This window comes from Semicossyphus pulcher, unplaced genomic scaffold (genome assembly GCF_022749685.1).
Source record: "Semicossyphus pulcher isolate SPU_LCO1_2020_fin unplaced genomic scaffold, fSemPul1.0.p SCAF_13, whole genome shotgun sequence".
In the NCBI taxonomy this organism is placed as follows: Eukaryota; Metazoa; Chordata; class Actinopteri; order Labriformes; family Labridae; genus Semicossyphus; species Semicossyphus pulcher.
Genome location: NW_027211637.1, coordinates 23,992,841 through 24,281,198, shown reverse-complemented (window position 1 = coordinate 24,281,198; position 288,358 = coordinate 23,992,841). Strand labels below are relative to the sequence as shown.

The following is a 288,358-nucleotide window of genomic DNA, read 5'->3' as shown; positions in this document are numbered from 1 at the left end:
CAGCATCCTAAGCGTTATAGCGCCCTTGGCGTCAGCTGCTGGTCAATGCCACTTTTCCCTCACGGACCAATCAAAATCTAGAAGGGCGGGACTTACGATAACTTTGTCAACAACAATGGCGGAAGAGAAGCTAATCCCGTCGTTTTTTCAAGGGTACGCTTTCCAGGTCTAGAGCTGCTGCTAATGCCAGAACATGATTCTGTTCCATTGTATTTATCTTTGAATAAAACAAATATTAAGCATACAGAGCAATATGAAACAGGCTTACCAAGGGAAGTGGAAGTGCTGCCAAACAACTTTCGTAACCTAGCAACACCAAGTGCTGGTGAGAAGCACTCTGAAATTGAGGTCGTCACCACTGTAGTGGACACAGGCCCTTAACTAGCAAAACTAAGACAGTTGACATAATCAACATCACAACTGCGTCATTACACTTGCTGCACAACATCAGCATGTTAATTGCATGAAGCCCAAAGCAACATTGTGCCTCAATACAGCTAACATGGCTGTAGACTCTTGGTCCTGTTTCATTATTGCCATGTAAACAAAATGTTCCCCTTTTAGCAGCTCCAGTTTGGTCGTTCACATTTTCTCCTGCAGCAGTAAGTTTTGATCTCTTGCACCTGGTGGTACACCTGGCAGTGTTACCATTGATTTAGTTTTACTTCCCCGTGCTTCTGTGAGCCTTCGTATTTATGGCAGGCTCACATATGAGCAGGAACAGATGGGCGGGTTAGGAGGTCAGCTCTCTATATATAGATTAATGTTGGTATTGATTCAGTTCACCCTTGCAATATTGGTCTTACTCTGCTAACTGCTCAGGTTGCACTGAGTTCTTTTGGGGGAAACTACATTAAATCTCACCGACAATACTGTGATCGCACTTAAACGTTATGAGATCTTTGGCTGTTTGAAAAATTGTCTTAGGAGTGGTCATCCAATTCGGGCTCCTTAAAGTTCACAGGAGTCAGCTGCTCCGACCTGATAAGTGCACAATTATCACAGTGTTTCTAACAGGCATCGATTGCTCTTGTCTTCCCTTTCCCTCCTTCCATTGATTCTTGATGCTGCTCTCAGATTACAAGGCTATGTGAGGACGGGTGATAATACACTACTGTCTATCTGTAGGAGCGTCCCTAATGTACGCTTTCTTCTATTTCCCATTGTGTCTGAACATTATTTTGGGGCTGCAGGACATGTTTTCTCATGAATATTAGCTACCGTGCAGATGATCACGTCAAGCATTTATTCGAGAACATTACTCTTGAGTTGATTGATAACCACTAAACATCAATGCAGTCTCTTTAAAAAGAACATATCTTGCAGTACACAGTTAATGAGTGTTGAAATGATATCAGAGTAAGCCCTGACGCTAACGACGAGACGATGCTGACTTGCGTGTTGTTTGGGGGCCTTTTTCTAATAGACTGAAACATTAAGAGATCTCTTCTTTAATCAGAGACGGTGTGTGTTATTAAAGTTCATGTCTACCTTTCTCTCCTCTTCCCTGTGCTAGTATGTTTCAAAGGTCAGTGCCTAATTTAGTTCTTAATGAGCGCTTAATTGAAAACGACTCTCCGTCTACTTTACAGATGATCTCAGTTAAATATCGCAATGTTCTCAGGTCAGATCTTTCCATCGTGCAGCTGGAGGCAGTTTCTTTTTCAATACATGAGAGACGTCCTGAAAGGTAATGCCATTAATTTAAAAAAGTAAGTAACACCACTTTTAATACGCAGTTGGATAAGTCTTCGCATAGAGGGCAGGAATGTGTTGAACTTTTAAAACGGCAGCAAGTTTTCCCTCATTAAAGTGCTGTGAATCCTTGAAGAGGTCATGAGAGGTCATCTTTGCCTGATAGCAGGCTAAATGGTCACATGATACACTCCAATTCCATCTCCAGTCTGACTTTGTCTCCACTCAAACCATTTTCCGTGGGCGAGAGGGATTCAATTTTCCCCCAACCAGTGACTGGAGAACATCCTATCCTCCTCAATCTAACTGAATTAAAGTCTATTATGATGGCAAGCCAAGCCAACGCACTCGTCTTGCAGGGTTTTAAGAGAGGAATGGAGACATGCCATCTCTATAGGGGGCCGACATTGTTGTTATGACTCCACTTGTTTGAACAAACCATTTCACAAGCTTGACAAAGGTGTCAGACCCACCTGTGGTGCTGATTGGCGAATCATTTATTCCCCTGCAGCGCTCATTGGATTGATTACTTTATAACCACAGTGATTGCTGTTTCATGTCATGATGCCTTGACCAATCAGTCAACTCAATGGATTCAAAGGTCTGGTATTGCAGGCAAAGACCACCTTGAATAGAACCTGCAGTAAACCTTTTCAAATATTAAATGTAGCACTTTGTGGCTCAGCTGAACGCAATATGTAATGGAGAGTTTGTTCTTAATTTTCTTTAATATCTGACAGAGTTATAGATTACTTACTTCATTGTTGGATGGTGAAATATTCTGTCCTCCTATCCCTGCCTTGTTCTTTGGGCCATAACTCTGCAGTCAGACACATTTGAGCAGCGAGAGTCCGTTTTTCTGTGGTGCACGCAGATCATCATGAGAGGTCGGCTGTCACACTCAATCTGTGTTTGACTAATGACGCAGCGGTTTCCAAGATTTGGGCCTGGCTTGTAATGGAGTTCACTGACGCTGTGAAGGTGAATGATCCCCAAGAGCAGCCACTCTGTCGGCCACTTGCGGCCTGTCTATGGTTTGTCCTACAATACCTTTGACCGCATTACAAGGAGCAAAACAAAAAGGACTCCACGCCAACTCTGACCAGTGGATCACTTCTGTAGTTTCATAACAAACAACTGAACTCTTCTTCTCAGACATTTCAGACCTGCAAATGCAGCAGATTTGCACAGAAATGTGTCATTCACTTAGCAGTGTGAGAAAAGATGGTTCCCTCAGTGAAAGATAAAAACCTTGGTAAATAATGTGGCTTTTTATGCCAATAGGCCCGTCCAAAAGAAAAAGCTGCTTGCAGAGGACATAACTAAAACCTTTCTGACATTTATAAGAGTTTGTCGATCCCTTGGGGGAGCTTTTTGTTTTTCTAGCATCGCACTCCTCTCAGGAAGCATGTAATTCAGAGCCATGGAGGTCTGCAGGCTTTTGAGTGTTTCTCTCCTTTCTATTTGTTTTTGCACAGATTGTCTTCTTAATAACAGACAACCAATTATTTCCAATGAGATAATAAGCAGCTGACTCCACCAATGCTTTCTGCGATGAAATCTGTCAACATTTCTTTAGCCGTGTTAATGCAAACCAGGGCGTAAATTGATACGTTTCATAATTTCCTTCATAATATTTAATCTCTGTACGTGTCTAGTGTCGTTTGTCGCGTTATGTTTCATTCACCGGGCAGGCAAGATGGGAAGCAATTAATCTGGAAATTGTGTGCAGTTTGGTCCCTGCTGTTGACCATTTCTCTGCGGCTGGATGATAAATTGCCTTATTTCTGCACATAAACACAGGTCCTGTCTCCCAGCGAAGCAGGTAGCCGGAGGGAAGTGGGCGCCTTCCACCAGGATTTATGGACAGTAGCTCTGTGAAAAATAGCACTTGCTGAAAATAAGTGAAGTAAGATCATCGTTTTACGAAATCTGTGAAGACTCGGCGCCGGAGCTAAATCTTGTTGTTGGTGTTTATGCCGTGTCATGTGGATGATGGAGCAGTTACTTTTTAACTACCAGGCAGGACATTGAAATTGATCCAGCTATTTAACATTTAGCTGAGATAGAAATTGAAGATCTTTGCTAGATTTAACGTGAGATTGTCCAGAATCATCAGAGCTTTATCTCCGCTAAAAGGCAGTTTATCACTAATCTTTGTTATTCTATGCCCTCACTACTAGGTGCAACACTTTACAGTCAACTAAAGTCACTTCCAATGAAAGTTAAACACAAGAGATGGCCTTGTGAAACTGTGAGGAAAGTAATGGAACAAATTCAGTGGTATTGATTGCAAAAGAGAAAACAACTAGATTCTATAAACAAGAAAAACAAGTTAATACAGTGCAATGAAAGTGGTTAATCATAAGTATAGACTACCTGTCAAATTAGTTTCATTGCACCATAATGTCACCAGTAAAAGCTCAACATTAAATCCCCTTATAAACAGTTGCATGCGAGTAGCTGCCCGTGTGCCAAATCTGGCCGCCAAGCCAAAATATCTGGCCCCTTGATGAAAGCTGACATTTTCTCTTTAAAACTCTGCACGTAAAGTTTTACACAGATTTTGTATATTATTATAACAAGACCATATAAATCCCAATTTACAGGAAACATCTAATACCGCCCCAAGATGTAGATGTAGCAGCTCATGTCGCTGGAATGAAGTTTAATTAAGCCACCAGTTACATGGACGATATATTTGCTTTAATTAGCCATTTTTTGCCAAATGGGATTCAACATAAGCTGTTCAAACTGTTAGTCCTCACTTCGCCTATATATAAATGTACATTTTAAGATTGTACTATAAAATAAATATACATATTAGGTCCACAAGAGTACAGGTAAGAAGTGTTTTATTCAACAGCCACTTAGCTTATTGTGTTAGCAACACATTAGCTCCAGACAGCTGGTATAGTAGCTAGCTTGATTAGCAGTAAGCTAATCATAACAACAACTTTTACTAAATTACAAAACATGGTCATATAAAGCTCCAATTAGGGAGTAGATGTTGGTTTCCTGTCAATGTTTTTGCACACAAAATTGTCACTGTAACATTGTCAGTTAAGCTGCTTTTGTAGAGTCCCCGTACTGGTTGCTAATAGCAACAGAATGTCCAACTGAAACCAACTGCTGGTGGCAGAACAGTCGAGGAAGCCGTTTTTAATAACACATAACTTTTTTGCTCATTCAGGGAAATCTTATTTAATCTTCAGTGGCTCTTAAATCCTTAGACGCTTTTGTTTACTTTCAGTTCTTTTCCCCCGTGGCCGACAGTGTTTCTCTCTCTTGTCTCTGCTGGCTGTATCAGAGCGTGAAGAAGCCCAAGTGTCATCAATTGCCTGTTTCTGCTGACTGTAAAAGACTCCCACTGTCAGCAATCTGTCATGTAAGCATCCACCCATCACGCTCTTCACCTCTCGCACTCTGGGAAACTGTATGGACTAAAAACAGTAAACAGCAGCCTCCACCCTGATTTATATGCAGACAAGTGGTGCAATGTGCTCACTGGTGGAAACTTTAAACAACAAAACTATTTGAATAACCTTAAAGGACCTAAAAACAGCTTCTCATTATTAGTAGATTGTCATAAAACACAATATTTCAGCCGATGCTCTTTTCATGTTTTGAAGTGGGCGGCGCTCTGTTGGATAGGTGATGTCAAACACCTCTGTGCACCAATCAGGATTCAGCAATATTTTAATTTAAACGTAATTACAGTCAATTGGTGTTTTGTGGCTTACTATCAGATCTGATCAATCCCAAACTTCACAGTCCTGCTGAAGCTTGATGTTTAAAAAGATACAGCCTTAATAAATAACTCCTATTTTTCTTTTACTTTGATCATTGCTTTTTTAAACATGTATAGTTTTTACTAAAGAGAGATAAGTAATTAAGGCCACGTACGCAGGGGCTTTGAAAGTATGCAAATTAGCCAGTTATGTTTTTCTCTGTTTCTTCTTGTCATTTTCTCTCTCAGTTGTTTGACTGTCCTCCCCAGTACTGCAAATCCCTGGCGTATATACCTGGGCACTAAGAACCTACAACCTGAGCAGCTTTATAAAACTCCATGTAGGCGTCAAAGCACCGTACAATGTAGAAACCCCTCTCTTCTGCCTGTCAAACACTCTGTGTGCAGGCATCTCAGATCAAATGCTCTTTTGTGGGTGTGCACGCATGCATCCGCCCCTCTGTGCGCACTTGTGTTTGTGTGAAAAAGTGTGCTTAATGTGTTCGCATGCCTTCTGGCTCCATGTTAAACCCCTGCATTGCAGCACTGCCAGTGGGATTTCAGCAGGCACGGCCCTTTTTTTTCCCTCTCACCCCCCGTCCTCACAATAGAGAGATTAAATTTGGGCCTGATTCCTCCTGCGTGGAAAGCTCCTCGCACACACATGCTAGTCTTCAAGTGTTCATATGCCACGCTCCAGAGAGCGCAGGGTGGCCGAGGGCCCCCAAAAGTCTCCCTTTGCCCCCATATGAACCCCTCCCGCTCCCCCCATCCTCCTCTGTATGAGTGATGGAGCAACAGTCATGGAGAGCCACGTGTCTTGGAGACAGACTCAGACAGATTTAGAGGGAGAGGAAGAAAACATGGGATCCTTGGGGGGCTCAGCAATCCAAGTGCTGTCTGTGAAGCTGCACAGTAGGAGAATGGGAAGGCAGGAGTTTGGCGTTAAAGGAGTTTTCCACTTGTTTGGATAAAATTGTCCCCTTTATCAAACAGAGAGCATTTAGGGAATAAGAGGCGACATACATCTGAGTGTTCTTTCTTTTGGACAGCAGTGTGATTTCAGATGTTTGGAATATTAGCAGAAACACTTTATTACAAGTCTTTCATCGTACACTTGTTTAATCAATGAGACAGGCTCGTGGACAGAGTCAATAAAAACAACAACCAGCACAGACAGCTAAAGCACGGCTACAGGAATAATTTTCACTTTAAAAAAAGAGTAGCAACAGCTTAGGCTGGGTGTTGACAAAATGAAAAAGACAGTGTTTTGACAGAAATTTTGGTGCGAATATTAAATATGACTATAAGAATGTATTAACTTTAATTGAATCTTCATTGGTATGTATGCAATGGTCAATCAGGGCAAAAACATTGTATAACTTAAAGCCTCTGAAAACATGATTCAGGATTATCTATCATCTTTCTCAGGACTGTGTTGTTTTGTCTTGGTTTCTTTTGATGGACATTGACCAAACTACCTGCCACCTGTCATTCAAATGTTGCTGAATCCTGATTGGCGCGTGGTTATACATGGTATTCACACAGCTGTTTTAAATACTTCATTCTGATTGGTTAATGACGGCATTCCGAGGTCTGCTATTGCTCGATAGCAGACTGTTGCTATGAAGAACAGACCGTTGCTAGGGATGCTGCTCTAATCTCAGTTTCTGAAGGACTAACTGTAATCATATCAATCCACCGAAAGAAATCTGATTAATTTGACATTGGTCTGTTTACAGAGGGGAAAAAAGAAAAGAGAGCATGATGCAAAAACAGAAGGCGACAACGGAGAGATCTGCAAATCTGAAGACGGCACATTATGTAAACATTAAAGTGAATACAGTACGGGATAAAGCAATGTTTAAAGATGGTGAATGGAAAAGAAAATGTCAACAGACTCTGACAGTGACAAGACAGAAAACCAACCAGTCCGGTGCTGCACTGATTCCTGTGGTGAGACATGTAAGGGATAATGTAAAATCCTCCGCAATAACAACCTGCTCACTATTACACGCTTTACATTACATTGCTTTTACACAGCTATTTACTTACAAAATTTGACACAATATATTGATTTGGAAATTATTTCATTCATTTTAAAATGATTATTTCTGTTTTCCATTTAGAAGTAGTCCGTTACACGCATGGCGAGGGCTGCGTCGGTTAACTTTGTAGCCTTCTTATAATAAACTAAGCTAGCTGTTATTACTCACATTAAATGGAAACATATCCACTGATGGTGAAGTGAGACACGGTGAACGGGACCGTAGGAATCAACGCAGCACCTCATTGAAGGTTTCTGTCTCGTCACTGTCAGAGTCTGTTGACATTTTCTTTACCATTCACTGTCTTTGAACACCGCCGTATCGCATACTGTGTTCTGTTTAATGTTTAGTTCATGTGCTGTCTCCAGTTTGGTAGATCTCTCTGTCGTAACCTTCAGTTTTTGTATCTTTTAACCTTCTTTCGGCGGATTGATATGATTACACTTAGTCTTCCGTATTGTGTGATTAGAGCTGAATCCCTAGCAATGGTCTGTTCTTCATAGCAACGGGCTGTTATCGAGGAATAGCAGACCTCGGAATGCTTTGATTAACCAATGAGAATCAAGTATTTTACACAGCCGTGTAATAATACGCTATAACACCCTGCTCACTATATATTATCCATTACATATACGTCACCTTTTTCCAAGTGATCCTGACCTCCTCAAACCATACAAGACTGAAATTGATCAAGCTTTTGCAGTAAATAAAATAGAAAAAAGTTTTTTTTCATACAGGATAAATAGGCTTTCAAGGCCTTTAGAAACCACTTTAAGATATCACTTTAGGTCAGTCACAATAGTTGAGAGCCTAAAAGGATTGAATTTAGAGTCTTTTAAAAGGTGCAAAAATGTCTCTGGACTAATATCACTACATTTATTTTTTTTGGAGTTTATCTTGAAAGCCAGGTCTATGTGACAGTTTCAGGCTTATATACCGATGATTTGGTTCAGTAAATTCAAAGGCATGTTGTAGCATAATTTACCTTTTTAGAACACTCAGACCTGCTACAAGTCTAGTGATTCTTCCACCTTTTGACACCTGATATTTAAAGGTTTGTCTTATCACTGTTCACTTTGACATGACTCCACTACAAAGTATGGTTCACTGATGTGGACTTGTAATGAAACCAAAGGGCAGAGTCGTCATTAAATTCCCTTTCGCTTCCTCCTGCATAGTTTGCTCCCTTGGGGACATAAATAGGTGTGGGAAAGATCCAATTATGTTCACCAAGAGGCAATTCCCTTTAACGTGATTGTATCAGAGAATCTGCACATCAGCGCCCGGCGCCTCTGTCAGCTCGCCAATTTATGATCGTTCAGGATTTTTTTTTGTTTGACCTTATATTTGTCCTCACAGGATATGAATGTTTATTCCTGCAGTGAGATTATGTCGTTATCTAAGGATATAACAGGCAAGAACTATGACAGCGAGGTTTCAGATTCAGATTCAGATTTTTTTTCTGAGTGTCTTTGTTCTTTGATTTTGAATTCAGTCCTTGTCGGGTGACCTTTCTATTTCAAAAGAGAAAATGCCACTTGTATTGTTGGATTGCTGCAGTGTGAAGCAGCTTTGAAGCACTGCTTTTCCCCTCCCTGTCACTGCGGCCCCTCTGCTCACTGCAAACAACTCACTTTGACAGTTTCATTGTGTTTCTATGAGGACTGCAGGTATTTCACCACGAAAGGTACCTAAAGGGCCCCCAGTCTATCCCCCGTTATGTGTCATGATATTATTCCTTAGTGCTTTGATATCTGATTTATTTCAGTGTTCATTTTCATCATAGATTAAATTTAATCACCTATCAAAGTGATCGATGGATTGATCTCAAGGGTGTTACTTACTTAAATACCAACCTAAATGGGAAACAGAGTTACTCCATATATGATACATACAATTCACAGAAGTAAAGCATTTCTGGTGAAGTCAGATTTGAACTGTATGAACTGTTTTCCTTCACTGAAGAGCACAAATTGAAGTTGGTTATCTCTCCCTGTGGATTCTTTCGTGATACAATTACAATAAAGCAATTAAGTCCAGTGAGTCATGAAATTGATTGTTTTGCCAAAATAGGAGAAGGAAATGGGGCCACAAATAGACTATCCTCAAAGGTCTGCCTAAGAACATGGACACAATTCGACTGAGTATAAAAAGTTCTCTAATTCTCTCGTCAGCCCGTCGCTTATTAAAGGACCCAGAAAATCCTTGGTCATGCTGTGCTGCCAAGAAAGAGACTTAAATGTGTTCTTTGAGATGTGCAAAACACACTGTTGCTCAGAGTGATACAAGAAGACTGATTACACAAGACCACTTACATACCTGTTAATGAAGATTAGCTTAGCTCAGCAAAAGCACCTGAAGCATGGGGAAACAACTAGCCTGGCTCTGTCCAGAGGTATATATTAGCACATCTAGTGCTGCTAGTTAGCAAATTTGACCACCTCACTGGCAACCTCACAGTATCAACACAACTCCAGGAAGTCCCTGCACCCTGCTAAGACATAGTACAGCAAATAACCTCCAGAAAAACCTCAACTTTTTGTTTTTATTCTATAGGTTTTTTTAACAGTACAACAAAACACATAAATGTTTTATTCCCAGAGTAAAATAAGAAGATTGATACCACATACATACCTGTTATGAAAATTAACTTAGCTTAGCAAAAGCACCTAAAACAGGGGGAGACAGCTAGCCTGGCTCTGTCCAAATGTGAAGGACAACCTTCTTATATTAGCACCTCTAGCGCTGTTAGCACATTTTGACACCTCTTCACTGGCAACCTCACAATATCAACAAGACTCCAGGAAGTCCCTGCACCCTGCCAAGACATAGTACAGCAAATAACCCCCGGTAAAAACACAACTTTTTGTTTTCATCTTGAGAATGTTTAACAGTGCAAAACACATAGCTGTTTTGTTTCTAAGAGTAAAATGAGAAGATTGATACCACTTCCATTCCTGTTAAAATGAAGATTAGCTTAGCTTAGCAAAAGCACCTAAAACAAGGGGAAACATTTAGCCTGGCTCTGTCCAAAGGTAAAAAAAACAAACAAAAAACTGCTTATAACAGCACTACTCGCGCTGCTAATTAGCACATTTTAAAACCTCTCTCACTGGCAACCTCACAATATCACCAAGACTCCAGGAAGTCCCTGCACCCTGCCAAGTCATAGTACAGCAAATAGCCTCCTGAAAAAACACAACTTTTTGTTTTTATTCTTGATGTTTTTAACATTACAACAAACTAGATTAAATATGTTAATTAATTAGCTTAAGAGGTGTTGGAAGTACGATTTGTATAACCCTGAGCAACAAAGCATTTACGTGTTATGTGTAAGAAGGTTGATACCACTTCCATACCTGTTAAAATGAAGATTAGCTTAGCTTAGCAAAGGCACCTTAAACAGGGGTAAACAGCTAGTCTCGCTCTATCCAAAGGTAAAAAATATCTGCTTATGCTAGCACCTCTAGGGCTGCTAGTTAGCACATTTTTACACCTCTTTTACTGGCAACCTCACAATATCAACAAGACTCACAGCAAATATCCTCCACAAAAAACACAACTTTTTGTTTTTATTCTTTAGTTTAACAAACATGTTTATCAGCTGAAGAGGTGTTGGAAGTAAGATTTGTATAACCCTCAACCAAGCTAGGCTAACGGTTTCCCCTTGTTTACAGTCTTTATGCTAACATATTCTGCCTTTAACTTCATATTTAATTTACAGACATCATAGTGTTTCTGTATTTTATCTAAGTCAAGACCTACTTCCTTCACATTTGATGGAAGAGTTTGTGTTTTCTGACTTGGTTCTAATAGGAACACATCAATAGACACCAAACTATGCTCTGAAATTGGTCGATTGAATATTAGATCAGACATCTTGCCACTTCAGTGTGCTGAAATATTTATAAACAGCTGACGGAGGTTTACTCTGGAAGCCCCACCGTGGCGATACAACATCAGTGTTTCAACAAGATACAACGGTTCAAACTGAGAGACCAAATCTATCATATTTTGTGAACTGAAAACTCTTTGAGCTGTGCGTGGAGGTTCAGAAAGCTGTTTTAGTTACAGCACGTTGATTCACAGCCAGTTTTCAAAGAGACATTCATTACAGTGGTAGTACGGTAATGACAATAAATGAATTCAATAACTGGCGGACCATAGTGCGCAACGGATAGCTGTCAGTGATAATTAATTCATCCTGCAGCTTGGTGGATCAAAACGGTTGGCCTGGGGGTATATATCAGGTTGTTTGTGTGAGAGGGAGACAGCTATCAATATTCTTCTCTTGACTCAGAATGTTTGCTGTATAATATTGTGTAGTGTAGTTTCATCCTTATTTTATCTTCTAGTTCGGGAATGCTTATCGCACCAGGTGTGTGAGGAGTGCGATTTAATGCTATGGATTATCCTGTAATGATATACACCAGTTAAACTGCCTGTCTAACACTGTCATTTGCATAAAAGGAGAAGATACCTGCAGAAAGACTGTTTTTTTTCTCAGGGATTTTAATTAAGTCAGTAATGAAGATAAAGAAGCTTTCCAGAAATCGCCCTACAGATGTTTCTTTAGCTCAAAAAGTGTGCTACATCTCTCTGAGTTCACCTTGTTTTTCTCTTCCAGGACTTTCTGACTGACAACATCCTCACTGTGATTACCTCCAGCCACTTTTCGAGCTCCAAGATTTGGCTGTAAGTATCTTACACCCGCAGAGGTATTATGTGCACGAGTCCAGGCTCTGAGCCAATACTGTGAACTTAAAGGTTGTGAGATAAAAAGAGTGAGAGAGAGAGAGATGGGGGGAGGAGGAGGAGGGGGGAGGAGATTCTCTACTCCATCAGAGCAGTCCGGTGTCATTGCTGTGACCGTCCTCTTTAGAGGAGACAGATCACTGCACATTGTGAGATGCCTCCATCCTCTGCAGCTCCCCTCTCAGAAATATCATCCATTCCTCGTCATTGGAGAAATGCAGCCCTGCCTCCGCTCCCTTACTGCCTACTGACGGCAAGGCCCAGATGGCGGCATGTCTACGGCTGGATGCTTTCTGAAACTGTCCGCTAATATAACACTCTGATGAGGGAGTGAAGCACTAAATGACCTGAGAGGAAAACTTTGTTATTAAATGCTTGGTAGATGCAAATTCTTCTGGAGTTTTAACTAAATTATTCCAGAGGAATTTTTCTGAATTAATCATGTAATCTCAGAATGAAATTAGTGCTGTAGTATAGTACACGTAAATAGATTTGTGTCTTGCGTAATCACATGTTTAGAGTCCACTAGATGTCAGCATGAAGCGTTGTGTGTTGGGTTTTCCCGACTCCCCCATCTGTTCTTAGAAAAGCTCTGCCCGTGCCAGGGAGGAGGGAGCCCACTGCAGTGTGTCGCCTGGAAGGCGTGGTGAGGATGAAGGTGCAGCCCACTGTGAACAAGCATGATTTACTGTAGGATTGGCTCCTTGTGCGCACGTCTCCATCATACCCTGCACACTCCAGCACTCAGCTGATTAATCAGAGTCATTTCCATGAGTGATGGAGGCTCCAGTGCCTCAGGGGCTACAGAAAGCTAATAAACCCCAGCGGACAATAGCCACGCCTGGAAGGACGGTTACTGGCCGCTGCCTTTACACCGGCACCGTTTCTACAGCCATCTGCCGTTGTTCAGCTCTCACCGCCCTGTGTCAGCCTCATCGTTATTAACATTGATCAGCTCAACATCCACTGAATGAGAATTCATACCCTGGGGACTGCTGGGGCACAATTAGTCGTTTGAATATGCAACACTATCAGAGGTTGTAGCTTTTAAAAACGCAAAGTGATATTTTTCTAGAGCAGAGAGGAAAGCACAGAAATTCATCCTTATCAGTTGGTGTGGAGCAAAGGCAGCACTGATGAATGTTTGCACGTTCAGCAGCAGATAGGAAGCAACATTAATTTGCAGTTGTGCCTCTGGCCTGCAAATTCTCACTGACTTTGTTTTTGGTCGCCCCCAACTCATGAGGGAAAAACCTGGCTATTTAGCAGCTAAATACTCACCCTTGTTCACCAGTGAGTTGCTAACTATGTCTGTGTGTGGTCATGTACAGCAGATTTTATGTCCCTCAGAACAGCTGGCTGCTACGGCCAAAGGTCGTGTGAACAAAACAGTAAAGTAGCGGGGTGGAAAACCAAGACAATAAACGTATAGTCACTCTATTAAGGTTAAAGATTCAGCAGACTCAGCTGACAATCCTCTTTAGGTTTCTCCTTTTCGAAATACAAGTTTTCATGTCAACACAAAAATGTTGATCAGTTTGAAATACAAAATTTGTATTTGTTAATAAAGTCGCACAAAATAGATTAATGGATTAAATACATAGGACTAAAAACTACTTCTTCTTGGCTAATAGTTGGCCTTCAAACTAAACAAGGAAAAATGTCCATCACAATTCCCTGTAGAGCCCAAGGTCACATCTACCAACCATCAGCCTAAACCCCAAAGAAATTCAGCTTATGAAAAAGCCGACAATTGTCACATTTTAGAGGCTGAAACTCCATTTGTACATCATTAATTATCAACATTTTCTTTGATAAGTGTTTCAGCTCAGCACACAAGGCCTCATATTATTCAATATAAATGGCCTTCCTTGTAGCAACAGGAAACTATTCTATCCATGCACCAGGTACAAATTCTACAACCTGTGAAATTACAGTTGTCATAGAAACAGGTATAGTCCCAAAATATATTATTTTTCTCCTAAAGTCCCGTGTTTATACGCGGTACCCTTTCAATCTTCAGTCGTAATAGCACAGATTGTAGCAGTTTCATCAGTGTGGAGACACAGAATGGGACGGTTTCTCTCATGCCTTCTGCCAGATCTAAAATAGGCCAACCAAATGAAACACAAAGAGTTGCATTGTTGCAGCTCCTGACATCTGCAGCGCCGCATTCCAGCACAGAATCAGATCTAATCCCCGACGTCCTGCCACTTTGTTTCATATTTTGCACAAACATGAAGGCACCATTCACTAAAAAGGTCAACGCTTTCGCTTCAACATTGCAAACAAAAATCGTTCACTTGTTCTTGTATGTCGGGGCAGAGTTTTTCACTCTCATGTCATCCTTCCTACTTCCTGTTATTCCTGCTAAGGCTCTGTTAAGACACCGTATTAAAACAGTCATGTGACATAAATCAATGCACAGGAAAACAGAAACGCCTCGTAGAGAAGCCTTGGGTAGGGCAATGCATCTTAATGGCTTCCTATAGTCATTGACTGCCAATGTGGCTGTGAGCTCCGTGCAGTTAGTCTCCACAACACGCCCGCCTTATTAAATATGTACTCTAAGTTGCACTGAATCTCTCTGGAGCCTTGGCCTGTTTAATTCAAAGTAAGGTCTGATGATGGAGGTTTTTTTCTTCAATGAAATCATGCTGATGATCAGCTAGATTATTAGCATACTCGGTGCAGCAGCAGTAGTCAGCAGTAAAACTATAAAACGACAGGATTCAGACTTGCAATCTGTCATCATGCTTCTGTGTTTTCATGTCTCATGGGACAGGTGCCAGTGTTGCTCACCATGGGTTTACCCAGCATGCGATGAATCTCTGTTGGATCGATATCCCGTTCCCACTCAGACACTGAATCAGACCCCGCCTGCCTGGGTTTCAGGGCGCTGGGCTGTTAGATCGCTGCTACGATGTGGAAAAGAGTGCACAAAGGAATACAGGCTCCACTAGCTCTCGCAGATTCAATAACAAGGCCTAAATGTCAAATCATATCGTTGATGGCGAGGGAACCGAAACTATCAGGCTTTATTTAGTGCGTGGAAGGCTGCCATTTTACTTTCACCTTACACAAAACAATATGGAGGCAGATGCGAAGGCGGCAGCCACCTTCCAGGTTCGGTTGTGTTTCATCCTGAAGACAATATCATGTTTCTTTTTCCTTTACTCAACAAATCCCATTGAAAAGAGCAAAACCAGCAATGAATTGAGGTTTTGACTGTGAAGCCAAAGCCTGATTAGGCTTATTCCTCTGTGCCTTGGAGCTCAATTGTCCGAAAAACCTTCAAAAACACACCAATGAGCCACACTGTTACACTGTGTGGCATGCCCCTCCATAACAATGAATGTGGGCGCTGTTATTTTTCATTCAAACCTTCCTGGTGCAGTCGAATACTCTCTACAGAATAACATCCATCCACGGCAACAAGTAGTTCCTGACAAAAGCACCATTTACTCCTGTATGAGTTATTTTTTTGCCAAAAGCTGCAATGTCCTGCTTTTTGGGGAAGTTTAAAAGCCTTTTTAAAAAGCATCTTTTCATATGGATTTTCAATTTCGGTGGAGCAGTTCAGCTTGGTGGCACAGACACGGAAGGGTGGGATGAAAGTGTTGCGACACACTTTGTTTTTAACGTTTTCATGGGATTTGTGGACATTAAGAAAAACTATACAATACCGCCCGCTTCATCCTTTGTAGTTTCAGAGCTGTGTCATTTTCCTTAAGTGAGCATTATTGCGACAGCTTAACCTCCCCTATAATTACCACATCACTACAATTCAACCCCAGCAACTATACATTACTGCATTGAACCAATGCCGAGAAACGGCGTCGCCTCAGACAGGGAACAAATGACATTCTCCATCTGGTCGTATGTTGTGAAATTACCATCTCTCTCTCCCTCCTTTTCCATTTTTTAACTGATTGAGACTTTATTGATTTCTTGTTCAAGCGCTCATTGCTGGCCAATAAGGAGGTGATTCACTTAGGGGACCATGATAATTCTCGGTGACACACAGTAATACCCGGAGGGCTCCAAACTGTCTGGTTCAGGGTTGGTGTTAAGCGAAAAAAGAGTGCGTAACATCTTGTCGTAAAACAAGCAGATTTAAGGCGAAGGACGGAAGGGGAATTGTGACTCATTGTGAGTGAACTTCTCTGGGTGGCTGATGTGGACAATTGAAGATTGTTTTTCTGGTGATTTTTTTACACTAAAAACTTTCCTTACTGAGCTTTAAATGCACATATGAAGCAGCTTGAAGATGAGAATATTTGATGTCCAGCTATAGGTTATTAAATCACACCATTATTACATATTTACACTTATATACGCCATTCCCTGCTAGTCTTTGCGCCCTTGTCGAAGGATTAAAACCTTCCTTGATGGCAGTGGGAGTGGTGCAATTCCAAAGTCATAATTCGAATAAATGGATCGAGATGGGAAGAGTGAAAGAGACTCAGCAGCAGCCTACTGCTGCGGTAAGCACACAGCAAATGACAGCTTGTCTTTGTCCTATTATCTCGAGGTCTCTTCTACAGTATTCTTTCCCCGTTCACTTATTTACATCCACTCTTTTTTTCATGCAGTTGCAGCCCTGTAAGCTCAGGAACACGTCTGAAGCCCGCGGAGTCCCCGAGCGGCGCTGCTGTTTGATCAAGGGGTTGGGTGGGTGCCGGTCGGCCGGTGGAGCATATGGATGCTTTTGGATTGCCCTTATGCGTTGGACCGGGGCACATATTGCTGCATACGGCTCCTTGTGAGCAGCATCACAAATCAGCCGGCTGAGTACTGAGGGGCTGGAGTGGAGGGAGAGATGGAAGATGGAGAGCAAGCGAAGGCGAAAGGAGAAGGAGAGGGGAGGGGAGGGGGATCCTTTCAGTGACAGAGATAGAAAGCGTGGAGGGAGGGAGAGGAGGAGGAGGAGGGGATTGAGAGAAACAGAGGTGGGGGTAGTCACCGACAGAATGAGTGAGCGTGTGTGTGTGCATGTGTATGGGAGAACAAGTAGTGCTGCAGTGGAAACAGTGCGTAGAGGACTGCAGTTTCTGGTGCTGATGGGAGAGCGGTCGAGGGACGTTATTAAGGCTTTGAAATATTAAACCTACATGCTTCTTTGGTGAATGGGTTAGCCTGTTGTGGACAGCAGGATTACGGAATTACGGTAGTGCTGGTAAGGGTGTATTTCTACTCTCTTCTCAGCATTGCTTGAACACTTCCTTTGAGGCTTCTGGATCGGAGTTACAGGCATCTGAAGCTTGAGGTGGCTGCAGTAGTACAGGCTGTATTTGCATTCCTTTATGTTACCTTATTGCGGGTGCTGTGTGCATGTTACTTCCTGATGCATGTGGTCCAAAACTTTCATAATTCATTGTGAAGGGAATGCTGAACATCCTCTGGGTCCTAATCTACCCCAGCATCAAGAGATGAATCTTGTCTTCACGCAATATGTGTGCAATCTGTTTCGGTTCCACATCAGGCACTGTTTGCAGCTCTGGATCTAGATTATTCTCATTGATCATGCCTCATTTAGCTCGCCTGGTGGGTGTAGTACCTCTTTCCTGGAGAGTGTCCAGGAGGCTGCCCTGCTGACAGATGCTTTGCTTACCCCTCTAGCCACGCCGGCGTCTCTCACGACTTCCCTGTGCAGTGAAAAAAACAAACAAGTGGAGCTAAAAAAAAACCCCCACAACACTAAGATACCTCAGGTTTACTGTATTGTATCCGCATTATAACAAAGCAGACACAAGCCGGGGTGCTCTTTATCTTCTCAGAGTGAGAACTCAGATGTAAAAAGGGGCTGACAGCTGTGCTGAGGACTATAGAGAGGAGAGGGTGGGGATTTTTGTAAAGTGCTGCAGGATGCTTTTTTTTCTGCTGTCTCTCGTGGGACATACAGCACAGGCAGCACCGAGGTTACAGGACCAAGGACAAAACCTATCTCAGGCTGCTTGTACCTTTTTACCTCCTAATACTGACTCCTCCTGCCGGCCTGCATCAGGGTCTTTAATAGCACAACAGAGCGTCATTAGATTCAATTGAATTCCAATTCATTAGAACAAAACGACTGTGAATAAAAAGGGAGTTATTTTAGAAGTAGTATTGAGAGCCTGAGGTTTTTAAACCAGTCAAAATATAACACCTTTTTTTACATCATGCTCAAAGAGAATTATTTATTAACCTGCCTTCACAGGGCCTTGAGTCCTGAAGTAACATCTTGGTGTGTAATTATCAGAGACAGTCAATGGTTTCTATTTGGATTGGTCACGTGATCACTCAGGCTTCAGGAGTGTAGTAAACAAACAGAGCACAGGCTGTTAAGGATCATGTTTGATGTATGTACAGCTGGGCGTATACTGTACCTGCGTGCATGCTTACTCGTCCAACACCCACCGTGCAGGAGACTATTTGATACCGAGCGTGCTCTGAAGGTTTCTTTTTCTGTCGGGCTCTAAAACATTCAGGCAGGCTCATTAAGTCCGTACCTCAGGCGGCCGCTCCTATTGGCTCCCACACTGAGAAATACTCTCTGAATCTCTCATACATAACCAGAAAAATGAGAGGATGCTTTGAAGTTCACCAATCTTATTTCTTTTTCTTTTTTTTCTGTGTGCTCCCTCCAAGAAGGCAGCTGCTGCCCGAATGCAGGAACTGCTCAAAGCAGAGAAGAAAGACAAGAGGCTTATTCTAACTGCGCGGCCTCCTAGAGTGATTTGCTCGAGTGGGTGTCCCCTCTTGCACCCAAACCACACTTGTTTTTCTACTTCCTGCTGCTTCATTAGGTTGAAATACTTCCACTCAGAAGCTCGCTCAGAATGAAAACGCCACCCATACTGGACTCCGAGTATGAGTCAGTGGTTTTCACTCTGACACATTAGCAAAACTATCATTGCGATTGCTCAGCTGCCGTCAGCTTCTCACTCCAGGTGAGAGCTGAGCCTTCCCAGTCCTGGCCCCGGCCCATTTGTTGGTGGGTTGCTGGCAGGCGATGGCAGAGAGCGTTAGTGTTAAACGTTCAGATGCTGTCACCAGTCACAGCCTCCTGCTGGGCTGATGGGAACATTTTCACCACTCTTTAATCTTTAGAGGCAAGAAAACATGCCAATTTCTGTTGCGAGACCTCTGGCAGCATATTTTTTCCACTTGGAAGACAGGATTTGTGACGGTCAGGGAGAGCGTAACACGGAGCAGGGTACCACTTTGCGACTGGGAGTAAGAGAAATTAATTTCACTGTGTTTCATCATACTGAAGATGTTTGGTGTAACGCCTTCGATGTTGCAGCCAAATCTTTGAATTCACGCTTAGAAAGTGACACAAATATGTAGCTGTTGGTTCAAAGGGACAGGTTGACATTCTGGGAAATAACACTTATTTGCTTTCTGGCAGAGAGTTAGATGTGAGATGCATCTTTAATAACTGTACAACCAGCAGCAGGTTAGCTTAGCTTAGCATAAAGACTGGAAATGTGGGAACCAGCTACTGTGTCAAAAGCCACCCACAGACTAAAGTGTAATAACAACCAGTAGCTGTTCTACATTGGTTATGTTCTGTTTTATTTCCTTGCTAACACCAGCAACTTCCTGGAGTCTTTGCTGGTGTTTAAAAAAAAAAAATTGCCCTTTGGACAGAACAAAGATTGCTGTTTCCCCATGTAATTTTAATCTTTTTGCTAAGCTAACTGCATCCTAATGTTAACCAGCAGATGGTTAGCTTAGCTTAGCATAAAGACTGGAAATGTGGGAAACAGCTATAGTGTTTCTGTCAAAATCCACCCACTGATACCACTCAAGTCACAAATGAACATTTTCTTATCTTGTTGTTTGATCGGTACAAAAACTAAAGTGTAAAAACAACAAGTCGCTGTTTTACATGGCTTCTGTACCGGTCTATTTCCTTGCTAACACCAGCAACTTCCTGGAGTCTTCGCTGGCATTTTTTTTAACCTTTGGACCGAGCCAAGATCACAGTTTCCCCATTATTTTTGATCTATTTGCTAAGCTAAGCTAAAAGCTAACTAGATGCAGCTTCATATTATCCAGCAGCCGGTTAGCTTAGCTAAGCACAAAGACTAGAAGCAGAGGGGATTAGCTCCGTCAAAGGAAAACAAAATCCAACTTCCTGGTTTGTATCCTTGCTAACACCAGCAACTTCCTGAAGCCTTTGCTGGTGTTTTTTGGTTGTTTTTTTTGCGCTTTGGACAGAACAAAGATGGCTGTTTCTTCATTTTTTTTAAATCTATTTGCTAAGCTAACTATATGCAGATTGATATTAACCAGCAGCTGGTTAGCTTAGCTTAGTACAGAGACTAGATAGAAGCAGGGGGGATCAGCCAGGGTGGGCCTGTCAAACAAGAACAAAATCCACCCACATGGTTTATATCCTTGCAAACACCCGCAACTCTTTGACTCTTTGTTTGGGGTTTTTGCCCTTTGGACAGAACCAAGATGGCTGTTTCCCCATTATTTTTTTGATTTATTTGCTAAGCTAAGCTAACTGTATCAAAATCAGCTTTATTGGCCAGGTATCAACTAGAGTGGCTCCATCAAACAACAACAAAAACCGCCTTCCAGATACTCTTAAGATCACACATTTATGTTATGTTACAGGAATTATGTACCAGTCTGCTCTTAGCTAACACCGGTTTTTATTCATATTCAAACAAACAATATTTAACATATTATTTTGTCAGCTTTAGTGGTACTGAATATTTCTCTCTTTTTTTAACCTTCAGACATAGCTGGGCTCGCTGTTTGCCCTTGTTTGCTATCTTTTTGCTAAGCTAAGCTAACTGGTTGCTAGTTAGCACGATGTTTGATCAGATGGACATGTCAGTGGTCTCAATCTTTGAACACTCCACTAGAAATCAAATAAGCGTATGCCTCAAGCTGTAATGCAGTCAGGATGGATGCTTCCTTAACTTGCAGAGAGGTTTTCTACAGCCATCCTCACTCTCTTAATATTTTCCTATTTTTAATGTCAGTAGTTGTGGCCTATCTGCAGTGCTGCAGAAGCCCTCTCCCCTTTCACATTTTCTCCTCTCAGCTTTACATGCAGATTGGGTCACTATCTGTGTGACAGAATGATTAATCGACCTATCAGGGGACAGGGAAAGGGGCTGCGCTGAGGGGGAGAGGGAGGATGTATGGCAACTGGGTGTAAATGATCCCTGCAGCTCCTCTCTCAGCATTCAAACCCTGGCGCCTCCCACCTCCTTTTATAGCATCCCTCCTGATAATAGCTGAGTCACATTCAGCTTCAGGTGAGAATGAGCATTGTTTTATCTACACATGCAGGTTCGTAAACGAGCCTCTCCGGACCGCCCTTCTGGGTCCGCACACAATGAGATATATGAGGGAGAGGCTCTTCTCCGATTCTCCTCACTGAGATGATGTGTGAGGCTTTTTGACATCCTTATCTCTGCAGCTGCCCTCAGATCAGCAGCAGCAACCAGCAGGATTTCCTGATGCACTTGCGATTAGTTGACATAAAGGTGTAATTGCCACGTTGACATCACTGATTGATGGTCACGGTCTTTTCTTGTGGATGCTTGTATTGTGCATGTTTGTATTCAGAGCATTTGTGCAGCCCTGAGGCTAAACACAGGGGTCTGATACCTCCGTAAACGTCCTGAGCTGGATGGTTGCATAAGCAGGTCTGCTCGCTGTGTTACAGATGAGTTGCTGAGTGAATGTGTAAATATCTTTTACTCTTATCGGCACATTGTAGGCCGTAAATAACCCACATTTTATCAGCTTAGGAAAAATAGTGCTTAGTTTATCTATAAATGAGTTTAAAATTGTAACAGCAATGCCACATTTTAGTGGCTACTTCTTATTTCCACAAATAAACACAAACAAGAGGACATACACAACTTAAAAGGAGAGGTAGTTGGCAGGATTTTGCTGATAATTAAAGTCAGTGCCTTGTTAGCTGAATATAATGGCTTAATTACTGTTAAGTCACATTAAAACATCCTGACAGTTGCTTGGCACATCGATGCATCGTGGCAGGAGACTTGAAAGCTCTTGGTTCAGAGTTGCAGAATCTGGCTCTGGCATATGTTTTACACCATGAGCTGTGATTTTGGATTTTGCCAAACCTTTTGTCAGCCTCTTGGCTCTTTACCATGTAACGACAAAGGAGGGAGTGTTCATGCAGCAGTAGGTTACCTTGCAGAAATATGTCTCTGACACTGGCTTGGCATTTATCTTACTGCATGTAAGCCAGCTGAGATGTGTTCAGCTGCAGGACTGTATGCTGACGAGTAATGAAGAACAGATAGCTTATTCTAGCGTGCAACAGCAATAGAAGGGGACGGTATCAGACAGTTTTCAGCTACGTTCCACCAGGTAGCTTCCTAGCCGCAGGTTGGAATTACCCTTAGAAAAGGGCCTTGATTTGTCAAATCATATACTCACCTTGCAAAAATGTAAGGCCATATTGCAAGTTGAAAAATGCCATTGCCTTATTTATGCAGGAATTGTGGAAGTCTTTTCCATGTCTGCTTTATATCTGTGTTTCCAGTCTTACGTCTTGTATTGTGTAACTGGTGTGCCTCTCGGCCAGGTCTCCCTCAAAGAAGAGTTTGCAATCTTAAAGGGCCAGTTCGTCAATTTTCAACCTCAGTCCTGTCATGCTTGTATGGGGAGCTAATGCCATTATGGTAGAAAAAAAATGCGATTTCCTTTGGAGGACGCTATCCGCTTCTCCAATGGGCCCTGGAAAACCTCCACCAGACTACATAAAACACGTCATCTGGCGGAGGCCAGGGAGCTCGCTAAACTACACTTCCTCAGTCTAGGACGCCCGCCTCTGATGTCATGTCTCGTTCAAAATTGTATTTCAGATTCTGTACCGCTCTGAGTCGTTGCCTGCAGCAATCAATGTCCTTGACTGGAAAACAGTAGTATTTCACTCCAGCGTCTCTCGCTGGGCCGTTCCTTTCAGAGGGAGGGACGCAATGCACGCTGGGTGTTGTAGGAATGTAGAATGGGCGAAACCACAGCTATGGCGCCAATTTCAAATATTATTGCTTCTATACAGAGATTACAGAGAACACCAGCTTTGACTGCCAGTGGCTTTTTCCAGGGGCCAATTGTTCCTTTAAGGTACTTCCTGGTTAAATAGACATTAACTTAAAGGGGGGGTATTATGCTAATTTCAAGCTCCTTATTTCACTCTGTGATACCTGTGGAGTAGCTTAGCATAATTTACAGTGAAAAAAAATCATTTTTTTCACACTGTTGCTCTGTACAGGCCCTCATGCAGCCTCTGCCTGAAACGACCCAGCAAGCTCTGTCCCTTTAAGAAACCCCGCCCCTACAAGCCCACTTTCTTCTGATTGGCCAGCTCTCAGAAGCCTGCTGAGGAGAAAAAACTGTGTGAAACCTGGCGTTCACAGCAGCCTGCAGACTGAGCTGAGTTGCCTGGGGATTACTCCAACATACTTTTACCTACAGATCTGAAACTTCACCCACATTTAGTCTGGACATCCAACATTGTAACATTATATATATGTAAACAGCATAATATCCCCTCTTTAAGAAAAAAAATATTCCAGCAGCTTTAAAGGCTAAATAAATTGACTGATGCTGTAGAATTTGCACCTCTCATCTCAATATTTTACACTGAGGTAAAAGCCTGATCAGAAATATGTTAATTCATTTCACAGTAGAAGACAAACCAATCACTGTTATTCTATCATTTTAATAAGTTTTTTTCTGCATATACAACTAAATATACTCTCAGGTTGGTCTCACGCCAAGTCCCTCACAGTGTCTCATCCATCAGTGGTAAATAACAAGCAAAGCAGCCATCAGTATCCCCCCTGTAATCCTATTAAAACTTAGCCAAAATGAGACCATTACGACTGCGGGAGCCCCAAGTCCATTTCAGCAGGGGTAAATTACCATAGAGTAGCAAGAGTTCAGGAACAAAGCTGCACATTATCTCTAATTGAAACAACTCCACCATCTCAGCTGAGCTCTCTGACTGCAGTAATGCTCTGTCTGATGGATCTAATAAAATACTATGCCCCTTTTTCTCCACATGTTCCAGTACACATTTTCAGCTGAATGGAGTCCAGACGGATCAGAGGTCGGCCGTGACTCAGCCAAGATTCTCTTCCCCGTTTCTTCAAGTGTGTTTATCATAAATTTAAGATGCTTGTCTTTGGACTATTACCCTTTAAATATTACCCTACAAGTTGGTGCACTACCTAAAATAGCTCAATGGGAATCAGTTGAAAGAGTCACTCGGCATGAGATGTCGAAAATACCGAGAACACACACACATGCCTCGTCAGATGGAGATAATCTGCCCCGATGTGTAAGAAATACCAATTTGCATACAGGCTGCATCGGCCTAAATCTGCAATGATCAAATTAACAGTCTCCCTGCTTCTTCTGGTACATTTTTAAATAACACATCCCTTACTGTAGCAATCACATTACTGAGACTTACAGGAAATGAAGCTGCACAGGATGCTCAGCTACTCCGGCTGCAGGCCAAGCACTCCACCCACCCACGCATAACCCGTAATGTCACAGATGGCACGGGGCCTCGGTGGGGGCTGAATCATTTCATCGAGGTCATATAATTCGGTGTCTTTGAGGACCCAGGTCGTCTGGTGGCCTGTGACGAGCGAGCAGCCATTGCTCATTGTTTTTCTTTGAATTCAGCAACCTTTTCACAGCGCCTAATATTCAATACTTAATTTGCCGCCTCACTGCTCCTGACTGTTGCCCCGAGCTGGAGTCACATGACCCCGTGACCAGCTTTCTCTCCATTTACAGAAGCCATTTTAAGACGTTTGAATGGTTTTGAACCATGCGCTGCGTTTAATTATGAAATATGGATGAAAACGTGCCTCAAATTTAAAAACACTCACCTCAATATATATTTATATAAAATCTAAACGGGCTACAGGCAGACAGCTGTGTCTACTGCAATATAGGCGAGTTGTAAGTGCCCGGCGGGGAAACAAAGGACTCTGCCGTCTGGCTCTAGGTTGATAATTAATTGCTTTTCAGGTTACTTGTTCTTGTGTAATGAAACAGCTGCATGACTTTAGCTCACTCTCCTTGGGTTGTTTTCTCTTGGATCTGACCTGGGTGCTAATAAGCCTCCATAAACACAATCCCCCTCCCCACACACACTCGAGTTGGTTTATCTGCAGGCTGGGGTTTCCTGTCACTTGGGAGGATATCACACTGTATGGTCAGTAGGTCATCACACGCATGACGTCAGATAAGGACGGACATTCCTTATAGGCATGTGCTTATATATGTGAAAGCCAGGAGATGTAGTTATTTTGATTAGAGTTTATCAGGTGGGAGGTAATTAAGGGAGAGCACTTAGCCTGGAGCCATATTTGAGTGTTTGTAAGTGACGCATATTTTCCTCTAATGATGATGAAGACAGCATTTGATGGATATGAAGTGATAATCCATTAGTGTGCATGATGACTGTCTTTTATTTTCTCAGAATAATCTTTTTATATTTTATACTCATACTTATCTTATAACATGTATGCAGTTTGGCCCATTAAAGTAATAATCTCAAAGATTTTCATTTCATAAAGTCACCATCTATCGCTGAATGAGGTAACACAATGGTGATAGAGGACTGATGAAAGCCTTTGCATTTGCAGTATATATTATTATTATGGACTGGGTGAGAAAAAATCACAAGCAGCGCCCAGTTACTGACGCGTTTTCCATCATCCAGCAGTGGTTGGTCTGCCAGAGAGGGTAGGCGGAGCTAAGCAGCTACTTTTCCGGTCTCTGCAAGTGTTGTGAGTAAACAGTAATCTACTATGACTGAACAAACAAAGAGAAGATGGATGACTACAGATACAACTTCAACAATAAGTGAAAATCCAAAGAAAAAGAAACAAATTGGACGCTCAGATGAAGGCAAACAGTCTGAAAAGGAAGGTGACCATCGGCGAGGAAAATCAAGAGTTACAACCGGAGCCAACCGCAGACGTCACACATGCAACACTGTCTGGATATCTGGGAAGTGCGCTCCCGCAATTACCGTTTATCACCACAGGTGCCGCCAAAGAGAATGAAACTGAGATCTTCCAGATTACCACTTTAATTATACTTAAAGTTAAAACACTGTGGTTGTGTTGGCTTAAGCTGCCGACCACGAACCACAATGTTCCTGATCGGACTCCAGCTGGAGAACTTTGCTGCATCACTGTGTCCTTTTCTTGCAGTCATCTCCCTTGTCATGCATAAAAATCCCTCAAAACACAGTAGAAGGAGCAGATGAGAGCAGGGTGTGACGTTAAAGACAGATTTTGCTGCTTGTATTAGCAATGACAATGCAAATTTTTCCCCATGTGTGCTGTGAGCAATGTCAAAGGCAACATTTCCAACTGCCTTGGCTCTGATTCTGATTCTTCTTGTATAATTTTGTGGTTTACTAAGTGAAAATCATACAGTTGAATGCATTTCTACCCCAAAAGTAAAGTTATTGTTTAATCCCTTTGGTGGAACAGGTGGATACTTTTGAAATATAAAACACACACAACACAGGCTATCACAGTTTCCCCTGATTTCTCCTCAGTGTGAACAATAGCACACACAGACCTCTCCTCTGCAGACCTTCATGTGTTTCAGCTGTTAGAGTTTAAGAGACACGTTTAACCCCGGTGTACCACAGTTAACTTGTCAGTAAAACTGCAGTGTTCGTACGTGTGGTTGCTACACCCTGTTTATTTGTGCACCAAAGATAAAAGTGCTTGATCCCCCTCCAACTGTGAGCAGTGTGTTTAGTGATAAGGGCCGGATCATGCCCGTAGCTGCGCTGCTCTGGGCCGTGGAGCCCAGCCATTTTGTTTTGACTAATTCTGATGACTCAAACGCTAACAAAATGAGACGTTCATTGGGAGATGGAGCTAAACACTCCCACACGTCTCCGTAATTGAGTATTATATGAAATTCATATTGGAAAAGAGGTCTATTTTTAACTTTTATTCATCCCATGAACGTTTCCTGAACATGAATGCTGTTGCCTGAGGATCGCCCTGCGCCACGCTCACACGTTTACACGTGGAAGCTGCCCAGTAAAACCACAGTGCGAGCTGCTCACTGCGCAGCTCCACTGGAGCAGCTGGAGGTTAAGAGCCGAGCTCAAGGGCATCTCAGTGGTGGTAACAAGCGAGAGGCAAGCAGTTTTCTTTCACTTCCTTTCCAAGATTTAATAGATGCTTCAGGGATTGAATCGCAGACATCCGACTGTTAAGTGAACACAACCCATTAAAAGCTTTATGCAAATGTGGAACTGCTGAATCCATTTATCATCTATCTAGTTATTTCTGAGTTTCACATAGTTCAGGTCCCTTTGAATTTTAGCCATGTCACGAGTGTGAATGTTACTGTCAGTTAGTCCTTTGCTTTGGTTTAGACTGAAATATCTTAACAACAACTTGAAGGATTTCCCTGATATTTGATTCTGACTTTCATGCTCCACAGAGGATGATTCATAATGAATTTGACTTTGATCCCCTGACTTTTCTTTGGCTTCAAGAGCTGGTGAAAAGTCAAGCACGTATGTAGTGAAAAATCTCAGCTGCAAGATAGATGGGCACAACATTTTATACGGACATTCATGGTTCACAGAGGATGAATCATGGGATTTTGAGGATTCTGTGATTCGTCGTCGAGCGCCACCATGCAGCTGATATTTTAAGTGACGCATAGAATGTCTCAACAATTATTGATTGATTTCCATGCAATTTGGTACACCAATTCACGCCCCCTTCAGGATTCAGGGTAATCCTTTAGTCATCCCTGAACTTTTCATGTCCCTTCCAGAAATGTAATTCTTCCAATGCTTTTATTTAAGACTGAATACCTGCAAATCAGCTGTACTTTAAGTTTAACGCTAATTTGCAGATATTAGCATGCTAACAAGCTAAAGTGTGTCTGCTAACGCCCACAACCTCAGTTTCAGAGCGCTTCTAACAGGCACTTACTGTTGCTAGGTTACAAAAGTTGTCTGGCGACACTTCCGCTTTCCTTGGTAGTGATCGTTAAGTGTGTTTTAAATTGCTCCATATGCTTAATATTTGCTTTTATTCACAGAAATTTTACAAACAACACAAAAACAATGTAAAGGAACCGTGGCCTGACTTTAGCAGCAGCTCTAGACCTGGAAATTGAACCCTTGAAAAATTGAAAGGATTTGCTTCTCCTCCGCCATTGTTGTAGACAAATTTGATATCTAAGGTCTCACCCCTTCTTAATTTTGGTCGGTAAGGGAAAACATTGACGAGCAGAGCTGTGTTCCAAAAGTTTAACTATTATCAAGTGAGAACGCAGTGAGTACAGCGACGAAAAAAAGCTGACGCAGAGGGCGTTTTTGCATTTAAGACACTGAGCGCTGAAAACGCTGAACTGCATTGGTAGAAAATAGACACTTACAGCACAAAAAATGCTGTAAGTGGACACAGGCCCTTATTGATAGAATTCCATGAAAGGTCGTGCACCCAATTTACACCCCCTTTATTCAGGGTAATCATGAAGTCATCCCTTAACTTTTCACCTCCCTTCAAGAAAGGAAAGTCTTCTGATGCTTCTATTTATGACAGAATACCTGCAAATTTAATGACCTGTTCCTCAGCCTCAGCTTGGCTTTAATGTTAATTACCCAACATTAGCATAACAAGCTAAACTAAGATGGGGAATATGGTAAACATTATACCTGGTTTACATCAGCATGTGAGCGAGTTAGCATGCTGTTGTTAGCATTTAGCTCAGAGCACCACAGTGCTGTAGGCTCCTGCTCCTGTTAAATAATTAAAACAGCTAGATTAGATTCAAAGCATTTCTTTCTCTGTTTATGACGAGATATCAGGATTAAGTTATATCACCTTTGTTATTTATCGTGTGTATTTTGGCTTCTTGGTTAGCAGATCATTTCTTACAGAGTAAAGAACATATGAGACATCCTTCAAGTGAAAAACAGTTTGTGAGGTTAATTTGTCTGAGCGAGTACTAAGACCCTGCCTTAAGCACGACTAATGGTCATAAAACAACAGTGTTAGTCTGTGTCCTCTCTGTCCGTCCTCACTGACGCCCTCAGAGATAAAATGCCTGAGCTCATAATCCATGAATGTTAATTGAACTGTTTTGATTTGAGGGACAAAAAGGATGAAATGCATATCACCCTCAGATGTAAGCGGATGCTTTTAACACCGTGACTATACCTACAGTGATACAGAGAGGACACGGTGAGGCCTCTGATGGCTGTTTTATTGAGCAACACTCTCATTCTCAAATGTGTGATGCCTTAAAGTGAGTCATTTCTTCAATAACAGAGTTCCCATCTCTGTATCTTATAACAAGACGACAGCTTTCTGTATCATCACCATACATTAGTTATTTTAGGGACGTATATTTTAAGATGTATAAACGGTCCCTGGCCCGTGAATAATATAAGCTTATCCTTCCCGCTGTCAGCCTCAATTTGAATAATTTATATGCAGCAATAAATAGAAGCAGAATCTTCTGGCGCAGACTCGGAGAATTGACACTTGAGAAATGGGAAATTCCTCCCTTTTCTTGCCCATATCACCACGACTTTAATAAAATCAACGGCAGAAGTCTCCTCTTGTTATGCTTGTCATCTTTCTGGGGATGGAGGTCTCGCCCGATCACCCGTCACTCCGTCGACAGGCTGCTTTCGGCTGCAGTTGTCACACTGATTTCTGGAGCCGATAAGACGTCTGATTGAACATTTGTTTTGCCTTTAGTGAGAGCGTCTTGTCGTTGTTCATTTTGTTTCTTTCTACGGTTAAACACCTCACACGGTCAGGCACTGCTGGCTTTAGTACAGGGCAGAACCGAAACAACACAAAGGTGTGTTAAATCAAGAAATTATAGTTGTTTCTTTGCGACATTGTAGGTAAATCAAGTTAAGCTGGCGGACTGTGGTGTAGGCCACCACTTTTAGAAAAAAAAACTCTAGATGTATTGAATGTTACAAAGCCCAAAAAGCTCCGACCTTGGCTGAGTCATGCAGCTTTGTCATATTTTCCAAAAGTTTGACGCAGTTGCTTTTCACTTCCTGTATTTCGTACGAGTGGAAGAAGCATGGAAATCTCTTATACTTCATCATACTGTGGACAATGAATGTTAAATATATTTTAGTGTAGTCCTGTCATAATATTTCCTTCTCTATGATTCACATCTTTTGTCATTTGTCACGATGGAACCTTTGTGGAAGAAAGGTAAAAGGACTTTTATGTTAGAGCAGCAGAAGTTTAGTACTAATCTCGAAGGGCTCAGTATCGTTGTCTTTGGCGGGACCTATGGCGATAAACGTGAATTCCTTTTTAGACTGTTTTACGATTTATGGCTGTGATCGCCTTTTTGCATTTGATATTAGAGACACTTGTGCTGTAGCCATTGTTCCGTACGCTATGTGGGCTTAGGGGTGATACGTGTCAATCAGGAGCTTCAACAGATCTTTGTCTTTCGCAAACAAGGTGCTTGAAGCTGTCTTTGTTCTTTTACTAATTTTGACAATGATGCAATTTGATTGACACAGAGACCTTTGGCAAAGACAAGTGATTCACTGTGATGATTATAATTTGATCACGATGTATTAAACAATACACTGTTGGTCATACTGTAATTATTCAGCTAGATTTACATTTTCCTAGGTAATATGCGTGTCACTTAATGAACGGACGGCAGAACAAACTGAACTCTGTGACCTCTGGGGGGTTCAAATAAAACCTGCAAAAGTTCTGCTTGTTTGTTTCTTTTTTAATGCTCATGAAGATAAAAGCGGGTTGACCCTGTGTTGACTGCTTTGTGGGAATTCATTGTCTTTTTATGATATTGTTTGCATCCTTTGAACTCTGTTGCAAATCAAGCAGAACCGGTTTCAGTTTGCTCGTCTGACTCTGTTTGCTCTTGTGGCAGATGTAGAAAAAACAGGATCAGTGGCTCAGGCGTGGACCTTTAAGACTGTCAATACCACCAGGCAGCTGCAGGACAGATAATGATTCATTTGTTTCATCCAGTTCGCCACATTACATCAAATTTATTTCACATTTGCCATCATACAGCAAAGATCCCGAACGTCGGTGTGTTTAACAGCAGAACAGCTTCTTGTGTTGGTCTGAAGCAGATGCTCCCAGATATAGAAACTTCAATGACTGTAGTGATTGTTTTAGTTACGTCTCCTCTCGCCGTTCTTCCTCTACGCTCTTCCTCAGATCGGCTGCAGGAGCCGTATTTGTCAACAGAGCTGTCAATCATCCTTTTTACAGCATCAAATAACTCATTAAAAATAAACTTGTCAGATTTACACTTGGACGTAAATCAGCATGATAAGAACTAACTATAATGACAGAAACCATGTTTGAGAAAAATGTATTTGGCGTGTATTTTGAGTTTATAGTTTGACTCATGTCCCATCTGTTAACATGGAGGAGGCGGGGCTTATGACCTATACAGCAGCCAGTCAGCAGGGGGCTCCCGAAATGTTTTGCCTTCACTTTTAGGCAGCTGTCATGTCGTCCATCTTGTTATACAGTCTTTGGTCGAAACCAGTTTGCGTTTATTTCTTGATATTGTTGGTTTTTATGAGGGATGCCCTGATTCATTAAAGGCGTTTTAAACTACTTCCTTGGCTCGCTGCGAGTGTGCCTGAAGAAAGCCCAGCGGCATACGTCCCTCGACAGTTAACTTTTTCACCTTCAAGAGCACTTCGCATTCACCTGGAGAGTAACACCTTTCTACAGTGAGCACCCTGTATCCCTCTTTAACCTAGATTATTAACTTGTTTGGTGAACTTTTAGCCATATTTTCATCCTTTTACATTATTTACAGAGTTTTCAGAAGACTGAGACTGAAGCGTCTCTGCTGGGTGTTTAATAAGATGCGAGTCTTTAAACAACTTTTTAAATACGTACTGCATCAAACCGTATAAATCCATTTTGGCAGATAAGCTGAACATAGCATCCATAAAAATCCCTGTTTCCACTGACTTAATGATTTTTTATTACAACTTGTGTGTAATAGCCTTTTTCCATGAATGATTTTGTCTCTAAAATGTGTAATTAGGCGACAAACTTGACGCCTGTGTGTGATTTTTCTCCCTCTAACATCTTGGCTGAATGAGCTACTCTCAATATCCGCATGTGAATTTTGACAAACAAGTGGAACATAATTCACAAAGCCACTGACTGTTGGATACTCACTATCTTTCTCCGAGCGCTGCCAGCTCTCTCTTAACGACAACGTTTCCATGCTGTGTTTCAGGGACTGTGTGTGCAGCCTAAATGACGAAGTGGAACCTGTTCAAGCATCAGACAACGCCCATGGTCGCTGCTAAGCCAACGGGGGCCGGTGCCTTGACTGTGACTCCAGCCCCCGTCGCATTAGTCTCCAACGAGAACTCCACCGAGCCGGTCAACAAGAACGATGCCTTCGACGAGATCAAAAACAAGTTCCTGAATGAAATCGACAAGATCCCACGTGAGTGCCGGACACAAGCCAAACCTGTCCCGATCAACCAGCTTGTACTGATGTGACTCCAAGCAATGATTTTGGAATTAGATTCCCTCTTTAGCTTCAGGCATTGGCAGCCTCATAATGTCTTTATTCAGTATTGATCACTGGCTGCCCTTCCTAATGGCAGAGAAATCTAATTTGTACCCAATCTAATTGCTAAGCTAGCACCTCTCACTAAATATATTTGGCCCAGGACATGACATAAAGCAGGCTAAATGATTGGTTGGTCAAATGTCAAAGTATTTGCTTCTGTTTCTTCTCTTTTTCTGGGTGTGGATGTGCCGTCTATACATTGGTCTGTGTACTCTCCTCAGTGCCGCCCTGGGCCATCATTGCCATTGCCGTGGTCGCTGCTTTACTCATTCTAACATGCTGCTTCTGCATCATCAAGAAATGCTGTTGCAAGAAGAAGAAGAACAAGAAGGGCAAGAAGGGGAAGGGGGACATGGGAATGAAGAACCTGAAAGGGGGAGAGGTATGTTCCACCGCGGGGGGGCTGCATCACGGCAAAACGCTGTCGAGGCCTGTTTACAAGCTTATTATGTAAGACGTGTGGGGCTTACAGTGCCGCTTTGTGCTGGGATAGAGAGAAAACATGCTCATAGTGATGTGTTTGACTCAGCTAATTATATAACCAACAGTATTTACACTTTGTAGTCCAGTTTGTATAATGTTACGTATCATTTTGATGCCTTTCTAACCCAGTCAGTTTATTCTCCACAGGTTTTAATCACAGTCTTTTCTCATTCTTTCTTCTGTTTTAATGTATTTGTCATGTTATTGTTGCTCTTTCTCTCACTTGTGCTTTTTTGGGATTTGAGTGGAAAATGACAGGACTCTTATCTCTTCAGCCCAACTATTGTTTTCCCCAAGTCATTAAAGCGTAATTATGAAAATTAGCAGTTAGCACAATGCTGTTGTTTTAGGCCTATCATTATTATTTTGCACATATATGACTGATGATTTGACAAAGTAGGATAAGAAAGTGGAGTTATTTAAAAACCCAGCGGGCCCCGCTGCCTCAGATATGATTGTGCTAACGAGCGGGCTCCTCTATCTGTCATTTTCCTCGCTCCCGTACAGTGTAGCTGACTGCATTTGCTGTGATTACCCTTCTTTTGGTGTCTGCTGTGAGTTCAATCTCTTCCTTTGTCTCTGCTCTCCTCCTTCCTGCTTTGTGTCTTATGTGTGCTCCGTGTATCTTGACTGTGGTGGACTTCTCTGCCTACGGTAGGTCTGACAGCACGCGGCGCCCCTCTCTGGCCGCTCTGAGTAAGCGCAGACCAGGGCAGGGGGGGGAGCGGTGGTGGTGGTGGTGGTGGTGGTGGTGGTGGTGGTGGTGGCGGGCGGGGCTTGAAATGGGGGAGGGGTTGGATTGCAATGATGATGACAATGAGTGCTATGGCTTCCTTAGTTTTTTGCAAGCTTAGGTGCTGCGGGTGCTTGAGGAATCTATGGGAGCGATTAAGCTGCTTCGCAAACCCCACTGAACTGATATGCCGCACCAACTGCTATGTCTTGACTATCCAGAGATTGCAATATTTTTGGCAAGAAAAAACAGAACAGAGATGCGTTTAAGTGGTTTGAAATGAACATGAAACTCATCCTATGGTTGAGCCCTTGAATGACGAGTGCACTCAGCAACTCACTAGAGATCACTAACATGCATGTGCAAGGGGTAAGCTGGGTATTTGTCAAATAGTAGCTGGAACTTTACCTAAGTGAGAGCTTTGAGCATGTTTCCACTTTCGATTTTCTGCAACACAACCCAAAAAAACAATCATCTTACACACATTTCCTCTCCTGGTATCCATTAACTTTAAATTCACACGCTGTGCAAACACGCTCCGAGCTCCACGGCAGATAAAGCTGATTGTATCTCTTGACAAAGACCAGCATACGCCCTTGCAGTAGGTACCATTGAATGGCCACAACTTGACTTGAGAGTAACTTTCCTGGATGACCCATGCTGCTGACATACTAGGTGACAGTCATTGACGCCCTCTCTCCCTGAAGCACTCGGGTCTCACTGAGGAGAAATGGTGGGCCAGAATGTTTGCCCACATTTGCAGCGTCACTAGATCTTAATTACAAGCTACAATCATCTTTAAAACATATTTTGCTCATTAAAATCGTAGTTCTGAGGGCGCATTCAGCCCGCCGAGTTGAGCAAAGGGCAACACATTCAGACGCACCATGTCTTTATCTTTGAACCCCCACTGGAAGTTTGAGAACATCTAGACATTCTCAATGTAGCATGATCCCTCCATGGATGTCTACATTTCACTTGTGTACAGACATTTTTGGAGCCGGCGAAAAATTTGTCTCAGAGGTTTTTTAAAAGAGCTTTTATCTGCCGACAGAAAAGATAAGGTAACACATTTACATTCTCCATCAGAAAGAAACTCGGATTCCTGCATTGTGTGGCCTGGCATGCTCGAATGAAAAGCATCTACCACAATAAAAGTAGAGAATGCCACATAAACTGTAAGGATATTGTGTGAGGATGTGAGAGAGCGAGTTTTTAAGCATGCATGAGAGCCTGCATGGAAGCGAATGTGTGTGCGAGAACATGCGGGGGCGTGCTGTACAGTATGGTGCGCAGTGGGTGTGACAGTGTGTGTATTATCTGTGCGTGCGTGTGTGTGTGTGTGCCCTGTTCCTCTTCCAGCTCATCAGTGAGTAGCTGGACCCTCCAGTCTTACGAAGACATCAGAGTTTTTTCAAGAAGACAGCCATAGGAAAGTAGGCCATACTGAGATATCACCCAGCTTTGTACAGTATCGGAATTAAACTTTACTTTAATATTCACATCAGAGTGAATTGCTCTCACTCAGTAAGTCACGACTGCCTGTAAAGAGATGAAAGTGTAACTGTGTGCGATGAAAAGGCAAGATGGACGATAACAAACGATTTGATTTATCTTCTTCTTCAAGCCCAGATTATCTCAGGAGCAGTTAGCCTTCGATAAACTGCCGCTTTTCATTCAAAGATATCATCAAGATTTAGAATAATTCACATTAAAGTATCAGCTGGAAAATCTGGACTCTGTTTGGAAATAAATCTAAAGTAAATCAGTAATTCAGTTAGCTCCTATAATAAGGTCAGAGGACTAATCGCAGTAAAATCCCATCAACCATACGAGTGCAAACACATTAATGAGACTTTGGGATGTCAGGAGGAGATAAAAGGCAAACAGTCGTATTGTCTGGGCTGAAGTAAACCTGTTTGTCAAACAGCTTACGAATCAGTCGGAGGATTTTCAGCCGCGGTTTGAACAAGTTTGAGAGGAAAGTGTCAGGAATCACTGCGTCAGTGGTTTGATCGAATCACATCTGCGTCCTTCATCTCCCCTCGGTGAGGACGCTCTGCTCTGCTCGGACTTGAAATACTGTACACGAGGTGGATAGAATAACAAGAACACCTTGCACTATAGTGCAATGCAGTGCAATAACTGTGCAAAAACACCAGTTTTCAGATTTTGTTCCAAAAGGAGCGAGGCATGTTATGTTTTTGAGAAAATAAGCCGTAATATCCTTCAGCCTGTTCTCTTGTCACATTGGCTCATCTTTGCTGATGCAGCTTTCTGCTGTGTGGGATATGCCGTCACGATTTTTTAGACTTTTTTTAAAATAACTTAATATGACTCACTTGGGATTAGTCATATCTGAGATTTGTGTAGTTGCCTGTGTTGTTGCTTGTGTAACTGCAATGCGGTCCCCTCAAAGTTGAAATCCCCTTTTTCCTGCTATGATCCCGATGCTCTGTCCATCCCCTGTAAAAACACAATTACAGGCGGCTACACAAGTGGGTCATATTAATTGAAAAAAAAATTATGTTTTCCAACCTTTATTTTATAAGTAAGAACTTCCAGAGGTTTCTGCATGGCTGTTGTTTTGGATTGCCGTATTCTGTAAGGTGTTCCTGTTTTCTGTCCACCCCTTGTATATTGACTGTTTTTACTCTGTTCTTTCTCTCTCTACCTCTCTCCACTCTCTGCACAATAACATAGACTCCTGTAGGAAACCTCTCCAGCATGTTGAAGTCAAAGAGACGTCCCCTCTGATTAAAGCAGATTTTAAACACACATGTAATGCTCATAAAATAAACCAAAACAGCAAATGGTGTCACCCAAGAAATAGTGAAATCAAGTCAGGTTGCAACCGTGGTCATCGATGAACAGATTGCACTAGTAACACCGGGGTGAGCGGGGGTAAGTGGCAGGTAGGTGCTGGGACTAACCCGACTGCTGATGCCCTGGGTTTAGAGTTCAGCACAGCCGCCACCTCAGGAACGTCCTCTTACTCCTTCTCCCGCCGCCTGCCCTCCCCTGTTTTTGTCTCTGCAGAAACAACAGGACGATGATGATGAGGAAGACGACGTGGAACCCGGACTCACCGGAGACGAGAAAGAGGAGGAAGTGAAGGAGAAAGAGAAGCTGGGGAAGCTGCAGTACTCTATCGATTATGACTTCCAGGAGAACAAGGCAAGCACTGAGTATTTTGTTTGACAGTCCTTGTCTGAATGCAGAACTTCAGGACTCCTGTTAGCATCCTGTGCTGGGGAGACGAGAACATCATGTAATAAAAGATACACATGAACTACTTTTTGCTGTAGCTTGCTGGTAGTTCAGCTACATACATATTTTTATTGTGATTCAAGTAGTTAAATGACCTTTTGCCAATTTTTGCGTAGTTAATGAAACCACTGACCTTACAAATAAAGAAAGCTCACTGGAGTTTAATCAAAATAAGTGGATAGAAGAATTTGTAAAACTAAACATAAATATTTTAGGTGTAAATTGGTCATAAGTATCTATTCAAGTATTCTGGATTTAAGAAACAAGAGTAGCCCGTTAAAAACCCTGCCTGTTCAAGGTGGGATTACACGCTTCTGTTACGTTCTATGTAGAACGCATGGAGGCGGAATGGTGGGGCGAAGTCCTTCCTCCTCTGAGCCGGCATCGGAAGTAGTAACAGAGGCGTAATAGAGGTGAAACAGCGTCTGTACACTGCAGAGCAGGCAGGGCGGAACAGCGTCCGTCTGTGAGTGTATTTGAAGCATGCACTGTTTGTTTGTTTAAACCTGGAACACGTTTTGCTTCTGCAACGCCGGAACACTATTCAAAACACACACTGAGGCGGCTTTAGGGCCCGATCAGACAGAATGCGTTTTGCAGGCTGTAAAATGCGTGGCGCACCGCACCGCACTGCCTTTTTTAGTGAAGCCTTCGCTTTTACTGTTGTTACGGCAACCAACGAATAATTAGCTGTCATTAACACGCTTCGTTACAGCGCTGTGGCAGAACTGCATTGTAAAAAGGGCTTTTTTGCATGTCAAATAAATCCAGGAGGAGTGATGAGGTCGGAGCCTGGATGCCGAACACAAGCTGAGTTCTACTGCTACAATAGACATTTCAAACTATTACAAACATGAGTTTTCTGACTGAAATTTTGTTCAAATCTTGTATCACATCCATCCATTTCCTCTTCCGCTAATCCGGTTCAGGGTTGCTAGGGGGGCTGGAGCCAATCTCAGCTGTCATTGGGTGAGAGGCGGGGTACATCCTGGACTGATCGGCAGTCAATCACAGGGCTGACACATATCGCGGACTAACGTTCGTGCTCACACCTACGGGCAATTTTAGAGTCACCAATGAACCTAACAAGCATGTCGTTGGACTGTGGGAGGAAGCCGGGGTACCCAGAGGGGAACCGCGCATGCACAGGGAGAACATGCAAACTCCACACAGAAATGCCCCCTGCGTCCCAACTGGGGTTTGAACGCACCTTCAAGCTGTGAGGCAGCAGTGCTAACCACAGCACCACTGTGCAGCCCCCTTTTTTGATCACATGTTTTACGAAGTAGTTTGAACTTCCCTTCAATGTAGCTTTAATTAATAAACTTGATTTCACGGGTAGCTCTATTTGCTGTAATGCAACTTCTAAGGTGAAGTAACCAAAGCAGCCTCCCTAACACTGTAAGCATCACATACTACACCTTTAAAATAGATGATAAAATCCTCCTCAGCCAACCAGGAGGTAGAGAGCGGCTCTACTACCTCGTATCTTTGCTCCCGATGACTCCTGATAACAGCCGTTTAAAGGCTGATAACACCTGAAATCTGCTGAGGGATTGCAGGGCGCGAGCCGGAGAAACTCTCACTGTTTAATCTCACACTTCCTCTCTGCTTCGTCCTCAGATGTCTGTGGGAATCCTGCAAGCCGCTGACCTGCTCTCCATGGACAGTGGCGGCACCTCTGACCCCTACGTCAAGGTCTTCGTCCTCCCCGACAAGAAGAAGAAGTTTGACACGAAGGTCCACAAGAAAACGCTCAACCCCGTCTTCAATGAGACCTTTATCTTCAAGGTAAGCTGGAGCACTCGGCGGTCACCCTTTAGTTATCACTTATTAAAATAACATGTGCGTCATGCTGTTTGATGCGTAGACAGGGCCTGTGAAAGGTGAAATGCTCCCCTCCTGTCTTTCGCTTAGCAGCTGCTGGGATTCTGGCTCTCTATTCCCATCCTCTTCAGTCCAGCAGTGATAAAAAGCAGCAGACATATTGAAGGTGTCTGACAAGGAGAAAGTGGTGGGGAATCAAATTAAAGGAGAGGGCCACCTCTGGTGCACCATGCCTGCTGACACAGCTCTATAAAACACAATTCAGACAGATTTCCCCGCTCAAAGTCAGGCTGCTTCTGCTGATGCTGCATGTTAGGGCTCCAGGCCAAAGTCACAACCTGTACTGCTTCTTAGTTCTGATCTAACATGATCTTAAAGTGTGCAATTTATCAATCATGTCATGATTTCTGTCTTCCAGATTCCATTCCAAGAGATGGGCGGAAAGACTCTGGTGATGTCCGTGTATGACTTTGACCGCTTCTCCAAACATGACGTCATCGGAGAGATCAAGATTCCCATGAACACCCTCGACCTGGCAAAGCCGATCGAGGAGTGGAGAGACCTGGACAGCGCAGATCAAGAAGAGGTAAGAGTGAAGCGGTGGAGTGTTGTATTACCTTAATCAGGCTGCTGTTTTGGTCCATTACTTTCACTGATGAGTGTTGTGAAGATGTCTCACTTCAATTTCGAGGATAAATGTGTTTAAAAAGAAGAACAACAACAAAAAATAGCTGATATGCATTTTTTTCTACAACTAAATATTAGAAATAAGGATGCAGTTTAGAAGCTATAGATTTTTTTTTTGGCCTTTTTATGAATTTATTCGGCGAGAGAGGACAGTATGTCAGAATCAGGGGAAGACAGAGTGGTTGACACTCAGCAAAGCGCAGAGGTGTGGGAGCTGAACCTGGGGCCGCAGCATCGAGGACTGTAGCCTCTCTATATGGGACGCACGATTTACCGCTGAGCTAAACCTGCGCCCCGAGAAGCTATAGATGTTTTTATAATGACACAGCATCAACTAACAATGTGAAATTGGTATTAATGAGGCCACCTGAACCTGCAGCTCCCCTTGGCTTATGCACCATGACAGAGGGTTCATTTTTTATCTGCCTGTCGCAACACTTTGTGGATCACTCAGCCTCTTTTGGCATATTTTACAGCTGCGACAAGAAGCTGATTTCAGTCCTGAGAAAACCTGTAAAAACTCACTGTACACGGGGCGCTGGTTTACCTCAGTGGGTAGGGCATTCCTCACTCTCTTCTCCCTGTATTTCCTATCTCTCGTCAGCTGTCCTATCAATAAAGGCAAAATGGCCACATAAAAAACTCACTGTACAGTAGCTGCTCCGCACCAACCAGCAGACAGTTATTGACTAACTGTTTTTTGCAGTTAAAGAGCGACATATGTCAATAAGGAATTGGTAGAGAACAAATACAGAGCTAGAAAAAAATCAATTTTAGACTAACATTTGTGTGGTGACCCAGAAACAAGACTCCCTAACTGCTGGATGTTCAAATAACAGGTAATAAGCAACTTATTTGCTGATAAGTTTGAAGACTTCAAAGGTGGTAATATGTCAAATTTATGTACCCCAAAACTCATTCCCCAAAGATGCACCACAGAGCACCACAGGCAGGAATGACTTCCTGTGGCTATCAAACTCCTCCCTCTGACTTTAAGGCTACGTTCACACCGCACACTGATTTGTTTTTTTACTCATATGGGACTCAGGTGTATTATTTTCACGACAGTGTGAACAGCACAAATCACATGGAGTCTGATCTGTTCTAATCTGATTTGGGCCACCTTCATATGTGGTCCTAAATCAGACACAGGTCTGATGTTTTGCAATGTGACCTGAGTCTGAACTGTCATATCGGACTCCTAGCGACTTTAACGTCGCTCTCGATCGACATTTGACACAACTCTGCGCTGGCAGGAGTCAAACTGTGAATATAAACATGACAGACGGCTCCGACTCCGCGTCCACACACACACCTCCGTACTGAAGTAGCAGCCACTGCTCCACAAAAAGCCATAATTAAAAACTTGGCTCTCTTTCTCCTCATCCTCGTCCTCGGTATCATCTGCTGTCGAATACGCTGGCTTCTACGGCACATCAATTTATACATGAAACCATAAACACTGACTTCCATCGCACCCATGTTTGTTTACGTACGACAGCATGCTGCACGTAGTCTTTGTTAGTGCTCTTTTGCGCATGCGGGTCAGTTCAGGGTCGTGACCAGTTCACACTGCAATCTGATATTGGCCACATCTTAAAAATAATGTGAACAGCCAAGGAAAGAAATCTGAGCAATAAATCAGAAATGATCACGTAGGCTTGCAGTGTGAACGTAGCCTAAGACACTCAGACACTTATTTTCATCTGTGCACTAGTGGAAAATAACAGCTGTGCAGTAATCTGACAATATTACTGTTGTGTTGTTGTCAAATACAACAACAACTATACAACAACAATTATACTTAATTCTGGCATTTATATTTAAATTCCATTTCTCAGCATTTTATCTTTTTTTTCTTATCTTATTCTACATATAATGCACATATTTTAAGTATTTCTTACTTGTATTTATTGCTATATTTCTTTACACCCTATATATTTCATGCTTCTCTCTGAGAATCAGAGCAAGTGTAACGCCTGAATTTCCCCACGGGGATAAATAAAGTATTTCTGATTCTGATTCTGATAACTTGTGAGCGTTGCCTCGCAGTAGCCCCCCAAGAAAATAACTTCCTGCAGGTTTAATTTTGGTTTCTCGACCTGAGAGCCAGATATGACCCGAGCAGGACACTTACACGTTGAAAAATAAACTCTCAGAGCTCTCAGAGTCATTAGGCTGACGCTACATTAACTTCAGTACGTCTTTCACCCTCAGTACTCTTACTGCAACCTGTGAAAGAAGTTGTATTTATACTGGGAAACATTTAAATGGACTTGAAGCAAAAAACATTTTTCCACAGAGAGCAACTTGACCAGCTTAGTCAGCTGATGACAGAGTACAAAAATAACCAAGGTGTCAACTTTGTCTGTTTACCAGTGTGATTCAGAGCGCCGAAAGAACCGCTTTTTGTTTTTCTAACCAACTGGACTGCTTGCTGCGTAGTCGTGCAGACTGTTAAAGTGCTGTTTTCATCATTATGCTGCACCTGAAGATGAAAAACAGTGTTCGATCTATTAGACCTCCCAAGGGGCTGTCTTAAGAAGAAGTAGGAGCTTCACAGCTGCCTGCAGGCTCAGATATATTTTATTTACTTTAAGTACGATGTACTTAAGGATCTAACAGGAATTATATCTATTGATGGTTTATTTTTAGAGTGTGACTCCGAAATGACAGCTTGCATATAAATATAGTGTACTGTACACAGAAGTCCTCCATCAGACGTCCTTTAACTCTCTCTCCCTGTCTCTCTACCTCCTCGCAGCCGGAGAAGCTGGGTGACATTTGCATCTCTCTGCGTTACGTCCCCACTGCTGGCAAACTCACCATCTGTATTCTGGAGGCCAAGAACCTGAAGAAAATGGACGTGGGTGGACTGTCAGGTATATAAATAGAGCTGAGCATGGAATATTGCGTTTTAATATCACATTATTACACCTGACACTCTTTCAATACACACTTGAGGTGAGCTTAATGTGATATTTGGATGCTTGCAGCGGGGCTGCAGTGTGAAACGTGCAGCGTGCCTGTGTGAGCACAGCCATTAAGTCGCTCCCGCTCTGCTCACGTGCTGACGCTGCAGTACTCACCATGCACCAGCCCCCGCTCCCTCTGGCTTCAGCATGGGCCCCATCTGTTGGTGCATCGCAGCATTGCAGCCCAAGCATGCACGTGCAAAGACATGTTTAAGCATGTTTTTTTCCTTTCTTCCTGTTTTCAGATCCCTATGTGAAGATTAACCTGCTGCAGAACGGGAAGAGGCTGAAGAAGAAGAAGACGACGGTGAAGAAGAACACTTTGAATCCGTACTACAACGAGTCGTTCAGCTTTGAGATTCCTCTTGAGCAAATGCAGGTGAGGACATGGACTCGCCTGGTAAAATCCTTTAGGATCTATCAGAGGTGGAAACAGTTCTATGTTGTCCTAATAAGGGTACTTTTCTGAAGAATCAGTGGTGTTTAAAGGAATGTACCCAAGTAAAAATACTCAATACAATGAAAAGGAAAATGTGTACCAAGCTCAATATCAGTATGTTACACCAAACAATCCATAGCCAGGCAGAGAAACATTCAGTAATTGCTGGACATAAAGGAAAAACAATCACTGTACACAGCGCTGTCTCGCTATTTAAGTAAACATTACTGACTTTAAACTGCGCATAATTATGTTTAGGTAAAGCTGAGGATGGGAATACACTTTAAAAGCAATTTGTAATAAAGTTTCACTTTTTCATTCACTAATAATTTAAGTGCTTGTGAGGATAACATATGCCCACTCTTCAACTCTACAGAGTAATCATACATTTCCTATCTAGCTGCCACATTAGCATCATAATAAAGTGCGGCCGTCGTTCGAAACACGAAATGTCCCACAAAGGAAAAGTTAAATTCATTAGCATTAAAACCCACCCACGCTCTGTTAAATACACTCAGTTGTTTTGCTGCTTCACTCTAATTTGATCAAGTATAACCAGTAGCTTATGGTGGCTAATTCTAGCTAACACGTTTCAGGTCATTCCCATGACTGAAACTGCGACTTTGGTCAACACACACAACACTTACTTGCTTTCTTGCTGATCAGAATATCAATACAACTGGTAATTGTGAGGCGACTGCCAGCAGCCACTTAGATTAGCTTAGCATTAAGTCTTGAAGTCTTGCCATCACTGGGAGGTTGCCAGGCAACCAGCAGAGACTCCAGGAAATCATAACTCCCGGGCCAAGAAATAATCTTGCACCTGTTAAACCCATCTTGTTGTTTTTGCAATTAGGTTTTTAAAAAGATTAAACCATCAAGATATTATGTGTTGATCACTGAGCTTTAAAGGTGCTAGCTTGCCAGCAGCTAGCTATTGCTTCATATTTACTATACATACAAAGTGTAAAGAAAACAATCGAGACAGAGCACAACATGTCAGACTCTATTGCTGCCACAATATGCAATTTAGTGCTAAGAAGCTAGCTAAAAACACAAGATATTAGCATTATTTTAGCGCAATACTTCTACCAGAGAAGGTAAAGAATATTGATTATATATATATATCCTTGTTTTTCTTGAAGATATGTACACAATTGACAGACAAGATCATCATTGAACCTAACAAAGATTAAACCCCGGCCTTGCATACTTTAGCATCATCCTCTACAGTTTGTCTGGCCAAATTACTGATTGTCAGGATCCCACAGTTTCCCCCTTCCATCTGCAGATGCGCCACATTTTACACCTTGCAACCACTTTTGTCCTCTCAAAGGTTTTTCTGCTTGGATGCTTAAAAAAACGTCCTGTTTCTTTACTCTGTTGGTATCATATTCCACCACACAACTGCTTTTTTAGCATTTTCTGTTTTCCTCTCCGGTGTGGGCGGGACTTAAATGTGCTCTTTATGTCAAACAATAGCTTAAACATTATCCAATAATTCACTCTTGTGGCCACAGTGCACAATGCTCACCGCCCAGCATACAGTAAATAGAAACAACACTATTTTTATGTTATGGTGTCCTATACTAATAAGCATCAAACACTGTACATTAAACACATTCTATTTTTAAGAGTTGCAGTAGTTGTTACTTAACAAAAGACACATTATGCAGAACACTGAGCATTTTTGGATTTCAAAATTATTGCAAGTCCCAGTCCCTGCCACCCACACAGAGACCCCAGAGGGCGCTGACACCAGCCAATGACGCACGCCCAAACACTGGGCATTATGCAGCATCAACTTCAATACTTGCCTTGAGTTCTTTTCTACAATTTCTCACTAAAAACATCCTTCAATTAAAGCAAAAGCGGCTTACGTTCCGCCCACTGCATTCATGTAAACATCCTGAACCTTGTGATGCTTTTCTCTCCATCCCCTCAGAAAATCCAAGCTGTGATCACAGTGCTGGATTATGACAAGATTGGCAAGAACGACGCCATCGGGAAGATCTGGGTGGGAAGCAAGTCCACAGGGGCCGGCCTGAAACACTGGTCCGACATGCTGGCCAACCCCCGTCGCCCCATCGCCCAGTGGCATCCACTGCAGCCAGAAGAGGAGGTGGATGCCTCCCTCGCAGCCCTGAATGCCAAGAAGTAAACTCCCACCAGAAATCCCACCTCCACCTTACCTACCCATGCATTTCCCATCATCTTCCCCCAGGTCCCACATATCAGTGTATATTCCAGAAAAACACCCCAACTGTACATCTGATCCCTCCACCGCCCTCCCCTCCTCTCCCTCTTCCTCTGCCACCTTTCAAAAGATCCATAATTATCATTCAACATGATGGGAAATATAGTTTAAAAAAAGCATCATGTTAAAAGAAATCATGTCATTGAAAAAAGAAGACAAGTAACAGGATGGACAGATACTCCGTTGATTTCCTTTAGATCTATTTTTGTATTGGGGTTGTGGTTCCATTAATAAGAATACAGAGTAGACTATGAAGAACAGTACGAGTGCTATATGGGAATCTGGTGATAGAGGGGATAACACATACATTCACTCATGTTGTACTTCTCACCCGTTCCCTTTAGTGACACAGTTTGCTTAGAATAGTGCTTAATAATAATAAAATGCTTTATACTGCCATATATGATAGAGAAATAACACAAGCAGGTCCATTCCTTAGGTGTATTTATCGTGCACCATGTTCCACACCTGCCAGTTATCATTCTAGATGATTCTGTTTGTTTGACGTACATTCCTAGAGGTTGGGTAGCGAGTAGGGATAGGCACATATCCGGTTACCCACAAACACACTGCCTTTTTTCGATTAGTTAACCTTCCGCCCATCGTCTCAGGAAAACTGAGAGGAAACTGAAGCTCCATGCCTTTTTTTCTAAACGGGTTGTTATTATTCAGATACTCCACTCGATGAGAAAAACGTTGGATTCGAAAGCTTGAGCGCTTGTTTTTTTTCCGGCGACGTAAGGCTCACGACTAGCGTTAGTTAATCCATGATGAAATGGTACGTCAGGGAACAGGGAGGGATGGATTTTCAGTTAAAAATAAAAAGTTGTGTTGTTTTTTTTTGACTGCGAGTGTCATCCGAACAACGAAAAAAAGTGAGGAAATATCAGGGCAGGTTCAACAGAGACTGATTCCAACCACCAATGACATGATACTTACAAGGTGTCGATTACTGCCCGCAGTCTACCACCTCCCCTCCCAACGCCTCTGATTCTGTATCTCACTTGTTCAGTGCTACTGCCATTAGTCATGGACTTGACACAAGGGTTTTACTTCAAAGAAAATCCCTATAACCGTCTTACAGTCATAAAGGAGACAAGCCTTCAAAGTAACAAAATAAGCAATTTTCAACTACCAGGGACGCCTTCCAGTTAAGCGGTGTTGTTCTCTTCATTCCTTTTCTTTCTCCTTACTTTTTCTATCTCTTTTTATTTCACTTCAAACACTTTTATTCCTCAAGCACTTTAAATCCAAATGTTACGTTCAAGTACCCTCAGAAACCAGAGCTTTAATTACTTATTTTAGGGATAACTGCTGGTTAAAAAAGAGCAAGGGAGTGCGTTATGTAAGCATTTGTTTTTTTAAGTTGCTTTTTTTGTACGTGTTTTGATTGTTTGACTATTACGTTTCTCACTTGATTGCAAGGACACGGTCTAGAAGGAGGCACTGATCCATGTGTATTTTATACACAGCTTACCAAACTGTTGAATTTAATTGCACTACTGGGTATTAATTATACTGTTCTGTGGTAATTTGACGCTGTTCTCTGATCTGTGTTCTTTTTTTATTGATCAAATGTTGTGAGATTGAAGTTTTCTGTGGCACATGTAACTTGCCCGACAGTTCTCCTCGTGTAAACTCCTCTGATTAGGAAAGAGGCATATTTCAATCGAACGCAAATTTTGTGACATTTTGAGGAAGAACTTGTGACAACGCTAAACTCATCAGCCCTGAATAAATTGGTAAGAGCTTAATTATAATTAGAATTCTTATTAAAACGGTGCAGAGTAATAAATCAGTGCTTACTGTTGACTGTGTGCAAGGGAATCAATGTAAATCCAATGTAGACAGAACCGCAATCTTTATTGGCAACTTAATGAATGTTGTATCTTTTCTCTGTTGGAAATTGTACTTATTATTTTTGTAAAACAAACATGTTCCAATTTTCTGTTCGTCATCCCACATGATCTTTTTTTTCCTCTGTTAAACGAAGCAGCACTAAAGAAAAGGCAACATGGAAGCAATCAAGCAACCCATCGGTGTGTAGTTTTGCCTATATACATAGTTCATACACGTTGATACTGCATGTTTATACAAAAATACTGTACATAAGAGCATGTTTTAGAGACCAAGCAAAAATATCTCGTGTACGTAAATGGGTGTCATTTGTCATTTTAATAACACGACGAAGGGGAGAAAAAAAAGATGCACTGTATATTTTCTAAATGAAACAAAATGTGTGTTTATTTTCCATGAGGGTCATTGGAGAGAATGTCATACAAATATTAGAGTACTACTACTAATAAGAACCTTTCCACGCCTGAAATTCTTACGCAAGTGTGTCGTCCAGTACTGTGTGTGAGTTCATGTAGGATGAAAATGTAGCCGCATGCTTGCTATATAATTCCTTGTGATCCGGTTTTTTATTATTTTTTTAAGCCATTTTACTGCCATATTTTCCGTTCCAGCACTTATCTGAAGGCCAATGTTTGACTTATTTCTGGATTTTATTACTTTTTGAAAAGATATGTTTCGAATTTCTAATGTTTGGGATGGATGGGTCTCCAAGTCTATAAGAAAACTACTTTTTCTAATGACAGATTTGGCAGCGTTTTATTCTGAAAATCTCATCAAAGTAGACTGAACAATTCAGCAATCTGTAGGTGGATTGTAGGAGTCGTCATTAATGCCAGTGCTGATACAGAATGAGGTTTGTTGGACCACATCTTTATAAAAATGCATTTCCAGGGGCCAAAAGATGAATATTTCCATTCCCGTGAACACAAATGACTTGGAATCCCTTCTTCTCTCTTTCTTCACTTGGAAGTTTTTTTATTTTCCACTTCTACTTAAATGACCTGAAACCCTTCACGGCTGTGTCTCTTTTACTGTGTTTATTATACAATACGTGTATGTGTATACAAGATAACTGAATAAGATAAAACTAAAGCCATAAAACTCAAGCACTAACTCTTTAGAGCTCAGCTGAGTAGCTAGAGTTTATTTATGAAGAAAAAAAAATCCAACATGTCTTCGGTTCTCTTGGCCGGTGTTTCTCTTTTACATTCCGTTCAGAGGTCTTTGTTCATCAAGAGGGCGAAATCCATTTTACTGTATATGTGAGCATTGAGAACAGTTGTGAGTTTAGTAGAGTGAGTGTGTCTTTTTCTACTTTCCGAGCTGTTGATGTCCTTGTTTCATAGAGGTAGCTGATTTTACAGTATTGTGATTAGTAATGTATATGCCTTGTTTTGATAGTATAAATAATAGATCTAATACCACAATAGGTTCTCAGTAATACTGCTAAAACTATATAAATATATATATAAATGAGAGTGTGTTCTATTCTTTGGGCTGAGTGCAATTAATGAACCAAACTTGTCAAGTTTCTCTTCTTCCAGTTTAGCAGCAGAATGTACGAGTGACTACATGTACAATCAATAACACACTGCTCACGCTGATGGTTTTTTGTTAGCTTGTTTAGCATATTATCAAGCAACAAAACAATATAGTTAGAGATCCAACAGTACTTAAGCTAAAAGAGAGGAACTTAAAATCCTGACACCCAAGTTTTAGGCCTGAATCCGTCCCATAGAACTATGCATAAAGTTTTGATTTTAAGAATCAGAAATACATAAAACAAATATTATGTTACACATATGATATGAAATTAAAAACGTAGTTCCAAATTTGGGGAGCTACACTTTGCTGTCTTGCCAACAGATGAAACGATCGCTGTAACTCTCATAATTGTGCGCTAAATATGAAGCTAGAGCTAGGAGACATTTAGATTCGCCTAGCTTAGCTTAGCATAAAGACTGACAACAGACGGAACAGTTAGCCTGACCTGTCCAAAATCAAAAATCCACCTGCCAGCACGTCTAAAGCTCAAACAAGTCTCATGCAGCCTACTGGTGACAAAAATAGTCCAGGAAGTAACCGCCCGCCCCGGGACAAAAAATAGCAAAACCCCTTTAAAGACGGCGGCTTGTTTTTTTTTACATTTCAGTTTGTGTACAGATTAGAAATTATATATAATATGATAATGAGTAAGCTTTAGAGGTGCTGGAAATACCTTTTTATACTTTGGATAGAGCTGGGCTAGCTTTTTCCTTGGTGCTAAGCTAAGCTAGCTGTTGCCTAGCTACAGCGTCATACTCAAAAGATGGAGAAGTAGGGTATCGATCTTCTCGTCTAACTCTTGGTAATAAGGTGAATATTCTCAAAACATTCCTTTCCTTTCCCCTTTTCCTTTGAGTTTACCTCAGCTGCTGATTATTTTCTAAAGTAAACTTTAAACTGCCATCTAACTAAATAACCTGGCAACAATCTCCAATGTGTTGTGTGATGCCGCACATTGTCTAATGCAATATTATAGTTATTTACTGTCCCATTAACGCTACTGACTGTGACCAAATAATGCACTGAGAACAATTCACATACAAGATTTCAGTGTGTTTAAGAAATACTGCCAGTACCTGATCACAGCTGCCTGCATTCGTCGACACTGTTTGAGTCTGCAAAAGCCAAAATAACAATTCACGCAGAGGCAAACAGAAAGCATCAAATAACTGATGAGGCAACTGTGATTTCAGGTAAACTTATAGCACATTAAATCTATTTTTTATTCATTTCTTCTTACTGCTTGGGTCACCACAGTCACATAACCACCTGAGTTCTATGGGGGACAGAAACTGGGAGCTTTGTGTGCTTGTGTACGTAGGATAAATAGATGGAGTGTAGGCCATTTAGCAGACATGGTGCAAAAAACACAGCACTGGAATATATAAACACAATATACAGTACAGGTCTGCATGTATGGGACGCATTACTCATTCCTAAATGTACATCTATGTGTGTATGACCGTAATACTCAAACAATCTTAGTTTATGTTAAATATGGGGGTTTTTTCTGTTCTGTGTAGATGTACAAAACCTTATGCACAACTGCATCTGAAACTGTGTGCTGTTTCAGCCATGCAGAGACCGTTCAAAAGCACCGTTCACACCGTTCTTTTCTGTTCTTGCTTTGAACAAACGCTGGGATTTAAAAAGGGAAATCATCCAAAAGTTTAAAAGATCATTTTACCACCCTGTCAAAATGTGTTGAGAAGCCTCTCGGCGCCACTTTGAAACATGTTGTCTTGTCTCCTCTATTACTCGCTGTATTTCTTCTTTGTATTCTTGTGCATATGTGTAATCACTCCTTCCGTCTGTTTCTGTTGTTTCTGTGATGTGTAATATTAATGTAGAATGTAGGACTGTATTTGAATCAATGCCAGAATCACATTTGCTTTTTGTTTGCGTCTTTGTCCTGTTTCTATGTAACCAGCTATGTACCATCAGTATCAATAGGAAGCAGGCTCATTGATTTCTCCACTGAATCTGCTCGCGCTGAGCATAAAGAAAGCCGGCCTTCATGTTTACAACATGGACATACTGTATACTGCCAAACATGCAGGACCGTACCAAACTCCCCTCTTGAGCGCTTAGTCCTCCACCTCTCATCCCTGATGCAACCGTACTCTCAAGACTCTTTTTCTTTTCATTTTCCCCACCTCTTTCTCTTCTTCATCATCTTTTAAAAGCGTGGGAGGACGGTCAGGTTGTGTCCTCTAGCTGTGTTTTTTCGTGTCTAGTGTCGTGGTGCGCGTGTTCATGTCAGTACTTGTGCCTACTGTGGATCGCATGCTTTAGCCCTTGACTGGACACAAACGTTGCTCACAAACTCCTCTTGACCCTTATGTGGACAAACGTTGGGGATCCTTATAAAGTTATCAAGGGAACCAAATAACTTATTACAAATTTATCATATGTGTTACCAGTTCTGTAAAAAAACAAATAGGAAATAAAGGCCTTTTAATTACCATGACTTGTTTGTGTTTAATATGCGGTGTGTTCAGCTCAGCCAGCTCCTAATAATCGCTCTGCCTCTGATTCATAAGTCATTAAAGCCACGCAGAGAGACATCATCATTCTTTTACAGTTTATTAAGCAAAGTGACTAAACCTGTGTGTGTGTTAAGCTACCATCAACACATTTCAATACAATACATTGCATAGTTCAATATACATACAGCACATACTGTGTTTTAGTTGTGGTTTTGAGTAAATGTGACAAAAGATAACAGTGGTGTTACAGCACGATGACCAGGTTGGACTCCAAAACCATCACAGTGTTAAAGGAGCACATCAAACACTGAGGACAAGTCATCCATTAAAGCTCCTGTGAGGAGTTTTTCACTGGTTATGAAACAGAATTAATTCTGATTACTCTATATGAGCTACAAAAGCAAACCAGACCATCAATAACAAGATTGATTGTTTCTATGTAGTTATTTTTAATGCCTGAAACTGCTGGTGGGGGGGGTAGGTGTCAGACGGAGCGATTAACTGCACGCTGTCTTTGATTACATTTTCCAGGGTCAATATTTAAAGTGAGTGATACAGTGAGAGATTGAGAGAACACTTAAGCATGTGCTGGACAAAATTAGCAAAGAGATAAGAGGTATGGCTTTGTCCACAGGGGGCGCCAAAATCAACACAAACCGAAAGTTCCTCACAGGAGCTTTAAAGTACAGAAAAGGCAGATACCCAAAAAAAAGTCACTTCTCCAGCACACAAGTCCTCACTTAATACACAGTTTTCTGCATAAAATATTATATTAATAACCAACAGATTTTGGACTTAACTTTTATAACCTTTTCTGCCTTCGCTCTTTATGGTATAAAGCAGGGGTGCCCAATCCTGCTCCTGGAGAGCTACCTTCCTGCATGTTTTAGGTTTCTCCGTGCTCCACACCTGATTCGTATGTTTTGCTCATTATCAATCCCCTGAGAAGCTTCAGTTGATAACGAGCAGATCATTTAAATCAGCTGTGTTCAAGTACAGAGAAACCTAAAACATGCAGGAAGGTAGCTCTCCAGGAGCAGTGAAGTGAGCGTTTCAGTTAGTGTTTCAAATTGTTGTGTATCCAAAGATTTCAATTAAATGCAACACAATGCAGAAGTAATATGACCGGAACAGAAGTTTAATATTGTTATGATTTATTGAAGGGCTTTAGTATCTGATTTCATGTGTTCCTAATTAACTGGCAACTTAGCCGACTTAGGCAATAATTAATTTAACTTAATTTACCGTAAAAATGTAATTTAATAGTGCCAGTTCATAAAATCATTGTGCTTGATTACATCACACAATATTGTGGTGGATAAAATGTCAGCAGTGATCTTACAGCGCGTCTTTAAGGGGAGGATTTAAGCCTTTGTGTTCACCTAACAGAAACATGGCCGACAAGTTCAAGAAAAATAATGTAGTGAACAAAGTAGAAAGATTTAAACTAAGAAATGCATAAATAAATAAATATATCTCTAGAACATAAAAAATAACACTGTTTCACACAAACACAAACCGCTTCCTGTGTAGATATGCTTTTTTTTAAAGTTCAGCTACTGAATTAAAAATCCTCTATGAAGCACTCGCTGAAGAAAAAGTGAAGAATGGCTGAAACCACACAAAAAAATTACATTAACTAAACTTTGCTTCTAATGAGGCCCAAGTGATGGAAGATCAGCTCTGTCCTCTCTGTACAAAGTGCATATGCCTCAGCTCTGCTAACATATGGTCCTCTTCAATCACCAAATGCACCGGGGACGCCACCAAAGGCTGATAAAAAAAGTTATTTTGGAAACGATCAAATTTGAAAATCCATCCAACCAGTTGGAGATGGTTTACGGCTTTGTTGTTATTATGTAATCTATGTGAGTATATCCCAGGGCCCTGACGCTTGGACCACACACAACTGTCAAAAAACATTCATGTTTATTCTGCTGATTTAGGTCAAAAGTTTACAGAAGTTTGAGTCACAAATTAAGAGTTTACAAAGCACCGAGTAGGTTGAGCAGGCACAGCTGAGTGACAAACCTGAGGTATTTCTTATATATCATGGAGTAAAAATTTCATTGATGAAATCAGCTGTTGTATTCCAAACATCTCATATAAAATGTATGAAAGAAGCTGGAGAGTCTCTCCTTAATTTCAGTTCAATCTTAATCAGAAACAAACATGGCCATTAAAAGTTGTTGCCATTAAAAGAAGTGCGTCTTTAAGCACTGTTGTTGCTCCTCAGATGTCCGTTTGTCGCTTGGCTGGGCCTTATTACACCTGCACGGTCATATATTAGTATAAATATCATAAGATTAAGTTCATAGATTTTCTATAAATGCATCTCCATTCCAAAAAAATAACACATAATTCAATGACAAAATGTGATTAAATACTTACAGTTATAATCTCGAAGATTTTCATGTAAATAAATGTCTGTTAAGTCACTATCTGTCACTGAATGAGGTAACACAATGGTGATTGAGCCTATGGCTAGTGACGCATTTTCCATCACCCAGCAGTGGTTGATCTGCCAGAGAGGGTTGGCGGAGCTAAGCGGCTGCTTTTCCGGTCTCTGCAAGTGTTGCGAGTAAACAGTAATCTACTATGGCTGAACAAACAAAGAAAAGATCGATGACTACAGATACAACTTCAACAATAAGTGAAAATCCAAAGAAAAAGAAACAAACTCGACGCTCAGATGAAGCAAACAGACTAAAAGGGAAGCGACCGTCAGCGAGGAAAATCAAGAGTTACAACCAGAGCCAACCGTGGACGTCATACATGCGACACTGTCTGGATCTATCTGGGAAGTGTGCTCCCGCAATTTATCACACTTTATCACCACAGGTGCCGCCAAAGAGAATGCAACTGAGATCTTCGAGATTATAACTTTAAGTATAAATATCATATTGATTAAGTTCATAGATTTTCTATAGATGTGTCTCCATTCCAAAAAAATAACATAATTCAATGACAAAAATGCGATTAAATACTTCTGTCTTCTTTTGTAACCAGGAAAACATTAAAACACTTCTCTGCAGTGCACGATGTAGCAACAAACGTGAAGTCTCAGTGTGATGTGTAGGTATAATATTAGAAACAGTACCTTCATGCAAACACCTGGCGTTGTTAAACTGGGCCTTATTCAAACAGTACAGCTGGTCCCTGTTTGGTTAATATGAAATACATCATACTAAAAATAGCTGTAACTCCATCATCACTGACTGAAATTTGACGTCCTTTCTTTGGATCTTCACAGTCCGACAGGTATTTACATGTAGGGAGCAGCCATGTGACCCAGCTCACGTGATAAGACTCACATCCCGGGTAAACAACCTCCAATATCAGGGTTGGAGCGTCCACAGAGCAGGAGCTTCAGATGACTTTTCATTTGGACAGCTTACTGATGACGCGAATGAGAGCCCCGTTCTCATCCTTTAGCCGCTGGTTGTCTGACTTCAGCTCTGTTAAGATCTGGGACAGCAGAGGGCAAGATTAAATTAGAACAGATATCATCACTGTTATACACGCAGAGATATATATATGTTAAATGGTTTGTAGATAGTGTGAAGTTTGCAGCTTCAGGTGGTAAAATGACACGATTCTCCAGGACTGAGATAAAATACCTTCAGCCACCACAAAAAGAAAGTAAGAGCTGTCTCTCAGTGAAGTTTGAGGCCAAGCAATGAGGACATGCGTTACAGAACTTTATCATGCAAGTGAGGATGACTTTGACGACATGTCCTGCGTGTGAAAAGTGAAAGAGAGTAAAGTCGGAAAGAGAGACACTGAGAGAGAGGGTCAGTTTCCAAAATCTAGGTCACGTCTCTCATGAGGAGCAATGACTAAAAATATCCACCCTCTTTGCCAAAGTATTTCCCCTCTACTAGAGACAAACAATAACCCTCTGCTGTAGGCGAGCTGTGACATATTACCCAAAACTGGTGAGTGAGCAGAGGAGGACCAACGTGTTCAGAACCTGTGGCTAATCACATGTTTGGAGACCCTTTATATGTTGTTTACTCCAACGCTCTCTGGAGTGCTCTCACTTATAATCCAAAATCCAAGTCAGTGATATGAATGATCACAGTAATTAAATAGAATTAAAGGAACATTTTTCCTTCCTTCCTGAGAGTTAGGTAAGGAGATTGATACCACTCTTAACTCTGGACCTGTATATATAGATGGACGACGCGTCTCCACCTGCTCTCATTGTACGAAATTGAAGCCAAAATAGCCCCTGTGATAGGCGCTGCCATCTTGCAATGGTGCATGTCGGCGTGTTTAACAGCAGAACAGCTTCTTGTGTTGGTCTGAGGTTAACATTCACAGATATGGAAACTTCAATGACTGTAGTGATTGTTTTAGTTACGTCTCCTCTCGCCGTTCCTCCTCTACTCTGCTAATCCAGAACAGATCGGCTGCAGGAGCCAGATTTGTCAACAGAGCTGTCAATCATCCTTTTTACAGCATCAAATAACTAATTAAAAATAAACTTGTCAGATAAATGAACACTTGGACGTCAATCAGCATGATAAGAACTAACTATAATGACAGAAACCATGTTTGAGAAAAATGTATTTTACGTGTATTTTGATTCTATAGTTTGACTAATGTCCCATCTGTTAACAGGGAGGAGGCGGGCTTTATGACCTATACTGCAGCCAGTCAGCAGGGGGCGGTAGAGAGGTTTTGGCTTCACTTTTAGGGAGCTGTCATGTCATCCATCTTTTTATTCAGCCTACGCTCTGGACACTAAACTTGAAGTTAAAGCCAGCAGTTAGTTAGCATAGCTTAGCATAAAGACTGGAAACAGGGGACACAGCTAGCCTGGCTCTGTTTAAAGGCCTCTGAGGTTCACAAGTTAGCACAATATATCTATATAATAATAAGTCTCTATAGTGTTAGTTACAAGGGGTTATGTGCATGTGTTCTTGGCTGGTTGCAGTGAATTCCTGGAGCTTTGTCAACCCTGTTTGTTTTTATTCAACGTGTTAATTAGTGAGTTTAATAGATGCTTTTAGGCATACTACTTCCCTGTTCCAATTTCTTTATGCTAATCTTAGCTAACTGTCTCCTAGCTATGGCTGCATATTAGCAGCACGAGGGTGGTATTTACCTTCTTAACTGAATATCTGCAATAAGGGAAACATACTTATGTCTAAAAATGTTGAACTATACTTTTAACGTGACACATTTTTCTGTATTTCCTCTGACAGGGTTCATACACACACATATCTACGCTTGTGTCTCAGCCAGTGGTGTAGCTCTTGTTCATTCTGAAGGCTAATGAGCTCACACATTTCATTTCCTGTGGGAGATTGACTAGGATGGCTTTTTCTTCGGAAAACAACTTTGCACAGCACATTACACAGGACCCACATACAGTATATTTGACTGTTGCAATATTGATAGCTGCTATAAACACATCTATTCTTATGTAGATGGTTAAATTAGATGAGAACCAAACACAGTAAAAAAAAAAGGAATGTCATATGAAGCGTGATGCGAGCTGAATGTAGCGTAAATGACACTTGAAATGAGGTTTTTGAGGATATTATGAGGGAGAGGGGTCAGCAGGGTTGCCCTTTGGTGGCCATAAAGGAGGCCAGGTTAAAAGAGTGCAGCAGGGGATGCATTGCAGTGTGGGAGGAGTGAGCATGGGGAAGGTGCAGGACCTGCCTGAGAGGAACACAGCAGAGGACGAGGGGGCTGAAGAGAGGCACCAGAAGGAGAGAGGAGTGCAGAAGTTATGTGGCTGAGAAGGGGAGAGGTGGGGGAGGAAGGAGGACAGATGATGTCAGAGGATCAGAGGTCCTCGGTCTCCGGCATGGAGGCCGTCTCAGAGAGGCGGGCGAGGACGCGCAGCATGGCTCTATTCTCGGCAAGGAGACACTCGTTCACCCTCCGCAAGCTCTGGACCTGAGCCAGAGCGGGGAAAGCCTGCACAGAGGAGGAGAGAGATACAGAGAGGGGCGGACAGAGAAAGCATGCAGGGGGGAAGGCCATGTGCAAAGAGAAAGACTGTATACATATCCACTCATACAGGCATGCGCCCACTCACCTACACAGACAGGGAAAACAATAACAGAGCAGAGGAACTTATATAAAGAGTTTTTACACAACAGGGAGATTTTAAGAAGAATAGCAGAAGCTGCAAAGAGCAAAGAAGAGGATGAGGCCAGTTCTACTTGAATTTGTGCTCATAAAACCTGAGCTGTGTGTGGAGAGCGGTGAGGCGTTCAAGTGTTATTATATGCATAGCTTTTCAAAATAAAGGTCATAAAAATTCACATCATCCAAACTCCTCTATATCCCACTTTGCACGAGAGTCTGGTCAGTAATAGGAGGGAAAAGAAATGATTCATTTCCTCTTCCTCTTGGCCCGACTTTTTGAGGTAAACCTCAATGTGGTTCGATTGAAACATCTGTGGTTTGACGCGATTTCCTGAGGGTTAACCACAAGCACACACATACACACACACACTCACACACTTGGAGTGTTTCAGGCTAACCAAGTTTCCGGCTTTGATTGTGGCCCAGGATGAGGTTTAAGAAGGGCCTGCAGCTGCTTCTTACAGCACCGAAACACATTTATTAATGCAATTTGAATCTGAGCTGTGTTCTGGACTTAACACTTCATGCATATAATGTCCTCCTGGTATTAGAATAACACAGCTCAGTTTCTGGAGACGTGCCCTTGGCAAGAGAGGAGAGACGGACAGAGTGAGGCAAGAATACATAATGTGCAGTTTCCTTTATTAGACTCTCTTAATATCGAGCTCTTTGATATGAAATTAGATCTGACCACACTCCCGAGTCCTGCAGATAATTCTACACAGTCGCTATTAATTAAGTTTCATAGGCTGTCGAGAATAATCTAGCTCCTCTGTAAGAAATTTAACACCCTATAAAATGATCCCACATTAGCAAATCGATACTATATTTAAAAGGGAAAACAGGACACACAGTTCTACTGATGGGAAACACCTGAAACCAGAAGCTACAGATCTGCAGTGTCAGCAGGCTCAGAGATGAGGAGGTCAAGTTCCAATCATAGACTGCTTATAAAGAAGAAGTCGACATAGAGTCTGGGCCTGAAAAAAAGCCTTTAACCTGTGCTCTTTATACAGACAGCATGGGCGACTCTGCTGGTTACAAAAAGAAGTCTGATTTTGTTGTCTTATTCAAAAAAGCATGATTTTCTGTTTGTGAAATATTGTCTTATTCAGATTAAAAATGATGACCAATCTCCGTATGCTTTAGGACCATGGTTCTCAACTGGTGGGTCCAGACTCAAACGTGGGTTGAGGAGCTGTTTTCAGGGGGTCGCGCATGTGTGCGTGAAAAGAAAAAGTTGTGGCAAAAAGTCGATGCTGTGCTTTTATTTTGAAGGACATGGGTTTCCTATAACGTACATACAGTAGTAGTAGTAGTGTCATGAGTTCTTATTGTTTCATTTTGTATTTAATATATTGTGTTCTTGCCTTGATTTAGTCTTGTTTAGTTATGTAATTCATTTGTGTTTCATTGTCTAGAGATTTTCTGCTTGAGTTCTGCTACCACAGTCCTGAGTTTGGTTTTTAGTGTTTCCTGTTTTATTTTGTAGTTCTTGCCCTACTTATGTTTTACTTCCTGCCTTTGTGTGTTTTCCCGCCGGTTTGATTATGTGCCCTGCCCTGATTGTTTTCACCTGCCCCTTGATTGTCTCACCTGTGTCTGATTAGCCTAAAGTTTATTTAGTTTTTGTGCTCCCCTGTCTGTTCATTGTCGTCCATCCTGTGTCGTCCTTCTCTGGAGTTAGTCTATGTCCCTGACCTGCACTTGGTTCCTTGTGTTTTTTCCCTGGATATTCTTTGTGCTTCCCCTGACCCCTCGTGTCCCTTGGATTACCTGTTCCTGGTTTTGTTGTAATTTTTTTGCTCTGCCTTTTGATTTTCCTTTTTTGTCTTTTGTTGGATTTTAGATTATGTTTTTGCATTTTTTGCCTTTTGTTTATTAAACTTATGATATCAAAGGCTGCGTCTGGGTCCTCACCTTTTGTTTAAATTGAATTTGTGACAAGTAGTGCAGTTTATTCACACTCCATGTGTCCACTGATAACTGGCTAATCCCAGCTACAGTTACATTCACATTTTCGAAACTTCATGAGCTTGTCAGTAGTTGCATTTATGTAGCACTTTTTTACTTTTCAAGGTTGCTAATTAAATGAAATACTTTCCTCTTATGAACTGCCTCCTGCTGGTCTCTTCACAGAACACAGTGCTTTGCTTTAAGACTTGGCTACCTTGTGATTGACATTTTGCTAACACAACAATCTGAGAAATGTCTTGTTCAGTGTTCAGTTGTACCTAAAGACATTACATTTACATTTTTTGCCAGCAAAAATTAGCATCCCACTAATATGAGTTGCCGTGAATTTAGAATGCGACTTGCTAGCTAAGCTAGAGTTACCTTGCTTGTCTCCAGCTCTGCCACCTTGTCAAAATATGGTACATTTAAGTTGCAGAAAAACCAAGATGGCGGCTGCAGAAGCACCAAACTCAAGCCTTCAAAATGCTAGTCCACAAATCAACAGGCAGCGTTACAGAGGCTAAGATCATCTCTTGTACAGACAATGTCTCAATCCAACCTGCACCACTCAACTGGAGATGAAGTCCTGCTTATGAGCGCCATCTTTAGGCAAGGAGTGAAAGAGCTCTTGTAATTTTTACGCCTTTGTTTGGTGCAAATTGCCAAAAGGGCATTTTTTTTTAGACACAAAATAGCAGCTCTTACGTTGTTTGCTTGCGAAAAAAAACAAAAAACATTTTATATCTAAAAGTCCTATGTTTTATCGTTGTTTCTTTTCCATTAGGTGGCACAAGTTTGCAATAATGACTTCACAGCACCCCCTTGTGGAGAACCTTTAAGTTCGTGATCAAGTGACTTTGTGAGTGAGTGCCGTTCATCTAAATCTCGAATATTTGAGTAAATCATAAGGTGCGTCCACACGTGTAAACATGCCCGAATCTCTGACAGAACAGAATCATGTGGGGTGACAGGCAGGTGTCAATCACTCTTCTACTTCTTAGCAACCACTCACCATCCCCCCTCCCCCTGAGACAGCCAGCTCTCAGGGCTGGTACCCACAGCGGAACCGCATTGGGGCGTCCTGCTGAGGGAACCACGACAACACGGGTATCAAACATCTGCTGCCGGCTTCAACACTTCTCCATGTGTCCTATTTATAATGATGTCATCACTGTCTACAGACCTGAGGCATGATTATATTTCTCTTGAGGAATATAACAATGTAGCTGTAATTTGCCCTAACAATCAAATTATAATTTCATTTAATCTGTGACTGCTTTCACAACACATGGAGTGCAGATCACATCCACTCAGGCTTGAAGCTTCTCTGTGAGGCAGAATACACACAGTATAGTGCAGGAATGTCTCACAAAAGCAGGTCTTTCGCTCTTGGACGGGGTTCGGTATTCAGCTGGAACTAGGTCACAATGTTCACCCCAACAGTGGGATAAATGGAGCAGAGGAGCAGCAGCACTGGCTCCTCCTTAGCCTGGCAGGAAGTGGCCCAGCAGAACACTGTGGGTAATGAGCCTGAAGCATTAACCTTCCTTCTCCTTGACTCCAAATCCACCTGGCTAACCAAAACCCTGGAGTGTTCTACATGTGTGTGTTTTGCTCTGTGAAAACACTCTGGGCGTGCTTGATTTAGCTTGAGTGAGACGGGCCTGGCTGGAGGTGTGTACCTTTAAATACTGTTATTATTTTTATAGCATCTGGAAAAAACATCAGTGAAATAAATGACTTGTAACTTGCAACAGAGACAAAATGAGCCGTGGTGTGTAAGCACAGTTTATTTTCGCAGGCACTGACCTTTAAGTCCTCCTCCATGTTTGACACTCTTTTCTCTAGAGCTTGTTTTTCCTGTAAATAAAGATAAAACACTGAAATAAATATCCCTCTATGATCCCATGGAAACTTAGAGCATGAGAAGACCAAGAAAGGCTGAGAAAAGATATGAGTGTTTACCCATCCTGATAGTGCAGAAGAGCATAAACAAGGAAAATACCAAAATGCCAGAAGGTTGCCAAGAGACTTACCCTTTTCTCCGAATCAAGTACTGAAGATCTCTCTGATATTCTGTCGTGCCTCTAGAAATTAGAAGAGAGCTGTTACTGAGAGAAAATGTCTAATTTATTTTTCAACATTATTTATTAAGTAATCAGCCAATGGGAAAAGTATGATGGTAAAGCAGTAAAAAGTTAAAGGCTTCACTTCTGTACCTGTGTAACTTTATCCAGCTGGGAGCGTATCTTGACGAGTTCTTGTTTGCTGTCCTGCAACCTGGACTTGAGCCTCTCATTCTCATGCAGAGCTTCTGCATACATCTGAAAATGGAAATAAAAACACTAGGTAGCTTTCTTCCAAAGATTCTGGTCTTTTAGTGCATCTAAAACTTAGGACAATCAAGGTTTTACTCATTTTATTTAAGATGAAAAAATAGAGATAGAAATAACAGATTAACCGAACAAGGAAATACAAAAGTTAGCAAGTAAAAAAATACATAAATCCTGAAAGTGTTGAGTATTTAATTAACAAAAAAGATTTATTACATACATTTATTACTCTATCATTAGAGCAGAAACGGTGATGCAGGAGCCCTATGTGATTTAAATTGGCCTCTTTAATAGTTTAAACCAAAGACGATTGTGTTTTTCTAATTTCATTGCTCTAGTTCCAAAGTAACTGTTTTATTGGAAATCTTTTTTATTTCATTATAAAAATATTTCCAAAAGTCCTTTCACAAAAGTATATTTTATTTCTAAGTGTAATTTTTTCCCAATCACACTTTATCAAGCTTACAAGCTGTTACCAAATCAAACCATAGCTGCTAAAGCTAAGGCTAAGCTACTTTGTTGTTGTTTTGCCAAGTCAGGCCAAACACCAAAAAGTGATCACGTAACAATCAGAGAATGAAGTTCCACATTAATATTTTAATGACAAGGCCAGCCTTGAAGTATATGTATCAAAACTATCCCTTGAGATCATGTGCACATAGCTACTGAGCAAGCTAATTAACAAGGCTGGGTAGCAGAGTAAGCTAGCTCATGCTTGCCAGGATATTAAGGAACTACTTCCCGTCTGTCAACCAATAAAAAACTGCTTTTGAATAAAACAGGTCAGAGTTAACTCTTCAATGAACCTGCTAGCATCTGCTCATAAGAGGTCTCTCTACGCTCACAACCTGTTAGCATAGCCACCGATATCTAGTTAGCCTAGTTGATTCAGCTAGTAGATAGCACATGCAGCGTTGTTAAGCTAATCTGCTTAGTGGTTCAAGTAAAATAATTCATAATTTTTGACATAATTATTTGTTGTATGTCTGTTTTATTGTTGAGTTTGTTTTGTACGGTCTCGTGTGTATTTGTTGTTGATTTTATGTACTTTAAAGGCCCGTCTAGGGACGGCCACTGCAAATTAGCTAAGGCTATAAATGCTATAAGTAGTGTGAGGCATCGGTCTGCTTGCTTCACACTTCGTCCCTATACAAATAAAAATTAAATAAATAAAGTATTTCTTAATTTAGTTTGATTATTTTCTGCATCATTCTCAAACAGACATACAGTATCCAGGATGAGGTTACAGTTACTACCTTCTTATAGTCTTTGGTGCCGGAGTCTTGCTCCTGTCTGTTCAGAGCACCCAGCCTCGTCTCTCTGCGTGAGTAAGAGCTGGTGCGGCCCACTGGTTTGTCTGTTGCACTCTCTCCACTGGAGTCATATCTACAAGCAACACATTCAGAACACAATGCTGCTGTATTCAGGGCATTCATTTTACATTTTCTTTTTTTGTCAGGAAGTGTATCTATATCACCAGAGATTTCAAACAATGTTAAATCCTTACCTTGACAATCTTTCATGCTGAAAAACAAAGAACAAACCTTGTTAGGTTGATCATTCTGCACCACAGCATGGGAACAACACAGTGTAAAAAAAAATGTGACGCTTAGATCAAGATTTATTTGCTTGATAAGACCCAACAGAGGCTTGGCAGTGAAATATTTTCCAGTTTGAGACCACAGAGAACAAAAACAAAACTTCCAAGTGAATTATCACAGTGTGCTCAGAGACCTGAAGTCCCAGAGGGAAGAAGTGCATGAAGACCCGAGATATAATTCACCCCAACGCTTCAGCGACAGGGTTCACACAGGTCAACCCTCCCCGGTGAGCCCGGTTAATCTCTTAGAACAGGCGGCAGCCACGGAAATGCCTGCAGCATAAAGATGACATCATGACATCAGAAGCTAAGTATCTCCTGTGTGGCTGGTTGACGTCCGACCCCAGACTACAGACTGATAGCAGATTGTCCTGGCAGGTTTTTGCGGTGACTCGCCCTGTGTATTTGGCTGCCAAGTTGCCTGCTGTGAGCAGAATTTGTTTTCCCATTTCACCAAGGAGTCCGGATAATGTGCTAAAATCAGAGGAGTGTGTATTTTTCTCAAGCTGGATTTCATTCAGGTCTGTTTTTACAGAAATAACATTGCCTCAATGATGTGATGAATTAATTAGCACAGAACTGACCGTGTAGTGTAGTCCACTGCCTCCCTTTGCTAATGTGCATCTTACACTGTAGCAATGGGTTTTTAAATATGTATACACACTAACATTTAGTAAGACCTGTTTCTGCACCAAACTAAACTGGATAAAATGATGCCATCAGCTTGTAAACCATGCACATGAGAGTCTGAAAGCTGGAAGTTTTTTCCATAAAAAATACTCTGACACTAATTTTAGTATCTATCAGATACGGCCTAATGCGGTATTGAGTATTTGCAGGTACAAAACTTAAATGCATCGATCTGATACCATAATTTAAAAGCCCCCAATAAAACAACATGTTTTTTCTTCTTCAAGAAAGCCGAAGCAAACATTGGTGTAGTGCTAGCGAAGGTTGAAAGGCTTAAGCTAGCAAATTGTCAGTTAAAAGGTTTTTTGTTATCACACATGTTAAGGCTGTGTTCACTTTAAATTAACATTAGGATAATAAAACCAATGAAAAGACAAAATAAAACAGTTTCTAGGACGTCACGTCTCCATCTGCTCTCATTGTACAAAATTGAAGCCAAAATAGCCCCCGTGATCTTGCGATGGTGACGTCATTTTGACTGCAGTGATTGTTTCAGTTACGTCTCCTCTCGCCATTCCTCCTCTACTCTGCTAATCCAGAACAGATCGGCTGCAGGAGCCGGATATGTCAACAGAGCTGTCAATCATCCTTTTTACAGCATCAAATAACTAATTAAAAATAAAGTTGTCCGAAAAATTAACACTTGGACGTAAATCAGCATGATAAGAACTAACTATAATGACAGAAACCATGTTTGAGAAAAATGTATTTGCCGTGTATTTTGATTTTATAGTTTGACTCATGTCCCATCTGTTAACATGAAGGAGGCGGGGCTTATGACCTATACTGCAGCCAGTCAGCAGCGGGCGATAGAGAGGGTTTGGCTTCACTTTTAGGGAGCTGTCATGTCATCCATCTTTTTATACAACCTATGGCTCCAGTAGACAAATTAGTGAACAATTAGGGCTGCTTCACTTGTTTTGAGGTGTTCAGCTTCTTTTAAGGTTAGCATTCCTTCAGTATATTAAGTCAGGCCATACAACAATGATAGGATTCATACTAAATCCATACAGACATATATTGTATAGTTGTTAAAATAATATTAATAATATATATATTTTTTAATTGTTATCGTTGGGGTTCTTGATATCAGCAAATAATGAAGTCTAAGTCTCTGAATCAGTAGCAGGAAGGAAAACATTATATGGTAAAGTTTCTGTTTTCTATCAGTCAGAGACTAGAAGGAAAGACAGAGAAAATGTAAATATGAGGCAAGACTGACGTCTCTTTAATATCTGATACAGTCTCAGAAACTGAACTCCTCAATTCTAATATCTGGAGTTGCCGTCCTGCCAGAGTAACACGGCTTTAAACACCTCTTTTTGGAAACAGCTCTGCTGTAAACGTCCTGGGTGGTTATCTAAGACGTTTGAGACATGAAGCAGATGTAGTACACATTACATGCTTTATAGGAGGACAATTGATGTCAAAGGGAACGGAGCGCACTGTTATTCATGCGCTCACATTTGGCAAGTTGGGGGATATTTCTCGCAGTGTCAAAGGAGCAAGTGTTTACATAACTGAGCCAGCGCTGCCTGTCCTTATGTGGTCATGTGCTTTAGCAGAGCCATCCAGGAAAATACAGACCTCCATGACCTCAAGTGAGAAAGGGCCAAGGATGGAGACAAAAGGAGCTCTCACTCTGTTCTTTTTCGTGCAATCCTGAGGAGATTCCTTAATCAGATTTGGTGCATTTTCATTAATCAACCAGGATGATTGGCTGCCTGGTTTTCATGAATAAATCATCAGAAAGGCTGCTTTTAGGGAAATGTAACTTCACCAAACTCTATCAAGAGTTTAAATTCCTGTTCGCTAACTTATTTCACACGAGAGGATTAGCAAATCGGTGAAATTACTTTTTTGAAACGTAAATTAGTGAATCTTAGGTGAGTGTGGTGAGATTTAAAGGACCTGATTCTATTAAACAGGGAAAGCAAACACTAGCACGTGCTCTTAGATACATGCTTGCATCATGAAGCTGTTTTGTCCATTATGAGCCACAAAATGATTCATAGTCGAAATTGTACGTCTGACAGCAGCTGCGCCAGAGTGATTCCCTTGTTAGGAGAATCAGAGGAAGTCAGAAGTGGCCTTTGAGGCTCTGCAAACTATGTGAGGCCGAGCAGATGCAGGAGGAGAATATCAACTGGAGGGGGATAAAAAAACAACAGGGTGTCAGACTGATGGAAACAGCCTCCAAACGGGTGCGTGCTTGAACCGCGGGCGCTCTGTAAACACGTCGGCCTCCAGTTTTTTGGTTTGCCAGGACCAACATCGTGCACACCAGGGGGTGGACGCGGGGTTGCATGAGCTCACTGCTGCAGTGTTTACATGATAATGTTACCAGCAGCGTGCGAGAGCCAATGAAATCATCATCAGGAGACTCTGCGCTCTTCCTCTCTGCTCTTTTGTTTCTTCCACTTGCTCTGTCACAGCATCAGTGGCTCAGAGCTGACTGGATTGTGCAGTAGGAAAATCTGAGCTACACACACACACACACACACACACGCTTCACCCCGACAGTGGAAATGGCAAGGCACACACAACCATTAAAGACGTTTCTTCCACATTCACTCACCTCTTTCACTTCAGCTGCTCTTCCTTTGCTATTAACTCCTTACAGGTTATCTGAGGCTGTCTGGTCACAGAGACACTGAGAGCATCTTTTTCTGTTCTTTTGCAAGAGCCTGACTCAAGATGCCTGTGGTGGAAGAAGTGCGCATCTTTAACTTAAGTAAAAGTACTTATACCACAATGAGAAAATGCAGCTTTACAAGTAAAAGTATTTAAAATCGTACATGAGTAAAATAACGATGCATCAGTATTTCACTAGAGAAATTCAAAGTGGAGCTTGTTTTCACTACCTTATATGGCCTTCACTTGTTTTGGTTCAGTGGCTCCCATCAGGGTATGGTCCCCTCCCAAGGGGAACATAAAGGTCATTAGATGAGTAATGAGCAAAACAAGGGGATAACCTCAACTCTGTCACATGTGTTTATATTCAACTTGCCAAAATTGCAAGTAAACTCCAGCACACTGTCCAACTTGCAGGAAGTATATTTATTTACTTGCAATGTTTCGGTGCTCGACCTTCAACAGGCCAACAGATTGTGAACAGGGGCTGGTCAAGTAAACTAATAAACAAATTAATTAATCACTAACGTCAGCCTCCTGACTAAGTAAACATAACATAAACAAACATAATGTTAAAGAAATGATCCATAACGAATGATCAATTCACAAATTCACGCTAAAGGAAACCATGAAGGTACCAAAGAGCGACATTCAAACCAGAACAAAAAACATGACATAGGTCATGACACACTCATTGTTTATGAATTTATGCATCATTTTGCCGCTTTGGAGGGTAACCAGTTTCCACTGAAGTCAAATCTATTGTGGAAACTTTAATTTGGAGGAACTTCTCACAACTTATAAACATCATACTTTTTCTTTTTTTGTCTTTTTGCCTTTATTGGATAGAATAGCTGAAGATAGGAACAGGAAATGTGGGGAGGAGTGAGTGGGGGATGACATGCACCGAATGATCACAGACCGGGAGTTGAACCTGTGATCAGTGCGAGGACTGTAGCCTCTGTATACGGGGCGCCTGCTCTACCAACTGAGCTAACCCAAAAACCTCGTACTGTATCTTTACTAAAATATCAAATGACAAAAAGTTTAAGTACTAATGTTTAAGCCTCTGTTATGTGCGTATTTTCTAGGCTAATCAAATGTTTACTTTAGTGTAAACGTCACTAGAAGCTCGAGCTATCAAAGGAGTAAGGAGAAGAATATTTAGCCCTGAAAGTATAAAGTAGCAAAAAGAAGAAATACTCAAATAAAGTGCAATTATATAATCATTGGGTTAATGTACTTAGTTACTTTTCCCACAGTGAACATCTGCCAAACGATGAGTGTCCTCCAATTATGCAAATGTGTTCCTGCTTGCACCTCTTCCTGTTGTTCACAGCTGTAACACAGATTGTGTTTTACTAAAGAGGACCAGGTTTGTTCACATCAAAACATCGCGGCAGTGCTAAAAATACTCCATCAACCTGACTCCACGCCCCTCTGCATCACATTTTCTCTCCCATGAAAACTCAAATCAGTTTGGGCTGACATCATGGAAAATGAATTCACTGTGGATACGGCACAGACGGGCTGACGCTGGAGTCCAAAGTACAGGAATATGACAGTATGCACAGGGTATAAAGAGTGTCATTACATGAGAAAGTTTTTGACACTTCCTTCTGTCCCTTTAAACGTGTCCATCACACACTTTGTGCAGCTCGGTCTGTAGCTCTGACATAAACACAGCAGTGAAACAACGCCCCTGAGAATAAGCCACTTAGACAGAAAAAAACATAACAGGAAATTACAGAATGTTTCAATCCAAAAGTCTTTCCCAGAAAGTAAGTGTGGTCAGACTCTCAGCGCCTCAGGCCTCTCCTTCACTGATAATCTAATAAACTGAGACGATAAGTGCTTCACAAGTTATTTGATCATGTTATTATTCTCATAAAGTGAATCAGTAATGGTCAATTATTCATGCAAATGCACTCCATGAGGTAGAAATGAGGAAATAATCGTTTATAAAAAGATTACATTTCGCAGAGCACACAAGGGTCAAAACATACTTTGGGATGCAACTAACGATTGCTTAATTACTTTATTAATTTGTTTGATAATGTTAAAGAAAAGTGCGTCTTTATATTCTTTAAGTGTTTTTAAGCAGTTTATAACAAAGATATTCAGTTTCTGGTCATCGATGACAAGCAAAAGATTCGATTCGTCACATTTGAGAGGCTGAAATTGCAGAAAATGTGACGTTTTTTGCTTGTAAAACGAACGGGTAAAATGTTATTGAAACAGCTGCTTTTTGCTTTAATAAACTAACAGACTAATTGTTTAACAAATTAATAGACATCATAGAAGATCCAGCCAAAAATGATCTGGTTCAGAATCAATCACTTATACCTTTAGGAAATAAGACACTTTCTTTAAGTTCTGATAAAACTACAAAGCCAATTTATACTAAGAAACTAAACTAAGCAAATAAATGATGCATTCAGGGACAAACATAAACTTTAAAATCAGTAGGAGGAAACCTCCTGTTCTTACTCTGTAGTTTTTGTCTGTAGGGGACGGAGAGGACGGAGGGGACTCCGTCAGTGACTTCCTGGTGCGAGTCAGGTCCTTGGTGCGCGGGTAGTACGTCGACATCTCCCTCCTCTACCCTCGCCTGCCAGGTCAACTTCTACTGTAACATTCAGCGAGGCCGCGGCCAGATAACAGCTGCACGGACGCACACAGTCCCCCTCAAGCAACGGTGACGCAGATGCCCATGACTGCGCTCCCGGGGAATCCTCAGCAACAACAGGTGTGTGTGTGTGTTAAATGTGCGTCTCAGTCCAGCTTCAGACTCTGGAGAGAGCTGCAGCTATGTTTGGAAGGGCTTCAGATGTGCGGTCTTCTTCAAAGCACAGACAGTGAAGCAAGAATCAGATAAAAATGCATCTAAAAAGACAAGAAAATAATCTCAAAAACAAAGAAATAACTCTTAAACTCGAGCTAACAAATGATGATCTCGTGTTTCTGCTCTGTCAACACTGACGTGTCTGATGAAATGTGAAAAAGTCCAAAAGGAAGCAGCCAAGACAGAAAAGTTTGTTCCCTGTGCCGCCTCTTCCAATGTTTCCCAAAGTTATACACACTCTCTCTCTCTCCATCTCCCTCCCTCTCCACTCACTGCTTGGTCGCCCTCCCAGTCCTACCCCCCCCACCCCCTCTTCTCTTGCACTCTCTTCTCCCTCTCTTCTCTCTCCTGTCTTCAGCGTTGGCAGCCTGCCAGAGGCTCTGCTATGGCAGCACTCGGCACCGAGGGCTAAAATTGTCCACTGATGTGGACGGGGATAAGGGGAGGTGGAGCACAAAGCCAGAGTTGGAGGAAGGCTGCAGCGGTTTGTGTCGTGAAAGGTCGACACGCGGTATTACCTGAGGAGCCATCAACAACCATGAGGTGTCAAGTAACTCTGCACACCCCGCAGTGTGTGATGGAGAGGGGTGCTGTTAGTGTGAGTGTTAACACAGAGCACTTGTGCCACTTCTCCTCTCCCAAATTATGTTTAATCTACTTCACTTTCAGCCCTGTGGCTCATCGTGCAGCTTAATGAGGGGTTTTTTTAAATACAGTAACTACCTTATAAAGGAACAGTTCTGGGGACTGTGCCTCTCACCTTCTTGCAGAGAGTTGGGGATCGATTCCTCTCATGTCATTAAACAGGAAGAAACAGGTGTGGAGGGAATCTCTATTTACACATTCTGCATAAGAAAGCTAAATCTAGAGCTGAAGTGTTCTGGTTTTCATTTGTAGTGCGTTTGTAGTCTCACTGACCAATCAGGTATCAGACGGCTTTTATTGCATGCAGGAATAAACAGTAAACGTGGAGAGCAAAAGGGTGGAACACTGACGCACTTTTAACATATATTTTTTCATCTATAAAGTGGCCTGCGTCCTATATACCGGTGCGACCAATTTACCAGTATAAAATGCAGAGAGGTATGTTATTGTGTTATGGTATTTTACCCAGATGATGAAGCTGTAATCTAGCAAAAGTTGTCGAAGTTGTGAAGTGGTGACGTCACCCCTCCGCATTAAACTGTTTCAGTCCAACCCACTACAACGTCTCCTATTTACAATATGCCGCAGTGCTGTTTTCCTCGCTGTTTTGTTGCTAACGCTTTGTCACATGCACCGCCATGATCGCCATTGCAGCCGCCACCCTCACAATGATTACCGTAGGCTGCCAGCTAACGCTAGCTAGCAGGATAGCAAACTCGACATGGCGAAAACAGATGGTAGGCTGTAATATGTGTGTGTTTTTAATGTGTTTTTAATGAAAATAAATTGAAATAGTGTTGAAATAACTTGTATTCATGTTTTTATTGATAAATAGCTATAGAAAACCGTTTTCTCTCTGGGATACTCCCCAAAACTTATATTCCTGTGGGACTTATATTCCAGATTTTACGGTATATTCTCACTTATCAAGTTGCACAGGAAGTGGAAAGGAAGTCTTGGTCGAAAGCCCTTCATTGCTAACCGCTGGTTACACCGGAAGCCCTGAAAAGCTGGCCGTCGCTCCCAGAGGCTATATTGTCGTCAGACTATAGCTGATTGGTTTTTAGATTGGGTGCAGAGAAAACATTTGCCTTCATTTGTACAAAAACTGTTCAGTTTTATGAGAGGATTAGGCTGTGCTAAGCCAATACAGAGTGTGGTACCCATCCCCTGTCCAAGTGTTTCACTTTTATATTTATACCCTGTAAATATAAATGAATAATCTTGAACTTCTTTGTTCTGTTTGTTTAAGGCGACACTTATAGTGATGTGCAGTCTGTTGTGCTTGATTTTTTGCTTGACTTGCAGCTCTAGCCAAGACTGGACTGGAAAAACAGTGCACAGCTTCATGCTCATATGAGTTAAAGCTGTTTTTCCCAGTAATGTCGCCACTAAAACCCAGTTCATAACACAGCAATAATAAAGAGATTTCATGTGGGCAATCGGCTCAATCACAAAGGCCTTGGGCTATAGATAGTATATTTATTTATTTAAGGTAAAGTCTGTGAGGATTCCTTCTAATAAACAAGATAAAAGTGTTATTTAATGACCTTTAAAGGTGCTAGTAAAAACATTTTGTCACTGTGGGACCGAAACAGGCTTGTAGTTTTGCTGTTTCCAGTCTTTATGCTAAGCTTACAGCTGCTTACCGGGGTTTCATATTTGCCTCACAGGAAGCCAGAAGATGTATTTATCTTCACATCTAAGTCTCTGTAATACAGCAAATAAGTTTCCCAACATGTTGAACTGTTCCTTTAAACAACCCTGCAACCCCCCTTATATTATTCCCATAGTGCGCACAAGCCGGCTCATTGCTATCTTCCTTTTATAGTGAGGTTCGCAGCACCTCGCTGTTCTGAAACTCCCTCATTCCTGCTCAGGGCGAAAAGATACAAAGAACGATATGAGTGAGAAGAATTGAACCAAAACACAGGAGAAAGATGGAGAAAATAGTCAAGAGAACGAAACACAAAGCAAAACAGACTTGATTATTTTACCTAAGATGTGGCTTCAGTTTAGTTCTAGTGACCGACCATCTGCACACATAACAATAACATAGAGGTGCTACTTTACCCCCAAGAACCCTTAGGTGCCTCTAAGTGATATATAGTTTCAGATACCCATATACATTTAAGAAACTGAACATGTATGCAGTATTTTAGCTATATGTGTGGTTTAGTGTGCAGAGACTGTTACTTGGTTGCAGTGAACTACTCTGGCACTGCTGTGGGAGAGTTTCCCCGGTCTGATCCTCACTCCTAGTTTCAGGACTTTCTAGATGGGATATTGTTCTTCTGCATTTCATGAATACAGAATAAAAGCCACGGAGTGTATTTGAGTAAATGTGGAAGACATGTGCAAAGGTAGTTTTAATTTGCTCTGTCTCTGTTTATTCCTTTATCACGGACTTAAAAGAAGCAGAGTCTCCGACTTGCTCTGCACCTGTCTCTCTTTCCGTCGCTGAAATTCAACGTGGAAAATCTGCTCAGATCATCATGGAGTCACGCAGAGGTCGGCCGTGGTGATGGGCCGCCTGTCATGCTTCTGATGAAACCTGGCTGCTTGGTATGATTATCACAGACAGATATAGTCCTCTCTGTAACGCTGAGAGACTCTCATGTTACCAACAGATCTGTGTGTCAGATTCCACCACGGGGGACAGCTGAACCAATGGCCTTGTGTCGGCTCACAGGGAAACCAATTTCCTTTCATACTGTACTGTATAATCTTGTAAAAGTCACCCTCGGCTGCCTTATCGCCTGCGTGTCACCTCTGCTTCCTGTTCTCCCGTGTCGTCTATTTTTATCTCCTTTTAAGAGACACAAACAAATAGAATATCCGCGCTGAAACTCGAGCGAATTGCCAGGTTGCACCCGGTAGGAGGAATTAGCGATGAGGATCAGGGTCAGGGTTTTTCTCATGCAGCAGGCAGGTGGAGAGGGGAAGAGAAAAGAAAGTCAATCCCTCCGAATCCAAGGCTAAGTCCGAGCAGAGAGCGTCTCAGTTTTGCCCAATAAGGTATGGAATGCTGAGACACCTCGGCCATGTGATGTGAAGAAGCAAAGCGACTTAGAGGGAGAAAAAGATGGGGGGCTGGTCCTCTCTGTGAGACATTAACCAGCACTTCTACTTAAAAGAATCTCTGAGCACATGCTTCACATCCAGATTGCGGTACAGCTCAAAATATTGCATCAGAGATCTGAGCTCAGCTGCCTTTGAAGCAAAACTTCGGCTTCAGGCGACGGAGAAAAAGGAGGTGGATATAAAACAAAGACGATAATGAATACTGAACATTAAAAAGACGGTGGCTTAAGATTCAGCTGTTTAGACGCCTTTTGTATTAGAAAGAGAGCATTTTTAATCTTCTGTCAATAACCAAATTATGTCATTAAAAACTTAGACATAAAGATATCTCAAAGTATTAGTGAGTACTTTGTTACAAGTGAGCTGTAATTACTTGGTAGAACTAAAAACAAAATATGAATATCTTTTGGTGCCATCTAGTGGCAGCAAGGGAAAACAACAGGACAAACATCAAGCAAAGAGTTTTCAAATCATCTTCCTCCCAGGTGGCTACGTGTGATTGTTTTTGCACATACCTCCACAGAGCCGTAGTCTGAACCTTCAAAGACACAGCAGCGGCGCCTCTGTTGCTGCTTTGTAGTGAAAGTCGACTGAGCTGCATCTTCAATAGGGTTCTGATTTTCATCTCGTCGCCATCTCTCTCCAACTGAACGCAGAGAGGAAGAGCTTCAGGCACACTTACTGATCACTGATGAAAACGAGCAAGGGGAGTTAGGTGAAAAACTTAGATCGGTTTAGAACCTGATCCCTTTTTCTTATTGCTCAAAGAATAGAGTTGTACCCCCTTGATATAAATGACTTTTCCTAATTGTATTTAAAGGTACATATCTATGAAAGTCGACTTCAGAAAATCATACATTATATCTGTTTGCCATCTTAAAAGCTGGAAAACGTTACGCTGTTGTTTTGCAGTGGTTTATTGAGGGAGGTGTCCACCATCGTGGGTGATTGGCTGAGAAGCAGTTCCGGGGAGGGAACCTCTATCCCCTACCTCGATCCATCTTGCTTTACACTAGGATTTACACCTGGAATTAATGTTGATTGTTGTTTTTACGAAGCATAACATTTCCAAATTGTAAATAATTTTTAGACCAATTTGCCCATAAGGAGTCTAACAGGTAGTTAGACTTCTCTTGTCTCTTACTGACCCTAAACATAAGTAATGTCTCTATTTAGGATAAAACACTTTACATATCTATGGCTGTGAATGACTTTTTGGCAAACACAAAAAATAGATTTTCTACCCTCATTGCTTATCTAATATAAAAAACAACAAGATTCACTCATTTGTTGTAATAACGTATGGTCTGCTGTATTTTGTCAATGTCATCTAATGTGCAAGCCTGATTTCTAGCAAAGGGAATGGGTTCAATGGTTCAATACTCTTTTCATCATACAGCTCCAAAAAGAATTTAAGAGACCGCGACAGGAAAAACTTTTCTGGTTCTACTATTTGTAGGTTTGTGTTTGTGTAAAATGAACTTTTGTTTTTGTCCCCACTTCCAAATCAAATGTTCTCATTTAGGTATTTTATTTGCAGAAAATGACGACTGGTTAAGATAACAAAAAGCTGTTTTTCAGACCTCGAATAATGCAACGAAAACAAATTCATGTTCATGTTTAAACAACAGAATATTAATGTTTAAGTTAGGAAGAGTTCAGAAATTAATATTTGGTGGGATAACCTGTTTTTTAATAACAGCGTTCAAGCATCTTGGCATGCTCTCCACCAGTCCGTCACATTGCTGTTGGGTGACGTTAGGCCAAAATCAAGCCACTCGGCTTTGTTTGATGGCTTGTGACCATCCATCTTCCTCTTGATCACATCACATCACATCTAAACTGGGCCGGCCATGACATGTAGAGAGAGATGCTGATTTAAGGAACATTTGGAGTGGCCTCTTATTTTTTTCCAGAGCTGTACTTATTTGGACCTGAACAATGAGGAAGTAAATCAAATGTCAATAAGAGATGAATGTTTTTTCTGACCTCTGAAGGAGTTGTTGCAGTACGTCAGGCCACAGGATCCAGCAGAAAGGTTCATCGGAGACTCAGCGAGGGTTTCTAACCTGGGTTCAATGTTTCCCTGCTGTACATAAAACAAATATATAAAAGTTAAAGATAAATCACAAACATCCCCTGAAGCAGGATCTGATTCCTGCATGGATGTCTCTTGCTAACCTCATCCATTTTGCTCCACTTGGGGCTGATCTCTGGTGTTTCCGTGGTCTCCGTCAGGCCCATCCTGACTCTCCTGTCTTCTGCAGAGCTTTTCCTCAGACAGGACCTTTCATCCAGAGCGCCTCCTTCCTCTGTCTGTCTGTCCTGAGGAGGCAGACTGATGGTCTTCTGAGCCTCTTTCAGGTCTGTCAGAGTCACACCCTGCAGATCATTCATACAGCTTTATACCTGCCAACTGTCAACACACAGTCCAATAAAGCCTGAACTTCTGTCAGCCGTTTGATCTTTACCTGTGTTGACCTGCGGGTCTGTCGGGCGTGACGAGACTTCGCTTTCCTCTGAGACTCTGCTTCTTCATCCCTGACCGGGGTCAGATACGACCTGGGTCAGTGGAAGAAACAAAAACAAAACAGTCAACATAAAGATTCCGATGGGAAATAAACAGACCACATTAATGTGACCTGAATAATATAGAACAAAAGTCAAAGACAATCTTAAACATATATTGATTGACACAAAAAGAACTGCTGTTATTATGGTTTCAGTGGTGAGTAGTATAAAAGCATAGGGTGTACTTGAATCTGATTACGGGGGGCTGGAGCCTATCCCAGCTGTCATTGGGTGAGAGGCGGGGTACACCCTGGACTGACCTTTCACACTCACATTCCCACCTACGGGCAATTCAATGAACCTAACGAGTGTGTCTTTGGACTGTGGAAGGAAGCCGCAGTACCCCATGTTCTCGACACACATGCACGGGGAGAACATGCAAAACCCACACAGAAAGGCCACATCGTCTGTACCGGGATTCGAACTAGGAACCTTCTAGCTGTGAGGCAACAGCGCTAACCACTGCACCACCATGCAGCCCTGAATTTGAACCAAATAAAGTTTAATAAGATTATATTTGCACAAAGCTGTTTTGAAAGTTATTCGTGGGTCTTGATATTTTGGCTAAATCAACGTGGTGAGGGGGCTCCTGTTCACCCCCTCATCCCTTCACCCTTAAACTCACAGGTACCAGGAGACCGAACCATCACTTCCTGTCCTACAAATTAGACCACCTGGCTCCAGCACTCATGTATGTCTCTGATTCCACACAACTATTGTAGTGTCCACTCTTGCAGGACGTGAGGTTTCTGACACGTGTTCCTTAAAAGGCAAACTTCCTTTTGTTCCAAAAGATGAAGGAGACCAACCGCTTTAATAAACAAAAGTCGACAGTTACAAAAATAAAGCCCACGTATTGGCAACGGTCAGAAAAACTGGTGCTCCCCGTCCTGCTTGCCTGAATGCCTCATACACATGCCCACAGGTGCCACACACAGCACTTTACTACACTCGCTGTTATTTACGACACCAGCAACCATTTACGACAGCAGGATTGAACAATTAAGGGACCACCAATATCCTTCCCTATTAAATTATATAACTTACAACTATATTCAAATGAGGCTCACTGTTATATAAACTCAATCTTCTATGTGGCTCTAACATCTGCATTTAAGATCATTGCACAGAGGAAGCACAAATATAAACTGAAATAATAAATGTCTAAACCTGCCTCAGTGTTGTTGCTATTAAATATCATTATATGTATTCTTGGCCTTGTTGGACAGTCGCACATTAATAAACTGAAATGTGCTCATGAATGGAGTTATATTGTGTGTTTTCATTTCTTTTTTAAAGAAATGTCGACTGTTTGTTTCTAAATAGAAAGGCAAAAAGGATCCTAAAGCCTCTTTTCACAAGCTGTGCATCCTAAACATACACTTCAGGCTGCATCAGCAGGTGTTACGTCCCTCTGATTTACACAATCTTATTTTTAACAAGATATAAATCAAATCAGGGAAGCTCTACGCTCTGCATTTCCATTGTGACTTAAAGCCTGAGCAGGGTTCTCACCAGAGGATATACAGATACAGAAAGAGCTGAGCAAGCAGCAGAGGAGAGGCTCATGTTTTACCCAGAGAGCCGCCCTTCCTCTGCTTTGCTTTTACTGGTATTGATCTCTCTGTTGTGGAGTCACCCTGAATCCTCGCCGAGAGTCAGTGGCAGCACACTCTACTGTTTATGCACAAAGCATAGGAAATGTACTCCATGACTGTGCACAGTTCTAGAAGAGGATACCGCAAAGGACACAGTGCAGTAAGCGACCATAAAACAAGTTAGGGCTAGCTGCAGATGCTTACAAACAGATTCATTAACTTTAACTATTACAATCATGATTAAATTTAGAAAAGCAACAAAATTTGCAGCCCACATGCAGCCAAAGGCTTCTCTTAAACAAGAAAATAAAACATTGTTAATAATTAATAAACCATAATTGCTTAGAATAATATCCTTCAGCTAATAATTATAATTAGCAATGTACATAAAAAGCTAATCGAGCAGATCAAAGAGAGTTAAACATTTTCAGTCCCCAAAGCAACAAACTACAAGCTCACATTATATTAGTTCAAACAGGGCCTACAGTGCCTGATCAGGGCACAGTTGCTCCACTTTAAGATGACAAACATGTCCAGGAGCTTCGCCAAACCAGAAGCTTGTCAGACTCAAGATGAATAATAGGTGTAACAAGGATCCAGGAATAGAACAGCATAACTTATTCTGAGAAACTTACCTGGGAACAAACGCCTGCATGGTTCCCGTGGAAGGTCACAGACGGAGGCACTGAGGCACTGCAGCAGGGATGAGAGGGAGAGGCTGGAGCAAATGACTCTGTAGCAGCCTGGAGTGCAGAGAGAGAGAGAGAGAGAGAGAGAGAGAGAGAGAGAGAGAGAGAGAGGCTTCCTGCTTATCTGGATGATGCACAAATAATCAATTTAGCCTTTCTGTCTACCAAGGTCTGATGCAAGCAAGTCTACATTCACGCTTCACTTCAGTTAACATGTGTGCTGTAAACACATTTCAGGATCCTGGTAACAGCAAGTGTTAAATAAAAAACATGTTTAAATTCATCCTAAGCATATTGCTGTCTGCCTTCTCCTGATCTGAAACTATGGAAGCTCAATTATAGGTTTTACACCCTTTTAAACACTTACAGTTAAACGTTTTTCAACTAATAAGCAATCAATATTGTGACATTGTGCCATATTTCAAGGTAAACAACACATTTGATAACCCATTAGGTACTGAAGCTAAGTAAAATGAGCTAACATAAGCATTTCGACCACCTCCTAGCTAAAATTGGTTTAGCTTACCATCATTATCTTAAGCTAGCTAACATTGCCGTTAGCTAGGAGTTTACATCCTTGCTTTAAATACTGTGTCAAGCTAAAACAGCAAAGTTAGCAAAGAAGTGGTCTAATGCTAACTTTGGCAGTTGTCTTAAGTTAGCTTGTGAGTCATCATTTGTTGTTTTACCTTGAAATATGGCCGATATCCCTCCAGTCTTTCACTGTGCATTGTCGTTTCAGATGCTGAACAAGCCAAAAGTGGTGAAATGGAGCAAAAAGAAAGCAAATGTTCCCTGTGAACAACTTGAAATTTTACAACACAGAAGTACATTAAAACAGCATTTGACCCTCAGGTTGATGTTAGAGAAAAATGGCTGCAATTTCAGTATGGTGAATTGGTTCTAACTGAAGTTGTTTGTTGCTAAAAACAGGTCACAAACCTATGTTTTCATCAAGAAAGGGCAAAATACAGATGTATCAGGCTTTGTCTCTACTTTTAGTCAGATTTATTCTATTTTTGTTGATTTTATGACTACAAAAAAATAATATATCACCAGAGGAACAACATGAGGTTAAGGGGTGATACAAACTGGGGTTCTAACTGACAGTAAAATACTCCCTTATACAATAGGTGGAAAGGGTGATGGGTTTGCATATGGTAATCCTAATACAATATCCAGGAGGGAGGAAATGAGACAGCTAATTTCTCACTGCTTAATGCACTGTTAATGTAATGCAATCAATATGTATTATGTATGATGCAGCAGCACAGAATCAGGCATACATAGGTGAAAGAACCAGAGTTTATTTTAAAAACACGACAATGGGAGAAGTGTCATACTAACAGTAACAAAAACTGCATTTTGTAAAAGTGAATAACGGTTTTAGTAAAAATGTACAGTGGTGTCTAAAAGCCCTACTTCACTACCAAGACCTCAGAAAAGTAGACCACATTTGTGAAGCCTGACCACACAAACATTGGTCATGTCTCCACAGAGGTAATTCTGTGCTAAATATTGTCAACTCTCTACTCTAATCACAGCTTGCACCCTGAATAGCAGAGCATTATTCAAAATTCACATTATTCCAGTTGTCCTCAGAGCATCGCAGTGAAAGTCTCATGATGTGACCGTATGTTTCGCCCCTGAATTTGTCTGTAATGTTTCCAGACATGAGATCAGGTGACTGTGGAGATAAGATCCATGCACTCCTCGCTTCACCTTTAGATTTCAGGCCTGGAATAGTTCCTACTTATGTTAAGGGTCAGTGTCCTGCATGTAAATATCTCTTCTGTGTCAAAGCCAGATAGTGTGACCTATGAAACCTGTATGCAGCCTAAAGTAGCCCTTCTATTTGGTTTATATTTACATAACTCCAATCTCTCAGGTTGCACCTATTTCTAACTGTACAGTTACATTTCCTAGTCACACAGGACTATTTGTTTTTGATGGAAATGGTAAGGTACCCCTAATCAGGCATTTTTATGTCACCCATGAACATGCAAATTTAGTTGCAGGTCAACAGTGAGTTAACTTTCCATGGATCAAGTTTCTCCCCGAGTTTCTTCACTGAGCTCTTCTTATGGTTTAAGACTATTTTTTTCCCAAAGTAACTATTAGAAGTCCTGACGAATGCATAGAGTATCTATTATTTGTTGCTGATGTAAAGTGTGAAATGACTAAATGATGAGCTAAAAACTATTGAAGCTGATGAAACAGTTCTTGGTAGAGGACTCAGACTTTTAGACCACTGTATTTTACAATACTACAGCTGTGTTCTGATTGGAGTACAGCGCTGCAGGAATGAGTCCTGAAACCCAGAGACGAGCTAGCATTTCCTGTTCTCTCATCTTTAAGTCAGTTGAGTTTTAGATGGGTTTTTGGTTAGATGCATGTAATAAGTTCTGTGGGAAACACAAGCTTAAAGTGATAATGTCAAAGATTTTCATTTAATGTCTAGTCTCCATCTATCGCCGAATGAGGTAACACAATGGTGATTGAGCCTATGGCCCACTGATGAAACCCTTTGCATTTGCAGTATTGCAGACTGGGTGTCTGGTGCAACTTTCGTGGAAAAAATAAATAAATCACAAGCCGCGCCCAGTTAGTGACACGTTTTCCATCACCCAGCAGTGGTTGGTCTGCCAGAGAGGGTAGGCGGAGCTAAGCGGCTGATTTTTCGGTCTCTGCAAGCGTTGCGAGTAAACAGTAATCTACTATGGCTCAACAAACAAAGAAAAGATGGATGACTACAGATACAACTTCAAAAAATAAGTGAAATCCAAAGAAAAGGAAACAAACTCGACGCTCAGATGAAGGCAAACAGTCTGAAAAGGAAAGCGACCGCGAGTTACAACCGGAGCCAACCGTGGATGTCACACAACACTGTCTGGATATCTGGGAAGTGTGCTCCCGCAATTTCCGTTTATCGCCATAGGTGCCGCCAAAGAGAACGAAACCAAGATCTTCGAAATTAGCACTTTAAGTGAATTTTCTGTTTTGTTCAATGGCACAAAATGCTAAGTAAACACCCTACTTGTGAATTTTGAAGCTTCTATGTATCATAATCTTCGCCACAGAGCATATTTTCTGCAATAATCCCAATCTGATGAAAAAAATCCCATTGACCTCATCCCTGCAGCACTCTACTGTATACGGTTAAAAAGTGCAAAAAACACACAAAGAGCCACACTTATTCAACCAAGCCTCCAAGTTTTAAGTACTGAAACACAGCAAGTACTTCAAAAAGTAAATAAAAAACCTATCAACTACAGTTTGTCTGATACATTCAGGAATCTCTTATTCATCATATCCTCTAGCTCTTCAGTTGGCAGTTCTGCCAGTGTAAACAACTGGGATACATTAAGTTACAGCAACTGTTTTTATTCTAAAACAGTCTAATGATGCATTTCAGGCAGTGACAATAAGAAACATTTTAATGTCACCAAGACAGGCATTACTTATGGCTTCAAGTGCATTAAGAAACAGTGTTTGCATCGGCGTCTTGTTTTGTCCTTGGCTGTTAGTTTCCAGTTAAGTGATGAGAAGTGGAAAGGGCTCTGTAAAAGACAGTGATTCTCTTATGGATTAAGGCTTCTGAGGTTATTGTTGGCAGGTAAACCCTGAAATATTCATATTCTAACTTAACAACCATCTGATATTTTTGAGGTACAGACTTCAGCGCAGACTGCATAGTGACCGTTTTTTCTGCCTTTCAAAAGAGCAACCACATAATGAAACCTGCACCTAAACAACAGCAATCAATAATGCCTCCCTACACCATGTGTCGTATTTAAGAGTGTGTCTTTAGACTGAGAAAGTTCCCATTCTGCTTGGTGGGTGTGTCCGGTGTGAATAAAATCCCTTTCTGGTGGCGTGCGCTCTGTAAAACATAAAACAAGAAAATATTAGGAGAGATTTTTGATATTTAAATCCAACATTTAAACCAAAATAAAAACAGTTGTCTCCTTAAGATTGTTACTTACATTCATCCTCTAGGAAATCATTGTTTTCCGATGGCTCATCGACCTCATCTGCATCCTCTTCAGCTGCTACATCCAGCTGTTCTTCCTCCTCTTCATCAACGTTCTCCTGCTCTGCTATTACCTCTTCCTGAACTTCCTCTCCTTCCGATGCCTCCTCTTCTGCCTCTATCGTATCCTCTTCCTCCTTTTCTGTTGGGGCAACAGGCTCATCTTGCTCTGTCTCATCCTCCGTTACTGCCTCTACCTCCTCTGAAGGAGCAGTTTCATCTGTCACAGAGTCCTTCTGTTCGACAGGAGCGTCATCCTGTGCAGCTGCCTCCTCTCCTTCATCTGCCTCTGCCTCTTCTTCTGCGTCCTCTCCCTCGTCTTCTGGTTGTTCTGCCTCCGCTTCTTCTTCTGTTTTTTCTGCCTCTTGTTCTACATCAGCAGGAAGTGCCTCTTCTTCTTCTTCAGTTGCTGCAGCTGCCTCATCATCAGCTGCGGGAGCGGTTTCTTCCTCGGTCTGCTCCTCAGGCTCAGCAGGAGGTTGAGTCTCTCCCACCAGCTAAGACGAGAAATGCAATAAAAGAATGTAGATTAGTTCTTAGCCGACACATCATTTTGAAAAAGTGACAGCATGCATCTTTACTGGATGAGTGTAAGAGAGAAGATGCAAATCCATCCGAGAATCCATGCCAGGCAATTAGCTCCTTCAGATTAATGAGATGAAATCATGTTATGGCTCCCTGTGGGCCCACAGTGAGCAGAAATAGTACAGAGACCAAGTGTGCTGACAGTATGTGTTAAGGCAAGTCAGGCATGTTCTGCTTCGAAAAGTCTTTTTCTTATCTAAAGTCTTTTACATGCTCTGACCCATTTATGCGTTTTCACTTCCGAATTGTTGAGTATGTTTGACTCATGGAAGTGAAACAAAATGGGAATTTAAGTCTATATCTTGTATGTTGGTTACCTGGTCCTGTATGTTCTCCAGCTGAGCCCTGAGTCCAGAGTGCAGACTGTGGGCCGCTGAGTTCTGATCCCGCAGACTCTGACGTACCGTATTGAGCTGCTCCTCCACGCTGGCCTGCTGGACCCGCTGGGACTGTTCACTCGCAAGCAACTCTCTGGAAGACAGAAGATACTTAAAGTCAGAGAGCTTCTAAGGGAAAACTCCCTGTTTGAGATGATTTGTTTTTGTGTGAGGAACTTTTTAGTATTAATTCTGTAGCCTCATGAAACCTGAACCCTGAATGTTACAATGTAGGCAATGGGCGATGTTTTAATAAGCTTCAAAGACTGCAGACTTACAAAGGCAAAAAATGTACACAGATCATTCTGCTGCAAAAGTCACCAACACAAGACAAATGTTTATACAGATCGGGACAATCTTACAATGTGAACATGAGGCCTCCCGACACCGCCCTAGAGTAACACAGAGACAGTGACAGCCAATAGGGCTTTACAAAGTCAACATAAAGTTATGGGTCAGAGGAGGCGAGTTATTTCCTCCACAGCTCCAAAAGCGCTGCTTTTTCCACGACCTACCTGACAGAAGCCATCTCCTGTGTGCTGGCCTCCAGCTGAGCCTCGTAGGTGCCCAGCTGCTCCTTCAGTCTGAGCACCTCCGCCGCCTGTCCGTCCAGGGTGGCGCTCAGTGTGACGACCTGTCCCGCTTTCTCCTCCAGCTTCGATTCTGCCTCCCCCAGGCTCCCCGTCAGGACCTCAACCTTCTCAGACAGCTCGGCGCTTAGCTCGGCCAGACCCTCCACCTGGATCCTCACCCCGTCAAACTCCTCGCTCTTCCCCTTCAGCAGGCTCTGCAGCTGGCTCAGCTGCTCCAGGGACACGGTGGCTTGCTGCATCTCAGCCAGGCGGGTTTTCATCTCAGTGTGGAGCGACAGCACCTGAGCGGGGAGGTCGGACGTCCTGAGCTGTTCAGCTGTAGCCAAGGCCATTCCCACTTGCTTCTGGGCCACTGCATAGGACTCCTCCAGAGCAATCAGGCGGGTCTCCAGACCCTCTGAGATGGGCTGCAGAGAGGAGACACACAAGAAGGAGGTTAAGTTATCTCTAAACGACTGTACAAGTGGACTCAAAAACTAGCAAATTCCTGAGATACAAAGCCCACTTTTATACTAAAATATACTTTTATTATTAATTTACTCAAAAAAGAAATTATTTTCATAAAAACCCAGCTTTTAGACGACTCAGTGACGCAAAAATTATTGTTTTTAATCATTTTCAATCAGTCAAAATCTAAGAAACAAGCCCTCATTATTGCTGTCCTAAATTCATACTAATATCTGAATGGAAACAAATCCGAACCCGTCTCATTATGCTCATTAAAGCTTTAGTAAAAACTCTTTGATTCAGTTACATAACAACAAACATTTGACTGTGCCAGTGATGCGTATGTTTACCAGGAGACGGATTCAGGACAGTAAACCAACCAGTTAAACTTTTGCAACTGCAGGCAAGTTTGTGAGTCAGGAAATATTTCTCTAACAAGACTGTGCTAGCTTAATTGTTCTCATGCAACGTTTCTGCCACATTCAAGGCTAGCCAACACATAAACTGGAGGTGCATTGATAAGGGTGAGAGTGAGAGGAGTGCATTTGTTTAGGTTAAGTACAAAAAAATCTTGTTCTTCCTCCTAGATTTGCCTGCAGCAACAAGGAAATAGCTGACATTCTGTGAGCTTCATAGGTAGAGGGAAATGTTGCTCAAGGCAACCGTGAAGTCTGCAGTGACATAACTGGCTCACTTCATTCAAACTAACAAAAAACACTATGGATGCCTGCAACTATAGAGTATTAAGAGATAATGTTTCATTGCAGAAATACAGATAAAGCAATCATCACTCTGTCCTCCTACAATCTTCCCGATGGACTGAAAACAACCTCTGAACTGGTGTTCAGTATCAAAATTACACACTAAATTTAGCCCTGGCACACTTCTGTCTTGTGTATTATTATTTTGGCAGCATCCTCCGCACAGCCCTGAAAGCATGTTCTCCACTGGCACCAGAAACTTTTTCCAACAGAGAACTTTTACTGATAAGATAAAAGATAACTTTTACTACTTCTGAGTGTCCCTGCAGTAGTAGGTCAAGAATAATCCTCATTACAAGCGTCAGCAGCTGTGTGGATGTTAGAAATAGCAGCGTTTTGTGCTCACTCCAGAGAGACTCCTGGCATTTTGAAATCTGATAGAGGCCTGCAGCTCCTAACTTTCCTTACTTGTAAGTGGCAACGTGGACTGTTTGCATGTGCTGAGGCCTTTACTTATTTCTTTAAGGTGTTAAAGCTCAGAAGAAGATTGAAAGCGTGTTCTTTAAAAGGTTACAGGCCATGAAAGGGGGCGTCTTGTGCCTTTAATGGCTGCAAACTCAGATGACTAATCTCACAGGGAAAGGCAGTTTGTGGTTTTTAAAGCCTTACCTTGCTACTTGACTGTCGCATTTCTTCGTGCGATGACTGAAGCCTCACTATTTTCATCTGCATGCCCATGAGATTGTCTGTTAAGTAGGTTAAAGTTTGGTGCTGCTGGAAACAGAACCATGCGCCAGTAGCACCGCCAATTACAATCATAAGAAACAAAATCAAGAGAAGAGCGTAATTATTCGCTCCTCCGCGAACTTCTGTCTCCGTAACCTCATTTCTGAAAAAGTTATCTTCGTGTTTGTGGTTGTTTTTTCCTTTTCGATGCTTGGCAGTCATGATCTCCCCGCAAAGGACACAATGTTCTGGTCAGGCAGAGAGGTGATCTTCAAGGAGCCGGAGGGTCAAAAAGCGTGGATCAAAAAGTGTGCGGATGGCTCCTTTTAATTGGCGCAGCACAAAATCGACCCGGTTTCAGTCACCGCGCAATAAAGTACCGAGAAGCTGCAGCAGCGAGACCCTGATGAAGAAGAGGCAGAGGAGAAGATGAGGCAGGGAGGCGTGGACCGTAGGTAGCGCGTTCGTCCATTCAGGAAGAGGAGGGAGGAGTGAGAGGGGGTAGGGCTGAGCCTCCAACACCATGTGCGCTGCCGCATCTAATGAAAAACCTACACGTCTGGCTGCTGTGCTGAGAGCTATTTTTTACTTCATGTGAGGCCCGAGCAAAGCTGCATGTGCCCTGAAGCTACTACACAACTCTGTCATCAGCTACTAGTATGGGTTATTATGACGTGACACTACTGAGCTGAAAGAGAAGCGTGTGGCTGGCAAAGATTAGTGACCTTATCAATCAATTAACCTAATAAGTTCTTCCTTAATGCTCACAGTACAGCGTCCTTTAAAATGTGAGCATGAGACATGTCCAGTAACATGCACACACTTTTGAAAGGGCAAATTGCTCTTAAAGGTCATCTTCAGCTTTAAAGACAGAATCTTTTTGACCTTTGCTGCTTTTATTACATTCCATTAAGTTTTGGGGATGAATCACTGTTAATCTTTACACTGGTAACTGTTAAAAGATTGTGCAGTTTTTATTCTGAAAATACACCATTCATTCATCCATTTTCCCTCTCAGGACAGTGAAGCACAGCCTCTATAAGAAGTGGAAGTAACAACAGGGAATGACTCACTGGTTTGTGAGCTTCCGCTTTGAAGGCTGGAGTTAGAAAAAAAACACCATGTACTTTGGGTGCCTAAACCTGTCATGTGGTTGGCCTGTCTTGGAGTAATGTTCTTTGTGTCTGCACATAGTTAGACATGTCGAGTTTGGCCATATTTGGACTATATTCTGTTTTCCAGGATGCCGTGGTAGTGACTTGTCACTAGGTAGCCAATTCCTAAAGCCTACCCTGAATGATTGTCCATTTTTTCTCTACATGGGACCATAATTTAAAAGAATGCAGGTTAAAGGCACTTCTGATTTGGCTTCTCCTTTGAAAGCCAAATAAAACACGTCCTCTTCTTTTATATGCTTTATGGTTGTGGGGGCACTGGAGTCAATCTCAGCTCACGTACGTTGATAGGCAGGTACACCATGTACAGGTTAGCAATCCTTCACATGGCTGACACATGTAGTCCAATCGCATTTACACAGAGAGGCAATTTAAAGAGAATCTAGAGCCACGGTGTGAGGTGACAGTGTTAACCAGTGCCCCACAGTGCTGCCCTAAGAACTAAACTAATCTGCACTGTGGGCTGCTGAAAGTGATGTTAAGCTGTCTGGCATGGAAAGCCCTTACACATCCATAGTCCACCTACACACAGGTGTTAAGTTGAGCAGTGTAATATTGTACTAAAGACAGTGATAAAACGCCCTAGAATTATTAACTTCTTCATGTCTTAACATCGTCCTTCTCAGTGTGTATTGGTTGGTCCCACACATTCCTAAGGTCAAAGTTGAACAAAGGTGAACTCTGAACCCTGAGTCTGTCGGGACTCTTTGGGGAGTACACAGAAAGAGAAAACCGTTGCGTGAGCCTCACTAGAAGTAAACATATGGCCGAGCAAATATTTGCAGTAATGAAGGGTAATGTGGTCGTACCTTAAGTAACACAGCAAGTTGGAGCTGAGCTGGAAGTTCAACTGCCAGTTTAGCTCCAAGTGACGAGTTTGTAGGGCCTTTAAATGTCAAAGTCATGATACAGACAAGGGCACCAGCTATACAATAGTTCCCACTTTTTATGGCAACAGGAATCAAATTTGCTTACAAAACATCTTGGGTCAGGGCCCTGGTATTATGCATGCTGGGACACTTCATTTGACACACACCTGTGCTTTTACTACTTTGACAAGTGCAAATTTCTGCCATGAAAGAGTCTATCAGCAGGGCTGTGGACAGACATTTTTTGGGGCACGGGCTCAAGCAAAAAAAAAGGGCATTAGCCACCCTGATGTTGTCACACCGCCGCCATCCATAATCACACATTATGTTGATGACATGGGAACTGTTTATATTCTACTGAACCACGTTATTCCAAGAAGAAACCACAGGTTTGACGTGTTTTCATGAAAGTAATGCAGTGAGTCAGTGTTCAGCTGTTTAGACTAATTCAGTCAGAAATGAATTGCATGTTTGTAAGTTGCCCTGCATGACGGAGAAAATGTTGTTTTAATGAAAATTAGACGAGTACAGACTACAGAGGCTAATAATGACAAAATTACAGCCAAGTCCTACTGACCTTCTTAATCGTTTTGTTTTTAACGGATAAAATAAAAGGTGTTGTTTTGGTTGATTTCATAATTAAAACAGTGCCTACCTGAGTGATATCATTCACTGTAACCGAACTTGGGTGGGGCTGGAGTGTTGTGTGCTTTTCATGACAAGTCAAGACACGTTGAAAAGTTAACTGATTGATTCAGACAAAATCATTTGGAAGGGGTGGGGTGGTGAAGGCAGAGTACTTCCTGAATTGATAAGGCATATTTTTCGTGGATACTACTTTACATTTCTGTCTTTATATTTGATAGAATGTAAATTATTATAATTATTTTTTAAATTAAGGGCACTTTCGAAGGGCAGGGGCTCGGCGCCCTTGGGTCCTATCTGTGCACGTGCCTGTCTATCAGTATGATACGCGCTGAGTATTTGGTTTGACCCAATAACACGCAGTACAAAAATCAAATAAAGAATATAGTTATCATTGAGATGTTATTATTCTTATTTATTTTCAGTAGCAGTCCACTAGATATAATATCCAATCTCTTTCTGTTTGCTGTATTACATCCAAGCAGCTCAACCACTTCAAATCAAACACGATGTTGTCGATATATAAAATGAATACTGCCTCCAAGTTTCTTCATTCTGTATGTAAAAAAGAGAAAACAGATAAGCATCATTAAGTATGTTCTTTGAAACGTATGTTAGTGCAGGTGTGTTTCTCCCTCACCTGTGACACTGAGCACGGTGGAGCACTCAGCCCGCCCGAGGCCGTTCTCTGCACTGATGGTGTACTCGCCCATGTCTTTGGGGCCCACGCGGAGAATCAGCATGGAGCAAACTCCACAGGTATCAGAGATGTAATAGTTGGCATTAGTGTTGAGGCTGATGTGATTACGATACCACGTGATTCGAGGTTTTGGATTTCCCTTCACAGCACAGCTCATGTAGCATTCATAGCCTTTGGGTGCATTGTGAAGTTTCAAAGGCACAATGAAGGTTGGAGCACATCGCAAATCACAGTCCTCTCTGGTCGGTATGTTCACTACAAACTTTTCTACAAGACAGAAGACATGATAAGATTATATGTTTCTGACTTTTGGGGTTTTGAGGTTGTTTGAGATGCACAAACCCACCTTTCTTCCTCTCCATCCCCCAGGTCGGAGACTCCGAGGGTGCAGATACGCCCATGTCGTTTTTGGCGTAGATCCGGAAATTATATTCCCTCCCGAGCATGATGTTGCAGACTGTGAACTTGTTATTAAAGAGTCTGTCCGCCACTATGGTCCATGTGCGTTTGGTAGAGTCCAGTTTGGACACTGTGTAGTGGAGTCTGTCATCTCGCTTCTCATCTGGAGAAGGCTGCCAGATTACTGTGACTGTGCCAGGGACGTGTTCCTCTAGCTCCACCGGTCCAGGAGGCTTTGGATCATCTGTAACAACAGTCAGTTTTACTGGCTGAACCACTGACACATCCCTTTTTTATACCTAAACACATCTTAATTTCTGCTTTACCTGTGACCCTGACCTCTGTACTGAATGTCTCCTGTCCTGCAAGATTTTTAACCAAAATGGAGTAGATGCCAGAATCAGAGCGCTCAGAGGAGGGAATCAGCAGCTGGGATGTGCCGTCAGAGTTACTGATTGTAACTCGCTTTGTGACTGGCACATTATCCTTTAACCAGATGATTTTAGGCCGTGGAGAGGCCTGTAAAAGAGGACATTACATATGTAGAAGAAATTAATAATCTTCAGGTCCAATTCAGTGGCTGGTTCAGATGAGTTTTATTCACTGCGCAGTGGAGAGAGATCATCACAGCAAGTTGTAGAAAACCTCTCTGACTAGAGTCAGCTCTAGTCAGATTATATATCTTGGGTCACAGTAAACAAAGGGCTAACCAAAAGGGCTATGCTTATTGAAATCGAGCAACAAAGGGCAATACACAACCAAGATGAAAGAAGCTACGGTGTCATTCTCAGAGGGGTGTGTCTGGGGGACCAAACTAACAAGAGGGTTCAAGCTAGCTTCTCGAGGCTCATACAGTGGTCTTAGGTGTGAAGAACTCACAGTCTGATGGCTAAACAAATGTATAGAAGGAAGTTAATCACAGGGGTTCCTTTGGAAACATCAAAACCTTGATTAACACTGATGTGATAGCAGGAAGGAAAAAGAATACACTCTGATGTTGTTCAGCTCTGAAGTTACAATTTGTTGAGACAATTTAACTAAAAGTAGAAAGGTGGAACGAATTGTGAAGAAAACCATAATTATTTAAGATGTTAACAAATACAGAATTAAAGCTATAAATTCTGTTTCCACACATATCTCAGGATGTATCTTTATGTTACCAAGAATTAAAATTAAAGTATAAATCTCACCTCAAAGTTGACTGTGATCCTGACAGAGTTTCCTGCCCTCACCACCACAAAACTCTTCATCTTGTGGTTTGTGAACTTTGGCCTCACTAGGATAATGAGGACAAACAGTGTAAAGAGATTCGGACAATATTTAACCTAAGGAGTTTGTTACATAGTGGAACACACATTTATCTTTACTCATTTTATGAGTAAAGATAAATTATTTGCAATTTAGTAAAGAAAAATAAAATCTGACGTTGGGCTGATGTCAAGAAGTGAAGTTGGGTTGACGTCAAAATCTGACTTTGGGCTGACGGCAGTACCTGATGTTGGGGCTGACATCAGTACCTGACGTTGGGCTGATGTCAAAACCTGACTTTCATTTGAAGACAAAATCCGACATGAGTCCTGACCACAGCCCAGCGCCGGATTTTGACGTCAGCCCAACGCCAGATACTGGCATCAAACCAACTTCAGATTTTGACGTCAGCCAGACGTACATTTTGACAGCCCAACATCAACGTCAAATCAAAGTCAACAAACTTTTACGTCATTTTATACCATCTGCCCTGCTCAGATAATTCTAAAAGACTTTATTTTGCTGATTGTGATATTGTCTAACCTATACCTCACAGATCTTTTACGCTTTTCTTTTACTTGCTTTAGTAATTGAGTCATTGTCATTGCAGATGAGGTTCTTCCCTCAGTGATCTCTGGAGTATAAATAAAGTTTGATAGATTGATTGAAAATGTTAATGCATAGCTGCAGCTAACCAGCAACATATTATTTTGTTAAACTACTGAGAAGAATCGACATACCAGGCGAAGGCATTGCAAGGACATAGTTGGCAAGCTCCTCAGGAACACTCTCTCCTCCATCATTACTTGCAATCACTCTCAGCCAGTACATGGCCATGGATTTCAGGCCTTTCACACTGAAGGAAGTGGTGATGAGAGGGGTGGTATTACAGCGGGACCATTCAATGTCCTCGGCAGGCCGGATCTCAACAAAATATCCCTTTGCTTCATCCTGTATTCCTGGTTTATCCTCGGGTTTGGTCCAAGTCAGGACTATGTGGGTGTAAGAGGTTTCTGTCACCTTCAGGCTTATAACTTTACCAGGAGGCTCTGAGGTACAAAGTTAAAAGTCAAGATGAAATATTAAAATTATATTGTACAATATTTATTTGAATATCCCTACTGTTGTTTGCCGAGTGTTGCACTTACTCTTAGGATCCCGTGCAAACACAAACTCTGATGGGCTGCTGAATTCACCAGCTCCCGACAGGTTTATGGCAGTCACTCTGAACTCGTACTCCATACCTGCCACAACATCTTTCACTGCATATTTCTTTTCTGCAAGCATTACAGAGAAACAGTGACAACAAATCATCCTCAGTTGTTTCCAATTCTGTTATATATAAGTCATATTAAAGGTCAGACCTTTTATTAGTTCATCCAAGGCGTTCACGACAGTCCATAGATTACTCCCCTTTTTGCGTTTCTCTAAAATATATCCCAGGATACGAGAACCTCCTTTGTTACTCGGTGAATCCCAGGAAAGGTTGATGCAGTCGATATAGGCGCTGACCACCTTTGGAGGTGCTGTAGGACCTGGAAAAGCTGCAGCATGCAGAAACAAATAACATTTTTGTTACAGCTTGTCCCGAGAGATCAAAGAAAATGAACATTTCTTTTGCAGGTTGAGACTCTTCTTAGCCCAGTTGCAATGTACTATCGATGGATGCTAATCTACCAATAAGGTACTGTACATCAGTTTAAGAATTCAGTTATATTGTTGACACATTACAAATGAAGCAAAGTGCTTTGAAAACAGCTATATTCTGTGTTTTGCATTGTTTTTCCCTCCTATGGTGAGTGTATGTCTTACGTAGCCAAAGGAGGCTACAGCTAAAATTAAAACATAATAATTATTATTCTTCTTTTAATGAATGAAATGATTAATCTTCTAACTGATTTCTTGAGTCAGAAAATAACCACTATCAAGTCAATAATGATAATAATAATAATATCCATAGCCTTACTTCAGTCATAGACAGATGAGACATATATACTGACATGACTGGTATTTACTCTCATTCTTCACAAGTTCTGTGATACATTTGCTTAAGAGAGAACTGAGTACAGACCTGCAGCAACCTGGGAAGTACAATGGATAATGGAGAACAGCAGGGGGCAGTAATGACTCTGATTCAACTGATGATCAAATAGGTCACTTTGACATATTTCCATGTCATAATAGAAAAAAGCACAGTTGTAGAAACAAGTAAATGCTGGCTGAACTCCATTTAGGATCCCTCGTGACTCACAAACAGGGCCATGTAATTAGTAACACCTGTGCTTTTCCTGGTCTGAAAAATGTAGGCCCTCAGTTTGGTTAAAAGAAAGTATTATGTCAAATCGAAATTTGCAGCTAAATCTGAGTCTTGAGGAGAAGCTTTCACAGTTTAGAAGCAAAAACTTCGCCCTTCCAATTTGGATGTCAGGCCATATTTAAAATACATTTCCTCCAGTTTCTGCATGTTTTTTTAAACTTTTAAAATACGCCCTTAATTAATCATCATACGTCACATCTGCATTTTTTTCATAGTTGAGCCACGCCCACCTGATAGAAACGCTCTGCACTGGTTGGCTGTTGAAGCCAGTCAGAGTCACAACTTCGGAAATAAGTTAGAAATCTTCTTAATTTACAAGCACTCGAGTTATTTTCCTTAGTGGTGGATATAACCGTCTTGAGGAACCGGGAATTGTCTTTAAAATAGTGGTAAGAGTTGCAAAACGACCTGTGGGATTTATCAAAGTGACGCATCATAAAATGGACGCTTAATGGAAATTAGCTGTCAACGTCACGTCAGGTAACCTCAGCTATATTATTTGGCTAAACGTTAGTGCATAAGTCTTAACGGTTATTACACTGAACACAGCCAGTGTTTACTTCCCAATTTGTTCTCTTTTCTTATCTACAGTTTGTTAACATCGGTTTTAATCATTGCCCTTAAGTTATAACTACAAAAACCAAACGGTTTTCATTTTGCTAGCTTAAATGTTTAGTAACGGTTATTATCATGGCTATGGCAGCCACATTGTTAAAGCAATAACTTCCTTTACTGCACAAAATTATTAAGAACTTACAGCTAATAGGCTATATCAATGGTAAATACATAATCAGTTAGTGCGTCGTCCATAATTAATAAATTCTAACAGTGTAATGGGAAAAAGTTTTCCACCCCTGGTTTTGCATTGGAATCTTCTGTTTGTTAATGGCCAGATAGATGGGTATGTAGGTGGGTATAAGAGATAAAATACTGGTGATAGCAGCAGTATAGTTTGTCTGATATCCAAACCTAATTTTACTGTTACTGTCCACCAGCAACAGCTTCTCAAGATTACCTGGATGGAGCCCGTGGACAGGACTTTTTCACACTTCAACTCCAGCCATCATTTCTGTTGGATCAAGACTGGTGGGACTAATTGCCTAAATGGAGACTTTATACAGCACACTGACTGGGAATTGGAGTTCTTTTCAAGAAGACATCAAAAGTAAGTTGCTTTTTTTGCATTGTGCTGCTGCTTATGTTATGTACTTCGTTTCACTTGTGTGTTGTACTGCTTCCTTGTACAGGGCCTTTGCTTGTTGTGACCTTGTGCCATTTTGCGTCTTCAATATGTGTGTGTGACAGATTCGTAAAAGAAAAAAAACTGAAAATAATAGATTTTTTTTTAGATCTACAGACAGAAATAAGATCTATCTTTTGACTGAGATTTTGGCTTGCAAGGTGTTTTAACAATTACCTAGGAGAGTGGTCAAAGGTTGTGGTCTCTGCTGTGTTTTTGGGCAATGAAAATGACTGTAGTTTATAAATCCTCATTGATTTGCCATGTGACTTGTCATTGGGAAAGGTACAGTCATTGTCATCAGCTTCATATTCATTGATGACTTTGACTTTAAACGGAAAGTGATTGCTCAGTAGGAGCAGTTTATCTTTAATAGTGTCCCTGTGGGTGGGACAAACTGTCTAAGAGATGTCACACAGGAAGTAGTTAGACTAACCTAGCGTGCCGGCTTGCATTTCATCAGTCTCCATCACATCACTTGTACCCTCAGCATTTATTGCGCGGATACGGTAACAATATTTCCGACCATGGTCCACATCTGTGTCTCGGTAGCTGGGCACACCTGGGATTTCCCCTAATTTCTTCCAGGTGTTTCGCCCCGCTTGCTGTCGCTCCAGAATGTAGTTAATCACTGGTGAGCCACCATCATCCTTTGGAGGCCTCCATCTAAATTCAATACACATAGCTGAGTTCTCTGTTACCTCTGCAGGACCCTGAGGTGCAGTGGGTTTGTCTGAAACATCAAAGAAAGTGTTATTTAAATTTCAAATCCCTTCTCAACTTCCTAGAAAGTATTTCCATGGAGAGACGGTGTTGGTAATGTGCGACAGTAGTGATGCTCACAGCCATGTCAGATGTAGCAGGGATTTAAACACAAAAACTTTCTTCTGAAATGTATTTGCAAACCAAATCTTTAACTTGTAGTCATAAACTGGGATTTTGCTTCAGGTAGAGCAAAATACAAATTAGATTTTTCTTAGCAAGTTGTATTTTAGTGTGAGAGCTGCATCTTTATAATAAGTAACACAATTTGTCCAGGCACAGATGGCATGTGACACCCTTTTCACACAATAGAGAAAACATTTTTTTAACATTATGTGGATGATCTTTGAGACATTTCAGAACACTACTGTTTTGAGACAACACGGCTTGCTTAACAAATCACATCCTTTGGCATCTATAATGATTAGAATTATCTTGAAGGAGGAATTGTCTGTTATCTGTATTGTTGTGTTACATGAAGAGCTGATGAAAAGAGTGATAACAGATTAACCTGTATTGAATTGCTGCATTGTCCTTCATTCACTCACCAAGCACAATTAGCTGTGAAATTGCCTCAATGAAGCCGTGTTCATTCTTGAGCTTTATCTTGATCTCTCCTGTGTCTTTCCTTTGGCACCTGGTCAGGAGCAAGCGGCTGTGACTCGCAGATTTCTCTATCCTTGTATTGTTGTCAACTTGGAGCTCGTCTCCCTCTTTGTACCACCGAATTTTTATGGGCTCATGGCCAACAAAATGCATTTTGAAGATGCCGTTGTGCCCAACTTTCACCGTCACAGGCTCAGTGAATGCACTGAGGTCTTCAGGGTCAAACCTTGGGGGATCTAAAAGACGGCAAGTTAGGGTAATCTTTTGTGTTAATATGGTATTTATTTTCAAGTACATTTTCAAGTATTGCTATAATATCAAAATGATCATTGTCATTATTAGAAATGTTCAAACCTTTGACGTTGATCATCGCCTCTGTTTTACGACCGTCTGCCTCAAAACGGTATTTCCCAGAGTGCTCTTCCTTGCAGCTTATGATGACTAATTTATGTATTGCACCATCCTTACTGACAGTGAAATTGTCATCTGGGGAGATCTGTGAAGACAAGAGGCAAACAATTGAAAATAAACAAACTGAACAGCAATAATTTTAAGTAGAGATGCACTGATGCATCTGCTGAACATTGGAATCGGCCGATATCGACCGTGTTGACAGACATCGGCCCATCGCCAAATAAGGTGGCATCCGCCGATGATAGTAGCTGATGTTTTGTCCCAAAGAAGCCTAAAGTATCTTAATGTCTGCCAAATGTTTAACACACAAATGTACATATAATGTGTGAGACCTGCTGTAATTTCCAGTCACCATCAGTAAGTGATAATGCCTATTTAAACCATTACAATACATGTAGGCGTCACTGTTTTAATACAGATTTTTCTCTCTATATTTCCTTAAGTGTAACAGAGCTGTGTCGAACTTGAGCCATACTTCTTATCTCTGCAGTTTAGGGCTCATGCGGTTCCTATCCTTGAACTATTACTCTGTTTGTCAGTAACAGAAGTCTAGTTACAGTCTGGATTAATACTGCTCATTAACACTTTGGCATGGTTTTCCCTTTGTGACACCAAGATACATCACCATTGATGCAGTGGAGAGCTGCAGGAATTTGATTTCCCTATGTGGGTCCATGTAGGGATGATAATGCCAGGTGCAGTCACCAAAACTGTTCAGTGACTGACCCAGTAGAATCAAAACGTCCCCAGATAAATGATAAATCTATTTGATACCTTTTGTAATCCAGCTACACAATGGCTATTAAATGAAGTATTAAAAAAAGAATATAAAATTCAAATAAAAACACTAACAAAATCCAAAATCTGCCATGACTAAATGGCAACAATAATTTTTCCCTGGGACCAAATGAAAAAAACTACTGTGCAGAAGCGGCTTTGGATCTCCAGGCTACTGTTTTGCACTTTCTTGACAGGCATGGCCACAGAGCCCCAGAAAATGATGAGTTTGACCTTTACGACTAACCTTTTTGCCGTCTCTGAACCAGACTCCGTCACAGTCTTCACTGCTGAGCTTACATGTTAACTCGGCAGTCTCATGGATGATAGCGCTGACATCAGACAAACCACAGATGAACTGAACCCCTGGATCTATTAATTACAACAGTGAACACTTAGGCATTATGATAATTTAAAAGGAAAGGATATGAACTGTCAGGAACCCACATGTTAGATAGAAAATGAAAACTAAACAATTTGGCTGTGCTGCTTAGTTCTGCTAAGAGGCTCCCTGCTTTGTTCAAATAACAAATCAGCATGCAATACAGAGCAACTTTATAAACATGCAAAGATAATTGTGCATAAATGGGTATTACCTGAGAGAGTTAAGTAGTGTGTTAAGTAGCCTATTATCGAAAATATTCAGTTAACGCTTACATGATTACTGAATCAACAAATACTAAGGCCCCTTCTTCTGATTTAGTCACATCTTTCAGGTTACTTACCAATCACTGTATCTTCTATCAGCGGGCCTTGTCTTTTACGCCTTGAATGTTTGACAGAGCCATTTGCATCTTCAGCATCTTCACACTCATTTTGGTCTTCAGGATCTTCAATTTCACCTTTTTTAAAAAGCCAAATACACTGTTAATTGCTAAATAACAGTCTCAGAAGGTGCACTAAAACAGTAATAGTTTTACAGTATGTGGGGCTAATTCAACAAAAATCAAGTCACACTACAGAAGCATACTTAAAAACAGACAAACAATGCGGGTGAAGCCAGAACAACTATTTCTGCCAATACAAAACATGAACTCGGCTACTCATAAGAGAACAAGCTGAGGGACAATATGAGCTTGTGAATAAATGGGTATTACCTGCAAAATAAAAACTGCTGTTATCTAGTGTTGTGTTAAGTAGCCTATTATGGAAAATATTCAATTTATGCTTATATGATTACTAAATCAACAAATACTAAGGCCCCTTCTTCTGATTTAGTCACATCTTTCAGGTTACTTACCAACCACTGTATCTTCTATCAGCGGGCCTTGAGTTTTACGCCTTGAATGTTTATCAGAGCCATTTACATCTTCAGCATCTTCACACTCATTCTGGTCTTCAGGACCTACAATTTCACCTTTTGTAAAAAGCCAAATACACAGTAAATTACTAAATAACAGTCTCAGAAGGTGCACGAAATGTTTACAGCAATAGTTTTACAGTATGTGGGGCTAATTCAACAAAAATCAAGTCACACTACAGAAGCATGCTTAAATACAGACAAACAATGCGGATGAAGCCAGAACAACTATTTCTGCCAATACAAAACATGAACTCGACTACTCATAAGAGAACAAGCTGAGGGACAATATGAGCTGCTTCAAGAAGCAAAGGATCAAAAAAAGGTTCTGGCCATTAACCTGTACTACACCCTCATTCAGTGAATCCCCACTTGTGGTCTCTTACCATTGACTGCTCTCTGGGACTGTTGACCTTTCTTCGACCTCCTTGAACGTTTCACCTGGCCGGTAGAGTCCTCGTACTCGTCACTGTCGCTTCCTTCATATTCACTTTCCAGTTCGTTTTCACTTTCAGGTTCATTTGGATCTGTGTTACAGTCACAGACTTTGTCGTACACACTCAGTGGGTTTTCAATTAGTTCACTACACTATTGGTTGACTTCAACTAACATTTAAAACTACATAACAAGGTTAGCAGTGGTTCGAATGCTAACTACACATTTATTTACATTTCTCTTACCAGATGTGCGTTGTTTCCGCTGGGCCTTCTTTTTTTGCTTCTGGCGTCTTGCAGACCCAGTAGAATCTTTATTTCCATCAGAATCAGCCTCTTCATTTTCACCTGTAGGAAATAATTTGATCTAGTTAAACTCAGCATAAAAAAATTGTTCACATCTGGATGTTAACTGAACAAAAACAAGCTTTGAAAAGAGCAGTACATATTGCCAATTTCTATGTCTTTTCACAACCATTTTTTGGCAGATTCAGGGAAGTCCTTATTGTCAGGGAAGTCCTTATTGTTAGTCTTTAAATTGTCCTCCTTAATTGCCATATACTTTTTATTAATAGAGTTGGATTAGGGATGTGCACTTTAAACGGTTAACCATTAACCGACCGTTTTAACTGGTTAAAACTACCAGTATTACCTACCAGTTAAATGGCTAAATACCATTTTGTCTTTTCTAAATATTCATATTTGGGAAACATGTTTTGTTGTCATTTGGTGACCTGAGTCTGAGAGGAGAGCCAAATTAAACTAGCAGTAAAACTATTAAATGAAAAAACAAAGCTTTGCTGCATATCTCTGCTCCTGGGACAGTCTGAGCAGGTATTCTCTGCTGTGGGTCTCACAGTCAACATAGTGCGCACCAGACTAACCCCACAGCATGTCGACATGTTGCTATTTCTTTGCCAAAACCAGTAGACAAACTGTCTCCTACATTATAAGGACTGGTGAAGGCCTGGCCTTTTTATTTTAAGTTTCCATAGCCTGTTGTTAACATTTGACTGTTTTTGAGCAGAAACGAAACATTTACGCACGAGGCACAACAGCGTAACTCATTAAGTATTTAAAACGATTGGCTGTTTATTTACTTATTGTTGCTGCTGGATCACATGGCTGTATGCTCACATGCATTCATAAAATGGACACTGGACAGTGTATTAATATCTGTGGGCATGATCATCGGTGCCACAGGTAGTTATGTCTGAGGATAACCATAGATTTACCACTTAGTTGCATGTGTGAGTGTGTGTGTGTGTTTCTGCGAGTATTAGGGAGCGCGTGCATCAGAATGAGCATACATAAATGGAGAGCTTGTTGTTGGTCTTTGGCTGTTCGTTCTTAAGAAGACTTTTATCACATCCAAAAGGTACATTTTAATCTTGTTGGTTAACCGGTTATTAACTGTTAAGTATGTTGGTTAACCGGTAAAACAAAAAATCCAAATGCACATCCCTAAGTTGGATTGAGCCTTAAGAAGGGCTGGAGACAAGATATACAGTGTGGTCACTGTTCAAAAGCAAAATAAAGATAGGAAGATAAAAGGGCACTTTTTGGTAACTCAAGCATAAAAATTCAACATCCATGTTATAGCAGCTGTCATAAGAACTAAGAAGAAGTCTGCATGTTTACATCATAAACACCAGTTTTGCAGTGCTTATGGTGAAAATGCATTGTTCTGCATCGATCGACTTTACCTGTTACCTTGTCAAAATCCTCTTGACCAGATCTGTCGTATGTCTCGTTCTTTGGATCATCTACTATCAGGTACCCTTCTGTGTCTGTTAAACATCCTGATTCATCAAATTCTTCCACTGTGCCATCTTCCTTTGTGATTTTGAACTTTACTTTTCCTTTCTTTCCTTTTGGCTTGGCCTCCATCGCTCCTCCTTTTTTACCTGGTCCAGTGACTTCACTTATTTCACCATCTCTTCCACTAGCAGTTAATGTCTTTAATATATCTTCTATCAGTTGCCCTTCCTCGTATTTTGCTTTAACAGCTGCTAAAATCTTCTCCATCTCTTCTTGGTTTTTCATCTGTTGCTCTTTGGCCACTTTCTCAAGGTCGATCCGTGCTCCACCAGCCAAGGTGCTCCTACGAACTGTCTTCTTCCCAGCAGATGCAGGATCACGCTCTGTTTAAAGGATACACCATACATCACACATAACTCACATATATTTGAATTATCATCACTCATAATGTATAGTGTCAGAAATAGGTATCATTTCAGCGCTCATTAACAGGTTGATTATTGGTACGTTATAAAGTAAGGCTACCTTCTACAACCAGCCAGGCACTGCAGGTCGCATTGCCAGCCACAACTGAATAGATGCCTTTGTCCAGCAGCTCGCAGTCCTTGATCAGCAGGCTGTGGATCAGTTGGTGGTCTGACACGGATATGCTGTATTTCTCCCCATCCTCTAGCTTGCTGCCCTTGCCCATCCATGAGATCCTGGGTAGCGGGTGTGTCAAGACACACTCAAAGAGGGCATCGTCATTTTCCTCAGCGTTAATTTCCTGAATTCTGATAACAAAGTCCAGTTTGGAAACTGTAAAAGCAACACAAAGAAGTCAGTGAACCAGAGCCATCTATTAAGTTTGTTACACATAAGTTATAGTTATACAAATATTCATAAAAACTGAAACCAACTACAGTCATCTTTCACATAAGTAGTAATTTAGCATTAAGAAGAACTTCCGATCCCAACCATCGTTCCTTTTTAAACCTACGTTTTAACTCTGTAAAGATGCGGTTGACCTCTTCATCCACCTGATTTTGCCCTGTATCCTTTTGCATCGGACCATTGATGCTAAAACGCTTTGTCCTCCCAGCACTCTTTGTTCCAAGTGTCTCTGTTGCATCTTCATCATATGGTATACCGCCATCCTGCCAAGCACACAGAGGAGTTAAAGACAAAATAAAACTTCACACTATGGAAAGATAATGTCACAATCATTGAGATTAAATTAGCAATGCAAATGGATATATATTTTGTGTAAAATTAGCAAAATTATTCAAGAGTGAATATTTTAAATGTTATTCCTCTAATTTTAACAGAGAGATAGACTATTAGAAATAACAACATCTTAGGTTTGGTGAATAATTCTGACGTCAATAGTAAAATTAGAATCCATCATAGCATCTTAGGATGATTGCATCTACTTAAAGAACAGACAGTTTTCATACCGTACTATTTTTTTGTCTTCTCTCCTTTTTCTTCGCTGCCAGTTTCTTCATGATTGATTGTAAGTCTGACACACCAAACTCGGCACAGATTCGCTCGTAGTCTCTCCTGTCCGCATTCAGCATCGCGTCCCAGAATCTCTCATCAGTTTCCCCATCTGCTGTTTTGTTTTCCGCTTTGCTAATGGTATAAGACAAACATTAAATCTCTCATGTTTTAGAATTAATGACAAATTTCACACATGTATAGAAATATCTGGTTACGTATTTAAACATCCCTATCATGATGTTTGTGCTTTTACCTTCTCCGTAGCAATCTTCTAAAATCTGATGGATTTGTCGGAGCTGAAAGCAGCAAAGTTTGTTTTTAACAACTATACTTTACATTTGAATTCAGATAAAGCTTTAGGGAAAACTGCAATAACAACAAAAACTGCTCGTCGGAGTGAGAAAATGCATCAATGAAAATGTCAATTCCTGCGAGGCTTTATAACTGACACTTCAGTTATAAACTTCACTGACATTCACAATCAAAACAATGTTTAGAACTGCATTGTGGGAATAACTCTTACCCTCAGTCAGATTTAATGTTGTTGTGCAGACAGCTTTGCCAAATTCGTTCACGGCAGAACACTTGTATGTATCTGTTTCCTCAACAGACACTTTGTAAATCTAGAATTACATATAACATGTGACATGGCAAGTTTTCAGATGCAGACATTGTTGTTACAGTACTGAGTTTACCGGGCTTTTAAAAACCCAGCCTCAGCTGTCAAACGTTTTTACATTACATCAAATAATTTGGTCACTTACCTCTAATATATGCTCTCCAGTTTCTTCGTCATATTTACTCAGAAATTTCTTCTTGTCCAAAATATTCCCTTTAGTTCTTCTCCATGTCACCTCTGGCTTGGGATCCCCTGTCACTACTGCCTTGAATACTGCTAATTGTCCTAAATAATAAATAGTAATATTAAAGGTATAGTGCTTTAAAACCAGACCAATCAAGTTTCCATTGTTTCAGTTGTTGTCACTATTATCATGCATCATATTTGACAAAATATAACTGTACAAGTCAGTTTTACGGCTCTGTTCATGAAACCCACCTTCTTTAACTTCTACTGGAATTGGTTTGGACTGGAAATCTGGAGTGGTTTTCCCCTCTGGCAAGTTCACCACATACTGTGTGATCATGACTCCAGGAGTCTTAGATCTTCTCCGGATCGCAGCTAAACAAATTCAGCAAAAAGCATAATTAAAATAAAACATGAGTTAATCACAAGAGCATTAACGTTAGAAATCAAAACAAACCAAAAAATCAGTTCAGCACAATAAGACTTCAAGACTTCAAGACTTCAAATACATATTGCATTCGTGAGGGAAGTGATGCGTTTGCTTTAACTCAAGAGATTTCCTTTTTGTCTGGAATGTCAAACACATTCCCACTGATGCCTTGTGTGTAGGGATGCACGATATTATCGGCACATTATCGGTATCGGCCAATATTGGCTTAAAAACGAACTATCGGATATAATTAACCGATAAAATAATGGGCTGCTGCATACTTGATTAAATCCCTGACCTCGGCGCAATGTCCCTGGCGCGAAGAAGACCTGCGCGGCGCAGCATGATGACGTCACGTGTGTCTACCTGCAGCATTCGGAGAGTTAGAAGCCAAAATGTCCGTGGTGTGGAAGTTTTTCAAAGTGTCTGAAATAGACAGCAAAACTGCTATTTGGAATGACTGCTCAGCTTCGGTGATGCGAGGAGGAGCCAAGGCAAAGTCTTTCAACACTACAAACTTGATTAACCATCTCAAGACCCATCACCCCGACTGTGTAACAAATGTGATAAGAGTATCACCATTATACTGTACGCTCTGCAATTAGGTGTGCGGGAAAAAAATATTGGTATCGGTATCGGTAATCGCCTAAATGAGTTGTAAAATATCGGCATATCGGATATCGGCAAAAAATCCAATATCGAGCATCCCTACTTGTGTGTGTTTGTTAGTGTTGGTGTGTGTTGACAGACACATTAGTGTCTCTCAGATGTGCTGAAAAAAGGACCTACAAGCTGAATGTATCATATTGTATATTCCTATCCTGTTTTAGTTACTTCAAACGATGAAAGCTGAATGTTCGCTGTTGTGCTCAGTATAGGTGTCCACCAAGTCTTCCAATTCATTGCTTATTAACATCAGTTGGAATAATCAATGGATTATAAAGTTGAATAAATACACGAAGCATTAATTCATTCTGGCATTTCAAACAGCAGAGCATGAAATTCACACAGTGATTATCTGCCTACCTGTTTTGCAGATGGACATTTCTTATGAGGCTTTAGTTGTGCAGAGATTAAAGGATCAAACAGGAGTCAATGAGGAACAGCATTAATCCAGGGATTAATGATTGTTAAGGCAAGGACTGAAATAGGAGAACCGCCACCCAGTCAATAGCGTAACTGAAGGGGTCTGATTTAAGATAGCAAATAGATATTTCAGGTTATTAACACAATGACAGGCAGGTCACAGGCAGACGCAGTTTTCAATAATACCTAATGTATTATTCAATCTTTATCCATTATTCATAATAATGGATGTAGATCAACATTGTGTTCAAACATTACTCTAGTGCATGGGGACCTGAAAAACGTTATGTGTCTAACAGAAAATAAACAGCTCTTTGATTTCACCTGTCTTGTTGCCAGACACCTCATTAAAATGTTGAATGTATTGATGAACGAGGGAGAAGCCTGTGTGGAAGAGATTACAGTCAGTCAGTTACAAACACATGTGGATGCTGTTGCTTTAGGTGCCATATATAGAGCATACAGGATATGTCTTGAAGGAATTTCTTATATCTTTGGAAATGATTATATAAGTATAGCAACTGTTTTCCTTTAGTTTTGCGTGTATGTGACAGTTGGATGGATTGATGGATGGATAGCGAGAGAGAGCAATAAACAAAAAACAAAGGGTGAGAAGAAATTTAGTGAGACCAAAATAAGGAGTGAAGAGAGGCTGGAAGATAAGATCCAGTCAGGCATAATATGAAAGCTCATAGAGGCCTGAATAAACTGAAGCGCTGACAGGGTCACAATGAAGGGCAGTAGGCAGGCAACCTTAATCCAGGGATGTTTTCTTCTCATCCTCAGTTTATCACTGAAGCCTGAGAGAGAAGACCTTTAATCAACTGGCTGTTAAAATGCCTGCCAGTTGGGCAAACTCCAACTTGCATACTTAACATGAATTCTCTCATGAATTAACATAAATTATCTGCAAGTAAGTTGATACACTGTACATTCTGTGGTTGGAGTGAATGCTCTTGTGTTTTATTGCTTTTGAAAGATGCCATTTGGACTGTTAACATGATAGATTTCAAAGTAGTGTTTTTAAATCGCAATATAGGCTTTTGGCCACTTGGGGGCAGCGGAATGACGTTTTTAACACAACGTGGACATGTTATCACCTTTAAGTTGATGAAGCTTAGCTCTTCTTTCAGTCTCCACTACTGCCTGAGGGAAATATCTTGCTCTTTAGCAGCTAAATGCTCCACTATGTTCACTGGCTGGTTGCCATTTGTGTCTAAATCTTGTCCAGTGAGAAAATGGATCGCAAACTAATAACACAGCACACATTATACACTGTCTTAATCTCAGAAGACATGTTACTGGTCATTTTCAGGACATTCTCTGACACTCTTTACTTCAGTCTGTTTGGAACTACTTTATGTTTGTAATAGATTGACACCAGGACACTTCATTACACATAAAATAAGTGAGAATTGAACAGGAATAAGTAAAAAAAGCAGTTGATGGCGGTACTGTACATTGTCTCCTCTTTCCACCTTTCCACATTTTGGCGAGAGTTGACCCTCAAAAGAGTGACCTGCAAACAATGCAAACATAACCATTAGTACCAATAATAACACCCAACATCTTTGATTCTTTACAATGTACAGTATTTTCTTTAAAAGTCTGTTTTTCTTGCTTTGCAGTTCTTTTGCTAAAAGAATATTGATTTTTTTCAGATCGTGAAAAGGGCTAGTATTATAAGATAGTATTATAATACACACTGAAAAACCTCTTACAAAGTTAAACAACGTTTTAATTGAGAGCACATTCAGGCGGCTGAAAGTAAACTGTGTATTTTGAGCTCTAGAAGTTTTAAATACTTCAATTAAGTGAACATGCTTGGACATAAAACATGCCTGTATGTACCCATGCCTGTCTGCATGCCTTGAGGCTTACATGTGGAACAAGATGAAAAGGGCAACCGCTTATTATGACTTCAGCCTTGTTAGTGCTTTTCGAGATTGGGTGGGTAATTAACAGACTCTATTTTCCAACAGGGATACAGCGAGAAAAACAGTTGTTCAACCCGCTATGCAGTTCACCAGCTTTAGGGAAAACCTTGTTGAAATCATTTTACATGTTCTCTGAGGTGCCCTTTGGATGCATTTACAAAATGATCCATAATGGGATGGTTGCTGTTTCTTGCTATCACTATTTTTAGTAATAGCAAGAAGGCTAATGCATATTGTTATTTTCTGTGCAGCTCAGAGGGCTTAAAAACATTAAGACTGTGGTCATTGAGGGGCCAAGTCCTAACGAGTGCAGGACAGACACTAATGGTGCACAGCTCTAGCTCTAAGCTATAGTTAGCTGTGACTCTATATAACTTAATATGGTTCCACAAAGCCTCACTGCAGACTATCGCTGCTCTGAGATCTTCATTCTCAGACGTTAAAAATACTCTGAATTACCCTTTATAAATCTGTGTTTAAAGTATGTAACTTATTAATATAGTTGTTCAACGTAAACCGGAGAAACATCAAATTATATTTCTATTGTAGCGTTTTAATTTTTATCTCAACTGAAAATTAAATTGATCTCTTCATATTCAAAAGTTGCATCCAGTGTCAACCAGCTTGTGTAATTTAAGATAATTCAATAGAAGACAAAAGACAGACTTTCCAACACTGTAACTCCTACAGTGCACAACAAACAGAGAGTAAAACAAACTCTTTATTTAAGAAGAAACTTCACAATCCTTTCATCCTGCAGACCCCCGTTGTTCCTGTTTGATCATTTCATAAACTTTAATCCACCTGGACAACACAACGAACCAGGGGTTTACCCTTGGTCAGGATGAAGGCTTGGTCACACACAGACACAAACAAAAAGAGGGGAAGAGTTGTTTACCTGTCTACAGCTCTGTCCTCACTCCCACTGAGACTCAGTGAAAGGTTTGTAGAGGTGGTATGGACTTGCGCCCTCCTGGGTTTTACTGGATATTAAATCCCTTGGGAGAACACGTCTGATTTTGCTGCCTGCGAGCTTGTGCCTGGACTCTTACTGTCAAGGAGAGGCTTCATCTGCTAAGGCACACTGATGCTCAAAGCGGGTGGGTTATTATTGAGAGGGGGGCAGGGTGGGTTGTGGCGGTGAAGGGGGCGCTGGATGAGGTAAAGAGAGGTGAATAGACTGAGAGGGAAGGGCTACCAATGACAAGTTAGTGGTGAAGTTATCCCTCGGTGTAGTAATGACTGATGACAGCACGCTCATGTTTCACAGACAGTTGTTGGTGAGTTCATTTTGTTTGTGTGTTGTCTCGCTCTCACCAATACTCCATTGTACATACTATACATGTATAACTGTCATAGGGAGAATTGGGGAGTGGTTTTTTTGAGTAGGGCTTTCAGTTTCTGTTATAAATTGCTAAAAGTATAGGTCAATGGCTTGGTATTTTAAAAGATAAACATTTTGAGCTGTCACCCCGGGTTGTGTTTAAATATGCAACATTAAATGCTTAAACTATGATAATTTGATGGTGACCTTGGGCGGTGTCTAACACGCAAAGAAAGAGACAGGCGTTGTTTTTAATTTGGACTGTGAAGCTAATGAAAGAATGTGCCTGGAAGTCATACTCCATTGAACTTGAACCTGATATGATGTCGGAACAAATTCACAGTGTGATTCTGAATTGAACCCCACCCTCGCTATTGACAGTCACACATGTGAACAAGTTACACATCCCCTTGTCTGCTGTGTTCTTCTTGTATTACAATACATTACGTAATCAAGGTTATGGCATTAATGTGGTATAAGCTCGTCTTGTTATGGCTTTGAGGCTGTTGTGACTTCGGAAAGGGAAGATCAAATGAAGAACAAGGCATTAATTGTCTCAAGGTCACATCTTAGAATGTCCATTGCAGTCTGCACAGAACAGATTAAACCGTGTATACTGAATGTTCTGCCTTTTAAAAGACAATATTGACATAAAACAGATGTCTCTTCAGCAGGTGATAAACATCAACGGCTGACTTTAACACACTTTGTTGTTGCTGCTGATCTAATTTCCTTATGGGAGGTAACTATACTTAATTCCTGTTATGTTCTCTCCATGGAAACCAGTTTGTTTTTTTGTCACATTAGCAGCATGGCTCTAGAAACGGCAGTGCTGTTCTGTCTGTCACTCTGTCGGTCCATTGGGTTCACCACTTTAGTCCAATGGTCCATAAATTGCCTTTGCCCAGTTTGATACACACATCCATGGTGCTCAGAAACATGTCACCATGCTAACATAACATACAAACATGTACGCATGCTAATATTAAGATTCAGCTCAAAGAACAGCAGGCTGATGAAGTGGCGTTCATATGAGAAACGTAACGTGTCGTCACGGTTGCTCGAGTCATTTTTAATCTTGTTGGGTCAAACATATTTTACCACCAACAACAGCACATGCTGTGTGCCAAAGACAGATTTTGGAGAAAATACTCATGACAGATCCACCAAATAGCTTTAGTGAAATGGCACCCCATGAAAGTTGCTTGTCGATTAAATAATACATGGAAAAATTCTAAGTTCCAACACCTTGGACCCGTCAGTCTCACCAGAACATTCATAGTATCTACCAGTCCAAGGTCCAAGCCGTGCCAGTGTCCTATCAAGCTTGTCCTTCCATGTGCAGTACCTCTAATGCATCTGAATAGGCTCTTGAGTAGGCCTGAGCCCACATAAACCAGCTGGATTAGGAATTAAACCCCTCCACCTCCCCTGCTTATATTGATGAAATGTCATGCTGCATAGCTCTCATTCCAGTCATGGGGAACCACAGAGAGCCGCCGAGGTGCTAACTAGACAGCCTGGCCTGCCTCTCTGTAGCGTAGCTTGTTCTTCTGAGGGAAACCTCAACAGTACATCAGGTGAGGCCTTGTCACTCACTCTTCAACGAGGAGTGAAGATATTCTTAATTGGGCTTTACTAGGTGAACTCACAGTAAATCCTGGCTTCTAAATTTAAAGAAATAACATACCCTTGAAAGCACTCTGACTTTTTGAGTACAGTAATGGTTGGATTGAGGTCATGGTTTACAGTAAATATAGTAAACAACCATAACACTATGCTTACATTTGTCAAAGTCCTCTAGTTTTTATCAATGTAGAATATATGTTCTAGCTCCGAAATCAATCATGACCTGCCCTGCACTTAAAACAAATCTCCATGTGTACAAGTCAGTTTTATAGCAAATGTTGTCATCACTTACATCTAAAGTATGGATGCCATAAAATGATTCTACAAAAACTTTAACACTTTAACTTCGCCTCATTTTGATTTTTTAGGGCTAGAGAAACAAAGCCAGGAATGGAATGACATTCATCTTGATCAATGGACATGTCTTTCTTTGTGAGTGTAAGGCAGCATGTTTGTTACTGTCTGTGTTCTTAAGCACATTCTCAAACTCTCAAAGCCTAATGGCAATGTTTAATTGCAAACCACGAACATGTTCTTTATTTTATATTTAAGAGAGCATTGTGAAAATCTTTTGGAGCTATGGGTGCCTCAAATAACAAGAGTTTGGGTTCCTCTTCTGTAGATCAAAAATATAGATTTACAAACCATGTGTAAAGGTTTTGGGAGGATTACCTTAAGGCACTTAATGTGTGTACAGTATTTATTTTACTGTACCGCTGGTTTGGCCCCCATTGTTTGACTGTTTGAGGTTCTAAGTTGAGGTTTGGATACTTGCTTTCTGATTGAATGGCTTTGACAGAAACTATTCAAATTTCAAGCCATTCTGTGAATCGATTCAGTACTGGTTCTGACATTTATCTTACTCTTAAGGAAAAACAATTGTATATGTTTTATTGACTGTGTACTTGATTGGTGTAACAGTGATGAGGCAGTCTGATTTTAAAGCTTGAGACTACAGTCAGATCTTAACACAGCTATCTGATACTTGATCATATTTAATACGGTTATGCTGTCACCCTTTCATCAATGCTATGGAGCATGTCTACTCAAAGAGCTATGATTGCTTTGATACAGCTGGTGCCTCTCACATGGCCACTGCAATGCTGATGGACCACTGGTGCCTATAAATCACATTGAACTCATGGCAGAATGTGTAGAAAAAAGCAATGAAGGTGCTGTGATGTGACACTCACATTTATTCTATTGCCGTCATCCTGAGATATGAATTGCCATGGATGGTGTATATTGCCATTTTAAAGCGTTTGCTAGGAAAGGGAGTGGGTGAAATATGCACATGGTATTGTGCTTCCTTGATTTCTGGGCTTCAGACCAGAACAGTCCAGGCTATGGTGAGATTACAACCAGTGGTGATCTTGTGTCTATGACATAAAGGGCCTTACAATGCTGCTGAAATACAGTGATATACAGTATGTTGGGTGGTTTTAGCAAAGCCTTGAGGAATGATGTATCAGTTGTCTGAATAAAAAAAAAGAAAAAAACTTGAATATTATATCTTTCTAGCTTAGGTCTGTCTGATGGTAACAAAAAGCACCTACCAGCACCTCTAACAGGGTTAGGAATAGAGTTGGGAACTAAAGATTGGCGTTCCAAATTGGAACCAAATCCCAAATGCAAAGTGGGAAAGTAAAAGAAAAATAGTTTCAGCTCTGCTTTTAGCTTACTGAATGTGATAACCCTGAAAACCAAGGTTACAAATTTGCAGTGACCTACATAATAGGGATGCATGATATTGGATTTTTTGCCGATATCCGATAAGCCGATATTTTCCAACCCTTTTTGATGATTGCCGATTTCGATACCAAGATATTAGGCACTTTTTTCCCACCTAATTACAGAGAACATCAAGTCTCCCATGTAATGGAATTGATATCATGCCTACTGTTATTGTAGTGGCCCACTGGTAGATTCTTGAGATAGGCGATTACATTTGTGTTGTTGAATGAATGAGATTTGGCCCCTCCTCTCATGACCGATGCTAAGCACAACCTTGCTGTCTGTTTTGGAAACTTTGGAAAAACTGCCATACCGCAGACATCTTGCATTTTTCTTCAAGGTTGACGGAAGAGGCTTGATGGACGCAGTGCGCACACACTCGCGCAGAGTCAATGTCGAAGCATTACGTCAGGCTTTTTTCGGGAATCATCGAGCATTTAGGCATAATTAAAGCGTTGTTTTATCTGCTAAAAGATTTGGCAAAAATGACATATTTGCCGATGCCGATGTCATTTTCAAGCCATAATCTACCAATACCAATAATGTGCCGATAATATCATGCATCCCTACTACATTCCTTGCTACAAAACAGCCTGTCCATTTGAGCTGACATAAGAGCTAACATGAATGGCTATCGGTGGAACAGTCTTAAAGATGGACCACAGTAAACAGTTAAAAGTGTGGCTTCACTTTTGAACAGGACATGACAACAAGAAAAATGTACATGCATGGGGAAAGCTAATTAGCTGCCAGTCGGGCTGCACATCAAATCTGACATTTTAAGGAGGCACTGTGTCAATTTGAAAGACTGTTCAGGGTTTGATGTCCAGCAGTCTCAGAGTCTGAGTGTGTCATCAGCCAGTGCTAGCACTTCATATTGTTCTTGTTATTTATAAAGGGAAAACTATTCAGCTCTAACAGGGTTAGTCTGGAGCAGACTATTGTTAGCCTGGAGCATCTTTAAGTCAAGCCAGCCTTTCATCACGTCAAATTTCTATTAGCTTTCAGTCTGGTTGACTTTAAATGAATTGTATTCAAATCATCTCGTCAGTCAGTCATGTTTGTTTAAATGATGTCTCTGCTTTACAAAACTATGAGCAGATCATGCATACGCCATTGGTTTGTACATAACTGTAGATAAAAATGGCTGAATGTAAATCACAGAACATTACCAACTAAATTGTATTTGCCCCCCCCCCCCAGAGTTTATTCCTGTCATATTCTGTATTCAGCACAATCAAAGGGATAGTAAGCGAACTCATTTATCATGCAAGATGTTCTGTATGATAAATCAGACAGAAAAGGGATATGACTTGAAAGTCTCAACTGGGAAGAAGGAAGAGAAAGAAATAAAAGGCGCCTTCCTCTGTGAGATAGGGTACTTCCCTGCCGTGAATTGCATTCTAAATCCACATCACATCCTCCTGGTGGCCCATCTCCATCCTCATTACTCACAGTTTCAAAGGCTTCAAGCTTGATTAATTCTCCTCTCTGACAAATAATCTGTGTGCTTTAAACACTCAGATTCCGTCACTCTGATTGCTGCCTGAACGCTCCCTCGACACAGCTACATTTTGATAATGTACTCAAGAGCTGACCGATCACAAGCAGTACATGCCTGAGAGATTTTATAAGGCTGAAAGGCATTCAATGCAATTCCCCTTTGCAAACATATTAGCATGTTTTATGGGTGTGTCTAAGAGGTGGCCTTGCTCTATATCCAACCAGGATCAACACCATGCCACAGTGATATCAAAGAGCCGGGGATTGACATAAACATGGCACAGTCTCTAACATCACATACAGGTTTGATCTTGTCGTCACACCACACAGTTAAGTCTGGATTTTCACAATATCACAATGAATCTTTTTATATTTATGTCTGCAGCTGCCTCTGCACAAGTTACAGTCTACAAGTAGAACATGCCGCAGAAGTAACATGATATAATCTTCTACATACTTCCATGCAACATTTTATTCTTATGGCTCAAACAGAATGTGCATCTTTACTGATTAGGGTGAAATCCGTCTGTGACATGTACAAGGAAAAATGTGCGGTTGCAGTTGTTCTTTGTACGTGAAACAGGATCTCTCTGGTTCCTAAGATAGCTTGTGCCCAATAGTGTTAATCATTTGACTCATGCTGTAGATGTTTAGACCCATTTGCCATTAGAAATCAGGTTGGTGTTTTTTGATTCCACAAGGTGGCAGTAGATTTCCTTCATTTCAGCCCTAGAGAAAGTTAAACCAGTGCAGAGAGAGAAACATGTAAATGAACCCTCTGTTACTTCTTTTTTTTTTTCAACATTCAATTCTGAGAAACCTCCCTTTCTTTAACGTTTTATTGTGTGGTTATCAAGCATCATAAGACCGTTCCATATTTTCCTGACACGAGGCTTTTTGATGTATGTGTGGTGGCAAAATCTATTTTCTTTCTCGCGTGGGTTCAGTGCATTTTACTTTACCAGGTGAAACAGGAAATAAATTCCACAGGACCGCTGCACAAAAAAAGGCAGATTGTTAAAAGCACATATTATGAGATTATATTCAATAAAGATTTAATTCAGTAATTTTCTTCACTGAATTTCAGGCTACTTTCAAACCGTTGAACGGCTTTTTCATTTTGCTGGATATGACAGAGGCAGAATATGATGATAGGGCGAGGCTATCTCAGTGAGATAAATGAAAAGGGCTCTTGGGAGAAATGTGAGACTGTCATTTTTTCATTGTGACCCAGGAAGCGTACGCAGCTGGGCAAAAACCCTAAAACCAACTCTGATACGCAGTATTTCACATAACAATGTTTATTAACTAATCCATATTAATGGCTGAATTTTATCAGTTCTAGCAGTCCTAAAATAAAAATTTGACAGATTTGCACAAATATCTGAACATATTCTTCCTTTACATATGTTCCAAACAACACAGTCATTGCAATTATAACAACCTGACTAACTTGACCAGTAAAAACAGCAGCCTTCTTAAAAAGACACCACATCCAACAACAACCTCTTCAGAATCACTCAGCAAGACACAACACATACAACATTTCACAGGGGGATCTCTAGCAGACATCGATAGGATCGGAAACAACAGCAATTCCCAAAGCTGCATTACATTGGCACCCAAAGGGTATATGGCTCTAAATAACATGGTGCAGGGCCCTTGAAAGAGAGCTACAGCACCACCAATGAAGCTGGGAAAGGATGGAGAAGAAGGCCAGGGACAATAAGACAGGAGACTTTTATTGTGCCCTATGCATCACCTGGAGAAATGGTAATGAATGAAACCCAAAAACTAAACAATAATGTTAAGAGTTACCCAATACATAATACAAAACAAATGTTGCTTTGGGAAGATAATAGTGAAGGCTACATGGTTACACCTGCAAGACAGTCATTCAAAAGTCAGTCTCTGTCACATATCAAAGTGTAATCAGGCTCCAAGACAATTGACCACGGCCCACTCACTGTCATATTGCCTGTGTATTTCTCATGGAGCAGAGTCAAAACCTGGCAACTACAATCAAATCAACACTCTGTATTCCCAGCAGCCAGCCAATACAACAATGGTGAAGGTCTTGCCCCTTGTGTTAGTTTAAAAGCTCCATCTGCCTTCTGTCCCTGGTGTTGTATGTGACATCTGCACTGTGTTTATCACCAGCAGCATTGACCCGCAGTGGTCATTAAAATGATTAACATAATGCAGATGTAAACTGGTGTTGATTTTCAGCTCTGTGCAAACAGCTTAGGAGTTGTAACAATGAATATACAACTTTTACCGCCCTTTTAAACGGGGGGTTTCCTCAACCTTTAATGACTTTAGCCCTGGGTATCGATGAGGATTTCTCAGTTTGATTTGATTCTGATTCATAAGGCTCCGATTCGATTTGATTTCCAATTGGATTCAATATTGATTTGGTTTGGGTTACGTCTGTTACAATATCAGTGCACCTCTAAGCTGGTGCATTATCAAAATGTTTAATGTTTACATTAAGAATTGCCCCAAAGAAGTTACACCGTGTACTTTTAATTTAACATGACAAACACACAGCAGTTAATACAATATTAACAGTTTTATGAATTAGACAGCTTTTGAACTTTTTTTCCAGTTTCAGATTTTTAGTCTGTACATATAGCTCATGGTTTTGATTAAACGAATTGGGGTTCAACTTGCGCGAGATTTTGCCATGAGATCTCATAGCGTGGAGAACAAAACCACACGAGATAAGGAGTTATGGGGAAAGGCATATTGTATAATAACATGCCGAAAATACACCCACGGCCAACAGAGAGTAACATGAACATCAGTGCATAACTAACTTGCATATTCATGGACGCACACACGATAAAAAGAGTGCGTTGGAGATCACTGATGTCTCCGTAGTAGGTGCAGTAAACAAGTCCGGGCATGTCTCCCTCACTGCCGTGTTTCGGGGGGATGCGATGAGTCGTGCTGCATATAGGAGCGCTCAGAAATGTGAGTGATGAGTCATTTTTACACATATTTTTAAAGATCAATCTCGGGATTAATTAATCCATATTGGGTCATTCAAATGAGGATAGATTTGAATCGGAAAAATAGATTTTTTTTAAACCCAGCCCTTAACGACTTGATTATTTTACATTTCCGATACTTTAAAATTGTCTGACACATTTGACAGCGTTACCTTGGGAATTGGAATAGACATGTATTGTAATGTTCTAACATGTTATTTAACTAACCAATGATTGATTAATAATAATAATCAGTTGCTGAAGCCCTAACATCAACATCTCTTAAAGGCTCAGGGTGTTAGACTTGCTGTTTCCAGACTCATTTTGAATTCTTGTACAGAGTAATAAAGAATGCCTCTACATATATTACACTGGCTGCTAAGGGAGAAATGATACAGTCACTGATCGGTAAATAACAATAACAGTGACACTGCTTTTAGATTGTTCCATGTGAAGCACCACGAAACTGCAGATATCTGTGCTGACTGACAAGTGAGTCAGTTCCACCAGCAAAAGCTGTGTACACATGAGAATGATCCGCCTGTTACTAGCCTGAGGAACAGTTTATCACTGGTAATCCACCCAGATGAACAGTCACAGCTATCTACAGTATGTTGTTCAAGGGCATTCTGTATTTGTGGCCGAGACACACATTGGCACATCCCAGTTTGTCGTCGTGTCCCTCTCGTCAATCATCTTAAAGGAATTCAAGCAAGTAAAAGATGAGTTTATTAAGTAGACAAATATAACCGTTTTCCCTTCTTGAGCTTTATTGCTGCTGGACCAGTCCTTTATGCCAGAGGGTGTTTTTAGGTTAATGAAAACTATTAAGGCCCATTATCTATTTATGACAAACTCATCAAGGACAAAGGATATTAACTTTAACTAATGATTAAATGCAACCATTTAAAAAGTTGATTAATTAAAAGGGTAGAAAAGTCATCCACTGGCCTCTAGCAACTTTAGAACTGTTCCCAAACCTTAGCATGGCATGTTTAAATAAGCACATTCATCAACTTGGGGCAAAATATACAATTCTGGTTTTATCACTCTGGGAATATCAAAGATTGGTGTGGTTCCTCCAAAACAAAAAGAGAAACCACAGCAGACTTTAATCTTTTATTTAATGGCTTGAGTAAAGACACGTGGTGCTATGAGCTGTGATCAAACTGGCGAGATTGTTGGTGGTGACGGTGGCTCCCTATCTCTCAGCAAATCCTGGTCCATCAACCAACAGAACACGCTTGAGTGAGACCATGGTACTTAACCACCCACTTAACAAGATGGCAAGCAGCAGCAATTTAGAAAAAAAAAGGGCTCAGAGTGCCTATCAGTCTTTGAACTACTGCTTAACTGCATTGCAGCAGAAGACCCACTTAATACAGAAGATGGCAGATAAGCAATCTGAAATTCTGAGGCCGCAAGTTTGAACATCTAAAAGCTCTGCTGTTAGAGGATCTATGTTGAAGCTGTAGTTGCAGCAATATGCGTTGCTTTCATTTTTGCCTCAGAATTATTGACAAGGATTTTCTTTAAGGTCCCGTCAAGTTCAATCTTCTATAGATGTAGTATAAGATGAGAAAAAGCTATTAAATAAAAAATGCTGTAATCGTACATTTTGCTCTTTTGATTGATTTTTGAGTTGCTGTTTTTAATATTATTTGATTGATTTTGATGAAAATAAATGGGAGAGTGAATGGGGAAACTGCATCACCCCCGCCCCAACCAATCACATGCTTTAGGGACCACATTTGAAATGTCCAAGTAAAGGTCATAATGTAGTAATAAAGGTGATTGCAAATTGATTTTTTCAAATCCATTTCTTCACCTATCGCCAGGAGAGCTACAGTCACCCTCCCATTCTACTCTGCTGTCTTCTCTTTTATCTTGCAACTCCTTTTTGACAATGACTTTTAGAAGTATGACGCCCAATCCAGCAACTTTCCTGATGTCAATCATAACGAATGTAGGTTACATCGAGAAAAAAAAAAAAAAGAAAGCTGACACAGGCACACCTCTCAAGACAACCTGACATCCAGATCCTCTTCAGTCATCCTTTTCTTGTCTGCCAAAATCCCAAACTAGTGAACCTGTCGGGGAAAAATACACTTTCCCCGGCGCTATCACCACCTTTCCCCTGCTCATCTGTTCCTGTCATGGGTCACAAGGACTGGACCGATCTAACACTTTCTAATCAAGCGGTCACCCTTTATCATCTCCAACTGACAGCTTTAAGTAGCCATAAATAAGCGTGGGCCAAGCTCCTCATTTGTCATTTGAGGCCCTGCTCGCTGTATATCTCCCCCTTTAGAGACCATCGCTCTTCTTTACAGCTCCTGCCTTAAGTAGGCAATGCTGGGGAATGATGGCAACAAATAATCCTGTGATAATAATGGGCCTTTGCTCCTCAATGATGATGAAAGAAAGTCCCTCATAAAAACTACCTTTTTAAGCTTTTATTTTATTAAACAACAGAGGCTCCATTAGCAGCTCAGAATTTATTTTGTGTTGGGCCGCCGTGGGAAATTTCCAGCCTGCCAGGAAAAAGATGTAATTACGTTTTATGTGTCACCATCGACCTTACTGGAGACATTTCTTCACAGTATGAACATATTTTTTTGGTTTCAAGGTCTCAATCTCAGTCAGGTAAATGCTGTTTCATTATCACACAAACCACCACCTACATATACCCGTAATGTGAGGCAGTGTGGGATTAAATCAGCCTCCATAGTCATTCATCTGAAAAAGAAAAAGGGTCAAACAATGGCTAGTAATTACTTTTGCAGAACTTTGCCTAGTCTTAAAAAAAACACATGAGAATTATATTGACTGTTGAGCTCCACTCTCATTTTTCAGCCAACATAGGATACGCAGACATTTTGATGAATCACTGGTGTGAGTGTGTTACCAGGTAATTGTAAGATTCATACCCAGTGGCTGGCTGAAACAGACCCTGTTGGTGGGATATTATGCACATCAACGCAAGGAGTGTAACATGTCTATGCATACATATTTTCGTAATTGTCAGAAACAGGCCAAATATAGGCTATATACCTACATGGGGCTGCTGTGTCGCCGCAGGTAAAGCAGGTCTTCCTTGCCTTCAGTTGTCCACATGTCGATGTGTCCCTGAGCAGGACACTGAGCCCCAAAGTGCTTCTGGTAGTTATCCCAGTGCCTTGTTTGGTAGCTCACTGCCATTTGTGTCAAAGTAAGTGCTGAATGATGGTTACATGAGGGGCAAATTGTAAATAAATGCTGCAAAATGAACAAGTCAGCCTTTTTGTCCTGGAACCCACAGGACTCCCTGAGGGTATTAGTTTATAAGGGCCTTTAAGAGAACTAAAAATGAGTGAAAAAATAAAAGAATTATTTTATGTTTATAAAATATTTTGATTAAACACATAATTAAAAAAAACATGGAGAATAGTAATTAGGCTAAAAAGAACAGCGCCATGCTGTGTTGTTATTCCACCAGTATTAGCTAGTATCTGCGTGATGGTACACAAAGTATATGCAAAATACTTCCCTCTCCTCATGCTAAGCAAGTCATTAAGTTATTGAATTTAAAATGTGCTGAAATGCCTTTTTTGATATGAACAGAAAGATAACTCTAGCATATGCTATAATCATCCAGCTGCTGCTTTTATGTTTGAGTTTAACAAAGTACTAAAATACATTTTACAAGTTTGTTGATTTATTGTTGCGTTATTTTTTGTTTTTTAACTCTGCCTGACCTTGAGTGCTTTGAAAGGCACATTTAAATAAAATGTATTATTATTATGATTATTACATTTTTGATGGGATCAATTATGAGCAAAACATTTTTCAATTCTGATGTGAATCAATTATTTTCCCATCCCAATGTTTTATTTTTTTCATATAATTAATAGTTTTTTATTGCTTGCCAGGGACTAGGCACATACAGTACATAATGATGCATGTTAACACAAAGCCTGGTCTTAGATGTGACCGTTCCTCACATCTTCTGCCATAGCTATCACTTGTTTTAAACATGCCTGGGAAAAAAGGAAGGAAAAAATCAGAATACTCACATAATTCAAAACCACCCTGGGGGCTTTCACAGCCCTGCACTTCCTTTTCTTCTATGTAGCCTGCAGAGTCTGCAGAAATGATGGCCAACACAGAGCCCACTCTGTTTCTACTTAAGTCCTAGGAATACAGTTATTGCAGACAATACCTTATACAAAATGTATATGTATTGTGCCACATAATACAATATATACTTAGCCAGAGCGACACACATTTGATGTGTGAGTTATAACTGTAGTTCAGAAAAAGCACCAAACTCTTCATGGCCTCAATTAGAGCTTCCATTTTTTTGGCTCTTGTTAATGAACATCATTCATTAATCAGGAAAATAATTTAGCCACTTATGATGGTCAGTGATTATTATTGAGAGCTGGTGAGGGGTCTTGAGGGTACCGTTGACTGTTGAGGCAGTGAGGAGGATTGCTATGATGTCTGTCCCTGCAGAAAACTGATTACATGAATTACAATCTTTCTACTGGAAACCCAACAGGCACATCCATGTACAATTTAGTCATTGGACGTGATTACAAATGTGGCTTGGCTTTTCAGAGTCTTGAGGTCATCGATTTACTTCCAATCAGTATTTGTACATCTAATCGAGCAACTCGGTTATTGCCAGCGTCAAACCTGGTATCTCAAATATCACAAGAGGATAGATCAGATTTCTGGTCGAGGAAAGAAAACGGATAGGTTTCATTTTTCTTCCTAGAAGAATGAGGGCATCAGTCATCTCAGGGTTTACGTTTAAATAACAAAACCCTCCAGCGGCGTTGTGATTATGAGTCTGTTGCATCAGGTGCAACGGAGGAAGTAGTGTGACTTTATTAGAGATAGATACTAGAAAGTCTGCAGAGAGTGGAGGTTGGGGTGAATGAAATGGGTCAAGAAAACTCCTTGTCCCTGTGCTTAAACCTGACCAAACCTTAACAACGGTGGTGTAAAATCAGAAATGGCAATGTTATCCTTTCCATATGACAGTTGTATTGTTAATATGTAGATTTTTTGATGGACAAGCCTGATTTATTTGGTTGTGGAAATGCTTGTCAGGGTTGCTATTATGACAGCAATTCTGTGTTTTAGAGTAAAATTCAACTGTTAAATAACAGAGGGATTGTTTAATATTTACTTCTAGAGGCCATCAAGTTAAAGCTGCTGTGAGGACACAGCAGCGAACATGGCGAAAGAGCGATGTAGAGTTGGCCTTCTTTCTGTTGGACAGGTAGATGCCTCAAACCAGGTAAGACGAAAAAAACGGGCGGTTAGCATGCTAGCGCAAAGGTAACCGGCGGTAAGCATGCTAGCGCAACGGTAACCGGTGGTTAGCATGCTAGTGCAAAGGTAACCTAGATGCTGTTGGTGTTAGCTCGGTGGGGTGGGCGTGTTCTTGCACAAGAAAGTGAGCTTCTGGTGATGGAGAGCCCAGGAGGAGGGGCCCAGTTTGAATATGTTGTTGACAAAATGCAAGGAAAAGTCCTGCTTATTATACCTTTAAGTGTCTGACGTATCACTGGCATTATATTTTTGCCCTGGAAAATGTAAACAAAGGCAGCGAGCAGTTAATCGCTTCATCTGACACCTACCCCTGCCAGCAGTTTCAGGCATTAAAAATAACTGTATAGAATCAATCAATCAATCTTGTTATTGATGGTCTGGTTTGCTTTTGTAGATCATACAGAGTAATCAGAATTCATTTCAATCTGTTTAAAAACCAGCGAAAAACTCCTCACAGGGGCTTTAAGGTAGTTTGCGCAAGAGTTCCACAAGATGGTGACCAACATCTGAGACAACTCCAGCTGATTACCTGCTGTTGAAAAGCAATTTATGAACTGGATGAATGCCCAAGTCTTAACCCCATCAGACACCTTCTTCAGCACGCACTGCTGATCGCAGCCGCTAATTAAAAAGGAGAAAGTGCCAACAAAGTGATGTGTTCTTTGAATGTCTCTGAACTCCTCTTTGAAATACATGAAAATACACATTTCAAACTGGAGTCTAATCAGGCATCGGTGCATCAGATATTGTTGATTTATGTTATTGAAATAATAAAGAGTTCATTGGCAATCATTTGAAAAATGTCAATGGAACTCATAGTTACCACCTTCAAACCTGAGCACAGAATAGAGCAGTTGTTTTAGCGTTTATTCCTGTCCCTGGTATCTGTCTGTACTGCATACAGATTACACTGACAAAAGTGCACTGAATATCCTCTACTCCCATGGGGGGGTTTGTATTTGACCCACCTTTTGTGAGACGCCTTTCTAACTGGACTGGCAGGCAGATGAGTGTGGCGGTAAATGAGACTGCATAAGCTGAGTGGATGAACTGTGATCTTCAATATCCTGGCAGGAGGAGAGTCTAATATAACCGAAGGTTCTCCAGGAATCTGTTTAAAAGTAGTCGACACCTTCTATCAAAACTTTGAAGACAAGAAGAAAAAAATGACCTTCACAGGCTAAACACACTACATTGTTCTTCATGACATCATGATTAATTTCAGCCTAAAAAATTACATATGTTCATGTTTAAGTGACAAAGCCTCTAGTGTGGTTAGTCTTTATGATGGAAGCAAAGCAGAAAGTCAGGTGATATAGAGAGTGGGAGGGTCCATGCACAGAGAAGGGTTGGGCCAAGAAATCATGGGACTTGAAACCTAACCATTACCATGTTGTAATTACTTTACCGTGAAGATTGAGGTAATCTTAAAGAAGCGATTTCACCCAATGATTATTTTAACCTAACCATGATCTTTCCCTTAACCTTACCTAGTCATTTTCTGTCTATACCACACCACACATATCCTCAATTATAGTCTTGTCAGTTTCATTTCACACGATTTGTACCGGTTTCAGGAGGCAGAGACACAAATAATGTCGTTCTGCCTACATTGCTGTTAGATCAGAAACTGCTTCCATGATATTCTGGAGGGCATGCACAAACAATGCATTTCGTTGTTTAATTTGGAGGTGTTGTTTGTGTTCCTGGATTCCTAAAACCAGGATCAGCTGTTGTTCTGTTATTGAGAAACCAGGATATGCTATTTAAAGAACTGCAGAAAACTTAATTTGGCACGTTTAATCCTTATCCAGGTGTCTAAACATTCACTGTTGTTGAGATGTTTAGTAATCAATCACACCTGTTCACAAGTAATAAGAGACCTGTTTTCAGAGATATGAATAACCAGGTTTCTCTGATCATATTCCAGATATGGCATTTAGAAGTAACAGAAACTTTTAGCCAATTACCAATGTATGTGTTTATGCTCTGCATGTTGTGGGCTTCATGTTAGAAGGAGAAAACATGAATGAATATACTGTGAGATTCCTGATTTGAATCTTTGTTAGGCTGATTTGTTGACACACCAAAGATCCTAATAACACTTTTGTTGTTGTTAGTATATTCCACAGAAAGCTATAAAACATCACAGCCACAAAACAGGAAGTGCCTCTTAAAAGGTAGTCCACGACCCAATGTTTAACTTTGCCCAAAGACTGTGACAGTTTGTGAGTGGAGTTTTTATCAGGATTGAACAGAAAAGTAATTGTGATTCAGCGAGTCATAGTTGAGTTCAACAATAAGTTCTCTCCACATTTAATAAATGGCACGTTGGATTCTTGGAGTGAAGAAAGAATGATTTCTGATTGCACTCGCCTGACCGACAGACAAATGCCCCCATCTGCGGGTCAGGTGAATACATCCTTCAGAATAAATCGACAAAAAATGATATGCTGCTGCCAGTCGGCGAGAGCATCTCAGAAGCACCAGGGGAATGTGTTTTGTGGCCTCCCTGTCACTTAGAGTGGGTGCCTGCTCTACAGCCCATTACCTCTCATCTGGGCGTGATGGGTTTGAATGAAGGCCTAGTTTCAGCAGAATCAAACGCTTCAGTCGCTTGTGCTGAAGTTTGATGCTGACTCATGTTTGTGCTGTCAAACTTAATGTGGTGTATTGTAGAATTGATTTAGGTAACATAAACTGACGTGAAATGATTAACAAGGCATCAGTCCTCGATCAATCAATCAATCAATCTTCTCAAATACTGGATAGTAATATGGGACAGTGTAATCTGTCAACCACTTTATTGTGTTTGTGTTGTCTCTGGGCTGGTTTTAATTAACTGTACTCACCTGATGAGTCCTCTGTGGTTTCCTAAACAGACCTTTGTGGCTCAATCTTCCAGTAAAGCAGGAGCTACAATCATCGAGTGGGAGATCAATAAAGAAGGTTCTGATTTTATTCCTAACCTTCTCTACGTGACATATTTTCTTTGTTTCACGTATCTGTGTTTTAAGTGCATACATACGTGCAATGAGAAATGCTTTTAAACTAAAATGCAGTCTCAAAACAGGATAAATCTTTTCTATTCCTTCAAGTCTTTGATTTTTTTTTTTGAAGATTGTCGATGAAGAGACAGATCAATCAATAGCTGGTTAGTTTTCTATCTTTATAGCTGCGTAGAAAGATGACATCACACTTTATTTATCCCACCTGCAAAGCTCTGATTAGTTGACTGTTTCTCCAGAACAGCCGTCAATAACCATAACACCAGGCCTATTTTTAAATTGTTAGACTAGAGGTGTAGTTTACTTGTCTGGTACCAGGCTATTGGGAATGCACACTGTTGAAGGGAATCCCATAAGTTGACTGTTGAGCCCCCAAAGGCCCCAAATAAAGGAAATCCTGTCGACAAGTCTGTACCAAATAATAATAATACAAGCATAAACCCACTCAGGGTTGGTTCATTGTAGTATTGCAGCATCTCATTATGCAGTGGCAGTTTGGAGAAAGTTTTTTAAGTAAATTCTATTTTACCTTCAGCTGACATGCACAACATTTGTTCATTAAGGTACAAGCAAACCTGTGTTCTGTGGTATATATTTACATTACGAACTTGTTTTGTATCTACCACATATTGTTTTTCTGACACCAGAACCCAAACCTGCATTTCTAGAAGAGATCGTAAATGTGCTTTGACAATGCAATTCACAGCATTTGACGGAGTAAGTCTGACAGGAGACGTCAACATCCAGGTTGCTAAGCCCGTGGTTCCTGTGGAAATGAATTCATTAGTTGACAAAGCTTGTTTAATCCCACTCAGCTTGTCGGATCCTACACATAAAAATATACACTAGACCTCTTTAAGTCAACACATTTCCAACCACACCTGTTTCTTGCAAGAAAATATGTCCAGCCTTAAAATAGCTGTCTGTAAAGTTTTTTCCGTCGTATTTTACTTTTATTTTCGGATTCTTGCATGTAATTGTTACTGACAGGATTTTTATTGCATTTTGATATTGTTAACAATTAAGTTTACAATGTTTTTTTAAAAAACATTGTTTTGTAACAGTGTTCAATAGCCCTACTTGGAGAGAATGCATTATGCTTTATTATGCAAAGAAAGGCCAAGTTCTCTACCCACAATAGATTTCAGTCCAGACAGTGGTATGACTCACTCTTTTTGGATTGGGAGCCCTGTCTCTCTTAATCTTAATGAGGCTCAGAAGTAATTTCATTTTTATTTATCAATCTTTGGTGTGCACCCAGTGGGTTCTCTCACACAGCTAATGGGGAAAAAAATAGATAATAAAAACTGAATCTGAGTCATAATGAAGTAAATTTGTGATACATGAAAATAAGTCGTGTTGTTATAAAGAAATAATTAAATCTTTCAATTGTAAAGGACAGTGGCTATTGGGGTCAGTAGCCTTCAACGTCCAGTTAATCTGGAACAAGCATACTGTAGATTGCTTATTGCAGGAGAAGACACCCCATCACCTTGCTTTACATACCTGTAGTTTGTAGGTTATTTGACAACTTTGGTAATTGGTAAAGTGGACAGACTGAAATAAGCAACAAGTTTCAAAACACCCTTCAGGTTAGGGGTCTTATCCAGCTGCCATATGAACACATATGGTGTCAACCACATCTTTCTTTCCTAGTATGGTGAACATGGTTAACATACATACATAACATCATCATGTGAACATTGTCATTTAGAGCGTATTTGCATGTTAATATTAACATTTAGGTCAAAGCACAATTGTGCCTTAGAACAGCCTCATAGAGCTGCCTGCATGTCTGTTTACTTGTGTCTATGGTTGCTAAGGTAAGAAAGTATAAAAAAATGTTTTCAGTATTAAAGCTAAGATTTTCCCCTGGGGATGAACTGGACAGAGCTGCCTGTCAGAGAATAGAAATGTAAAGAATAAATGCTGAGAAATGCAGAGGGTTCAGTCAGTCTGTCAGTCACGCATTCTGCGATTAACTGTCGCTGGACTGTGAAAGCTCGGAGGGCCTGACAAAGCAAACACACCTCAGAGAATAAAACATAATCTGTCTATGACACTTTCAAAGGGGTAGGGTAATAAGACCAAAATGGAGGAAAGCCTTATTCAAGATCTTGTCACGAGGGACCAAGAAATGCCAATACCAGAGGCTACAGTTTTCTGTCATTTTAACTACTGTGACCTCACAGGACCTCGGCCTGAGTTGACACATTGATTACATACAGTGCTGAACTCTCATTAGCACATCGGGTATTTCTTTTAGTGTTTTCCCTCTCTTGAAAACAACATTATGCAACAAGAGCATTTATATTAATGTGACCTCAAGAGAGCAATGTTGATGTCCTGAAATATTGATTACAGGAGAATTTCTTGGCCGGCATTTATTTAGAGTTATACAAAAATATGCAGCCACTTGCTTCATTGCTTAGACAGGATTGTTGGGAGCAGATGCGAGGACAGAATAATTAATGTACAGTAACTGAGCATTCGAATGCTTGGCTCCAAATACTTATCATACACCACATATAGAGGTGTTTGAAGGACAAGGTCACTGACGTTTGCAAATAAATTATGTTTTTAATGTTCTTTTTCCTAAGAGACAGCTTAGTTTTATAACCAAAATAGAAATGACAAAAAGGCAGTTTTAAATATAATGGGAAACACATCTACACTGTATTACTAAATCCAGTAAACACAGACTCAAATAATCTCAATAACTGCACTGGATATTGTTTACCTGCAATGTAGTAAACTAAACCTTTGAACACAGTTAAAACTTTATTAGAGGCAGAACCCCCACAAAGCGGCCAGGCCAGACTTGGCACTGTGCTGATCAGCTGTCCGAGGTGTTCACAGGCATCTCAACACCTCACTTGAGATAAACAAAATCTCCTTCATTAGCCGCATCACCAATAACCAGGGACCATAGGACTTAATGACACTAACCTCTGCATTCATGAAGTCCTTTGATCCCTTTCTGCTGTCCCACCTCAGAGCCATTACAACCCTCGCCTGCACCCCCTGCAGAAAGCAGTTCTGTTAACGATGCAGTAAAAGGGCCTTTCTCTTCATCCTTCAGCACCTGGACTCCTCAAGAACCTGTGCCAGGGTCCTGTTTGTCGACTTCAGCTCTGCTTTCATTTTAACTAAATGTGCCTGAAACTTCCTGAAGGGGCATTAGAAACTTCCTGTCTGACAAGTTTCTGGCAACACACAAAGCAAGGAAAACATGCCTTAGACACAGATTCCCCTAAAACCTGTGTCCTTTTTCATGAGGCCTTCTCACAGTGTATCATCAGCTGCAAGTCAAGCCATCAGTCCAACAAAGTTTCCAGGTGACACCAAACTCGTTTGACAAATCTCTGATGTGGTACGCCTACAGGTTACAGATTGACTATCTGATGAACCCAGCCCCACCCGTCTCCAGCTCCCTTTCTAAAGACGATGATGGTTCACTTCTACTCAGCCATTATTGAGCTCCTTACCTCCTCCATCACCATCTGGTAAGCTTCTGCCACTGCCAAGGACAAGGACAGGTGGGGGCCTATCATTCGCTTTGCAGAGAAGGTGATTGGATGCAATCTGCCATTCCTCCAGGACCTGTACGCCTCCAGGAGCCTGAGGCATGCAGGAAGGACCCCTTTCACCCCGACACAAACTGTTTCAGACACCCACGTCTAACAAGAGGCCGCAGTCCATCAGGACCAAAACATCACACAACAAGAACAGTTTTCCTCTTCGGCAGCTGGCATCATTAACAAGGTGCAGGATATGGCCGCTCCTGTTGTCTGTTCATACATTCTACAGAAAAGTTTTTGACCCTAAACCTAAACAAAAAAGTGTTTTGTGTTAAACACTTAAGGATGAATAATGACTGGGAGTTTTGGCATCTTTTAAGGTGGAAGGTTTTCTTGCTGGTTACTCAATGCATGAGTTAATGCTGTGCCTTAAATGGCAGTATGAAAACTTTGACCCTTTTTGTGTTTGTCGGCTCTTTCGCTGATAAATGATAATAGGTGATGAATGGATCTTACACAGTGTCCTGCGTATATTGCCACTTGGTCAAATAAGTTGCCGATAAATGGTTGTGGTGCGACCCTGCTGCTGCTTTACAGCGGGCACTAGTAACTGATTACTGCGGCAAGCCTAGTTGGAGCATGGTCATATTATAAGACCAGCTTGAATATGTTTATGCAAATTATAATGAGCTCTTTGAAACTAATAACAATAATGTTTTTGCTCCCTTTATTACCCCTTTTTCCCTCACTGTCCTAACCTAGTAAGGGTGAATTGCTCATATAAAAAGACTCTTGTGTGCATCATTATGCAGTGTATTATAGTTTGAAACTGAGATATATTGACACATCCAGGAAGCTATATTAAGATCTAAGAGTCCATCTGGGCACTTGGCTGAAAACTTCAAAAACTCTTCAGAAACAATATTTTCATTTGGCATTTTCCCCTAAAATGGATTCGCTTCTTCAAACACATGTTCAACCACCACCCATAGTTTTCACGTACTTCACTTTTGTGTGTTACATGGAAGCTTAGTTAAGTGCATTGTACCTTAGATTCCCATGCAATGCAAAAATATGTGAAAAGTTGACCGAATGTACAATCCGTGGGAAAAACATCCAAATCAAATCCAATCCTATTTGGCACATTTTTACTGGTGCAAATGCATAATACATAACATGCTTTCATTGGTTACAAAAAATGAAACAATACAGCATGTGAAAGGTTTTCTCTGTTGGTTTTTGGAAAACAAAGTGCCTCCATTGAAATGTGATAATAAATATCAAACCAATCGTAGGTGTTCCTCCCTCAGGTTTTTCTAAATGGGTAAATCTACAGAAACCTGGAGCAGATGGTTTATAGCTAAACAATGTCACAGCAGGAATATACCACCATTTTATCATGGCTGCTGAAACAATATCAAAGGCAGGAGAGAAAAGCTGCATTGTTCACTCGGGCCAGAGAAATGGAAGTCCAGAGAGACAGTTTTTCAACCTGTCTTGTGGCACTGTGCACCAGCAGGTTCATAATAGCTCTGCTTAATGAGGGCCATGATATACCTCCACCACTTTATTGGCAGGACTTGGATTCTTTCCCTGTGCAGAAAACCATTATTCACTATAAAAGAAGACCTGGCTCCAAACAAGCCTAATGCACTCCATCTGTGGACAAAAAACACGACCGCATATATGGAAATAGAAACAGGAAGTTCAATTTTCTCTGCCCTTATATACTGTGTAATGAAAAAAAAGGAGCACTTGCATTGTAAGATGATGGGTTTGATCTTCAGTGCTTCACTTGGCTCAAAATACAATCATATCTGTGCCCTCACGCATAAAAGAAAGATTCTAAGTAACCCGAGAGGAATATGTTTAAACACATAACATTTATAACATAATGTTTCTAAAACCATCATGTCAGAACGTAGGTTACAAAAGATGAAAATTAAACAACAAAATAAAAGATTACATAATGAAGTATCCAGGAATGAACAAATGCCACAGATGATGAGAAAGTTCTATTTATCATAGATTAGTGTGCAAGATTAGAATCACCCAAATTAGCCGTGTAAAACAAGCCGGGTCTATTTTCTGCTTATTTAACAGTAGATTTAAAGCCTCTGTGTGCGTAGCTGTAGGTGGCATGCTAGTCTTCATTCCTTGCTGTGCTGTCTTAAGCCCCAGGTGGGAGTGCTCTTGTGTGCCATTGTCGGTTGTATTTGATTTTGCTACATGTGGTGAGACATTTCATCTGCTCATCTTTCCTGGAGTTCAGGGCCAAGACAGGCTTTGCAAACACACTCTAATCCACCGGCAGCTACACAACAGACTCTGCAGCTTCCTGATCCCTCATATATCCCTTTTGAACAACAATAAATAAGAATGCTTCTTCTACGGCCTGACATGGCATTCTGGAAAAAGACCTAAAATCCACCTTTATTTTAATTTTCTTTTACTTTTTCTTTATAAGCAATTCATGCTATTACACAGGTTGCTGAGTGCACGTAACAGCTGGAGACATGCGTTTTTTTTCTTTCCGCACATGGCATTTAGATTTCAGGTGATATATTGGTTGCTTCATCCATGTTTTATCATGTACGAAAGGATTTCCAACATGCTGCTGAGTGAATATAAAGATTCAGACATTAGCTTTTATTGCAGGAGATACATCTTATGGTACATTAGATTAACAGGAAAACTAAATCACAGGAGCTAAAACGGCGCTAGCTGCCTTGAAATGATTTTAAAGGATAATATATATACCTCATCAATAATCTACTGAACAGCCTGTAGTTATTCTCAAATAGGCTGAAATAATTCATCAGAACAAAACAATGCTGTAAAAGAGATTTACTGTTAGACTTCATAAATGAGTGAATGTTAGACTGTAGTTAGGCCTTTATATGGAATAAAAGTGAGTTTAAAATAATCACCACATTTGTTAATATATAAATAATCAAATTGTACCTGTAATCACACGCTCCAGGACACATCCGTGCCCTTTCAGTATTTAAGAGACCACAAGTTGGATTGTAACCTTCGTGAGACGGAGATGTTTTTATTCATATAATAGAAAATTGTCAAGTATCAATTTAGAAGCAGTTTAAATGAACGTCACTGAATAGTTCAAATTTATTTCAGTTCTTTTGTCAACATCTTTCAATTTGAAAGCTTTAAAGTGTCTCATTTCCTGCTGTGTGTCGAAGGTTGTGCTGCCATGAAGAGTCATTTCTCCTTTTAATAACTGTTTGAAAGGATTAGGTTGCAGCTAATCAGCATGAAATTGAAAGAAAGAACCAGATTTATTTCTCAAGGTTTGCTTTTGTCGCTGTGCGTAGTTTCAGTATAAAGAGGTAGGACACATTACTCATTGGCCGATTGTGTCATGCTGAGAAGCATCAGAATAATGTCACTTCCTCCCTCCTGCTGGTAAAACCTGTGGAGAAGGTTACTATTTCCAAATAGTCCTTATAAATGGACTGAAAATAGCTGGTTCTTTCCATAAAAAAAGGTTTATTTGTCAGTAAAGAGCTCCTGATTTAAAGACTGGAACAAACAATTACACTTAAGTAATTCTACAGCTGTGCAATTACCCAACAAAGAACAACTCTACACTGGTTTGCCTTTCAAAACTAGCCAAATTGACTGGTGATGAAATTTTACTGTAACCCCAAAAAAGTTGCATATATTTTCCATGGAGTTTTTTTTTAACATCCTACCAAATGTGAATAACTGATGCGCTGTTTGCTCAGATCGTAAAGGCTTAAGCCAAATTGCGGTTGACAGAGTGACAGAGCAATCTTTGTTATATTACTTCTCCTTTTTAATCTTTGTAGTATTAGAGTTGTGTTTGGCATCACATTCTGGAGGATACAGGAAGTGAAAATGATTCCCATTCATTGAACGTCAAGGTTGCTTCATTAGGTTATTGTTGAAGTGTCTGCTTGAGCAATATCTGTGTAAAGTACAGTGTGCATGTTTCTGCTCTTACATGGAAGTCTTTTGAGTGAATAAGCTAAAAAAATCTCCTTTAAGGGAGCATCGTGACAAAGTGTCATTTCGCACCTTTCTTAATTGGTTGCAAACACCTGGTCCACCTTGAATTATATCTCATAGCCCATCATCCTCCACAAGGTCTTTTCTCCATTTATACTGTTTTGCAGCAACAACAAGATTGGAAACACAGCCTGATGGCATTTAGACAAGATGAGAGTTCATGGAGAAGATATACTGTGGCGTCCCTGCAGAGGAGATTCTTGTCACGGTCGTTTTGTCAACAGAAGAAAGGCCGGTCTCTGCATTCTCTCTGTGTTGACACAGCATGGTGATTACAGCAGTTTTCCTCTGACTGTAGATGCCAAATTGCATTGAGGAATAATCTCCAGGGCAGGCTCATATTCTTCTAATAGATATGTCAGCATAGCACAGAAAGGACAGGTGGTAGACAGGAATGCAAACTGTTTCACTGGATGGCAGCCACGCAACTTACACTCAAGCTGTTGCATCCTGACAGTGAATAACTGCTCCTTGCACAAAGCCATTATTTTGGCGTGCAGCAGCACTCCAGGGGGAGTTTTTGTGGTTGGCCAAGAGGAGTTTTTCATTTTTCTTTTTGCTCCATTTTATTTCTCGGCTTATTCATTTCCTATGTTCATTTCATTTACTCTCAAATGAAAAACCACACTTCTGCTGATGAAAGTTTGGGCCATACACTGCTCCCCCTGGTAAGTGAATTACTAACCATAAAGACAAATGGCCAGCCATGGCAGCAGATGCTCTGCTGAGGAATGGCGTGGTATTATTGAATGTTTATTGGAACAAGAGAAAGAGAGAGAGAGATTGAAAGGGTAGGGCAGTTAGAGTTATTCTGCGACGGATCTGCTCTTTAATCTTCGTTCCAAGGCAATTCACCAACTGGTTGTGATCAATAGCTGATTTCCCCCACAATGGCTTCATACCAAAGCATTGTTCGAGCCTGACACATCATAAAGGCATCAATGGGGGAAATCTGTTGATCCTTCAGCAGTACTTCACAGCCAGTAATAAAATTGATTTAATACAGCAGGAGTGTAAAAAGCCTTCAGCTACATTTTTGCATTAGCGTTTCCTTTGTTTATTTATGTTAACTCTGTAAATGAAGTCAAGAACCAAGTTTTTTGGGCAAATGAGGAATGAACAGAAGTGCTTGGATCTACTTGTATATGCAGTGATAAAGCTGCATGTTTTTTTTATCTGACGTTCAAAGCAGCAAGAGTGACAAATTGAGGCAGCGGGGTTATTTCATTAGACAGATGAGAGAGGTAGTTAATTCCACACCAGCGTCTCACTTCATGACAAATATCCACTTTCCAAAAGCAATTATCCGACCAACTTGAACAAAACAGCCCTCATGTTTGTGGATTTCACTATTTGTGTCTTAACTGGATGTTGGTATTAGACATGCATTTGAGCTACTAGAATGAAATCCAGCTTATTTCTGCTCTGTGGACCAAACAGAAGATATTCAAACCAGGGGTGGGTGGCAAACCGGTTTCATACCATCACCGGTGTCACGTTGTGCCATGACATGGATTGTGCAACACCGTCAATACCGTGATAAACACATGTTTTGGTTTTCGTACACGTTTTCCATAACTTATCTCTAGGAAAAGTCCGTCTGGAATCACATTAGTGCATCTCTTCCACAGAGCACACAGAGACCTGACGCTCTGCATTTAGAGTATGTGTCACTTGCCTGTAATCATGCACTTGACGCTTCAGCTGTCGTATATAATGTCGGCGGGATGATTGAGTCAGACGCGGTTACGCGAGTCGGCTTTTCAGTGAATGTGTGCGCACACACGACATGAGGTTGTGCGTTTGCCGAGAGGAAGTACGACGCGTGAGTTTCGTTTCCAAAAATTCCCGTCACGGGGCTGCTCACGCTGATTAAACATACGTTTGAACACCATTAGGAATGGTAGATGACAAGTCACCCAGTTGCAACCCACATGTCTTGTTGTCGCTGAACCAAGGGTGGTAAATAGATTTTTGTTTTGTAAAATAGAAAATAGACTTTAAAGTCCCAAATAACCTTAAGTATAATTGTTAATCGTGTATATGTACATGAAAACACATCGATGTGTTCCCTTACATTGACAATAGAGCAAAAAGAGCTAGAGTCAGTACCTTTTCATTTTGTAAGGAAAAGAAATATTAAGAGATTAAAATTTTAGGTCAAATCACCCACCTCTGCTATAAACCTATAAAAAACCCAGACATGGGAAAAAAATACCGTGAAACTGCCAGAATATTAAAAAATACTCTGGTACAGATTTTTAGTCACACCACCCAGCAGTTTACTTCCTCTGGACCATGACCTGCAGTTCAGCGTGGGACTTTCTTGACTTCATCTAAAATATTTGACAGGATAAATGTTTGACACATCTCTGCAGATTGTACAACCTATTTAAAATCCTAATCAACAAGTGCACTGGTAGACTGTGAAACAGGAGGCTGTGTAATACGTTTTCTTATTTGAGCAACAGAGGTAGCAGCCAGTATATTCTAAATACAAACAGTCACAAAGGTGCCTTCAATAGTTTCTGAATAATTAAATGAGGGCAATAGTTTAAAGTAATTTCTACCCAAATTTTATCCGATGAAATAAACAGAAATTCACAAAGTTCTCTGTGGAAATTGAGAAACTTAAAATGATACACCCCACTTAGCGTTTTGCCCAGGCACCAGCCATTCCAATTTAGATTTTTAATTGTTGGTCACCACCTTACATTATAACTTTTCCTTTCACTTCCAACAGAAAAAGCTTCTCTGCTGTGGCAGTAAACCTCATTCCCACATGGGCGACCTTTCAGTCAAGCTGTTCAGTCACTGGATTGCACCAAACCTTGTTGCTGAAAGCTTGAAAATGGCTGCCTCACAATGTGTTGGGTTGCTAGGATAGGATCTTTGTGTCTGCGACTTTGAGTTGAAGCCAAAGCTGGTTGATTAATGGGAGAAAGTGTCATTTTACATTTGAACAGACTAGTATCTACTCTTTGCATCCTCCACCTGAGATTGTCTGGTGAAGGCGGACCTTCTACGACACCTCAAGCATGATGGAGGGACCGCAACCTTCATGCGGTGATCCAAATGGTTGGAGGCTGCTCATTAATATAGATGGGGTTTTTATAGGAATGGCTGTTGGGCTAAATTATTCAGAGGGTTCAGGGAGACATATGGGCCGGCCTCTTCAATAGCGCAGCTAACTGAACACGTAAATACCTACTGTGGGGCAGGTGAAGCAGAGGAGCGAGCAGAGAATGTGTGTATGAGATGAATAATGGCATGGAGTCATGACAGTCCTAAATCATGAGCTGTAATAGTGTCACCAGGGTGGCAGCGGCCATATACACGCACACACCAAACACGGTAGCAATATTTCTAAAAAAGACAGGCAGCATGTGCGTGACATGTACGTGTACATGTCCTGCATAATTTTAATGTTAAAAGAACAGTGTATTTGCTGGTTGAACCTCGGATATTGTGATGTTAGTCTGTGTGAATGATCCAGTTAGATGATGACAATGTGCAAACCGGGCAGCGAGGCAAGACTGAAACACAAAAACAGCCGTGGAGACGTTAAAAATAGCAGCGGGAATATTACTAAATTCCTGTCAGGGCATGAACACATTTGATTGACATCTCCTCACAGACAACAAACTACTGCAAAGCTCCAAATACAGACTCTGCAGTGTGATATAACCTGCATGTCGTTTTCATACACCTGGCATGCACACTACTGCACGTACAGCAGCTTATTCGTACACACAAACACACACTCACATGCAAACACACTCATGTGCATACTTGGAGATAAATGAGGGGTCTCATCCTGTGATCAGGTCCATTAAATCGTCCTGTCAGTCTTGGCATGCTGTTATTATTGTGCAAGGATTGATGGTAATGTACACATGATTCTGTCTCTTGTTCCATAATCTTTAGTGCTTTACTGAAATATGGTTTCTGTGTATACAACAAGACCAAACTGTACAACAGTGGTAGATCAAAAGGTCCTTTACTTAAAGATATGATCTCAAAGATTTTCATTTAAACAAATGTCAACACAATGGTGACAGAGCCTACGGCCCACTGATGAAAGCTTTTGAATTTGCAGTATTACAGACTGGGTGTCTGTGGCGACTTTCACGGAAGAAATCACAAGTAGCGCCCAGTTATTGACGCGTTTTCCATCAGCCAGCAGTGGTTGGTCTGCCAGAGAGGGTAGGCGGAGCTAAGCGGCTGCTTTTCTGGTCTCGAGTAAACAGTAATCTACTATGGCTGAACAAACAAAGGAAAGATCGATGACTACAGATACAACTTGAAAAATAAGTGAAAATCCAAAGAAAAAGAAACAAATTGACGCTCAGATGAAACGCAAACTGTCTAAACAGGAAAGCGACCGTCAGCGAGGAAAATCAAGAGTTACAACCGTAACAAAGGGAGCCAACCATAGACGTCCAGATATCTGGGACACATGTGCCCACAATTGTCTTTTATTGCTATAAGGTGCCGCCATATAGAAGGGAACTGAGCTCTTTGAGATTATAACTTTAAGGAAAATATCGACAAAACAATTTTTAAATAATTCAAAGTTACAAGCCATCATTTTAAAGCTTACATCATTATGTGCACATTATTATTGATTCATTAATGTTACAGCAGAATTTTAATTTTTCTTGTGGGCTAAGGCGATTCCGCTTTAAATTGATTCATATGCGATTTGGTTTTATTACATACAACAATTAATCCTGTTTTTATTACTCACCATTTCATGTTCGCTGTTTCATTTCTTTATCTGTGAAGTAATTGAAGCCATAAAATCAATTTAATGGAGTAAAAAGTTTTTGCCTTCCAAATTAAGTTTAAGTATGAAATAGCATAAGAAATAAGTAAAAGCACTTCGGTTAACGCACCTAATTATGCTCCAACACAGATTAGTGTATTAAAGTCTGTTTTATAGCCTGTTAATTATCAGCTTTCATTTAAATATTTGGGGAGTCATTTCACAGGGTGTAGTTTTGAGACTTTCCTGGAGAAAAACATAATTCGATTCGTGATTTCTTTAATTATTATGACTCCCACTGTTGATACATGTTAAACCTTGAAAGACAGGTGTGGAACTTTTGTTTGTCGCTTGCACAAACTTGTCCTCATGTTTGTCCCTGCATTTTTAAAGAGGGAGCCCCCTGTCTAACTGATGGAATATTTATCTTTCCTCAATAGGGCTCCATTATGCTGTCATGCAGTTTGTTGAGATTACTTGAGGTCCAGGAAAAGGCTGCTATTATGCATAATGACTTTGTTCCCGGGTGATTTAAATGTTTGTTGTAGATATGTGCTCATTTGAATTTCAATTATCAGATTCCAGTGTAGAGACTTTTTTCCATCTGATTGTTTGATGGAGCACGGCTATAAACTGCTCAACTTGTTGGTATTAATTACAGCGTAGTCGTCGGATAATGTGTGCCAAAATATCTCATGTCATCTTCAGATACACAAGCCCTTTAAACATTCATAAAGACGAAGCTGATGTTCTTGTTCAAACAAATAAACAAGCGTATCTTCCTGGGGGGTGGAATCTTTTGGGACATGCATAAACTGTTAATGGTTCCTCTCAAGATAAACTGCGTGAGTCGCTCGTTTCTGTGAATATCATCACAGTGTTTATGGTTCACACTCTAATACTGCTGCTAGCCAAAAAGTGTCAGCCACTATTTCAGGGGCATATTTGCAGTGTTAAAATTTCAAGTTGTATTTAATCAGTGTAAACACTGTGGACAGCTAACTGTAATGACTCTGCGCTGCAGCCTAGTTCTCTCCTATTGTAGGCTGTGCTCGCCGTATACAGATGATATGATTGCTCATTAGTCTTTAGCTGAGTGCAGTGTGTTTTGCAGATGTGTTATAATCTCTTATCAATTTAAGATTCTGGTATTATTTAGCCTTATTCTCATGATTTTTCCAGGTTTGTAATTTAGCCTACTCTTATTAACAGAATGTGTCAGAACACCATTGTCTCCTAGAAAGTAAGTTTTAAGAAATTAAGTACTGGTTTGATTTATTCTGTGGTGATGCAAATGGTTAGGTTAACAACTCCACGCTGCTGTCGACTAAGTTGAGAGTAAAAGGTCACTATGGCCCAACAAAGAAAAGATGAAAAGATCATGATGATCAAACTTCCAAAAGTAACGCAAACCCAAAGAAAAAGAAACATAAAGAGAAACGGACAACACTGTCGGCGAGGATGATTTTTTGGATCTCCCTTGGAGTGAGGTCTAAAACACACCCGTGGCTACCAACTGTTAGCATAGGTGCTGCTAACAGGAATGAAACTGGCATCTTTGGGACCACTGCTTTAGGCAACAAAAGTGATGTGGTTAAATTGCTGATTCAACTAAATGGACATTAACAGGTTGTGTCTTGTGCTTGTAGCCACTGGAGACTTTTTACTGTTTGAAACAGACACCAGCCTTTCAATAGATCAGAATGTTAGGCCATTGTCAAAAAACTGATTTTCACAATGATACCTTGAATTAACATTTCATATGTTGTCACATTTTCTTCCAAGTACCTAACACCCTAAAATAGACAGGAAGTGACTTCTTGAAACTACCAGTGCATGGTTTACTGGTTTAGCTTAGTGGGTAGAGCAGGCGCCCCATGTATTGAAGCTACAGCTTGGACACACTGATCACAGGTATCCCCTACTCTCTTCTCCCCACATTTCCTGTCTATCTTCAGCTATCCTATCCAATAAAGGCAGAAAGCCAAAAAAAACAACTTTTTAAATAAAGGGAAGAAACTACCAGTGCAGCCATTATACATTATTCCTCAATAAGTCAAAATCAGCATATTCTCTGTCTACTGTTCTCGTATGGAGATTGGCCGAGGGCGTGCTGTAAGATAAAGTAATTTTTATGATAACAAGGAAGATTTTGCCGTCGGTCAGTTTTCAGTTAAATTTTACGCACTTCCCACTAGATTGATGATACACAGCAGCAGTGTGGTGTTCTGGAAACACTTTTAGTGCACTTTGGGCCATTCATAATGGTTCAAACTGTTGTGTTTAGTTCAGCTGCGCCTGTGGGGATTTTTGAGCTGGCTTTATAATGAGGTTTACTGTACCAGTGTCAAAGGTGGATGCTGGGAGTTTGAAATGTTGTATTTTACACTTCAACACTACTTTCCTTCAGAAAACTGTCATCCTTACTAAAGAAACAACACAGTTGACACAGCAGGCCGTTCCCTGAGAATAAACTGGAGTAAGATAATTTCAGTGATTACTATGTTTTGTGACTAGTCAAGGGAGGTCCAAATTAAATTCCTGCTACAGGCTTTGCTGTAATTGGCCACAAAACAGGGTATAAGTTGTCATCGTGATTTATTGTTCTACCTAGAAAATTCTCCGTCGCAGTTTCATTTTTCCTTCTTGTAGGAAGTTTATAAAACTGGTTAAGTAAAATACAGACAAGTTCATTCATTTAACAGACTTAATTTTGCACCTAAAGCTGTTATTACTCTTCAGCAACTACCTGTATTATACATTATTTACATGATGTGAAAATACAGCCGTATATAGCAAAGAGATTCATTCCTTTTGTCATCACAGCTTCGCGGCCTCCCAGCTCCATCACTCACAGTAAACCCCTGTCTGGTGCCAGCATCAATTGACAGGAGCCACATCAGTCACACAGAGTGAGACACATGTTCATGGAGTTAAGATTAATGGGACACCACATACAGCTGCTGGGACAACCTCAGACTGTGGGAGTAAAAATGGACGACCATGGAGTGTTTGACCGCAAAGAGGCAGAGAGGGAGTGTTTTCGACCTCATTTGTTAAGCACACTTTACTTTATGATGCGCCACAAACCAGCAGAATTAATTCAATCTAAACTTACCACAGCCTAAGTATCAGGCCAAAGAAACAACACCTCACCAACGTTTTATTCTTTCCTCCTGGGGACAAAATAAAATCTCTCGGTGGTAAGAGCAGCAGAGTGGAAATATTAAAGTGATATTTCAAAAGAGGAAAATCTTTTTTATTTTCAGCTCATATTCCCCAAATGATATCATGAACAGTACTTATTAATTTGCCCAATGGGGATGTGGAGGATGTGGTAATACTACATTTAATGGGGGAATGTTCAAAAGATGCAGCGTTTTCTTGGCAATTTGTTGGAAATTATTTTAAGAACTGTGTATCATGAGCTGATAAACCATGCAAGAGAAATTTAAAAGGAAAATCCAATCCAGAATCTCATTGCTTCCTGTAAGAGTATTACAGACAATAGATAGCTAGGCTTAACAGAGAAGAATAAACAATTTAGCAGGGGCTGGCATTTAATTCCTCCAATATTCCCGGCTTTCATATAAGTGGAACATTCGCAACCGATCGTCCAACATTTAAGACCTATCTTTAAGAATATCATTGTAATATTTATCCCTTCTTTCTTTTCTTGGTCCTTACTTTTGCATTTAAAGCTGTATGAATTAGGGATAGACCGATTATCGGCCAGGCCAATTATCGACGCCGATATTTGGCATTTTGACGCATATCGGCATCTGCCTTTTTTTTTAATCCGACAGCCGATAAAAGATCAATTTAAAACTGGGTTATTTTGGCTCTGATGCAGCCGCGCCTCTCTGTCTGCAGTCACTACTCTGTCTCCAGCATTGTCCCACCCACAGCACTGATTGGTTACACGCAGAGCCATGGCACAGGTAACAGCCAATCAGCAGTGAAAGTTGTGCATGGAGTGCTCACACACAGGGCAGAGAGGAGAACGAGTTCATTTCTTTGCAAATTTTTTTAAACTTTGTTTTATTTACTTTATAAAACTTCAGGAAGTTATTTATTTAAATTTTCAGTTTTATATATTGTTTATTTTTTATGTTTGTTTGTTTAATAAACATATGCTTAAAGGCATTTAAACAAAGTTAAGTGTTGGAGTTTGTATTTTTCAAAATTTTGACGCCAATATTTTCACTTTTACTGCAAATGAATATTGGCTCCACATATCGGTTATCGGCCTCCTTGACTACTAATAATCGGTATCGGTATCGGCCCTGAAAAAAACATATCGGTCTATCTCTAGTATGAATCCTTTGTGACCACTATTAAATGGTATGTTTTAACTTTGTAGCACCAACACCCACCGTCTTATTGGATTGATTCTGCCTTCACAGTCAGAAGTGCAGGAAGTGAAAGGCCACAAATTTAGTCTAAATGCCTTTTTAAATTGAGTCAATTTTAACATTAAGCTTTTAGCATAGGCAGTCTGCGTGACTTCCACTTAAACCCTCCAAGAGTGGCCACTTTCCTTGTTCAAATCAGGATGTCTAAATGACACCCCTTGATGTAACACCTGAAATCAGCAGGCCAAGATTTCTTTTAAATCTGGACCAAAGAGTATCCAGGAAGGTCAAGGAGATTAAAGTGTCTCTGGCATCAGAAAAAAAGTTTTGACTGCCTCAAAATAAGCATAAAGAATCAGACTGTGAACCCAGGACTCAGTAAATATCTCTCTCCCTTATGTCTGTAGACGGGGGGCTTTAGCCATTTTATGTATTAATTAACTCGCATTTTGTCCCCACTGTGTCTTCCAAACACAACAAGTGATGATAGCAGGCAACTGGTAATTGGTTTACTTTATTATAACTGACAAATGATCTCATACCAGGGTCCTAACAGATTAACTGTACGTCTCCAACGGTATGTGGTTATCTGACAGCATGCAGACAGCATTGGGACGAGCTAACAGTTGTATTTATATACCAGGTTTGCATCATTAGCCTGTGGGGACCTCCTCGCAGTCACAGTGACTCTGCACCTGCTTGACAAGTAAATCAGTTTCCTGCTGTGGTAATTTTCTGCTGCAGAACTGTTCATCCTCCAGCATGACGTATGACAATGTGCTATTCCAATGATGGTGGCCAGTGTACCATGGTACTGTAACAAAAATACCCTGCATTCCTAAGTAGGAAATGACTTTTATTAGGGCACGTTCTGATTAGCATGACCCTTGTATTATTTATGCATGCCCTCTGTTAATGCTTTCTCAGACACCGAAATGGAATAAAGCCATAATAAATGCTTTCTCTATTTCTTAAATTTGACTGCTATAATGAGGCAAAAAGTTACAGTGTAAGCAGTTTAATTTTAGGCTCAAAGTATGATAACGTGCTTGCTGTTTTTTCTTGATTTAAAGGATAATTTCTATATCTTTTAACACGGGCCAAATTATTCCATATCTTGTCTTAATAGCTTCAAACTATTTTGTAATTGTTCCAATATTGACTATTTGTCAAAGTTAGATTCTTGTTTAACCATATACATACTTGTATGTTTAACCAGAAAAAGAGGTCTTGCTTGAGGAGAAGTTTTCCATATGAAATCAAGGAAGCGATGGAGGGAAGATATGCTGGTAAGAAGGTATGCTGTAAATGCAAGTCTATCTCTGTGGGGATTGTTTCCATTCTGTTCTCAGACCCATAAAATAACAATCTGAGCCTATCAGTGGCAAAAAGAAACACTTTCAGTGGACCTACTTTGATCAGGCGCAGTTGCCCCAAAGGAATACATTGTACCGATTGCAGCAGGTTACAAAGCTGCCTGCTGAGGCCGTCCACTGGAAAAATTCTAATAGTTTCTGTACCTTTGAGTCATTTAGACTTTCTTTTAGAGAGTTGCCTTTAATATTCTCCACAATGACAGGATTCTGTTATTGATTAGTCTGTTAATCGTTTTTTTTTTTTTAAAACCGAACAGTACAGTTTACAGCTGGAACTGGATGTAGGCTTTAATAATAACTGATTGATTATTTCTTATAAGATTCCAAGAGGGCGACCGAGACCAAATGTACTGCAGATGAAGAGCCTGCTTCTTTCCCAGTTGTTCTTGTCATTAATCTTGTGGCCATATGAGTTAGGACAATGTACTCCCCAGCAAAGAAAATAGTGGGAAAATTAAGACTTATACCTTGACAGAACAAAAACAGCCTGGAGTTTTCAAGACCTGTTTTTCCATTAAAACCCAGAATTGCTTTGCAGTAGTCGGGGGAACTTAGCAGCAGGGAGAAGAGTCTTTATTAGAACTTGAAGAATGTACATTTCCTCCCGAGGCAGTCTCACATATATCACAGAGAAAAACAGACCACAGGATTTTGTTGCTGTGTTGCTAATAGTGCAGAGCAGGGGATTCACTTAGCAAACACAAGGCTAATGATTGTCCCTTATCAGTGATCACCCAGGTCGCAATTTTACCCCTGCTGTAAATCCACTACACAGATAGTTTCACTAGCTCTGCTTTTCATTTAGAGTGGCTCATAATTCTGTCAGCTTTTATGGATAGCATGATATTTTCTCAATTTGTTCAAAGCTCCTGCAGGTGTTGCTGACCATATTGATCTACCATTAAACCGAGGTTGAGGCTATGGCTCCCCTGATTACTCCTGAAACTCACAATACACATGCAGCGTCGTCATCAGATGCTTTATTTGACTTGCGGTCACATTTTTACATAGTTGGTGCTAAGATGACACAAACGAGGTCCCAGCGCAACAGTGGCCTTGAGATTTTCTATATGTTACTGACGATTAAATATTTGTGTCTGATAGTGAAATCCATTATCCCAACCCCTCGACATCTTCTCCTCAGGCAAATTGCGAGTTTACGATTGTGCAGGGAAAAAGATGAGACGAAAAACCCTGATTCTTTCATGGAATGCACAAGTTTTATCTCTGGACTATCCCAATATGAGATGTTGTGTGTGATCTGAATGTGGCTTTCTCATGTATATAAATCATGTAAACACCAGTCTCCAGGTGTTTTGTTTTACAAAACCTTACGACCATCAACCATTACAACCATCATTATTCTATTTATGCCTTTATGCCAACTAAAGCATTTCTTTGACACTTTATACATTCAGTTTATACTGTATATAATTCAACTAATGATTGTGCATGGTTTAATTATCGTATTACTTTTTTAAAATCTCAAATAAGTTGTTAATCGTTATCTTTAGGATGTCAGAAAATAATGGAGAATGTCTACCTAAGTTCTGCAGAGTCCAAGTTGACATAGTCCAACTTAAAGGGTTTGCTTGATCAATGTCAAGGAGAGAAATCTGTCAATCTACAAATCCAATAATCAAGTGATTATTTCAGCTCATATAAGTTCTTGTGTTCAGCTATGATTAAATACCTGTTCCTGTGTAATGATGAGTAAATAGCTCCTTCAAATCTCTTTGCAAAGACATAAATCAGAGCTTCTAACATGATAATTTAAAGGATATATCATGTTTTTTTCACTGGTCTTGAATATAATGTAAAGTTGATATTCATTATCGAATTGACCCTACTATGATGATGACCATGATCATGTTTACCAGTTATAACTAGGGCTGGGCAGTATGACAATATATATCGTTAAAACAATATGAAAATGTCTGTTGTATGTGTTTTTCTATATCGTCTCTATCGTGATCTCACAGAACCAGCAGCTGAGCTGCTTTATGGCAATGCTTTACATTCTAAACGTTGCATGTGGGAGGGAACCTGGAGCGAACCATAGAGGGAGGCGCTGTTTATTAACATGGACATTAATGTGCAGAAAAGGACTCAGGCTCAGCCCAAGTGGAAACTCAGTACTTAGTGGTATTTAATTCACTCAGGATGATCCAAAAATAGGCTTTACCATGTGGTTGTTTCATATAGACCTATTATTTGTTAAATTACCAGAAAACAGGATATATCGTGATTGGGGATGCACAATATTATCGGCACGTTATCGGTATCGGCCGATATTGGCTAAAAAATGAACTATCGGATATCGGCCAACACGCCGATATCCCCCGATATAATTAAACGATAAAATAATGGGCTGCTGCATACTTGATTAAATGCCCGACCTCGGCGCAATGTCCCCAGCGCGTCGCAGCGTGATGACGTCACGTGTGTCTACCTGCAGCGTGAGAGAGTTAGAAGCCAAAGTGTCCGAAATAGATCGCAAAACTGCTATTTGCAATGACTGCTCAGCTTCGGTGATGCAAGGAGGAGCCAAGGCAAAGTCTTTCAACACTACAAACTTGATTAACCATCTCAAGACCCGTCACCCCGACCGTTGTAACAAATGTGATAAGAGTATCACCATTATACTGTACGCTAATTCCAATACAGAAGAGAGTTGATGAACTCTGCAATTAGGTGTGTGGGGAACAAATATCGGTATCGGTAATCGGCTAAATGAGTTGTAAAATATCGGCATATCGGATATCGGCAAAAAATCCAATATCGTGCATCCCTAATCTTGATGTGTATCGAGATATGAAAAATCCCATATCATGATATAGGATTTTGGCCATGTCGCCCAGCCCTATATAATAACAATTGGGTTGTAACATATTTCAAAGCTTTGTTTCTTGTTGCGATTAAAGGTGGGATATACTGAAGAAGCAGCCACACTTTCTTAGCAAAACAGTCTTTTATTAGAAATATCTTGTATAAAAATGAACATGCTCTACACATTTGTCTTTTTTCTATATATAATTCATAAATATCCAGGCACTGTAATTCTTTTTTATATTTCTTTTTTTAAATAATTCAGTACATAAAGCAGACATGATCAATCCATTTTTATAACGTACATTAACTTGCCATTGAATTTCAGTCATCACTTACATATTCTATTTTGTAACACAGACGAAGTGTTTTAGAAAAATAAAAGGGGGGGAGGGGGGGCTGTGTCAAAAAAAAGAAATGATCATATTCACAAACACAAACAATCCCACAAACGATACCGTATCAAATGATGAGAAAACAACATTTGCTGCAACACCCTAGACTTTTGTTGACGCTGAGAGAATTATTGATTAAACCAAAATATTAGTTATTTATAATCCTCAGCAGTAGTTTTCCTTCTGCACCACTTCCTGTCAAATTGTTCACATGATTTGTTATGAGTTCTGACATGCAACATACATATTTTTGCATTTCTGAGGATAACATTTAATGAGACAAATTCCAGAGTTACTGTTCATGAGAAAATACTTTATCGACCGGAGACAGAAATGGAGTTTACATATGTAATTATAAATAGTACATTGAGTCCTCTCTTCCTTATGTATGAACAGAGCGGATGCAACACAAACGACACCATGAATGATCCACGGAAAGGATGGCAGGAGTATTTTAATGGATATGAGGCACAGAATGAAGGCACTGGCCCTTATTTATCAAGCGTCTTTCATCACCCCTTTTGATCTCGAAATGAGAGATTGTCAGTATAACTGCAAAAATCAATTAATGCATCTTAGAGAGAAGGAGCAGCATGAGCTATTTTTGACCCTCAAGGGGCAGAAAAAACACAGAACCTGAAGAACATAAGTCTTATATTACAGTGATAATCTCGAAGATTTTCATTTAAATAAAACTCTGTTAGGTCACTATCTATCGCTGAATAAAGGTACCACAAGGGTGATTGAGCGTATGGCCCACTGATGAAAGCCTTTGCATTTACAGACTGGGTGTCTGTCGCGACAAGCGGCGCCCAGTTAGTGACGCGTTTTCCATCACTCAGCAGTGGTTGGTCTGCTAGAGAGGGTAGGCGGAGCTAACACCACAGATGTCTCTGCAAGTGTTGCGAGTAAACAGTAATCTACTATGGCTGAACAAACAAAGAAAAGATGGATGACTACAGATACAACTTCAAAAATAAGTGAAAATCTAAAGACAAAGAAACAAACTCGACGCTCAGATGAAGGCAAACAGCCTGAAAAAGAAAGCGACCGTCAGCGAGGAAAATCAAGAGTTACAACCGGAGCCAACCGTGGACGTCACACATGTGACACTGTTTGGATATCTGGGAAGTGTGCTCCTGCAATTACCATTTATCTCCATAGGTGCTGCCAAAGAGAACGAAACAGAGATCTTCGAGAGTACAACTTTAACTGGCATTTGAGCTCTTTTCTCAGGATCCCTTGATGCTAAGCTTCAATTTCCAGGGACTTATTTCTTGGATCTTTTGCTTTTTTAATCAGGATTTTTTTCCGTATGTCAATTACTTTCAAAATTGAATAAAAGACATAAACAGATGCATGTATTTGCTGAATTCCAATCCCCTTTGACTGAGCACGGTTAGAGACTCAACTGCACAGTATAGGTTAAAATAACCCCCCAATATTCCAAAATGAAGCCTAAATCTGCAGAGAGCTGCAGTTTTCATTCTTCATTTCCAGTGGGATCCACATATGAGCGACCCAGTTACATAATGCATGTTTACCCAAACAAAGTCCTCTTTGGCTAAATGAAGTGACTATTCTCCGTATTTGTATCAGTAAGTCCGACATTTATTAAAATACTGTTCCACTGGATTGAGGACAATATGCAAAAGGATCAACACAGGCCATAGCATTAGCACTAAAACGGTGGTACCGAGCATGTTTAAAGATAAAACACTCCTGAGAAAATGCTTTGCATGTCATCACACTAATTATCTTTCAACATTTTAGCTGTTTGATGGAAGGGAGCTTGCACCTTCTCCAAATGGGTCTCCATGCTGAGTAGCTGCATGCGCCTAATTTTCTCCCCAAAATACAATTAAAACTCTCATTAATCATTTCCACTGTAGCTCCAAACTTCACGAAGAAAAAAGGCCTGTGGAAAACAGTCTTCGTGAGGAACACGGGATACTTGTACATCCACCACAAATCACAGGAGATCCCAGTGGAATGCTGTTCTTTTGATCTATCATACTGTACCATCAAGCTTTAAAAATAGAACATCTGACAACTGACTGATGTGCAGTTCTATTCCTTCAAAAACAAGCTTTTGGTGACAGAACACACTGTTATCTAGCTCTACAGACATGAGAAAAATAAGATTATATAAAAAATCTGTATCTTTAAACATAGTAATACACACAAATAGAAGACACAAAGTAAGAGATGCAACTTGAATTTCTCACAATCATTCAAGCACTTGGATTTGCGAAGGCTTCAACAACCTCTTGATAAATAAGGGCCAATAAATCTGGGATGTTTGAAGTATATGCATCGACGAGTCTCCTCGTCCTGACTGACGTTTATGATGTGTGGTGTAAACTATAAAAGTATTCCACAGCAATTTGTTTTGCTGCTTTACTGTTTGAAATTACTGTTTCTTCAGCAGAGGGTAACCCAGTGGGTAATGGTCCAAAATGACATCTCCACTGTGAATGACAACCATGACAAATGTTGCATTCCATAGACGTTGACAACACAGCACAGTACACGTGATGCTCCCACAAGCATGCTCTGGGACTGTACACTAGGTTTGTCAAGATGATGGCATCGTCATCATCATCATTATGAAACATTTAATAAAAAACTGGGATGACCCACTGCTTTATTTTTGCCATGTTTCAGATATGGTTAGTTCATGTAGAAATACTTAATGTACTGTAGTAAGGCATGAACAGTTGCAGCTTTCAACCCCAATAATACCAGTAACCAAAAATAACACTTTATTATTATACGTTCCAACTGCATTAGCAAAAACAGAATACTTTTTGCCTTGTTTTTGTTGAAATGAGACAAAAAAACGCCTCAGAAAAGAACTGAAATTGTGTGCTATACACTTCAGAAGGAAAACCTACTGTAGTCTCCAGGTGTTTCACTCAGCCTGCATCTGGAAACGCCACCACTCGAACGCTCACGTGTGTCTCAGAAAGGGTGGGAAGAGGAAATTTAACTGTCCAATCTCCCTTGCATCTCCCGTCTCCTTCCATCTCTTTAACCTACATATTTTCTCATAAATTTGGCATTCAAGCCTTTACCTGATTCTCTAGAAAAATATGACATCCCTTTCTTTTTATGGAGAAATTCCCATCTTTCCACCCCCGTCCTCTGTGCTTTAGCAGCTTGGAAGTCCTCCAGTATTTCCCCAGGTTTTCCAAGAATCAGGTGATTTCTCCTCAGGCAGGCGGTCGCTCCACTTCCACAGTTCGTCTCTGTCTCAGATGGCATGGTTACTGTAGCTTATGTATGTCTGCTTGGAGGCCAACGCTGCAAATGAAGGTGTAGGAAAAAGAAGGAAAGGGTTAAGCATCGCAATGGGTGAGAGTCAAATAGGCGTGAGACAGTAATCATTCAGAGCGCGTGTGAGTCCAGATTGATGGGAAGATCTATTTATGGCTGACTGCCTCAAATGAGTGCAGGTGGAACCAATCATAATAGCAGAGTGTTGCAATTTACAAACTGTATTTACAGGAATGATGTTGCTATTATTGTAATGCATTTACATTGAAATATGTCAAATTAAAGACAGCTCAGTGATGCAAAGTTACAGAAAAATAATAAAGATAAGGTCTGGGCGCCGCTAGTGATTGAAAGCAACTAAGATCTTTAAATAATGGCTATTTACATTAGTGATAAATCTGCCTATTTTTTTTTTATTATGCAATTAATTTTTTAGCTTCTTCAATAAAAAAAAACAGTTCAGGTTTTTGAACCTTTATTTTGAAATTAGGGATAAAAATGTAATCGTTACATTGATTTTAGACTCAACCAGGCCCCAAAATGGAAAGCCAATTTAAAAACCAAAATCTGACTTTTGCTCATAAAAATGACTGAAACAATAAATCAACCATCAAAGTCACTGATTACTTTTCTGCCTATCGATCATTAATCAAATAATTCTAATTCTAATAATCTAAAATTGTTGCATGTGAGTCATTGACTATTTTCGCACAAGGTATCATTGCAGACGTTTTAACAACATATCACCATGAAATATTTGTCATGACAGTGATGCAGATGCAATAGGACTCTGTGGAATAGTCACATCAATGTAAGCACCTGCTATTACAGTATCATTAGTGAAATCAGGGGAATCGCTGTCCTATTGTTGCACTCACAGCTGATCATACCACCAAATTGTATCTTAAAATGCATTTTATAGAGCCACCAATCAGATCACACCAATGTAACCATTCAAATGCAATTCTTTTACCACATGCAAAGAGCTGAGATTTCTCTGTGCACCAAGCAGAGCATGCAGCAGTCAGTCAGTTTATATAAACACTTTGAATTGTTAGGTGTATTAGATGTTAAAAGCTATTAAGACTATGTGATCTGACTTGGCACCACAAGCGTTGTCATCAATGTTTGATAGAAGTGCTCATTATTCTTTTAGACTCTTTCCATGTTTCAGGGAGTTTAATATCAGCTGTGAGTCCAACAGATAAGACAGATGTCCTAAGGGCAGACCACAGGGAGCGTAACAAACCCAAACTGCTGGTCAAACACGACTGTCAAACATACAGTACCTGTTCATGTGTGCAATCATGCTTCTATGCACACATATGTCCCTGTGCATGTGTCACAGTATACGTCTGTGTCAATATTTCAGATGACGCTGTCCTCAGCGAGCATGCTCGGTGGTGGTAATCACACTACCAATCTGCCAATGTGCCGACAGCAGCCTTGGCTGATTGAATATGTCAGAGGGGATGAATCCAATCAGAAGACAGCTGAAAGCCCGAGTCGGGGCAAAAGTGCTGCAGAGGAGAGACGTGTAATGGTAAACGTTTCTCTGTATTTGTCAGTGCCATGTTGGGTGTGTGAATGGGGGCGGTGTTCTCGCCATTTCATCCAAAGCATCTCATCCAAGAGACGCATTGATAAATGAACCTTATTTGAATATTTATGTGCTGCAAGGCCAAGATAAAGAATAGATGGTCCAGAAAGAATTGGAGCTGGCAGACCCATCTGTCTTTTTCTGTTCACTCTTATTGTTGTTGTTGTCCCATTACCGCAAATTCCTTCTTTTGTCAACAGGGAAACAAATTACAGGGGACACATGGCTATCGCTTGTCTCCTGCACTCAGGCAGAGTGGTGTCATCTTCGCACATTAACAGGTTTCACCATGCTGATGGGCCATTTAACAGCACCACACACCGATATTGTCAGTCAAGTTCATGTCTGTTGGTCAAGGTTGGATTTGTGAGGGCGTGATTATAGCTTTGAGTCATTCAGGGTGCTGTGTTTTAGCCAGGGGCAGCCAGGATGCTTTTGTGCACAGTTTCTGCAGGCATGGATGTTGTGGTGAACATTCGCAGAAAAGTGGTCACATTGCCATTGTCTCATCAGGTTACCTGAGTCTAAAGTCCCTCACAAGGATCCCCTCCCTCACCACAGTCTGACACATAAGCACAAAGAGCAGTTGTTAGAGCCACAGGTCAAACCAGAGGGTGAGAATCAGCACATTTAAATGAGCTCTATGATAGAAGATACAACCACTCCATTTTGAGGTCGAAATGAGGCATAAATTCAAGTGTGGGCGCATGCTTTCACTTCTAATACACATCGTTCTATACTGTGCAGCCTGTCAGGGTATAAAATCACAACCTTCAGTAATCAGAACATGTTGGGCTGCTTGATTGGATTTAAGACTTCCCACACACACTGGCTGCCTACTCATACACTTTATGTTTGTGATTTGAAATGTACTCTGCGCCACCACTGGGCTACATGTCTCCGTCATCCCTTTTAAAATCAGAATAGTGTGGGCACCCTGTCACACCTCCTGGTTCACAAACCCAGTGTGGTGAGAGTAAGTGAGAATGGAAGTATTTTTCAGTACCATGTATTCGAAATGAAAGTTACTGCCAAACACATGTTTAAAAATTACATTGCATATCTGGAACAAACAAAAGTTATGTAATTATTGGACCTTGCTTGATTGAAGATGTTTGCTGTGACATTAAGTTTGACCGTCCATTGATCACTGAAATCCTTGAATGATAGGCAAATGGGAAATCCCCTGTCCTATACGAGCTAGTAGCTAATTTATAATCACTCCAGTCGGTTGTAATTATTCACACAGTTCTGTGATGTCATCTGCAAAGGCTCGTGTTCAAAAAGAAGCCCCTGTACAACATCACTTTAGTTGGCACCCTAATTTCTTGTATGCTCACACAAAGCTTGCTAATTTCCCAAACTGCTGAAGTGCAAAATAACACTGCAATCAATTATGTTCTCATAAAAAGGAGTTCATTATTTTAGAGCAGACATGTGTTTTCAATTACTGCTAATATTTTACACTGGAACAGCTCAGTACATTAGCATAAAATCAACTCCACTGGAATATATTTCATGCTGTCATATCTCTTTATCATTGTACCGTTAGGCGTGATACCGACCTTGTGTTTCCAGACTTTCACAGAGTTCTGACTTGGCTTCTCCATTTGGCCTCAGGCCGCCTTTGGGGTTGAATTTGTTGGACATGGTGGCTGCAGTGACCACAGCCTTCAGGCTTCGCTTGCGCTTGGGTACGTTCTGCTCCGGATGGAAGAGAACCACGTAGACCTTAGGCATGTAGAGCATTCCCAGAGAGACTGAAGCACTGAGGCTAACGGAAATGGTCAGGGTCGTGGTCTGGATATACATCTGTAGTATGAAAGAGAAGAGCAGCAGAGACACAAACAAAACAATCAGAAGTTGGAGCTACAGTGAATGGTGTTCCGTTAGAATCTCAGAGTGTTTCTTAGAGGCCACACAGTTTGAAATTTAGCCCGTCAAAGAAAATCTAAAACATATATTTCATTCTGAAAGCCAATTTTCTAATAACGCTGCAGGAAGAAGAATGGTTTCTGGAGCCTGTGATTGCAGAGCATTTATTACTTTCAATAGAGTGAGGCTTTTAAAGTCCTGCATGTAGAGCAGACACATTATTTTGGTAAATCACTGCTTCTTATACTTAACTTTGCATCACATTATCGCAACATAATAAGACATGGTGATGGCATACAGTCCCCTTTATTCATACTCATGGACGGGGTTCGTCACTCCTGAGCTCCGCTGTCATCGTGCTATTTGTTTATTTATGATGTACAGCTAATAGATGTGCCCCCCTGGTGTGCGTCTATGTCGTTCGAGTATAGATGTTTTTTACCCTGAGGTTTGAGACAACAACATACGGATTGTGTGCTTTCTGAGGCCACTGACAGCTGCTTCTCACAGCTGGGAAGCAGATATATAGCTACAGGCAACAACTGTGGAGCAGAGAGGAACATCCTACAGCATATTAAAAGGGCCTGCAAGTGATTTTTCATTTATGATAATCGTCCCCGAAGTCAGACACAGTCAATCTCTGATTTGTTGCTGTAAGGAATGAGTCAGCACAAGGGCTATATAATATAATGGGAACATCAGATTTGATGGTGACATATGTATTTGAAAGTATTTACACATCAGCAGAAGGTGCATGGACCTAACACAGGAAAGTTTCACCAAGAAATATAGTTTGAAATTGTCAAAGATACGCAAAAGTATGTTCCAGTGTTAGAACCGTTCATTAGACAACAAAAGAAGAGGAGGAGAATGTTGACTTTGCGTCCTGGATAACTGAGGCTCTCTAAAGTTGATGAACACAAGGCAACGAGTGTTCAGTGGTACCACAGCTGGCAGACATCCTTCAGAGAGATTTGCCCGGGGTTTTGTCCGACATCACATTTGCAAACATCACGAATGACTGAGCCGTTTGTCACCGGGACTAGCCCACAGCGCCCTGAACCACTAGCATGCAGACAGTTATGAATTATGTTTCCCAACATGAGATCATGACATATGTTGTTTGTGTGTGAGCTTGTGCAACATTCATCTTCTCATTTCATGATGCTTGTAGACATTTGCACAATTCTTTACAGCATCACGAACACCAAGAAGGATAAGGGCTACTGTATAATACTTGAAATTGTATCATATGTATTTGTGCAGTATTCTTTTCACAGTCTAAGTGTTGGAGAATGGCCTTTACTCTGTTATACAGTGACTGAGATATAGGTTGATGTTTTAACCAACAAAAACTATAGAGAGGCCTTTATAAATTTAGCCCCCTTAAGCCATGTCAGCGGAGGGAAAAAGATGTCAGTGCAGAATGGAAGTGCGAGGGCATTGTATTCCATCATAGTGCAAGCAGAACATGAGCAGTCCTCGGTGATGGAGGGGGAGTGTTGTAATCTCCTGAGAAGATTACACGTGGCCCGGGGTGAGTTCGGAACAATATTGCTCCCCCTCTGGAGTACAGAGAGGAGTCACTCTGCGAGGAGAGCCGAGACCCTTGTCCACTTCCATCGGCCCCGGTGACATAAATTCTCCCTGACACGCTGATATGATTGCCAATCTGCTCCATCGGCACAGCGAGGGGACCCGGCTGGGGACAGAAACCACAGCAGGCTGAGCCGTTATGGAGTTTCTTTAATGCAGCATTGCTCCTTTTTGTCATTAGGCATCAAATCCCTCATCCAGACAGCAGCTGCCAGAGCTGTCCCTACCTGCACGCAAAGCATGTTAACTCACTTCCACAGCTCGAGCAAATCCTTGCACCAAAATATTTTTGCTCTGGATTTTTTGGAATGCAGAGGAGTTATTATTGAAATTAATGACGTCAGTAGCTGATTCGGTTTCACAGTCCTGTTATCCTGCATGTTGGCTGACTGTCACTCTGTCACGGCTTACGGGGGCACTTGACTACGACAAAGCTATCATTAATGTTATTAGTAACACTTGTGTCAAGTCAGAATTTACCTGTGAAAAAGGCTTATTAGCTCTAATCTGGGTTGGTTCCAGAATGGTTACATACAGATGCTGTTTGTCTGCAATGTGACAAAATGATTTAAAGGGACGGGATCATGTAGGTCTTAGAATATCTTTCTGTTTGCTTAAATGCTTTCAGTTTGAATAAATGTAAGTTATTAATAAGTATTTTAATAAAACAATTAATAAAAAGTCAGAGAATGGAAAAAGTGGATTCATATTTATCTGAATTTATATTAGATATTACTTAATGAATGCACAGGAGGATACAATGCATCTGAGGAAATGAAACTTAAAAACTTCCTTGAAAACTGGTTTGTTGTTTCTTGTTACAGTTGGTGGTGTTCGTTTACAGATTTAGATTTATTTTATGGCCTTCATTCTTTGTTATAACATCCTAACAAGTTTTCAAATTGCGTAAGCTCCCATTGGATTGGATTGAAACCCTGTTAGACTGAGGCATTTCCCCTCTCACTTTATCCACCTGCTGCCTGTTTGTTCAATCGCTGGCTGTGTTTACATGCATGGAGTTACTCTCTGGGGAGAGCTGTTTACAAGTTTCCTAACAACCTTAGATTTAGTAATTAAACGATGAAACAGTTGACATTGTATTCCTCTCTACCTCTGCTGTCCTGTAAACACACTCTACAGTCAATCATTAACAAAGTACAGAAAAGTTGAAGTCAAGTCGTATTTGAAGCGTATTTTTTACACGCGTGTCGCGACAGAACCGCTTCAATGTTATTTAGCGCTGCAATCTCCACCAGCCGTGTGCGTATGCTGCGTGGGAGGCGGGCGTAATGCGCAAGTAATTTTCTGCTGCTCCGTTCGTTTTACGCGTCAAGTTCACACGTCTGTTTTTCCCCGCTGCTACGTGTCAGTGAAGCGTAGAAAGCCATTGACTGCTATGTAAATACATGCCCACAACTAAGGACTCCATGTTAAACGACGTGATCTCTTCATTTTGGCCAACTTCGATTTCAGTTTCCTGTTGAAGTTATTGACGGGCTAGATGAGCAGGCAAGATTAATTTGAAAGAGTAATGAATATGTACGTTTCCTCAACATCTGTGTATACCAACCCTATTTATTAATTCTCATTTGACTTCTACATCCTACATAAATAGGCCTACAGAAGTTATGCACAATTAAGAAATAAGTCTGCAGGTCGGTTGCAGAGTGGTCTTCTTCTACTGTTTACTTGTCACTGCCACCGCTATTTATGTCCAGGTATCGCAACTACCATTGGCTAACTTTGAGAGTCATCGTTGCTGTAGTCACAGCCGCTGTAGATTGCAAAATAGATGCTGCCGTATTGTGCAGGTTTGTCTGACGCTACAGTGTTGGTGTAGATTCCCAATTAGCATCAGGCAACGGCTTTGCAGCCTGTTGGTGCTAAAAGTCTTTGATTAAATCTGAAGAAAACACATCTGGAAGAGACAGATTACTGGACTCCAAAAATGTGCTAAAAAACAGTCCTGTAAATGTATGTGCTTTAAGTTTTCTGTGCCTGCTGATTAAACATGGCAGACAGAGAGCAAAAGATGAGACAAAAACAAGACTACAGCCTCACTGATTTGCTCTCCAGCTTGTATCCTTTTGATCTCAAAGATGAAATTTTCCTCCTCTTATCTGGTTGATACTCAAAGAAAGAAAAAGTACCAACGCTTACAGACAATTTTCTAATTACAATTTCTTTTGTGTTCATCAAAAGTTTGTCATAAGTTTTTAATGGGCTGCCATAGTGAAATGAGTAATTTGGAAGAATGATGGTCTCTAAACATTCACTTGGGAAACCGTTCTTAATCTCACTGGTTTACAAGTATTTATTTTTCAAACTTAGGAGAACAAATGGAGGGTCCATGCCTCAAAGAGCAATTCCCTATTCTCCCTGCTGTCCAAGAAACTCCATTATTTTTTGACAGGGATTAAGGAATTGCCTCAATTATTACTTTGCTAGAACCAGGTGTCCATGCACACTTATTCATAGCCTTCCCGTTTTCTGCACATTTCATAACGCTGCTAGCAATCTTGAGGCTGCTATTACGTTGGGTATTGTGTGAAGCCATAGCATCCCCATAATGATGCGTCTATAGCAGTAGTTTAACATTTTCCCTCTCCGCTTTCTGATGTACATCTGTGTTGAGAAACCTCAAAATTAGCACTTGTGAGGGGTAATTTGTGCTTCACTTCCTACCGACAAGAAACATCAACAACTACAGTAATTTTACACTACTTCACAATCCTGAGTTATCTATTTCTGTGTGCATGAATGGGCAGTGATTGAGTGACTACTCGGTAATCCCACCCAGCGCGGCTGAATCACACACAAACACAATTAATGAAAACATATGCAAGCAAACTTGAGGTGAATGAATTATTCTCACAAGTCGGCTCTAAAAGCCTTGTAATCCCCACGGTGGAGCACAACGGCCATCATCTCATGATGAATAGCGGCAGCATCCACAAACACAAGAGCACCATGCTGCACAACAAACATAATTTGAGTGGCCATTTTCTTCACAATGAGGAACGCAGGAGATGCTAAAAGACTGACATCAAACATGCATGAGTGGATTTTATAGGCTTGCTGCCATGGTGCGCTTTGTAAATACAGTGCCATTTTTTAAGCTTGCATTAGCATCTCTGCAATGATCTAAAACAACAACTGTAAAAGTGGTTAGTTAGTTCCACCACATTTGAAATGGAATACTTGCCTTCTCTGCTGATTGTGAGGTCCCAAAGAAGATGGGGATGAAGGCGAGCCACACGATGCAGGTGGTGTACATGGTGAAGCCGATGGGCTTGGCCTCGTTGAACGTCTCGGGAACCCCTCTGGTCTTGATGGCGTAAACTGTGCAGGTGACCATGAGCAGCATGCTATAACCCAGCAGACAGATGAGGGACAGGTCTGAAATGTCACATTTCAGAACCCCCCGGGACATTTTGGGATTGGCTGTACGCTGGTCCTCGTAGTCGATGATGGCTTGTGATGGGTCGACACCGAACCAGATGCACACCCCCAGGAGCTGCACTGAGATCAGACTGAATGTGATGACTAACTGTGAGGCCGGGGAGATGAAACGAGGGGCGCTGACCGACATCTTACCCTGCTCAAAAATCCTGTAGATCCGATTTGTCTTGGTAAGCAGCGCTGCATAGCTTATACTCATACCCAGGCCCAGGAAAATCCTCCGCAGGGAGCAGATAACTACATCAGGGGCAGAGATCATGAGGAATGTTGTAGCATAGCACAGAAAGATCCCCGTCAGCAGCACGTAGCTCAGCTCTCGACCCGATGCCTTTACAATGGGTGTGTCGTTGTAGCGCACAAAGGTGACGACCACAAACAGAGTGGCCATGATGCCTAACACGGCGATGAGGACAGGGATGACTGCCCAGGGAGAGCTCCACTCCAGCTTGACAATGGGAATGGGATCGCAGCCAGTGTGGTTCTCATTAGGCCGCAGATCAAAGCGGCACATCTTGCAGGTGTAAGTGTCTGCCTGGTACTGGTAACCATCGCAATTCTCGCAGTGCCAACAACATGGGATTCCCTTCACCGTCTTCTTGCGCTGCCCAGGACGGCAGGGTTGGCTGCATATGGATGAGGGGACTTCTTGTGTTCCACCAGGCCACTGCATCTCATTTGTCTGGAGGGAAACGTGTGAGAGGAGTAACATTAGCAGAAATGACCAGAATCACTGTTACACTCATACACTCCCCTCCCTAAAAACTAAACAATGTAAATAATTAATGCTGCAAATCAGTATAGCAAAAACATTAACGCAATTTACTACGTATTGTTGGCTAGTTACATATTAAACAGAGCGCTACAGAATGCTTGAGGACACAATTCAATTACAACCTGGTAGATTAGTTTACACACACACACACACAAGTGTACGACTGAGTGAGCAAACTAGTAACGCGATATTCCCCACATGAAAGCTACAGTCTTTATCAAGGATCATTGTGTGAACTCATCGAATTATAACTCAACAGGAAACAACTTTGCTGTTTAATTACTTCCAGGGAATGTTGATGGGGGTGAGAGACGTGCGTGGAGTCGAGCAGTCTCAACCCAGTGCAATGCAGCATCATGCGCCTGTGCTGAACTGACGTTATTTATATTTATTACAAAGCCGTTTTCTTAGGAGGCATTATTAAATAAAACAAGGTGCAGGAGGGGATAGAGAACATTCAGTTATATCCATTATTCAAATAAACATCTGGACTCTTTAGATGATTGGTTTTGTGTCTAAAATAATCTGCATCTGATTTTCCTTGGAGGTTTCTGCCGTGCAGGCGGTGCTGATGAGTCGTTCTGTGTGCGGCAGCGAGTCAGGACCTTGATGTCCACAATAATCTGATATCATACCTACAGCATGTGCGTCAACAAAATCACAGCGCCCGGGGGCTGTTGTATAAATGATGCATTACAACAAATATGAATCACACGCATTGTTTCTCAGAAGCCTGGCATTTAAAACAAAGCATACTTGATGTAAACATATGCCACACTACTGATTCTGCCCTTCATGCATATGTATATGTTAAAGAGGAAACTGGTGCACGACTGTATTATGTAATGATGGAAGGAGGCGAAATAAGGTTACTGCAAAGCTCTTTCTCTTTTTAGTCTGTTGCAGACCTTCTTATGAGCGTATTTATATTACTACGTCGACTATTACCCTAAAATACTCAACATAAACAAGATGCATTCAGCGATAAAGCTCCATTATGTGTGGCATTACATAGTTTCTGTAAATGTCACAGTAGTGGTTGCATATTAAAAGGCAGATTTGGCTTTCTGGAGGAAAATGTCCACAAATGAAAGAGTATATTTTGAGATGTTGTTGACTTAAGTACTGATAAATGAAGGTGCACTCATGTCGCAGTTTTGCCTCCTATTATTACTGAATTCAACTTATTACTACATGACAAATGGTTCCTACATACATGTTTGTAAAGTTAAAGACTGTAGCTTAATCACGTATAGTTTCTGTATTGACTTGTAGATGAATAAGGAATGAATAGCTGTATTAGCTACGTCTGATCATTCATTTTGGCTGATTGTAGCTGTGATGTCAGTATTGAGCCTAATGATAAGAAGAAAGATGTTCACCTTAGGGATGCACGATATTGGTTTTTTGCTGATATCCGATATGCCGATATTTTCCACCCCTTTCTGCCGATTGCCAATTTCAATACCGATATATTAGGCACGTTTTTTTCCACATAATTGCAGAGAACACCAAGTCTCCCCTGTAGTGGAATTGATATCATGCCTACTCTTATTGTAGTGGCCCAGAAATAACGTAATACAGTGCTTTTTAAAATGTACACATTCAGTGGGCAGTATTAGAAAACTACTTAAACTTAGGTTATGTACAAAATGCCGTATTTATTTGTATGTAACATTTTCTTTTAAATAAAACTGTAATTTTCAAACTTAGACAGGCTTGGATGATGCTCTCCCTGAGACAATCCTGACAATAACCACTTTAGAAAAACTGCCATACCGCAGACATCTTGCACCCTTCTTCACACTTGACGGAAGAGGCGTGGTGCAGGCAGTGCCGAGTTAATGTTGTAGCATTACGTCAAGCTTTATTAGGGAGTCTTCGAAGCATTTAGGCATAATTTAAGCGTTGTTTTGAAAATATCAACAAAAATTTTCGGCAGAAAAATGACATATCTGCCGATGTCGATATGTCATTTTCAAGCCATGATCTGAAGATATGGATAACGTGCCGATAATATCGTGCATCCCTACACCTCGTGTTATGAGAAAAGTCAAACATATTATAGGTAAAATGTAAATTATCCATACGTCTAAGTGGAGATGATCCGTCCAGTCACCAATGATCTTGTATTCGGTGGTGTTACTTGTGATCTGGTATTGGTAGATTTCATAGCGTCCAGGAGCATCTCCGTTCACGTTGAAGACCACGGGAGTGCCGGCAATTCCTGAAAATGAAAAATAAAAAGTTATTATTGCTTTAAAGGGAAAATCTTAGCTTTATATAGGACTGCAGTGTTGGCCAATACAGCACAAACTCAAACTCTTCTCTCATAATGCTCCGAGATGAAATGAGGCTGCAGGGGGACTTGAAGCAAAGGCTGTTATGGTGTTAATGATGGGAACAAAATAGATGTTGACAGCCATGTTGTCCTGGTCCTTTGAGGAGGGCCAGGGCTGCTGTCTGTTCATGTCCCCATATCATTTCACACTCCTTCATTCTGCTTATTGCCCCATTGCTTGTTATCCAAGAGGTCCCCACTCAGAGTGCTAACGAACGACAGCCCTGATTTCGATTACCACTTTGACGTCCCCCTCTCTCCCCCCCTGTGCTTCTTGTTTCTGCTTGTTTCTGAGACAGCCTGCAGACCCCTCTCCGGCTTCACATCCTGTTATGAAATTGTGGTGTGAGGGAGCAAGGATTCACAGATTTGGTGACGAGGGCCCGCCACAGAGCGTCTCTAAGGAAAGATCCATTAATAGCATCCCCATCATTGTTTATTTGCACCAACAAAATGAGCTTTTTCTCCTTCCCAGTAATCCCTTAACACTCAGCAATTCTGTAACATGTTGAAATGGGAGTTCAAAAGTGCAGAAAAAAAGCCTTCAGTTAACTTGCAGCTAAAAAATGTTTTTTGGATTGCCTGCAGGCAATGTTTGGCTGTTGTGTGCGGTAGCATCTAGAGCTACATCAAAGGGAACAGACTGCATTTTTCTGCAGCAGAAACAGATTATACATCCCGTCCAAACACAAGATTCAGTGTTACCAAGCAATTTTAAGAGAAGTGTTCTTGTTCAACAAGTATTGACCACACTCTCCTCTGTTATAACAATACAAGGAATAGTTTGAGTGTTTTGTTCCCTTTAATAGGTCACGGTATTGATGTTGATTGTTGTTTGAACCTCTGAGTCAGAGTTAGAAACCTTCAGTCAGGCTATTTATTTATTTATTTTTTCCTTTCCACAAAGTTGTGTGTCAAAGGTCTGATCAAAACACAAACAGTTTAATTGCATTAGTATGATCCTGCTGCCTTATCTATGGGGCGGGTCTGAAAGTACTGTCGGCAGTTGTGCAATTATGAAAATGTTCTGGCCCATCTCAGCATTTCAGGGAATTAAGTGGGATGCATTTTCTTACTAATTCTGTTGCTTTAATAATGAGTTTAACCTCTTAACTTGCAGAAACGCACAGCAAGTTTCATGCAATACCCGGCATTAAATGAACAAACTGCTTGCTAAATAACCAGGTCAGAGTGTAAGGAGACACGGCACAAGATAACTCTTAAAAATGAAAGCCATGCAATCTAGGAAAAAACATCGACTGCAATCAGCTTAGCTCTGCAAAAGTGCACTGGGTATAAAATAACCACATTGAAATTCCAAATCTAATTGTGCTAAACTGGGTACACAGCACTATGTCTCGTCTGGGAATAAAACTCTATTGTAATGTTTAGGTATGCATGATATTATCAGCACGTTATCAGTACCTGCAGATTATGGCTTGAAAATGACATATCGGCATCGGCATCTGCCGATATTTTTTGCTGATAAAACAACGCTTTAATTCTGCCTAAATGCTCGATGATTCCTTAAAAAAGCCGACGTAATGCTACAACATTAACTCACTGCGAGTGTGCACACACACTGCCTGCACCACGCCTCTTCCGTCAAGCATGAAGAAGGGCGCAAGATGTCTGCAGTATGGCTGTTTTTGGCCACTACAATAAGAGTAGGCATGATATCAATTCCTCTACAGGGGAGACTTGTTGTTATCTGCAATTAGGTGGAAAAAAGACATGCGCCTAATATATCGGTATCGAAATCGGCAATCGGCAAAAAGGGTTGGAAAATATCAGCATATCGGCAGAAAATCCCAGCCCTAGTAAGTTCTGAGTGGTGACGTTGGGGAACATTTGTGCTGGACATTTTATAGACACCGTGTTATTCCAAACATGCTGTTTAAATTCACTTGAGAACAAATGAACATATGGCACGATTTTCAATACTCATTACAGTTATGTTACTATGGCTGTGAATTTGGCAGATTTTTTGCAACCCTTCTTCTGTCTTAATCTTTCCATCAGTGACTACTCTGCTTATTTGAATTGCAAACTGTGCTCCTGATTTCCCCACTCAGTTTTAAGGCTGGTTTATGAAAGGAAACCCATTAAAAGCTGTAAGTATTGTAAATTCAATCAAACAAAACAGTAATTTTCAGGATGCCACGAATGAAATTAAAAACCCACCCCTCCACTCCATCAAAAGACATTAGTCATAGCCATGGGGAAGCTAATGTGGGTATAATTATTGTATTAAAAAAATGACATTTGGATTCTGCTTTGAATTTCAAAAGTGTGGAGGTGTCTTCAGTGAACTGGAGTTCTTTGATGAGGGCATTTACTTCAAACCTATCAATACAAACAAAACAAAACTTTTCTGTATAAATTCAAAGCAGTCATTTGGAAAAACAGCAACCCAAGATTCAGAGCTGCAGAGAGTATAATGTATTTCTTCTCTAAATGGAGGCAGAGCGTTACATAGTTATTAGCCATTCAATTAGGCACAGTTAAGGGCTGATGCTGGGGTTGATTATCTTTTCAGCATTCCTTCTTTTAAGACACTGACCTCAAGAATAGTTAAGACTCTCGCACTGTTTCATACCCTCAATTTGCTGTACTGCTTAATATTCCTAGTTCCATGAACAGGCAGGATCCATTATTAAGCAGGATACACATTTTAATTTGAAATACATTTTTAGGCTGGTGTGATAGTTTTGTTTCAATAGAGAACTTCATTCTAACATAAAACATCTTATTTGTAGAACCAAACATCCACAGCAGAACCTTTAACACTTAATCACTACTAATGATGTCAGAGCGAATGGCTCTCATATACATGCTATAGGATCCTGTCACTGAGCGCCTTTTAAGTCACATTCAAATTACATGTCGACCCTCATAAAAACAGGCACCTATAAATGACTATGTTTAAACCCAATGTTACAGCCTACATTTAATCACAGCACTTCTAATACAGCTTTACTATCAGGTTTATGAGTTGCAAGGTTACTTCGTATAATAAAATGCCCACAGGACAAATAGCAGATAAGTACCAGTCTGTACTATTCCTGAATCTAACCAGAAGCTCTTTCGTTCAGCATCACTGCCATCACAACCGTAATACCATGCATCAATAGGTATCAACTTCATCTCCAACATCCATAGTGCCTGGGTCTCCTCTTTCCTTTAGTCAGCATTGGATGCATGCAGACAATTCCCAGAATACATTGGATCGTGTGGACATTCCCGTTGTTTTTCCTAAACCTTTTAAATTCTCCATTCCACCGAGCCCAAAGACTCTAAAAGCAAGGGCAGCTTTCCGGTAATGTGCACCATTGATTTTTGAGGCATCTTCGTTGTAACCCCAATGGCTTCAGTGCTGACGAGCCTTCCAGTAATAAAACACGATGAATATAGAAATGCATAAAAAATTAAGTTAAATTCTACAAGCCTGCTATACAGTTTTCCAGATTAAAGCTTAAATCGATCTGTCCTTTACTACTAAACAAATGTTCAGGATACAGCTCCAAACAATCCCTTGTTCTTTCTAGTCTTACACAGATGAGGACTGACCTGCTTACATAGTAATAAGCACACACACAGGAACAGGTAAACAAAGCTTTTACTTTGAAGATGGGGCAGTAAAACACTGCTGAGCGCTGCAGAGTTTCCTTTCAATATCCATTAGGGATGAAAACCAACTGCTGCAAACATAAGTGTCACATTAACCTTTATTTTCCCCAACAATAAAGGTTACATTGACTACATAATGATAAAAAAAACATCCAGCCATACTTTATTCATATTTGTTTCCTCCCCATGCTGTTTGATGTCTTTAACTCTGTTACATAAGCCTATAAGCTGATCCACCTATGAGGAAGTAAATGCCAAATCATGCCTTTCCCTTTAACAGGTTTGTACATGTCCTCCAATATCAACTAAATTTAGTTACCAACAGAGCCCTCTTTGTTGCCTTTTAGAGTCCAAAAACTTTAATGCGTCTTCATTGAACAATAATATTATTATCAATATCACTGCAAAGAAGAGAAATGGAACAGGGAAGAGGACTAACAGGCAACCTGGACATTGAGGGTGGACAAGAAGGTAAGCTCCCCATTCCCCCTTCCATTCCAATGTTTGGTTTCTTAGGGTGCTTTCACACCTGACAGCTTCGGTCTGGACTTTCGGACTTCACTCGGAAAGTCAGTTTCTTTTGGTATGTTAAGAACACGCTTTCAAACTCTGGTGCGGACCAAACCACAGAATCATGGTCCGCCAGAAAAAGACGAGACTCGGCCCGTTTCCAAACAAACATTGGTCCGGTTTGTTTCAGGTGAAGCATAAACTGACTTAAAGTAGGACCAAATCCAGGAAGCAAACCAAACAACTGTGCATTGTGGGTTGTGGTTTTTAACGGGTGCTGACACTTGCAGAGACGGCCATGCAGCCAGGCAGCAAGATGAGTAGAGGACAAACGTGGGGGAGCGATGAGGAAATAGAAATATTGGCTGACCAAACAATTTCACAAATGCTTGTTGAGACGCTAAAGAACTGTTCAGTGAAAAGCTGAAGGAGAGTGGAACTGATCAACTGTGGATCAATGTCACTTAAAAGTAAGAAAAACTCAGATAACAAAACATGAAAGTCCGCTATCGTGTTGAGTGCGATTGAGCAGTGTGCTCTCTTTCTTTACTTTCTTTGACCAATCAGAGAGCAGCATCAAAACTTTTGGGCCGCTGGTAAAAGCTGCCGTGTGAACACAAACCAAACTTGCAACATTGTAACGATTTGGTCTTTGATTCGGATCAAACAAACAGACTTCAGGTGTGAAAGCACCCTTAGTCTCACCTCTCCAATTCCCACCGACATATCCATCCACATCAAACGTTACCATACAAGGTTCTGTAGCTCTATTTTAGGCTAATTCAGCCTGTTCCTGAATCATGATTCTTACAACCACTAAAGGTCAAGTTAATGTTAACATCTCTCACACAAGGCCATTGAGCTAATGACAAAGGATGTCCTTTCTTTTTTTAAGGATGGTCTGTGGAGTCACTAACTGCTTAATTCCCCAGAAAATGACAGTTTTGATCAAGAGAGTTTTATACTATCTTCCCCAAATCCCCCCAAAACAGTTTTTACCGCTAAGCACGTCAAGTTGTGCTCCAAAGAGCACTGATGACTGTTGAACAGTGGGCAACAGTTTGCCTCATCCACAAGTTCCCTTTATCTTTCTAATTTACTTTGAGTTATTCTTGTCATGTACTATCTGTGGGTGTGTCTGCCCCTCACCCAAATAGCCCACTCTGTAATTGTCATAAAAAATAAATGTATCCATTACTGTATAATCATCTGTGAGGGTGGAGCAACTTGAAGACCGTGTCAGACCTCTCGCATGGCATTCAGTTTGATTGCATGAATACTCTGACACTACACTCATCCAACATATAATTAGCTCTAGTTGTTATAACCACTGTGGCTCACCTTAGTTAGATCCTTTCTGCTTCAGTACTTTCTCACAAGCCAGCAGGTTAAGCCAGTGCACACGCTGCTTTCATGACCTCCCTGTGTTAACATCTCCCTTTCTACATGTAGGCCTACAATTAGTTTTCAAAGTTTCAGAGTTCATCTAACTTGTGTGATAATGTGTTACTGTTGTGAAATTGTTTATGTATTCTGACTGTAAATTCAAGCCTTACTTTCCACCTTCTTAATATCACTTTTTACAAGCTTGAGCTGAATATTTTATAATGTTTACTCTGTTCAACAGAATATCAGAAAGCAGTCATCAAACATGAATAACAGGAGGCAAAACACTGTCAGTGTCTCAAACAATTAAGCTATTTATGAGCAAGATGCACAAAAAGCATTTTAACTGGGGAGACTTGTCATGCTAGGTAAATCAAATGGGCTCTATATACACATGTAGAAACAGGAAGTGAGTCATTGCAGTCCATCTAGTCTTTGGCTGTATTTAAATTAGGGTTTGATGCAATTATCATATCGCTGGCACCAAATATGGCTATTTAATTTGAAAAAAATTCAGCTCTGTAAACAGATCTCCCTGCCAATTTGAGTCACTGCATCATTGTTTTTCTCAATTTGTGTCAGAATCAATGACTTAATATATAGACGGACAACGCGTCTCCATCTGCTCTCATTGTACGGAATTGATGCCAAAATAGCCCCCGTGATCCTCCCTTACTCTGCTAATCTGGAACAGATCGGCCGCAGGAGCCATATTTGTCAACAGAGCTGTCAATCACCCTTTTGACGGCGGGCTTTATGACCTATACTGCAGCCAGTCAGCAGGGGGCGATAGAGAGGTTTTGGCTTCATGTTTAAGGAGCTGTTATGTCGTCCATCTTTATATACAGTCTATGGTCAGAATCTGTGAAACTGACACCTAATTGCAGTGAATAATACATTAATTCTGCACTTCACCTTTTTAGGGGCACTTTGTATTCTTCAGTTCATCAGATATCGTGATGTATCATAATATGATTGTCTTACAATATATTAATTATTGCAGAATCGCTGTGTCGTGATATTATCGTTATCGTTGGCCACATATCGCATCGAGACCTACCCTGCGATTCCCACTCTTAATTTAAATGTTCCGTTTTTTCTTATCCAAAAAGATCTATTAAAGAAATTTAAAACAAGGGACTACATATAGTAACAGAAGCTAGTGGAAGAGAGGCTAGACAGGAAGTGAGGTAACATTTTGACTCATTATTACGTTTTGGGTGTTCAGCTGAGGCTTTCAGATCGACCTCTAAAAAGCAGAGGTCAAATCCATGTGACCCATGTTGTGAGGGCATGAATATATAAAAGTTGTTAGCACTGTCGGCTCACAGCTAGGAGGTTCCTGGTTCGAATCCAGGTTCGGACGAAGTGGGAGGTTTGCATGTTCTCCCCGTGCATGTGTGGGTTCTCTTCAGGTACTTCTTCCCAATGACATGCTCATTATTGGGGACTCTAAAAAATTGCTTGTAGGTGTGAATGTGAGCATGAAAGGTGGTCTCTCTGTGTGTGTGTCAGCCCTGTGACTGACTGGCGATCAGTCCAGGTTGTACCCCGCCTGTTGCCCAATGACAGCTGGGATCGGCTCCACCCCCCTGCTACAGGATAAGCGATATAGATAACGGATGGATACCCATTAGTCACTCAAGAATAAGTGCACACTGTATTTGCCGGCAATACAGCAATATGTTATTTTAGATTACATAAGACACCCATAGAAAGCTACTGATGCCTGTTTTTGTTCTGTGTTAACGCCCTTCCCCACTCATTTTTGTGCATTTAGAACTCCAACCAGTGCACTTCAAGCAGGAGATCTTTGCGTGGGCAATACAGCGCTGACAAGATAAGGCGGGAAATCTCACAAAGCACAGTTCCTGCTCATCATCAACTGTGATAAAACATGCTGTTCTGCTGCTGATTGTCAACCCTCCTACGGATCTCAGCCTCCTATACTTGCTGGGAGTAATTTACATTCGGTAGCCTGATAATTGGAGACCACTGTATGCTCACAAAACCTCGGCGGGAGCATGTTGATGAACCCAGATACTGCCACAATAAGAGCGCTTTAGCACCAATAAAGTGTTTTCTTATGATACCATATTTACAGAATACTCTTTGATAAAAGTATTTCTAAGAACTTGGCTGTGCCACTTGTACAGTGTGTGCAGGTCTGGGCATACATAGGAGGAAGTAGGAGCACACACCTGTGAAGTTGACATTGCGGATGTACTTGAGCAGCAGTGTGCCGTTGATGGTGTCCATCTTGGCGCAGAGGCCGACCTTTCCAGGACAGAGATCTTTGTGCATGTTGTGAAGAGCGTGAGCCATGGCATAGACGGCATCTATCACAAACTGAACTTTCCCCTCTTGTTCGTAGGACGAGTCTTTCCCGATCCGCTCGTGATCTGAAAGACGACATTAAAAGAAATGACAGTTTAGGAAATGATGCACCAATACTGCAAGAAATATGATCACGTCTCCATGCCCTGGGGACATACACTGGAGTCAATACAATATTTGAGGATGAAGACTAAAACATTTGATATGAATAACACAATACTGAGAACATAAAGCAGCTCCACAATCAGTCCAAACTGTAGGAGCTAAACAATGATCGCTAGATGTGTAAAATCAGGCTAATGATAGCCTTTCAAGAGGCCTGATTGCTCAATTGTGAACCTGTCTTTTTTCACCATGTTTAATTTATTTGGAGATTGGCGTTGAATTGTGCACTTTAGCAACTAATTATGCGCTATTTCATGGAGACATCAATCACACAATCTACCCTCAAAATATCCAAAATTGTCTTGTGCAGCCTTTCTCATTATTGTGTGCCAATCTTTGATTAGACCCACTCGAGATTATTTAACAAGACTCTTTCGTGTCACATTTCCTAATCGTTCCTTTCTTGGAGTGCAGTGTAGCTTCATGCAAAGCTCTTAAGATAAGTTAAAATAGGCAAGAAGCGAAAGTTAGTCAGTACACGTGAATTGGAAATATGCTTTCAGGTAAGAGAAGCCTCTTCTTCTTGTTTATATGATGTCTTAATGTTTATCCCCACAATGCCACATGCCACCCATAAATCAAGCGCTCAGAGTGTGATGGAGTGGTAGAGGAGGAGTGGAAGACACAGCGAGACAGGCCTAATCATTCTTCAGTATTAATGTAATTAGTTATGACGGGTGTATATTAATCATAGCTGAGGTTGTTCTAATGCCTTGAAAATGTGTTAACTGCCAACAAGGTTTCAATTAGGGGCTTAATCCTTTCATTAGCCAAAGCTGTGCTAGAGAGGGAGGGCAGAGAGAGCGACAGCAGACACGGGTACGTCTTACATTTTATACTGGACAAGATGTAACCCTTAAAAGTAGAAATACACGACCTTAACCGTATATGGAGTGATAGTTGATCAAGATAATGACAACTAACATGACGCAAAGTCTGAATTGGATCTCTGCATACGGCATGTGAGCGATAACAATTAAACAAGAGTTCCATATAAACGTCCCGTCATTCAATTCTTGTGGCCTGTCAGACTGTATGAAATGGGCAGCAAGATTCCCTCTCTAATAACTTGTTAATGAAACAGATTCGTTTTCATTATCGTTATCAGAGTTTATCAGTGGCATCACTGTGAGGAGCCGGGGTGAGTGTCCCTCGCACTCACGACGACGCTCATTAATCAAGGCTTCAGCGGCAAAGTGGGTTTAAAACTCCATCAGTGACTCAGCCTGTCAGACAGAAACCAAAACACTCTTCTTCCTCCCCATCATAACATTTTAACTCACAGCTGTTCTCTCACTAGATTTAAAGCTCTTTCAAATAATGTGTTGTCATGAATGAAGCCCAAAGAAACATTAACATAAAGTGACACCCATGTCTGAATGATAGAAAGCCATTGGTATTAGATTTATAAAGTCAGCAATGCTACATATTCAGTCTAAAAGGGAGTGTTTTCAACCGTCAGAGCCAGTTTGTCATAAATATTTGATAACATTTGCTTGTTAGATTTTGCTTAATGGGAAAGGCTACAATCGGCATTCAGACGCGGGTCAAATGACTCTGCAGTAGACCCGGGTAATTATCTCCTCGGCTCGCGATGCTATGCTCCGTCGGTAACTTCTGCGACTCCTCGTCATCTCGGCTACAAATGCTAGCCGAGATGACTCTCTGTCCGAGCAGCGCTCGAACATCGTTCTCGGCGCCGAGTTTGATAAACAGACTGAATGAGTAATATATACAATATAGACCAAACCACTGTAACATCTTCATTGTTTACTAACCCTGTTTCAGGTGCGTTTGTGACGGTCAGACGGTGACGCAGCAGTAAAGAGACCGATTGGAGTATACTCCACTGGTAATGGGAAAAGAGACAATTGGCATCTATAAGCAGGTCTTCCCGGGTCTGAAAAACTTTCGTCAAGGCGCTAAATTTAGATGGGAAAGGGGTGTTCAAATTGCATTCAGGGAATGGATCACTATTTCTGAGGGGTTTTTTTGGTGTTTCTTGAATTATTAAAGCTCAAAATAAAACTGCAAGAGATTAAAGAAACAAGACAAACTCACATCATCGTGCTCCAGTGCCATCACAGATCTCAGTGTCAGTACAGCTACAGACCTGCCAAGCTTTCCACACTTTGCGTAGTCACCACGCATTTACACATCAAAGTACGCCACTACGCTTTACCATTATCAAATACGCTAACAGAGCAGCATGTTGTTTGGTTGTTGTTGTTTTTTTATTGAGAAACATTGCAGATGTGCCAATCGAGATGTAAACTTGTGATGATTGACAGTTGCACCGATCTCTTTTCACTGCGATATGACCCCTCCCCAGTCCTCCCTCCGCCTCACTTTCCGGGCTCATTAATCCTGCTCATGCAGTCAGCAGATCTATGTCCTCTTGCCCTGGTGCCCTGATGAACACGTTTGTCAAGGTAAATAGGGGATGTAGTATGAGTGTATGTGAAATAATATCAAAGATTGTCACGTTCGACAGATGGCTAGCCACCTCTTGTAACGGAGCTGCTGCAGTCACTGATGATGTCGGCGGGATAATCGAGGCTCTGTTTCACGAAGTGGTTTATAAGTGAGAGTATTCCCGTTAACAGCTGCACCTCGTCCCAGTGCTGGTTAACGCTGTGGCAATATAAACGGGACAGTTCACAGAGCGGAAGTGCCACGGAGTGTTTACTTTTAGCGGCTACACTTGCAGCACAAATTTGAGTTTTGGTTTTAATTAAGTTACTGTCACCGAGCTGATCACGCTGCTGCTAAAACATACATTTTAACACTGTAAAAAAATAACACAACAAGAAATGTGTTCCTCAACCTGAAATCTCTTTGCTCTTTCATGTTGGAGTCTGAACCAAGTGTGGTAAGTAGGAGGGGTTTTGAAGCAAATAGACTTAAAAGTCCCAAATAATAAAAGATATGATTGTTTATTGTTTATATGAACATAAACTGCGTTTCCTGTATATTTTTAAAAATCGCAAAACAATATCGCAGAACAAAAAGTTAGCCCAATGTATGTTTGTTCCAATATCGTGCAGCCCTAGTGCGTGCAGAAACTAAAACTTTCAGCCTGCACAGAGGGTACTACTTATTTTTGCTCTTCAGGCTTGGCAGGTCTGCAGCTGTGCTGTACGCTGCTTCTTTTGTTCATATGCGCCTCTTTCAATGAATGTGTTTGAGATTCTTACAATCTTATATTAGTTGTCTGCAGTGTAATTCCTCTGAATGTGACAGATACATCTTGCAGCAGCCAAGTTTTAAAAGCATGTGAACAGCAACGCAATGCAAATGAATCCCCCCCGGAAATATGATTCATTTCGTAATCAGAAACAGCGAAGACAAGCGATTATTGAAGTTACAGAGAGCATTTGACACATTTTTATTCTCTGTGACAAAGACTTAAAAGCTTATTAAAGTGAAACCAAAACAGTGACACCCTTTAATAGAGTCATTTGCATCAATAGATCGTGTAAGTCACTCTGTTTCCTTGTGCTGTGAAGGTTGATGCTTTTATGCAATAATTAAATCTCCTGAATTTGAACTCTGCTCAGCTCGAGGGGAAAATGTGTGCAAAGAGAATCGTTTCTATTACAGCACCTCATTTCATTTGTACCATCAAAGAGTGACTTGAAAGAGTATTTCTGAATAACAGCTCATGTCAATAACACTTAATGTGGAAAAGCAGGACCTCAATCAATTTAGCGTGCTAATGTGCGTGCTCCAGGGAAAAAATGGCCTGTCTGCTTTTGCAGGCTGTTCCTTAATTACAGAACAGTTGTTATTGCTTTGACATTCTCTAATAATTACACATAAATATATAATTAAATGATCTGATTACTGTCATCAAGGGGGCAGTATTTCAGTTGTTAGCGCTGGTGCTTCCAATTAAGGTTAACTTTCAATGTTTCACAACAAATGTTTAACCTTTCACCGTCTCACTCTCAAGATTGTGACAGAACGAGCACAACACACGATAATGCAAACAGTACATCATAATCAGATTTTTTAAAAAGACAACATGAGGCAGCTGATAAAGTGGAATTGTGTTTTTTGGCACGCCTTTTAAGATTGTGTGTGGCAGCCATTTCTTATCTACACAGAGTGCACTTCATTTTAACAAGTGCTGGCTTTAAATAGATGAATAGTTTGTGTTTGTCTTGTTGTTATTATCTATACGCTCCCGCAGTGTTTGCTTGCTTAGAAGAGGCAATTTAACATCAGCGACAAGTCTGTGAATGTTTAAAGAGCTCGAATATCGCCAGTTATTCTGTAAATGTGTGCTGCAGGCAAAGTGAAGCAGGTAAGCCACTCTGTCTCTTTTGTGGCTGTCACAGCCTCTCATTTGGATCCCCCCCCCCCTCCTTTTTTTACACATAAATATACACAAAGATGTTCGGCTCATTACTGGCAAGATGTCTCACACGTTTACGCTGCCGGCAAAACCGTCAAACCTCCTGGATAAAGTTGGCATGTTTGTTGAGGTCAAGCAGACCTTTGGCTGCAAACCTTTTTGGCATTTGAACATCAACCAGTTTTGCTGTGATTGCTTGTCAAACTTGATGCCCTTATTGGGCATTGGAATTGAAGGATCATTATGGATGCGAATAGGTGAAAGTATTCTGTACTTTTTGCCAATATCCGACGTGCCGAAATTTTCCAACCCTTTTTGCCGATTGATGATTTCAATACTGATACATTAGGCACATGGTTTTTTCCACCTAATTGCAAAGAACAACAAGTCTCCCCTGTAGTGGAATGGATATCATGCCTACTCTTATTGTAGTGTCCAAAAACCGCAGACATCTTGCACTCTTCTTCACGCTTGAAGGAGGAGGTGTTATACAAAAAGTCACGTCTGATCACTCACATTTCTGAGCGCACCTGAATACAGCATCCCCCCTGAAACAGAGGGAGACATGCCCGGACTTGTTTACTACACCTACTACGGAGACATCAGTGATCGCAGACGGACTCTTTTTATCGTGTGTGCGTCCATGAATATGTAAGTTAGTTTTGCACTGATGTTTATGTTACACTCTGTTAGTGTTGGCTTTGGCCGTGAGTGTATTTTCGGTATGTCTGATGTTAAGTCCGGTAAAATGACGAGAATGTGAGCTAACTGTTAGCTAGTTAAGAGTTGTGAAAGGTGTTTAGCTAGTTAGCATTTAAGCAGTATTAAAGCGTTGTTTTATCGGCGGAAAATATCGGCAGAAAAATTACATATCTGCCGATGTTGATATGTCATTCTCAAGCCAAATCTGCAGGTACCGCTAACGTGCCGAAAATATATTGCTTAAACGCTTAGCTACACCAAGAAATCTTGTCATGGTGTTAACTTTACATTAAGGAATTTCCTTCAATCAAGTCAGGGTAAGGAAAGGGGAAACTCGGGTCAAACAAAAGTATTATTCTTTTAAGCACGTCTGGAGTGGATCTAAAGGAGTCCGGTTACAAACACTCCCAATCCCAAATAATGTAGTTCTCTACAGGTGTCCAATTTGTTTCCATTATTTGCGTAGAAATACAGCTACAAATCTGACTGATCTCTCCGTTCCCCTTGGACTCATAAATCTTGAATAAAGCACAGTGTTTGAAGTTTAGTTTAAGCAGCTTTCACAAGCCTTCCACAAAACTTGTGGAAACACCAGCAAACATCCATTTTTAACACAAACTGTATGTTCAAAGACCTTATTCCTCTCAAACACGGCTTCAATGGCAGACCGAAGAGCACCGTTAGTCACAGTCACAGTTAGGTTAGTCAGCAGTGCAAAACTAGCTGATGTCAATAACGATGAAACCTTGCAGCGTTATCTTAGTTTCTCACTGCTTCAGGTGTTTTCATCAAGGTAAACCTTCAGAATGTGAAAGAACACAATGATCCAGAAGCTCAGGGTCACACTGTACGCTCCGGCTTTCAATAGTTCTTTGAATGGAGGCAAATCCGGTCTTTCATTCTTGGCGGACAGGCGGAAAAAATCATTCTATTACTCGTGCTCACTGATATCTTTCTTTGTGATTCTGAGCATTATAGACTGTCTATTCAAGATGGGTCTTACTTTGTAGGCCATAGTTCATTCTGACATAGTGGGTCAAAATGTTTTTAAGTAACACTCCTTTGTATGGATACGTGATGTTTTTATTATATATTTCTGTGAAAATGCTAAAAGTAGGGAGTTCTGCTTTGGTTGTTTCACATTGTAGTGTCGCATTTTAAGTTGTTTTCCCAATAAAAGAAGAATTTTGAAGCTGCCAGCTCTGTCTCTGGAAAATTGATGGGCATTTGTACATGTATTACAGATATAGACATATCGTTTATCCTGAATTCGGATACATAACTGAATTGTAATAAAAAAACAACTATTCGGTTATTAAAATAAATATTTGATGTGAAAAAAACCCAAATCTACCGCAGCTGTCTCGCAAGCTCTTGTGTGTTCTCGTATGTCCTCATGCTCGCTCTCTTGGTTACGGAGCATCTTTGACCAACGTTACACTTACTACACTTTCTCTTACTCAAATGGAGCGACGCCTGCGAGCTATTTCAGGCAGGCAACTCAAGCTGCACTGATTTCACACTTGATGTGTGTCATTCTCCCCAATCACCTGACAAACACTTCCTCCCAATTCGTCGCTCTATTAAGCTGCGAGATTTTCCGCCCTGCGTCGGTACTGCTCTCGGCCCCACCACCACCCCAGCATCCACCTGCAGGCTCCGGCTGGGGGGCTCAAAGACATTATCTCATCACTGCTCAAATTTCTGCATGTAGAATAAATCTGCGAGGAGCGATGAGGTTGGAGCCTGGACGCCAAACACAAGCTGTGTTCTGCTGCTGTGATAAACATTTCAAACTGGAATTATGTTGTAGAAATGTATAAGATAATGTACAAAATACTATAATTACCCTCTCTGATTTGGGGGGAACTCTGAGTGATGTCAGACTGAGGTCACTTGTGTGTTTTTGCATAAGAGATTCTAAAATAACAGTTTAAATGATCTAATATGGACGTACAAGTGGCTTGACATACGTCGCTTGACACCCACAGCCAACCCCGCCTGTTTTCTTACTCTAATTAAGAAGATTGGACATCGCCACCCAAGGGACAAAAATAGACCGCAGTGCTTGTCATAACGGCTTCCAAAAACACAGCGTGGCAGATTACATGAATTCATTGTTGCAGCTGGAAGCTCTTGGAAACAACATTTTCTTGCTCCAACTGCCTCTGAACAAGAATTAATTATAGGACATGTCCAGGTAAGAAACTGAGCAAACAAATTACTACCTAATTGCTATCATTACTCTAAATCAGGTAAATAAGAGTCATTCCAAAACATCTCCTTGTTGTGTTCTGGTTCATCTCTTGAACCTTGACATTTTAATTTGTTCTGGAAGGACTCGGAGAGGCGACGATCATTGCGTAAGTGCACGCGGTGTCCTTGGTGTTTTCAGTGAGGAATGGATATCAGACAATTGAGCATGTCGGCATGTGCTCGAGTCTGGCAGCCTTGATGACTCATTTCTGCAGGGATGCAAAGAAACAGAGTGACTAAAGCCAATGTTTCAGTCAAACTGTGCACCTCAACGTGTGCTCAATGTGACGTCAACAAAAACATCACACCTGCGGAGGATGTCATTATCTTTCCAGCAGCCCAGGAAGGCAGAAAACTTAAAAGCTGCATGAAATGACTGGACTAATAGCATACTGCTTTTCTCTGTATTCTGCTGCCTAAAATTCTTCACATTTTTTCAGATGCAAAAAAGGCTAATGATGCATTTCTTAAATCACAGATACACAAGTAAATCACCGAACAATCTCCTTCCATGTTTTTAAGCAAGTTACATTTCCAACGCGGCAGATTTAAAGATGTAAATGTGATTGATGCCTCAGCTCCTCTCGTAACCGACAAATGCAATGTGTGCTGAAAAGGATCATCTCTTACTGTCTGACATCTTTCAGTTATAAACAATTTGTCTCTCTTTTCACAAGTTCTCAGCTGTATCAGCCACTTCTGGTTCATTCTGCTCTGGAAAACAGGATCATGTTTTACGGTTCAGCAGCGTGAAATAGTGCCATGTACAGTCAATGCTCCGAGCGGAGGAAAGAGCATACTTGAGGATTGTTCGATTCTACACAACAACTCCCCTTTAAACAAGTGAGAGTGTTGTATTTTATATGAACCTCACACGTGTGTAGTTGGAGGAGTTTGTGGGTTTTCAATTGTGCTGTTGTGGAAACCAAACCCTGTTTTTTTTAATGATACTTACAGAGAGACGTCAAAGAACTGAGGGCAAACTGGCTGTGCCCTTTATAAGCCTGATAGCACAGTGCTCTAATTTGAAACATGGAAGGGGTTCACTACTTTAAAAGTGTGACCGCATTTATATACAGAGAATTTCTAAATGCAAATATGTTTATTTTATATATATGTGTCTTATGATTGAAGAAATACAGTCAATTTAAGTAGTACAATGGAATTGTACTGTGCCATTTAGACCTGCTCTATGTGTAAAGTGTCATAAAATAACTTCAGATTTGGAGCCATTTGTTTTTATTGAGCCATAAAAAGTGATTGAATCATTCATTTTCCTTGTTGACCACTACCTCAAACAGCATAATGAAAGTAGCAAGACTGCAGGAGGATGTTCATCATGAAGCCAGTCCAGCTTTTGATTCCTCCACATAGAAACTGCTAATAATAAGAGCAATATTTGTCACTTATAGAGACTGGTGGTGCTTCTTTGGGTTTAACTCATACTGTGTAGGATTTGAGGAAGTTCTCTCTCCAGCAACCCAGTCCAAGCATGTTTCCAGAGACAGCGCTACATTTGATTTGTCATCATGCTAAAGGCCTTTTTTTCTTGTGTCAGTAAGGGCCTGTGTCCACTCACTGTGTTTTTTGCACTGGCAGTGCCCACAACCGCAATTTCAGAGCGCTTCTCATCGGCTCTTACTGTTGCTAGGTTAAGAAAGTTGTTTAGTGAGCATTAAGTCTGTTTTAAACTGCACTGTATGCTTGAAATGAGCTTTGATTCAAGGACATTTTACAAAGAAAACAGATCAATGGTGTCCTGGCGTTAGCAGCAGCTCTAGACAAGGAAATTCTCCTCCGCCAGTGTTGATGACAAAGTTGATATCGGAACTCCTGCCCCTTCTTGATTTTGGTCGGTGCGGGAGAAGTGACATTGATTAGCGTGGCGGTGTTCCAAAAGTTGAACTATTTTGAACTCGCTGTGAGTGCAGCGACAAAAGAAGACAGCTGAAAACAGGCGTTTTTGTGCTGAGGACACTCAGCGCTGAAAACGCTGAACTGCATTGGTTTTGGATTGGAAATAGACGCTGCCAGTGCAAAAAAATAGTTAGTGGACGCAGGCCCAAAAAGTGAAAAAATGCTGTTTCAACATCTGAAAAAGTTTGCAAGTTAAGCTGACGAAGAGGTTTGTTGGGTTGAAATCACAGTCTAAAAAGAGGCTCCTGGCGCAACACTTACTATTGAGTCATTTAGTTTACAGACAGTTGTTTGAATAGTTTTTCCATCTCAGTTTTATCAATGAAGCTAAATTACAGAAAAGCCTCTTTCTGTATAATATAATACAATTAAATGGCTCCACAGACTGCACCCTCCAAAATGATCATGAAACATTTCTCTCAAGCAGTTTCAGCAAAACCTGAACATTATGACCTTAATGAAGGTAGGATCTATCGCAGGACGGTTGTATTACACCACATACTGTACCATAAAAAAAGGCAAAACAGTAATTTAACAAATATATTGAAGGTATTACGCTTATGGCCTGTTTAGGAGCCCTTGATGGTATTTTTGCATTCTGGGAACGTGCACACAGAGCAGAGGAATGACCTGTGAATCGGGGGTGACGTTGTAAAATTGTCAACAAAGTAAATCCTGGCCTCTGGGGCAGCAGATCCGACAAGAGAGGGAAAAGAGCAGCAATAGGACGTGAATTATACATCTGCACTCTGTGTTGTTTTCCTCTCTGTCTAAGTAAGATACACTATTATGTCTCAGTCCTGGAAAATGACTGTACAGGCTACTTTAATAACAATGAAGTCAGGAACAACTTATTGGATTCTGAGGTTAAAAGTTTCTCCTTTAATTTGTTTGTAACTTGTTTCTTTCTTTACAGTGGATGGTCCACACAATGCAGCAGTACAGTGACTAACAAACAGCAGAATTGGGGACAGGAAATGATTGTGCCTACAAAAGGAACAATGGGGGGATTGAGAGAGTTCTTCCGAAAGGCTTGACTGAAATAATTGTAGCTCTTGGCTGTAAAAATTTACTTTACCCCGGAGGCTGCTCAGAGTCAGAGGAGGACCTGCAGCAATTTAGCTCAAGAGCAGACACCATGACAACTGATAAATACATAAATAATGTAAGATAATGTTTTCTCATGAAGCCTGCAAGTATGTGCTGTTGCAAGCATCTCTCTCTTCTGCCAAGGGACTCGCTGTTGTTAAAAGAAGTAACAATTAAATCTCTGCTTAATTGTTGAGCTTTGCCGCTTCATCTATTGTGCCAATTTAGTGCGTCTCCGATGGTATTCAGTGACATTTTGAGGTTGCAGTCTCCTAAGTCAACTTGATTAGAAAGCCAAATTGAATAATTCTAATAAAAACAACAGTCTGTAATGATTCTCTTCCATCTGTTCTCCACATCATTTATATATTGACGTCTTTAAATGAGTCCCCGAGGCTTAAATGCAATTGTCGTTTTCAACTACTTTTTTCTTTCTTATGAGGATCACAAAAAGACACAGTGTGTGCAACATCTGTGCTCAAATCTCAATGCTTTAGAGATTTGACTCTTGTTTTCCTTCCAGACATAAAATACATGTTTTATTTACAATGATCTAAACCATTCATCAGCCCATCTCGCACACTACGATGAGAACTGTTTTGTGTCTCACAACAGTGAATGTGACTAATGTCCATTGAATAACCATGTGAAGAAATATTGTAGGCTGTGAAGCGTGTCGCCCATATTTTCATCTAAAAGTCTGCACAACTAGCCAAAATTCCAAGCTTTGCATTGGCAAGGCAGCTGAAATATTTATAGCTAAATACTCAGATTTGTAGTTTTTGAAGTCATATCCTGTTCTTACTTTTTGCCTTTGCGCTCTTGTTGCACAAACAGTAATCAAGTATTAAATCAATAAATATTCCAACAGTAAGCAAGACGGCCTACGAGAGTTTGCATCAAATATAAATTAACCTGAAATTTCTACCCAATCTTGAAGCTCAATAGCATACTCGTATAATAGTTCATGCACTTTTCTCCTGCAGCAGACTGTTAGAAAATAATGTCTATAACTTTATAATGTTTTTTTTATGTAAGCATAAACCTGTGACTCTTATCTTCAAGCAGCTAATATGAGCGCTATTATGTTGGACCAGAAAAATGCAGTTTCAGCCTGTCGAGTCGACACTTCTCAATGCCAGAGAACAGGCTGCTTTTCCAGAGTGTGTTTTTGTCTTGAACCATCCAACATACATATGAAGAACGTGTTGCAGCCTGGACTAGTTGAGATGCAGCGTTGCGCTGCACAGTGGAATGGGAGACAGGCCTGGAGAACATACTGATTTTAATGACCTGAACGCTTGTTTCTAATGGGCTGATTGGATTTACTATTGATTATATTTTCAGCGCTTGCTGTGGCATAGTTTCGTGATTACTATTGTCGCTTGACTGCGAAATTGAACCAGCCAACAGACGAGTAATGGGGAACATTAATTTATCTGGGACGAAATGAGGGATTCCCATTCACTTATCTACATCAATTACATTTAACCTAAATTAGAGAAGCGTCATTGTCTTCTCCCTGATGACAAATACATTTACCAATGCATACCAAGTACACACACATAATGTATTCACAGGAGATGCAATCGATATTCTTGGTCATTGATTGAGTGCTTTCCATTGACTGAGTGCCTTCTCTGCTGTTGAGTGTACACTCACTTGTGCATTTTTTGATGCCCGATCCTTTCTTCACAGCGTGCCGGCTGAGCTTGCATTGGAAGTTATTCTCCCAGAACTCCGCGAACCAGATATTCCGTCTGTTGTTCTCTAGCGTCCGGCTGATGAAGTAGCGATCAAAACCTGAGAGAAATAAGATGCCGTTAGAATTTAAACCATCGTGTTTATACTTTAGAATATTGTAGGTGTGTGTTTGGTTTAGGTCATTGTTCATTTAAAACCCTTTACAAGAGAAATGTCTAGTAACCGCGATAACAAAACACTTGACAATAAAGCACATTAATGGCCGTCTGAAGCACTCCCAATACAACCATTATGTTGAATGTAGACGGGAGCCATTATTCATAGAGGCAAACAGACAATACAGTAGAGCTTCAACGATTAATCGATTAGTCAACTGACAGAAAATTAAAAGCCAACTATTATGTTAATCGATTAACTGCCACTTTTTGATTCCAGCTTCTTGAAAGAGAATTTGCAGCTTTTCTTTTTGCCATCTATAGAAAGTAAATCCAGTCTTTACTCTTTGACTTTTGGTTTGTTTAGGGAAGTAATTTGAAGACTTTACTTTGGGTTCTGGCGAATTGTAAAGACTTGGATTTATGAACCAAGTGATAGTCGCGAAAATCCACAGATTAATCAATCATGCATCAGAAAAGAGGAAAAAGTAAAAGTTTTAACCTCATTATAAACCTTCTTTTTTAAGAAAATAAACCATTTTGAGCTTTCCGTAAGGTGAAGTCAGGTAGTATGTTATAAATACCTTTGATGGACTGTCGTTTGGGCAGGATGGTGACAGCCCCTTCCGCCATTTCCTCCTGGTTGAGTATGGGGGAGATTTTGGAGCCCCAGCTGTCTGAACCCACCCAGATGAAATGTCCCGTTTGGTTGGCCTTCTTAGCTGCTAGAAGGAGCCGCCTTTGGGACACAGAAGGAGAGCGATGTATAATTGAACCATAAATTGCTGTGCTGTCAGAGTTTTGATATATTTCATGCATATACAGCAATGAGCAGGCTGTTTAAATGCACCCTAAAGGGGAAGTGTAGCTGCCACACAGGTGCTACCACGACAGGAATATTCTATTCTGAGTCTGGACAAAGCTGCAATGAGGCAGTTAAGTAGAATTGAAAAGCCACCATAGACACACTATCCGTTCCCAGTGCAGTGGACGACTTCTTGGCTCTGGCAGAATGACACCCTTGCTACATTTGTCCAGGCTTGTTGCCAGTGGAAGTTAGTTCGGGGAGCTATAAAAAAACTGCCAGCACGCTCTGCTGTAGCAGCAGAGTTTCATCAAGAAAGCTTGAGCACAGCAACATAAAATTTAAACACAGCCACCTGGCATGTGACGCATTACTTCCCTCATACTGTTCCAAAGTAAATGGTAAACATAATTTTGTATTGAGAGGACATTCTTACCCTCCATGACACGTGCTGTCTTTACATCTCTTATAAGACTTTGTTGCTGCATGAAGGAGGACGCTATAACCTTGTAAAATAATTACTCCAGAAGTGGGCGAGCAGTGAGTCATCCGGCTAACTTTTTATGTCTTTACCTTAGTTTTACAACCCCCAAGGATTTCTCTTTGATTGGTAATGATTTTTTCTGTGTCTGGTCTCCAGAAATTTAGTGAAATGAGCATGTCTTAAAATGCAATTATGTTCCCCATGTAAGAAAAATGAAAGAGATAGATTTTCTTACGTCAGGAGATTACATAAAGGGGACATGACCAGACAGGCAGGCAATTCTGAGGTGAAAATAACACCGAGAGAAGTGAAGATGCACTGTCTGGTTCCTGGAGATACAATTTTCCCTTCCAAAACAACCCGCTCAAACTTTGACAGCAGTCAGGTTAAGTTCCCAACTCACACTCAGTTCTTTAATGTGAGCTAACTGGTAACTTGGCTCCCAAGAAAACCTAGCATAACCAAGATGAAAGTCATTTTTATGTATGTATGAATAGTGACCCTACTCAGCATCACTCTTTATTTATTATACCGACCTTTTGACCTCTCTGGACCTTTGTCAGGAGTGTGTGAAACATTTCTAACAACATATAATTCTCCTGGGAGGTTTTCGCTGTAACTGTCAGTAGGGCCGTCATGGTAACCGCATGACTGCAACACCACGGTTATGTGACGACAACCGCATAGACCTAGTGATGTTGCCATGTGCGCGTTCTGGGTCTCTGAGGCATTAAAATCTAGAGGGACGCAGTAAACTCCCTTTCAATGCGACCCAGGGAAGCTCCTCATCTTTCCCGTACAGAACGATACATTATCAAACAACTCATTTTTAAGTGATCAGCAAAAGAAACGGAGCACTGCTGTTTCAAGCCTCTGCGCATCTAATCGGCGCCCGTGTGCAGTCTCGCCACATGCTCGTTTAGCCACTACAACAACAACAACTAGCCGGTCACCACGGATTACATTTCAACAATCAAGGATAGGGACGTAATAAACTAGACTCATGCTGTATTCACTCATGTCGATTATATTTTACCACCTTGCAGATGCGCTATAGTTGAATAAACAAAACATACTCCGGCAGCGGGCTGGGGCGGCCGTTAACCGCCGAACCGCAAGTTGGAGTTAGTGTTTCACAGCGGTTAGAAAAAGTCAGTACTGTGAGAATTCAGTACCGTGACAGCCCTAACTGTCAGTGGCATTAATACAATCTGTGTTATTATATCCCACATATAAGAACAGGAAAAAAAACCCAGAAACAAGTAAGACATGTGCGGAGCATTATCTGTTTTAGATCATTAAAAATAATGGTTAAGACACAGGGATGGAACCTTAAGAGTGATTGTTTAACTGTGATGCTGAGCAGCTAAACAGTGTGCAGTATTTTTAACACTGAAATCATTGCTAAGACACCTGCATCAGATATCGTTGGATGTGATATCTCGTTTTGAACATTAACTCGACTTGTGTCAAACTCACTCATCTTTTCCCTGAAAGTTTAACATCTTAGTTGTGTTATTCTGGAATAAAGGGGGTAGAAAAATGAAGTGTTCAAATAACTGCACAAAACACATAGCTGATACAGATATGAGTTTTCTCTCACGCCACTAAGTATCATGAGACCATATTGTTTTCCCTGCAGAGCAAACATTTTTCTCACACCTAAAAATGCTGACGCTGAATATTTGTATGGCCGGTCGAGTGTCACATTTGAGGTCTCCATCAAAACAGCTCAAGTCTCCTCCACCCTCTATGCAGACAATTTGAGGTTCTTATTATGCTGCTGCCCGCTCACGCTGACTGGGTTCAAGGATAGAGCAGGCATGCAGAGCTGAAATCCCCCTGGCTTTCTGTAATTACTATATATCCAGACTATTACCCGTTATCAGGACCGGATTAAGTCAATGAGCAGTGGGACTTCTGCCCTGGTCATCATCCAGAGAACGCCCTAAATCACTGCCCACTTCCACCAGGAATACACTGGTCCCTTTGCTGGGAAACATCTCCCCTTACGACCCCACAACACTGCTGTGTGTGTGTTAATTCAGCAATTAATTGATTCTTAAAACAGTCTATTTGTCTTAATAACAGATAATGAACTAACATGTGTGCCCCCTGAAGGAAAGCAGGGACTCTATTTACAGCACTTTTATTCACCGTGGTCTGACTAGATGACAAATCGGATGTCACGGTTATTAGGAAGATGGGAAGGACACAGGGGGTGGACAATATATTGGAAACATCTTTTTATATCTTCATACAACACCAAGATAAGTTTGACGTCAAGCATTATCATGACACAGTCTCACAGGTGGAAGGTGGCTTGCATCCAGAATGGTCCTTAAGTACAAGTACAGCAGCATTAGGAGCAAAACTATGCAGAATGTAGATTCATCACTTTCAGCATGTTTTCTATTTAAACTCTTTATCTGAAAAGTAATTTGTAATTAAGTTGACATACATGTGGAGTAATACATTTTTTTTAGTCAAAATCATAGACTGTATAACACGATGGATGACATGACAGCTCCCTAAAAGTGAAGCCAAAACATCTCTATCGCCCCCTGGTGACTGGCTGCAGTTTAGGTCATAAAGCCCGCTTCCTCCATGTTAACAGATGGGACATGAGTCAAACTTTAAAATCAAAATACATTTTTCATTACATTATAGTTAGTTCTTATCACGCTGATTTACAAGTGGTCATTTTTCTGACAAGTTTATTTTTAATTAGTTATTTGATGCTGTAAAAAAGATGATTGACAGCTCTGTTGACAAAAAACGGCTCCTGCAGCCGATCAGTTCTGGATTAGCAGAGTGGAGGAGGAACGGCGAGAGGAGGCGTAACTAACAATCACTACAGTCATTGAGTGAGCTTTTTTGTAGATGTTTTCAACGCTTTTTTGCGTGTTGCTTTTGTGTTGCTGTGCGCCTTGCGTTTTTGAGGAAACGCCCTGAGCGCCTCGAGTTGAAAAACTTCAACTCAAAATAGAAGAGCGCCTTTTTCTCATTGTCCAATCGGATGTATGGAGAGGCGGGCCTTCTGTCAGTGTACTTAATAACGGTTAGGTTAATGACAGCTAATGTTTCGGTTGTTGTCTCAACAAGCAGCGAGCTGCTCTGTTTAACCATAGGCTTCAACATAAAAGGCAGTGCGGTGTGCCTTGCGTTTTACAGCCTGCAAAGCTTGTTCTGTCAACCCGCCCCCCCCGCTAGTAGTTTCAGGCATTAAAAATAACCATATTGAAATAATCAATCTTGTCGCTGATGGTCTGGTCTGCTTTTGTAGGTCAAATAGAGTAATCAGAATTACTTTCAGTCTGTTTCGTAACCAGCAAAAAACTCCTTACAAAATGTCCACAGTTGGTTACTGGTTGTTTCCATGGATGACTGTGTTGCATTAGATTACAATTCTTCTGGATGTCTTAGTGTTTAGAATTACTTGACTCTCCAGCAATCCCCCTGTGACAACATCTTAAGTGACAGGAAAATGTTAACACACCCAAATATAATCAAATTTTCCATTTGTAGCTCATAAATATTAACATGCTGCCAGCAGACTCTTTTTTTTTTTTAACAAGGAAAGGGGAAATTTATTTCTGTATACACTCAGGAGACATTTCTGACATTTTAATGCCAGCAGCAACAGCAGCCTCGAGTCACTGATGGAAACTAAACAACATTTAACACTTTAGGTCTCAGCAGATTTTAAAAACAGTTTGACTTATTTATTTATCAAAACTGGAAGCAAAAATATGTGAGATAAATGTTATGAAGGAAGTGTCAATCAGTGGTTAAACGTTACACTAAATGAGAGTGATTAGGAATCCTTGTACTCACCTGATGTCGTCCTCATTGGCAAAGATAATGACCACTCTGGCGTTGGGGTTCTCACTCAGCCTGCGAATGATTTTGTCAAACTCTCCAGTTCTGGGTTCACGTGGTATTTTCACCGACTGGGAAATGCACAGGCCTCCTAATTGGAAGACAAAAGGAAAAAAGTTTCCATATTATTATATTTGGTATACTTTTAACATCATTTGCACATTAACGCTGCATTTCCAGGTTAGGGTGAGGGTTAGGGTTAGTGCCTCCTTTATACTCTTGATCACCAGAGAAATCAAACATTTCTTCCTTCTTTCTTTTAACCCACACAAATCTTTTTCTGCTCTTATTCCATGATAGATGCTCTATTAAATGTGTACAGGTGCAATATTTCACAGTATGAGGGATGCAGGGTATTAAAAAAAAATCTTTCCTTGGACCACAAGGGGCAACTTTGAGGCGTGGAGACCCATCAATCCAGTTTATGGCCCTGCCAGTGAGACCAGGGGACTTTGGTAGCATTTTGAGGTACATAAATTGTGTAATTGAAAACGGGTTCCATTTGTTCGGAGTCGTTTGTCTTATTACATCGGTTGTTTCATTTTGTGAAACTTTAAATTACATTTCTTTACTAAATCTGTTCTTCAGAGAGCGGGTGCTGGCGATCTTTGAAAGAGAGACCGGAAATAAACGTGAAATATATATTGCTTAAATTTCCAAAGAATCAGACGAATTACATCACAAAGTAGACCTATAGAATTGTCCGGCGAAATTGATTAGTTTCACTTGTTAGTCACTGGCATGCACAATACCCACAACTACCCTAATTCCCCACAGATCAGATTAAAGGGAGTTCTCACCCTCTTAGAAATGCTCCAGTATTGAACACCAGTCTAAAGGCAGCAGGGGACGTCCCCTGGTTACCAACCAGGCTTTTTAAATCCCAATGCAACATTTCAGGATAACTCTTTTGTCGCCCTGCCGAAATGCCACAGAGAGTACGCGCATGTTAATGAATTTCCCTTCCGTGACACGGTACAAAGCCAGCCCAATGAACAATCAATGCAGGAATAATACCCTCTAGTTCAGTTTTGTGGCGGCCAGACTCACACCATAAAACAAAGCCTGGCCCCGGCTCGGATACTAATATGTTGGGAAACTGGAAATATGAGTAAAAACACAGAGGATGCCATTAAATTAACAATGATGTTGCGCTGCTTTGCTCGTGGGCACAAAAAGTCACTTCCAGTTAAGTCTGCGAGGAGCTTCAGTCAGTGGCCTGCACTGTTGTTCTGATTGTACACTGTGGATGAATTTAATGATGTCTCCTGCTTTCTTCAAAGCCGCTCTTTAGCGATTCCACCGAGGCTGTTTCTCCCAGAAAGGCTGCGTGTATAGGTTTCCTGTGGTCACGCATGTCACAGCTCGAACACAACAAATCTGGCTTATACATACACTTGACTGGTTAATGGATTAGCAGCTCCTTCACTGGAGGAAGAGACTCATTCGTTTGTGCGTACTGGCCCACGTCAGTTGTTGGGGGATGTTTCCTTCTGCACTCAGGCAAGACTCAAACCCCTGTTTACTTATTTTTCTACTTTAAAACCCTTCTTTAATATCAAAGTTACCAAAGAAGCCTTATTCAAGAGCCAAAAGTAAGCATGGATATTTAACTCCTCGGAACGGTGCATCATGTAGTAAACAATATGACCCTTTCCTCACCTTGCACCTACTTCACATACTTGAGTTGTGCACATCTCGTAGCATAGCCTGAGGATGAGAAGTAAGAATCCAATAATGGCACTTATGATTAATTAGCTTGTGCGGACTGAATTTCATTGCTGTTTTAAGGTACATCGGAGGCATCATTTTATTTCCCCGTGTGTATCATTTTCTCTCCAAGCAAAACCATTGATTACCTCTCTGAGAGGAAATGATAGTATCTGAAATATCCCTGCTGAATGTACATTTAACAAAGTAATCATATGTGTGCTTTAAATAGCCAGAGCCGTGCGTTGTGGTCAGAGGTAACGATTGCTGCTGCTGTGATGCTGTTGGAGAACTGCCAATGCAACACGATCCTTGACACTGCACATGTTCCTCAATGATTGAGACAAACAACAAAACAAAGACATGCATATGTACAGTTTTAAAAACCTGATGACGATTATGTGTGTGCATTTTTCTGCCTGTGTGTGAGAGTTTTATGCAGGTGTTTCACAGAGCAAAAGTTAAACTAGGTGTACGACAGTATGCAGGAAAACATTGAAGTAAAGCGTCTCACTCCTCACCATATTTGTTTACCTTTCACAATCTACGTGCTCCTGATTGTGGAGGCTTTGATTAGACCGAAGCAGGGGTTTATCTGTCTACCTCTCTGTGTCATTACACTTAAACCATCTAGGCAGGCACTGGGGAAATTTAGCACCAGCAGCTCTCTGCTCTCACAGACTCTATCAATCATTAGCTTCTGTGTCTTTGCCTCGCTGGTACTTCAGTCCCACATTCCCCTAACATCTGTTGTGTGGAGGCAGAGCACTCATCCCTTCCTTTTCTTCTCTCCTCACATCAGCCGGCAGCAGGCTGCAGCATTGCTTAACCTCCGCAGAGACTACCAGGAGGACCGGTGGGACGAGAGCGCGGCCGGTGGGAGCCGAGGCACACTCAAGGGGGGGCCTCCACGGGGCCGGTGTTGTAACTCTGTTGGTTGTAGGGTGGACATAGCAATTTGTTTAAATGTCAACATGATCAATTCATCCAAGCCTCTGTCTGTCTGTCCATTCCCCTCCAGCTCAAGGTGGTTAAAGACATGCACCCTAAACTCAGCGAGGGAGCAGCTTCTTAACAAGACACTTTACTACAATCTACAATCCCATTTCCTGATCTGAACCTAATCCTACACTTTAACCGCATTAAAGGTTAACTAGGTATAACAGCATATTACTGCAGACGTAAGGACAAAATATGTAATGTAACATTTTCCTTCCCACTCTAAGCTGAAACGTCTCTCAGCCATGCCGTGCTGCCCCAGAATGAAACACATTTTCATACAACCTCATCACCTTTTAATGTGTCTTGGTAGTTAAAGTTGTAACATCTATTCATTTCAGCTAAATAAACCAGTGTCTTTAGAGGAATCAAATTTTCCATCCATCCCACCAAATATTATTTTGTCAAAAGATGAATAAGGAGATAGATAATTATGAAGCTATTAATTACAAATGTGTAGCAGCCCAGAAAGCAGCAGTGAAAAAAAAAAACACCATTTACGTAATTGTTGGTGTCTCCGAAGACGTGCCGGATTGTGGGCTGATTAATTACAGTTATACATCAAAATTACCCGAAAGATTATCTCTGATTAACAACCGCTGGCTTGTTTGATACCAAACAGAACAAGTAAGTTGTGCTGCAGGTTTTGCAAAATAAAATCCAAACATTAATTCATCTTAATTTCTTGAGGACCTGTTGCAGTTTGCAAAAACCCCAATAGATTATCTGCTCAAGTTTGACTGCAAAGCCATATCTACTAATAAATGAAGGCAACCTTTATTCCGCAGATTCTGCTGAAAACTTCATGAGCAGTGTTTTCCTGTGCCAGCACTCATCCTGTACCACTCTTAACATCTGAGACATGTCTGAAAAACCACCTCTAAAAATATCTGTTGCTGAGGAGACTGCATGCCTCTCTCGTGTCTCCCTTTGTCAGCCCCAGTCTCTGCTCTCCTAACAGCTCCGAACACTAATATTCCTTCTCATTTGACACCCTCGGGAGCGACAGTGCTGCCATAAACATTAAATATTCCCTGGCACTGTGGCTGATTGCAGCACAGCTCCGGTGCTCGGTGGATAGCAGAGCAGAAGCACACAGGCACGCAGGTATATAAATAGACTGTTTATTGGGATGCCCTCTGTCGAAATACCTACACAAGCTGGCTTAATGTGCAGCTGGAGAACATGACTAGCAATGAAAACACAGAGAAATAAAACTAAACTAATGTTGCCTCCACAGTAATGATGGTCCATCTTTTTTTCAATCGCCGCAGGCTTGAAAACCGTCACTTTCTTTGAACCTGAATGAGCATCGACACCCAAGCTGCTGCTTCTTTTCTGGCATGGCTGCAAATGATTTATTAGACAACAGACACAATCGGTTAATAATTAGAAAGCCTGTTTGAGCCGCAAAGAGCTTTGAATTCCCATCTGCTTTGAACAGCAGGGTTGTTCCACAGATCCGTTGATAGTCTCGGATATACTGTCTGGCTGCTGACCAGTAATCTAATGCCCGGCCTCAGTGGTGCGATCACAGAGGTTCTCTTTATACAAAAACTCTCAGAAGACATCAAAGTGTTGCTCAATGTAGTGAAGGTGATGTGGATAGCATTAAACAGGGAGATAGATAATATCCCCCTGTGATTTAATATACACTATACCAAATGATTTATGCAAATCAGTGGATCAGAGTCCTGAGAGAAACTGGCAACATATCCAATGTGTCTCTGCCTTTCACCAAATGCATGCTGGGACACGCTCAGGCCCCTGAGAGCGAGAGAAATGGATAGATGGATGGAATTGATTTTCGAGAAGAAAAACAACAGCACAGGTAAAATCCTGACCGTAGCTGGTTGCGCAACGTTACCCTGGATGAACTGCAGGAAGTGTGCTGTGTTTTAATATTTCTGCATTATCTACAGGCTGTTTCCTTCCTCTTATTACAAATATAGATGCGAGTGAGTGGGAGTGAAACACTGGGAGGCAAGAGGGTGGGCTGAAATCATTAGGGGAAACTGACCCTTGACAGAAAAGGCACATGTTCTGTCTCCCTTTCCACCAACCTCCCCCCTGCTAAAGTGTCCTGGAGCGAGAGACCAACCCCCCTACAGTCCCTAAGGCGCTGCTCTGCCACCGACGCTCCGCTCTAACCTCACTGTGCAGGGCTGAGGGGATAAAAAGAGATGAATTTCTCCCTGGGGGATCAATTATAGTATAATATCCCGGTATAATTATTACAGACTGCTGAGCCCCAAAGATACCCAAACTACAAAATTTCCTCCTCTTCTGCTGTATTATGAGGATTGCTGGGACGAATTGAAAAACATGGACTGAGCTGCTCCCACAAGCAATATGTGAGAAAACCACAAATTAACAAAAATATTGTGTGTGAGGAGTACCTGCATCAACATTTGGTCGAGATTCTGATTTATTTGCACCACATGAATGGCTCTCATAAGATAAATGACCCCAATCCCACCTATGTATCACTGTTATCTGTCTTTATTATGCCATGAAATCTGTGTCATCTTCCAGATTTGTAAGCTTTATCTGCAATATTTGATCGATAGCTACTAGGCGTAGATTGTGTATTTGTTGTGCGCAGTGTGAATCTTCATTTCTGATTAATTTCACAACACACGGATGTGACCTGAGTCTATTTTCTCGACATTTTATCAGGGGTCTTGCTGAGTCCACAGATTAATATCAGAGAGCATCTCTGTGCTTGATTGTGCAATGAGCCCTGGGTTCACCATTATGTACTGCTGGGAAAATAAGGTTGAACTGTGGTTTGATGTGAAGCTGGTGGGAGTCGTGTTTGTGCTCTCAGATATCACTAAGCAGCATGCAAACACATGCTCTCTGTCTGCATTTGCACTGCTAATTTAAATAAATAGACGGAGCAGATAAGATGTATACAGAGCGCAGGAAAGTAGACCTTTGCTATGTAATGTACATTATTGCCATTAACATACATTTGTCAAATCATTACTCATTCAAGTTGCAGAAAATGCAACACGATCTGATGACTTTCTCCAAACATACTGGATCAGTGCTGCAGAATATCATATTTACCATTATTATTAAAAAAACATATTAAAACCAGGGATGCTTGTAACAATTCTTATCATCCACTATCAATCTTCCTATTATTTTCACAATTAATCAATCAGCCTTGTCTGTAAAATGTCAACAAATGGTATAAAACGGCATCACAATTTCCCAGAGTTTAACTTAACGTCTACAAAGTGCTAAAGTTCTAAACTTAACATTGCCTTTAATCACATTTATGTCAGATCCCAACGCGTTATACATTGACCTCCGTCAGTGGACTGACATTAAACATGGTTGCTCTAAACCCGCTGTTGACGTGAAAACCAGAAATTGGGTTAACGTTAAAACCCATTTGTTGACATCTAAATCCAATGTTTGGGTTGACTTCAAAACCAGACATTGGGTTGATGTCAATACCAGAAATTGGGTTGTCGTCAAAACCCTACGTTAGTTTGACATCAAAACCCAACATTGGGTTGACTTAAAAACCAGACAATAAGTTGACATCAAAACCCAACGTGGTGTTGACATTAAAATCCAATGTTTGGGTTGACTTCAAAACCAGACATTGGGTTGATGTCAATACCAGAAATTGGGTTGTCATCAAAACCCAATGTTGGGTTGACATCCAAATCCAATGTTTGGTTGATGTCAAAACCCAATGTTGGGTTGACATCCAAATCCAATGTTTGGTTGACATCAAAATCCAAGGTTTGGTTGATGTCAAAATCCAATGTTTGTTTGACATCAAAGTCTAATGTTTGGTTGATGTCAACACCAGAAATTGGGATGACGTCAACACCCGATGTTGGGTTGTGGTCAAAACCAGACGGAACATTGACATCGATGTGACTCCACACTGGGAAAGGCAAATCTTTGACATTTTCTGCTTGAGAATTGACTGAAACAATTGATCATCAATATAGTTTGCCAATAATTTAGCATTCAATCAACTAAATTATTATCCAATCCAGTTAACCAACCTGCAAAATATATCCAAACAGTCTGCTTTGAGAATAGAAAACTGGCTGTGGAAATCAACATTTGGCTTGATGTTATGTGTCTGTTAATTCCCCTCTCTCAGTCAATTTTCTTTAACATATAAACAAACCACTCATCAGTGCAGAGAACACAATTTTTCCTATTTATTTATTCCTTTGATAACTAAAACTGCACTTTCACTTTAAACTGCTTTGCTGTGTTATTGAGAGAAAGTAGTGCCGGGTATCAAAGAAGCATAAGATGAAACAAAATGATAGGAAGCAATTTTCTGGCTTGCTGTGTAGTCGTTTCTAATGGCTTTCAAATGTACTCATGGGGGAATGCTCTGATGTTAATAAGAAAGACATCTGCATGGTGATGTGTGAAATTAGATCAGATTAAAGAAGACTGCCATTACTGTGAAGCATCCTCACTGCAGTATGTTTCCTGTAAAATAAGTACGCCATCATTTGTGGTACGCTATTATTTATATCATTGGATCTGTCAGTAATCATTTTTATTGTTGTTACATTACTGTATTATTGCTCCCCTATTTCCAGGTATTATGTTGTGAATAAAGGGTTAAAAAAGCATTTATAACTGATATCAGGTATCTGTACCTTTCATAAACTCTGCTGTATTGCAGTCCAGATGCGTTTTCAAGAAATGAATGCAGTGCATATTTAAATGAATACTTTTGTAATCCAAACATTAAAGTCTTTTTGGTGAGGAATCCAGAACTGTCTGTGTAGTCTTTGACCCTGTCGGAGGCAGGCTGTTTTACATGTTTGACTGACAGCTAAGTTGGAAAAAAAGGGAACGAGTGGGCGTTTAGACCGGAAAACAGCCCTGCGTTAAACAAATGCAAGTGGCTGCGTTGGCTGGGGGTCGGATTGATTCATGTATCACTGTGACAATGAAAAATTATGCAGGATGTCCAGTTTGAGTAATAGATCCATCAGTTTGAAGGCTTATCAGATGTCAGAAAAACACAGAACTGCTGTTGATAATATAATACCATACCAGAATGCAGGATTATACTTCGTCATTTTATTTTGTCATGAAGGCATTGTGAGATATGAAGAACATTTGGGCTTCATATTACAAAGTTTTCATCTAAATGTGCACTTTTATGTATTTAATTTGCAGGACGAGAAGGACATTGCATTGTAATCCAACATTAGTTGAGTCGGATTTATCTTTTTTTATATGGCAACCCTGCATTTTTTCTTGACCTTGTTAAAATAAACAAGAGCCTTTGTCTTTTCACTTTTCCATGCAGTTTAAATGGCTGCCTGAATCTCTATGTTACTGTAATCTGCAGCTGGGCAAACGGCAGCCTGTAGTTGGCAGTGATACTGAATAAGTGAAGCTACCTGACGTAACCTAACCAAACCATCAAGTTCTAATTTCAAGTGTTAAATTTTCAGCTCAAATTGCAACAGTTCAAACTGCTGCAGCCCAATTTCTGTCATCTAGCCGACCACTAACAGCATAACCTCCCAACTTCGGTTTGTGAACACATTGAGCGAGCCAAGGCACCGAGCATCTGAATATTCTCTGCACATGGGTTGTGAGTTTTACAGCTGCTGGTATCTTTTGGAACAAATCCTTACACCAAGATCACAGGCAATCAATAAAAGTCTGAGGATTGCCTTCATCATCATAAGTGTTAACAAAGGGAGCAATGAAGCAGCTGTAGAGCTCTCGACAGGTGCTGTGTTCTGGCTGCTAAATTGAGTGTTATGAACTGTATGGGTCCAATCTTTGGCCTCTAGAAAGAAAAACTATCCACTCAAGCCTCTATTGATGACTCGGCTAACAATCTGCGAAAGTATATATGAGAACACAAGAGGGTGAAAGTGGAGTCACACTCTGGCCTCAAAGTTGATGGATCAACTGAAAGTATTTGTTGGCATGGCTATTTTCTTAAGCCAAATGGCAACCAGTCATGGTATTACATCCGTCAGCAACTCTGCTGTGATATCAGCTCGCTATAAGTCCCAGAGGGAAATAGACCCACTCTCTATTTATCCCCACAGTGCAGGGGAGGCTCATGGAGGGCAAGGGGGCAGTAGTGACAGCACATGTCATTTTGTATATATTATTTATCCCACACTTTTTCTGCAATATGTCTCAAGCTGTAAATGTGCAATGCCTCCACTGCAGTGTGATTTTACTGAAAACTCTTAAACATTTTGAAACAAGTATGAAATGTAGTTACATTCATCTTTTGTAAATAAAAAGATGGTGGTGGTAGTAGTTGTACTGGTGGTGGTGGTGGTAGTGGTAGTGGTAGTATTGGTGGTGGTGGTCGTAGTCGTGGAAGTTATAGTAGTGGTATTAGTGGTGGTAGTAGTAGTACTAGTGGTGGTGGTGTTGGTGGTGGTAGTAGTAGTGGTAGTAGTACTGGAGGTAGTAGTAGAGGTGGTGGTAGGGGTAGTAGTACTGTGGTGGTGTTGGTGGTGGTAGTAGTAGTAGTGGTAGTAGTACTGGTAGTAGTAGTGGTGGTGGTAGGGGTAGTAGTGGTAGTAGTAGTAGTACTGGTGGTGGTGGTAGTAGTGGTAGTAGTAGTGCTGGTGGTGGTAGGGGTAGTAGTACTGGTGGTGGTGGTGGTTGTAGTAGTGGTAGTAGCAGTACTGGTGGTGGTGGTAGTAGTGGTAGTAGCATTACTGGTGGTGGTGGTGGTAGTAGTGGTAGTAGCAGTACTGGTGGTGGTGGTGGTAGTAGTGGTAGTAGCAGTACTGGTGGTGGTGGTAGTAGTAGTGGTGGTGGTGGTAGTAGTAGTAGTACTGGTGGTGGTGGTAGTAGTACTGGTGGTGGTGGTAGTAGTAGTGGTGGTGGTGGTAGTAGTAGTAGTAGTGGTGGTGGTAATAGTGGTAGTAGCAGTACTGGTGGTAGTAGTAGTGATGGTGGTAGGGGTAGTAGTACTGTTGGTGGTAGTAGTGGTAGTAGCAGTACTGGTGGTGGTGGTGGTAGTAGTGGTAGTAGCAGTACTGGTGGTGGTGGTGGTAGTAGTGGTAGTAGTAGTACTGCTGGTGGTGGTAGTAAAACCTCATAGATGTCACGTGTATGAACTACAAATAAAAACATTAAGGGATTAATAAAAAGGAATTACATGTATCAATCTGTCAGACGTCCTCATGAACACAGTTTTCAGTTCAGCTGTTTCTTCAAAATAATCTGTGTAACACTGTTACTGCTGTTGAAACATTTTTTTCTTCGCTACCATGACATCACATTAGAAACTATTATTTCATCTCAGCGGTGTAAGCACAAATGCTTTGTCCGTGTCATAAGAAGCTCCAGAAGCCCAACACTGTCCTATTTTCCTGCAGCTGGAAAGCACTGAACTGTGATAATGGGGACGTTTTTGTACAAATGTTACAATCTGACCTGAGGACACACACTTGAATTACAGAAGTTTAGATAATGCATTTTATACTCTTAAGGAGAGAATAGTAACTATGTCTCATTGTCCACCATTGAGCAGTTTTGCTGGAGAGCATGTTGTCTATTCAGTTAACAGATCCTGAATATAAAAGGAATTTGAAAACAGGCTCTGGGGCAACTGTAAATTAGATTTCAAAATGACTGAGTGACATTTTCCTTCTGTGCAAATGATTTATAAATCAAAGACAGGCCTCGAAGCACTGTGAAATGAGCTTTTCTGCACTGTGTTAAAATGACTCACCTGACATGCATGGGTTTTTCCTCTTTCAAGGAGAATCCACATCGCAAAGCTCTTAAGATGAAAATATTGTTAGACCTTAGCTGAAGAGTTTAACGTATAAACTGCTTCCAAGACAAACATTAATGTCGCTCTCTAATCAGGCGTGCGCTCCGGTGTAGAGCGAGCTGCAGCGGGCCTTGAAATGCACATTCTCACGTTGGCAAAGAGCTGCAGAAAACCTCCCTGCAGGTACGTGTGGTGTCAGACTGTCAGGCTCGATTTGTTACCTTCAGTAGCTAGCATACATTTCTGACAACGGATGAGTGAAATAATGGTTGACACCCTGAATTTAAATCTCTGTTTACATCCCCTGGCACATCACAATACTTTTTTTTTTATCAGTGCCTTGGACGTGATAAATAGCTTCTTGGCGTTGTCGGCATTCTTCATTGTAACCTGCTGATACTGCCTGAGGCAAGTTGTGTGTGTGGTCACAGGCAAAACATTGAAGAAGAATAAATGGTCAGGAGTGTCTTTTACTGAAGAAGGCTGCTTCTTCAGAGGGTCACCTATATGTGGCTTTGCTCATTTTGGTGTGAATAATCACAACTTACAAGATGTTTTCTTTGTATAAAATACAAATGTAAGGTTTAACTCTGGTTCTAATTATGCAGAAATCTTGTCCAGGATCTTGGTCAGCACTGTTCTTCGGCCATGATTTTATGTCAATCCCAGTCATTTCAAACATGCTTGATATTTGAGATTTAGTCAGCACTTCTGGAGCTGGATCACAATAACCAATGTGAGAGAGAAGGAGACATGAAACAGTAAACATTCTAGCCTTTGAGGCTAATGTTAGCTAACAAACTACTGATGAAAAATATCAAAACCAACATCTAGAATCACCTCTGGTTATTACTTCATAACCTGTGTTGACTGCTTCTCCCAAAATATTTTGTCATCCTGACTTATTAAACCTTCTGCTTTTGTCTTTTCCTTGGCTGCAACGTATCACTGCAGCAGGTTAGTCAGCCTCAATTTTCTTTACATCTGCTTCCAAGTGTGATCACATTACATCATATAAGATCACAGTGGTTGGTATGTTTGTGTGATGCACGATTATTTTAAAGTCTTGGCGTCAGTGCATGTTTGAGACTAGAGAGAAGAATATCTGTTTCTCCTGATGTGAGGGATGCAGCCCGACTTCAAGACCAGTTAGGATTATAGAACTCCTGAAGTCTGGGCCCGGCTGAAAGTACAGAACAATAAAGTCCTCAAGAGTAGATCTGCAACAATTGGTTGATTAATTGGTGAAAACAAAGAATACAGCTAAAGAATTCATGATCAATTCATCGTTTGCAAATGCCAAATTTGTAAGTTCCAGTTTCCCAAATAAAGATAGATAACACTTGATTGTCAGACCAAGTCTGCAATTTCTTTTGCATCATTTTGCATTTGCAACATAAAAGTTAAGGACAGGATACAAAAATATACGTTTGACATAACATTTCATCACACAGAAGACAGTATTCAAGGCTCTTTCACGTACTTTACATCTGGGGTTTAACTCAGAATGTCAGAATGGACTGATGAACAAAAGAGTGCTTCAGTCTAACCTTATTAAAACCTGGGAGCCTGTATCTCTGGTTTGATGGTAATACTGTAGTTCATATTGACTGTTCAGGGCGTGGAGGATTGTTGATTGCATAGAACAGATTATTATTATTATGCTCACTATTTTCTTCCATATTTGAAGACAAAAGATTCATTAATTAATAAAGAAAATAAGCAGATGAATCCCCAAATATCTTTGAATTCAAAACCCAAAAAGTGGATGATTTACTTCACTTATTAAATAATAGGAAATATATTTTTGTGCAAGAGAGCTCTAACAGAGAGCATGAGCGCAACATTTCATTACTGAAAGAAAATAAAAGTTAGTGTCTGGATTGGTGCACCTGCTCCTGACAAATGACAAAATATTATCCCCGGAATTGAATTTCATCTGCTTCTTTCTTGCAACAGACAAACTGCCTTTTCTCGACCCTGTCCAAAATGTGCTGCACCATCAGATTCCACCAAGGTTCACAGATGCGCCCTCAGCTGCTGCACGACCCAACTACCTGAAGGTTCATCCATTTTGTGATGAAGTGTCCTCACCTTCAATATTGCCTCTGGCAGGCCCCAGGACAGCTTCCTGCTGAGGCCAGACCAGCCTTGCTTGGCAAAGAACTTCTCCAAGAGACAGTAATGAACAACCCTCGGACCAATGCTCCCCTTTGTTTAACTGTTATTGTGCAAAAGTAGTGGCCTCAAAGCAGACAATGTTTCATCTTTCATATGAAAAACACAACTTCCTTTGGTAAAGCACATCTTAAATCTTACCTATCAAAACATAATGTCTTATTTATAGCAGATTAGCCGACCTTCTCTGATCGCACGTCACAGATAAAACTGCTAAAATGTCGACCACACATTAAGCAAAGGATTACATAGAATAACTCAGCTAGATAAAGCAAAGCCACAGATTCGAGGTCTGTGTTCTGAGGGGAAAGTTTGGGATCTTCTATCATTCAGTGTTGGCGAGTCTGTGCGACATGATGGAGATAAAGCACATTATGCAAATAGCAGCTCTGTGGAAGAGTCTTGACAATCGTTGTCTCACTGCACACCTGCAGCTAAAACCCTTCATTGATTTTCAAACTGTCTGAGGAACCGCGTTCCAGGTGGTTGAGAGGAACATAAAGCAAGCCTTGGAAGTGTCGCTGTGACAGTTTTAAAGATATGAAACCATTTTCAAAATGCTGCAAACTGCTAATCAAACAAGGTAATGAACAATGGAAAAAAAGGGAAAGGTAATAGGTGTACAGAGCGGCCTCACGATGTAACTGAAGTAGAGGTATAAAAATGGAAATGAAATCATAATGTTACTGTTCGAGGTTTTTCAATCACGTCTTTTCTCTATTTGTTAAAATCACAACAAAAGTTTAATACGCACTTCACGCAACATACCTGAAGTGTTACTTTTCCAGCTTCTTTTGTTTATGTGTATCTGTCGAACATGTGTACGGCTCTGTGGCATGTGCAATGTCAGCAGGTGAGCAGTGCTGGGGTATTAACAGGGACACAGGTGGTTGCACAAAGTAAATTCACCTAATGTCGCCCTGAACCCTCAGAAGCCCAACGCAGCATTCATCAGGACTCAATGAGGCCTGAAGCGGGAGCAGCAGCTGTCTGAGGGATACACAGGGATTTCCTGTGTCTGACATGTCGAGTCAAGGGGACATGAACTCCTGCCTTCCGTCCTCTTTTCTGTCCTTCCTTTCTTTCACACAACATATGATAAGAATAATAAAGTGCAATGGACAGGAAACACTGTTGACACTGCAAATTAGCATTGTGCTAACACCCTATTTATTGAATTCTTGGTAATTCTTTTCACTGTGGCTTGACATCACTTCATTACCCAGACTATAGTGGCCTGTCTCGGTAATTGTAATATCTTAATAATAGCTACAGTATCACAAGTTAATAAGGTGAATTTACATAATAAGTAATGCGGCCATAAACATTCAAAAGTATTAGTGAAAACTCTTCCTCTGACAACATTTTTCACTCTGCGTTTGAGGTTAATGAGTATTCAAATCATTCCTCTTGACATTTCCCTCATGACAAAGGGTGCAGCACGCAACCCTCGTTTCCAACATTTGCATAATCTCCCTGTCATCCCTGTGCTGCTGTGTGCCTTCTTTGCCCTCCTCCTCTGCTTCAACTGTCATTTAAGGGGGAAAAAATGTATTCAACTAATCTACGGTGGCAACATTTAATTTTTTAGTGTGCGGATTTGGGAAAATGAAACAAAACCACAAATAGTTGTAAAGCTACTTAGGTAGGTCTACCCGAGATAAATTCTTCCAACACTTTAATTTGGTGAGTGTCCCAACTTGACTCCGTAAAATCCACATAATTTGATTACATACAGGGATATAAAAGGAAGGTGTGCGATATCCAGTGGAAAAAAAGAATCCCACCACTCTTCACAAGGTGAGAAGAAAATGACACGGAGCGTCAGCCTGCATTACTGCGGAGGACCGTGCACACTCTAATAAGGACACTGGAGGCACAGCAGCTTTTCACAGGGAAGAATAAACAGAAAGAAAATCTTCTGAGGGAGCAAAGACTCGAGCATCAAGGACAGTCGTGTATTTCAAGGGTGACAACAGCCAGACATCATACAAGGAATCAGTTGTATCCCTCTTTTCTTGTAATCATTTTCCATAATGACATACTAGCTCAAATCCAGAGGAGCGGTTTGATAGATGCGATTCAAAGGGAATGACCCAAGTGAAAATATGTCTGCGATACTGCCATTTGAATAATTGTCTTGATGATGACATGGTTCAGCATGCAGATTCACAGGCTGGCTCCATTTGTAGACCAGTACGAGCAGGTTCTGTATGTGTATGGTCCGGCATTAAACATTCATGCTTTTCTTTCCTCGTCTGCATCCTCACTGCTGAGAATTCTTTTACTGGATCTGCTTTGTCTTCTTCCCGGGAAAATCTCCTCTTCCCACTACATTATTAGTAGTTTGAGAGTGTACAATGTTTTGGTATGCCTTCACTGTTTCCTGCATGGTCTCCTTTTAATAGTGTGCATCATATTGCTTTAAACTATTTTGAATTGTTGCACTTTTATTCGATGCAAAATTACCATGGTTACGAGAAAACTTGTAGCCTATCTTATATATTAGCCTCCATGGTAGTGTCGCTCTAGGAATGCCTATGATGGTTTGACAGTTCGATGGTTTGTTGGTTTTGTCGGACCAGTTTGGTCCAAACTGAAATATCTCCACAACTATTAGATGGATTGTCATGAATTCATGGGCATCAGAGGATGAAATCTGACTCTGGTAATCCCCTGACTTTATCTAATCCAAGATGAGGGCAATATTTTTGGTTGGTCTAAGCAAAGTCTCTTAACTATGATGGATTGCTGTAAAATGTGGTACAGCTATTCATGATCCCAAGAGGATGGATCCTTATGACCTTGGAACTCCCCTGACTTTTCTCCTGCACCACCATGAGGCTAATAATTTGGGGTTTTAGTAAAGTATCTTTAAAACTGTTGGATCAAGTTATATGAAATGTGGTACAGCTATTCATGATCCCCAGTGGATGGATCCTCATGACTTTGGAACTCCCCTGACTTTTCTAGCATTACCATGCTGCTGACATTTTTGGGTTTTTAATGAAGCATGTTAAAACTATTACCAACTATGCTTTAGCATGTTCATACAGCTGTTCATGGCCCCAAGTGGATGAATCCATGACTTTGTGATCACATGACTTTTCCCCTAGTCCCACCATAAAGTAGACTCTGATGATTGAAAGTGGAATATCTTGATAGCTGTTGGATGGCATGCAGTTTAGTGCTAATGATCATCGTCTTCTGGACATTTTGGGATCCCTTGACTTTTTATTTAGTCCGACTACTCGTTCAAAAAAATATTTTTTAATGATTTGGTTTGTTAATAATTGTTTGGCTTTCTTTACAGAATTGGTAGCATGGCTGCACACTGTAAGTAAACGGTACTGTTTCATTCTATTGTTAAATTCGTCTTTCTTTCACAGATGTCAAGAAGACACTTGAACATGTAAATACCGGGTGGAAAAGATAAATGATTTTTTCTTCTTTGTAGAGTCATGCTTTTTTATTCATTTCTCATCCAAGTAAAGGCAGCATTTTCAGAGACATCCTGTTAAAACCTTTGCTGGAGAAAATGTAGATGATGATGATTCAACTTCTAAGTGGCATATGTTGACGCTAATGCATCACTGCATTGTTATGCTCTGATTTTTCACAGCTGAAGAGCAGATTTGTTTTTTTTTCAAATAGCTGTTACAATTGGTTTTCAGCTTCATACACGCATGCAAGAAAGTTTGGCTGTTGTTGGTGTGAAAAGACTCGTAAAGACTTTTTGTCAGAAATGCCATCTGTCAAAAACACATTGTCTTCATTTTTGGTTTGAACAGTAACTGTTACATATTTTTCAATGGCAGTGGATGCTAAAAATATGCAGTACTTAGAGGGAGCCAAACTGTTATGTGATTTCCAAAAAAAATGGTCATATATGGAGATCTCTCTGTTCCAGACTTAAGAACAAAAAACAAGGTTCTCTAAGCTGAAGCATCCCGCCATTGTCTTAATTGTTATTCTCACCATTTTCAGCTCGACTTCGTGCTTGCTCTCACATGAATACAAAAGGTTATTTGCAACCCTCCTCTGAGATATCGACTGCCCCAGAGTCAAACTGTTTCCTCTCCACGGTACAGACACTCAGGTTCAGCAAGTCTGATCAAATACCGTGCAAGCCTGCCGCCTAATTCTGTTTTCACTGGAAAGCCCAGTGAGCCGGGATCAAATGATACCAGATCCTCTCACCACAACACCTCAACACGTACACCAGCACCCCAAAAGCTCCTCCACACACGCTGAAATACCTTATAAAATGTTTATTCGACCAAAAAAATATCAGATAAAAAACAATGACCCTGTAAAAATGAGTCATTACTCTGTTTAATGTCAAACATTCATCATTTATTTATTCATTCCCTTTTGGCAGGAAGCAAATTGACACTCAGTAAAACTAAATGGATATTTGATAGTTGGACTACTGTGATTATTCTGTCTTTTCTTTGTCACATTATGGGAGGAATTTTTACACTTGTCCTCCAGCTAGCCTTTAACAGAAACATTAAACTGCAGAGTGCTGTGGAGACGAGGCCAAAATTAAAAATGTCATTTATGAGCTTGATGCTAGCTGTGTCTGTGCTGGTCACAGAAGTGAATTTTTACCACAGAAACACCAGCTGCAGTGTCTCCACGTTTAGGCCCTTACAAGCATAGGATCTGTGGGTCAACACGGCAATCTGTTGCTCGCACAGAGGCTACAATGTCTTGGAGAACAGTGAATTACCAGTCTCAAAGATGAGGTCCTTCAAGGAGAATTGCAGTAATGATAGCATGGTTCCATCATCTGTTTGAGCCTCTGCAATGGCAGCAGGTGACAGACATTTGACATGAACCTTCCATAGTGAGTACAAAACATATTTTCCCATTCTTCAACAAGCCCATATACAGTACCCTTGGGTATTAGCAATTATTGGATCTCCACTTGAAAATGGAAACTAGTTAGCCTAGCTCTCTATGATGCTATTTCATCAGCTGCTGACTCACTCAGTGTTGTGTTCTGCTTGCAATACCAAAAGGAAGGCACCTAGCTAGCATCAGCTGTCTCTGCTGTCTCTCTCAGTGGTCTAGATTTGGTGATGGTACATTAGCAGAAACTCAATAGTCCTATTACCTCAGCACTCTGTATGTTAAGGCGAGGCTAAATATATCGGCCCCAAGGTTGGTTACCTTCCTGTGTAACTGTTGGGACTGAAGTGATACGACAAACTTTCTTGTGTCCACCAAATAAGACAGTGTTCTGAATAAAACTCTGTGAGTTGGACCGTAAAAGTAACCCCCTGGAGACCTCCAATGTTGACGCTGCTATCACTGCACAAACACTCGTATAAAGTTTAATTTCTTCTTTTTGGCAATTACAAGTTTAATCAAGTTAGTTAAAACAATCAGTGAGGATATGAAGTGTTTTCACGGCAGAAATAAACATATTTTTTATTGTTTGAGAATATTGCTGTTAGGGCTTTTGAATTAATTATACCTAATAAAGCATTCAACACATTGAAGTATCATTAAAAACTTTATAGTAGACTTTTTGTGTTTGAATCGAGCAAACAAACCTGATTCTTATTAATGATGCTAATGACTTTAGCAAATCAGTTACATTCTGTTTCCAGGATACAGTTTAAAGCAGATCATCTACGTTATTTTTATCCTACTTTAACATCTGCCATTAAAAGTTAAGATCGCTTTTCCTCCACACAAAGTGGCTCGCTGCAAATAGGCCCTCTGTGACTCTAGGTGTGTGAGACTGCTGCTCAGTCTGGCCTTTGGCTGCTTAATGAGATGGAACATTTGGCCGGTTCTGATCTGGCTGTTCTGTTATGTGAGCAGTCGACTGCAGAACCTCTTTAGCAGCCAAATACCTGTGGCTTTGATTTTGACAGAGCTGCCTGCTTGTCCTCTCCGTCTCTCCTGTAATCAATCAGAGCCTGAAAAGGATGTGTGAATGAAACAATGCTTCAGCGAGGAGAAAACAGACTTATGTTAATGTTTTGCTTAAAAAAAACCCTACACTCTGGTCGTCAGATTCGAAGGCGCGGCAGACGAGCTGATTTGACAGATACTTGTCCAAATGTTTGCAATAGTAAGGCGGTGTTGTGTTTGTCTCAAAACAAGGAATTTGCCTCTGTAGTTGATCGTTTTTGCCTGGCATGCTGTCTTTTATTGTCAGGCGGTTAATCAAGCCAAAAAATAACAAGTTTGGTCAAAACATTTAAGTCCTATCTTTGTCGGGCCGCCACTGGAAACAACCACAAATACCACAGAAGATATGTGACCGTCTCCGCTTAGAGAAGCAGACGTGGCTTTAGTGTTATGAGCATCTGGGAAATGTTCATCAAACGTGGCCAATCAGACAATTGTTATTTACATACTCACGCTGAAGGCTGATGGCTAGAGCTTCACTACCGTGCTCCCACTTGTGATCAATATATACGGTGGCCCGAAGAGCTCAATATACTGCAACTGGTTAGTTGTGTGTTCTGTTTTTAGTTGTAGCACATTTTGCTGCTCATAAGCTGCCAAATTGGGTTTTTTGTCTGTTTGCATGTTTCTTCTTAAAGCTGCGGTAGGCTATTTATTATAGAATCCTTTTTGTGTTATATTATGTTAGAATTGTGTCCACATCCTGACTCCATCAATCAATAAGTTACCTGTAAAAAAAAGACAAAAACTCCTTGTATCTGTGGCTGTTCCAGACCTGGAATAAAGCTTCCCCCTGAAGTAAAGCAGTGCGTGTGTTCATGTTTTAGGGAGTGTTGTTTTTGTTGTTGTTTTTTAGTTTTCTAGCAATTTAATACTGATTTGACACAAAATCCAGCATACATTTGCTATTTACTCCAACGTTACCTATCCCAGTCTTGAATTACAGTGGTTTTTCCAGTGCTTTTCTAGTCTTTGCGACCACTCAAAGCTTTCATACACTGATGGCAGAGGCCGCTACGTAAAGCAACAATGCCCAACTGTCAATCAGTTATCACATTCATACCCGTTGGCTATGCCACCGGGAGCAATTTGGGGTTCGGTGTCTTGCCCCTTCCGATTGAAAGACGACCGACTCTACCACTGAGCCACAGCTGCATTAAGCTCTCACGGTAATCACAGATCACTGTCTGTTTATCATTATTTCTGTAGTCTAAATATGTTTATAGATTATTGTTATGTGTTCTGCAGAAAATTGATTAATTTCCTAACAAAAATTACAACTAGGACTGATAATAATTATGAGTAATTAGTTAGTTAGTTAGTCAGACAGTAATAAAACGATTTCAAAACTAGTCTGAAACACCTACTCTAAGTTAAAGATGATCTAATACCAACAACTAATTGCTGTACAGTGTCAGATTGTCGTCAATAATACTCCAGAACACCATCAAAACCACCATGCCCAAAATACATGACATGATAACATGATGCAACACACATGTTGCAACTTCCCTTTGGATGCTTACAAAACCCTCGCTAATTAATCTACGTCCTCTGGAGTCATGCTTTAATGTGCAGTGACATCACTAAATGCAATAAACTCCCTCACAAAGTCTTGAGATCTCTGTAGATGCAGACGGAACAGGTGGAATAAGGAGAAGTTTGCAGGGCCTCGAGCATTCATGATTCAGTTAGGGCTTGATTTAATGAAAGGTGCTGCAGAGTTTAGGTAGGAGTGCACTGGAGGCACCTTTAGGGATTTTTCACCGGCTTCAGAGTGAGACATTTTTGAGCATAAGAAAACAGCAGCTCCAGAGACATCTGTGTTCGGCAGATGTGAGCAGACAGGTGACTGAAAGTTTCACACTGCATCAAAGTTACTTTTTCTGAGTCGTCAATGTCAAGAAAACAGCTTTGTTTAAATGTGTTTATCACTGGAATGAACTGCAGCTGCCAATATTTTAAACCTGGGCTCTATTATTTACATATATTGGCGTCTAAATGACTAAAAGGTACAAGAGGTTTTGGAATTGGTCCCGTGGATCGCCTCAGCCGGGAGCCCCTAACATTTCCTGCATTAGCTGCAACGTTATCTTTGGGCAACAGTGCATGAAGGGATCCTAACAGACCCGTTTCCCTGTGGACCTTTTGGTTTGGCATAAGATCTCCAGTCTTTAACCGGAATCAGAAGTATTCTCAAAGGAGAAGTGTTGCTCAAAAATATCCCAGAAAGAGATATGTTGTTGAAGAAGACGATGCTGGAAATGTGAGTCAGAGTTGGACTGAGGAGTTGTTGTTTTGGAGGACAAGGTTGTCATAAAATGTTTCTACCTCTGAATCATTTCGACCAAAAAACATGCAGAAAAGATTTTTAAAATACCAGGAATAGTGCCAACTTGCTGTCTCATGTAACTCTTATTTTGATGTGTGAAACCTGACTTGTTTATTCCCGCTCGCGATCGTCTTCTGGTACTTTACAGCCACCAACTGTTAATCAGTTGTTTGATATTCTGTTTCCAGCTTTTAGAGAGACCTTTATCTGTGTTTTGTTTCTTTAAACCAAATATTCCAACTAATTTGAATTCAAAACGATGGAATCACAATATTTACAAAGTCACCAAATGTTTTACCTGTGAGTACCCAGAGATTCTGTGCTCTTCATGGCGGCCCTCTTTATGGAAATCTGGATTTTCTAACGCGGTGATTTATTTAAATAAGTTAACATTGACATTTTTATGCATGGTTGGGCCTTAATTAGATTTAAACACCATTATTTAGAAGAAGAAAAAAAATGAAAAACATAGAAATTGCTCAAACAAATTGGAAGTGTCATTTTGGGTTTTGAGTCTCTGCATGGACAAATAGGCAGCTGAGTTGGACAGACTGGGGGTCTCTGCAGGAGTAATCTGCTGCTGGTGCTTCTCCAGCACGACTGGTGATGGGCAGCAGCTTAGAGCTGGCAGTGAAGAAAGGGACACGGTGGCACATAGAGTACTGGACATGTCGGTAGGGATTACATTGGGCTTTAGAAAGGGTCAGAGGTCAGGCTGAGCGTGTGCCGGCAGCTTTCTGCGCCAAAGTGACTGTACTCTCAACACTGTACAATGCCATCTCCTTGTGTTGCTGGGGGCGAGCTGAGTAGCTTCACTTTCACACTGTCACTTCCTCTCAATATCTGTGAATCCAATTCCCTTCAGATGCATCTACTGTATTGCCTTGTGTAGCAATATCTCCCAGGAGATATCAGTTTAGTCTAAAGTCAGATTTCAGTCTGAATCATACCTTTGTTGTTGCTGCACAGAATATTGCATGTTCTGCTTGTGTCAAGAAATGCCAGCAAGAAATATGTTCACTTACAACTGCAAGCTAGCTTCCTCAGGACTAGCTTGAGGGTTTTTTTGACCCAGCTTTTATGTAACCACAGAAGTATTGTTTTGAAAAATGAGCTGAAACAGCAACTTCTTAAGCGTAATGGTCCCAACAAAGGTCAGCACTGATAAATTAGTTTACTGTTTGTCAACATTTGAGTCAGTGAAGCCTCTGATTGGTGGTGATTTGGTTGATCCTATTCAAATTAGGACATATTGTCCTAAATGTGTCTTACTTGGCACTTATACGTATTACCTTGTATTTATAATTTTACATGTAGCATTATTGTCATGATATGACGGTTGAAGTATTTTAAGAGAGCTAAAGGTGGTGATACACGCATCAACTTTTACATCAACATCAACAGACAACGTAAACATCAACAAGCAACATGATGAGACACGGGGCATCCGGCCTATCTCTCTGTACTCCTCTGTTCCAGTCGCAACTAGGACTGTCTTGTGGGCAACTACGGCGTTACCATAGCAACTCCTTGTACGACGGCAATTTAAGCTAGCTCAAACGATCTAATTCAAATCTGTTACTGACAAATTTCACGGCAATTAAGCATCTCAAAGGTGTTGTTAGTTTAGATTCAATTATTTTTATTATCATTATTTTATTTTATTTTTTTATTATTATTTAAGTGTACAGTCAACATTGAACACTGACGTTGTCTGTTGATATTGATGTAAAAGTTGACACGTGTATCACCGCCTTAATGCATGTTTTTCTACCTGTGTCGATGCTAATCACTAGGGCTGACAATTTCATCGCAATATCACAATATGAGCATTCACAATAAACACATCGCAAAAGTCTGAACTTATCGCCACGAATAGGAAAAATTATTTTATGTAAACAAGCCACGCCTTCTCATTAAGGATTGGATGGCACCCTGGGTGTGATGGCAGGGCTTTCACACCACGTTGATGCGATCAGATGAGGCTCAAGCTAGCAATCAGCTACCCTCACATTAGTTGGTGTCAATTTAGTTGCAAACACAGGTTTTGTGTAAAACATGCAGACTGGCAGATAGACATAGAAACTAAGAGTTCTAGCTAATACGCACTCTTTAATATGTTATTATCATTCTTCATACTGTTATCGCAATACTGAACGACGTAATCGCACATCGCAGAGTTTTCTCATGTCATGCAGGCCTTCTACACCACGACTTGTTGCATCTTTATTTGCTAATAGGATACTGGGAAGTTAATTGTTCATATTTACTTCATCAAATCTAAAGTGTTTTAATTACAGCACAGCACCGGATCATTTAGGACCACTTTCTAAATAACTACTCTCAGCTTGGATTAAATGTTGCACTCTGTAGCAGAACAAAGCAAATCATTGAATCTAATTAAGCTTATTTGTTTGTGTTGTACGTTTGCTTCCTGGATCTTGAAAAAAAATACATATTTGAGAGTCTTGATTGCCTTTCCGATCAGAGGAAAACACTCTCTCCCTTCACATCAGTCTCAACAAACTGTGGGATTTTTGCAGGATTGTTTGAGGAAAGACTCACCGTCCTCTCGAGACTTTTGAATGAAAGCATCAACACCGCTCTCTCCGTAGTTCCCCTCAGAGGCCACGGTGGAGACGTAGTTCCAACGCATGGCTTTGACAATATCCACCATGGCCTGGGCCTGGTAGGTGTCTGGGGGCACCACCCGGGAGAAGAAGTCGTAGCGGGTGTTATCACTCAGCTCGGGAGCTGTGGAGGCGTAGCTCACCTGGGGGATCTATGTGAGAGGAAGAGAGAGAAAGCGATTACACCAAAGAAACATGTTACTTATGTAAAATAATTATAAATGCAGCATGAATGCTCCTTGCAGTTTCATGTACAAAAGCATGATTATAATATGACACCGAACATCTGCTGGAACCTTAGCAGCTCCCTGCTTGTTTTTCACCCTCCACAGTTGGCACTCTGTTGCTTTAAATAGTCCTGATGATCACAGGCTTAGCTGCAACACTTTCTGAGAAACATTTTCCACACCAGTCAAGCAACACTAATCTGTTCATGAATTCTCACTTGTCTCCAGCAAAAAATGATCTGCCTCCAGAGCTGCAATAATACCCAGAGTTCAAGTCAGATATCCCAGAGCGATTATTGTTTAATGGGAAAACTATAAATATGACTTAAGAGTGTTACAGTTTGAATAAAAGTAGACCCCAGTAAGGTGAAATCTTGAGGGATCGCTCGATGGGAAGGAAGATAAGCAAGTCAAACTTATTGAACTGAAACAACTTTATCTTAAAATAGTCCCAGCTGTAGATTGCACTTCTCAGACTTGGGCCTGTCCTCACATGCCGCTGTTACAAAAGCTTTAACTCCCTCTGTTCTTAGTTTCACCACAGAACTCCTCCAGAATTCGCCTCTAGCATAGAAACTCTTAGCTGGTGTGTAATCTCAACTTTTGCTTGCTCAAGTTGTTTCAGATTCATGGCTGTCGTAGCTTCTGTGATCTTCCCATGGCTCCTGTTCTGCTCAGTTAGGAAGCTAACCGGCCACATTTTATGACGTTCAGTAATGTGTTTCATGGGTTATCTTCAGACACGGACGCACTTTTTATGCTGATGCAGGTTTTTTTTTTTGTCCCGATTTCTCATGCTTTGTAAATTCAGACGGTAGATGTAGAAGGCAGAGTGGCAGCTGCTTTAAAGCAGTTTGACTGCATGAGTCAGTGAGTGAGCATGTTTTAATGTGCATGAACCAGCACTGTATTCAAGTAGAATACTAGCCCTGAATAGGGCTGTACCCGAATCAGGATTCGACTATTCGTAGATTTATTTTTTTCATATAGCAGTGTTTTGGGGGGGGTGATTAACACAGATCCAGGTTATTAAACGTCTGTGTCTTCCCTGCGCTGCGTTATTATAAACTGTGATGAACTGATCGCAGGTTACAGCTCCTGCTCGTGTCATTCACAGCACGGTGAGACATACTTTATAGTAGCTTTAAAGTCACGGAAATATGGACAGATCGCGACGTTATTGAGCCAGTTACAGAGCATGAAAAACACACACAGATCTGTGATCTCTTTTCAGTTAACCAACAGCGCATGTCATGGAGGGAAAAAAAACAAAAGCTCAACTTGAACAGACAGAGATTCGACTTGCGACTTTCAGGGGGCAGCCCTAGTCCTGAAGCAACCAATAAGGTCTTAATCCGCTAAATAAAGTAGTGTTTTATGTTGAAAACCAATCAGATGGGGCGGCACTCGTCACCCTGGTTAGCACCAGACATGGAGGAGCAACTTGTTTTGGCCGTGTCTGTCTACCCAGAGCTGTGCGATGTGAAAAACCAACAGTAATCGCAATAGAGACCGAAAAGCCCATTTGTGGGAGCAGATCTGCCGGACACTAAATGTGGCTAGTAAGTGCTCTTACCGCCCTACACGTTGTAAGCTTGTTGTTAGCTGTGTAGTAAGTTAAACTTGTTGTCATAGAAACAAAATCAGCGTGCAGCGTTTTTTTTTCTCACCGCACAAGCGCTTCATCCCAGCGCTCCCGTCAGCGCTTTACTGCCAGAAAAAGGCGCTATGTGGACACGGGGCCTTATGGTTGCATGTCATATTTAGACACATGGTAGCGTCTGTTTTTTTCCCCTGTTTATATGTAGTTAACGTCAAACTGTCTCTCTTATGTTAAAAGCAAATAAAAGAGCCTTGTTAAGTTAGGGCAAACTTCTTCCAAAATGCATTTTGGAAGAAGAATTGCATTAAAGCATTTCTTAATTATGAATTGGTAGTCTCACTTTGCCGTTTTATCCGATGATTGACACATTAATAAAAGTAGCTCATCTTTTACAAACACTGTCCATCATTTCACCTCGGTGTCGCTCTGGGGCTTTTCATGAACACTGTCACCTTTCAGCTTCTCCTCTCAGATGAAGAGATGTGTGCATGGAGGGATAGGCTGAATATTGATGTGAGAAACACTTTGAAACCTGCTTTGAACATTATTTATTTGTTACAGCTTAGAAGATGTGTGACTTCATCTACTTTATATGAATCTGAATTTGCAAATACAAATAGTATGTTTAGGGAAAAAGGGGAAGGAAAGAAGCCCACCCCCGCAGTACATCCAACAGTCATACATCAAAGTAAACTTTCCACACAAACAGTCCAACTTTATTTGCTCCACTAACTGCAGACACGCCGCTGTGGAGGTGATATCGTCCCTTCCTGTCTGCCTCACTTCACACAGCGGCCGCCTTTGATGTGGTCAGCTTTAGCGCTGCCGTGATCCTGCTACTACCGCGCTCCCTGCTTGTCGCTGCAGCCTGTGTGAGGAGCACAGCTGTTCAGTCTGCACTCGTGACCTCCAGCTCCTAACACCTTGTGTAACTCAACACTGGCTTTCTTTTCGCCACAAGGATCCGCTGGGTAACGCCAGGACGAGGGCGGCCGGTGCAGAACTTGTCATGACCTCCTTTTGTGTCTTTTATTGTAACATTTGTAGAGTCTTACTTCAGCGCCGGCTCTTGTGATGTGACAAACACGCCAGGCAAAAACAGCCTTGTTAACTCGATTCCCTTTCGGATAAGAGAGAAGGCAGAACTGGGAAATGTGTGTGCGCGCTAATGGACCGTGGGCATGTTGCATGTCGGCCTCTTGGACTGACGGCTCTCAGTCGTCCCAGGCCGTCACACTGTGCCTCATCCACACTCAATTTCTGCGTCGGTTGTCTTGTTTTGAGCTAAAATTGCTCGTGCAAATTGCACAGCTTCACGAGCTGTGAGCACCGAATGACATCGATGTTGGAGGCTGACATGCTTCATGCACATGCTCCTGTGGGATGCTCTTACAGACCCAGACCCTGACAGGGTGTGTGTGGAGTCTGCGCCCTGCGGACTGGCAGCAGTCAGCTGACTTGTTGATGTAACACCTGGTTGTGACAGCCGGCTGAGGTAAACCTGACCCTGTAGTTTGCTCACTTTATGTGTGCGATGGCAGAAGGTAGAACTTTTCTCCTTTTACATCTGTGTTTCTCTCCCACTTGGAAGCAAAGAAAAGTGTGAACCAGTTTTTTGTTGTTTCTTTTCACACTCCTTTGACGTCATGAAGCGAGATCTAGCAGAGTGAAATTTAAGTGTTGTTCAAAGGTGTTTGGAAGGTGTTAATGATGTCTGCTTTTAGATTATTTCAATATTCATGCACACAGCAGCACAGGGGAAGTGAAAGTGCTCTTTGCACGCACAATTCACTCCCCAGTTTCTCTGTCTGAGTGATAGATGTACCTATATTTGTTAATTTAGCAAATTAAGCTAAAACATAAGGTGATGTGCCAATATGCCGATATTTTCCAACCCTTTTTGCCGATTGCCGATTTCGATAGTGATATACTAGGCACATGTTTTCTTCCACCTAATTACAGAGAACATCAAGTCTCCCCTGTAGTGGAATTTATATCATGTCTACTGTTATTGTAGTGGCCCACTGGCAGATTCTTCTGGGCGATTAATTTTGTATTATTGAATGAATGAGATCTGGCCCCTCCTCGCATGACCGATGCTGAGCACACCCTTGCTGTCCGTTTCGGAAATTTTGGAAAAACTGCCATACCGCAGACATCTTGCACTTTTCTTCACGCTTTTTTTAGGGAGTCACCGAGCATTTAGGCATAATTAAAGCTCTGTTTTATCATCGGAAAATATCGGCTTGAAAATGACATATCTGCCGATGCCGTTCTGTCATTTTCAAGCCATAATCTACACATACCTATAACCTGTCCATATAATATCATGCATCCCTGCCCCTCAGCATTATTGAACTCTCCTCTAAGAGCATCTATTAAGTAAGGGATAATGTACAGTGAGCAGGTCGTTATCACAGAATGGAACCCTGACAGGGTGAGCAAGAACCCGATGCGAATCCCTCCGGGGTGTAATATATCGCTTATTACACAGCTATATACAAAGAAATCAATTATTTGATACAGTATATAGTATAACTTTGGAAATTATTTTATTAATTTAAAAATGATTATATTTCCATTTTCCGTTTAAAAATAGTCCGTTACACTCACAGTGAGAGCTGCGTCTATAGCAACGGTTAGCTCTGTAACCTTCTTAAAATAAGCTAACCAAGCTAATATTACTCACATTACAATGAGCTAAGCTAGCTGTTATCACTCACATTAAATGGAAACATTTCCAGTGACGGTGGAGTAAGACATTCACCAGACTTCTTTGGGCGTATTGATATGATTACAGTTAGTCCTCCAGAGCAACATCCCTAGCAACGGTCTGTTGTCATATTGGGAAATAACAGACCTGCGGAATTAACCAATCAGAGTCTAGTATTTAACACTGCTGTTTAATAACAACACGTATAATCATTATTTTTTGTTAGTGGTTAAAATGTTGCTGATTTTCAATATTAATAATGTTGTGGTGATAACATACTAGGAACAATAAAGGCTTAGTATGTAGAAATTACATTTAAAAATGTTTTGTTGTTTTTCAGCAAATTCCTGCAATACTTTATAAATACTCGTGTCAGTGTTTTCTCCTCTTTTTAATCCCTCTCTTGTGTGTTTTTAATTCTGCTGCTGTCATGTATTGTATGGTGCAGCCGTGACGTGCCTGGTCCCATATCTGCCAAATAAGTGGGAGCTGCACTGAAGCTTCCCTGTGTTGTATTTTTCACCTGAGGGATTTTCTCGGCTGCAACAATCACACAATTTCAGCATTCTGTCAAGAAGCGGGACAGGCAGAGCTTATCGTGTTTGTGTTGGCGAGATTTCTTGCTCACTGGACTACAGCGATAGTCCTGAACAGTGTGCTTCCTCTAATAGAACACAGTCACTTCTTAGCATTGACTCAAGAAATTAAATTCCTCAGCAAAGGCCGCCTCTGATCTCCCCGCTGAATCAAAAGAAACGGGGATTGGGAGGAAAAATAAAGACGTGATGTGTTTTTGTAAGAAGACGGTGCCATATGCGAGCGGCGGGAGAATATCTTGGCAGGGGTTCGGTGTATGAAAGCTGCACTGTGCGGCTGAATTCAGGAGGGCCCACTATTCTCACAGCCAGATTCAGTGGTAAAGATCTGAGGAGGTTGTTCAAAAATGTTCTCATGGCTGCGTTTTACTGATGCTGTGTGTGCTTACCATCTGTTCAGGCTGAGACTAAAGCAGCTCAGCTTCCTGTCCTCTGTACTGAGCTCTTTCACCTCATCACTTCATACAGAGCAGCAATATATTGTCTCCTCCCAAGTTTATAAAGCTGCTTTAATCTGCACCCCCTCCCCCCAGTAACATCCCTTTAATTGCTAATGGGCTTTGGAAATATGCTTAATTGCTGTGATGCGAGTCTCAAGCAGATTTCTGATGCAGATTTAATGTTCAAATCACTTGCTTTAAATAACTGCGCCTTTTTAAAAATTCAATGAGCTCATTTGGAACTGCATCAATGCAGGAGTAATGATGCTCATTAGAACTGTACAGAAGTATTATACATCTGTACTGTTTGCCGGGGAAGAAATATCAAAAGCTTCCGTCGGGCTCTGGAAATGTTTTAATAAATACTTCCTGCAAATAAGTTTGCAGTGTATTTTTAACCTGTGGAAAAGACAAGGAAGAAGTGTTGAACTTTCTGTGACGCAGGACTCCTGTTCCTGCGTCTGAGGTGTTGTTTTATTTACAGTAAAAGAATGACACATAAACCCAAGAGTGGCTGTTGTGGTGTGTGTTTGTTTTCAGCTCATCTGATTCAGCTTAAACATGAATGGACCAAAACTGTTCTCCTCGACTAACAATCGTCCAATCATAGCTCAGCGTCACATCAAGGCACAACCAGCAGGTTAAAGGGATAGTTCAGATTTTTTGAAGTGTGGTTGTATGAGGTGCTTATCAATAGTATGTGTACTACCTAAAGTAGATAACACACAGCGCAGCTCCTGCTCCTGAGTTTCTACACAGAAGCTAAGCTACGCTCGCTGCCGATGGGGTCAAAAGTACTCCGTACAACGCTTCACATTGAAGTCACACGGCCCTTTCCCTCAGCACTGTCTTACTCTTCAGACAGAACAGCCCTGTATACCGCATGCAGCGCCCGTTTCGGATCAGCTGTTTGGGTCAGCGGTTTGTAGAAGAGACAACAAATGAAATCTAAAATACATAATGGAAACGACGGAGTGCTGTTCACAGCGGGGACTAGAGGACATTGTTTTCCTCTTCATGCCGCGATGTGCATTATGTGATGTCAGCTGTTTGTGTCAGAAGGTGCAGCGGCTATCACAGACTGAAATCAAACTTTACTTTTCTGAAGATATCACTGTTGGTGCTTGTTTTTTTCCGGACTGTTCAAACAGAGAGTGTCCTGGTTATCTTACAGATTACACCGAGTTCTGTTGAGTGATAAGATAGTGGTGGCTCGCTCCGCAGAATGTAAACACCCACACTCCACGCCTGTACCGATCATTTTTCTGAAGACGATTATGCAAAACCAACGCCGAATGATCCAGCCGACCCCACTTCAAAAAATCTGAACTATCCCTTTAAGCTTTGGATTTCTAAGCAGCATTCATGTGGCTGCAGTAACAACGAGACTTGTTATCTCAAAACTTTTTAGGCCCTGGCGTTTTTTTCTTAAAGATTTTTGCGGCCATTTTTGCCTTTATTTGTAGGACAGCTGAAATAGCTTACATGTAGCTTTACAGTTTTGTTGCATTACTGTGTTACGTACACTGTTTGTAGCCGTCAAATACAAATAACACACCTTTTAAGTTTCAAACTAGTTACATGGAAACATTAACAAAGTGAGCTGGGGACTCACAGAGAGAGTGTTTATTAGCTTGTTAGCTACAGCTGATAAATTCTAATAACTGCCTCCATTCAGCTAATGAAATCATTGGCTACAAAGAGAAGCCATTTTTGTTTATGTTTGTGTTTAATTAAAGACCAATTGTCTAAAGAAAGACTGTGCCAGTGCTTTAATTGCGAACAGCGGTCACTAAAATGGGAGGAGCTTTGCAAAGTGTTATTTCTGCCCAACCCCTTCACCTGTCAGGATGCCTGAGGGTAACTCTGCATGTAACCGCAGAAATGGTGCGATAGCTTCTAATCGTAAAAATCTGTTTTTTACACTCATTTAGATACAAATAAAGTGAGTGTGTCGTCTCATACAGGAGCCCCAGAGGACCACATGTCTGATCCTCGTGAGCACCTTCAGGAACACAGTGTAGTCCTCACCACTGACTTATGAAACAGCTGAATAAAACACTGGATGCTTTCCAAGGTGAAGCTCCCAGCCGGTGTATCCCCACAGTGTAGATTTACTTAAACAATGCTCCTCCTGGCATCATAATTGATCAAACTATTGTGTTGTAGAGAATTTTTATGCGCTTTCCTACTTTCAGCTACTCAACAGTTTCTGTGTTCTTGTCATTAGGGCTCCTCACCTCTGCCAAGTAAAGGAGGTTTGTTTTCTCTGCAGCTTGGCCTGACACTGTGACTAACTGCAGATCCAATCTGCTGAGTCATAAAATGCATTGAGATCTTTCAAGCCATTGTTACTGAGATCAATATGGTGGGACTAAAGTTAACAAAGCACGCTCCACACAGATGCCTGGGCCTACGATCAAAGTCTGACTCGTCCGTTTGCAAGGAAACACCAAGACCTAAATTATGTCTTTCAACTTTCCCTGTTCACAACTCTTTGTAGTCTCTTATACTTCCTCTGAGATAGATAATGAGACACTTTTACCTGCCGCACGTCCTTCTTCTAGGCAGAGCATCAGGTTTTACATCTATCAGCGACAGTGACGGTTGTCTCATTGCTTCTTTCATGCGCATAAAAAGCACACATCTCATGCTTGGGACAGAAATGTGTAAAATAACTCTCTATTTACTGATGTGTTTACCCTCTTTCTTCATGCATTCTGCGTTGCTCTTTGCACTTCCTGCTTAAAGCACAATTTAATTGGATTCACAGCAGCCAGTGTGCCAAACTAAAAATAGCCCAATCAACAGAAAGTAACACACAGACCTTTCCAAAGTCATTACGTCTTTCTTATATGTAAAATGTCGCTTCTTACAGTGAGTTATTCTCACGTCACTGGGTAATCAGTCAGAATACCTGCCGCCATCACACAACAGCAGGAACCACACTTTTCACAGGCATTTTCAGACTTTTGTGTTCTTTATAAAATTCAATTGTTAACAGATTCAGTAAGTAGACTCTAAAGCCCCAGACAGACAGAAAGCATCAGACTTTACTGTCAACAGTTGCATTGATTGTTCTCAATGGATGGAAGAAAAACAGAGACATTAGGAGCTGTGTTAAAACACCATGGCTCTGCTCCAGGCTTCAGTTCTCATGAGGAAGTCCACTGACAAACTCTCACAAAGCTGGACAGCGATGTGCTTATTGAAAAATGTGTATGATAATTTCAGAAATCACACCTTATCCGCTACACAGGACACCTCATTTACCGTCATCTTTCATTTAAATTAAAAAATGTCTGCAGCTTCTTTTTTACTACCAATCCCACAATGCAATGCATCACATTGGATGGATACGAACATTTAAAGTGGGGTATTATGCTAATTTCAAGCTTCATATTTCACTGTGTGATACCTGTGGAGTAGCTCAGCATAATTTACAGTTAAAAAAACGCATAATTTTTCTCACACTGGTGCTCTGTGCAGGCCCTCATACAGCCTCTGCCTGAAACGACTCAGTCAGCTCTGTCCCTTTAAGAAACCCCGCCCCTACAAGCCCACTTTCTTCTGATTGGCCTGCTCTCTGAAGCCTGCTGAGGCGTCACAAAGTGCAGCGTGTAGAAAAACCTGTGTGAAACCTGGCGTTCACAGCAGCCTTCATACTGAGCTGAGAAGCCTGGCGATTACTCCAACATACTTTTACCGACAGATTTGAAACTGCACCCACGTTTAGTTTGGACATCCAACATTGTAAAATTACATATATGTCTTAAAATGTGAAACAGCATAATACCCCCTCTTTAAAGGTCATGCAAAACGCAAAATATGCAGTCAATTCTCTGCTCACGAAGGAGTAAATTATAGAGTGTCTTCTACATCAGGAATAGGACATGAGGTTGCTGTAGACCTGCATGATTGGGGGTTTCAGTCACTCCAATGTCATCGCATAAGCAGCTCTGAGAGCATTCTGCATTTAAAGCATGTTTTGTGCAAATATAAACTTTGATTAAATATGGCAGCACGTAAACATTTTTCTGTAGTCCCCTGTAAAAGCCATCCCTGAGCATGCTTCTTACTTAAATATGTTGCATTAAACTGACAGTTTGATGTCTGTGATGCATTGAAGTCTCTGGAGTTTGAACATGTCTCTGTTCAAACCATATTTCCTCTCCATACAGCAGCTCAGCAAGTCCAAACAAGCCCTGAAAAAAAAGCAGTCAATCCAACAAGCCATGTGTCAGATTTATTATTATTTATTTCATTAATCAAAGAGAGACAACATGTCAGTGTCTCCCTGCTTCCCTCCCCTCGTGCTGCCATTGGCACTCGCGCTGTTTAGATCCATAAGTGTGACAGTTTGTTTGCAGGGTACCGGTAATGGCAGATGTTCCTACATGCTGTACGCTAAATAAAGGTCTTAATCATCAAGACTTTGATGAATCGAATGTCAAAGTGAAATCTGTGGGATTCAGTGGAGACGTGTTAGAGACAGACTTAAAGTTAGAGTGGAAAATTCCTCATTTGTATTTTTTTTTTTTTGCTATTCCCTTTCTGCTTATTAATATTAATGTAGATTGCGTTTATCTCTTTTATCCCAGCATGAGCTACGACTACACTTTTTCCTTGTCTTCACAGTTGTGTAAAGTAGGCGCACTACCTAATGATTTTGGCTCTAAGTTAAAGCTTTATTTCACATTAGACGGGAGTACAAAGGAAGCGATCGCTGTGATTCATTTGGAGGCATCAGTTAATGGCTGCCAAAAATATTCAGTTCACAGATTAACTTTTAAGAACAAAAGTGAAGCAGCGGCTCATATCCTCCTGAGCATGAGCCTCGGTATGAAAAAGAGCATGGATCTTTTATTTATAATCTGATGAATGTTGAGTTTGAGTGAGTGTTACTGTTTGGTAGGGGTGTAATCTCTATTTACAGATTCTACATAAAAATGTAGAATTTGCACGTGGCTGGATTTAAGTGCTGGCAGTGTTCTGGTTTCTGTTTGTGATACGCTTGTAATCTGAGTAGTATTGACCAATCACGTATCAGCAGGCTGCGGCGTATGCGGAAAAAAATAGTCCGTGTGGGGAGCAAAAGCAGGCGGAAAGTAATCCGCCGTCATGACATTCCGGAAGAATACAAACAGGTTAAAAGAATACAAAGTGCAAACAAAAAAAACGATAAAGTCAAGGTGTCAGACTCAACTCGAGTCGAACGCCAACGAGAGGAGGTGTGTCTTCAGCAGTGACTTAAAGGTTTCTAGGGTCTGAGCAGTTTTTACATGAGGTAAGCTGTTCCAGAGATTAGGGGCAGCCATCGCAAATGCTCGGTCGCCACAGTTTTTCTGTCTAGATCTGCGAACACTCCAGGAGCATCTGATTTGTCGACCTTAGTGCTCTAAGTGCAGTATGCAGATGCGGGAGTTTCTGCTAGTTAAGGTGGCACCAGCCCATTTAAAACATTAAAAACAAGCAATAAAATCTGATAATCAGGAAGCCAATGGAGGGAGGCCAGCACTGGTGTTATGTGATCACGCTTTCTTTTTCCAGTTAAAAGACGAGCGGCTGCATTTTGCACTGACTGCAGACGACGGCGGGATGACTGATCTAGGCCCACATACAAAGAATCTCTTATTAATCTTTGTAAACAGACATCTGCATGTGTGTTCAGCTACCAATCCGTTCTACATCAAAAATTCAACTTGAGACAAATTCCCTTGACACTGTGTCACGATTGCCGTTCAACGTTTCGATTTCCCGCCTCCCTTGAACTTACTTCACTTCTGATCTGAACGCACGGTCGCTCCTCAAGTTGCTACTCGGACTGTAAACGTTGTAGTGCACGGAAAAGGAAGTGTTGGCCGGAAGTCCTTATCGCTAAATGCTGGCTAAACCGGACATGTCGACATGATCACAGTCGTCCCCAGAGGCTGTATCGTTGTCAGACTATAGCCTATGGCGTCTGAGACTGTTGTGAGAGAAGTTTAGTTTAACATGAGGGATCTTTGACGCTGTGTGTTAAATGTGTGTTTTGGGTAGCGGAAAGGGCGGGCTGACCACTACTGCGCAGACTCCAAACGCTCAAGGGATATGTTCATTTTAGTCCAATGACATGATGTATCTTTGTGTACAGTCATTGGTTTGGTATTGTTATTCATGTTCTACATGATCGTGGCACTGTTGTCCCTGCAGATTTATGAGTTGCAGCAAATTAGCAGAAGTTAATTTAGCTGCGACACGTGCACTTAAAGACCATCTTTAACAACACTGGGCTGCAAGAAATTTCAAGATGAAGTGATTCTGTTCACAGAGAAATGGATCTGAACGAGGACTTCCTTTTAGCAGACCAAGTGAAATAATTTGGCCCTGGCTGTGCCTCCATTTTTTCCATTGTTGAGCAAAACTTCTACATGTTCGAAGGCTGGAACTGAATTGATTAATTGGGCAATGTTGTGCAAACGCCACTTCCGTTTCCACCCGTACATGACAGCAGTTTTACTGATTGCATTCTGGCACCAAACATCCCCCCGGTCTCTTCCTCTTCACTGTTCCAAGACCTGATTCACCAGTTTCGCAGTTATGAAAGCCCCGAATGCGTTACGATATACGAACCAGTCTACACAACTGTTTTTGTCATTGTTCGTTTATTCAGCTGTACACACACACACACGCAAACACACACACACACACAGTGCAAAAACAGTAGCCAGCAGCCATTTCAGCATTGTTACAGTTTGCATAAATCTCTGTATCTCTGGAAAAAGAGAACAGACAGGCAATACTAGATAAGAATTTATTTCCTCTTCTTGCAGGGGTGGGCTGTTCCATTTCATTTGCAGCCTTTTGTTACAAATAGGTGTCTCATTTTTCATACTTTGCCTCAGCAAAAACAAAACAATACAAAAAAAAAAAATGTTACAGCTGAATTAAATATTTGATAGACCCCGGCACTTATTGTTTTTTCCCTATACAGAGAGCGGCTCCGCGCTGCTCCTATAAGGCTGTTATTCTATTTGTTAGGCTTTGGCAATCACTAATTTGGGCTGTAGCAACTGTGATTAATTATCTCATTAGAAATTGAATTATCACTTGCGTTAAAAATGCAAATGATCTCGACTAAAGGTTGAGAATGTTGTGAGATTTGAACTAAATGACATATGTGATTAATGAATCCCTGCATAAAGCATAATGCGCTTGTTTACCACAAGGTTTGAAAGGAAGTGGTAGAAAGTGTAATTAAAGCTCAGGTCTGACTGATCCTCCCTCTTTTTGCATTGATCATCATTAAAAGACACACAAAGGAGACACGTGTCATCAAAATACCTTTGAAACTTGAGGACATAAAAAATGTGTCTCAAGTTTCCTCAAGTATCACTAAGATATAAAAAGCCCGACTCTCGTCGAGAGCTCAGGGAGATTAACAGGAGATGATTAAAAAATGTGAAATGTAATGAAATGTCTGGATGTATTTGCAGTTAACACAATAGATATCTCTTTTGTATTCAGCCTCCCTGAACTGGTGCCCTCCTCTGTCTCCTCTCCCCAGGCAACAGACATTTTCTACTGCTCTGGTTAAAAAGACATCAATGAAGGGAAAAGAGAAACTCTCAGCAGCACCTTAGGATATGAATGGATTTAATATTTCTGGGGATGACTCAGAACAAGTCTTGCACGCAATGTCGGATTCATACTTTATTCATCTATCCGGGACAATCTTAAGAGTGTCTTGCACGTTGTGACGTAGGTGATCCACAAGCCGTCTTTAGCAGCATTCCTGTTATTCTTGCATACTAACTGTAAACTCTTGAAATATTTTGCATTAAACTTATTCCAATGCTTCCAACCAAAAACAAGTTTTGTTTGATGGGGCCACATCAGAAGCCACCAGGACTTGAACCAAAGCCTCCGCAGCAGCGACTATTTATTTCCCCTCTAGGCCAGATCACAACTTCTTTGTGTAATTATACGCCTGATTCATTCTTCTGTATCACTGATTTATGACCTAAAAGCCCAGGCCAGTTCATTAAAGCTTTTGTATTTGGGCCTTCATTCTGTTGGCGGTAGCCATAAATATCATCAGCGGGCACAAACACTCGTTGACAGACAGCCGTGTTATCGCTAAAACTGGTGATAACAGACTGAGAGGACGGAGCTAATTAAAAATAATGAGTTCACAGCGTCACATTTCCTGACCACACATCCCTAACCTGATGGGAAATATGTTAAAAATACAGAGCCATATCACACACACGTTGGAATGGTCTCATTTATAGTATTTTATTCAAAATGTAGCTGATTTAACCAGTTCTATTTCCTGCTGCATAATAAGCATGAAATGTATTCTAGATGATTATATTTCTGTAGCAGGAGATATGTTTTGCATTACAGCGAGACTGCATGAAAAATAGTATTTCAGTTACCCTTAGACCTAAAAGCCTCCTTTCCAATATGTGGATTCATTTAGTAACGAAAAAGGTTTCTGTTGTTGAATTAGTTTTGGGGTGGGTGGGTAAGAGGCAACCATCATGCTGGTAGCGAATAACAAGTAATGTGTTTCAAAGCTCCTCAGGATTCAGTTAGATACATACTGACTGGAAAAACCTAAAGCTATAATCACTGATCATCAGTGCAGTTACTTCAGTCGATACAAAAGAAAGACCCCTGGAATATTCATTTTAAGTTTCCTACTTCAACCCTGGATAGGCGTCGCTCGAGTGGCAGCCTGTTGCGGTAGCTCCTGCTCAAAGACAAGCATTTTCTCTTTACTCTTTACTTATCTTATTAGTCTGTACATAATCTTTACTTATCTTATTAGTCTGTACATACTCTTTACTTACTTATCTTATTAGTCTGTACACACTCTTTACTTATCTTATTAGTCTGAGTCTGTACACACTCTTTACTTATCTTATTAGTCTGTACACACTCTTATTAGTCTGTACACACTCTTTACTTATCTTATTAGTCTGTACACACTCTTTACTTATCTTATTAGTCTGTACATATTTTTTAGAATACATCTGTTTACTTACTTATTTTTATATGCCCTTTATTGTAATCTTGCACTATCCACTTTGCTGCTGTAACACTGTAAATTTCCCCATTGTGGGACAAATAAAGGATTATCTTATTTTGTTTTAATCTACAAGATTAAGTAGCACAAAATTTGGTGTTGACCTTCCTTGTTCCCAGAAGACGAATCTCACTCCAGTTCACTCCAGTGACACCGTGATGTTCAAGTTTGTGGTTTTGAGTGACACATCTGAACAACTACTGGATGAATTGGCATGGAATTTGGTACAAGCACGCATGGTCCCCTCAGGATACATTGTAATAACTTTTCGTGATGATATTAAATGTAGCACCATCATTGGGTCAACAGTGTATCTTGTAGGGTACTTTGATTCATTCACTGCAGCTTCAGATGTACTTTGCATTTCATGCTAATCGGCAAATGTTAGCATGATTAAATACTGAACTAAGATAGCTAACATGGTAAATCGTATACCCACATAAGCATTGTCATTACAAGCATGTTAGCAAGCCTACATTAGCATTTAGCTCAAAGAAGCTAATGTGAGACTCTGAATATCACTTTATGTTTGACTCATATGTCACATAACCTAACCTCTTTGTGAGTACCAACACAGTCATACAGACATACTGTTACAACAAAAGAAAACCAACTTTCCGGGGGGTTTTTTATCTGTTAAATTTAGGCACAACATGAGTTTAGTTTTCTGACTCAGGTGCCCTCTAGTGGTAGTGTAAAAACACACTGTAGTAAACATACGTGACGTTTTTTCCCCACTAGTAACGTGTTAATTTAAAAAGATGGACTCCATGAATAATGTGCGATTCCACTTTGTTCAGTATGTAAAAAAATGACCCCAGTAATGTTATCTAGAATAAATACTGACACCAAAATCCGAAGTGTGGATTCGGATAGAAACTTCCCTGAAGGTGGACCACAGGGAGCCACTTGCTAAATTTTATATCATCCGCTCCATTTACAGAGGGTATGTCCCAAATCCTTTCTCTATTGCTCCCTCCTCCTTTTTCTCACTTACTCTGCTTCAGGAACCAAGTCGGGCGAGACGAAGCGACGCCAGATGGGAGAGAGATAGAGAGGCTGTGTTAACTTACCCGCCTTAACAAGAAGGATGAGATGTCAATTAGTAATGACTGCGCTTCTAAGGAGCCTCTAAAAGAAACGTTTGACTCAGTATATATTAAGGTAGGTTTCCATCAACTTTAAGGCAACTCAACCTTGAAAGTTTATGTGGAAACTCTTCAGAGGTATATTCAGCCATAGGTTAGTGTGTGTTAAACAGAAATAACACTCTGTAGCTACTACACCCAATATATCTACAAGCTACGTACATGTGTACACTTGCGCCACACGTCACATTTAGTGGTCGCTATGGCAGTCTTGGAGTAAAACAGACCTGAATGCCATCAGGTGTTAAGTTTGCAGAACACAAAGCGAGAGAAGCAGCAGTGAGACACTTCTCCATTGATCCCAAGAGAGTGAGAGGAAAAGTAAAGCTGTAGGTTACCTATGTCCGAGAAAGACGGTAAAAAAGCCGGTATGTGTAGTGGCGGGAGGATGAAGGTTAACGATCAGCGGCTAATGAATGCGCGTGGGACCACAGCACGAAAGAACGGCAGCTCAGAGTCTCTGTCAGATTATCAGGATGAAGCATGAAGAACTTTATCCCACAGTGAGTGTCAAGAGGGTCGGGAAGGACTTTGCTGCTTGTGCTGCTTTATAGTCAGAAATAAAGGCTGAAATAACGATGATAACCAACGTGTTTTCACTGTCTGTCAAGCAACATTTTTACAGTGTACTGTATGCATTAAAAAGGGGGTATTATGCTATTCCACATTTTAAGACGCTGGGTTTCACACAGTATTTTCTGCACGCTGCACGTGGGCCTGTAGGGGCGGGGTTTCTTAAAGGGACTGAGCTGCCCGAGTCATTTCAGGCAGAGGCTGTATGACGGCCTGCACAGAGCACCAGTGTGAGAAAAATGATGAGTGAGTTTTTCTAACAGTAAATTATGCTAAACTACTCCACAGGTATCACAGAGTGAAATACAAACCTCCAAATCAGCATAATACCCTCCCCCAAACAACAAACACAGCATATACTGATATGCAGCTTCACAGATCAACACGTCTGCGTAGCACCTGTTATCTATGTCACTATGTCATTATTTCAACAGGGGTCTCTCCCTCTCTATCTGTCTCTCAGTGCAGCAGGTAGGGTTAGATGCGCAGAGCAAGATCAAATTAGAGATTTGCTATTGATATGTAAGCCTAATTTTGTATACAGGTAAACAGTCTTACTGGTTTTAATCAACATTATTATAGTTTACCCATCTCTTCTGTCGAAGAAGGCGGAGGGCTGGGGCGGCGGTTGACCTAAGAGGGCGTTAGAAAAACTCACTACCATCACAGCCCTAGTGGTAGTGCACATGTGTGAGCAAACAATCTTGTTGTATGTCTGTCTTCATTTTTCATGCACACTGTGGGAAACTGGGCCAGGCCAGGCTATGTGGGGATAGACAGAGCAGACACACCCTCTGGAGGATGCCCATGAAGTCCATTTGTGCATGCATCCATTTGTCCATGAGTCGAGTGCTGTAACATCTATGAATTTTTTAACGTAGACGTAGAACCTCAAATAAACTTTCTTTCAGTCCATTTATATGCAGAAGCATCTCTTCAGTACAGTACACATACAGTAGGTTTGCATTCACGTTCAGACATGTGTACATTTACCTGTTCCCACTGAGCCCTGTATCCTCAAAATATGTGAACACTAAACTCCTGGGTCTTTCATACCGCTCTAATGATCGTGCAGTATATCAGTTCAAATATTAGTGTTTTTCTAACCAGCATTTTTTACTCATTAGGCTTCACAGCCAGCTTTGATCTGTCAATTCTTTCACCTTCATAACTGGGTAAACACGTAAGATGTGTCAGTGAGCCTCCTCCAGAGAGGAAGGAGGAGTCTAGGGGGGATTGAAAAGCTTATTTCGGGGGGAAGACCAAAGACAAATGGAGGTCAGAGAGACCACCGGTGCCCTAGACAAAATAATAGCCGAGCAACATTGAATCCAGGTTGTACTGTGAATATTTGTCTAAAGTAAACAAGGTAAACAAGTGTGTCAAGGAGGAGAGCAGAAATTGGACCCTCTAGAAACCAGGAAGCCAGGCTCAAGCACTTCTTAATAAAAGTGTGTCAGCAGGGAAATTTAAACCCCAACAGGAAACCTTTAAAAAAAAAAAAACAGGACACAGCTTTCACTTAATTATTCCTATCAGTGGAGGACCTGAATTTAAAGAAACCCCTACCCTATGTCACATTACCTGCAGGATCAGGCTGCGCACTGAGGTCAGACACAGATGAGGTGAGGCAGCGAACCACATTTCCTGTGTTGTTCTCGTCAAAGATTTATGTCGACTTTATGCCTGATGCTGCAACTTTTAAATCAGTATGGGAAGAAGCAGCATAGTTTGATCTAATTTAGTTCAGTGAATGTGGGAACACTTACTCCAGGCGACTGACTTCCTGCTCCTTTAATCTTTACATTAATTGTGTTTGTTTTGCAGTGCAGTAACCTTAAAGCCTTTGCCATTTGAGAGTTTGTGTAAGAGAGCGGCTGTTTCTCGGCTAGGTGCATCGGTTAAGTGTGCATTATTCAAGACAATATGGGTCACTTTATTATTATTTTAATATATCCTCATAGGATAAATGACCTGCTCCAGTGTGCTAAAAGATTAAGGGAGTATATACGAACACAATGGTCCCTGTAAATCTTTCTTAAAACATGAGTAGTTGTATTCACCGTCCATCTTTGTCATAATCCTTCGCTAAATATCCAGGAAGGAACGCAGACTAACAGGAGCAAAGCTACTAAACAACAGAGTGGCTATTATATATTTATGAAGTTATTCCACTTTTCTCCCTTCCCTTGTCTACTTACAAAACAGCTCCCATTTGCAGCAATGTATTAGAATTCCTTCAGAGACTCTAAACAGATGAATACAGTTGGAACCAACACACTCTGAGGTCTGTTGAGGAAAAGGCTTCAGCAGTGCAGCCCTGGAGTGGTTGGAGTATTTGGCTGTGATATCTAAAAAAAATTTAAGATTATTTATTTCACCATTAGAGAGGACAGCTGAAGAGGGACGGGGAATATTAGGAGAAGAGAGTGAGGACTGACAAGCAGCCAAGGGCTGCTGCAGCGAGGACTGTGGCCTCTGTATATGGGGCGCCTCCTCTACCCACTGAGCTCAACCAGCACCCAAATACATTTTGATCTTAAAGCTGTCTCAAAGATCTCAGTTTCGTTCTCCTTGGCGGCACCTATGGCAAAAAATAGTAATGGCGGGAGCACAGTGTTGCATGTGTGGCGTCCACAGTTGGCTCCGGTTGTCGCTCTTGATTTTCCTCGCTGACGGTCGCTTTCCTTGTTAGACTGTTTGCCTTCATCTGAGCGTCAAATTTGTTTCTTTTTCTTTGGATTTTCACTTATTGTTGAAGTTGTATCCGTCGTCATCGATCTTTTCTTTGTTTGTTCAGCCATAGTAGATTACTGTTTACTCGCAACACTTGCAGAGGCCAGAAAAGCAGCCGCTTAGCTCCGCCTACCCTCTCTGGCAGACCAACCACTGCTGGGTGATGGAAAACGCGTCACTAATTGGGCGCCACTTGTGAATTTTTCCGTGAATGTCGCCACAGACACCCAGTCTGTAATACTGTTAATGCAAAGGCTTTCATCAGTGGGCCGTAGGCTCAATCACCATTGTGGTACCTCATTTGGCGACAGATAGTGACGTAACTGAAAATCTTAGAGATTATTACTTTAACAAAGTAGAGTTCAAAGACATCATGAAATAAAAAGTACAATCCTTTATCTCTTGGTATATCTCAAATACATGTTGAAAAAATATAAACTATTCATCATAATCCATTTCTTTTCCTCTAAAATGCTGCATTGGCATTATAACCTGGAACCCTACCACCAAACAATAATGTTGACAGCATTAGTTGTTTTATTTTTTGTAGCCACTTTTTCTGAATATCTGCACATGGCCACGAGTATGTTTGAGGTTATGGAAGGACTCATGAATAAATAACATGGTTAAGGTTCGGAAAAGATTGCAGTGATGTGAGTGTTGTTTGCAGGACATGAACTCTGCTCTGCTGCGTGACAGAGAAATTGCACAGGCCTCTTACGACCCAACCATCACCTCTCAACTTACAGGGCGCACTAGTTCCTCCATTAGTACTGAATAATTTCATTGGAAGTCAACCGTGAGATGCAGAGTTGTTCATTTGGGGTGGGTCCATGTACGTTTTCATCGAGAGGTGGGTTAGCCCTCCCAGCAGGGCCAACATGGCTGCTCAGAGTCTTTTAGGGATCCCTCAAAAAGCAGCCATATCTTACTATTTAACCATTAGCCATATATGGTCTTTCCCACTTTAACTTCCTAGTTCAACCACAGCCCCTCTGCAGATCCATTACAGAACAAACAAGCGCCGCAACCCTATTATGTTTGGTAGGGGTGGGACTAAATATCGATACGGCAACATATATCGGTGTCCTGACTCGTGCAATGCAATTATTGATAGGCTGCAGCCAAATATCGATGTTTTAATTTACATATACTGTATATGGTGCTATAAACAGATTTCCTATACAGATATAATGTTACAATGTTGGATGTCCTGACTAAACGTGGGTGAAGTTTCAGATCTGTAGGTAAGAGTATGTTGGAGTAATCCCCAGGCGTCTCAGTTCAGTCTGCAGGCTGCTGTGAACGCCGGGTTTCACACTGTTGTGACGTCACAAAGTGCAGCCTCAGAAGGCTTTGGAGAACTGACCAATCAGAAGAAAGTTTGGGCTTGTAAGGGCAAGGTTTCTTAAAGGGACAGAGCTGACTGAGTCATTTCAGGCAGAGGCTGTATGAGGGCCAGCACCAGTGTGAGAAAAATTACTTTTTTTTTACTGTAAATTATGCTAAGCTACTCCACAGGTATCACAGAGTGAAATATGAAGCTTGAAATTAGCATAATAACCCACCTTTCAAGTTAATAATAGGGTTGCAGCACTGTACTGTCTTATGGCATACATGGTATGAAGATTGACAGGATACCTTGACTCATAAGCCATTTAAGTTCTATGTAAGAAAAAATAATTCCATTGATATATTGATGATATTTGTGAACTTCTAATAATTTGTTGGTTCACACAGACATCCCTACTGTTTTCTTTCTTTAAGGGTCATAATAATAATTGCTCTTATGTACTGTGACACCCCCAACCCTGGTTTAATAGCCCATGGAGATCTGTGCTTTTCCTACTATCTTAATTATATTAAGCTCTTTGTGGTTCTCTTTTGAACAGAAGCACTGTTTTCAGTTACAGTACGGTTACCCAACATCACTGGCCTGACAGAAACCTCTTTGTAAACATGATCGCTTTCCCTCCTTTGATGCAGAGAACACCCCAGACCCTCCTCTCTGGCAGCGACTGAAACATTTCAGTCTTTAAATCTGGATGTTATGGCAGGATATTAGCTGCAACATTTCAATGAGTAATTCATCAGTGATCTGAACATTATACAACACGCTCTACTTTTGATCCTCCATTGAAATGAAAACAGAGTCAAGAATGAGGATTGCTTTAGATGACTTGCTTTTTTTAGTATCACAGTCATTATACAAACCATTACTATGATCTGATATGTTATTATTTTAACCCTTAAGCCTATTATAGTCAAAGCTAAGCAGGCTCATAAATACAGCATCCTAATGGGATCTATGTGTTAAGTCTAAGACAGAGGTAAGGTTTGGGTTAAGGAAAGAAATCAAAGATATAAGTTTTTAAGCCTTTTAAAATATGTCCCGAAGCAATCAGATGTTCAGTCAAATTTCAATTAACAGACAATTGTGTGATCCAATCAAAGTCTCTTAAAGCAAAAGAGAAACATGATATTCCAGTGTTTAGCGTAGGATTTTGTGGGACTGTTGTGGGTGGACTCCGAGCCCTCTAGGCGGCAGGAAATTTAGTAGATTTTAAGGCTCAGTGGAACAATCTGGTGCACTTTGATACCAAAATTAAGAGGCTAGAAATGTGTGCTCTTTGGTCGCATAGATATAAATGGTGATGACATAGCAAACAAGAGAGAGTTTAAAGTCGAGCTGAAACAGCATATCGAGAGTATCTAGCTTCCGTATCGTGACGTATTTCCGAGTGAAACAGGACGTGCAGGCGGGACATATCATTAGAGGGATTTGATTTGATCGTTGAGAAGTGGGCGTTGACAGACTGATGTTGCAGATTGATTGGTTGAAATTGTTTGGTGCTAACTTACGTAAGCACGCGTGAAATTTAGTTTTACCGGAAAGTTTTAGTTTTTAGTTTTAAGAAAAAATGATCGGATTTTGATATAAGAATATAAAGAAATTGATTTTCTGTATTTTTTTTTATATTACCGGGGATGTGATATAAAAGGATTAAAATGACATTTTTCATTTCACCTCGACTTTGACACAGTTCACAAATGGTCAACTAATCAACTAATTATAATAATAATTACCAATGATAACTTGCAGTGAAGTTATCTGTTCAATTGTGTTGGAAAAACGTGACATTGCGATAACTTTTTGTTCAGCGATATTTATAGTGATTTGAAAAAAATACGGGAAATTATAGCCGATAAATGTGTTTTAATCTCCATACAATTAACAATCATACTTTTTATTATTCCTCCAACAAAAAAACACCCCCCATCCCCCAGACTTTGTTGTAGGTTAGTGATGGAAAACGAGAAAATGGCGAGTCCTCCTTGTGCACCAAGCAACAGTAAAGTAGCAGCTCTACTTGTTCCAGATGATTTGCCTTATAGTCACACGTCCTGCGATGGCGCTGTTGCACATGCCCACTTGAGAACTATAAAAATATTTCCGGCTTATTATGAAACTGCAGCGGCACAAATTGGACTGCAGCCTCCATTATTAATGAGAGACAGAGTTTTCAAATTGAATAGCAAATAAAAGCATCCACATGTCAGTTTTATCAAGTGGAGTATTGACTTTACTTTCATCACACATGTAAATTACTTTAACTTCCATGCGTGCAAACATGGTTACTGAAAAATTGCGTCGCAGGAAATTGCAGTGAAATTGCTCTGCTGGAGCTCAAGTCAAAGAGAAGTGGTGCTTCAATGCAAAGAAGAGGGCGCATTAGTTCCTTTGTAGAAGAGTGGTGCTCTGTGTAAAGTAAACTCACAGAAATCTGATCATTGTGCTGCTAAAATCCAGACATCCGACTGCAAAAAAAGAGTCTCTGTGGGGAACTACAGTATAGCAGCATTACGTGTGAGAAGGAGTTTTAAGGAACAAAAAACAATGTAGATCTGAAAACTTCCACAGGCTCCCATTCATGTGCAGACTGATCAATATTGAACAAATCAACAATGAATGGATCTGACACACTCCCAGCAGCATCCAACAAAGCGCCATTGACCAGAGACTCTGTGTTACTGACCAATAGATGCAACTACAACCTCAGCCAAAATATTTTTAGGGTATTATGTCATATCTATTCAACAGAGCTTTCAACATCAACAAAGCCTTTCCTTTACCTCGGATGTGATTCATCTGCGCTGACAAATCCGGTGTATGAAATCAGACAAATTCAATGCAAGAACAAGCTCACTTCTGTCTTCTTACTGACTTTTTATGATCTTCACACTCTCCTCTGCAACATGCAAATCCAGACAAACGATGCATCTTTCCACAGATGAACTATTCACACCTCCCGGGCTTTCCAATTCGGGGAGTACTCCCTAGCTCAGCAAAAAAGCAGCCGAGATATGGCTGTAAATAAGAAAGTGATGCAGAAACAGGGAGGAGGGATGAGGGCTGATAGGCGAGCACAACCTTCTCTTTGCAAGACAGTTCATTAAACACCTTTCACAGCCCTCCGTGGCACTACGCCTGGAATGAAAAGCACGTTATAAGCTCACGCGGGTCAAGAGGTCAACCCACTATTGAAGTCCACTGATAAATGCTGAGGCAGGAGCAGGGATTGAACAGCCACACGAGCAGCAAACAGGGTTATCAGTGTCACAAGCTGTATTACATTTATCCAGAGAGCACTTTATCTTCAGTGGAGAACAACAGCTGGTCCTCCACCTCCTTCTGCCGCTCATATTTTATCAATAACTACTTGAACTGAAGGAAAATAATGAAGAATGCTAAAGTAGTTTCAGCCCTGCAGAGTGTTTGGGCACCAATAGCTAATACATAGCACCACATAAGCAGATTTTGTCCTATTTTTTAAAGCATTTACATCTCAAATATGTTATGCCACTGTGAATACTCTTGTGGGATCGTTTAATATTGTCTGAAATTAAACAAGAAACAAAAATAAGAGGGTCATCTGTCTTCCTCCGGGCTTCTTCAGGGCCTCTTGTCATGACACGGTAATTAAACGACTTCTTCTTAATGAGGATTCACACGGCTGTAATTTCTAGTGTAGCAAATGCAGCCGTATAGATAAGCAGTCTGTGAGTTTTGATGGACTTTTTGTGGGGCACACCACTGACAGAGAGGCAAATTAATGACCTCCCTGGAGAGAAGAACTGGTGTACGGGGAGGCTTATAAATAGAGCACTGGTATGATGGAAAGTCTGTGATATGTGTGTGTGACTCCCACTGATTCCAGACGACCCAGTAAGACAGGGAGAACAACTGTTGTTTGGCTGAAGCAGGTATATACAGTATGTTCTGTTCTGTTTGTTAGGGCTTGCAGCAACTCCCTCTGTGATATACAGAAAGATTGGAGGATAGTGTTGACACATAAGCTAATCTAATTATGCACTGAAGCCTGGTTACAGCAACGTTTATTAAAAGGCAAAATCAACCAAAATCTGTCGGTACTGGTGCAAAACAATAGTTAGCCCTTTATAGAGTCCTGACCAATGACTGTATATAAAGATGGACAAAATGCCATCTACTTTCAATGTACTTATTTGAAGCCAAAATATCCCCGAGGGGGTGGCTGCCATCTTGGGCTGGTGTCATCTTTTGGAGGCGGAGACTGCGCAGTAGAGCGGCGGGTGGCGCCGTGGTAAGGATGTCCCGCCCCTTCGGCTGTAGGTCTGAAGCAGACGTTCACTGTTCACTGTTCAACAACTTCAATGACTGTAGTGATTGTTTTAGTTACGTTTCCTCCTCTACTCTGCTGATCCAGAACAGATCGGCTGCAGGAGCCGTATTTGTCGACAGAGCTGTCAATCATCCTTTTTACAGCATCAGATAACTAATTAAAAATAAACTTGTCAGAAAAATGAACTTGGACATAAATCAGTATAATAAGAACTAACTATACCGAGAGAAGCCATGTTTGAGAAACATGTATTTGACTTTATAGTTTGACTCATGTCCCATCTGTTAACATGGAGGAGGCGGGCTTTATGACCTATACTGCAGCCAGTCAGCAGGGGGCGATAGAGAGGGTTTGGCTTCACTTTTAGGGAGCTGTCATGTCGTGTATTTTTTTTATACAGTCTATAGTCCTGACCTTTGAGGTAGGCTTAATGGAGAGCTAGTCTAAAATGAATATGAAACTACTTTAGCTTATATTAGATTAGCTAGCTTAATTAGCTTTGTTGCATAGTGTAATTTTTTTCTAAACTTTCTCTGTCAGAGTATAAACAGCTCCATAAAATATCAGCTAAAAGTTAAAAGAGAAAAAAGGCTGAAGTTTTTGAGGGTTTTTTGTCACATTTTTTGACTAGTTAACAACCAAGCTAGCGAGCTTGCTAACTGACATTTAGCAAGTAGTTAGCAGGCATGTCAGTTTAGAGAGTTTTTCCCGTATTAAATAGGATTCTTTTTATTAAACTAAATGAAGGTCACTCCTTAGAACAGATGCCAGAGCTGAGTAAAGAACACAATATACAACAGGAAATACCTATTGTTGTAGCACTAGCATGCCCTGTTTGGCTCGTGTGATAGCAGTTAGCTCACAAGCCACAGTAGTTTACCTGCTAGCCCAGTAAGTATTCACTACGCCACAGAACTTCTACAACCAAATATGTTATAAAGACTTAAGCTGCCACTCTCTGGTGTGAAACCAGAATATGTAGGCTCAAACAGTAAGTACACATGTTGTTGGATTGCTAATCCATCTATGTCGTGGCATGTTTTGTCGACATCCCTCACACCACAAAGAAGAACCAATAACTCTGTCCTCCAATATGTGACTCCAATCCAAAGGTCTACAAGAATCCAAACCTAAGCAATCTTAGCCCAGTCTGATGCCGACGCTCGTGAAGAATCAATATACTTGAAGGTGGAGGACGGAGACAAGGGGACTGGCAGTTTATAGGAAAGTGAAATGAGACTCTGCTTAAGTACCTCTGTAGCCTGTGTGCACAACAGGACTGAAGTGCTCCCTGAAGAAAGGTTATCACATCAACCTTTCTGGGCCTTATTTGGTTGGTAACAACTCGAGAGATTTTACTGATGTTCTCCAGCCATCATTTACATGTACTGAATATGCCGGGCAGTAACTATAGACTCTGCTTTCATTAGTTAAAAACAAACTGAGCGTAGTCTTTGAATTGAATGCATTTAAATCCTGCTTATTGGGTAATTTGCGTAGCAATTTGTAAAGCAAGTTCTGCGCTAATGTCCCCTTCTCTGATATTTTTTATAGCTATAAAGATTATAAGAATCAGGCTTACTTCATTAAAACACTGACGGTGACGCTTAAGAATTGAAGTGGCGATCCTAATTGGTAGGGAAGTAAACTTGACAGGGCGACTTTGAAAAGATCTGCTCGGATTTCTTTCTTTTGTTTTTGTTTTGGGGATTTTTTGCCCTACATTTCTGTACAAGAAAAAGTCTCCTATTGGAGTTGTAAGTGTGCCCTCATTTGAACTTAAATGGCACAATGGAAAATAACGTCAAGTTACATCAATAGTCAGTGAAATAGGCGTTGTTGTGTTTATTCAGGGTGCCAGATAGCAGAATAAGCTGGTCTTTCTTGTGTATTTTCTTTGTCATTCTGTTTTTGTCTTTAGTTCGGTGACGAGCAAGTGTGATCCAACGTGCAGAAACAAGGCAGGGACCATTGAGCTCCAGTGCACTTCACATGGATTTGTCAGCAGTTAGAAGCTTGTTATCCTGCGCTGTTTCCACCTTTTGTAGCATAAGTGGTGTCGACATAGTTCGGACTTCAGTATTATCGAAATACAACCAAAGCGATTTGTTCTTGCGATCTATTTACAGCTCAAAAATCCTGTACTCTGTGAGTAGTAGCAGTGCGTCTACTGTAGAATATATGCAGGAGGGAAAAAGGGCTCTAATTAAATCCTTTTCCTCTTTGATTAAACATTGCTCCGTCCAATATTTACCTGCCTAATATTGGAAGGCTGGCGTGAAGCACTTGCAACTCATTAAACATGACCTTTCCTTCCAACCAAAATCAATCGCCTCAAAGTCACAGCCCTGCCTTATCAATACTGCGACCAAATGAAATGTGCCATCCAATGAGGAGCTTTCGCAGTGCTCTAAAGATCCCAGCTCGTCACCGAGGAGTCATTTAAGTTCAGTGTCAGCTGTATTCGATGGGTGCCGTTGAAACAGTGGAGGAAAGGTCAGTTAGTGCTCAATAAGGATTAAGGAAATAAAGATAGTCCTCTCAATTCCTCTGAGTTATAACAGGTGATTCAAAGTGTGTTTAAAGGTAGATGTGAAGCTGCAGAAGGCTGTTTGTTGGCACACTCGATAATCGCAGGCATGAAATATTAAGAAGTGGAGGTACACTTAGTCTGTTATTTTGAAGAGCAGTGTTATTAAACATGGATGTTTTCATGAAAGCTCAGGCAATTGTACTCGGATTACTTTTGCTTTTGACGCCTTCCCATCAGTAAACAGAAAATCTGCACCAGAAATCAGAACCCCTAATCCTGCCGGTCTTTTATAACCCGCTGATCCTTAATGGAAGAGACCTTTGTGTGAACCTCTGAACGTTTCCCTCTCCTATATTTATTCCACGCAACTGCACTTCAGCTGCTAATATCCCTTCATATGGTAATTGACCATTGGTAAATATAATTTATCATGCAGCTGCGTTGGGAAATTGCAATTTGAGCAAATCCGTCTCTTAAAAACCTGTTTTCATTGTTCGCCTTTGTTGGGGGGAAAAACACGAGTTCAAACCGCTGTTTAAGGGCTGCACTGCATCTATATAAATCTGAGAACAATGGAGGATGCTTGCTGTCTGTCTTTTCATTCCTGTGTTGAAAATAACGACCTCATACTGCACAGTTTCCCCTCACACAGGATGACTGTCTGTCTAGACTGATATCAAGGTAGCTCCCAGCCTGTCTCTGCGGAGGGAGAGGAAACCTGAGCTGCAGGATGGTAAACAGGCTTCGAGTGACACTTCACAAGCATCTGAAGATTATTACACCAGAAGTATGAATATAGAGAAAGATTTATACATGCACATATATAACAATATATGAATGATGTTAGTAGGCATTCATTTTTATTAAGGTTTGATTTAATCAGTGCAGTGACATTAAACCAGCTGAGGGAAGATCCAAAAATGTTTGTCTTGTCAGAAGTCTCATCTTGTGGTTACATGATTTAATGTCAATGTGCCACAACCTCATGTCTGATTTATACCTAATTTGATGGCAGTTTAAGTCTTTAAGGAAGTGACAGATTAAATCCCCACAACAGCAGATGTAGTGAAATTCAGTCAATCAAGTTTGTTGTGATTTGGCGCTGTATAAATAGACTGTACTGCCTCTAGACTTCACTCTTTGTTATATTGTTAACAGAGAACAAACATTAATCCACCATGAGCGAACACTTGGCAACAGTGGCAGGAAAAAAACATCCTTTTAACAAGCAGAAACCTCGAGCAGAACAAGACTCAGAGTTGAACATGGGATCTGCAATGACTGGATGGGCAATTAAGGGCCTGTGTCCACTAACAGTGTTTTTAACGCTTGCAGTTCCTATTTTCAATACAAAACCAATGCAGTTCAGCATTTTCAGCGCAAACACACCCTCAGCATCAGCTGTTTAACTTGTGGAACACTGCCTCGCTCGTCAGTGTCACTTCTCCCTCATTGACCAATCAAAATCAAGAAGGGGCGGGACCTTAGATATCAACTTTGTCAACAACAATGGTGGAGGAGAAGCTAATCCTTTTGTTTTTGGAGTGTACAATTTCCAGGTGTAGAGCTGATTCCTTTCCAATTTTTTTAATGTTTTCCTTGTAAAATTACCGTGAATAAAAGCAAATATGAAGCATACAGAGCAATTTAAAACAGACCTAACGATCACTCCCGAGGGGAAGCGGAAGTGCCACCACGCAACTTTGGTAACCTAGCAACAGCAAGCGTTGGTGAGAAGCGCTCTGAAATTGAGGTCGAGGGTCCTGCCAGCGCAATAAACGCTTTTAGTGGACACAGGCCTTAAGTGTTTTCTTATGGCAATGCAATGGTCCCCCCAACGAGGTATACGGCTTTAAACACGGCAAGGCAAGTTTATTCATAAAGCACAATTCATACATAAAGCAGTTCAAAGTGCTTTACAGAGTTAAAAACAGCACATTAAGACCATGAACAAAATAAGTCCTTCAAAGCACTTTACCTGTACATGCATACATCATAGCTATTTGTGGCGCCTTTCACATTCTTACAGGGTATGTACACAGGAAGCACCTCAGCCATGCCTTTCAATCAGCTATATTAAATTTATGAGATGGAACTCTGTGCTCTGTCATGTCTATTTTTTTTTTTACCTTATTCTTACTTGATTATCCTCAAAAAAATATGTTTTCAAATTTTCATGGCTTTCCTCCAACACGTGAAAAAAGAAGTACTGATTGCAAGGACGGACCATTTAATAAAGAGGAGATAGCCTGTAGAAACGTATCTCCTTCAGGCTAGTTCATGTGCATCCCCCATGACACCTCCTGATTGACTGAGACCCAGTGACCACCAGTTACCCTTTGTCCATCCACCGCGCTTTCATTACACACCTCCCCCATCCCGAGGCATGTTTTCACACATGCTTTCAGACAAGCACACTCAAGGCCAGTCTCTTGTTGGCTGCTTCACTGTGAAATTTAGATCCCAGTGGCTGAAATGTGCGATTCTGCGGCCTTCAAACCATCTGGACACGAAAACAACAACATTGTTCAGAGATAGCAATCACTTCACAGCGCCTAGCTATCATCATAATCCAAACACAGAGACAGACAGCGCTGTAAACATCTTTAGTTCTTGTAGCGTCTTTCAAACGGAAGGCCTGTTAATCAATACACTCCTGTGGCTTGGTTTTCCCCAGAGATGTAATGTATAGCTTGGTGCTGAGGTGCTCAAAACATTGCATGTAAAGTAGATATCGACAGCAGCAGCCTGTCTGGCTCTCGTCAGACAGCAGATGATGCTGTCCTCGCTGATGTTGTTATCTCAGGCGCTGAGAAACCATATGTTCTGCTCATGCTCTGTGACATGTTTGGAACAGGCACACTGCAGATTTAATTTACTGCATTGGTTCTGTTGCGGAGAATAAGTGTGCGCACTTTGTCAGGGAACATCTGCATGGCTTGTTGTTTAATGTGTGCTTCAGCCTGGAGAATAAAACCGGAGAAGAAGTATCAAAGAGAAGCAATAAAGTGGTTTCCTCCTGCGCTTTTTCAATATAACCTCACTGTGACCTTAACCACTCCGACTGTTGTGTCTTTGTTTATGGAGTGATGAAGAGGAGGCCGAGGGAGGGCGGGATGGAGCGAGCGAGAGATGGGGAGAACTCTGCGGAGGAGTCAGTGGTCAGAGAGATCCCTCTACGGCTACAAAGAGCGATGACATGTTTGATTACATTTATGTTTGATCGAGTTCAGTGCTCCCTTAAGCTAGCTTGGAGAAAATGAGATTTCCTCCTCCCAAAATATTACCCCGCATCCCTCCTCCGAACCATCCATCACGCTCCTATACAGTTTACCGCTTTGCCAATTTTACAGATCCCATCAGGAAACTCTCGGCCGTACCTCCCCTCTCCATCCTACACGTTTCACTCATCTGACCGAAGCAAGCCACCAAGACATAATAGTGATTACATTCCTTGAAAGTCAATGAAATCACGCTGCGATACAGACTCTCCGCGTGCTCTCATACACTGCAGAACAAACACTGCTCTTTAATTATTTACGTGGCACCATAAATTTCAGTAGTAACGAGAGGCTGCTGGGTTGCAGTAATACATTACGCTCTGCGCTGTGCGGCAGCGATGTGTCACAGCGTGAACGTGGCACCCTGCTCCCGACAAATGGCGAGAAATGCAACATGCCACTCATAATGGCTGTTGTTTATTACCGGAACGAGGTGCAAACTGGCAAAACAAATATGAGAGTAGGAAAAGGGAGCTCTTTCAGCACATACAGTGTGTATTTTTGCTGTTTGACTTTTGCTGTTTGAACTGTGACAAAAGACATCAAAGAGGAAAAACATATATTTCCTTTGATTGCATCAGGCGGTATTTATGTGCTCTCAATCTGTCAACCTTATTGTACACATCCATCTGTCTCTCATGGCTGCAGATTGGAGAACATTTGCATGCAGATTAAACATTGCCATTTATTATACTGTAAATTAATAAATCTATAGCTTTATTATTGTGTGCATGTCTGGTATTGTCTCCCAGATGTACCCATAAGACAGAGGAGTCGCTCGTGTACCTGATCCGTGCAGAACTGCAGGGAGTTATTGTCGACAATCAGCACTGTATCATTTTTGGCTTTATCTCACTTTGGCAACACTTCGCCCTCTCAGCACAAGAGGATCTATTATATTGTTGCCCACCGACATTAAACACTGTTATATATTTGGCACCATAATGGCTATTTGATTGATAGTTCAGTCTAGGTGTAATTAATCATTCCATATCTGCATTGTTAAATTACCGTACAGTACATTTCAGTAGCAATCTGTTCGGTTATATACGCTCTGTTGTGGACAACACGTGTTAATCAGATACACTTTAATGGTGACTATTATTCAATTATTTCCAGACCTAATGGGCTACTAATTAAACACGGAAAAAAAGATTAAAGCATGCTGAAAATCTTTGCATTTTTCTGGACTTTGTCATTTAATTTGTCTCACAACGTCCGTGTGCAAGCTGCAAAAGCAGATGTGGAGGGACACGGTTATTCATGGTACATTCTTCTTCTTATTTCGCAAATACATGCCTTCTGTTTTTTTTAGACCAAGGGCCTATATGAGGCCTACAGGAATAACTTAATTCAAAGGCAAAATGAAAAACAGCCCTCGAGGGAAAGACACGTCGCATGTTGAGCTTGTATCTGTAGCCTAGCCTGCGCTCTCAGTCATATTACCAGCCCTTACTCGACTCAGTCCTCTGTACTGATGCCTCTTTCCCCCCATAAAGCCGGATGCTGTTGGTTACCTCGACATGAAGGACGCACATAAAAAACACATTAGTCTGTGTTATGGGTTTCTGTTCTGTGTGCGACTGCAGGCGTAGTGGAAGTCATTTTGACATTTAGCCGCCAAAGATTTTCTTGATAAAAAAAAAAGGAGCCTTAAGAAAAATCTTTGTTCCTGCTCAACAGCACGTGAAATCCATGGAATAACGCCAATATGTAAATGATCGTGGCCTTAATTTCTAATCAATTTATGTCTATAAACTGACAAAAAAAAAGAGGCAGAAATGAGCTGCCTGAGGAATCAAAGACGAGGTGGAAGTGCCAAAAAGTGCAGTTCCTCAAATGTCCACTTGAGGCTGCTTCCAAAAGTGAGTCCGTCCTCATAAAGCCCCATGTTAAAAATACCCAACTTCAAACAAGGAATTAACATGTCTAGAGCCTGATCCAAAAAAACCTTTTGGTCTTTGTAGCTCATTTCATAGGGGCAACAGTGGGTCAGAGGTAGAGCGGGTCGTCCTTTAATTAGAATAACTGTGGCTCGATCCCTGGCTCCTACACTCCGCATGTTTGAGGGTATTATTAGGTAAGATATTGAACCTGTCAATGGCCTTTGCCTTTATTGGATATGACAGTGGATAGAGTCAGAAATGGAAGAAAGAGAGGGCATGAGATGCAGTGAAGAGCCATGGGTCGTGGTTAAACCCGGGGCTGCTGCGTCGAAGGCTGTGCCTCAGTACATGGGGCACACTCTTTAGCCACTGAGCTAAACCAGCACCTCGAATGAACTAGCTTTTGATTATGCCATGCATGGCACTTAAATAGTATATTAATGTGTGTAAAAGGCTATACGGGGTTTGGAGAGTAGAAAGGCGCTTTGTTTATCATTTCCCCGATTGGGAATAACTCTACATGAGAATTTGTTTAACTTACTTGTTTGAATCATATTTAAGCTTAAATTTCTGCATGATGAGGGCAGCGGCTGCTTTGAGTGCCATATGTTTGTGAAAATGTTGTTTGATGATAGCTGATTGGCTGTTGCTGATCTATAGGCAGCATGCACCCCATGCACTGAGGCTCAGCGGCCCGGGGTTTAACTCCGACCCTCTGCCCTTTGCTGCACGTCATCCCCACTCTCTCATCCCTCATTTTTAGAATAAAGGCACAAATGCCAAAAAAATTATCATCTTTAAAAAAATAAATAAATGAGAAGAAAATACATTTAAAAAAAACAAAGAAAGGGGGGTCACGTATGTGAGAAAGTAAATACATTTTGTAAATTAAAAAACACCTCCTGGCGTATCAAACTTGGGCTCAAAACAGCAAGCATACCTTGTAAATCAGCTTCTTTCTGAACGTGCATTATCCTGACAGACAGCACATACTCTATAAATGTTAATGGTTATTTCTCAGTCTTTTGAACACCGTGAACTGGTGAGTTTCTTGTTCTTTGCAGAGCAGCTCCTTCACCTCCCTACAGCAGCTCAGTTTGGATCCTTTGATCATGCATCAGATGAGGCTCCTTGGCTCTCTGCTAGAGATGCTCACAGATTGCCATCATATACAAACTCCCTCCGGACTACTTTGGGCCGGGGATTTGATTAGCTTATCATCTGTGTGGAGACTGCAATGCAAGTTTGTTTGATAAAAGCAGAGTGCAGCAACAGCCCTGGATGTGGGTCTAGACGTCAGCACCGGCAGACGTCGATGTGGAACAATCGGATGCAGCTCACGCAGATACAGTGGGATGGTTCGGACAGTGTTCGCATCTGATGTTCACTTTTCTTACAGGTCCTTTAATTAACCTGGCTTTATACAGAAATAACACTGACATTTATAACAGGAAAAAAGTGTCTGAGATCAGGCTGAAAACTGAGCCCACACAAGTATATTTTACAGGAATCAGCTTTAACATTATAACCCGCTCGATTAATCACATCCAATTCCTGTTCTGTTATTTACAGTTCTACGGAGGCGAAATAGCTCACACAAGACAGGCTCGGTAAACAAATGACTCCAAATTATGCAATCTATCAATTCAAGAGGGACCTGCAAATACCAAGCTGTCACATCCAAATGAAAGCCATTAGTCTGCAGCGATCGGAGCCTTTGAATACCTCCGACGTAGAAGACTTTCTGGAGTGCAGTCAGCACGTATTCTATTAATAACAGCGATGATGGCACCTGCCACAAAGAGGCAGTGATCAAGGTCGTGGAGCTTACAGGTGTTCTCTATAATCTGTTATTCAGTCTGTCTCTCACTGCCATGCTACATACTAATCGTCATTTCATTCCTGGAGAAGTGACAAAAAAGTAAGTGTACTCCAAAACGTCTGTGTGCATGCTGAGTTACAAGCTGTTAAAGTATTGCCTTTAGACAATGCAGAGGCCGAGATAGGTTCAGGGACACCTTGGAAAAGATAAAAGCAATACAGAGAAACACTTTTCTCAGTCTGTGTGAAGTCCCTAAAACTTACCATTAAAGCTCCTGTGAGGAGTTTTTCGATTACTCTACGTGACCTACAAAAGCAAACCAGACCATCAGCGACAAGATTGATTATTTCTATAAAGTTATTTTTAATGCCTGAAGCTGCTGCCGGGGGGGGGGGGGGATAGGTGTCAGACGAAGCGATTAACTGCATGCTGCCTTTGTTTACATTTTCCAGGGCAGAAATTAAAGTGATACTGATGCATATTAAAAACCACCACTTAAAGAGGACATATTTTAGCGATGCAATCAATTTTCTACTATTCTAATTTCTAAAGTGTTTTTTAATCACGTTGGTAAAGTTTGTTTTTGAAATTGTATACACATTTTAATCTAATTATATTTCAGAGCCTCTCCTTCCTCCTGAAACCAACAAGCAAGTTTTGCCATTCAAAGGACAGATCTTAGCCACGATTGGCTGACAGTATTTTGAGTGACCGTGTAGCCCCTCCCCCATGTGTGCGATCCCACGTGGGGGAGCAGCCGCACTGCACTGTCACTCCAAAGTTGTAGAAAACATGGCTGCTCTAGGATCAGTTTTTCTTCCTTATATGTACGAACCAGAATCACCAGGAGGTATCAGAATGGTAAGCTGAACTCTTAACAATGACTCGACTACAAGCTCGTGCAAGAAGGCAGCCTGAGGTGAATGATGGTGAACGACAACTGGTCGATTTCAGCGAAAGCAGGGTTCTATGTAGAAACCTGCAGCTGTTCTGAACGGCTCATTTCAGAGGCAACCTTTTTTTAAATGTGATGGAAAAACATGCAGTTTTCACTTTTTTCTTCACACCCAAAAATGTGAAACCCAATCAAAATATGAGAATATCCATTCAAAAGATAGGACTCCTTTTAAGCATGTACAGGACAAAATCAGCAAAGAGATAAGAGGTACGGCTTTGTCCACAGGGGGCGCCAAAATCAACACAAACAGAAAGTTCCTCACAGGAGCTTTAAGTTTAATAAGCAGTTAATAAAACCTTTATTAATGGCTTATAACATAATAAAATATAGTGTTAAGCTGATACAAGCACATTTTTAGTGTTACGGTGTTTTTCACTATTGTATCTTCTTCTATAAAGCTGGTGTAAACAATTTATGATTTAGTCTCTAAGTGTAATCTTATACAAGTTTACAACATAGTAATAACACACACAAACAGTGTGTGATGACACTATATACACCAGTTAAAGTTAGGGGTTCCTACATGCATTCTTAACACCTTAAGACATCTGCTTGCAATCACTTTATATTGTGTTATAAACCATTTATTACATATATTTATGCTTATTACAAATGATAGCGACATTATAAAAAGATACAAATTTCCCAGCGACATAGGGATGCCTTTTCTGCTCCTCCTGTAATGTGGAACAGAAGATAGCTCCGGTACAGTATCATAGACTGAGTCTCTGGGGAAAGTGTTACTTTTGATTTCCTGCAGGTAAACTGGCTTCTGTATTTCAGAGCACAAAAACAGCCCAAATCACAGTGAGTGTTTGCTGAAGACTGTCGCTATATTTCCCACTTAAATGTCAACAGTCCTCTGACTCACAGGGAATTTTTTTTTTGTATTTGAAGTCATCTAATTAAGGAAGTGAACATAAACATTTTGGAAGATAAAACAGAAGATGCTTCCGTTTCTTTATTGGGTGAGCGTTAATTAAAAATTCTGGATGTCAAACCCACGTTTGAATCCCTCCGAGCATCAACGCCTGCACCAGACCACGAAAATAACAATCTACCATCACCCAGAAATCATCTAAACTGTACTTCTGCAGCGTCTCCAGGGCTTTGCTGTTCAGTATCCAGTTCACCATTTTTTGAGCTCCTCTCCTCACTGAGCTCCTATTTTCCTTCCACGTTGTTTGATTTAATTATGTTATCTATATTTGTCTTGTCTGGATTTTTTGTGTGCGCTGCAAAAGATAGACTCTTTGTTAAAGTAGGGCACCTCTCTCATTAGACACTCCCCGGAAAAAAAAAAAAAACTGCGAGAGGGTTTTGCACTTCATTATTATTCCTACCAACAAGAAAGTGCTCTTCCTTTTTCCTAAATGATTAAGCAGGTCCTCTCTGGCTCAGCGTATTTAACTGCAGCACTTTGAGATAGTTGTTTTGGAGCCATTAGTGGAGGAGGAGAAAAAGTGGAGCTAACATTTAAACAAAAATGAAGCGCACTTACCCGCACCGTGTTGTCTCTATAACCACGGGTTTCAAGCAATTTTTTATCACTCACGAGCTGCAGTCAGTCCATTTAGAAGAACAAACGCGAGTGACAAAAGCTCTTACTACAACACACAAGATTACAATTAAACATGTGGTTAGTTAGTAAATGGGCAAACTGCTGAAAGCCCATTTTGAGTGAGCTCAAAGTGTTACGTAAAGAGAGGGAGGCAGGGAGAAAGAGAATCTTAATGCGATGTTAATGTTTCAAGCTTCAGATGTGAGATGAATAAACAGGAAGGGAAGCTTTTTTTTTTGATACTTAAGGGTAATTCTGCATGCTGTCTAAATATTTCTGCCTTTGCACGGACCAGTTACACAAAGGAGACATTTCTGCTGCTATAAAGTCTCTATATGTGGAACGGCAGGCTGGAGGGAGAGAGGACTCTGTAGCTTGACTTTCTGCATGAGAGATCAGAGCAGAATTAGGGTAGGATGAGGTTTAAATGGACTTTAAAAAAGAGACAAATTAGCTTCTTTTGAGTTTACAGATTGATCTTATAATCAATCCTTGGAAAGAGTCCATATGCCTCGAAAAGCGATCATTCTATTCTGTTCTAAAGCAGCTATGCAATTTATCTATCCATTTATTTACCCAGGAAGCTAATTGAGATAAAGATGTCTTCTTCAAGGGATTCCTGGTTAAGACACCAAAACCTTGTACAAAGTGTATAAGCCCCTGTCCACCTCAGATGAAACATCATAATTAGCAGAGAGACCATGACCATTGGGGCCCGAGCACCCGCGGAGATTGCCGAGCACCTACTGGCGTCGGTCGGAAAAATTGGTGTCAATTTGGTGACAGCTAAGAGGTTAGCTTAAACAAAGGCTATAAAAAACTTCCCAAATCATTCAGGAGGGACAACTTTATACAAGCACTGGCACTGTGTTTAACATGCTAAACAGCAGGTGCCGACAGACATAGCAACTGTAAGCTATAAGCTGTGTCCCAATCCAGGGACTGCAGCCTTTGAAGGCCGTATTAGAAGGCCTGATGCGTCACAGAAGCGTGTCGAAGGCTGTCCCAATTCGAAGGTTCCTTCAGATGCGGCGGACAAATGCGTCCTCCTTTGCCCAGGCCACGAAGGATGCACCCGATGGATCCTTCGTGGCCTGGGCAAAGGAGGACGCATTTGGCCCAACGAATCCTAAGATTCATTGCACGCCAATTCGAACGAGATGGCGGACTCCTAGCTGGCCGAAGAATAAACTTAGGAATAAACTAGACCTTAGTTATGCTAGCTAGTTAGCCCGCTAGCTACCTGTTGCTAGGCGACAGGAGCGGCGTTTGGTGAAGCAAGGGTAAGGGTGGGAACAGCTGGTGATGCGAACAGGAAATCCTTCGTAGACCAGACCGTCACATTTCAGTTAAGCTTTAACGGTGAATGGCGCATCCTCTGTAGACCGCCTCCTCTGAAGGCTGCAGCCCCTGCATTGGGACACAGCTATAGAGAGCAATGCAGGCCTAACTTCTAGTTTAGATTTGTCCGTTAAACAGAATGAAGAAGTCTTTACAAAGCAGAGATTACAGCTAAAATGTTGTAAAAATATACATTTAAAGAGACAGTTGGTGAATATTATGGATATAGTCAAAGCAAAGTAATAGTGACAGTTCCTGCGCTGCCATCCTTATAGATTGAAAGACTTTAGAGTTTCTTGCATGCTCAGTAAAGTATTCTAATAGTGGGTCTAAGAGTTTATGCCAATTTAGTAGTTTACTGACTCAGGACTTTGGCTCTGTAAGAAACAGGAAATGACCCCAGATAACCTCTGAATGAGGTCAAGATGAAGCTAGGAATGTATATTTTTATGAAGTGTGGTGTCCCAGAGATAAGTACTTCAGCATCTCACTGTGTGTGTGCTCTCAGAATTCAACATATTGCTGAAGTTATAGAAAGGATTAGCTTGTTGTCCTGCAGGCCGGTCCTGGATGTCCTTTAAAGATTTCTGCTGTTGCGTAGAGCAGTGTTTAGCCACAGGGCATGATGGGAGAGGATCCTACAGCCAAGGCCCAGCAGTGACTTCATGTGGGGCTTGCATAGCACCCAGGGCTACAGAGACTGGGATCAAAGCAACACAGTGTCAAAGCAGGCTCCGGGACATTTCTTCCCTAAGCCACATATCCCGAGCATAACCGAGCTAATGGGACTTCCCAGGCAGAATCATGTGAGTTTGACAACCTCTAAATGATGGGAGTAGCTTGGCCTCTGCACTGCCGTCTGAAGGCTTTAGATCTTGGCTCAACAAGAGATTTAAATTCCAGCAACATGCCGAGTCAAAGACTTGCCTGAGCAGCATTTGCTGTTATCTGAACTTTGGTAATGCCCCTGTGACTGTGATCTTCTAATTCTTTTTTAGCTTCTTTTTCATCATACACTGTATCATACGGTCTAACAGCAACTTTAGAGATATGAACATCCCCGGGGCTGTCGAAATGAAGAGCATGCATTCATTTCCTTTTGATATGGTATCAGTGCAACTATCTGAGTGACAGATTCTGTTGTAAGAGGGTAAGTGCTGGGGGTAGAGAAAATGATACAGTATATGCTATATTATCCACTGCAGCACAGATTCTGAGAGTACGTCTCATACCTCATCCTCTGAAGACTCTCCTCTTTATTGGGCACTGTTTCCTTTGAACACAACTGTCACATGAATGTCAAGTAGACAGGGACAGAAGCCTTTTCGTCTACATTAAAAAAATAAGTTTGAGATATCTTAGGATATGAAAGGATTTGTGTTTATCTGGATATCAGACACAAGCATCCTCTGAGGAGTCAAGAAATATTATGTAGTTAAAAGTACGATAAGCAAAAAGCACCTCAAAATCTAAAGTCCAGTGAGTCAAAGTGCCTCATTATGTAGAGAGGTCAGAGCAAAATGGTTAATACCTTTGCTATCAGGAATTCCATTAGGTATTCAGGTAAGAGCTCAGCACAAAGTGCACAGAAAGGCATTTTAAGGCCAGAGACCTGAGATTGAAGTGATTGATGGTATGTGAGCATTGTTTAAGTGGTGTTTGTTGATTCTAAGTGGGATGCTGCTATGTTATTGGTATGCAACCACCATTCTACTGGTTTATAGCACTAATAGTACATAAGTATGTATTACCTGTTGTTGTTCATGTAACAAGGACATATGTTATTGTTGTAACAAGAACATTTGTTGTTGTTGCTCTCTTTGCCTGTCTCTGTCCTGCATCTCCCATTTTCGGCCCATCCAGTCGAGGCAGATGGCTGTTCAACATGAGTCTGGTTCTGCTCGAGGTTTCTGCCTGTTAAAAAGTTTTTCCTTGCCAATGTGCCGAATATTGCTACTCATGGTGATTCATGTTGGGCCTCTCTTTAAATAACATAACAAAGAGTCGGTCGAGACTTGCTCGTTTTGTAAAGTGTCTCGAGATAACTCTGGATATGTTTTGGCGCTATACAAATAAAATTTGATTGATTGATTGATAACAAATGGTGTGTCACACATGTTAAAATGTCATACACGACGTCTCTGACATATTTGAACGGCATATGAGGTATCAGAATAGTGCTAAGTTGCTGCTATTTGACTTAAACATAGGACATGTAAACGCCCGCTAATGTGGAACACTCTAACTCGCTACTGGGTTAGTATTTGCAGGGGCGGATCCAGAGGGGTGACCTGGGCCCCCCTTGAAATCTAATTGGCCACCCCAAGTGCCACCCCAAACTATGATTGGCTATTTGCCTCGTCAGAGGTGGGACTCGTGTTAAAATCAACTATTGTTGCAACCGTCTGCGAGTAGCTTTCTTTCCATTTCAATGTGGCACATTTCCTTTAGCACTTTAAATTGTTTCTCTGACTACACATCTTCTGTTTGAGTCCTTAAAGAACAAGCTTTGAAGGAAGCTTAGAAATGCTATTCATTTGCATGTGTGTGTGGGCACATACTTCATGCCACCCCTGCATAAGTCAGTGCCCCAGCAGGGCCACCCTAGTCAGAAAAGTCTGGATCTGCCCCTGAGTATGAGACCAATTGGATTGTAGATCCATAATATACATGCAACAAGAGTTGGCCTATTGTCTGTGTATTATGTGAATTAAAAGCCATTTGAAATTGATGTTGCAACTAGTTAACTAGCCTAGCAGCCTGCTGCTATATCACATGTTCTTGCTGTTATTGGCTGTAGTATTGAAGAAGGATTGTTACACGCACATCACGTAGGTGCAGGGCAATCAAGAAACAGCAGCAAGAAAAAGAGGAAGAGCCCGCTCACTTGCTCAATGCCACAAAAAGATTAATAGGCTAATCACAATGTTGCGACGCAATTGGTTGAAGTACTCACATGCATTTAGGTGTAAGCCTTTTGATAATGCCCCGTGGGAATTAGAATTAACTGAGAGGTTTTACTCTAGTTCCCTTTGGGAAGCGGTCTAGCAAGGCCAGGCTAATGATATTAAACTGGAGGATAACTGCTCATGTGTCTGATGTGATGAATGTAAACTTAACTGATAGCTAGCAAGCAGAGCTGTTTGAACATTAACATTAGCTGTGCGTGTGTGTGTATTTTTATTTTAACAGTGATGTAAAAAGTTGTGTATGTCAGCCGTCATATGCAGTGTATTTATAAGTTGCTTACAAAGCTGGAAGAACAGCAGCTAGATATTATATTACATGTAGTATTAGCACATGACACTAAGGGGCATTTTTAGGTCTCATTCAGCTGCAGCATATTATAACCAACAATATCATATGTCTATAAGAGTTGTTATGTGTTGGTGGAAGAGCTTTAGTCCAGCAGAACAGCAGCAGTGACAAAAGTAGTGACATAACATTCAGATATATGACACGTAAAAAAAAAGGGATCAGCCACTTTTGGATCTCAGTGCTGCTGCAACATTAGTCCATGGCCACAGTCCAAGCTTGTAAAAGGGACGCCTTCAGCACAATGAAGCTCCGTGCCAATTTTAATGCAGCTCCTCGCGCTGCTGGAGCAAATGTCAGGCACACGTGTGAGCAGACAGACAAAGAGCAAATTGATTAAGAAACGCACAGAGAATTTAATTACACTGAGATAATAAACCTCCACAACCCACTACCTTGTGTTAACTAGCTTTTATACAGACTACATGTTTCTCAATAAATCTGTTGTACAGCCAAATATCTAAGAGCAGTCCCTCTATTTTTATACAGGGAGTCACCGCTAGGCTAGCAGGTGCTCCAGCCCATCATCACGGCTGAGTCAGACTTCCCCCAACCCCCCCCCCCCCCGGAAGCCAATATGTTTCTCCTAGCATCTCGAGCTCTGAATAATTTCCTCAAACACTATAAATAAGCATCTTTCCTGAAATTAAACTGGAAGTTATTATATCGCTACACTGGCTCTCAATGGGGTTTAAATACTGTATCCTCTCAAGATAGATCTATGGGCACAGCCCGAGCAGTCCCCAGACTTCCACACAGCACTTTTACGATAAGGTGAAACTGGATGTGTGCGAGTTTGCTGCTGAGGAATCTGCTGGAGTCAGCACCGCACAAAAACCCCAGTGGAACATACCCAGCACCTTGTTGAATCCGTATCAGGCTGTTTCTGAGGCAACAGTGGGTCCTGTTGGCTATCGGCTGCCTGCTAGGTGGATGGGGAATGTGTGCAGAGATATGTGTGTCAAAATGTTTATAATGCAGAAAAACACAGGAGAACTGATCTTCGAATTTCAGAAATAATCTAGGGATTAAATATTCTGTTTGTTTTTCCCTTTAAGCTATCTGGTAATCTTTGATCAAACCAAACACCCTCTAACTTGCAGGTTGGAAATTAACGAAGTTTGCCTAATGCTGATGACAGTGTTTGTGTTGGTATATATGTCTGGTATTTTCAGCTGTCTTGGAAGGTGTCTAATGATGCGACTGTAAAGTGAATGTGTTTTTCTTCACGGCACACTGGGTGAAAGAGGATGGAAAGAGAGAGGTTGTAGAGCTGATTGATATATCTGTCGACCGATATTATTGTGCCGATATCAGCTCACCACGGATATATGTCAATATCTGTGCAATATTGGATCCCAGCAGCTAAAGTCTGATGATGAAATAGCCGCTGGGGACAACGGTGAGCATGCCGGGCGTGTACGGTTTGGCCAGTGGTTAGCGATAAACAACTTCCAAGCGGGTCTTACCTTCGCCGAAATTTCAACATCATGATGCAGATTAGTAAAAAGTAAAAATGAAGCTTTGTCAGGTCTGTCCTCAAGAGGAGAAGAAAACTATTTTTAAAATGCTTTTTTGTTGAACGGAGGTCGGAATCGATCATTATTGATGCATTCGAGGAAGTCGGGAAATCTGAACGCTGAACGGCTTTCGTGACACAGTGTCATGGGAATTTATCTCAAGTTGAATCTTAGATCTAGAACGGCTTGTTAGCTGTTAGCATGCTGATGTCTGTTTATGGAGATTAATAAGAAGTTGAATCATCGTCAGATGACGCTGATGGGAGCCGGGATGGCATTATGCCGCATTACGTTCTGCCTGCTTTTGCTCTCCTCACGGACTGTTCTTCCTGAATACCCCGCAGCCTGCTGATACGTGATTGGTCAATATTACTCGGACTACAAGCATAGCACAAACGGAAACCAGAACACTGGCCATCCCTAAAATCCACGTCCCTGCCTACAGATTCTACATTTCAATGTACAATCTGTAAATAGAGATTAATATCTGTGTGTGTTGAGACATGTGCTAATACAAAAACATACTTTTAAAAAACATATAATGCAGAAAACAAAACTTATTTAGTTTGTCTAGTAGATCGTGCTCTAATTATAGAGCCATTCTACTAGACAAACTTTAATAGAAAAAAGTCTATTTCATTCTGCTGGAATCATTTATTTAATCGGCCGTCATATCTGTATCAGTACATTTTTTTACCGTCGTAAATCAGTATCGGTGTTAGCCTCAAAATTCCAATATCAGTCAAGCTGTAAAAATCCTGATGAAATGAATTCAGATGTATCTGTCCTATGTTTAAGGTTACCAGGCTAATTTGTCTCTCCACTGCAGTCATGTTTGAGCACACTCATGATTATGAGGGCTTGGTGGTTCTTCAGTAAACTGGTTTTCTGTTTGATTAATAGATTTAGATGAAGAGATTTACCTCCTCCCAGCTGGTAAATGGTGCACTGGGGAGGGCAGAAAAACAAACGCTAGCTCTGCTGATATTCCTGCTGAAGGGGAGGGAATATAAATCCCTTCCTTGGAATGCATGACTGCGCATTTATTCCAAATCATAACTCAACTCCTGCTTACATTTGTTGAACATTGCTTCACACTCATCAATAAGACTAAGGGGAACATTAGTTTATGGAAATGAGCTGATTAACTTTGTAGGTACAAGTCATTATTGTGTTTTTGATTACTGAGCCTTAGTCAAACTTTGCAGACAGATGTTTCTCATTTATTAACGGACAGTTACTGCACTCAGGATTTTGAGCCTTTGGTAGGCTGGAGGTGCCACACGACAGACGATTTTTGTAGCACAGCCTCCCGTTATGTCCTGTTATTCAAACAGCAGTAAACAATATTGTCACAATGTCAGAGCTTTATTGGCAGAGGTTGTGTACAATCTGTTCAACGCTCTGAATGTACGCACGCAGGGATAGGAGCGGCTTCGAACAAGGAAAACACAGCTGAACAAGTAAAGGTAAAGAAAAGACACGACTATTATACGCTATAATGAGTATTCACTGACGTCAATTCAGCTGGGAGAAACAGCTGCTCAGAAACTGTGACAACTAATGACATCCCTCGTCTACAGGCCCTGCAGGTGTGGGATGTCTGCTCAGCAGTGTCGCTCTTTTAACTTCTCTTGGTCTTTTTCCAGAACAAAAAAAAGAAGTCATGTCACTTTTGTCTCCTCCCGAGCTCGGATGAAAAGTCGGGACATTTGTTGGCAGTGCTGAAATGACAAAAAGTGAGTTCTTGTCTAACACTAGTTAAATTCTGACATTCTATATTTGTATATCAAGACTCGGAAATACTTTTTCTCCGTCTGACGCAGCTTTTTTCTCTCTCTAATATCCTGCATTTTTACATTAGCCTAGTCGTCACTATGTGTCTGTTGACTTCTCATTCTGAATTTTTAAGCTCGTCTTCGCCCCCGGTGTGTAAACGCTGATGAAATTGTGTCTAATTTTGTGAAACAACTTTTGCACCGTGCCCCAAGGTGAAACACTAAGGCTGCCATATTTAGAGCCTGTTGTGTCTAGCGGGCATTCATAGTTCAAGTTTTCTGGTGTGTATAACTTCAGCTGAGTAGAAGAAAACGCTCATCTTGTAAGTGTTTTATGATTTATCTTCTGTTTTAGATGAATTCCCCGAAAAGTATCCACACTGACACTGGTGAGTAGACACCCCAACACCTGCAGAGATGAATGATTTAGTTTGACACTTTATTTACCCAGTTTCTGAGTCGCAGTTTCTCATGGCTGAACTGAAGGTCGTGAACAGCCAGTGCTGCATGAACATTGTGACAAACTGTTCAAATAGAAGGCAAAAGAAGAGGAGTTATTGTCAAAAGAAAATTAGATTTTTTTTCTGGCACCACCAAAAAAGAGAAAAAAATATGTTTCAATGATAGACTAAATGCAATATTATGTCTTTTACTGCTCCGAATTCCCCCCAGAATCTTCAGCAGTTTAGAAGACGTAGCATTCATCTGTCACTCTGAGAAAATAATCACTCCTCTATCCTACAAATGTGTAAGAACATTGCTGAGAGATGAAAACACTGTACATCAAAAACGCCCAGATTCTGAATATTTCTTAGCATCTTGTTATTAAATGTAACAGAGAAAATATGACTATTTAAAGTGCATATTTGATTGAGACAGTAAACCAAAACTCACAAGTGTAGAACCACAAGCTATCTATTCTTTAGTTTCAGGGGTTTTAGTGCCACTCAATAATCGCCTTAGTAGTTTCATATATGATAGAAGGGAGGGCAACAGCGTGCGCATGCATATGCACAAAATTGATGTGTGCTGTTACGTGTTAAGCTCGCCATAAACATACAAATATGCAGGCTTTCATTGGCCATCTAAATTTACTGTATTGCATGTACAAAGGTTTGTGAGTGTGGTGTATATAGTGTATACAGTCGTACATGTAATATCCTGATCCTTAGGTGTACTTAACGATTTAAGTATTACATGGGAGAACAAAGAAATTAATTGAATGAGCAAACACGTAATATTCCTCTGTTTATTTATAACATGTTTGTTATTTTTACATTTGATGAAACACTAAATAAAATCCAGTCTCCATCAAGTCAAATGTCTGACTAATAAGTCTTCTCACCCAGGCGAGCTAAGTGGCTCTATCCACTACTTTGGTCCAGACTGATATGCCGCAACAGCTGTGTAATGGATTGATTTCAAAATTGGTACAGACATTCACATCCCCCTCAGGGTGATTTCTAATAACTTTGCTGCCCCCTGACTTTTCATCTACAGACATTATCAGGCCCTTATTACCATTTGTCCAGTGCCTAAGTTTATCACAAAATACCTTACGACTGGTTTTAAGTTAGCATTATACATGCCTATCATAAACATGTTTGTATTGGAATTGTGTTAGCATGCTAACATTAGCAGGTAACTCAGTGCATTATTACAGGCTCACAGAGCTGCTGGCAGGGATGTTGCCCCTACAGCTTACTGCTTAATTAAATGACATAGCATTGGTTAGCTGGAGCTTATTTAAAACAACAGAAATATAATCAGTGTGATTAGAATTAATGTAGCTTTTAGTTGCAATTTGCAGTCTGTTTCAGTCCCTCTAAAAACATTACACTGCATGAGCCACTTCTTCTAGTTTGACTGCCTTCTTTTAGCATGATACTGCTACTTGACTCTAAGCTAACTTCCCATGCTAATGCAAAAAAAAGAAGAAGAAGAAATGAAAAAAAAGAAAGATATTCTAATAACTTTTTTCATCAAAGAATGAAGTGCAGCCAGTGTTTGCTGCTAACAATATTCACTCTGCGTCTCAGCTTAATGAGCCGTGCTGCAGCAAACATTAGCTCCATTGCAGCAGAGGTGGTGTGTGCGTGTGCTGCCATGCCAACAGATGCCCAGAGCCGAGGGCAGGTATATTTCAGAGTGCTGGAAATAAAGACGTGCAGGATGACAAGCAGCATCAAAACATGATAAATGACATCATATCAAATCATATTCAATAAGGAGTATAATTAATTTCACAAGCAGGGTGAGCGGCTCTGGTGTCAGTGCACAGCTGTTACTGTGTACCTTCAGTCCTTTTCATTCTGACTCGGCTCATTCCACACTCCAAGGTAATGAAATGAAAAGTTTGTACCGACAGCTATAAAACAAACTGAGCCTTCTTCATTTTTAAACTACTGTTGGCATTATGTGCAGAAGTGTTTCCAACTGCAGACCACAAGCTACACGAACATCCAAGGAGCAGAAATCTATGTACAACACACCGTACCTCTTCAGAAAATGAACCATTGGCTGTTCTGAAGACATATTTTTTTGCCTTTATTATATAGGACTGCTGAAGAGAGAGTGGAGGATAACATGCACCAAGTGACCGGCAGACCAGGAGTCAAACCTGCGATCAGTGCGTCGAGGACTGTAGCATCTGTAAATGGGGCGCCTGCCCTACCAACTGAGCTAAACCAGCGGCTCGTCTTAAAGCATCCTAAACACGATGTGTATTACATATGTATCACAAAACGTGCTCTCAGGTGGCCAATTAATGTATCTACTCTTTGTTTATTCGATGAGGTAAACATCCCACTCGTCTCCTTTTCAGGAGTGACCTTGGCAAGAGGGCAGACAAAAAACAGAAAAATTCAACTACTTCAGTGAACATAATATCCAGTTAATATGAAATACAAGGTCACTGACAAAAACACATTTATGATGCATACAATTTTCTTTTTCTGGTGAAACTTTAAGAAGCATCGACCAAAAGTAGTTTTTCTTGATCCTTTGAAATCGACTTAAATTCCCCCAAAGTAATGAACTCTGACATTTTCAGATCAAGGGCATCCACTTAAAAGATTTTTGGCCCAACGCTGTTAAACAGACAGAATAGAGACTTTTTGAATTCCCTCAAACCATCTTTAGACACAGTTTTGTGCTGCAGTTTCTAATTAAATAAAGACCTTTTGCCCAGAAGATATTTTGCCATGTTTTAGTAGTACAAGCACAGGTGTAATAAATAACATTAACGAGGGCTGACTCATTAAACTTAGACGTCTTCAAGGTCTTTATATTGTGCAAGCCTGTTAACTGCTTTATAACAAAACCAGCAACACTAAGATGATAAACATTGTAAACACGCTTAAAGGTATATTTTCCTTGCATTGTCAACAACACATTCAAACTGGGCCCCTCCTCCTGGGCTCTTCTTCACCAGAAGCTCACTCTCACTCTCTCGTGTGAGAACACGCCCACCCCGCTGAGCTAACACTGACAGCATACCGTTGCGTTCCCATGCTAACCGCCGGTTAGCTGGTCCTACCCGGTTTGAGGCACCTACCAGTTCAACAGAAAGAAGGCCAACTCTGCATCGCTCTTTCGCCATGTTCGCCGGTCTGAATGGGGCCCAGTTGCTAATTTGAACCACTCCCACACTCACCTATGTGCTGTGATTGGTTCAGGGGACCACAACAGCGCCCCTCCTGAAAACGTCCCGTGCAAAGCAGAACAACAGAATGGATGCGGAGGGAAGGGTCTCACAAGGCTCTGCACACACACTCACCAACACACATGTAAAGAGGCCCATAAGTGACGAAAATCCTACTTATTATACCTTTAATGTCAGCATGTTATAGTGAGCGCATTAGCATTCTGATGTTAGCATTTCTTTACTTTTAATCAGTAGAGCCTCCGAGAGCAGCTAGCATCGCTGCAGACTCTTACCCTCATTTAAATGTCCCTTTCAGCTTCCTCTACTTAACATAAGTGGAATATTAAATTCACTGGAGTATCCCTTTAAGCAGCTGTTGACCTCTGCTAAAGTTGGTTCACCCATCATATGTGATCATAATGTCTTTGTCATATTTGATGTTAAAGCCTAATACTTTAAAACTTTACCGCCTGCAGTTTGACACCAGTCAAGCTAAGTGGAAGCAACATCTCTCTTATGAGCAACTGTCAGACGTTAGCTTTTAAGCTTCACATTACATGTTGGGCGTTTGTGTGGCCTGTGTGCGGACGGTCCTTTGGGGTATCTGGCTCTGAAACTGACACAATCATGGCATGCGTGCACTGCAGACGACTTCTACTGCATCACTTACTGGCATGCTCGCGCTGGGACCGTCTTTTTTATGTGTTTCTTAAATTCATGAAGCAGCAGATCTACCAAATAACTCTGAATCCAAATTAGCATTTGAATAGAAAACAAGCGCACCAAAAAAACGTCTCCTCGCCGGATTTAAAAACATATATTCTGTTTGGTAAGCATGGGAGAGATTCGAATGTATTATACTTCATCTGTAGATAAGCTCATCTGATTCATCTACAGGGTTTCCCCTCCTTTAGATTGTATAAACTCCATCAATCCACGCTCAGCCTCCCTGCAGCATAATCCCCATTCACCTCCTGCAGTCATCCCACTGAATCTCTGTGCAAATCTCTCTGAAACTCACAAATGAAACAGAAAAACCTCTCTCTGAATGTGTCTCACATTGTCCTAAAAGCCAGAAAACACATTAGTGGATGCAGAGTGTCCTTCAGTGTATGCCCGCTGATGAACTCAGAAGCGTAGTGTGTTTAAAACAGGATCTATTATTCATGAGAAGACAGTAATTTTAGTTTCTGCTCCAAAACAGACTCCAAGTTTATTAAACCCATAATTAGACCACAGCCACATGTAATGCCGAGACCTTACATCCTATTAATAATCAAATGCTCTGCCCGAATGATGTCATTTGTCTTGTATAAGTGTAAAACTATGCTCCCCATTCAACCTGACACACACAATCTGTCTGCTGTTGGAACCACTCGATGCAGGTTTGTTGATGACAAAAAATGTCGATGCTAATTAGGCGCTAATAGCTAATTATGCCCTGATCTGTACCTTAACGCTTCTTCATTTTCTCTTTGTCCAAAGCAAAGCAACACAACAAAGTCAAGAACCTTAATTTCTGCGACTCTAAAGTGGCAATGACTACATAAATTAAACATGTTTGGATTATTTAAAGGCTTGACATTAACAACAGCATTGAAATACCTTCTTAATGTGCTAATAATTAGTACAGATGTTAAGATTGTTATGTTTATAGCAAGAAAAAATTCATGCAAATAGTTATAGATCGACTAAACCAGCTAGTTCATAGGGCTAAAGCTCTCTTAGATTTGGTTGGAAAGAAATATCTTTATAGTCAACTTTTATGTTACACTCTGGGTTGAGATTCTGTCCATTGAGTCCACTCAACACCCCTCTTCAAAAGCGTAGTAAGCGGCCATATTGAATTGGTTTGAATGATCGGCAAAGTGAGAGTCCGTGCTGCATTTATGAATGTGACTGTAAAAGCTAACACTGGCCGCCTGATGGAGTGCATGATTGCAGCGCCCTGCCTGAACAGATGCAATGCTCCATTTCACTCAGAAAAAGTTGAATTTGGCAGAAAGGGCTCTGCTTTCCAAGATACACCATCCCCAATGAATCTGAGCTGTAGTGGAGGTCGTGAGTGCAATAAAAAACCCCAATTCAAAACAAATATGTGCTCCTTGTTCTGTTTTTTCAGGGAGAGCCCTGGAAACAGCCTAAAATAATAGAGCCCACAATACAATCTTCATCCTAGCAATTCATGTACTCAGCCAGTGTGAGGGAGCAAGCATGTTGTAATTCTTATTGGGTTCTTGCAAATGAAAACCACAAGAGGTTTGAGCTCTGCGAGCTCACTGGACACCCGCAACTGATCAGGATTGCAGCAGTGGTTTCATACGAGGAAGAAGTTGTGGAAGTCGGCAAGTTTGCACCTGAGGTGTTACAGAGAATACCTAATCTGCTCTCAGACATGGGGCCAGTCTGTGCTATGTGCTATCACGATGGATACTCAGCTTATACTGAAGAAACTCATGTTTTTATTGTTGGGATCAACACAATATAGACAGAACAGGCTGTCAGTTACATTTCCATTGATTTAGAACATTGACCCTCAATCCCCCCACCTGCCACCATCCCTATCCCACCCCACCAACCAACAGCATTCTTTGATTCTTATTTGGATAGAAGATCCTTTAAGTTAGATATCAAATTTGTCCACCTTAAAACTATGTTCGGTTGCGCACCATTGAATCTTGATGATACTTCCAGGTAAGAAATGTCCACAAAGCTCCGAAACCAGTGAGTACTTTACTGCTGTCAGGCCTGCCAGCCAGACTTTGCATGTTTTGTCCGTAAGGGAAAGGTGAGAGTCAACGTTTAAAAGACGTACAGCAGGGTCCATTGGAAATAGCACCCCCGTTAGTTTTGAAATGGTATTAACAACCTTCCCCCACAGTTCCAAAATCCCATGGGAGAGCAGAATGAGCAATAAGGGTCTGGTACCAACCCCATTTGGTGTCTAATGGTGTGAAATGGTATTAATAATCATTAGACACCAAATGGGGTTGGTCCGGTACCAACCCTATTTGGTGTCTAATGGTATTAATGGTGTGAAATGGTATTAATAACCTTCCCCTACAGACCAAAATCCCATGGGAGAGCAGAACGACCAATAAGGGTCCGGTACCGACCGTGTTAGAAATGCTCTATGACATAATGTCAAATGTATACTGATGATTCGCCTTTCTCGAAGGACCAGTAGCATTTTCCCAAATTGCATCCCAGTTTAAGTCTTAGCCCAATTCAGATATGTCTCTGTTCCATGCTGAAACTTTCTGGCAATTATCTTGCTATGTTAAAAAAGAAAATATGGATACCATTCTCATGTCTTTAGGCAGATTTTATCGAAGGTTTAAGGAGCTGGACTAGCTGTTTTTTTCCCTTTTTTCTAAGCTAAGCTAAGCTAAACAGCTTCTGGCTGTACACTTTATTTTGAAGGACAGATATGGCAGTGGTGTCTATCTTGGCGTCTACATTTGGCAAGAAAGTGAATAAGCTGTATCCCAAAATGTCAAACGATACATTACACACTAGCAAAAGCATTGGTCTGCTGTCCTCTGTAACAGCAACACAGAGGAAAAAATAAAATCTAACCAATGTTTACAGAATTGCTGTTGAACTCTAGAAGTTCAGACAAAGGGCTTCTAAAGATTATCATTAAATCTGATGCACTAAGCACCTTCTGATGTAGGCATACGTTTAATGAGGGCTCGGGGACTGCATTTCCCAGCCGTCTTTTCTGGTAAAGAGACACTTTTGTGTCCAAAATTCCTTTGGAAGTGTTGTCCTTGGCGTCTAATGAGTTCAAGGGAAAGTGTTCCCTTCTAGGATCTTCAGTGTTTAAGACGCAGAGCATGTGTTGCTGGTGGTGGCAGGAGCGGGATAATGAGCGGTTTCCAAGGCCTGGAGCAGGAATTTGTGACTGAGTGGGGCCTTGATAAAATGAAAGGCCATTGGCTTAAAGTAATCCCAGTTTGGACTCCTGGCTTCTTAGCGGGTGCCAGGACAGACACTGGCAGCAGCTTAATTAGCTACAGTGGCATGTAGCAACGTAGTAGTGAGGAGCAAAACCAGACACAGCAGGAGAGAGAAGCTTCAGCAGAGTTAGAGTGCATGCTGTTAGATTTTAAAGACCTCCTCATTGATTTATTTGAACGGGCTGATTGGTGACTGTTGGAGTCATTTGACAGCAGTCAGGTGATGCGTGCAGGACTTTAGCGTTCGGCCTTTTGAGCATGCTGTAGTACAGCAGCTGTTTTGAGTCTGAGTTAATGCCCGTAGTGATTTCCTACCTCACTTCATCCAATAATGATCCCAGTCAGCCAGCGAACAGTGAGCCGCTGTCCTGTCCTGTTAATTAGTTCAGCATTAATGGTAGCTTACCATTCGCTCAACACATACACGGTCTTGGGGGTCTAAGGGTGGATGCATTTTCATTCTGTTGGGCTTTGAAAGACCTCCAGGTTATTTATTATGCCAGCAAGGTCTGAGTTTCTCCTCCCAGCGTGGGCTGTGTTCCTTTAAAAATTCATCCTCACGAGCAACAACATATTGATGGTTTGCTTTTCTCTCTTCATGCAATAGAAACATAACAGGCATGTGTGTGTAGAGGAAGTGTTTTATATTGGAATAGGAGACTTTCATTCATCTATCAATAATGATTTTATGTAACTCTTTTGTATTAACAGAATCAATATTTTTCAATCACTGTTTAATAAGCTTTTGGCGTATTCGTTAAAAAAAACAGACACAAATACATTTAATCACAATATTAAGACATTTTACAGTATAACTAAAGCTGTTTGTAAATCACATCATAGCAAACTTAAAGCTGTGATCTAGAGGATCTCAGTTTCGTTCTCTTTGGCGGCACCTATGGTGATATACGGTAATTGCGGGAGCACACTTCCCAGATATCCAGACAGTGTTGCATGTGTGACGTCCACGTTTGGCTCCGGTTGTAACTCTTGATTTTCCTGGCTGACAATCGCTCCATCTGAGCGTCAAATGTGTTACTTTTTCTTTGGATTTTCACTTATTGTTGAAGTTGTATCTGTAGTCATCCATCTTTTCTTTGTTTGTTCAGCCATAGTAGATTACTGTTTACTCGCAACACTTGCAGAGGCCGGAAAAGCAGCCGCTTAGCTCCGCCTACCCTCTCTGGCAGACCAACCACTGCTGGTTGATGGAAAAGGCGTCACTCACTGGGAGTCACTTGTAATTTTTTCCGTGAAAGACGCCACTGACACCCTCTGTAATACTGCAAATGCAAAGTAAATGGTAAATGGTCTGTACTTATATAGCGCTTTTCTAGTCTTTGCGACCACTCAAAGCTGCTTTTACACTACATGTACACACACACAGTCATACGTTTAAGAAGCAGAGCATGTGTTGCTGGCGGTGGCAGGAGCGGGATAATGAGCGGTAATTTGTGACTGAGTGGGGCCTTGATAAAATGAAAGGCCATTGGCTTAAAGTAATCCCAGTTCGGACTGGACGTCAGAGGCTGCTACGAAAAGTGCCCAACTGTCAATCAGATATCACATTCATACCTGGCTATGCCACCGGGATCGATTTGGGGTTCAGTATCTTTGCCCAAGGACACTTCGACATGTAGCCTGAGGGAGCTGGGGATCGAATCTATGACCTTCCGATTGAAAGACGACCGACTCTACCTGAGCCACAGCCGCCCAAAGGCTTTCATCAGTGGGCCATAGGCTCAATCACCATTGTGTTATCTCATTCGGCGATAGATAGAGACTTAACAGGCATTTATTTAAATGCAAAATCTTTGACATTATCACTTTAAGGCTTTTACTTTTACCCATGCAGAATTATCTTCTCTTTTTCAATTGTCTCACAGCTCAAAGTAGCATTCTTTCAGAGGCAGCAAGCAGCTTAAAAACCCTCTTTACACTACCTGACCAGCAACAAACAGCACAGTTAGCAACCAGCTGGAGAACCCTTTGTAGCATTAGCAGCTAAAGAGGCAGATGTTTTCTTCAGGAGCTGCATGATGGAGGGAAAGCTTAAAACACAGGAACATTTTGATTTACATTCATCAAGACGCCTGAAACACAATCCAAAAACATGCTAATGTTGCCTCGTGTCGGTTGGATGTGTTAAAAAAAGCATCTGTTTCTAAAAGGTTTTTCCGACTTGTTCTTCCACCCCCTCCTCACTTTCAGCAGGTTTAAGAATTGTGAATATACAGTCAGTGCACTTACACATGTTCGAACAAAGCACAGGAAAAGTTGCTTTTCCTGCAACAGCTGTAATGATGCTGAACATGAAAGCCTCACACGTATGAAGCTTTGAAGAAAATCTTCCTCTCTCATTAAACATCGATGAGGGGCTTCACATGGATTATGATGGTCAATCAACCTCCATTCAATCAACCTGCATTCAAGCCTTTAAAATAGGGCTCATGAAAATGTCTGTGGGTCACTATTACCAACAGAAACCAACCTTGTGGCCTATTAGCCCGAGTAGGTGAGCAGCAGAAATAATGTGAGCACTTACATCTTTCCAGGTAGTCTGTGCTGATTTCTTCACTACATTCTAAGCAGTGTAACAAACCTTTCTCAGTATTCTCAGTTTTAATAGAAATCCTGCCATAAAGAAAATATTGATGAGATGAGAACTCCTCCAACAAAGCCACCGAACGCGAGCTGACAACATCACATATTAGAAGAAGAAGCTCAGCAACTTTCCACTGGAGACACGGGGACGATTCATGCATCCCAGGATTTCAGGAAGCATCAATAAGAATACGATGTCAGTACGCATCTCATTATTGTTTCATCGCCGTTACATCTGTGCATCTGTTCCCTCCACGAGGACCCGTTTTAAAATTAATGTCTGAAAGACGGAGGCACTTATCAATGAACGCCTGCGACAGAACGCGCGCTCGAGGAAGCAGTGGGGGGGTTTACTGTAGGGGAATTTACACATCGCTTTATTTCTCTTGAAAAAAATTCCACTGCCTGTTTCTGAGAATGATGTGCCGCACTTAAAATAGGACCCGGGATGTGTTCTGTAAACAGCTGAGGAGTGTGCGTGTGTGCGAGCAAGGTGAGGAAGCAGAGATGACTCAGAGACGAGGTGTTGAATCTTGCTTGTCATTTGTTTCAGGGGAATTCGCAGGTCAGCTGTTGTTCTTGTGGATGCCACTTTCAACCTGTGACAATACAAAAAAGCACTAAATAACCAGCAACGCATCTGATTTTTACTAAAGTTTACACTGAGATGTCGGCAGGTTGCATACATCATCCCTGACAGTCGTGTTTTTATTAAATGTTAGTGCACCTGGCTGCACAGAAACTCCTTTTCCTGCAGCCACAAACTAATGCTAAATCCTCCTTGGCCAGCCTGTTACTCCACCATTCTTCTCCACCCCCGGGTCCTCCAGTGTTGTTGCACTGAATTACACTCACACTGGACCGCCATGCCAGGGGGCATATCAGTAACAGTCTAACTCACCAGTGAAATACACCCGGCCTCACAGGGAGACAAAGAAACTGTAAAATATGCAGTTTCTTTCTCAAGCATGATATCTCTGGCACCAGTGCTCTAATCCATTACCCCAGACGCCTACACTGGAAGGGATCTGTGGACGCCTGATAAACACAAACAGAAACAAAGCCCCAAGTCTCTGCCCACATTTACAGTATGTTTTTCCCTTCCATTATCGCCCAGTGGTTTGGTTGGAGGTGGTGGAATACAAGCTGTTATATTCAACCTCTTTTTCTTGGTAAATTTGGGGTCACACGACCTGAAGGAGCCATTTCACGCGCTGCTTCAGCACTTCCTGGACTCGCAGGTAGCCTCAGTGAGCGTGGCACCCTTTGTCCCCTCCCTTTTCATCTCTTCAAACTCATTCACTTTACTCTCCTTTCTTTGTTCCGCTTTATTCCTCTCGTCTCCTTTCCCGAACAAATAATTCCCCGACGAAAGCCTCAAGCGACAAACAATTCTGAGTCTCCGCCGTCTCCACCAAAGCAACTAATTAACCAACCACTTCATAATTGGTCAAGAGCCATTACAGGAAGCTACAAAAAAAAACGTGGATGGAAGTTGATAATTACTGTTCTGCTGTGGAGTGTAGGAGAAATGAGGTATAGCTGTAGTCGGGAGTTGGGGAGAAGGAGGTTGGAGTTCCCGGCGAAGGAGCGAAAGCTAATTAGATCTGGTGTCCCCGAGCTCCGGCTGACAAGCGTGAGCGTCTCAGTCTTTTGGAATAAATGAGAACAGGTGCTGGGTAGAGCTGAGTGCATCTTTGTGGTGTCCACTATTCTGCCATCATCGCTCAAAGCAAGCAAAGTCAATATTTAATGTTGCAGCAATTATGTGGACGCAACAAAATCTCAGGGCACTTCTTGTTGGCTCATACCAATCACCTATATTGACCTTCTTCTAATGGCCAAAACCAACAGTATAACCAGCGATATTTGGGCTGTTTTTTGGTTCTTTATTACATAGGACAGCTGAGGAGAGACAGGAAATGTGGGGAGCAGAGAGTGGGGGATGACATGCACCAGATGATCGGCAGACCCGGAGTCGAACCTGCGATCAGTGCGACGAAGACCTCTGAACACGGGGTGCCTGCTCTACCAACTGAGCTAAACCAGCACCCCTAACACATGATTTAACTCTTATTTTCCACTGTAGGATAAAGGTCACAACCCTTGATGAACATGAAAATTTAAATCATGTTGTCTTCTTGTTATTTTCTGTTACAACTTCGGCAAATTCTGCTTTCCTAAATGTGCATAAAAACCTGCCAAAATGCACCCATACGCTCAGCGGTCAGCTTGGAATGCTCATGTTCCTAAATGTATCCGTATGCCAGAGATTGGTTGAGAATAAAAACATGAAGCAAGACAAACAGTCTAAGTTATTTTCTCCTTTTCACCAACACAGATCTCACAAAGCCTCCATCTTTGATCACCTTACGCCCAAGGCAACGTCAGCTCTCTGTAACATTTACTGAAATAACAAGGGATGCATATAGGTGCATGTCTGACATACACCTATATAATAACCTTATTCATATGCCTTGAAGTGAACATGCTGGAGTCAATAAGAAAATTGACCCCTCTGATACTTCTGTGACAACATCAACATGGAAGTGAGTTTTTTTAACACATCTCTAAGGACTGATGAGGATCCTGTAACTCACATTCAAATGTCCTCACATTCACTCATCAATCAAACATTGTGTCCTATTTCCTGTTCATGTTTCCTGCACTGTTTTGCACGTACTGGCACACTTTTAATTATGTCATCTCGTGCATTCAGCAACGGTTTAATGATACAGGACTGAAGAATTAATGCCACCAGCTGTCTCTCCAGGAGAATCTAATATCTTCACATTTTTACCACTTTCTCATGACTGGTGTTGCGGTCTTCAACTTTCTTCTTCTTGGTTTGCACATCCCTGATGGGTGCCTACAACTTTTCAGCATGGAGGCTCGTAAGCTGCTACTCTGCTACGCTTTAACCCCTTAATGCATATGCATGAAAAATAGCTTCCTGGCAGGTCTTCCACATCATAACTCTGTTTGCAGAATAGCTTGCAGATCGAGTTTTACCGGACAAAAATAACTGAATGATGTATTAATAGATGCATTGGCTCAGCCTGATTATGTAATCTTCTTACATGCCTAGATAGCAAACACTAATTAGGTAGCAGTATATGAAAACAAATCATTAAAATTACTCCTACAAAGCGATCATTGATTCATGAAGAGATGCAGCATTTGCTTTTGATTAGTTCTGTATTTCAGGAGCAGGAAGCTGTTGGTCATAGTTGGATGTAAGATTGTAACTGTCTTAGATTGTCACATGTATTTTCTCATGAGTGTTGCATAAATATTACAGCACAGCATGAACAGAGTTTCAGCCATCAAGCAGTTATCACATCTGTATTCAGTCTGGATAAAAGATGATGACTCATGTAATTAACTCTTTCATTAAAACTTTAAGTTTAACTTTTTTTGTAATGTTCAGTTTGTGGGGATCCCTTTTCTGCTCAAACATTTAAACCTGTTTAATTTTAAACGTTCAGCCGGTTGAAGTTTAAAACGTCTTATTACTATGCATGACCGTTATTGTTTTATTGACATGTCTTTTAGAAAGCTGATTGGCTGTTTGCAGCTGGACCTATATCTTGTGAGTTTCTCAGCATTTCGCAGCATTTCGCAACACTTTCCTCCCCTCCACCTTTTCACTTTCTCTGGCTTGGTCCTTTGCATCTTGGACGAAACATCATGTTAAACTGACAATCTCGAAGATTTCAGTTTTGTTCTCTCGGGCGCCATCTAATGGCGACATACGGCAATTGCGGGAGCACACTTCCCAATTGAACCAGACGTCCACAGTTGGCTCCGGTTGTAACTCTTGATTTTCCTGGCTGACGGTCGCTTTACTTTTTAGCCTGTTTGCCTTCATCTGAGCGTCCAATTTGTTTCTTTTTCTTTGGATTGTCACTTCTTTTTGAAGTTGTATCTGTAGTCATCCATCTTTTCTTTGTTTGTTCAGCCATAGTAGATTACTGTTTACTCACACTTACAGAGACCAGAAAAGCAGCCGCCTAGCTCCGCCTACCCTCTCTGGCAGACCAACCACTGCTTGCTGATGGAAAAGGCGTCACTAACTGGGCGCCGCTTGTGATTGGTTTCCGTGAAAGTTGCCACAGACACCCAGTCTGTAATACTGCAAATGCAAAGGCTTTCATCAGTGGGCCATAGACTCAGTCACCATTGTGTTACCTCATTCAGCAATAGATAGTCACTCTACAAACATTTACTTACATGAAAATCTTCAGGATTATCACTTTAAAGTGTCCGACAATATGTTGCAGCTTATTGTCCCCTCACCTGCCTGTTTACTTCTGTCTCAGTTCATGAATTAATTGAACTCCAGGACCGCATTAAGCTTTGCGTTAAGCTGTGATTTTCTGAGCAGTGATTGTTTTACATTAAGTGTTAGTTAAATCATTTTGACTTTAATGAGTCGGTTTATGAGTTAACCATTGCTGAGTCACTTTAGCCGGTCGACATTAAAATAACAGTCATGTGTGTTTGTATTCAGTTAAGTATATTACAGACCATGTTATGCAATATTGACCAATCAGTGGATCTCTATTGCATTCATGTCTAATACAGCAACCAAAGGCATGTCTCACTTTCTCTGTGTGGACAGCTAGGAACTAAATTAGCTTCTAATATTTTGTTTTTGTTTATTCTTTTTTTTTTATTCGTCATTTCTAATGTTTATTTATTTTTATTTATTTATTCTATTTGTTTACTTCATAGGGACAGAGCATGTTGATGAACATCCAGAGTTAGCAAGAATGCTAATGTACATTGGTAGCTTGTCTCCCATAAGGACAACACATTTCTTACACGTCATTACAGCGATGGTACCATAAGTCGAGTGTTATTCTTCCTGCAGATCCGAACTGAACACAGCACAAAACTCCTGAGTGAAGAATGTGTCTGCTGATATTTAACTTCCTGCTCGCTGCTCCTTGTATAAACAATCCGGTCAGCGCAAAAGAGACCGACAAATCCACAGCGCCATTGAATAATTCAAAGCACTCTGCCATCCATTCATCCTGCCAGCTTTTAAAGCCTCCGACTGCACTATTGATCTGTGTGCTTTGGCTCTACCCCGTCGGATGTGTGTTGAATGACCAAAATCAAATGAACACGACTGTAGAAAAAAAACAAATTCACGCTTTTAAACTGACGGAGAAGAAAAACATCCCAATTATATTAGAGGCTGATATCCCAGCGGCAACTTTCTCAAACTAATGTAGACCGCGTGTTGTCCTTCTGTAACTCTTACATGAATCTAGGGTAAGTTTTATCTGTCCTTTTTGATATTATGGGATTTGAGTCCCATCTGAATATCCCATTAGTATTTGATTAGGACCACTTAATTATCTATTACAAAGCTATTAAGACCACAATCCTAAATAAAAAGTTTTAATGGGGTTATTCCTTTCCTTTCTGTGACGGACCATAAAAAAGAACCGTTACACTAAAGCACCTGGTTCTTTATATTGAAACTAGATCAGCTCTGTAAGGTCAAATCAGAACATTTTAATAGAACACAGTGACATGAATCATGCAACAAAATCCTCACACTCTCAACTTGGAGGGAAAGTAAAGAAATGAATCGCTAAGTGTTTAAATCCGTGCGGGTTGACACGGTATAATTAACTCTGTGTTTGGGGTGTCTGCGGTGGCCTTATCTCTGATGTTCAAAGCATTTTAATTGCTGACAAATAACTGCGCCGAAGTGCACAAAAGGTAATGCAGATTACATTTAATTTGCATAGATTGCTTAATCAAATTAGAAGTCATCCCACGGAGACTAATTCAATAGAAGCGTTTGGCAGCGACGTCTTAACACTCGAAACGCTGATGTAAACAAGTGGGAGGCGGCCCACTCGCACTGGCACACTAATACTACCCGAACTAATACACGGCGGCCAAACTTTAACAGCCTTCTTCCCTTTTGTCGTCATGCTCCCCTTTAAGGTCTTTATCTTGGCTTGCACCAAGGTCAGCGTTCACCTGCATCTACAACTTCTCTGGGACTCTGGGAGAAAGACAGGCACCCCCCCTCCCCTCCTCCCACGCAAACCCCAATGCTTGGATTTTAATATTTCATTACCCCCTTTTTTTTTTCCAGCTTAACTTGCAGAAAAGAGAAGTGGGGCGGCGAAAAAGCATTGATAGCACATGCAGTGTGCAGCAGTTCTGAGACAACAGAGGGGGTTGAGTGAGTGTGCCCGCAGTCGCTCCCGCTCAAAATCAAGCTGTGCCTAGCTAAAGTCTGCGAGCAGCGCGGCCTGATTGCCTGAGTGTTTCAATCTAGTCATTCCTGTGTGCGCGTTGACATTGATGCCAACAGACAGCCAAGTTCTCCATGTGTAAGCAAAGCAGGCTTTCCACCTGAGGCAGATCTTTGAAGTTTATAGGACCTGCAAATGGAACTAAGAAGAAACACAGGTGTAATACTCTTGATGTGGCTTTTACAACCACTGACGGCAGCATGAAATATTTACAGCTGTTAGACATTTGCTGAAAACCCTAAAACTCTACAGACTGTTGTCGCACTGCTATAAAGCTACAACGGATTCATTATTGTAACCCAACTATTGCGGGTCATGGTTAGCTCACTTTAGCTGACATGTACCCAATACTCTGAGATTGTCTTTGACGGCATGACGCAGCAGGTAAAAAATGCATGGCTGTTGAAGGCTTCGTGCTGCGCCGATGTTCATTTAAGCTGCAGATGATGGACACGTGCACTTTCCTTTGAATCTGCCTCGGAGGCTGAAACACACCGCTGTGTATAATTCGTCTGCAGTAGAGCTATATTGAGCCGTATACAACACATTCCCTCCGGCTACAGCAACATACAGTACGTCATGAAGCAATATTGGAAACTGATATTTGTTTGTGGGGCTTAGATCGCCTCAGAAGAACTTCAGAGACTTTCTGAAGAGGTTATTTAAGGCAGTGGTTCCCAACCTTTTTGACTACACCGACCAGACAGTAGCTATAATATTTCTGACAGGGGGGACCTCATTGATATGCATGCGCATAAATCACGGTCACACACATGGAAATGCAGACAGATCGTGTCTGGATTTATTAAGTAAGGAGAGTTTTTAATATGGGACAATCCGACGAGAGGGAGAGACGGCGCGGGTCAGAGACAGATGATCCGGAGTGTGATCTACAAGCAGTTTATTGGAATTTAAAGTAGTAAGGATCTGTGTGTGTCTCTCATGCTCTGCTCCTGACTCAAAAGGGTCACGATTGGTCCCGTATTTCCCTGAAAAACCTTTATTAAGCATAAAATACACCTCCACATTCTATGAATGAGACGAGCCAGAGGTGATCCGTGCGTAGTTATCATGAGCGTTAGGAGAGGAGCAGAAATGACACAGATCTGTCCGTATTTTCACGCACCATTAAAGTATAAACTTCGCCTCCATGTCCATATGCTGTGTAGTTCATATTTCACTGATAAACACAGAGCTGTAGAGGGGCATCAGGCATCAGGATCAAACAAAGTTTCATGGGACGTGAAGCCAGGGTTGCCAGGTCTGCGGTTTTCCTGCAGAATTGGGCTACTTTTGGAGTGTTACTGCGAGGCACCAGGCCCAGTGCGGTTGCACACTTTGCACAGCCCATGCGTCAGTTCTGACTCTGTGTATGTTTGGAATGTCACAGACACCTATTGGGTTTCGTGGCCCGGTACTAAACAACCCAAGACCCGGTACCGGTCTGCTGATTTAAGGTTATTCAAAGAGGTAACTTTATATCTTAAGTTTTGTAGATCCTCCTGACTAAGCAATGTCTGTGGAAAGATGATTTATTCAACACTGCAAAACTATAAATTCCTCTTGCTATCATTTGTGAAGGACAAAGGGGAATTTCATAATGTGCCTCCTTGTCACATGCGATCCATATTGTTTAATACGAAACATTAAACACCCTGGAAATGTATTCACGCGTGACACACATGTGATTAATGTGCAGCACATTGTCCCAAACAATTAGTCTGCCACGTCTCGTTGTTTACCCATTAAACACCTCGCTGTTAACTTTGCACCCAAAACTTTTCCTTCATCACTTTTTTCCCCCTCAAACACAATAGCACACATTTGGCTGAGCGCAGCTCTCTTTTGTGCTTTTAGAACATTAAACAAAGGTGAGCTAAAAGAGGAGAGAGAAGAGCTTTGTGCTGCAGCTGCAGAATCACTGACGGTGTCTGTGTCAGGATCTGATGCCTCCATTAACACTGACTAGTTGATTAACTGTGAGAACAGTACACAGGCAGGTAATGTGTTCGCGGAGTCGATGGTAATGGCCTTTGCACAAAAGTGTCACTGTCTGCAAAGGGAATCTGTTTTAGAGGCCTGGATGCATTTCCTGTTGTGGGGAGTGCATTTGTTAAAAACCTCTTAAATTGTTAAAACTGGGGCTAATTTTTTAAATGTCTTGAGATAATTGATGTAAACTGTTTATCCTCTTACCCCAGCCATGACCTTCATTCTGCAGCTGATTCAGTGTAAGAAAACACACTCCGATTAAACCCCAAAGTTTCCTCTGGGTTCGTCTACAACACTCTGAGCGCCATTGAAGCTAATTTTCTGTTTGTGTTAAAGTTAGTTTCACACTCACATTGGGCATAATTACCTGCTTTATTTAATTGAATATAATTATCCAAAGCTTTTCCCCCCTTGGCTGCTTAATTGCTTATGGAGAGGAATGTTTGCAGTTATACTACAAGAGCTTTTACCCTCGTTTACAGGAAATACCTGTTTTAAGAGGAAGTATAAAATATCTGTCGGATCTTTTGTTCCCAAATGTTGATAATATTAACCCAAGATAACCACTGTTCATAATTAACATACTATAGAAGCGCTTAACACATTAAACAGTTAAAAACAACATGTGATTCCTGAAGCAGCAGAAGTTTAATTTGTCATTCACATTCTCATACATCGATTCCCCCCGACACAAACTGCACTATCATTTATACCTAATGGCACATCACCTCCATACGACTTTGGAACTAGTCCATTCACTTGCTTTATTCATCCCCGTGTCGATACTGCTCAGGTTTTAAGTAATGGTCATGATCCACCGGGGGTCAGTGGGATCTTGTGAGCTCCCATCTGTACTGGTGACTTTGCTGTGTCATTGAGACACATTAGGCGGTAAATCTGGGGTCAAACTAAAGACAGGAGGTTGTGATGTAGAAGGAGTAAATCCTCTCACTGATTCAGAGAGCCGCGCGTGACCAAACAAGGGGAATGTGACATTGTTTAGTGTGACTAAGCGGCCGCTCTGTTGACATTTCATTTCCTGCGAATGCAACACTGTTGGGGCTGCGGGTCGGGGTCAGGGGTTTTATTGTGACGAGATCTGCACCCTGAGGTTATTATCATGAACTTCAAGCAGATAGAAAACGACTTCATCACTCGTTTCGTTAGCCCCAAACCTTTATGTACATACTGTGTGTAGGGAAGTTTACTTTGAGTTGACAAAGCCCCCCAGCTTGTTGAAGCAAAGGAGGAAGTAGCGTGACATGGTGTGCAGTCACAGTGGAAGTGGTTGCATGGCAAAAAAAGACAATGTTGGACTTTCACACACAAAAAACCACAGTTGGCCTCCTGTTTCCTCCCACCAATCAATGATTTCTCTTTAACAATGACCACAACGTTTCCCAAGCCTTTACCCTGTGCTGTAGTTATTTTAACCCAAACCACCATGTTTCCCTCACTGTAACCAACCCTAAATCACCTCTCCTACATGGACTTTGTCGCTCTACAATACCGGCCACTCATCTGACTTCCCCTTTTGCACCTCTTTTTATTACTGTTGCCTCTTGAGGGATTTATCTTGCTGGCATGTTTTCTTTACACAGCAGTTTCAGCATATTGAAAAGAGCCATCATGAGTAAAATTAGTATTTCAGATACAAACAATGTCCAATCACAGTAGCAAAAAACCCCCACATCCATCCATCCATTACTGCTTATCCTGCCAATCGCAGCTGTCATTGGGCGGTACACCTTGGACTGATCGCCAGTCAATCACAGGCTGACACATAGAGACAGACAAGCTGTCACGCTCAAACTCACACCTACAGGCACCTTTAGAGTCACCAGTGAACCTAAAGGGGAGAAGAAACTTAATACAGAAAGGCCACCATGTCCAAACCGGGATTGGAAGCAGGAACCTTAAAAAAATGAGTCATTTTATGTATTTGAATGAAATGGTTATTTCCACTTGCCATATGTCTTTAAATATGGTATCATACCAACAGGGTCCAAAATTAGCACCCGCCACTCACAAATTCTAATTTGGCGACTAAAATAAATGAGGTGAGGCGCCAGGGGCGGGTGCTCCCATCCCTACAAAACATACTTTAAGTTGTTGACAAGGTTTTTTTTTGCAAAGACGTGACTAATTGTAACGCAAACCTGACCACCATCGTCAACACAATGGTCGCACCGATGCTGCATGTAGCAGGTTACTAACAGAGCAGCTGTTAGAAACATGAGCTAGTCATTGGCGGACTGTGGGCTTCCTCTGCTTACTGCTACTCCTCCTTTAGACAGTCACAAAGCCCGGTGTTGTGCCGCGTCTCTACAGGAGCTGCCAAACGGGCAACTGACGCTACATGAGCAGCCCGCACCGACTAATGAGCGCTTGCTACAGCAGCTAATTATTGAGTTTCCATGGTGTGGAGAGACGCATTCCGCTTCACTTAGCCTCGCCATCACTGCATCTAAACTACAGTATTAACGTGTACCACTGTCACTACGGGAGGTAGAGGAGGAGCTGAACGCCTGAGACACCTAGCAGGAGGCAGCAGAGGCTATCGCTAACAGCTTAGCTACAGTACAGTGTTGAGGCCATTATTCTTTATAGGCTTCTAATGGCTTTCCCTTTCAGATATCTCTATCATATCTTGTATTGTACCACCTGTATTTTCATTAGTTTTCCGACTTACATTGTCTCCATCATCGAGACCCACGTTGAATCACACATTCACACATAAAGTGCTTAAATACTTGGGGGCGAGCCTCAAACCGCAGAGCCATCGTCGATAATTCACTGCAACCCAGATTAGATAAGATGACCTGCGAGATGTTTTACATGAGAGTGCAAACTGCATGTTTAGCTGTGTAACAAATGGTATTATGTGAGGCGGATCAGCTGTGACAAATACAAAGCACCTCAGGATGCGAAACAGCACTTCAACGTGGAATTCCAAATGCTGGTTTGCTTAGAACGAGATTTCACAAAGAATCTGTGGCTGAGTGTCCTCATGAGAGATGACTGTTATTCTTCTTTTTTTTTTTTTGCTGTTCTTTTAACTGCTAAACAAGGATACACAGGGAAGTCTGTAGGTGTTTGTAGAAAGATTATACCTAATTGTAGGCGTTCAACTGATAGTGCAAACACTGAAGGCCGAGATAAACATGTCCGGAAACGAGGCACGTTGTCGCACCAGCTCGAAGCCGCTGGGTCAATATCTTTGTGCGTGTTTGTAATAGAAGGTCTTCAAATCTTGATAGCTTAATGATTGCAGGTTAAAGCAACAAGGTGATGGGGTGGTGACAAACAGACAGCTAGTCTGTTAGAGATTTATCGTGTTTTCACCCAGTGAGGAAGCTCTTCAGACGATAATTAGCCTGTAAATGAGAATTGATCCTCCTCCGCCAGCTGGTAATGTGCATGTGTACAAATATTAGGAGAGCGTGTGTGTGTTCTGTGTCTGGATTTTGGAGTCTCAATGGAGTCTGGTTTGGGATATCAGCTGATTTTCATTAATTGGCAGCTACTGTAGAATCATACACACAGCGGCTTTCTTACATGACAGCGCACTACCTTTGCAAAGCTGTAGAAAATAGAAAACTGGAAGTGCTCAAGGGTGTCAGAGTAGAGGAGAATGTAAAGTAATTTATTGAGATTATGAGTAGTGGGAACATCTGGTGTCTGGACAGCAGAAATGTACTTGAAGGTTGTCAAACTGCTTAAAACTGAACATGAATAGTCGTCTTTGCCTGTGAGCATACATAAATATCAGCTGTCACAGTCCCTCAAAATATTTCGTCCGTGTCATGAGTCATTCTAGTTTAGTTATGTTTTTGTCTTGTATTTCGGTGTTCAGTTATTATTCCTTGTTTTACCTTGTCACTTTGTCTCCCTGTCATGAGTTCTCAATGTTCAGTTTTGTGTTTAGTGTATTCCATGTTCGGTTCACTTGGGTCTTTTTGATTAGATCATTTCCTGTTTTACTTTGTCACCTTGTCTCTCTTGTTGGTCCACTTCCTGCCTTTGTGTTTCCCGCTTGTTTGATTGTGTGCCCTGCCCTGATTGTTTTCACCTGCCCCTTGATTGTCTCACCTGTGTCTGATTACCTCCTAAGTTTATTTAGTCTTTGTGCTCCCCTGTCTCGTTGCCTGTTCATTGTCGTCCATCCTGTGTCGTCCTGTGGATATTCTTCGTGCTTCCCCTGACCCCTTGTGTCCCTTGGTTTACCTGTTCCTGGTTTTGTTGTAAGTTTTTTTTGCTCCGCCTTTTGATTTTCCTTTTGTCTTTTGTTGGAGTTAGATTTTGTTTGTGCATTTTTGCCTTTTATTTAATCAAAACCGTTATCGAAGTCTGCTTCTGGGTCCTCACCTTTTTGTTCAACTGAATGCGTGACAGTCCGAGCGTTTTGTATAGATTAATTTTTGAATCCATCAATATTTTGAAAAAGGAAAACAACCCCAGCATTGTTTCTCTTGACATCTCTTTTAAAATCTTCTAAAGGATAAGATGAGCATATTTTTGTCGGCACATCAATGCCCCTTCTTCTCACACGAATCTACGTCTTCATAATAAATGCAACATAATGTCTCCGGAGCATGTTTTAAATACATTACAAGGCATTAGTGTGAGATTGGGTTAATCAATTTTAGTGATCTCTGCCAAGTTAATCAATTGAATTAAGCTGGAAATGAATTCCATTTCATGACACCAGCGCTGTCCTCATTAGACCTTCCTGGTGCACACTAATAGAATTTTTGGGGAATTAGGGTTTTACAGCTCTTTCATTTCACAAAGTTCATACTTGTTAAATAAGAGCACAGATTACATTCTTATAAAGCACCACTAAAAGCTCATTTTAATGTCCATTAGCAGCGTCTGTACATGACCACGAGCCTGTCGGTGGGTTTGAAGTACCTCCAGACTGAAATATCTCAACAGCTATTTTATGAATGGGCCAGACGTTTGGTTTCCCCAGAGGATGAATGCTACACTTTTCCTCTGGAGTCACCAGCAAGGCTAACGTTTCACTTCTCCAATTAAAAATCCATCTTAATTAGTGCCAATCAATCCAACCGACTGACAAAATCTTACACTGATATTCACGGCTGCCAGTATGCCACCATGAGATTGACATTTCTTGGTTTTCAGTGAAATATTTTGACAACCACTCGATGGATTTCAGTGACATTTGGTACAAAATTTCTGTTCCCCATGAGATGAAATTTAACAACACTGGTGACCCCTTATCATTTCCTCTAATGCCATCTAACCAATATGTTGCTTAATGACTGAATACTTGCAAAACTATACAAAATAACTTCCCTCCTGATCGTAATAAGAATACCTAGACTTGGGTATTGGCTGATATCAGATACCTCTCTGAAACCATCCATTCATCCATTATCTATACCGCTTATCCTGGTCAGGGTCACAGGGGGGCTGGAGCCTATCCCAGCTGTCATTGAGCGAGAGGCGGGGTTACACCTGGACTGATCGCCAGTCAATCACAGGGCTGACACACAGAGACAGAGAACCTTTGACGCTCACACCCACACCTACGGACACATTTTAGAGTCACCAATGAACCTAACGAGCATGTCTTTGGACTGCGGGAGGAAGCCAGAGTACCCGGAGGGAACCCACGCATGCACGGGGAGAACATGCAAACTCCACACAGAAAGGCCCACTTCTTTTGAACCAGGCTGCCCTCCTTCCAGCTGTGAGGCACCAGCGCTAACCACTGCAGCCCCTCTCTGAAACCAGTGCCAAAGAAATACAGATTATTGGTGACACACTGATTAGTGACACTCTGCTAGCTTTGCTAACATGACACTCTCTGCTAGCAACACACTGTTGTTGTTTGGTGTTATAATGATATTTTACAGAAAACCAGATGATGAAAAATTATGGTATCGGCTTGGTGCATGCCTGATACCAATATTTTAGGCTGTATCGGATGCTGAAACTGATACTGGTATTGGTGTTGCAATAACCCTTATTCCATCAGCCCCAGCTGGTGTTTAGTGGAAATGATTGGCTCGTTGGCACGGCTGTAGAAGTGTAGAAAACACTGCATGGACAATGGTGAATATATAAAATCAACTTTGCCCCCATTTCTTTCCCAGTCGTAGCTTGAATGTTCTGTTTTGATGGTAAATCCCAGCCGCCTCTGACCAGAGAGCGAGTCCCTTTGTGTGACACAGCAGTGACTCATGGGAGCCTCCATGTTGTCTCATGTGCTGGAAGGCTGGATGATGTCCAAGCTGCTTACCCTGAAGGCGGCCAAACTTTTTCTCTTTGTGTCCCCGCTGCAGGGTAGGCTGAGGATATCGGCTGGCGTCAGGCTGTCAGAACAGTCCCCGTGAGATCTCCGGCTAACAGTGGTCCGTATGAAATCTTTATTACATCGACCTTTCCCTGCTCGTAATGTTTTATATTTACTAGTCCAGAACAGAGCACATGAAACTGCTGTGCTCAAATTAATGAATAACTGAGCTCTCGGTTCATCAGTCATTTTTCCCCAGCTGACAGTGTCACTCAAGTTGAGGAAAAAGCAAAAATCACTCTGCCACGATCGATATGGAAGCTGTCAAAGCGCCATTGATTACCTCTTATTTAAAATCTGTTTGAGCTCCTCTTTCTGTACTGTTTTCTCTTCCTTGTGGCACCGAGTCTTTGTTTAAGACTGAGTAAATTTTAAGCCTCACACAGCAGGACAGTGATGGATGGGTGGGTTGATAGTGAGATTATGCAGGTGAGACAGCTCCGAGCCTTTAATCCCACGCTCTTCTCAAGGAAACTAGGCTGTGCTCTATTCGTTGGATTCTCCTCTGAAGATGTGACTCTTTGTTTGTCTTTTAACTTTTGTTCAAAAAGTCAGAGCCGGGAACTCGTTGCACATCTAAATGCTGGAGACTGGCGTGTGGTGACAGCTCCGACACAGAGAACATAAGAAACCCTGTCTGTGTTTATGGCGCTCTCTTCCTTGCCCTTCTTGACTTTGACAAATTCACAGCAGAATGAAATCATACATTTTAGAAAAAAGAAAGACGTTTCCCTTCCTGCTTGTGCATACTAATTAAATGCTGGAAATTAATTTGAGTGAAAGCTAACATATCAAGAAAAAGACGGCACAGGAGGAGACATCCACACAATAGGGTTTTTTTGTCCCTGCGCTTGGTGATTACCAGCAGCGGTTGGGATTGCCTGCAGAGGGATTTACAAAACGGCAGGAGAAAGAGGATAAAATAGTGCCAAGAAGAAAGAAAAGGCAAGGTTCTGGGCAGCCTTCACTCATCACCGTCCTGAGAATTGACCGCTCAGGCTTGGGTGGGAAAAAAGTGAGTTGAGGCAGAACTAATCCCGAACCAAAGGAGCTGCTCCTCTGTAACCAGAGCATGGTAGGTGGGGGGGGCGTTGACAATCTGGGATATAGAAACACAGCTTCATGGATTTGGTCTGCTCAGTGGTTAAAGTCAAGTTGCAGGCACAGATAAAACCATGGAAGCCCACTAGCCTGAAAACGCATTGAAAACAATTCCCTGCTGCTTGTTTTTAAAGCGTTTATTTGATTGGCTTCCCTGTTTTTATCATACTGGATGGACTTTCCTTGTGTGGGGATTTCAAGGAGTGCACGGGATTTGCCGGCTATGGGTGGTTGACTTTCAGGGAATGGGCTGCGTGAATGAACTAATGTAGCGTGTAGTGTGCACCAAATTACACTTACACAGGATGGGGGTAAGCTTGCTCGGAGTCAATTCTCCTGTCCAGACCCTTCTCTCCTCAATTACCACCCAGTTCCAGGGTGCTGATGCTGTGTGAAGGTGACGGGGCTGCACCTTGGGAGCACTGTCCAGGTGTGATGGAGCACTAACAGGTCAGAACGTGGCATGTAGCTGCGCTGCACTGTGAGGAATGTATGTCCTATTGAACACAGCAATTACTATAAAGAGTGCCTTCCTTATATTGGTGTTATTATGAGTCAGTGGACCTCTTACCACACTCTAACGTCTTCAAAGGTCAGCTCATTAAACCTTTGCTATTATATGGCTATCAGACTTGTGATGGGGTCCAAATATCTATTAAATGCGAACACATCATACAGAGTTTAAAACTGCACTTATCGCTATTTTTATGTGCGAAAGGGTTCAAATTACTTTCTAATGTGAGATAGCCTGAGTGTCGTGACAAACACGGAATTACTTACAGATTTCCCAACTTTTATGAAGCCCTTTTAGCATCTTTTAGCTCAGTGTTTTGGTTTTAAAGCCCCCAACTCTTACATTTGTATCAAATCTTTTTCACTCTCATCAACCTCATTCCAAGCATGCAGCTATTTTCAGCAAAAATGCCTTCTAACAGCAGAGTTTAGCAACTATCTGGTGCATGTAGTGGAGCATTTAGCAGCTAAAGAGTCAGATATTTTCCTCAGGAGTTGGTGGAGAACAAAACTGAGCTTAAAGGAGAGCTTAACCAGGAAACACGGCTTCAAATGAAAGCTTATGTTCCTCTGTGTCTTCAAGATGTTTAATAGTAACTGCTTAGCTGTAACTGATTAATGCAGTTAACCCAACCACTCATTTGGTTGGCAGATATTATCGGGCTGATATCGGGCATTTACAGATATATCGGTAATTATTTATTGCACCATGCACTAATATCACAACTTTTTGGAAATATTCTTCAATGAAGTTATTGGTTTTAGAAAGCAGAAATCTGAGACCTGTGTGTAGTTATATCAACACATAATTGGTGCACAATCTTTGTATAAAGGGTCTATTTTCATTCCAGCTCCAATATCGGCCTCTACATCGGAAATCTGTCTTAAAGAATCCATCATCGGTCGGGCTCTACTTTCAGCATCTCAGCACATTTGTCATTGTTTCTTGTTGCTGTTGGGTATTCAGTATATGTCACACACAATCAGCACATCTATATCTCCTTAGCAACAGTTGACATATTTCCTATTTCAGATCACAAAGGAAATGTGATATTGTCCCTCACGGCTGGATGAGTACATTAATCACTCAAAGTGAATGTAAAAAGCAGATGTGCGCGTATTTCTGATATCTCTCTGAAGCTCTGAGTGTATCTTCACTGTGGGCTGACGGGTTAATCCAATAAGAGCCCTGTCTGAACACGGTGAGATGCTGAGGGGGAGTGAGGCACTGTGCCTGAGGGCCTCTGCCTCTGTCTCTAATGAGGGAAGAGAGAGGCGGATGCAGGGTCTCTTCTTCACAGACGGACCATAGTTAACCCTCTTCTTTCTGCTCAGAGTACACCTACTTACCACCCTCAGTCTGCCTCTGTACTTCCAAGTTCTCTCCTCCCTCAGTAAAGACTTAGTCTGCAGACTCACTGTGCCTGCTTGTTCCTAATTTAGAGAGCTGCTGTGTGGAAGCTGCCTGAGCCCCCCGCCCCTCTCTTAGTCTGAGAGCCTATGATCGTCTCAGCAAGTCAGCTTCCATACCTGAAACACAGTGTGTGCTCGTGCAGTTTGTGACTGCTGCGGCAGTATCCCTCAAATGATGAATAAGAGGCACAATCAAAAGCCCGAGGCTTTAATTACACTCAGTCCGTCTTGAGTATCATAAGCAACCAACTGCTAATTACCTCGAGTTCTGGTGCACCATCCTCCTGCTTATACAGCAGTATAAAGACCCAACTGATGAGAGCAAACCGAGAGCCGGACCCAGTGATGAGGGGATGCGGAGAGGGAGCTTTCAACCCCTGATCCCTGGGCGTAAATTACGTAACAATATAGTGAAATATTCATGGCACACCATGGGGACGGAATCCTGCCTTCTCTGAAGTGCTGAGCAAACACTTCATTCCTCAGCCACTCTAAGACTGTGAGGAGGAAAAGCCCAAAAGTACGGCGCTGAGAAACAATGGCCAACCAATTACAGTCAGGAAACAAACTCCAGCTTCAGCAGCATCAGTTCTGAAACATACTGGTTTTACACTTTCATGCGTGTGCCCTTTGTACATTCAAAATCATCAATTAAAGATGAATATTTGACGAAGCGAGTCTAAAAATAAATGCAGCGTGAGGAAATTCAGACGTGGAACGGCAACAAACCAATCGAGCTTAAGCCTGATTATCTGTGTTAAACGCATAGAGGCTCACTCGCCTGTTTCAACCCAGCGGTTCAGACGGAGAGAAGAAACCGGTTGAAAGAAGCCGAGTGTTTTGAAGTCATTAGAGGGAAGCGGTGAGCGGTGAAACCCTCGCCGTCACTCGAGGGAGTCCTGCTTATGGTTTTATGTGACTTTAATGATGGAGAAAAGAGCGGGAACCTGCCGAGCCGTGTCGGGTGGGAGTACAACCTTAGCTTTACCTCATAGCTTTACCTTACGGCAACTCGGGCGAGAACAGAGGAGCGGGTTTAATTGCAGCAGAGTGGTTTCTCGTGGTTCTTCCTGACTTTTTTCTCTCTGAAATTCAAATAGTGTCGGTTTCAAAAAAGGCCACACTGAAAGAGTCTGTTTGAAGGAGTAATCGGCCCCAGGGCATTCTTACTTTGTTATATATCATTAATGTGTCATCTCTGTTCCATGTGTTACTTTATTTTGAGGATTCCTCCTTTGAGTATTACCTTCATTTCCCACAATGCCTTTGGACAACTGCAGGAAACAATAATTACTTTACTCCCAACTCAACGGGAGATCTTTTATTTCAACCAGAGCAGAGAGAAAATACTCTCGTGTCAGGGTTAACACATTAAATATCTATGTTCTTGTTTTCTAGCAGTGATAATGCATCGTCACTGTAAAACACACAAAGGTTTTTTATCTAAATTAAAACTTAACCCATAATGTGGATGTTATTCTTGAGCCCCACTCCTCCTCAAATCACCTTATCCAACAAATGATCAGGCTAAGTAGACTAAATCAAACAATGCAATCGAGTGCATTAAAACGTTATGCAACAGTGTAAAACAGGGCATGTTGGATGGAAGAGATGATGAGCTAAATTAAGCACAGTGGGAACATTTTCTCAACTTGTTTACCTTATTGAAAATGCTCGCATGACGATTAAATCCTGAAGAGAAAATTACAGAAACCAGGCCACAGATTAACCATGACAACAAGGGGCGATATGCATCTGGTTCACTGCAATAAATTGAAATACAACCACAGGGTTTACATCATGCATATTCAGTATCATCTGGTGACCCGGTGTACTATTAATGTTATTAGAAATATCAAAGTCAGTCTTGTTCTACACCTGGGGCCACTTCCAGGCCCCATACAAATCCCATTTCTACAGTTCTTGTTCCGAGCAGTGTGATTCATGAAAAACTGTTCTGCCTGTCGAGTATAATACAGATGATAAGTTGATTTAAGGCTTTCAAGCTTCCCAGGTCGCTATGTTTATCTGGTTTACTTTAGGAATAAACATCCAAATAATGATGTTTTAAAAAAAGGCAGCGACCACTGCTGTGACTGGTTTTGCTTTTCATTTGCAATTAATTCAATCTGCTTTGCATTCTAGTGTAATAATCTGAAATCCAACATTGAACAAGGACAGAATTTAAGTAAACAAGCCAGCAGAAAGCCACTCTGAGTGATATTCAACATTTCCAATTCAGCGACACATTCTGTTTTTCAGACAGGGTGGATCAAAGTCGAGTTTATTTTCTCAGAAAAGTGGTTGCAAAAGTCGTAAGACTTCAGGAAGTTGAACAACTCAATGCTGCACAGTGTAGCATATTCATACTGAAGAAACCGTAGTGAAGTGTTCAGAGTTACACCCTTATGACCAACCTGCCTGTAACCCTCTGCGTCCTATCCTGAGTGTACTGTGATGTCACGTCATGCCACATTGGTGCTCCAAAATAAACCCAAATGTTTCTTCCTCAGACTTCTTGATCCTGACTGAAGCTAAATATAGACTCTGAACCTGATAAGCCAACGACAACCCACCAATGTAAGTGGATGCATTTGCACATACTGTATTGCCTAAAAGCCTCTTCTATGCTTCAACCCTTCTTCCCTCTGATCCCGCTGCTGATGCAGAGTTTCAGACAGGAGCAGCACATGGTTATTCTACTGTGATATGCAGAACATGCTCAGTTAATGGCTGCTTCCAATACCTCCAAGTGCTTGCATTTAGTCAAGGACGGACCGGAGATTCTAGGATCGTCCCTGGAGACGGCGCGGGCCAATTTGATGCTCGCGTGATCGTCCAAGAGAACTTCCGACAATATGTGAAGAAACTGAGGCACAGGCTCTTGAGTTTCCTGCGATTTCTTTTAGTAACCATGCCTTGAAATGTGGTGTCTCCCGTGTTCTTCGGTGGGATTTGCCCATCGTGCTCAAACCCTGACAATGAGGCTGTTCAAGCCCAACGGTCAGATACCTTCAAGGCCATCGTCCATCAAAAACAGATTCCTGCTGGCTCTAATCTCACGCCAGGGAGTGAATACTTTGTGCACTTCTTCAGTCCATCTAAGGTCAGATTCTAACACTAGAGCAAAGAACATCCTGTTTTGGATGGACCCACTCGATGCCCTTTAGAGAAGAAAAGGTGAATATTGAAATATTTTGTTCACGCAGCAGGATTTGGCACAATATTTGGGATACACAACACATTGGCAAGATCCAGCCCAAACCATGGCTTGCCAGTTAGCTGCGTGAAGATGCCTCACAAGCCGAGTGTGAGAGGACACGCCCTCCTCCGGTGATTTATGAGGCCTCCACAACAAGTCAGACGGCCTTGTTTGGTTGAACATTTGGGGTTACAGAGTTGTGCAAACGCAAAGGTTTGGAAGTCATTCCTTTTCTTTGGGCCTCTTGGAATACATGCTCAACTGTGTCAGGAGGTGTGTATGTGAACTCTTCGCCCCGTCTTGTGCAGGGTGGTTATGTGGCATTGACGGAGTGGTTTATCTCTCTTTTTTTGGTGATGTACTTCTCTCTCCCCGTGCTCTGTGCGGAGAAGAAGAAGCTCACAGGTGTCAAGACTCTCTGAGCTGTGCTTCTGTCTCTTGTCGAGGAACAACTCTTCAGATTGGCAGGTAGATGCTCAGACCTCCCAGAATGCTTAATTTCTGATGACTACAACGCAACTTTAAAAAACTAAATAAGAAACAAAGGCAGGCCGAGTCTGGTGCTTTAGATTCACTGTAACATGCAGCAAAATGCAGGTTCATAAACACAGACAAAGAATCTGAGTTAAACCCTTCCTCCTTTATATACCTTGTGAGACTTATTCTCTTGTGTGGCTTATTTTTAGGTCTTATCCTACTTCTTTTCACCAACAGGTTGCACACTTACTTTCTTTGCCAAAAGACAATCCTTCTTTGGCGACCTGCCATCCTCCTGACATCAAACATCTAAACTTAACGCCGTCTCAATATGGTCTGCTTCCAAAAATAAAACATGGACATGCCGAGTCAAGCCTCAGAGACGAATACATGTTTTGGACACAACTGGCAGAGATGTGGACTCGAGTCACTGTTTTGATGACTTGCAACTTAACAAAAAATAAATGACTTGAGACTCGACTTGACTTTAGCATGATGACTCGGATGACTTGAGTGTGTTCATAAGTTTGAATGTTAGCTGTTAAATATAAAATGATAAAATTCAATGTTGTCAAGTTTCTAACTATCAAGTATGTACGCAGCTCAATGTCATGATTGGATGGCTAGCTGTCAGTCAAACTCCTCGCTATGGCAACACGCAACATCAAAGCCCCCAAAGAGAAGCCTCATCAGTCGTACTCGTTACTACTCAGTACGGTCTCAGAGCAGACCATCATCATGGCTGCGTCTGTGCCGAGATAACACAGATACAATTCATTGTCATACTTTTGGAACAGGTTATATAAATTGGCCAATATTATCAATATTAGACGGGCTACTAACACCTTGTCTTTTCTCTTTATAAAGACCGGATACTACAGGTAAGAGTGCTGGATCTTGGGTGGAAAAAAAAGGGACCTGACTCGGGACTAGACTTGCCTTAACTAAGGACTTGACTTGACTTGCCCAAAAAAGAATGACTCGAGACTTGCTTGGGACTTGAGCAAAGATGACTTGTTCACAACACTGACAAATAGTGGCACAAAATTACTTTACTTAGAAAATCCAATCCTCTGTTTCAGCAGAAAGACTGATAGTGGATTAGCTGTCGTTGTTGGCCTCCCACTGACTTGCTGCATATATAAAACACAGTCGTGCGCGGAGTGGGGGATGTTGTCATGTGGCATAGACTGCACGCAGTGTTGTGCTGGCTTCCACAGTGTTGAGCACTGAGTCAGTTGCTGTGTGAGACATGTCACCAGCCTTCTTTTGGCTCAGTGGTATGGATAAGAAGAATTGTGCATTCTCCTGTAGGTGATAGTTGTGTGACAGGTTTGTTCGTGACACTAGAAAAGACTTGTTGAGTTGTAGTGCTTGTGATGGCTTTATGTCAGGAAGCTTATCCACCACTTTCTAAAATAGCAGCAAAGATGGAGGAGTGCAGCACTTATTCTGGCTGACTTGACTTTGTCAATCAGGTGTGTGACGTGAGGGATTGTACTATTCACCCCTTTGCCCTCTTGTGGGAGGCCGGTAAGCCACAGAATGGTGGCGGACAGGTGAGACGTTGTTCAATCAATGTCGCAGCAGGTGATTTAGGCCTCGTCTTCTATAGGGCCCTTTGAAAGGATGAATTACTACTTATTTTGTGCTGTTCGAACATTAACGGAGGCTCTATTTTCTCTGCCACTTCACGTCTCGCTAAACTAAATGGATGACGAGCAGGGAAAATAAGGCAATTATAATATTTTGCTCAGCTCCCATAGGGTTAATAATAATGATTCATCTTATTGACTGGGATCAAACCTACACGTCAATCAGTTGTGCCGTAAACATCCCTCACCTGTGTTCATAGAGCAAGAGTTAGGATAAATAACCACTGCCTTCTTATTGCAGCTAGTCCGGCATGAATATTGGGATATCATAGCAAAAAGTCTTTATGCCTTCTTATGCTCATTAGTCTGGTTGTGGCCTGTAGTTTGGTTTGACAGCACTGAGCAGGTATTCCAGTCATGTGTTGTTTATGTTTTGCTCTTATTCGCACATTATTTTTGCATCTGATGAGACACAATGCAGACGCTCGTTTAATGCGCTATATTCAATAGCAGTGCAATGGGCTCGTGGTACCATGCATGGCTTCCCAGAATTAATTAGATGAAGGCAACATTAAGGACTCTTGGCAAATTAGTGTCATTAGTGAGGAGAATTATGGTGTAATGATCAGCGCCTGGTACTGTGGACAGTGGGAAAAAATGTCTGAGTGTAATGTGATTTAAGCTTCTGAGGAAAATAAAAAGGTCAAAGGAAAGGCTGCAAGAACTCAGAGTTGGAAAAGCCCACTGAAACTAAGTGTATGTTCTTTTGTGTCCATAAACTTAGCTTACAATGTGGTGTGCGATTTCAAGTTTTAACTTTAAGTTCAATCTCCAAAAAACGTTGCTGCTGGGAGTCCTTTAATAAACTCATGCTCGCAACCAGGGGCAGAAAATAGCTGAAGAGAAAGTAAAGTTAGAAGCAGATGCTGTGGGAGAAACTGACCTTGAACAGGCGCAGGATGTTGGCTACCATGATTGACACGGAGCTGGCAGACGCACCAATCACTCCCACCACTCTCTCAGGCTTAGTGATGATGGGCGGACCTCCGCTGAGACACTTGACATCGGTTGAGTCTTTCTCAATCAGCGCCTGAACAAATGTCAGCGACTGCTCCAGAGCATGAGTGTCCCGGGAGCAGGTGTCCAGGATCCGCGCCCCCAGAGTGATATTGGGCAGCAGCTCGTTGTCATTATTGATACGATCCAGGGCAAATAACATGGCCTCCAGCCTATGGATCCCTTTCTCCTTCTTCAGCTCCCCGCAGGCTTTGCCATCGTTCCCCCTCGCGTGCACCGGGAACAGCCCACCCAGAGAAATGTCCCCATCGATGCGTATTGAATTGAGGTGCGTGTGGCCTGGCATTTTGGGTTTGGCTGCAGAGGAGATCAAGAAATAACAAGCCAGCAGCAACAGCCAGCGGCAGACACCTCTGTGGCAGCCAATCCAGGCTCTCTCAAAGCCTCCTCGTAGAGTCATAATGCAAAGCTAAATCTGCATCCAAGCACGAATTCAAGTCCTTTGAAAGTGAAAGAGGTGTGCACACATATACGCACACGCACATGCAAATGTCCCGGAGGTGAGTTTTCAGAGCACAGTCGTCTTCAGAAGTCTCTTCTCATGGTTTCCAGCTCTGACACAAACTCAGCAATGCTAATTATGCAGCCTCGCTCGCTCTGTCTGTTGTTCTTTCTTCCTCCTGCTTTGTGTTTCAGCACAAGTGTTGAGTAGTAGCTACACGCAGGAACTAAACGGCGTAGGTCGAGC

General features: G+C 41.1%; 5 protein-coding genes across 10 annotated transcripts; 1 reads left to right on the top strand and 4 right to left on the bottom strand.

Annotated features, from left to right (window-relative positions):
• The first annotated feature begins 17,180 nt into the window (after positions 1-17,180).
• LOC138590164 (synaptotagmin-2-like) lies at positions 17,181-51,406 on the top strand. Of its 2 annotated transcripts, XM_069660740.1 has the most exons (9): positions 17,181-17,407; positions 32,524-32,739; positions 33,090-33,250; positions 37,124-37,261; positions 38,978-39,145; positions 39,600-39,767; positions 42,633-42,750; positions 43,089-43,222; positions 45,228-51,406. In XM_069660740.1, the coding sequence occupies exons 2-9, from the start codon at positions 32,544-32,546 to the stop codon at positions 45,441-45,443; spliced, it is 1,299 nt and encodes a 432-aa protein (XP_069516841.1). In that variant the 5' UTR covers positions 17,181-17,407; positions 32,524-32,543; the 3' UTR covers positions 45,444-51,406. The 2 variants fall into 2 exon arrangements, with proteins under 2 accessions (XP_069516841.1, XP_069516842.1); XM_069660741.1 differs by lacking the exon at positions 17,181-17,407 and having other exon boundaries at positions 32,544-32,739; positions 37,133-37,261.
• Positions 51,407-52,200: 794 nt separating this feature from the next.
• Positions 52,201-69,815, bottom strand: LOC138589209 (protein phosphatase 1 regulatory subunit 12B-like). Of its 4 annotated transcripts, none has more exons than XM_069659407.1 (8): positions 69,245-69,815; positions 63,338-63,354; positions 63,087-63,216; positions 61,717-61,821; positions 61,534-61,584; positions 61,307-61,357; positions 60,510-60,581; positions 54,817-54,898 (listed from the first exon to the last, which is right to left on the bottom strand). In XM_069659407.1, exons 1-7 carry the CDS (start codon positions 69,344-69,346, stop codon positions 60,540-60,542), a joined length of 498 nt encoding a protein of 165 aa, XP_069515508.1. In that variant the 5' UTR covers positions 69,347-69,815; the 3' UTR covers positions 54,817-54,898; positions 60,510-60,539. The 4 variants fall into 4 exon arrangements, with proteins under 4 accessions (XP_069515507.1, XP_069515508.1, XP_069515509.1 ...); XM_069659408.1 differs by having other exon boundaries at positions 60,510-60,578; XM_069659406.1 differs by lacking the exon at positions 60,510-60,581 and having other exon boundaries at positions 52,201-54,898.
• A 9,676-nt stretch (positions 69,816-79,491) lies between these two features.
• LOC138589897 (uncharacterized abhydrolase domain-containing protein DDB_G0269086) lies at positions 79,492-86,029 on the bottom strand. Of its 2 annotated transcripts, none has more exons than XM_069660376.1 (5): positions 85,592-86,029; positions 83,697-84,181; positions 83,122-83,275; positions 82,173-82,716; positions 79,492-82,069 (listed from the first exon to the last, which is right to left on the bottom strand). In XM_069660376.1, coding segments are annotated over exons 1-5 (1,464 nt in total). In that variant the 5' UTR covers positions 85,871-86,029; the 3' UTR covers positions 79,492-82,067. The 2 variants fall into 2 exon arrangements, with proteins under 2 accessions (XP_069516477.1, XP_069516478.1); XM_069660377.1 differs by having other exon boundaries at positions 83,209-83,275.
• A 2,858-nt stretch (positions 86,030-88,887) lies between these two features.
• Positions 88,888-118,419, bottom strand: LOC138589382 (immunoglobulin-like and fibronectin type III domain-containing protein 1). The gene is made up of 26 exons (XM_069659645.1): positions 118,277-118,419; positions 118,149-118,171; positions 104,423-104,482; positions 102,835-102,957; positions 102,542-102,681; positions 102,301-102,400; positions 102,031-102,073; positions 101,732-101,909; positions 101,275-101,431; positions 100,818-101,093; positions 100,241-100,678; positions 98,781-98,882; positions 98,487-98,627; positions 97,526-97,642; positions 97,048-97,172; positions 95,964-96,105; positions 95,552-95,845; positions 94,678-94,974; positions 92,049-92,228; positions 91,833-91,961; positions 91,425-91,733; positions 90,627-90,712; positions 89,763-89,955; positions 89,384-89,680; positions 88,978-89,304; positions 88,888-88,892 (listed from the first exon to the last, which is right to left on the bottom strand). The coding sequence occupies exons 1-26, from the start codon at positions 118,417-118,419 to the stop codon at positions 88,888-88,890; spliced, it is 4,425 nt and encodes a 1,474-aa protein (XP_069515746.1).
• Positions 118,420-147,135: 28,716 nt separating this feature from the next.
• On the bottom strand, positions 147,136-288,070 carry LOC138589521 (metabotropic glutamate receptor 4-like). Its single transcript, XM_069659841.1, has 10 exons — positions 287,537-288,070; positions 208,645-208,861; positions 185,111-185,246; positions 180,569-180,723; positions 179,788-179,928; positions 167,501-167,701; positions 159,523-159,659; positions 156,404-157,339; positions 151,293-151,539; positions 147,136-148,154 (listed from the first exon to the last, which is right to left on the bottom strand). Exons 1-10 carry the CDS (start codon positions 288,068-288,070, stop codon positions 148,105-148,107), a joined length of 2,754 nt encoding a protein of 917 aa, XP_069515942.1. The 3' UTR covers positions 147,136-148,104.
• Positions 288,071-288,358: the final 288 nt, after the last annotated feature.

Coding starts and splice junctions, on each gene's coding strand:
- LOC138590164 (XM_069660740.1), top strand. CDS start 32,544: ATGACGAAGTGGAACCTGTTCAAGCATCAGACAACGCCCATGGTCGCT. Junction 37,262..38,977: donor ATGACTTCCAGGAGAACAAG/GCAAGCACTGAG, acceptor CTTCGTCCTCAG/ATGTCTGTGGGAATCCTGCA. Junction 39,768..42,632: donor ACAGCGCAGATCAAGAAGAG/GTAAGAGTGAAG, acceptor ACCTCCTCGCAG/CCGGAGAAGCTGGGTGACAT.
- LOC138589209 (XM_069659405.1), bottom strand. CDS start 69,346: ATGTCGACGTACTACCCGCGCACCAAGGACCTGACTCGCACCAGGAAG. Junction 61,822..63,086: donor GCACCAAAGACTATAAGAAG/GTAGTAACTGTA, acceptor TTCCATTTTCAG/ATGTATGCAGAAGCTCTGCA. Junction 61,585..61,716: donor AGCTGGATAAAGTTACACAG/GTACAGAAGTGA, acceptor TCTAATTTCTAG/AGGCACGACAGAATATCAGA.
- LOC138589897 (XM_069660376.1), bottom strand. CDS start 85,870: ATGACTGCCAAGCATCGAAAAGGAAAAAACAACCACAAACACGAAGAT. Junction 84,182..85,591: donor TGCGACAGTCAAGTAGCAAG/GTAAGGCTTTAA, acceptor TCCTCTCTGCAG/CCCATCTCAGAGGGTCTGGA. Junction 82,717..83,121: donor TGGAGAACATACAGGACCAG/GTAACCAACATA, acceptor TTCTCGTCTTAG/CTGGTGGGAGAGACTCAACC.
- LOC138589382 (XM_069659645.1), bottom strand. CDS start 118,419: ATGGCAGTGAGCTACCAAACAAGGCACTGGGATAACTACCAGAAGCAC. Junction 104,483..118,148: donor CTGTTTCAGCCAGCCACTGG/GTATGAATCTTA, acceptor TCTTCCACACAG/GCTTCTCCCTCGTTCATCAA. Junction 97,643..98,486: donor GTCCCAGAGAGCAGTCAATG/GTAAGAGACCAC, acceptor TTTTTAAAAAAG/GTGAAATTGAAGATCCTGAA.
- LOC138589521 (XM_069659841.1), bottom strand. CDS start 288,070: ATGACTCTACGAGGAGGCTTTGAGAGAGCCTGGATTGGCTGCCACAGA. Junction 208,862..287,536: donor ACATCCTGCGCCTGTTCAAG/GTCAGTTTCTCC, acceptor CCTCTCACATAG/ATCCCCCAGGTGAGCTACGC. Junction 157,340..159,522: donor CGGATCATCTCCACTTAGAC/GTATGGATAATT, acceptor GTTTCCCTCCAG/ACAAATGAGATGCAGTGGCC.